This window comes from Miniopterus natalensis, chromosome 11, assembly GCF_054644295.1.
Source record: "Miniopterus natalensis isolate mMinNat1 chromosome 11, mMinNat1.hap1, whole genome shotgun sequence".
NCBI classification, from domain to species: Eukaryota; Metazoa; Chordata; class Mammalia; order Chiroptera; family Miniopteridae; genus Miniopterus; species Miniopterus natalensis.
Window position 1 is genome coordinate 55,565,029 of NC_142091.1, and position 288,358 is coordinate 55,853,386.

The window sequence follows — 288,358 nt, forward strand, 5'->3', positions numbered from 1 at the left end:
TGCTGGAACTGTAACAGGCGCTGATGGGATGCTTGCTGAATAAGTAAGTGGCTGAATGAATGAGGTTCCTGAACTCTGCCTTTATTGTCACTGCAGTGTGATTTTCTTCTACCTGGTTCCCATCCTCTTCATGCCAACACCAGCTTTCTCTCAGCTAGTCCTTACTAACCCTCTGCCTCTTCCGTTGTTCACTCTGTTCCACGCTTACTCTCCAGCATCCAAAATATAACTTCGTTTCTTGAGATCTACCTTTTAAAAATACTAGTCAATTATGTAGTTGCGTCCAAACCCATCCCCCGTTCTGTTATGTATCACATGAACTCACCTCTCTCGCCAGGAAGCTTCTGCAGGCACTGGCTGAACACTAGGCAGCGGGAGGGAAGAGACCAGGGAATTTACTCCCCCCTTCCCTGCATGGCTGCACTCTTCCTTAGTTCCGCTCCTGCCTGGCAAGCATGTCATACTTCCAGCTTCTACTAGGCTGCCGCCCGCCTTGATGTCTAGTAACACTGTCGCTTCCTATTGTCGTTTTACTCCATGAAGCCTTTCCTTCCTAATGTTCCTCATGTCTCGGTAACTTTATGCTCCCTTGTCTAGCTTCTCTGCTTTAACACAACCTGAATATTTAGCTCACTGACTTAAATGTTCTTTATTTTTTAATTCTTAGAATAGTGTTTTGTTGTGTTTTGTTTTCTGGGTGGACCTTGACTAATAAAGTGAATTTAGAGATATGGGAAGAAAGTGGCTAAATATTTTCTCAGTATACTTTTGAATTACAAAGAAAATGCCGTATTGAATGACTTCAGTGACCCTACATAATTCATTCCCATCATATTGATTTGCGTAGTTACTGGAAGTTCTGTGGAAACTGAAAAATAGAGTGAGTGGAAAGGAAAGTGACAATGGGCACATGATTATCATTTTATACTTACAGTAAATAACGTAACTTCCTTCTCCGTCAAAGACCTAAATTCCACCAGAACAAGTATTACTTCATGATTCTGTAATCCCAGGTTTATTTTGCTGAAAGTAAACCAGTCACATGTAGTTTCATGTAAAATAATTCACCTTCATTAAAAAGATTGGAATTAAAGACTATTGGTTCTGTGCTTTGAAATGCCAGATAATATATTTTCTTCAGCTGCACAGGGTCATGTGGGCTAAAGTGGTAAAAATAGATTTCCTGGAAAATTCTGCAAGTTATTCAAAGGAAAAAAATATACAGCGCAGTAGATTTTGTAATATTTCCAAGAAATGAAACTAGGGCACTTAGCTCTGACTTAACTAGCAGCCCAGTTTATTCAGTAATTTTAATTAAATGAATCAAATCACTTTGAAGCTTTATCAGGTATCCTGGCATGGAAATGATGATAGCAATAATACTCTCGTGTACCTAGGTAAAAATTTGGCACCATATAATCCTTGAAAGAAGTTCAGGGAAACACACAAAAAAATAAAGTGAACACTACAATACCCAGACCCAGGTGGAAATGTGCCAACTGCTCTAGTTCCATTGTTATAATACAAATGAAGGACCTTTGTTTTTATACTTTTTGCATGAGAATCTTTACCTTTGTATCAGTAGAAGAGGGACACTCGTACTATTGTTCATTGTATTAGCATGCTAGGGCTGCCATAGCAAAGTGCCACAGACTGGTGCTTTAAACAACAGAAATGTATTTTTTCACAGTTCTAGAGGCTGCAAGTCGAAGATTAAGATGTCAGCAGGATTGGTTTCCTCACAGTGTTTCTCTCTTTGGGTTGTAGAAAGCCATTTTCCCCCTGTGTCTTCAAACAATCATTCTTTTGTATGTGTCTGCCCTAATTTTCTCTTTGTATAAGGACAATAGTCATATTGGATTAGATCCCATCCAAATTACCTCCTTTTAAGATAATTATTTCTTGAAAAGTCCTAACTCAAAATAGTCACATTCTTAGTTACTAGGGATAAAGTCTTCAACATATGAATCATGGGAGACACAATGCAGCCTATAGCACTCATATAGTAATTGAATTTCTTTTTTGGAGATCATGTATGTTGGACTTAGTGGTTCTGGTACTAAGTACGAAATAAAGAGGAAAATAGGAGACAATAAAAAAGAATAAAAAAGTAGAATTGCTTCTCACTATGCTATACTCAGATATGTACTAATGTGACTTTTTCCCCACATTTTTGTACATTTTCTGTCAATAATAATAATTTCTTCTTTGATATTCTACTTTTGTTGATCTGAATCCAGTGGTTTCCTTTGTGTTGCTTTAGCACCTAGATGTTTATCAGCACTGATAGGCTGTCATCTTGTACAATAATCATATATAGATGCTCTTTGGATTAGGATGGGATTATGTCCTAATGAACCTGTCATAAATTGAAAATATTAAAGTAAGTTGAAAATGCATTTCATATACCTAACCTAACCTACCGAACATCATAGCTTAGCCTGGCCTACCTTAAATCTGCTCAGAATGCTACAGATGGGCAAAATTATCTCACTGTCACTGCCCAGCTTCACGAGAGAGTGTTACCATGTATCCCTAACCTGGGAAAACATCAGAGTTCAAATACTGAAGCACAGCTCCTACTGAATACATATTGTTTCCACACCATCATGAAGTTGAACCATCGTAAGTCAGGGATTGTCTATACATCTATTCCTACATTAAACTGAGGGTTCCTTGAGGACAGGGATGAGTTGTTTCATCCGTATGTCATCATTGCTTGGGTTGGCACGAAGTAGGTCCTACGTTAACACAATTTCTTGACCCAGCAAGTATAGTTCAGCATCCTCTTTATGGGAGTCATAGAGGACACTGATGAGAAACATCAGACAGTCCCTGCTCTACTGAAATAGTTTAATAAAAATCTCAGAGCAGTAAACACTGCACACATCCCTACCAGTAGCAACACCACTACCCATAATCAGGAAAAGATATCCTTTATATCTTCTCTTCTAGACATGTAAAATTTTATGATGAGCATTGCATTCTTTAGGCATGGATTTTCTTCCATCTTAGTAATCCTGTATAGTACAAGTAATTGTGAGTTCAAGACTTGAATTTTGTAGTGAGTCAAATACTTTAAAATGTAGGGCCAATTCTCAAAGTTCAGGTGGGTATAAATTCATCCTGAGAAGGATGCATGACAAGTTTTAAATCCAAAAACCTAGAGATGAAATGGTTACAATTCAAAGGATGGCAATGATGAATGAACTAAATGTCAAGTAAACCTTTAATTCCAACTGAGTAGCCTACTTCACAAGCTACACCATGGAGGGGACATCCTGTCATGTCAGCCCATATTTACTAGAATCCTTCTGGGCAATAAAGTATTTCAAAAACACTCTTTGCCTCTCATCTTTGGGATAAAATTTATGATCCAATACAATTTTGTATCTAGATGTTTACACTGGGATTCATCAAATCCCTCTATGAATGATCTAGGAGGATTTTTTAGTTTACTCGTGTAAAGTTGCTCAATTGCAGAAATGAAATACTTTCATATTTGTTCATACCTAGCACTTCATTACTCTGAAATCTCTCCATCCCTCTTTCATCACTTCCCCTTTCCCTATGGTTTAGATTTTAAATGTTTATTAATTAGAATTTATTCATTAATTTATTTTACCACTATTCCCGGCACCTATTATATGCCAGACAGTGCATGTAATTCCTACTCCTTTGGAGCTTGAATCCAGGCAACTAAAAATTAATTCAAACAACAAGTGTAAATATTTCTAAGTAAAGAGTATTCAGTGGTATTCTAAGATGACTTTCATGTTTAAAGTCCAACTTGAGTATATATAGAAGTCACCTTCATGCACACACCCAAATCTGCAATGGCTTAAACTAAATTTACCTGGGATTTTCCCATCACTCTCCAAAGCCACCAAAAGCTTTTTCCTTGAGAACGTGTCGAGGCGACACTCTAAAATCCTAAATGCTTGATGTTACCTAAAATATTATGCCAGAAATTCATCACTGATCATGTATATCACAGGGCAAGTATTTCAATCATAGAAAATTCACATGCAGAGACCCTTGTATTTTCATATGGATATGAAAAAAATCATATCTTAAAATATTATTTTTCTACCTTATCAGTTTCCTTTACTTCATCTATGTTTCACCAGGTAATTTTGCAAAATTCCTTTGCTTATGTTTTATAAATGTCTTAAAAACATTACTATCAGCGAAATGTATAAAACAATTATTGGATACAATCACAATTGTTTCTATATTTTTTTCTTCTTTTGAAGGTAAGGACCAGAAATCCCTTTTCAAATTCGGCAGTAGATACGTCATTCTAATGGGATTGATAGTATCAATGTCCAGTCTCTGGCAGTTTCAACATTTACAAAGTGGAGGCAACATTATCTATCCATGTGATTTTTGTGAGCATTGTAGGAAATAATGTATTCAAAGCTCCAAGGATGGTGCCTTGCAGATAATCCAAAAAATGTGCTCCTTCCAGAGACCTCTGGCTAACAGGTTCTTCTTAGAGGCAGAAAGACTGTGTGTGAGGATGCTGAAGGCCATTTTCACCTGAAAAATTGTATCTACTGGAGTGTTAAGCCAAAGGTGCCAGCCTTGACATATTTATATAATACTGCCTATTGGCACTTTAAATTATCATCTAAATTAAGAGGAGATTGCTAGAACTAATGATCCGAGGGTCTTGTTTGCCATCTCTGTTGGCTGCCAAAAGAGTTACAAATCTCCTAGTTCCAGATCAGTGCAGCCACAAGCACTACATTCTGCTAAGCAGATCCCTTCCCTAAATGGTTTCACCAACAGCGTGATTTTCTCCACAGTCCCACTCACCAAGTAGAGCCTTAATGGGAGTGGAAGGGAGTAAGAACAGCCATGGCAGTAATGCGACGAGTATAAATGACATGGTGATGGTCAGAGCACCTCAGAGGAAAAACTACTCCACAGGCATACATAGGGGTCCCCACAACTAACAAGCTCAGAGGCGTGGGGGAGGCCCCTCAACTCGTAAGCGCTCAGCTATTAAGTAGTGTGGATCCCGGCCAAAAACTTCTGTGTGATCTCTCGGGCCCAACCATAGACAACGCGAGAAGCCTTGCCCAGCAAGCCTCACGAGGGGCAGCTGCCCTCCTCACACAAGGTTTGGTGCCTTGTAGTCGCTGGAGGAAGGGGCACTCGGGGCTTAGGTCCCTCACCCTCTGGGCCCGCCATGCTCTTACACAGTCTGCTTTCCTAGAGGAGGCACTTCTGTTCCAGGGCCTCTGGATCAGGGACCCCGAAGATACTTTCTGCCCTCTCCGGTTCAGGGTTCAGTCGTTGGCCGCTCTCAGCCTTTCCCCACCTTCCCTCCCCCTTCCCCCCCTTCCCCTGCGGGCTCTCCGCAGCGAGGTGACCAGGCATGGCTGCGGTCCGCCCGTCCTGTCGCAGCGCTCCCAGGGGGAATGCGGCCCGGGCACCGGGGCAGCGTTTGCTCTGGTTCGCGTCTCCCGTATACTGTCGCAGCAGAGGGCTGAAGCCTTGAGTGTCGCTTTCATTTTGGCTTGTTGTCTTAACTGGCTACTCCAGTACCTGGCGGCTCAGCGTTCCAGCCCCTGCCAGCCGTCATCCCGCCCCAGGCCTGGAGGAACCAGGTGTTGTCAGAGCAGGCGCAGGATCCAGGGTCAGCTGATGGATTCAAATTCACGCTCTGCCACACTGTAGTGTTGACAGCTGTTGTGCGCTGAAGTGTGCCCTTCCCCTCCCGGTACTTCAGAATGTGCCCTTACTTGGAGATAAGGCCTTTAAAGTGGTAATTAAATGAAATAAGGCCATTAGGATGGGCCCTAATCCAATATGCCTATTGTCCTTATAAGAAGACTACATTAGGACAGACACACGGAGAAGACTGCGAGGACACGGAGAAAACAGCCGTGTACAAGCCAAGGAGAGGCCTCAGAGAAATCAACCCTGCAGACATCTTGATCTCAGACTTGTAGCCTCCAGAACTGTGAGAAAGTAGATTTCTGTTGTTAAATTTATTTCTGGATAAATTATAAAAATAGAAATCCCATAATATACAAGGCTTCCCAGTCCATTGGAAAGTAGAATTACTAAGTGAAGATCTGTTCTGCACAAAGAATTCATATTTGATGAGAATACAATCTAAAACATATACCTGAAATGAAATCGATACTGCCCCTGAGAACCATCACTACCAGCCTCTCCCCAGAGCATCCTTCAGTAAGAGGTGGCTTGAGAATGTTCATCTCTTACTGATATTCTTGATTACACATTTTTTATACTTATGTACTCATATTCTTGTGCAAAAAGCCTAAAGTCAGTTTATTTCTAAGTTTGTAATTATCATGATCTACCTTTCTATCTGTCTGTCAGTTTTTGCAGCCATTCATAAGAATCTCTCTTTATCCTTAAAATACAGACACTTAAGCTGTTTTAAGTCTTATTCTTGATAATCTAGCATGTTCCCTTGGGACACCATTGCTTTTTCATAGTACATATCTTAGGTTTTTCTTTCTCTCATCTTCCCCTCCAAAAGAAAACACTTCTTTCTCATAAACCTTTAAATATCTTTGTTCCATATTTTTCTAATTTCTACTAAGAGCAAAACTCTAGATGTTTTGAAGACTTCATCTTTGTAGTCACGTTTCATTTCTAGTTGTTCATTGCCTGTCTTCTCTACATGTTTCTCCTTTTAATGTGTCTCCTTTTTCTTTGTTGTTTAATTACATGTTACCAGATTTCTTGGTCTCTGCTGAATTTATAGCACACAATACAATGCCTGCCACCTAGTGGGCTTAAATATAGATATCCATTGACCGTGTGTGTATACTCATTAATTTATTATGTATAAAAATAGTAGCATAGATTGTGGCGATGGTTTTGCCAATGCACAGTTATCTTCAAACTCATCAGGTTGTATATATTAATTATGCATAGCTTTTTGTATGTCAAAAAATAAAAATCAGAGGAAAAAATGCTAAATATATAATTTAAACAATTTTTTAGAGTTAGCTGAAAATGCTATAATTTATATTTACCCCCATAAATATCATCATGGATTCCAGAGGTATTTTTTAAGTCACTTGATTTTTAAAGGTTATTTGTGTGTGTGTGTGTGTGTGTGTGTGGCTTTAGTCACATTTTTGTGAGGCTGACCAATATTGTACATAAAAAAAGAGAAGGAAATCTTCACTTGATCTCTTAGCCAACATGCTACTAAATGACAATTTCCAAAAAAAAAAAAAAAAGCTTTCAATTTAATAACAATGGCCAAATCCACTAAAAAGAAGAGAAAATAAGTCATATTTCATTTTTATGCTACAGTATTTCATGACTAAACTCTGACTAGAGTAAAATATGATTCTTTAGAGAAGCCTAAAAAATCTAGAAACTTTTCCAGGATTTTTATTTATTTTTCATAATGATGAAATTCCTGACCTTCTTTTGACTTTAAATGCTGAGGCCCATAATTTATAAAATCCTACAAACACACCTGTAAAAATGAATTTACAATGGATTCCCTTAAAGGAGAAACTATTAGGAAGTCTTCCCTACCTCCTCTCCCAGGACAGAAGCAATCTTTTTCTCAAAAGTCATATTATAGGTTGGAGATGAGTTTTTTCCACATGGAACTCTGACAGGCCTCAGGATACCGGAGGAATGTTCTAGCATGGCTGGTTTCAGCTTAATACAGGGGGCTTTCTGACCTCTAGTCCAGTAACTGAGGAATAAGAAATAGTGAGGGAATTAACAGATTCTAATAAACCTTTACATGCTCCCCTCCTCTTCTTAGCTAAAGAACCTCAGAGTTAAACATATCTTGATTTTAATCCTGACTTGACTGTTTTCTAAATGCATGATCTCGGATGAGTCGATTGACCTCTCTGAAGCTGTGTTCTGTCTGATTTGTAAAAGGAAATGACAATATCTTCCTTACCGGTTTGAGGGAGATTAAAATATAGTAATGTGCATATAATGCTTAGCAGAGTTTGTGACCAAATACGAGTGTTCCACACAAGGGAGGCTTTGCCTGCTTTGGGAAAATGCATATTTGTATGTGAGCAAGCAGATGACCCTTTTAGTCAGCGCACATAGGAGCCGGACCGACCAATGCACCCACACAGGCATCACCCAGGTATCCCAAGTGATGCCACACGCTTTGCCCTGTCCTCAAATGTCACTGCAAATGAAAAGAACCTCCTAAGGACTTTGTCAACCATGCAGATACCTAGAGTCCACCTCAGAAATTCTTAGATCTGGAGGGGAACCTTGGAATTAAAATTTTAGCGACTATCCCCAGGCGAGTCTGAGGCAGGTGGCCCGTCAGTCCCCTTTCAAGAAACTCAAGACTCGTTTTTATAGGCGAACTTGATGTTTGTGTAAAGTTTTAGCTCTTTCCAAAAAGAATCCAAAGTTTTCATCCAAAATGAGGCTGTCTGCGTATAGACTATCTTATTTCAGTCATGCTTATATTCAAATGGGGATTCGATTTCCCAACACGTAGTTCCCATAAGGTGGCCACCCCTCCGTGGTCATTTTTTAGCCACTATTTTCTGTTACAAGCACTTCCCACTCTGTGCTATTTCTGTTAGAATTACACCAGCTTAGAACATGTTTTCACAGTCAATTTAACATGTTTGAAAATGCCTCCGCTTGTCCTATATAAAGGCAAAATTGGTTAACCTAACTCACCACCCGCGTTCGCCCTCTTGAGGTCACCTCCCTCAGAATGACACCCTTTGCTTCTCTGGTTTTCACTATCTTTGGGTTTTGATGGGTATAATTGGTCAGCTTGGCTTCAGAGTCACTCAGATGACATTTCATCTCTGGCATTTGATAGACTGACCTGTCCTTTTACAGTAATGGGGTCTCCATGACCTCTGCCTGGGTCAAGGTCACCCGTGTTGCTCTGTCCTGCCCTGAGTGAAAGCAGATTGCTAGCTGGTCACAGTGTGAGGTAAGCTTGCCCTCTAGTGGTCGCCATTCAAATTGCACTGCAGGGGTTTGGTTCTGCCTATATTAATGGGTTGGAGGACAATTTAAGTGAGAAATAAATGCATCCACACACAAAATAGATATTTCTCAGTTTCACCAAATAATAATTTATTGGTGTGAGGATTTTTCTCATAGTATTGTTTTGGATGAGATGTCACAGACTGTTTCAGTAAAAATAAGCAGTTAACAAATGCCGTAAGAGTGCATATGAGTGTTTAATAAAAGGGCATTTCCATTATATAGATGAAGGGAGCAACTTTAAAGGAGAGAGAATTATCAATGCTATATCGAGCATTTAGCATAGATAGATTCTATTGTAATATATCTCATTTTTATTGATATTAAGGAATCGATTTTGATTCCCAGAATGTCTGAATTCTCATCTTGTCATCTAACCCCTTTGTTAAAAACCCTCATTAGATCCTTATTGCCAACAAGTGAACGTATAAACCTCTTATGACAACATAAATAAGACTGTCACAATTTGGGTCTAAACAGTCCTCTTAATCTTTTCCTACTCCTTCATTTTGGATTCTGAGATCTTAGCCAAATCAAACTACATGTATCTAGACAACTTATCTCCAATCATACTTCTGTGCTTTTCCACATTCTGTTCTCTCTACTTTTCCCCTTTTTTCTTCCTTCCCTCCTCCAGATATTTGTACAAACAGAGGATTCCTTCTTCTTGATTTAAATATCATCTCTGTAAAACTTTCCTGATTCTTCCTTTCCCAATATGTCTTAAGTATCCACTACATCATCAGTTAGGACAGTAGACTGAGTTTTTGAGGATCTTCTTAAAGCCTGGTGGTGTGTGCATGTGATTAAAACATAGGTAAGATTTCTAGGAGTAAAAGGTTGATTTAATATGTAAATTAGCTCTGTTGTATCTCCAAATATAAACTCGTGGGTGTACTCTGAACGTAATTCTACGTATGGTCTTCCTTCTAAGACATTGTTGGTGCTATCTGTCATTATTACAGCCCAGCATCCATTTTCATTATTTGACCAATGGCTCCCAGTCCCATTGTTGTAGTAATGACTCCAAGATTCTCTTTCTGGACTTCCATAAACTCCAGTAATGTGCTTTAGATATGACTGATGAAAGCATCACACTCTTCTGGCCTTTGTATTGACTCAAGAATGGACAAAATTGAGAGCTTCCAAGTCTTCTGGAAAAGAGATTTGTTTTTCACCACCTATGAATCCTGAAAGATGTGAGGAGTGGAACTTGACCACTCTTGCTACCACAAGAAGCCAGCATTGTGATAATAGAGCAGAGAGGCAGACAAATGAAGGTGTTGCTGATGTTGTTGAGAGTATAAATTAAGGCATGACTCAATAGGACATACTTTGGAATGTGATCCAAAGAGTCTTTTGGAGTCCAAAGAGTCATAATTGATTATAAATATTTTATTATTTATCCTTACTCAGACCTTACTATTTATTTTTACTTAACTGTGCTCAAACAGCAAAAAAGCAAGCAGCCACCAATAGTTGGCATAAACGTACCATGGCTGGTTTGGACCTCAGTGTCCTGATTCTGAGATGATTGAATTTTGCACTGGTGTCTCCAAGTTCCCCAGTGAATTAAACTTCAATTACCCATAGTAGTAACTTTCTAGTTGATATGTTCTTTATTATCTGTCTTCCCTATGTCACTTCCCCACTTCTCTATTAATGTTCTCTATACCTTCCAAGCAAACTACTTACATTTGAAATTTTGTCTCAGGAACTTCTTTTGGGGGAACCCAAACGAAGACCAAGACTGCGGGGGGACATGTAATGTCTGTACTAAATCCTAGGATTTGTACATTGGGACCCTTTTATCACATAAGTTGCTATGTAGACATGTCTACTTTCCTATGTTTATGCTCTAGTTCTTGGAGATCTTCACATGGCACCCAAGGGTTAGATCAGGGGAGTCCCAGTGTCCTGGAAAGAGGTAGCTTTGTGTGTAAGGAGGTGGGAGAAATTGAAGGCATGAAAGTGTGTCTGGTGGCCAAACAATAATCCAGGAGAGAGAAAATAAATGAGTCATCACTTTAGCCTCTAAAGCTGTTTGCTTATGGATTCCTATCTCAGCTAGTCCCCTCCAAGTGGTGAGAGCTATCAGGCCTGATAAGAGAGAAATTAAAGGTGCTTCACAATTATGACTAAGTCAGATGTATTATTGTATAACATTGGAAATTATGTTGTTACACAAACAGATTGATACCTCTCTCAATTGCTTTTTTTTGTTCAAAGTCCTGGAATTTAAAAAGGTGCTCTGAAGATACACAACTGTAAGGATCTTTGCAAATCATATGTTTAAAAAGGATTTTATACCTAGAATATATAAATAACAACTACAATGTGACAAAAAAGGGCAAACAACCTAATTTTAAAAATGGGCAAAGGACTTAAATAGGCATTTCTCCAAAGAAAACATACAGATGTGCAACAAGCACATGAAAACATACTCTGTATTGTTAGTCTTTTTGCAGTGTGCAAGCTCTGAGTCAAGTCCAATCCAGAGAGCGTGCGAGTGGGGTCTTCCAGGAATCCACCAGACAGGTCAGATGGCGACACTTGTAAGGGAAGGAGTCCTTGAAGGGGATCCAGCCCTATTCTGCCCTCCTCCAGTGGCTGCCAGGCTTCTGACTTTCACTGTGATTTGGGGCCGTTGTGTTTTTTTAAGATGTTCAAATAAAATGTATTTAGTTACCCATTCCTTTTTATTTTTCAATCACAGTTTCTATTCCATATTACTGTGCATTAGTTTCAGGTGTACGGCATAGTGGTTAGACAGTCATATACTTAACAAAGTGTCCCCTCTGATAGTTCCAGTGCCCACCTAGCGCCGTCCGTAGTCATTACAATATTATTGACTATATTCCCTATGCTGTGCTTCGCATCCCTGTGACTATATGGGCTGTTGTATTTTAAGGTTACCCTGGAACTGGAGGATTGGATAGGACTAGAGTAAGTTAAAACCCCTAAAGCTTACTGTTCTTAATGAGATTTGGCCACTTCTCTTGAGTAAACTCTTCTTGGATTTCTGTAAATCTTTGGTTCCTGTCCAAAGTTCTGAAAAAGTTAATTCTGACAGTGTTTGCCAGTTTTCTCATCGCTTTTTATAAAGGAGGGATTTTTCAAGGGATCTGCACTCTGTCATTTTTATGACCATCTTCCCCAAGTGTTACGTCATGTAGAGTTAGAGCATAATATCAACATCAGGAAACTGACACTGGGACAGCGTGTGTGTATAGTTCTGTGTCATGTTATTACATGTTTAACGTTGTGTAGTCACTACTGAAATTAAGGCACAGAACTATTATGTCACCACAAAGATTTCTACCTTTTTATAGTCACATCCACCCCTGACCCCCCACCTCCCGTCACTCCTAAACCCGGCTGACTGCTAATCCGTCCTGGAATCAACATCACCTGTCAGGGCAGGTCTCCATTTCCCAGGGACGGTGCCTCCATGACATCCCTGCTCCACTCAATTATTGTCAGGGAGCAGCTGACAAGCCTCTTCACACAAAAAGTGACAGATTTTAGAGCACAGCAACGGGGCAGCCAGTCTTTCATGCTCCCCGGAGTCAGAGATCTGACCGGCTAATTTCCACAGCTGCCCAAATCCGTCAGAACATGTGTAGTATCTGTCTCTGTCATTGTTTTATCCCCAGCACTTGCCACATCATAGTGAAGTATTAACTTCACTGTGTACCAAACACTGTTCCAAGTACTTTTTGTGTAGTGACTCACTTAATTCTTACCATAAACTTATGAAGTAATTAACATTATTATCTCTGTTTTACAGATGAAGAAGTAAACATATAAAAAGTCTGAGTAACTTGTCCAAGGTCATACAGTTTATAAATGACAGGCAGACTGTCTTCAGCGCCTTCAGGTCTATATAATACTACAGCAGGCACTCAATTTCTGTTATAAGAAATGAATGACTGAGTGAATGAACAGGAAATAATGATTTTCTCATATTTATCATTGAAACAGCATTTCCAGTCCAATCTGAACTCCTGGTGAGATTAAGAAAAGCAAATAATTGAAGCAGATCTAAAAGAATTCTATTCTCAGATTGTTATTACCTTCAGCTCTGTCCTAACCCCTCAGATGACTTCAGAGAGATTCCTCTTCACATTTAGTTTATAAAAAGTTATGGAAAACTAAGCTTTAGACACTAACATTTGGCAAAGATATTCTAGACGAGTAAATAGGTGTCATAACTTTTTACTCCTCTATAGTTATGTTTACTTGGGTCAACAAGGGTCAGCAAAAACATTTATAGGAGATTTTATCAAAATGTTTTGGCAAGAAAAGTATGAAACATTTATGTTTATGAAAAAAGTACATGGAATTACAGAGCCCAAGTACTAGGCTATGTGCTGATAGGTTCCTGCAGCTACTGTTGAAGAGACATAACCTTGCCTTTGTCCTTCTGTGCCCTTCCTACTGCTAGAGCGAGGCAGGCTTAACAGCAGCCAGGTGGCTGCCTTAGGATCCTCGTGGCTGTCGGAAGGCCTGCCCCAGCCCAGCATGTGCGTCTGAAAACAATAGCTCAGCAGTGAGGAAACCACCTACATCAGCCCTAATTCATTAGCAGCCACAGAAAAAATGCAGAAACCGTTATTCTGTTACATTGTCTTTAGTGAATTATTTAAAGCATTTAACAATTAGTCCAACATAAAGAGTAGCTCATAAATGCTACTGCAGATGAAAACTAAAGAGCCACATCTTTGTGGGAGAAAAGGCGTGACATTTTGAGAGGGCCTACTCAGCGGCCTGTGCTGAATAAGCTTTAAAGCACGGCTCCGTCTTTGAACCTATTCAGTAAATACTTAAAAGCAACAATTCTGCCGGATACTAGAAATCTATCATCAGAAAGACAGACCTGGTACCCTACAGTCTAATAGGGGATAATAAACAAATAAACATAATTGGTTAAAATCAGTGAACATAATACACAATTAAACTAATAATAACTACACATTGTAATGAGTGCTCTGAAGGAAACAGGGTGCTATGAGAAAAAAACAGGGATTGGAGACCAAACCTAGATACAGAAATCTCTAAAACATTATGTAAGCTCAGACCTGCAAGATGAGAGGGAACCAACCAGACATAAGAAAAACGGGAGAAGTGTGGTCAGGGGGTGGGGATTCATTTGTGCAAAGACTTTGAGACTTAAAATACCATAAGCAGCCTGCGCCGCTTGCAGAAAAGCACTGTGCTGAGTCGAGTGGATGGGTGGGTGGTAGGAGGCAGTGGGCGGCACAGGCCACTCCAGATCGCTGCAGCCCTGGGGGCCAGGGCAGGGAGGGCTCTGCCTGCAGTGGGAGCAGCTCACGGCTGGACCTGTGGCTGACGTGACATCCTCGCCATTCAGTCTGCAAGGCTGAATGTCGTGTGCCCAGCATGGACCATATGAACGCAACAGAGGGAAGCGGGAGGGCAGTTAGGAGGCTGCCCCGTCAGTGCGGGCCGGCGGTGCTGGTGGCTTGCACTGGGTAATAGGTGGCAGGTGGCGCGGAGTGGCATGAAATAAATGGCAATGCCTGGTGAGTAGAAGGTGAGTCAAAGAGCAGGAGAAAGCACATTCAGACTCGACCTAGAGAAATACTGAGGGAGAAACAGATTTTGTTTAATCCTTAAAGCAACCCTGTGAGTGTTTTTGTGCTCATTGCCTGTGTATGAAAGTGCATCGTAACGAGAGAGCCTTGACTCTTCTCCTGTCCTTCAGTTGAGAAGTGGAAAAAATCCAGTTTCTTACTGGATATAGTGCCTTAAGAAATGCACATTTTGAATACTGATCTTCCTTCCTCCCACTTAGTTTTTGGATGGTTGAACTAGTCGGTCTCAAAATTTTCGGTATTGAAGCCTATGAAATGCAGAGCTATTGTTAGAGCCTCCTTGCCTCCAGAATATCCACTAGGGGGCGCTACCACAATGCGTTTTATTTTCTCTTTACTAAAGTGCTCAGGTTTTGATAACTGTGGTAAAGTTAGTACCGACTAGTAACCCAAAGACTTAATTGAACTTCATTCACTTTGTAGTCTTTTAGAAAATTGTATGTGCATTTTGCACAAGAGACTAGCGTCTTGATCAAAACCTTTTGGAAGGAAGAAATGTGGGAAACAAAGGAAAATGTGGGAAATGAAGGGGGAAAAAGAAACTTATTTACATCTTTGGCAACAAAGTATCTAAGTTAAACTGTAGTGGAGGAAGACTAAAAATATTTTAGTAGTAAGGTACATGAGATTATATAAAATTTAATTAAAAATGTGGTTATTACCTTAAGATGTATAAAACCATATTGGTCTACCTTATTCAGTCTGCTGTCTTTATTGTTTATTCTATGTGAATATCTAATAAATAATTAAGAACAATTAAAGGGTCCTTTTAAACATGACCCCCAAATCTGTTTTTTCTATAAGGGCTTACATTACTGAACATAATTTTTTTTTTTTTTTTTTTTTACCATAGCAAGTTTTTGAAACACTTGAGTCATAGAGGATATCTCCAATTTAATAAATAGCACAAAATAAGCATAAACATAACAATAATAGTAGCAACCATTTGGGTGCCAGTTGACCTGCTGGTCATTTCACATGTAGAATCTTATTTAATCATTTCTGTTAGATCTGGAGAGTTGATTTCATATGCAGGACAGAGCAGCCCTGGGGTGTCCCTGCCTTTGTCATGGACTGAATCCTGAAATGCTGCATGAGGACAGTAGTGGCAGAGCAGTGGCCCATGGAAGGGCAGGAGTGATAAAGGCATCACTCAAAGTGGAGTCCCTACAGCGCCAGCAGATGAGTCCTTCCAGTGAAGAGAGTGTTTCTAATTCGGGGTTGCCTTCCTCCCAGGGATCTGACCCATAAGGTGTTGTGAGCTCCAACAGGCCCTTGGATTTCATTTGTTGCTTCCTGATATCAGATAAAGTGGCAAACACCATTTTTCGAGTGGGCCCTGTTCCATCCTAACAGATGGCTGTTAGCTCAGCCTGCTGGGAAATCAGCCTTTTGTAGCCCATCTGAAACTAAGCAGGTCAGTTCTCCACACCCTGACATTATGATGGGAGAAATAACCCAGGGGGCTCTGAAAACAGAATGGGAAAATACAACCCGGGGAAGAAAACTTTCTTAACCACAAAAGATGTGTATTTGATAGATCTTAACATTTTTGTATTCGGAGCAGATGAAAGAAATCACTATATATATATTTTTTTCTTTTTCTATATCTTTATTGATTTCAGAGAGAAAGGGGGAGGGGGAGAGAGAGATAGAAACACCAATGATGAGAGAGGGTCATGGATCACCTGCCTCCTGCACACCCCCAACTGGGGATTGAACCCCAACCCAGGCATGTGCCCCGACCCGGAATTGAACCTCAGTCTCCTGGATCCTAAGCTGAAGCTCAACCACTGAGCCACGCCTGGCCGAGCTGAAATCACTATATTTTGGTGTTAAGGCCTGGCAAATGTCAGTATTTAGCTATGGTTGTGAACTATGGCTACACACTGAAATCATTTGGGAAAATGTTAGTAGTCTCAGATGCCCAGACAATATTTCATACTAATTAAATCAGTATTGTTGGGATTAAAACCCAGGCATCAGTCATTGTTTAAGTTTTCCAGGGGATCCCAATGTGCAGCCAATTCTGAAACTCGTTGGTGTAGTGAGGTGTTCCCCAAACATTTGTTATAAGAATCACCCCAGGTTCTTGTTCATAACTTACATATAAACAAAGGAGACAGGTTTCACTATGAAAAATATTATTAGCTTCCAAGGCACGTAAGTATGGTTTTTCTCTTGGTCCTTGATTATCAAGAACTGGGAGCTGGAACACTTGTAAAGATCATCTAGAATTCCTAGTGTTATACATGAACCTCTCTAGGGCTACTATAGTTCATGACTGTTCAAAATATACTTAGGGAGCTCTAGAGATAGGAAGCCACAATAAAGACAGCTCATTCCATATTAAGTAACTAAAAATTGTATTGGTCCACATATTTACAAGGTATACTTTAGGAGTTGTTTCTGAGATTACTTCCTATAAATTAAAGTTAGCAACCACTGGCTGTTTATGTTCTTTTTCTGGCCACATACACCCCCTGACTTCAACTATTCCACATGTGAATTCCTTCTTAGCCCCTAGTATTTATGTATTTCCTTTTGTTACCTTCGGATATTCTTGGGTATTCCCTTTTTACCCAAATGACGTCTATCAGGAACATTTTACATTTGCTTTCATAAAGAGGATATTTTTTAGTAGTGAGTGTTTCTGTCAATATCAGGAGTAACCAGTGAGTGTCACTGTTCTAACACAGACAGCTGCGAATTGGTTTGTTGTCATATAATGATCAACAGCAGCCTTGCAGAAACTCTAAAAACATGAAATTATGAAGAACGGAGGCAGTGGGCTGGATGAATCAAGGGCCCTTTTATTCTGCCCACATCAGCTATTGTAGATTTGGACAGATTTATGATGCCCTTTTTTTTTTCTTCACTAGTTAACTCCAGCTTTGCAAAAAGACCCTTTATTTTGCTTTCCCTTCAAAATGAAAGACTGGTCGTTTTCCCCAAAATGCTGCTACAGTTCATTTATTTTTTTATTGTCATAAACTTTCACATGACTACTGGTAGATATTATTTCTGACTTTATTGCAATCATTAATTAAGTTGACTATATATATTAGGGAAGGATGATAATTCTGAGTATACATTTGTACCAGGTTTCCTGCCAGGGCCTCCGTGTTTATTATTATTTTTTTAGTTCCACAACAATGCAGTGAGGAAGCTGTTATCCATGCCATTGTGTAGAACATGAAAAAGAGGTTGAGGAGCATGAATAAGTGGACTTACGGTGATACAGTAACACATCTGACATTACAAGCCAAGACTGACACCAGACCCCCATTTTTCCCACTACACCCTCCTGCTCTCAGACTCTACATGCAAAAATGGGAAGCTTGGAAACTAGGATCGCAGTCCTTGAACATGTTGGCATTTTAATGGACTCCATCGATATCACCTCTGTCTTCCCTGCCTGAATTCTGAAACAGTTGAGAAACAGAGCACTAGAGACCAACAGATGGATCTGCAAAGGTCAGTTATATAATTTATGAAAGCTTGGAGACTGGGACTTTGATGTGAGGCCAAATGAGCTTGCCCAGTTTCCTCTCCTTCTGAATCTGACACCTAGCCCTCAAGTAACCGACATAGCTGGGAAACCTCAGGCAACCCCTGTATGTCAGATAACAAGCTTTGTGCCAGGAGAGGAGAACAGACAAAACTGAAGAAGAAAGAATTTGCTGAACCAAGCATTCCTAGCTCCTTTTCGTCCCAAACTTGTAAATCTTAGAACTCAGATAAATTAAAAATTTCCCAAGGGAAGAGAGGTCAGAAGAGTACTCTACTGAAATCTCTACACATGGAAATAGGAGGCTATGGAAAAGCCGTTCCCTGAAGCAGATGTGTTTTTATATCTGCAATGCTGAGCAAGGTTATTTCAGGCTTTGTCGCGCTTGCTGTCATATAGTAAGTTCAAGGACTTGGACTTCTTCTCTGACCGAAGTGGGAGTTCACCGAGTGAAGGGTTTCAAGCAAAGGAGTCATGTTAGCTGGGTTTCACTTTTTTTTTCCTATTTTTTTTTTTTTAATTTTATTATTGTTTAAACTATTACAGATGTCCCTTTTTCTCCCCAATGACCCGTCCCCCCCCCCCCGTTCCTTCCCCCTCCCCAGTCTTCTCCCCACCATTGTCCATGTCCTTGGGTTGTGAATATATGCACATAAATTCTTTGGTTACTCTCTCCCCCTCCACCCACCCGCCCTCCTCCATCCCTCTGACATTCATCAGTCTCATCTATGCTTCCATGTCATTGAATCTATTCTGTTCATCAGTTTATTAAGTTCTTTAGATTCCATGCATAAGCGAGATCATGTGATATTTGTCTTTCTCTGCCTGGTTTATTTCACTTAGCATAATATTCTCCAGGTCCATCCATACTGTCCCAAAGGGTGTGAGATTCTTCTTCTTTACAGCTGTGTAGTATTCCATGTATCCTAAGAATCCTGAAACACTAATCAGAAAGGATATATGCACCCCGATGTTCATAGCAGCGCAGTTTACAATAGCTAAGATCTGGAAACAGCCCAAGTGCCCATCAGTAGCTGAGTGGATAAAAAAGCTGGGTTTCACTTGAACTTCGTCTGTCTCATGCCTGTTCACTCTCCACCCCAAACCTACCTTCAACTGAGTTGGGAAAACTGTGGGCAAATATGGTCTGAGGGCAGTAGCAGAAAGTTCATCTGGGAACGTTGAGTGTGAACGTGATTCTTCCAACCAAATGGAATGTGAAAAAGACAGACGTGACATATGCTGGGGTTAAGGAGAGCCATCTGGACTGGAGGTGTGCATTTCAGAGGTAGGTATGGATGGATAATATTTAAAGGCATGAGAGGATGAGATCACCAAGGGTAGGAAAGAAAGAGAAAGAAGAGAAGGCAACAAAGATTGATCCACGGGCCTTTCCAGAGTTAACATGCCCGGAGATGAGAGGCATGCACAAAGGAGCCTGAAAAGGAGCACGTAGTGGGGTGCGAGAAGAGCCCAGACAATGTGGGGCCCTGGAGGCCAAGTGAGGAAAGTGCAGCAGGTAGGAAGTGACAAGAAATTATGTCAGATGCCCCATAATATATCAATGAGCTGGAGGCTAAGAATTGACGCCATTGACTGACAACGAAGAGGTCACTGGGGACTTTGGTAGTCTTAGCTGAGTTATAGGACAAAAAAGAATTATTGTAGAACATTTAAGAAGAGGAATTAGAAATAGTGACTATTGACTACTTTTGTGGAATTTTGGAGCAAATGAAAACATGCAAATTGAGGAAAAGCCACCAGGAAAACTAGAATGAAGAGGTTACTTGTTTTGCTTGCTTTTGGTGTTTTCAGGAATGGAAACAGCAGGCTTGTATATTGATGAGACTTACCAGCTAGAGGGAGAAGCAGAGACTGGGTTTGATTCTGTAAGGAGAGACCATGGGCAATTATTGGGTTGATGTCCTGAGGTCGCCGAGAGGGATGGCAGCTACTGTGTCAGTAGAGGAGATGGGCTTACTTGGAAGGAAGTTCAGTGAGTGTATCTGAGTGTCAGACACGACGTCAGAATATACGAGTACAGCTGCTGCTAGGTGGTGGGAGCTGTGGAAGTTTTCTTCAGATTGCTTAATCTTCTCAGTGAAATAGGAAGCCAAATCATCAGCTAAGAGTTAGGGTTGGAGGAGGTGTTGAAAGACAGAGTTTAAAGTGAGGGAATAAAATATGAAATAGTTTTGTAAGAGAATGGGAAAACAAGAGAACCGGGGAAATATATTCTGACTGTTAGGCAGCATTACGTACCCACTGAGGTTATCGTTATGAATTTGAAGGAGATCAGTTCCCATTTTTGGCATGATTTTACCTCCAGTTGTGGTTTAGCTGCCCAGGTATATGCATGCAGCATGGAGTAGGTGTGATAAACACGCACACACACACACCCCTCATATTTTAAAAGAATTTTTTTCATCTCCCCTATTCTATTCAAAAGAAAGTTTTAATAATACTTATGGTTATGTTACATCTCTATCAGAGATGGTATTTTTAAAAATAAGAATTTAAAGGCTTGATACCATGTCTCTGAGGCAATTGCTAATATTTTTCTTTCTCTTGGCTTTTTCCTTTCAATATTGATCCTGATTTTTAAAACAAAAATATGAACCAAAAAATAGCACACTCAACTAACATAACCAAGTACATAAAAATTGAAAATTATTTTAATGATCAGTCCCATCTCTCTATTGCACATAGGGAAGCTAAAGCCCAGAGGGGAGAGGTTGGTTGATGGTACACAAGATTCTGTACAATTCTACCCATGGAATTTTCTGATTGAACTTTACCTTATTTGTTTGCTTTAGAGCCAGATCACATCAGACTCTGCCTTATGTTATGATAGGACCAGGTTGTATTACTTGTCCTGATCTTGGCAGTCATGCAGGAACAAACAGCTAGGAGCTTTCATTATAGATATTCTTCTGCAGAACAGGTGTGTTGGAAATGTTTTGTGATAATTCCCAGCAGATGCTCAACCTGTCTTTTCTTACATACTCAAGAGCCCAGCTGAGCAAAAATAACTTATCCTTGCATAATATCCCTCATATCGTTGTTAGGAAAATGGCACTACTGTTGCCTAGTTACCTGTTTATTTTCTTAATTACCGCTTCATAATGTTGAGTTTCATAAGATACAGCAAGTCAATAGAAAATCCAGAATTACCCCTGTGATTAACTTTCTAATTTGCATTTGGAATTTTAAAAATCTAGGTACATGGATTCTTGTCCTATCTCATTCATAGCCTTGTAACCTTGGTTGAGTAACTGAGCTTTCTGGGCCTCCAGTTTCTTAACCTAGTAAGTGAATAAAATGGACTTGATCGGTGGTTTAAACATTTTAAAAATAGCAGCATTCAGGCTGAGAAATAAAAGTAAAGTGAATTTTGTTTTTATTTAAATCGTAGAATCAGAGCCAGAATGGCTCAGTTGGCCGCTCTCCGAATGCCCTCCCACCTTCCTAAGTTTCCTTGAGAAAGCAGCACAAACCCAAGTGCCCCAAGGATCATCATTTTGAAACTGCTAGACTAGGTGATCTAATATCTCTTTGAGTTTGTTATACTAGAAACATATGGAAGGTTAGATGAGAGAGACGGCGACAGAGAGAGACAGAGAGAGATGAAAGTTTTAAAAGATGTCTGTGCACTATAGATACAGAGACCCTTCAGTACCTTATGTCATAGACTGTTTTACCCCCCCCCCAAAGAGAAAGAAGCTCGCAGGGAGGTTGAGGTAGACCTTTGCCTTCTCTTCTCATTTTTAAGCCCCATAAAATGAATCTGTTAGGAGAATCGAATTTTCAAGGTAAAAAGTGGTGTAGAGTGATTAGTATCACAGCTCTAATGTGGGGAAGAGAGTGATGATTCAGCCCCGCTAAGCTCCAGGTACTGGGCAGAGGCTGCGAAGGCACCTGCCAAGACCCAGACAGTATGCCAGTCCTCACATGGCATCTGTCCCCCCCAGTCCCTTGCATGCAAACTGAATAGTAATCTGATCCTTGGGAAAGTGAGGAGAAAGGGTCCTTCATATAGAAGTGGTAGAGGCACAAAAGTTCATTAAAAAATAAAAGGAATGGAAAAAGCCAAAATATCTCTGATTATTCCAATGGATAAGCAAAGGCCTTTAAACAAATACTACTTTCAAAAATTTTTAAATACTTATCTCGCTATACAAATAACAATGTACAAATGCCAGAATGTATTTTAAATCATAAAATAACAAGTTTAAAATATAGCTATCTATTTGGAGATTAGCAGTTTTAATATTCTGTAATATTTACTTTCAGCTTTTGTATGAACATAGGTATATATCAATAAGATTATGACGATACCATGCAAAGAATTACCACCAGCAGTATGTAAAAATGTCTTATGATCAAACCCTCACAAGTATTAGTCATTAAAGATTTTACAAAATGTTGGTTGAATGATACCATATGCTTGTTTTTATTTCTTTGATTACTACTGAGGATTAATAATTTTTAGTATTTACATAATTTTTAATATCTTCATATTTTAAGATTGCTTTTAGAAAAGCAAGCTTTCTGTTTAGCTTTTTTCGGTGACTTAAGCTAATTGCTTTTTACATAGTTTACCTGAGTACACACAGCCATGGCCAGTGTAGCTGAACCTCTCTATGGTACTGTAGAGTTAAGGATTCATATGTAGCGTAATTAGTTCCTGTTGAGGAGCAATAATGCAGCATTACCTTTTACCCATTAAATTCATGTTATTTTATTATTTAAAATAAATTTCTCCAAACTGTGGACATTCATTATAAAAAGTTAAATGTAAACATATGTATTTAATAAAATGTAAATTTTCCTGTTACCTTCCAAAGCTCCTTATCACAAGTAACCAGTATTACTGTGCAACGCATAGAAGTTCCTTAGTCTTTCCAATTTATATAATACAATAAATGTATACAACAGGGAGGATTACAAATGGGCCATAGTGTAATCATTATTGAAACTTACTTTTTCACTTAAGATTATGTAATAATTTCTTTCCATATTAGTACATGTAGATCCACCTCATTCATTTTACTGGCTTTAGAGGATTATGAAATGTTGACATACAATTTCTCTTAGGATTTGTTTTCAATTTTCTAGTGTTATAGAGAGTGTGACAATAAATATCCTTGTGCATCTCTCTCTTGGCTTTGTGAATGCATTTCAGTAAAGAAGAATCGTGGAAGGAGAATTACAGAGTTACAGTGGATATGTGTTGTATGTTTTTAAATTACTGCTAGATTGCCCCCCTAATGGGATTTGCCAGTTTAAAGTCATAGAAGAGTATATGACAGCACCTGTCCTTTGTATATAGTTAATGATTTCGTGTAAAAGACAAGATAGTTCAGTTTTGTTGACTATCACATGATTGGATTGGACACATTTTTCTCAGCTTCCTTGTAATTATGCCATTCTCTGCATTTCTTCTTCTGGAGTTCTGTAAACAGGATTATCCAACCCCAATTTCCTTTTCTTTCTCTCACAAAGCCTTTGTCTATTTTGTTTCCACATTATCAATCCATATTTCTCACACCCGAAGTAACCTTGTAATATACTTGTTCTATCAGAATCCTTTATACAACAAATCTTCAGATAATATTGTGTCATTCAACGTCATTCCGTTGATGAGATGCCACAGGAGCTTCACTTCTGTAAGTTCTATCCTTTGTAAAATTGGTTTCATTATATGTTGTTTTACTAAAAGTCTCAGAACCCACTGATGATGTTAAGTAAGGACTTACTGTACTTTTGAAGTTCAACTTAAATCCTATCTTTACCTGAACATATTTAGCTCAAGATTATTTTGGCCATTCTGAAAAAAATATGACATTTGTCTCCCCAAAATATTTTTATCTGTTTTATCATATTAATAGCACAATTGGCAAATCTAACTTTCCTTCCATGAAGACCCAGAAGTGCTAGGTAAGAAAGAATAATAAAGAAACCTGGTTTTGGGTCTCAGCTCTGTGACTTCCAAACTGCATATCTTTTAACAAGCCCCTCACACATAATGTCTGTTTGTTCCTCTGTGAAATAAGTAGGGTTGGATTAGATAGTTTTGAAGTTTTTTTCACTTTATGATCTATAAACTGATATTTAAAGACACTTTATACAACATAGTATAACATATATTCTACAATAATACAGGCTCTACTATTATAAAATAGACTTGATTATGTGTTTATCTGGTGTATCAAGCCTATGCCTTATAAGAATAGTCTTATAAGACTATTTAAACCTCAGAATCAAAATAATAGACAAGTTACAGAATGGTGGTTTTATTTCTGTTACTGTATAAAACCAATTTTATTTAGTTGGCATGTTGGTAAAATGAGGGGTCACCTACATAATATAATAACTGAATAATGTTAGGCAACTTTTACTGAAGTGAAAAGTAAAAAGCTTGCTAAGCACAAGGCACTGTGCCAAACATTAGTAGACTGGGATTGGGAATGAGGGTACAGAAGTGAATCCAGAGGCTCAGTATCTCCCTTCAAGGAAACAGTTGTCTAATGAAGGAGGCATACTTAATATGAATTAAGACTTATGCCAGGGACTTAACATATACAATTGCTAATTAACATGAATAAATTCTAATTTTTACAACAACATTGCAAGGTGGTTATTATTATTCTTACAGAAGAAAAAAAAAAGTGAGGTCAGAAATCTTAATCTCCCCAAGATCACATAGCTAGAGAGATGGGAATGTATTATCCATTACATCTTACTAGGTTTCTTTTGAAGCTTGAAAACATTTCTGTAGGAATGCTTATTTAAAAGGAATGATTGTCTCTAAATGGAGGTGAAAATTGCCTTTGAAGGTAGTCTTAGAGCTCTATATTAAAAAAGAAATTGCTTTTCCGTTCACTTGGTCAGTAGACAAGGTGTTCTGAGTACAAACTGACCAAAATTCCAGAGGCAAGGAAGAGGTTCAGGGAATTCTGGTGATTTCGTATGGATACAAAGAAGGGCAGGGGGTGAGAAAAGGGAAAGATACAGCTTTTAAGGTTGGGTAAGAGGGATATTAAAAGAGTGTGTTACTCACCAAGGGAAAACGTGGTTGGAAAATCTAGCCATTCTAAGCTCTGTCAAAAATGACAACTAAATCAGCTTGCAGAACAGCACGTAGAACCTACCCACCTGCTTAGTTTCTATGCAATTAACTGAAAGTTGTCTTCCTACATACTTTTTCATAACTAATTTGACCTGTACCACATAGCAGTTGTACAGCAGCTGTAGTCAACATGCAAAGCTCTTTCCAATGATAATTTTCTACTGTCTTTCTGGTCTACTGAGTTTCTAAGCACATTTTTTCTTGTTCTTTTGTTCCCTCTCACAGGCTTGCAAAAATACTCATCTCATCGTGGGCTTGAGAAGAGTGTGTGGGCTGACAATGGCATATATAATGAAGGTGAGGTCTGTGGATGGACTTTCAGGCAATCCTACCACCTTTGCTCGTTAGTATAATGGAGTAGCAATTTCAATCTTTGTGGGTTGTGAAAATTTAACATAAATTTGCAGTATCATATTATTAATTATCGATGTAGCTCATCATGTAGTTTGCAAAGCACATTTGCATCTGAAATTTATTTTGTTTCATCCTGAGCTTCTAGTGAAATTGCTTTTTCTTACAAATGTCTAATACAAGATCTTACACACAAAAATCTCACCAATTGTTTTAAGAAATGTATTTACATTATAAAATAATAGTGTGGCAATCTCATAGTAAGTATTAATAAATTATACAGCAAAAGACTACTGTGCAAATTATTTAATATATATTACCTATAACTTTTAATATAAGATATTTAATGTAGATTTTATATGTTAACTGTTTAACTTATATAGATATGAGCACACACATATGTATATATAAAACAGAAAAATGCCCTAAAAACCTTTAGAAGTTAATAATAAACACACACAAAATAATAATAGTAATAATAATAAACCCACAAAATAGATGAAATCAGATAAATGCGAAATATACTTAACAATCAACTACTTTTTGAGGTGGCCCAGTCATCAAGAGAACAAGGCTGTCGGTTTACCAATTGATTGGTTATTGGTTAATAAGCAATTAAAATTTTAAGGTTAGACAGAGGCTAGATCATTCAAAAGGTAGATAGTTCAAGGAAGAAAACATAAAAATGGAGAGGCAAACATTGGCAATACTTGTTAGAGCACTGTTCATGGAAGAATTAACTCTGGCCCAAGAGGTACCTCTGTCCCAACACCAAACTGAGATGAGTACACTGGCCCATCATAGCCTAATGCTATTAACCTTTCAGATCATCCCCTTGCCTTGTTCTAGGTTTGACAGAATCTGTTTTCCAGTGTGTGTGGTGTACAAGTGTGTGTTTTGTAAAATGTATGTACTGAATGTATGCTATGACCGCTAGTCCCCAGATCAGTACTATTTTCAGTAATATAAACATAATTTTATTAATATTTCATTGGTATTATTTTATTACAGGTTTATTGAGATATTACTGACATATAATATATGTAAGTTTAAAGTACACAATGTGATGATTTAATACATGTATATAATGTGACATGTAATATACATGCGTATTAAATAAGGTTATATAATAAGATTAGTTAACACCCCCATCCTCTCCCATAATTACCTTTTTTAGTGATGATGACCTTTATGATTTATTCTCTTAACAACTTTCAAGTATATAATACAGTTTTGTTAACTATAGTCACCATGCTGTACATTAGGGCCCCAGAACTCACTCATCTTATAGTTGGAAGTTTGTACCCTTTGACCAGCATCTCCCCCTTTCCCCCCCCACCAGCCCCCGGTAACCACTATTTTACTCTGTCTCACTGAGTTTGGCTTTTTTAGATTACATGTATAAGGGAAAACATAAAGAATTTGTCTTTCTTTCTCTGACTCATTTCACTTAGCGTAATGTCCTCAAGGTCCATCTGTGTTGTCACAAAGTGTAGGATTTTCTGCTTTTTTGTGATTGAATAATATTGTATTGTACATTTGTATACATACTTTCTTTATCCCTTCACCCACTGATGGGAACTTAAGTGTTTCCATGGCTGGGCTATTGCGATAATGCTGCATTGAATATGGAGTTCAGGTATGTCTTTGATAACCTGTTCCTATTCCATTTTGATATATACCCAAAAGTGGGATTGCTGGATCATATGGTAGCTCTATTTTTTTTAAGTCTTAGGAACTTTCGTACTTTTCCCAATAGTAATTTTGCCAATTTACATTCCCACCAATGTGCACAAGGGTTTCCTTTTCTCTACAGCCTCTTAAATACTTTTTGTCCCTTGTCTTTTTACTAATAGCCATTCTGACAGATGTAAGGTGATACCTCATTGTGATTTTGATTTGCATTTCCCTGATGATTAGTGATGCTGAGCTTCTTTTTATGTTGCTGTTGGCTACTTGTAAGCCTTTGGAATAATGTTTATTCAGTTGCCCTTATTTTAATTGTATTATTTGTTCATTTGTTTTGCTATTGAGTTGTATTAATTTTTTATACATTTTTTATATTAAACCCTTATCAGATAGGTTGTTTGAAATCTCCCATTTTGCAGGTTGTCTTCTTATTTTGCTAATTTTTTTTTTTGCTGTGCAGAAGCTTTTTAGTTTGATGAAGTTCCATTTGTTTATTTTTGCTTTTGTTGCTTTTACTTGTTGCAATTTTTTGTCCTATCCAAAAAAACGTTGTCAAGACCAACGTGAAGGAGCTTTTTCTTTATGTTTTCTTCTAGTAGTGTTACACGTTCAAGTCCTCTGTTTAAGTCTTAATTCATTTTGAGTTAATTGTTGTGAGTAGTGTGAGATAAGGGTCCAGTTTCACTCATCTGCATGGAGTTAGTCATTCCCAACACTGTATGAGGATTATTAACCTAGCCTGTGAACTTGGTTACCAGTTACCAGGGGTCTACGTTTGAAAAAGTTTCTACTTTCTTCTGACAAAGTGAGATTTCTGAAAATCAGTCTCTCACCACATGTAAGTAAAACCCACCATGCCTCTTGGCAACCAGTAGGCCAGCTTTCCTCTGGTATAAAATTTGCTGTTATTTTCTTTCTTTATTACATAATGTTACTCACCATTTTGCCTCTAAATGGCTTTCTTATATTTAGTGGTATATAAAGAATTTATCAGAAGTTTTCACATACCCAAAGAAAAGATGATGAAATGGAAATTAGCAAAGAGAAATGGTAAAGCGATGAAGACTCACATGAATAAAAACAGGCTCTTGGATAATATTAATGACAGTAAGCATATTAGGAAGAACTGGTATTTACTGAGTTATTTTTATGTGCCAAGTGCTGCATTAGGATTTTTGTCTGGGTTCACTGATTCCTCCCAGCAAATCTATGAGGCCAGGACTATTATCATGTATAGGTAAAGTGAATGAAAATTATACGTGTGATGTAACTTGTCTCTGGTCTCGCTACTTCTGCCCTCATAGGGGCCTGAACCAGGACTTCAAACCAGGCCTGTCTCCTAAAAAGACAGAGCTCTTGACCATTCACAGATATTGGCTTGATCCTAAAAACTAGTGACACAAAATTTCTACCTACTGTAGAAATCAGAATTAGAAGTATTCTGATTACCAGGTGCTGTATGAGATACACTGTTAACAGTATCCATCCACATTCAAGGCCAGGTTTGGTGACTCTAAAGTTGGCACTCTTTCCACAATTCTGGCTCTTTTAAAGTACTACTGCATTAAACATCAAACACCTATAACTAAGGCTCAGAGGAATAAAATGTATTCAGGCTCATCCCTTAGGAAGTAACAGAACATAAATTCTAACTGAGATCTTCTGAGTTGAAGACTGCGTACTTTCCTAGCTGTCTCCTTTTGGAAACCAAAGACCAAGCATCATGCTATGCGTAATTGTCACCACACTAAAGGTACAATTTGGTGATGCATCTGTTAAAAATAATAGAAAACTTAGAATAGGGCCAGTAGTTGGGGAGACATAACTAACTGGCATAAGATAACCAGAGAACAACTCATGGTTCTATATAATTAAGTGCTGAATGATTTAGTAAGGATGAAGCAGCTCAGAAGAGACTTCGTGGGGGCTCCTGTGTTCAGGGACCCGGTGGCATGTCACCTAGGCTTCAGAGGACTTGGATGATCAACAGCAGGTGGAGAACAGTCCTAAAAGCAGTAACAGAGAGAAGTATTTTCAGTTATTTTTGTGAGGCAGGTAGAGGAATGTATCCTGAGCCAAGCTGAGAGATCGTACTGGGGAATAGAGAGAAATCTGGTAGATCAATTAGTTTTGGCAAGATTGTGAGACTTCTTTAAATGTTTAATTTTGTTTTACCCATACATCTACATAAGTTTATAAATGCAGAAATGTGTGCTTTGGAATGTATAGTGGTTTCCTTTTTCCCTCTCTTGGCTCCCTTCCCTTCCTTTCCTGTTCTATGCAGCCGCGTGAGCCCCCCCCCCCCCCATGTCAGCAGCCTGGCCTGTAACTTCCTATATATGTTTTTCCCTGTGAAAGGAATCAGACTTCATAGTAGGATAAATCATGATTTACTATATTGTTAGGTATGAGGTTTGTTTCCAGTGTTTTGATACCAAGAGCAATGAGGCAGTAAACACCCTGACATATAAGGCCTTGTTTATGGCTGTGTTGCTTGGACAGACTTGCAGGAGATGGGTTATTAGTTAAAATAGACTCTCATGCTTTACAGCTCCAAAGCCACGCATGAAAGAATGCTTTTCCCTGACCCCTGTGAAATGGGCACCATGGCTCCTTTCCTTTTGCTAATGTGAAAAGCTTACATGTACACCTTGTCATTTTAATTTAGGTATCCATGGCTACCAGAGAAAGTATTTTTCCTGTTTTAAATAATTTATTTATTAGATTAGGATCTAATGTTGTGGTCTATAAATACTCTACATTTCTCTCTTTCTTTGCTTTTATTCCCTTTTCCTCTTTTCTCCTTTTTGGTCAGTCAGGAAAGCAGAGTGCGAGATTATAAGTTATATCTTGCCTAGGTATGTGATTCTGGGATGAAGTCACTTTCATCAATCTGAAAAAGCTGTTCTAGATTCCAGCATTACATATTAAAAACTCTCATGTCAGTCTCTTCTGTTTTCCTTCATCAACATTTTACTAATTCCCAAGTGACAAAGTACAATTTGGGGATTGGAAAATATAGTCATTAGAGTTAACAGGCAAAATTCCCTGAAAAGGACCATATGCAAATCTTGTTTTTATAGTGTAAAATGTAATGCTATAAATTTTTTTTCAAATGTTCAACCATTGTTTTACAATAAAGCACCACAAACTTGGAAGACTTAGAGCTGGGCTAATACAACCATCTGCTTTCTGTTCTTAAGTGAGTACAAAGATACACTGCTTCTTCTGGTATAAAGCTTGCAAAGACTATATTTATCCTGGCTGAACTTGGCACATAGATTCTAAGTATATATGAAGAGAGGAAGAATTATATTATACAAGGTGGGGCAGAAGTGGGTTTACAGTTATTCGTATGGAAAATAATACAATCATTAATAAGTAATAATACAAGAATAAACTCTGGTTTTCTTGTACTTACAGCTCTAAACCTACATTTGCCCCACCCTGTATGCTATAAAGTATGATTTTCTGAAAGATTTTCAAGTCCACATGACGTGATCAATTACTCAGTGAGGCTGACCTAGGTATTTTAGATTTACTTTAATGAATGCAAAGGGTATATTGTATATTGTAATTGACAAATTGATTATTGATTCATAAATCATTTCAAGTTGCCAGTATTGATTTTTAAAGTAAATGTAATGCTGTCTTATTAGTTAAATCATTAATTCAATAATGCTTTCACCCTGTAACTTTTGTTTTGGCAAGCTTTTTTTCTCTTTAACATATTAAAGCATCTAACTTCAGACTCCACTCAAATTCCGATTCCCACAAAGCTTCTCTTTGTAGCTGGAACCAAGGGCATTTTCTGTACTGTTTCCATTTTTTTCCGTCGGAAGAGAAAGTGTAATAACCCTGGTGAGACCAGCCATAGGATCGTATTTATGAAGTGAGAGTATGTGACCCTCTCTCCAGCAGACAAGGATCCTAGAATCTGAGGGGCGGGACAGGCCTTAAGGACCATCTAGTCCATGGCTGACCGCGTGCCAGTGTATACACTGGGCTAAGTGTGTAGGCTCTAGACTCCCCAAACAATGCCCTCCTTCTGCATTTCTCTGCTGGGTTAAAAAGGGAGCCTCCATGACTAAGTGCTGATTTTTTCCCCAACTTTAAATCTGAGCTATCATTTGGATTAAAATGGCATAATGATATTTTGTATCCAGATCATTTTTTAATACTTGCCATCATTTTGCATTTTTTTGTGTGTGTGTGTGTGTTTTTAAAATATATCTATATTGATTTCAGAGAGAGGAAGGGGGGAGAGAGTTGAAACATCAATGATGAGTCATTGATCAGCTGCCTCCTGCACGCCCCCAACTGGGGATGGAGCCCGCAACCCGGGCATGTGCCCTGACTGGGAATGAAACTGTGACCTCCCAGATCCTAGGTCGATGCTCAACCACTGAGCCACGTCCAGTGGGGCTTGCATTTTGTTTTTTTACATTTATTTTTCTAACATAAGTAGTACTGTACGTATTTTATGGTTCCTGTGAACACAAAACTTCTTATCCAAACCAGGACACTTTTTAATGTTCTAGGCTATTAATTACACTGTGACAAAAGACAGCCTAGAATCCAAGGGCCCTTTAGGAGTGAACGCAGAGTAAGGTTAAAGTACGGGTAAGCAAAATGAAAACAAATCAATATCTACGCCATGCACACTTAGCTGTATTTTGAGTTTTATCATTATAGATATAGCTATGCTATATAATATTTTGCAAAAACTGATCTTACACTGCAATATTTTTTGCAATCTGCTTTTATTACTAAACAATGCACAAGGAACCCTTATTCCAGTAAACACAATCCATGCACACTATCTTTCTAAAGCATTGCTCAGTTTTACATTGTGAACCTCTTTGGAAGAATGACAAGCCAGCAAACACATTCCCTGCTCCATCTGCACTGGCTATGTTCAAATGGAGACCACAATATATTCACAACTGGTCACTCCAGCTTCTTAGGAGTCAAGAACATATTATTTCTGAAAAGTAAATAGGTTACTACAAAAGCTTCCTTCATCTCCACCTTCCTGTTGGCAAACACCCAAACAATCAGTACAGCACAGTCCGAGACCTGTCAGCCAGAGACGTCGAGCTATCAGAAGACACTGGCCATGAACAGCTAGCAGTGCCCCACCCAGAGCTCCAGCTGAGCACCAGCTTTGCTCAAAAGCATGGCAGTTCTCCCAAATGTGGTATAGTGTTGGTATGACCAGAGGATCAGTTTAAGTGCTTACTTTTCCCACTCTCAACTGAGCAGACATGGGAAATAAATCAATAATTATTACATTCTTAATTTAAAAAAAAAAAAATCACAGCAAAAGCAGCCTTTATGTAATTATCTGCCTGGAAGAAATAAAATCACAAAGCAATGCAAAGCCACAGTCTTGCATGTAAACCTTGAAAGGCAATTAATATACTGGACTTCTGTTTGGAACGTCCCATTATTAGACTCCTTTGACAGATAAAAATCAGTAATCAAGGATCATGGGAAACCCTTTATTCAGTAAATGTCTATATGAATAGCTTTTATGTGTCAAACCACCTTCCAGTGACTGAGAAATAGAAAAGTGGGTTTCCTGTTGTGAGCACGTGAAACACAGAGTTTACTCTTGTATTATTATTTATTAACTATTGTATTATTTTCCATACGAACAACTGTAAACCTACTTTTGCCCCACCCTGTATATATAAGACATAGTAGAAACGTGGTAAAAATGGCCATGAAGTGGGGTTATTCATAATCTGTAGGAATTAGAGGAGGTTAATTCCCCATCTAACTGACTTTATAGTGGGTGGGTGTGGATCAGCAAGCCTTCATCCTGGAGAGGGCATTGCTCTGGGGCCTTGAAGGAGGGCAGGGATTGAGAAAAACTCTGTGCAGGATAAAAGTTTTAGGATGAGAATTCCAAGTGGCAGAAACAGCAGTGGAGAAGCCTATGAGGAAGAAAAACATTGTCAAATCAGAAGTTTGTAGCGAGTCCTAGAGACAAGATTGAAAGATGCCGCGAGCAGGTCCTGGAGCTCCCGACTGGTAGAACAACGCGAATGGCCTTGATTCGAGGGCAACTGGAAGAAGTCACTGTCAGCTTGCAGCAGGGGGTAGATTAAGCTGTTGTTTAGCCCGCCATTGGCTACTTAGTCCCGCCCGTCGGTCTCTCCCGACGCCCTCTTCTTAAGCAAATCCTTTAGTGTTCCTGTCTATTCAAACTACTATGGGATAAGACCACAGCAGACCGGCTCCGAAGACGGTACAGGCCGCTGTTTTACTCCACTGCTTTCCTGAGTTTTGTATCCATCAGGAATGTCATTTGCGAAGACCTCTCTGGGCATAGGGTCTGGATTTCTGCAGGACTAACCTGCTTAATTCTATTGTTGTACTGTCACAAGTGGCCAGGAAACAGACCTTTTGGGAAGCAATTGGTAAATTCTTCTCCACCTTCCCATTTATCATAACTTTTTTTTTTTTCAGAGCTTGTATTTAATATGGTATGGCTAGCAACTAGAACCAAGAAAGTACTTAATATATTAATATAAAGATATAAAAATATAAATAAATTTTAAGCATATAAAATATTTTAATATATTTTTTTGGCTTTACAGAAGAAAGAAGACAACTGCTATGGGCACTAAACAAGCATTTCTCTGGAAGTCATTTAAAAATTTTAACTTCATTCCTTTCTTTACTTAATCATCAGTAAGCATCTATTAAGCTTGTGTGGCAGGAACTATACTGGTTTCTGAAGAAACAGATACTCTATATTTAATATTCTCTCCCTTAATAATACCTCCCAGGGAGATCTCTCTCTCCTCTGTTCCTTACTCTTTGCGGATAAACCCATTACTAATATGACTTGGCTCTTTCATTTCACCCATTAATACGTTACGTAACTGGGTTCTAAAAACGAAATAACTGCAAAGAGAATTTCTATCTTTGTTTCTGTCTCCACTTAGGCAATGAGAAGCAGACACAGCAATTTCAATTTCAATTAAGTCAGAGATTCAAGGTGCAAAGAGGTTCTGACAGAACTCTCAGTACCTATGTTAGAACACAATGCAGGGAAACTCACAATTGCCTAAGCTGAGGGTCCTATCAGAATTCATTTTTAAAAATTACATATATATGTATGTGTGTGTGTATGTGTGTGTATATATATATATATATATATATATACACACACACATGTATATGTAATTTAAGTGTAGTTGGTCTACAATATTATATTAGTTTCAGGTGTTCAATATAGTGATTCAATGTTTATATACCTTACTTACAATGTTATCACCACACTAAGTCTAGTAATCATGTTACCTTGCAAAGTTATCACACTATTATTGACTATATTCTGTTTCACCTTTTCATGTAAAGAACAGAGTCCTTACCTCTCTGGGAAGCAAAAGTTAGTGTGGAGCCTGATAAGTTAATTACTTAGGAGGACAGGAGACAGGTGTTGAGCTGTGGGAGGGCGAATGCAGCAGAAAGCTCAAGAAAATAAAAAGCCAGGGTTCAAAACTGAAAAGGAAAGAAAATTTGGAATTGTAGAAAGATAGATATGGAGGTACTTTAAAAATATGTAGATAATAAATATAAAACCAATATATATCATTTATACAAAGTATGAAAATGATGAAAAAATATAGAGGTATTAAAAAAATCAACCTTAATCTTAATTTGCAAAAGTAATTTTTCTGGGCATTTTGATGTTTCTTTACATTCTTATTTTTTCTATTTTACAAAGCAGTCAAGATCATATTATATATGATACTAATTATGCTCCCTCACTGAAAATTATAAAAAATAAATGTTTTCTCATCATTAAAATTTAAAGATGTTTGAAACCAAAAAATAGTAATAAAAAAGCAAAACAACTCAACAATCAGTTTCGCCTTCCTTAGTGAGGTTATTTAACATTCATTCCTAATCTTTCCACAATGGAGATGTTAGTATCAAAATAATTACTTTTATCAGATCAGAGGAAGATTTAATTTTCAGGAAGGTCTTTGCTCAAATCTCTTTCTGCACTTTCTGTTTCCAAAACATACACACTCTCTCTCTTTACACACACACACACACACACACACACACACACATTTCCCCTTATCTTTGCATTGCCTTTCCTGTAAAGCAGATGGTGCTTGAAATTCCTAGGCCCCTCCCAAAGCTATTCCTCTCGCAACCCTCCCTAAAACACTGATTTTAAGACAAGCAAAGATGTTCTTTGAATCCCCTGCTAGTCAATCTGTCAGTCTAGCCTAAAACATGTCTAATTAACAGTAATCAACTTTATGGGAAGATAATGTAATCATAAGTGCAGAGGTTAGCGTGCATTAGTAATAATACAAAACTACTTTTGAGGGAGAGGGATTAATTTCTAAAGTGGTTCAAATTCTTAACTCACTTCCAGCTCTAGCACATGCATCCCTGCCTCCTGCGGGGTTATGGGTAAGGGAGATGGTTGGAGAAAATCAGACATCTGCAGAAAGAAGAGATTTAAAAACCTTCTGAGATGGTTCCTCTTCCTGGAAGTGTAGAGTAGAATTAGAGCCTTTTAATTCTTCCAGATGTTCCTCCTGATGAAGAATTGAATTAATGCTCACGTTTCAAAAATATTTATTCTAATCCCAGTGATTTAAAAGGGTTTTAAAAAGAAGATCAGATCCTGAGAGGTCATAATTTTAATACATAACATTTATTGGGCATTAATTTTCTGCCATGAACTACACCTTAAATACGTAATCTAATCCTCACCTACTAGGATTGGGTTGTGTTAGAATCTAATGAGTTGTTGAGTTGTATTAGAATTTTATTAACTGCAAATGAACAAAACATAACAAAAACACCCTCAGGCAAGTTATTTATTGCTCTGGGTTTCAGCGGCCTCTCCTATAAATTATCTGTAAAATGAGCCGTTGTGGAGATAGTCTCTGAGGTTTGTTGTAGATGTTCAGTTGGAGATAAACTCGCATGGAGTTTGTTCTTCATAGCCAAGTATTTTTGCGGTGCCTGCATACTGCGCTCTTACTGATTTTTCAATATTTTCCTTCTGGAGGGACCATTATCATTCATTAAAGAAGGCTGCACATTCTCTGCTACACTTCCCACTGAGAGTGGGATCCATTTTCTCTCTTCTTGCTTCAGATGACTTCAGGCCCAGCTACAGAAAACCCAAGAGAGACTGAGTCACAGCCCTCGCAGTGGGCCTAGTCAACATGTGGAGCACCAGGAGAGATCATTTCCTGTAGATCTGAGCCTCTGGTTTCCTAGTGGTTTGTTACGCAGCCATGTAAAACTGGAACATCTGCTTGTTCAAAGCTATATTTCCTCTGCTGCCCTTGTGTCGTGTGCCGCAGGTGAAATCAAAGCCCATCCCATAGTAGATTAACAACCTATCTGAGGTTCTGAAAGGCTTGAATCTCTGCATCTTTCTCTTCTGCCTTTATTTGGATCCTTCACCGGATTCTGAGTTGATCTCTCAAACTTTCAAAACTGAGGAAACCATAGACCGTTTTGCCGTGTGTCTGTTCAGTAACAGGTTACATTTCCGAGAAGGACTTAGGGGGTTTGAGTGAGGCGGCGGTGACAAGGGGAAAAGACTGCACTGAAAACGTGTTGAGCTGACTCCTAATCCTGTATTAGCTGCTGAGGTCTGGCCTTCGCTCTTTGGCTCTCAAGTGCCTTCTCTTTCGAATAAGGGGTTGGTTTATGTGATCTTGAGAATTCTTTGTTGCCCTGGGCTTCAGCTGCTTTTATAATATTAGAATGATGGTATTCTACCTACTTTATAGTTCTTCCATGAAGATTAATGGAGTATACTGAACAGCGGGTTTTTCCCCAGCATCTGTAATAAATGGTCCATCCAGTGTCACTGTCATGTATGATTCAAGGTCTCTACAGCTGAAGCCCAAGGGGAAACTCAAGTGCAACGTCCTAGACATTCAGCATCGCGCATCTAGTAAAACTGTTCTTCTGGATGAGTGGAGGCTGTCCTTCTTTTCCGTATTGAAGTTTGAGGGAAAGACGCCAGCCGTCCCTGCACCTGCGGCTGCCCCCGCAAAGAGCCCCGCTTTGCCCCTCCGTAAGCGCCAGTGTGGACGGACCCACGTGCAGGAAATCGGCGCTCGTGTCCCGACCCAAACCAGCCTCCAAGCTTGGAGGAGGCAGTGGCTAGCGGCCCTGCAGGGCGCCGGGGCGGGCCGACAGTCGCCGCGCAGGGCCCTCCCCCGCGCGTCCGCGCGCCCCCCGCGCAGCGCCCCCACGCTGCGGCGCCGCGGCCGCGCGGGCCTGTTCGCGGGGAGCCGCGGGGAGCCGCGGGGAGCCGCCGCCCGCCCCCGTCGCCGAGACTCGCGGCGCGGCCGGGACTGACGCGCGGCCGGAGCAGGTGCGGGACTGCGGCGCGCGCCCGCCGCTCGGGGCCGCGCGGAGCCCGGGAGCCTCGGCGGGTCCGGCCGCTCGTCTGCGCGTCCGTCGGCCGGCGCCCCAGCCCGGGGGGACGCCCCGCGGGAAAATGGTCCACCACTCGGGCTCCATTCAGTCCTTTAAACAGCACAAAGGTCAGTTGGCGTCGGTCGCGCGCCGGTGACTCGCGTCCCGCGCGGCATGCCCTTGCAGTCGTGTGGGAGCATCCTTCGCAGGCAGGCGCTGCGCAGGGGTGGCCAACTCCGCGAAGTTTTTTTTTTTTTTAATCGTTCTTTGTTTTAATGCCTCTTCGCGCAGCATCGCAGGTGAGGCTGAATTGCGAGCCTCCGCACGGTCCGGGGGAGAAGTGAATTCGTCATGCCGGGGACTTGATTTCAGGGGAATTTCTGCTGAAACCGGGGCCGCGCGGCGCCGGGGCTCCTACCTGCGCGGGCGAGGCTGGCGGGCGGAGGGCCGGGCGGCGTTGGCCGGCCCGTGACTCAAAGGCTCCCGGGCTCCCGCCAGCTCGTCTCCCGCGAGGCTTTCACGCAGCCCCAGGGAAAAGAATTTTTGGAGAGTTCGGGAAGTTGGCCTGCTGAAGGGGCTCAGAAACTTCCTTGGGAAACTTTCTTTGTCCATGCCCTGTGCTTGGTTCTGGGCTTCAGGGTCTGGCACTGTGCAGGTTCTGTTTCTAGAAGCTTTGTGTTTTCTCTTCGCTTCCAGCTCCTTTTCTCCCTGAGTGCAGTGATGCGAATCTGGATGTTCATAGTCCAATCAGGTTTTCCAAGTTACCCTCCTTACTCTTCGCTCCTTGGCCCTTATTTTGTTTAAAAGGAATTTATAGAGTGCATTCATATTGAGGCATATTCCCAGTTTTCTGGAGTTTGTCTGAAAACATTTATTAAACGGCAACGTTGTCATTTTATCATATTATTGCAGTAATAATGGTTATTATGCTATAGTTGACCATATGCTATCTGAGATATGTGAATTCTGGAATGGTAAATTTGCTGATTCACAGTGAAGTAATTATTTACTTAAGTATTTCTATTCTTTCTCCCTAGATGCCATATATATATACAAATACATACACATACATATGTGTGTGTGTGTATATATATATATACACACACACACATATATATATATATATATATATATATATATATATATATATATAACTTTGCAGGGTGACATGATTACTAGACTCAGTATAGTGATCACATCCTAAGGTATATAAATGTTGAATCACTATATTGTATGCCTGAAACGAATATAATTTGTATACTAACCATACTTAATTAAATAAGTAAATAAATAATTATATATGTCAACAGTTGTTTCTATGTAGATATTTGACTTTTTTAGAAAGCAACACTGGATGGACACACCAGGGATAATTTAGTAGGGATTTCTGTGTTAGGCAGAATAGTGGACTGAGTGGACTTTGAATTCCATAATTTTATACTCTGTTTGAGATCTCCTAGGCTCTTTCAAAAATATGTTGAAGTTGATAGTGGATGAGAGTGAAGTGAGAGACTGTCCAGGTAGACAAAAACTTCAGCTCATGTACAATTCCACTTCAAATCTAAAAGTTTCAAAGAAAATTAAATTGCTTCAAAAAGTTGTGTTTTCTTTAATCATTATTTTAAACCCATAGAAAATTTCAGAAATGAAGACAAAGATGATAGGAATTTGGCTCCAGCTTCATACAATTACTGTCTTCCTCTAATACATGACTATGGGTGATTCATTTCTGGGACCTGGAACCTTGAAAAGGCCCCCACATAATTTATTATGTATGGATACATATTATGTTTTTAAAAGCAGGTAATTGCCAACTTTAGGACCAACTGTTATTGCTCAATGTGAGTGATAAAAAAATTTGCTACTCCTGGCACTTCATATCGTTTCTTTTATGATGCATGATGAGCCATTTATTTTCAAGTCTTTCTTTACTTTTTGGCACAAAAGGCAACTTTAGCAGAAGGATAAATATGGAGAGGAGGAGGGATAGGAAAGATATACCATTAAAGTGGTTCTGCTTAATTCCTTTTTAACTCTGGATGGGCATTTGAAAACGACATGCCTGAGGATTAGACCAGACTGAGGATTACCTATTTTAATTTTTCAAAGAGAAAGAAACAATAGTCTAAATACTTTCTGACCCAGGAGACTTGAGACAAAACACTTCTTATTTCACCATAACATTGACCTGAAAACTACACACTAAAGGTGGAGAAAATTTTCTGTTGAAACTCTCGAATCCTGATTTTTAAGCTTGCCTTTATAATTAGCTTAAAAGTGCTTAACTTCTTTGGGCTTTGGTTCATATCTAATATGAAAAGGTTTAACTACTGACCCTTTTGGCCTTTTCTGTGTCTCTTCCTCTGTCCTATGGGGAAGGGCAGGTGGCAGTGTGACCGTGGAGATGATTTCATCCTGGGCCAGATAAACAGGAAAGCACTGCTTTTAGTTCACTTTTAGGAAATAATTGAGCTGAGTAACCCAGTTTATGGAGATTATTTTTGCTTTAATCAAGTGAAGTCAATGTATTTTTTTAATCCTCACTGGAAGATATGGTTTTTACTGATTTTAGAGAGAGGAACGGGGGAGATAGAGAGAGAGGTGGAGAGAGAGAAAGAAACATTGATGTGAGAGAGAAACACACCCTGACCAGGGATTAAACCGGCAGCCTAGGTATGTGCCCTGGCTGGGAATTGAACCCACAACCTTTTGGTGCACAGGACGACGCTCCAACCAATTCAGCCACCTGACCAGGGCTCAGTATATTTTTTTAAATTTTTATTTTAAATTTATAATACCTAGAAATAGCCTGATATAGCCAAAAGCATCCTTATTATAAGACTTCAAAAAACCAGACACACTGTATTTAATCTCACTGAAGGCACGGAGATTTACAGATATATGTGTGGGTGCAGTAATCCAACCCTGATCCACACTCTGTCACTGATACTACTCAGTCTTTTTCAACAAATCGGTATAGATGCCAGAATAGTTATCTGCAAAATGAAATACTATATATAAAGCCAAATCAGCCCATTCGTTTAATCCATGGTCTTCCTTTTCAGCCCTGGAATTTAATCCTCCATATCCTATTTACAGATTATGTTCTTTAATATTTCTCAGCCTCAGTTGCCATTTCTGTGAAATGAAGATTATATTTACACTGCAGATTTGTAATGTACTTCGTAGTTGCCTGGCACACAACTGGGACTCAAAACATTGAGATAATTCTTCTTCTTTCTCCCCCCCCCTTCCCGCCCCTCCCCCTCCCCCTCCTCCCCCGCTCCTCCCCTCCCCCTCTCCTCTCCTCCCCTCTTGTCCTCCTCCCCCCTCCTCTCCCTTCTTCCCTTCTTCCCCTCCTCCCCTTCTCCTTCCTCCCCCCTCCCCTCCTCCCTCCTCCCCGCCTCCCCACCTCCCCTCCTCCCCCTCCTCCTCCTCTTAGGCTCATTCATGTTTATTGACTCCTTAGGAGGAAAATAAATCCTTAGTAGTTTCCTTGTGATTTTCTGCCTTGTATTTACTTTTTTCTCACTCAGTTTTATTTCTTTGGGGTTTAGCTTAAGGAAAACAGTGGACTACAGATCATCAAAAGATAGTCACACACAATAACCTTGAGTTAGCATCACAAACTGCACAAATTATATGCCCATTCTGCAGGAAAACTCCCAAAATTCCCATAGAGTAAATTTATATATTGAATTCATTTTATAATTTTAAACTTTCATTGCAAATAAGCGGTGTGTATTCACTGTCCACTCCGCCCAATTTGCCAGGCTCTTGCTGTGTGCCAGGCACTGTGCTTAGTGATGGCATTATCAAGAACCCTTCCATTCCTGGACCTATTGCTGCCAAACTTTCTTCAGAGAACTTTGCAAAGCAGGAAGCCTGAGAGCTTTGCTAAACGCAGCCTTTATGAGAATTGTAGGCAACTCTACATTTTTCTAGAAAGATGTTGAGATTCTGTTTCTTGGCACTGCCAGTTAAGTTGTGTTTTCTAAAGAGGACATCTACATACAGAGAGGGGCAAAAGTAAGTTTACAGTTGTTCTTTTGGAAAATACACAATAATTAATAAATAATAACACAAGAATAAAATCTGTTTCTCATACAACTGTAAGCCTACTTTTGTCCCACCCTGGACATTTTTGTATTTTTATCACACTTTAATTAAATTCTAGATTGTTTTCATAAGAGGCTCAGTAATCCAAGAATTAAAAAGTGAGAATCTTTGGTGGGTGGGTGGGCAGGGGGCAGACAGAGGAGTATTGGGAGGCGTGGAGGGGATTATGCTTAGAGACTGGGGGTGTGTTTGCCTTCGCCTCAGCACACTGGAGGAACACATTAGCTGGCAAGGCAGCAGGGATTTCTGGTGAAAGTCCAACTGTGCTTCCCAGCCTGGCTTGCTCTGTTTCGCTTGATTTATGATGGATTCATGCGTCATACGCGAGCGAGAAAAGGACAATACTAGTTCTGGCTCCTGGTAGCTCTTATTTACCAATACATCTAGCAAGAGTTTCAGTGAAGTCAGAGGTCTCATCAACACAGCCTGTCCCAAGGCTTGGGCTTAATGGGATCAGCTGAAGCTGTCAGATGATTCATCATTAGACTGAGGGACATTTGTTTAAATGTGAAAAGAGTGCTTTTTAATAATTTGACAGAATCAAACACTTCCTGCTCGAATAAGTTGTTTAATAATAATAATCTTTACACTTACATGAGGTGTACAGATCATAAAGTGTCTTCATTCCCTTTTTCTCAAAATAAATCGTTTGCTATTGCAGGTACTCACCTATAAAGTGTCTTAACAACCATCCTGCTCTGTGTCCAGTTCCTACTTCTTAATACCCGGGGACTGTGTTGGGAGAAAGACCTAGTTTCAGGGTCTCTGATACTCACTTTTTCAGCCTCCTTTGCCTCCTCAGTGATATCTTCAGGATCTAGAGCCTTCATATACTCTTATCCTGGTGAAACCAGAAAAAATCTGAAGCCATTACAGAAATTCATTCACACATGTGTATTAATTTTGACAGTTTGTTCTTGTATTTGACTAATGAAGAGAAGGCATTGTTTCTTGTTATAATATTACCACCTGTATAGGGAAAAAAAAGTTGGGGAAGAGATTTTAGGATCAGAAATTATATTTCTCTTAGGCTATTACTGACTATCAGCCTGGATTATTAGAAAGTATCCAGTGTCTCATTTAGAGCCTGCAAGCCATCTGCCCTATCCTTCATTTCTACCCTTTCCTTCCACAGGAGATTTCCTAGGTATTTAAAATTCTAATTCCCCACTGATAATCTCTCAGTAAGGACAAGCCAAACTATGGAAATAATGTAGAGATACTTCAGTCTCCAAAGAAAATACATATATCTGGGTGCATTTCTTAAAATATCCTGTATATCTCAAATGGCTCAGAGGACATAATATATTTTTTCTAAGTAAGAACATTGATGTTTAAAAGGATGACTTTGAATTAGCAGAAGTAGTATTTATTAAGCTATAAATATATACTCTCTACTTAGGAATGAAGAGAAATGGTCAAGTTTGAAAGAAATTCCATCCCAAGTAATTATAATGTAAAAATGTGAGTATTTTTAAGCTACCTAGAAGTTCAGTTATCTAAATCATCACAGTTCTTGAGGGTTCTAGGGAGCTGAAGATTTCCTTGAATCTAGAATTTAAAATTATACTCTGCACATGGATGTTAATGGAAAAAAAATCTGGGACGAGATGATTATATAAATCATGTTACCACAACAAATCCAAATCTTTAAAAAAGCACAAAAAATTCAGCCGTTTTCTGTTTATTATTTTAGTGTTTTATAATTGTGCAAATGTTTAAAAACTATTGATGTAAAATTAGTGGATTAGTGTCAATTGTTGGACCTTGATGAAAAGAGCATTGACTCAAAGTTCCCTGTGATTGAGCCCTGTAGCTTTGGGCATTTACCTTTACTGAACCATAGGTTTCTCGTCCAAAATTTTGAAATTATAATCCCCTTCACGTTCAGGATTATAGTGAGGAAATAATAATAATCACAACAACAAAAACAACAGCAGCAGCTAATACTGTGTGAACACAACCTACTACCAACTGTAATAAAAGCTTAAAAGTGCACTGCATAATTTCTTACTTACTAAAGCTTTAGTAGTTAAGTATATTATTTTTCCTTTGGAGTTTGAATACAGCCCTTCCTGACTCCAAAATCCACCTTTCTACCTGCTCTACATGCCATAAAGAAGCCTAGTTGCTGCAGGTTCTTTGGAGGAAAACAAAATGTAAATCTCACTTCATCTGATTCCCACCACAGCTGTCTTTATTGCTCTACTTCTCTCCAAAAATATCAGAGCTCAAGGCAGAGTTCTGTGATTTCCAAGTTTGATCGTGGGTAGTTGCTCAGTGTCCCTCCTGTGGCCTTAGTAAAATGAAAACTTCAGATGGGATAACCCCACACTCCCTTCTGACTCTGTGGTTCATCAGAGGGTACAGAAGTGTGAAGTCATATTCTAAACCTGGCCATGCATTGGTACAACCAACCCGGCTGTTCCTTCAGTTATTGCCTTTCCTCCTGAATTGCACTGTTAAACTTTTTGCAAAGCGGCGATTACTTTATATTCTGTTTGGTTTCAACCCAACCAGCATGTAAGATGCCTGCACCAGCTGGAGGATCCAAGTTCACCAAAACATGAGTCACTATATTCACATCCTCACTATAACTGAGATGCAGTTGGCCGTAGAGGAGAGGACTTCCCATGGGTGCAAGTGGGTGGATGTGAAAGTGTATTGCTGAAAGTATTTTGCAAATGCACTGCATTAGTTGTGATACAAAGTTAATGGGCTACTCAAAAGGCACTTCTAAACTTGTACATACAGTATTTTATATCTGGCCTTGAAGCACTATTACCAGCACTTCAGAGGTGGGGGGTGGCTACTCTGCAAATGCATGCACAGGGCCTGCTTTAAACACAGCTTCCATCACTGCCTGGTATCTTGAGTAAGTTGTTTCATTTACCTTAGCTCATTTCCTTCAACTATAAGATCAAGGTTTTCCAAATCTGCAAGATCTAAAGAATCACCTGGAGTTCCTGTTAAAATACAAAATGTTCAGTCCCTCCTGACATAAAATCTCATCTCCAAGGGAGACAAGGAATCTGCTTTCTTAACAAAACTGCATCCTGTTGGATTCTTACAATTGAGACCATTTAAAAAACAATTTTGTAAAATAACGTAACTATGTAAACTCTGAGTGAGATAATGATTTTAAGCGAGTAGAATAGAGTAAGTTGTAAATAAATGTTCTGTTTTATTAGTAGAGGCGAACTATATAGATGCCAGAGACACTGAGCTATGTACATGCATGGAGTACTATGAAAATATAATTTCAGTGTGTTTCCCATACTCGCTGTAATACCCCAATCCTTCCTTTTTAAGGACTGATGAGGTTCTTCAATGGGAGTTTTTGTCTTGCCTCATTTACTGGACATTTCAGTAAAGGAGTTATGAAACTTGTGACCAACTCTCAGACTTTGTCTTCAGTGGCTCTATTGTGACCCTTGTAAATACCCCAAACACTGTCAATTCTTTATCTTCACTCTAAGTATTTTAGTTCCTATTTTTTACTATATAACTTTTTGCAAAACAAGGGGCTTTGGTGAATTCTCTTTCATAACAAAATATCTCAGAATGTCTTTTTTAAATGAAATACCTCTTAAAAATTTTATAGCTCTCCTTGATTTATGTAAAGAGAAGATATACTTGAGGTTTGTATTGTCTTATAATTCATTGTTATAATGTAAAGTCATTCTGAGAAAGGCAACCTGTGAAATATGAAGCAGGGATATGGAATCACATAAAATTAATTGCGTTTGAATCCTAAAACTATTACATAGTGAGTGATCTTGGCAAGCTAATTTCAGTGAATTTCAGTTTCCTTATGTTTAAGATCAGAATAATGTTATTAAATGCTCCTTCTTTGCCAGACTCTGTTTAAACTCTTTTCTTTGTAGTAACCCACTTAATCTTCATGAAAAGAAATTTCTACTTATTTCATAGATGAGGAAACTGAAGAACAGAAAAGTAAAGCAAGTGGTCAAGGTCACAGGGAGGAGTAGTGGAGCTAAGATACCTGTCAGGTAGTAATGTTATGAGTTAGCAATTGTGTATGGTAAGTTCCTCCTACAGAGATTGCTATATAGTAGGTTCAATACTTGATAACTAGTGTTTTTTATAAAACACCAATACTCTTATCTACCCCAACTCAAAATCAATGAGATTAAAGATTGTCCATTACTCAGCACACAGTTTTTGCTTTTTGCCTATATAATCCCAACTTATCCTCTTGGTTACACCAACGTTTCCCAATTTATTTTTCAAATAATTCCACCAAAGTTTAGCTGATTTCAACAGCTCAACTTCTTTTTCTGTTTAGGTAAAGTGAGTTGAATTTACTAGCATTGGCTCAAAATTAGACCTATTCAAAAGACATAAAAATGTATTTTAGCTGTGAAGTGGTAGTTCTCACAGATATACACTTGTAGCCAGTGGTATTCAAGGATTTGTTAGTCTACTTGCCTAAAATATCCTTGAGTACAGAATAAACATATAAACATAAGACTTAGCATAAGAGAGACAGATATGGTTAAGAACTTGAGTGCAGGTGTCAAACAGCTTGGGTTCAAATGATACTTCTATATGATTTGCTATGTATGTATGATTGTATGATCTTTGCCATAGTTCTTACTTCTCCAAGTTTTACTTTTTCTCCCATATAAATTGGGGCTAATAGTGTTGATTTGAGGATGGCTTTTTATAGTGTACTAAAAAAAAGACATTTACCAGTCTACCTCTCCCCCTTTCTGCTATTTTTTATCTTAAGAAGTTATAAGATCCAGTTCAATATATGCTTACAGTGTTAATATTTCTATAAAACATTGGTCAGGAAAAGTCAGATTGAACACACTTTTCTTACAGTTTAGTACTTAGACAGATTTCTGTTAAATCATGGCATATCTATGAATTTTAACATAGCAAGTATTTAAATTTAGGAAACAAAATTATCTAAAAATAATCCCCACATGTTAATCTCTCAATTCACATTTATTTCTGATGTAACACTAGTAACTTCTGATTATTTATGACCTATTATTATGCCTATAAAAATTATAGAGCAGTATTATTCTTGGACTCATGGACCATGAGTGTGGAAAATAGCAACTAAAAAGAATTTTACTCAGGTAGGGTTCAAATTACATCTTTCTCTTCATTGTACTTAATGCCGGTTATAATATGAAATAAAAAGTTTTAAGATGTCGGTCACTGAAAGCAGACAAAAATTAGAGGTAAAACAGTCAATTCCAACCTCCCCAGCGAGGAGAAAGCCGTTTTTGAGCACACTGTCTTTGGTATAATGCCTCCATCGGACCCTGTGTTTTGAAAGCTCCTTCTCCCTTTCTCCCACATTGCTCCAAAATGAGTGAGTTGGTGGTTCAGACCACATCGAACAGCTTGCAGTTAGTCATAACTCTCACCAGATGTGAAGAAATCACCCACTCAGAGTCCCTTATGCCCATTTAGACAACAGTACTCTAGAATTCAAACCAGGGCCAGCAGTTACTTTTGTATATACTTCATATAAATTCATGTTTTGCTAAACTCATTTTTATTTTTATTTTTCATATGCTCTAAAACCACTAAATAATAATATAATTGAACAACAAATTATACACAAGGATATTCTGTCTATATATAATGTTCAAGACATAATTTTTATAATATTCCTCATATAATCGGAGACCTGCATGGTCCTTGAGTTCCCCATTGTCTAGAAAGGCATGATTTGATATTAAAAAGTGAAAAGGGGTGGGGGGACTCTGTGTCTTTCTATGCTTCAAAGCTAGTCTTGAAAATACTTTCCATAACCACTGGAAATGTAACAAACAAGGCTTCCTATGAAATGACCTAATATTTATTCCTTCTACCAAGATAAAAATCCTTGATGTGAATGGTTCCCAACAAATATAAAGCTTAATATATTTGAGTTTTATTTCTGCTGTGAATTTTTTGTCAGATTTAAGTATTTTCTTCAGCTCAGTAAATGAAAAGATGTTATCAAGTGTTTATTGAGCACTGTTAAAAATACCTGTCTTAAAGCCACGGAGGGCTGGTAATGAATTTGCTGTGAACCATTCATCACTGTGCGCTTGGTGTGCATTAACTCCTCTAATTCCCTCTCTCAAGAAAAAAAGATAGGAAGGTACTATTGGCTCTATTTTACAAATTAGGAAATTGAGACACAGTGTGACCAGTAGGTTACCCAGGAACATAGATAATGTTTAACAGCTGGAATTTAAACCAACAGTAGAGCTGTAAGACTTGTTTTCTGAAGCAGTATAAAAGGCTTGTCAGGGTGGTTGAAAGGAGCTGGTGATTATAGTTCTGGGCCTACAGTGTGTCTATTAATGTACTGTCCATTGTTTTATCACGATAGTTCTTATACTAACACTTCAAGGCGGAAATCTGTTTTACAAATAAAGGCAGCAGACTGAGAAGTAAGTTGCACCCAGTCATCACATTGCTAATATGTGACAAACCTGGGAGTAAAGCTCATGGATGTGCACCGTGAGGCACATTATGTTTAAGAAGAGTAGTTCCTTCCTTCCTTATGTTACCCTGAAAACATTGGATTAGGAAAAATAGTTTATTGGTAAATAGTCATGATGGACACTCCAGGATATGCTCTTTGTATGTCATACAAAGTGGAAAGGTTATGGGCCTTTGTGAAATTCGGTCAGTTACAAGATACAACAGCGATACCAACAAAGAATCTTTCAGAATTTATGTTGCATCTTATATCTCACTTTTTATAAGATGACCACAGTCTGTGCAGATGGTCTTAGCATCTCAGAAAGATTCTTTTCCAATCTCGTGCTATTCTAAGCCACCTCCTCCCAGAATCCCCGGGCGCCTTTAGTCGCATAGCCTTTGCCCTACACTTTCACATCTGCGCTTGGTATTTGTTATGCTCCTTCCTTGGATATGGATACTGAGCGTGAAATTTATGGGTACTGGGATATGGGTACTGGGATGGGAAATGACAGGGCACCAGAAATGATGCGGCTCATCCTACACCCCAGGGCTGTGTGTTTCTGCAAATACTTATTGAATATTACTGCATTCCAAGCACTGAGCTAAATATTGAAAGTACAAGAGTATATAAAATTTGACATCTGCTAAAATGTCTGTCCTTCTCCATCAGGACTCATGGTGTTTTAACATAGGTCTCTCTCTTAGTGGATTATTTTTATTGAAGAAATAGCTGTCTTCAGCTTTAGTCATAAAAGTGCTCTGTGGTCAAGGAATTACTTAACATTTTGAAAGCAAGCAAAACCGCTTTAAGAACACGTAAGTCATCCTTACCCTTGGAGTAAACTCCTGAGAGCAGATCCAGTATTGAAATTTAAAAAAATGTGCTGCCCATATTAATAGTTTGGAAGTATTTTTAATAACATTTCACAATACCTAATTAGTATAAGGAGGTAGTATAAGATGGCAGTTGCATACAAATTCTTGATCTATTGTATTACCTACTAGCTGTGTCATCTGACAGCTTCAAAAAATATATGGTAGTTGATTCTTTCATCTATAAAATAATAGTTACTTCATATAGTTGCTGTATTAAGTATGGCGATTTATGTAAAGCAATTAGGAATCCAATGATGATGAATGAACAGCAGATGTTTATTAGGTATCTAGCAAGTGCAATGTCATATTGATGCTGTAGAACAGGAAAAGCAAATATCTGTATATTCCAAATGATCTCGACTCTCTTTTGTCCAATCAAGGTCAGACTTCAAAGTACTTCATATGGCATTCTCGGGACAGAGTTCATGGGGAAATGAAACCTCTCTGTGAAGCCTTTTATAGCGTCACTAATTCACCTGTGCCTGTTCCATGGTGAAAACTTCTCAATATCACATCTTCCCGTATGCTCTCCTGCTGGAATATGGCCTGCCCTTATCAATCCCTTAACGATAGATAGCACACTTTTCTGCTTATTATTAGTACTTGCGAGAGGAAGAAGGTAAAGACAAAAGGGTGGGGGGAAGAGGCATCAGAGCAAAGCAAAAATGTTTGGGATTGTATTTTATGAAGCAGTTGTAAAAATAATCCAGGAATGTCCTGTTTTGCATGTTGGAGGTCCAGGAATTGTTTGCTTTTCTTGAAAACTAGTGGATTGTACAATACCTTCTACAAAACCAAGTGTTCTATAGGGAGCAAGAAGTGGGTCTTGGGCCAAAAGACTGTGGGTATGATCAATCAGTAATCCTCTGTGGCCTGCTTATTGGGTACCGTTTACAGAGATGGAGTGGAGACAGAGGTTGATAGACTCTTTGAAAGAAGCCATGAGCTTAGTATTATAGTGGATTCTTGTATTAATAAATATTGTTTAGTTGATGAACTTAGACACATTAACAACTCCCAACTCAGAGGAGATACTTTATTTTATTCATAGCATTCACTTTATCCTTCATCTGTGCATCATGTTGGTACCACAGGTACAAATCACTTTAACATAGCTTAGAGTTTGACCTTGAAGCTGAGCTTTAAAATAACATTTCAAAATTTAAAATCCATGTTTAAATTCCTTCTGTAGCCACCTTATTAAAATAAAAATGGTAATATATAGTTGATTTAATAATATATTATACTCGTACAACCGTTTATGGTGTATAACATCTCAAAAATACAAGGATCATGCAGTATCACACACACCTCAAGTACATGGAATCATTATTTTTTTTTAACTAGCATTTTCCACTTTGCTTTAGTAGATGGTACTATTTTATAGGAACACCTACTCACTGATATAAACCATGTCATAATGAGAATTGTTTTAAAGAAACTAGTGAGTCAGTGAAGAAATAATCCTCCAGTCCAGTCCAAATAATGAAGCCAGTCCAGCGTTAGGAAAATCTCTGATATTAGCAAAAACTAATGGTTCAGCACAGTGACCTCCTTTCTTAGTGGAGCAGAGTACTCCTCTGGCAATACCACTTCATCATAGAGCTTCATTAATCTGAAAGAAAGATGAGAAGAGTGATGTAGGGAAGGCAGAGAGGAAAGGTAGAGAGAGAAACAAAAAATAAACTGCTTTATGGGCAGAAACCTGAAAAACAAACCAACATTTGAAGCCAGTCCACTGTTGATACTAAGAACCCAATTTTCAAAAATATTTTAGAAGGACTGTGGGTAAGAGTAAAAGCCATGTTTATTCTCCTTTGGAAAGCGTGAGTGAGACACGTCAACATGGGATGACCCATCAGCATCGGATGTGGTGGGGCCTGCATGAGTGTTGACTTGTGACCTGCTGGTCTACGACCTGTTATCAATCACAGCCACTCACCAAGTTTAAACGGGCTGCCTAGCGGGAACTTTATTTGTGCAGTTTTATTTGCGCATGGCCTAAATTTAAAAATAATATTTTTTGTTTCTGAATTTCAAATAATCCATGATCATTGTAGAAAATTTGACAAAGAAAAATTACCTTTTATAATTGCGCCTGTTAAAACATTCTATATTTTAAAATTATAATTAGATTCTGATTTTCTAGTTTATCAGTATTTAGGCTTAATTTATTTATTATTTTTCTAGTTTATTATTGTTTAAGCTTAACTTTATTTTTAGATGCATCCATTTAAATATTTTCTATAAATTTCACATTTTTAGTTTTATATATTTTGATGGCTCTCTCAGTTGAAAAGAGTACAAGTTTGTGAATTTTTTGCAGAAAATACACAGATATATCTGATAGAATACATTTTCTTCATACCTTCATATGTGAATGAAAACTTTTTGACTTATAGAATACTTAAGACAGGAATGATGTCCTCTAATTTTTGTAATTTCTCCATAATCTAATCTAATTCAGTGCTATGACTTAGATTCATAGCCAATGAATTCAGGCCAATCTTTTCTTTATTTGGGGTAAGCTGCTTAAATTCTTATAGATTTTCTCATTATCAATAAAATCGAAATTTCCGACAATTATGTCTGAATATTGAATCTCTTTCTGTTGTTTTTGCCTGATGTGTAGGGAGCCCTTTTGAGCTGAAGAATGTTTCTTTTTCAGGCCCCGGAATTTATTGTAGCAATGCTTTTATGATTATTTATGATTCTTTCATTCTTGCCTCTGTTCAACCATCAAAATTAATTGTATAAACTCGGGGTTATACTCCTTCCAAATTTATCTTCTCTCTTGGTATTGTCATCTTTTTTGTCTTTTTCCCCCTACATTCTGGTAGTGCTGCTTAAGATTGTTATTCTCCATCAATGATTCATTTTTTTCTATCAGTAGATTCTGTTCTTTATTTCTTCTGAAAGCATTTTAAATGTCTACCAGTAAATCATTAGTGACTTTAAATTATTTCATCAGTTTACCTAGCTTTGTTTTCATTTTAATGTGTTGTGACAATATTTTTTGAGAATGCTGTTTTTATTTAAGGAGGAATTGCAGGTGTTGTCTATATTCTGTTTATTGTAGCATGTCTTGTTCAAAGTTTTACTCTTCTGCAACTTTTGGGACATACTAGTTTTTCTTCTACTGAAAAAAAAAAAGGGTCCTTATACAAGGCAGGTGTTTGACCTAAAGCATTTTGAGAGAATTCTCTCTATTACACCTTCCATTCAGATCTTAAGGTGGCTGACTGTTTGCTCTTGGTTCAGTTCAGTGACCTAGAATCATGAGATGACTTGGGAACCTGGGTCTTTGCGCAGTCTCTCTAGGTGCCATTTCTTTTTCTTTTAAGTGTTTGTTCAGTCACCTATGCCTCAGACCACATTGACTAATGAAAAATTCTTTTGACCTTATTTCTACTTCAGGCAAATTGTGTGTTTTTGTCTAATTTTTTTCTGTTTCCTACTGTATCATGGTAAACCCAGTAGGACCAATGAAAAACGCCACTTCCAGTGTTTTTCTGTTTGGGATGGATGTACTAGCCCTGGGCTGTTGCTTCTGATACCTAGAGATCAAGGGATGGCAAAAGTCTCACAATCTGCCCTGTCCACTTCTCCTTGCCTTTCCACTCAAGGGATATTAGTCAGCCCTAGCCAGAATCCCTTCATCTTTCTTCCAGCAATACACCACCAAAAATCTTTATTTAATAATCTGGCTTTGTCTATTCCAAACCTCTGTCCTAGTTTCTAGCCTTGAGGTAGGAGTGAAGACTTACCTTCTACTTCCTCTTTCCCTCTCCCTCTCCCTCCCTCTCATCTCTTTGGTCATTGCATTTGGAATTTCTGGTAGAAGGAATTAGATGCTTTTCCTTAACCAGTGACTTCCCCTGAATTCTCGTTTTATAAATTTAATTGAAGAACTTTACCAATATTGAATTACATTTGTCAAAATGGATGTGCCTTGCCATTTTAAATTTTGTTTTAATGCTTCCTGGATTTTAACATTCTTTACTATTTACTTTGTTTTCTGTCTTCGATATATTAAACTTCAGTTTGCTTGTTTTCAACTTTTTCAGTGATTTGGAAGGTATGCATATTGTTTCAAATTCTACTAATGGTCTGGCCTGTGCCTGCTGTTCAATAAATATATCATTCACACCTCTCTCTCTTAATTATCTTGATTACATTTGTCCATCCAAGAAGTTTTTCTGTAAACTTGGAAACTACCCCAGTTTTCACATTTCTTCATAATTAAACCCAGCTACTTTCCCTCTTCCTTGAGCATAATCACAATGAGTTCTAATTGCATGTTTACTTCCACTACAACCCACAAATAAACTGTAATCTGTTGAGATCAGGTTCTTAATTAATTTTTATCACCAAAATTAAATAATTGCATAACAGTAAATATTAATTTAATTTTACTTTTGAAAAATGGTTTTGCAATGGTGATGGAATCCGGGTTTCTATTAAAAATACATTATTCAGTTATTTTTTCTTTTGACCATAAAGCATTAAAATAAATGATTCAGCATGTGAATAGAAGCTTATGCAGAACTGCACTAATTAGGAGGTTTTGCTAAGACTACAGTTGCTGGTTTCTCATGACACACTTTTAAAAAATTAAAGTTAATATATATATAGGTTTTGTCGTGCAAATCAGCAGAACAAATGGAAACTGTACTTGGAAGGGATTTATCCTTTATTGCAGCAATTTTCTACTAGTGTGCCACAAGAATTTTTAAAACATGTAATACCTGACTCTTTAGTCAGGGGCACTGACTTCTTTTCCCTTAGATTGTCAGATAAAAAAATAAAAAAAGACAGTGGCCAACACAGTAGCCAGCAGATGTGAATGCCCTGTCTTGAACCATAAATATATGTCATATACTAGAGTTGTATCTTATTGGTCACATCACGTAATAAGGTTGTAGCTGATTGGTTAACTCTTGGTACCAGAAATCTTTATGTACAAGTATAGGCACCTGATTTTTTTAAAAAGTTACTTTGAAGCAAAAAAGGTAGGTAATTACTATTATTACTTTTTTTTGTAAATCAATCAAAAGTATACCTATTTTTTTTTGTCAGATTGGCAAGAAATATATTTTTGGGTATGCCACAAGAGTTTTAGTAATTAGTTTATTAGCCATGAGATGAAAAAGATTGAAAATTGCTGCTTTATTGTAATACTTGCAATAAAACATAATTGCACTTAACACAGACATGTCACCTAGCTGCCTTTAAAATATAACTGATGGTAGAATTGTAATGATTTAGTTGAACCATTGCTGTTTGTGCTTCTCCCTTATGGTTGCCAGGCAAAAAGATTAGAGAACATTTGCAATAAACATATCTATTCTGAAGGAAAGCAAAGGCATGGTAATTAGGCTTCTGGTGTCAGCTGCCAACTTTGGTGCTTGCTGCCCTGGTGATTGAGAATGTGTTATTTCTGAAAATATTGTTCCTGCTACTCTAAGCATGCCCCAGGTAGTACAGTGGAAAGGACTTACATAATTGTCAGTAACCATTCTTCTTTCATCCTTTAAAACTTTGATTTCTTTTTGCAGTACCCCGTTTCTTTAAGATTTTCATCTCCTCTCCTTAGCTAGTTGTTGTTCGGCTCTGCCTGTGGGTGGTGAATCCTATTCCAGACTTTTTGTAAAATAACTCCCACCCCTCTCTACATGTATCCATTAGAATTTAGCAGAACAGTAGCTAATTCTTGGACCTAGTGCTTGATTCAAGGGGCAGGAGAGTTATTGGAACTGGACATTGCTGTCTCATTTACCATTCCCTCTTTCAAATAGGAGTTTTTAATATGAGGATAACAATTAAATGTGACCAGATTGAAGCTTCTGTCACTGATGTCCATGGCAGAAATTTCTCATTGACCATGGCCATGGATCTTGAATCAAATCTACTCATATTATTCTCATGGTAGTGCTCCAAGAAACCACAATTAATCATTAAAAAATACGTTGTAATTTTTGCTTTGAAAGAAAATAATAATGATAAACACTTTGCCTACTGTATGTCAAATAGTTTACTTGGAGTTTTGTGTATATTATCTCTAATTCTCACAGCTATACAAGGTGGATTGTGTCTTTCCATCATTCAGTCATAGATATTGAAGCTTTGAAAGTTTAAGTAACTTAAATTTAGATTTCTTTATGAACTCTAGGACAGCTATATCTGACCCCAAAATACCTCTTGTTCCATTAAGCAAGACAATTTATCTTAACTGAGTGGCTGGTGGCAAGCAAAGGCTGCAGATTTTTGAGCATCTGGCCTTGTGGCAATTATGAAATGCTAGCTAGGGCTGACCTATCCAGAGGAATTCCACTATTGATTTTAAACGCATGAACAAATTGTGCTTCTGGTGTATGCCTCAGATTATCAGTCCATCTAAATTAATTTTATCTTTGGGAGAAGGAATTACTTTCCTGTGAATTCCAGTATAACATTACACTGTTTTTATTTTTTGGGGGGCTGCAAATATTTATTAAGCAAATATTAGTAGATTGCTATAGCAACTAATAACATATTTTTACAGATTAACTTGCATAATTTTGCTTGTTAGTACTCCCATGATGGAAGGTCTCATGTGCATCCTCTTTTTAATTTTATTATCAGCATTGATGGATATGTTTAATAAATATTTCTTAATATTTAGACTAGATAAATGTATGATCTGGAATCTTCCCTGAAGACCCTTACAGCTCAGTTGGTGGAACTAAAATATGCATGTATCAATCAAGAAAAAATAATATAACCAGTATTTGTTCTACAGTGAGTAATGCTAACTGTTAAATGCATTTGTCAAGAGAATGGGAAGCCTAGGTGGGGTGGCATAATCTTAGGGATCAAGTTCTGTCATCATCCAGATATGGAAGCTGTGACCTAGAGAGATTCAATAACTTTCCATAAATCATCCTATTAGTTAATGGCAAGACACTAACTCATCAGGTAATCCATGTGCAAATATTAATTGATTGATTCCCACTTTTAGGGCCTGTATTAGTCAGGGTTCTTTTCAGCACTGATGTAACAAAAAAGCACAGACTAGATGGCATGAACAAAAGAAACTGAGTTATCATAGTTCTGGAGGCTGGAAGTCCAAGATCAAGGTATTACAGGTTTGGTTTCTCATGAGGCCTCTCTCCCGGGCTTGCAGATGGCCATCTTGCAATGTCTTCACGTGGACTCTTTTCCTGTGTGCATGCGTCCTTAGTCTCTCTTCCTCTTCTTGGAAGGACACTGCTCATACTGGATTAGGGCCCCTTCCATAGGACCTTACTGAACCTCAGTTACATCGTTCTAGGCTTTATCTCCAAGTACAGTCACATCGGGCTTAGGAATTTCTCACCGAAGTTTCGGGGGACACAATCCTGTCCACTGTGATGTCCAAGTCTGTGTTTTCTGAGGACATGTCCTTGGTTTGTTTTCCCATTCTTGAGGCAACCTACACCCTTTCCTAATGAATTTATCTTTTCTCTAAGTCTCCTGTCAGCTTCAGTTCTTACCGATAACTGTATTTTCTCATGTTCCTTAATGTAAGTTGAAACAAGAAAGAGAGCGAGATGAAACCAGTTGCCCTACCCTGTCCCTCAAAGGAAGAAGACACAGGCCTCTGAGAAGAAAAGAGATTGTCTTTTCAAATTTCAAGCACCTCCTTTAGGTCCAGTCAGCGACCAGGGCAGGCCATAAAGGACTGCTTCTAGAGTAGGGTGTAGCGTGTATTAGTTTGTATTGTGCCCTAGAAGAGGGGGGCTAGTGGAAACTAATTAATATCTGCAGTGCACATGTTTTAACCACATCCTTTTGCACAGTTTCAGCATGACAGCAGGTGTCACGTGCCACCTTATGTGAGTCCACATAGCCCCAGGGTCCTGGGTACGGTTCCAAATCCAGCAAGCTGAGGAGAGGAGATTTTCATTTGTTGCCCTCCACACACAGTGGGTCTGTGGGCAAACAGTGCCATTTCTGCGTGTCTGGCCCCTGTTTGCTTTGAGGACCTTCCAGAATCATGGGACTAGCTCCTACTCCTGGCGTCTGACAACCTCTCTCGTTCAACAGTGCACCCCTGCCAGTATTTTCAGTAACCTCTGCAGTAATTCTGAAACGCCGTTGCCATCTGTCTAAAAAGGCCCATCTTTCTGAATCTTCCCATTCGTGCCTGCAAGGCCATCATTTAGAGACAGAAAAACCTCTGTACTGATCCTCTCTCCAGTTGAAATCCTGAACTCTACAAGTATTAAATTCCACCTGAGTGGCAAGAAATCCTGGTGACAGAGAACTCTTGTCCAAAGGTGCTGAGAGAGCTCTCTGTGCCCCATCACTGTGAGCACAAATATTAATGACAGAAAGCTTGCGGGTTTGATAAAGCGAGCCAGAAGCATCTAAGGGCTGTGACTTTGCTACAGGAATTGGAAAGTAACTCTAACATCGGTTTCTGAATGATCTCTGTATCAAAGTTTATGTCACGAACCTCAATATGTGTAAACTTAATTTAAAATGAAAATTATATATTTTCTGGAAATACAGTTGGCAATGTTTGATTATCTTTATTCTTTCCTAGCTTTGTATAAAAAGTTACCGTTGGTCAGTGCCCTATGGGAAAGGAAGGAAGGACAGGCAGAAGGTGGAAAGGGGGGACAGAGGAAGAAGAGAGGGAGAGCCAGGGAGAGAAGAGTAATCCTTTTAAAGATGTGCCTCTGCGTATAATACTTTATGATTCGAAAAAGCACAAAGATCTACAGTCATGGCTTAGGTTAAGTTTTCCTTTCTGTTCATACAAATTAAGGTCTTGTTTATTTTTCTATTTTAAATCAGATAAGTATGATTCTAAAGTAACAGAATTTTTTTCAAATGGTGTGTATGTGTGTGTGTGCACTCGTGCATGTGTGTTGGAAGTGTGGAGGTGAGTAGTGACAGGAAAGGTGGCAAAGAAGCCGAAGCTTAATCTGAAATATCAGATTTCAGAAACAAATCTAGGAAATCTTTCAACATCTGTGCTATCCAGATACATGTGAATCTCAAAGAAGCTATACCATTTCTCTGACATTTTCTAATTTTTTTATTCCTCCTTTAAAAAATGCTTCAATTTGAGAGCTCTGAGGCTAACAGGTATAACATAAAGCTGATTTATTTCAGGCTTTGGTGTTTTAAATAAGGAAGCAAGAACACATTGTCAATTACCAGTTGTTGTGTTTATTTTTCCTAAACAGTTGTTCAAATGCCCTTGGCGACCTTTAAGATACTCCTCCAATTGGAGCTCTTATTTTCGACAGGGTCTGTTTTGTTTCTTAACAATCTTAATATACATACTCAATGCAATTTCTTTCTCTAACTTTATCCTTATTTTCTCTACTGCATCTCTGTGTAGAGAAACCATCATCTTCCATTTTCTCTTCAGACAGTAGTGCCTGCTTGCCTGCTTGCTGTTGTTTTCTAGACTGCACTCCTAGTTTGGGGTATCACTGAACCATATGTGGGAGTTCGCCTTTCCTGTGCCCTGCTGATTGACCAAGAGGGAGAGTGAAACTGAACAGATGAACACCCGCTTCATCTTCTCTCTGGCTCTGTATACTCAGGCTACTTTTTAAAATTTTATTAATATATCTTTATTGATTTCAGAGAGGAAGGGAGAGGGAAAGAGAGATAGAAACGTCAGTGATGAGAGTCATTGATCGGCTGCCTCCTGCACGCCCCTGACTGGGGATCGAGCCTGCAACCCGGGCATGTGCCCTGACCGGGAATCGAACCCCAATCTCCCGGATCCTGGGTCGATGCTCAACCCCTGAGCCACGCCCAACCAGGCACTCAGGCTACTTTTTGATGTAAGGGATACGTCTATTTGTGGATGAATATTAACTTGCACTACTTATAAGAGCATATACACTGGAAATAACTGAAACCCTTAAAAATGGATTGATTGCTAGCCTTTTTGTTTTCTTCATATGAACAGTCAGACCTAAAGAAATGAACTTAAACAAATAAATGTTCTTTTTGTAAAAAAGGTTACTGTGCATTTATAGTGTCCTCAATGGCCCTGGCTGGTGTGACTCAGTTGATTGAGTGTCGACCCGTGCGTTTCAATTTATTATCTATATCCGCAGCAACAAGATTAAGCCATTGTCAGAGAGATACCAGCACTACTCCAAATACAGCCTCTCCTCTTTATTAGGAAAAACAAAGCATAGAAACAGAACGGTACAGTAAGATACAAAAGCATGTACTGAGACAACCCGGGTTCAAATCCCAGCTCTACCACTTACCCTGTGGTTTTGGGCTAACTTAACCTCTCAGTGCCTCTGACTATAATGTGAATATTAAAAGTACCTATCTTATACAGATTTTGTGAAGTTTAAAGGTGAGTAAATACAGCTATGTGTGTGAATGAATGGGTCTGGGGTCTAACACGTAATTAGCACAATGTATTTTTTTTAATTATATTTCTCCAACCTTATCCAAGCTGGCCTGCTCATTTTCAAATGGGCATTCTATAAATTGATCATTATAGATACCATTCTTTAGAGACCTTATGAACTTTGAGTAACATTTGAAAATAATTTTCTGATTCTCATGAACAGTTTTACTTTGTAATCACAAATATGTATTAAGTACCACATGTTTGCTAATTTTGTCTAAAAAATGAACATTTTGAGATGCTTTGTATAGTGCTTTCTCTTTTCATTATGCCTACTGAAAAGGAATTAATTTTTCTTGAATAAAAGACTCTGAGGAACATTGAAATTCTAATTTTGTATGTACTCTGCAACATTCTAGAATTTAAAAGATATTTATAATAAACTTTATGTGTCTTTGAAATATTATAAAGAAAAGGCACTGTACACTTCTGCTGCCTAACTCAAGAAGTACGTACTGAGCTGTTTGGGAAGCTCAGTCTGTGTGTAATGGTCTGCATTAAGAGGTAACACTTGAAAGCAGACATAAAAGTTAAATAAGAAGGAAAAAAAGAAGACAATCAATAATCAATAAGCCACTCACTGTTTCCTGCCTTAGGATGGTTTTGTTAAGTGTCCTCAAACTGTTCAGATCCGTAGGAAGTAGTTTCGTGGTTCACAGAGAGTAGTCTGCCAAGCTCTTGGAATATCACCAGGAGTGTCTTTCAAACTCTTCTTAGTGACGCTTTACAGAAATAGGCACTCAAATTAGGCTTTAAGTATTTCTTTAGTACTGGATGGACATTAAGGTCTGGGTAATTCAAAAGAGGATTTTTTGTGGTTGTGTACAGTGTGAATTACAGGTGGGAGGGAGCAGACACAGAGAAGTGAGAGACACATTGAGGAGGTCATTACAATAAGGTTATAAAAGTGTTATTTAATAAGAGAAGAAAGAGACCCAAAGCCCTGCTGCAAAACTGTCTTTATCTTGAATTTTGTAAGAATTGGCATTTAAGCTGTGAACTGGTTTAATGGTTTTGTCCTGGGCTCAAGGCTTAGCTGTGTTACACGCTAGCTGTATAACCTTAGGTGAGGAAGACTCTACCTCATCGTTAAAACAAGAATCAGAATACTGAACCAAATGGATTACTGTGCAGTTTCAGAGCATGCGAAGCGCCTTGTAAATTCTGAAACTGAGCAGCTGAAGCGAAGGGATCCAGTGCCCATACCTGTCTTTTAGGAATCATGAAAGTTTGCCTTAGAATTCCACTGAAAGCACTTGAAATTTATTTTCTATATCTTCCCTTCAGTCATTTAGTTAGGATTAATTCCTAGTACAAAACACATAAAGATAAACATCAGTTCATTCTTACTTTGTCTGGCCATATTATTTTCCACAGTGATTGGACAAGTTTTTGAGGCTAAAAGTGGTATGTAATTTTACCAGTTTCTCAACTACCTCATTAGACCTGGGTTTTAGTGTTTTTGAATGTTTCTTTGATTTTCTTATTATTAAAGAGCCTTCAGTGTGCTTTAGTTTGTATGCTTTTGATTAAACCATTTTTGCAACTCTTTTAAAAAAATATTTGTATTCTCTTCTTTTTGAATGACCTTTCCAATTACTTTTTAATTGATCTTATTTACTGGGAACTTGATGTCATTCATGTACATTATTAAATATTAATAACAAGTTAATTATGTATGTTAATGTTTTGCTAAAAATTTATTAATAATGATTATTTTACATTAATAAATAAAATAATTAAAATATTGACATTTTGCCAATCACATTTGGTATTAATATTTTCCTAGTGTGTAATTTTCTTTTTCACTTATTTTGTTACTTTTATACATATATTTAATTTATATATATAATTTTTATTTGTGATTTTTGTCTTCTTCAAAGTTAATATCACATGTCTTCACAAAGCTGGTATATATTTTCTTCTTTCACCTGTTATTTTTTTCTATAGGTTGTGTTTTATCAATATTTATCTTTTTAAATCATCTGGAGTTTATTCTGAAATGTGATAGAAAGATATGATTCTGACTTAATTGACCCCCAGACTTCCCTGACCACTCATCTTTCTCAGCTTCTGTGACTCACTTTTTCCTGGTTGTCTTTTTCATAATCTAACTTCCTTTCTTTCTTCTCCCCTCTTTTTATTTTAAATTGACTTTTAGGAAGAGAGGGAGAGAGAGAAACATTGATCGGCTGCCTTCTGCATGTCCCCTACCAGGGATCAAGCTGGCAGCCCGGGCATGTGCCCTGCTGGGAATCGAACCGGCAACCTTTCAGTGCTACGGATGATGCCCAACCAAATGAGTCCCAGCAACCTGGGCTCTTCGCCCCTTTTCCTTCCTTTTTCCCATCCTTTTTCCTTCCTTGTTTCCTCTTCCTAGTTTCCTCTCCCTCCTCTTGTTCCATAAATATGAGCCATTATCTTAAATCATTTTTCAACTGGTCTTTCTAAAGCATGGAATGTTTTCGCCAATTTGACACACAAACCTGATCTAGCTTTTAGGGTGCCAGACGTTCATTTTAATTGTCAAAATTTCACCATTTCATTGTGAAGGTTCTTTCATATGCACTTGCTTTTGTTTATTTTCCCAAACCACTCGCAAGGCCTATAATTTTCAATACCTGGGTAAAATTCTAATGATATTTTCTAGTGATAAAATATTTTCTACAATGATTTCTAGATCCACTCACACATGGCTTGAAAATCCTTAGCAGAATGAGAATTAGAAGTCATAAAATCAGGGAATGTTAGAGATGATCTGGTCCTGACATTATTATAATAATGGGGAAACAGGCTCAAAGATATATCACCTATTTGGCTCATAACAGAGACTAGAAACCAGACCTTTTGACTCAATTGATTTTTTTCATCATGTAATACCCATAAAATCCATTCTCTAGACATTTCATTATGTTATGTATACTTACATATTATACTACTTCCTAAAAATCTCTGTTTGTAAAATTACTTATCTTTCTAGCTGATTTAGAATAGTAAATATTTTGTATATTACACTTAGGTTTAGAAAGTCAGAAAAACCACAAAACTTATGGGGTTAGAATGCTATCAATGATAACTTTGGCCAAATAGCAAAAGTGGTCAAAACACTAAATCTCTCCTCAAAAACAGTACTGATTAATGTCTCCAGTAGTAAGAGCTGGATTGGGAAAGAAATTAATTGATATCTGTGTATTCTCACAATTTTTCACAGTTGTCAATCTGATAGGTAGTAATAAGTAAATAAATACCTTTAGTTTCTCATTCTCAGTTCATAGGACATTTAGGTGAAGCTACTGTCCTCATGTTATAGATGAAGAAGCTTGTATTCTGCCTCACACTCATCATAAGGACTGAGGAAATTTCCAATGTATGGACAATCCAGATTGTTCAATTCAGTCAATTAACCCAGAGAAAAATATTGAAGACCAAAGACAAAGTGATACGGGTATTTGTCAGACAGACCTGGGTCCCAATCTTGACCTGAATATCTGTGACCTTAGAGAAGATACGCATTTACTCCAAACCTGAATTTCCTCACTGGTAAAATGATGTTATGAACATTTTTATTCTAAAGTATGTGATAAGTAAGATCTAGCTTAACAGCATAGCCTTTAGAAGTTTGCATCGGTATCATAACATGTCATATTTTTAGCCTGTTTCCTTTTCATAAAAACAAAAGATACCTGGACTTGAAAAAAAACACTGAAATACCAAAGGACCTCAAGATTACCCTAAGAAAGCTATTTGTTTCAAACACTGGAACCAAAGTCCTCTGAAGACACATTGTAAAATGTTAAGATGATTTCTTTGTTCATTCCCTTGTGAGTTGTAATGCCTTTGGCTTATCTCTTACAACCTCTAGTCCTTAGTTTGTTTCAGCCCCAAAATGGTGAAGAAAACCTGTTCTCTTTTATTTTTCCAATCGTTATAAGGATGGGTGAAAAAAGCCCTTGAAAATAAAAGGTGCTGTACAACGGTATTGTATTACACAAGAAACGTGTGGTAAAAGTCTGCAAAGCTCAATAAATATTTAAGAAAAGAGCACTCTAAAAATACCCTGGTGCAGTGCCAAGTGGAAGCTCTGACCTACAATCCACTAAGGGAGAGTGTACCCAGAATCACATACTATTCAGGGTTCTGGGCACACTAAATTTTTGAAAAGCCACATGGTGTTAAGTCATGTATAAAGCAATCTAGAGTGAGTTTTGCAGGAAATAAAGAACTCTCAGCCAGTGTATAATCAAGGGGAACAGGCTTTGCATTTTCTAAAGACCCCTGTGAGTTTGGAGAGGAATGAAGGGGAAGGCTGGAAAGAGGTAAAAAGTAAATTCCATATGTATGGGCAATGTTTTATGACTTAAAAAGTATGATCCAATATTAACAAAATGCTAATATTTGTCAAATATGAAATTTTATTTGATGGATGTATGTTCACTGCATTATACTCTATCCCTCTTGTATATCTGATATAATTTAAAATTTTAAATTGATTTTCAAGTAAGGTCATGTGGTGTCGTGCAACATGGATGAGTTATTAGGACTAAGTGAAAGTGAATGGGTAGGCATGATAAAACATAAGCAAAGCTTTCATTATCTGGTAGAGAGAGAGGCCTTCCTCACAGAGCCAAGCAGGATGTGCCCTGCAAAACTCAGAGATGCTCTTCATGTAGTTATCCTGAGACTTGTGTGCCTGGTACTGTCCACTCATCTGCCTTAACACCTGGTCCATGTTGCTCCTTATTAACCTCTAATGTCATAAATAGTGTCAGAAAAATCTCCCTATATTTCTGAAAATGAATGTTGTAGATAGTCACTGTTGTTCCAGATGCCATGAGAGAGAGGATCACAGATAACCAAATTATTGAATAATTGAAGTGAACTAACCAATTCACTAAGTCATGAATGTGGTAACTTTTGAACTCAGTCTAGAAAGATGACTAGAATTTGGTAGGTGGTGGGAACAAGAGGGAGATAGGCCATTCCGGGCAGATGGACTGGTAAAGGCAAAGTCATGGAGTTGAGAATATAGGTCATTTGTACATTTCTCCAGCTCAGATGTGTCCAACCCAGTTACCTGGAGAAACTCAAACTATGGAGAGAAAACTATCTCCGGACATCCTTTATGCTCTGCTCCAGAGCCCAGTTCCACCTTCTTCATCTACCAGTCTCTTCCCGAGAGTTTCAACGAGTCTTTTTGCACTAAAGTCTTCAGAACTGTAGGTATTACTTCTCTTAGGGCCATTTTTCTTTGAAAACAGGACCGTGGTGAAGGATAGTGCTTTCAAGGATAGAGCACACTCAGCAGAATAACCTTTCTAAAACAATGCTCCCCTTCATTTAAGAGTGTTCAGGGTAATTGTTATATTTAAACGAAGTAGAGGTAAAGTGCTTAGAAGACTTTCTAGAGACATCAGAAGTAGAGGTAAAGTGCTTAGAAGACTTTCTAGAGACATCAGACTCTCAACATGGTTAGTTCCTTTTATTTTCATTCATCTTTGAATGGATCCCTCTACTTTTGTTCATTTTTGAAAGGACTCATTCCTTCCCCTTTCTCCCCTGCCCCCATGGCCCCAAGCACACAAATATATAATTACATTTAGTGGGGCGACATTGGTTAAGTCAATTATATAAGTTTCAAGTGTACAATTCTGTGATACATCATCTGTATATTGCCTTTGTGCCCACCACCCAGAACCTAGTCTTGTTCCATCCCCAAATATTTGACCCCTGTTCTTAATGGGTTTGGCCCGACACATTTTATCCTGTGCTTAGCACACTGGAGGGTAAGGCATTCGCCTCTTCTTTCGTGTTTCTCCTCTTCATGGTATCAGCTGCATTCCTGCAATCTGAGAGATGTTGTATTGGCTTCTGGATTTAAAGTATTTACTTTCTGCAGCCTGCAAAGACTAAACTCATGATGAAACATGACATCCCATGATTTTATGTCTCTGGGTCTATTTTGTTCATCAGTTTATTTTGTTCATTAGATTCCATATATGAGTGATATCATGTGGTACTTGTCCTTCTCTGTCTGGCTTATTTCACTTAGTATAATACTCTCCAGGTCCCTCCATGCTGTCGAAAAGGGTAAGATTTCCTTCTTTTTTATGGCCCAATAGTACTTCATTGTGTAAATGTACATCTTTTTTATCCACTCATATACTGATGGGCACTTGGGCTGTTTCCAGATCTTAGCTATTGTAAATAGTGCTGTCAGAGGGAAGGTGGGGGTGGGAATAGATTAACCAGAGAATTTATGTGCATATATGCATAACCCATGGACACAGACAATAGTGCAGTGAAGGTTTGGGGGAGGGGGGAGGAAGGTATGGGGGGAGCGGGCCAATGGGGAAAAAAGGGGGTCATCTGTAATGCTTTCAACAATAGAGATAAGTTAAGAAACACACACAGAATTTAGGAAGGCTTAAAAAAATGTGTACAGTTCTGCTGACCACACAGATGGAATCACTTCCTTGGAAGTTAAAATTCAGAAGAAAGAGACTTTATTTTAAGGGAGATTGTATACACATGTGGATGTTTACAGATGCATTATTGGGTATATCAACCTGCAGGGAAGGTGGTGGCCCAGAGCCACACTCTCCTTCAGTCTGAACCTACTACCTGGTCCATGCTGCTCCCCATTCACCGCTGATATCATAAACGGTGTCAGAAAAATCTCCCAGAAGCCAGGAGTTCTTTTTAAAGAGATTCACGGGACAGAATATTTTACTTGTGTGCGTTACAGTGAGAATGGCAAGGACACTCAGCTCATCCTGCAGCCCCAAGGCAGCCGTGAGCTACATTTACTCTTCAGCGATGAATCCTGCTCCGGCGCTGTGCTTGCCCATGGTGCTCATAAAAGCAGTGCAGTGGAAGTAAAAGAAATTGTGCCTGGTTCAGTCACACATATTTTCAGATTGTCATCATATCATCCCTGACTGCTTTTGCCATAGGTACTTCATTGAAGAAATCAGCTTATTTTTTAACTAGAGACAATCATTAGATTGTCTGAATGGTGTATTTTTAAAAAATCCCTAAATAAGATGATTTCAAGGCAAATATGACATTCATTTGGGGAAGACTGTTATCTGAAGATGGCTTAAATGTGTTTCCTTGAATTTGTCTAGTTTTTCAATTTCAGTATTACTACTGTCTCTATTTTTGTAGAAAAATATATATTATTTTAACCAGTTTAAATTTTGTTTAAAATAAATATAATATGAAATTAATTTCTTACTTTAGGAAGAAACACTAATGTCATAAACTATATTTATGTACCCCTCTCGCTGATTTAATCTTTGAGATGTTATTGTTGTGATTTCCTTTAAAAACAGAACAAAGGGATTGAGTTGGTGGAGAGAATTTACGCACAATGGCTCCTCCCAAGTCCACTTGCATTTACTGGCAGCTTTACAGTGGAAGGCTTAAATTGGAAAGACATTAACGTGGAGGACAAAATAAGTAGAAAATTTTGAAATAAAGGCTTGAGACTTCTTTTAGAAATAGCATGACAAAAGTTAACTACTGAAAACCATAGAATATTAACGTATTAGGATTGAAATGGCCCAGAATTTGGAAATTAATCGAAATTTAATGTTGGAGTAATCCCATGATTTGGGATTTTTTTTCCCTTTTTAATAATATTCAGTACTTCTCTTCAGAATTGTTGATGACCATTATGGCCCAGAGAATTTGTTTTGTTTTTGGGAAAATTTGTTCATGACTTAGAGGAGTGATTTCTCTTATCCTGAAACCACATTTCTAATCCCACCACACACATTTGTGGCACTAAAGAAGTAGCCATGGTTACCAAGGCAGAGCCAGACTGACCCAGTGTTATTTGGGTAAGTATGAGAGAGAGAGGAAGATTGTGTGTGTGTGTGTGTGTGTGTGTGTGTGTGTGTGCGCCTGTCTGTTTTGAAGTCATGCGAGCCACTTTAAGGCCTTTACATTTCCAGGTCTACCTAGAATATCTTTAGAAGTTCCTGAATATTCTTAGAACTGCTCTAAGGCCACTGTACCAATTGGCATATGGAAACATACCATACGCTAGACCTGCTAGGAACTTCTAGAAGGCGGTATTCCTTCCGAACTTACTCATTTACATGCAGTGTGTACTCAGAAAGGCCTTGTCAAGCCTACCTGAAGATGCTACACTCAAGAGTTTCTGTGCTGTGTCTTGAACTGTGACCTACCCGATTCCAGAGTCATCTGTCTGCCCACTGCTGCCTCTTTGACTGCAAAGGGCCTATAATCCAGTCACTAAGCTAAAAAGAGAAAAAGCAACTTTCACTAAAAACGTGTATCTGAATCAGGAATGATAGATACAGTTTCTGCTAAAAGAGAAAAAACAGCTAGTGGGCGCCTATCTTTTGAATCTGTTTGACTTTGCATTTGTTTGCTTTTTCATTGTTCTCGTTGCAGAAGTGGCACTCCTTTATCCATCAACTCATTTTCTTTTCAAGGAATAGGGAAGAACATTCTAGAGCATTTTCTTGTTATCTTGTGTGGCTTTGGAAGAAACCTATCAAAGACTAGAAATTCCTTGAAAATCAGTGAAAAAAAGGCATGTTCCCTTTATCTTTAGACTGGGCATTAAATCTCGGCAGGACGTGAGTGATTTTGAAAGCCTATAATGTCATTCTGTCAATTTTAAATGCATTATTCATTCTATGATGACAAGATTAGAACATTTATTCAGATAGCTTTTAAAAGGAAATTAGGAGGTGATGAAACTCCCTTGAGGTTTTTGACATTAGACTTTGACTGAATCAAATTAATTATTCTTAAATTTCTAACTATTATAAGGATTGAAGTGCTCAGCCTTGATTTTGTGTAGGTTGGCGATTATTTTCTTACTAATTTCCATTTTACATAACAAGTAGCCTTGTTCTAGATACTAAAATCATATTCTTGATAAGATTATTCAAACTATTTTTCTTCTCTAAAAAATATAGAGGGATATATAATTTTTTGCTGTTCCTTAGACATTATTTGAATGATCTTATTTCTCTTCAGTAGGTAAGTTCCAATAATGCTGCTGAACTAGACAAATAATGTGAGCACAGAATTCCTGAAGCTTTATAAGCATTTTTTGTGTTAAAACAAAGGTTTAGGTGAGACCCAGGAGTTTATGTTTAAATCTTAAAATAGATTCATGAGAAAGAAATGTAGAGGAGATACATTCTGGCCAAACAGCAATGTTTTGTTTTGTTTTTGTTTTTCCTAACTAGGGCCTTGGCCTAAAAATTCTAGATAAAGTTATTGGTTCTGTTGAACTGGGCTCTGCTTGAAGATATAAAACAACAGCAGACTTACTGGTCTCCTAGGTTTCTTTCTTCAAGGCCTGTATCTTATTTTGAACCTTACTATTACATCCTTTCAAAGCCTTGGAAACACAAAGAAATCTCGAGGGAAAATGAAAATATATCCCTAAGGTATAGTCTAAACTAGTTCAGCTGCCTTCAAAAAGGTTAGCTGCCTAAGCTATATGCTGTTTTTGCTTCAGTTTCACAAGTCCTAGCATATTGGAGAGAAATACAACAAAAAGGCAAGACCAAGAAAGACTGTATGTGCCAGTTTATAATCTTTGTCAGTGTCCCCATTGGCTTCACTGTTAAGAACCCTGGAACAAAAGTATCCATTTCCTAAAAGCCTACCAGGGACTCTGCCTTGGAAGTGGAGTATAAGAACGGGAAGGCTTTGTGGTTGCCCTGGAGACCATCATTAATACTCCTCCCATATCTGTGAAAGGTGCTATAGTAAGAGGAACATAGCTTGGAGATCCCATGATCTTGAGTGGAGTTAATAGGTTTGTCAGTAATGAGACTGAATGTCCTTAAGTTAGTTAACTTTAGTTTTCTTTCTGTTAAATATTTGTAATTAAAGCTTTGTTTTAGGATTATTGTGAGAATTAAATATATCAAATATCACCTAGGAATGCAAGGTTGGTTCAACACTCAAAAATCAATTATTATAATTTACCACACTTAACAGACTTGGTAAGAAAACTACGTGATATATCAAGAGATGCAGAAAAAAAAAAATTCAACATCCATCATGATAAAACCTTCAGCAATCTAAGGATAGAAAGAAATTTCCTCCATATGACATAGGGCATTTGTAAAACACAGCTAACATCATACTTCATCATGAAAGAATGTTTGTTTTCCCCCTAAAATCAGGAACTGAGAAAGATTGTCTGATTCCACCACTCCCACTCAATATTGTATTGGAAGTCCTAGAAAATTAAATAAGGATAGAAAAAGAAATTAAAGATACTCAATTGGACAGTAAGAAATTATGCCACCTTTCTGTGCAGACTATATGATAGTTTATGTAGAAAATTTCAAAGAACCTACCTGTTCCTGGAACTGATAATCGAGTTTGCAAGTTGACAGGATACAATATCAATCAACAAAAATAACTTCATTTGTAAAGGTTTATTTGCATACTGTATGTGCACACCCTGTGCCAGGTGCTTGAAGCTGTTCCTGTGAACAAGACAAGCATGGTCCTTGCCCCTCACGAAACTGTCCTTATAGCTAGAGAGAATGTATGTTGAATAATAATCTAATAAATGAAAAATGCAAACATGATAAGTGCTGTTAAAGCAAAGTACATGTTTCTAAGGGGACATGTAGTAAGGGAAATTAACATGTTTGGAGTGGACTGCGTGCCTTGGAAATTAGAGAATAGGACGCAAAGGTAAAAGTAAAAATGAGGGCATTCATTTCACCTTCAGGACTTTTAAAATATATTTTCTCCAATTTACAAACCCCTTCATAACTTTGTGCCTTTCTTGCAGTATTCCATCTTGCATTAAACTTAGAGAGCTTTTCTTGTTTATCCTAATATATTTTAATTAGATAAATTTTGATTTTGCTAGTTACTCTTATTTAAAGGTTGCCTTTTATTTACCTTTGTCTCCTGCATAGAGGCTTGCACATAGAAAGCAAATGCAAAAGTATTTTAAAGTCAAGTGTTGCTTTTCCCATGTTAATTTATAAGCATCTTTGAATACTTAGTTTATGACCAAATAATGTTAATTTTCTTCTCTAGTGGTTAAAAAAAAAAAAAGTGCATATGTTGCTTTCTGCACACAAAGGTTATACTGAAAGCTCCTTTGAAGTTATACGTCTGTTCACGTGTAGTAGACGATCTCTGTTCATCTCTCCAGTTCCATCCTGCACCATTTTCTCCCTGCCCAGTGCCGCAGGAAGCAGGTGTCTATGGAAGACAACAACCAGGGGTTCACAGGACCTCTAGCCACTGTTTAAATGTAACCAGTGGGAGGCAGCAGCAGACCAGAAGTTGACAAAAGAGAGGTTGGGGTATTGTAGTTCTCTGGCTGCATTCCTCTATCTAAAGCACATAGGTGCTCTAATTGTCTTTTGTTTCCCTTGCCCAAGGGGATATATCAGAAAAAAATATTGCTACAAGAAATGTCTGAGATTTTACTGTCTTGTTTTCTTCTAGAATTTTTATGGTTTTTGAGTCTAACATTAAGTCTTTAATCCATTTTGAGTTTGTTCTTGTGTATGGTATAAGAAGGTGGTCTAGTTTCATTTTTTTTTAACATATCTTCAATTTTCCCGGCACCATGTATTGAATAGACTATCTTTACCCCATTATATGTTCTTGCCTCCTTTGTCAAATGTTAATTAACCATACAGGCGTGGGGTTTTTTCTGGTCTTTCCATTCTGTTCCATTGATCTATATGTCTGTTTTTATGCAACAATAATGCTGTTTTGATTCCTATGGCCTTGTAGTATATTTTTATATCAGGTAGCTTGATTCCTCCAATTTTGTTCTTCTGTCTCAAGATTGCTGTGACTATTCTGGATCTTTTGTGGTTTCATATAAATTTTTGGAATATTCTAGTTCTGTAATATATGCTATGGGTATCTTGGTATTAATTTTGTTGAATCTACAGATTGCTTTGGGTAGTATGGACATTTTAATGATGTTGTTCTTCCTATTCATGAACATGGTATATGCTTCCACTTATTTGTATCTTTTTCATTTTTTTTCTTCACTGACATAATTTTCTGAGTACAGGTCTTTTACATCCTTGGTTAAACTTATTCCAAGCTATTTTTTTTTTTATGCATTTGTAAATGGGATTGTTTTTTTAGTTTCTCTTTCTGATAACTTATTATTGGCGTATAAAAATGCAACTGACTTCTGAATATTTATTTTGTATCCTGCTGCATTACTGAATTCATTTATCAGTTCTAGTAGTTTTTTGATGGTATCTTTAGGGTTCTCTATAATATCACGAATAGCAGCTTTTTCTCTTTTGATGTCTGATGTTTTATGTGAATGCATTTTTAGAAAATATCTTTTTGTAATTATACCTCTTAGGTCTTTTTGTATACCCAAGTGAAGTTGTCATTTTATTAGATCCTTTTAAATATGTAAGCATTTATGAAGTGCTCTTAGAACAGTTGGAAGTGGTTATAATTGTTGCTTTAGAAAAATCTGTTCTAATATAGGAAATGACACATTTTCTACAGTTCTACAGGTTTAGCCTTGAACTCGAGAGCTGCGTGTGCTTACTAAAACTGACATGTGACTGTGGTCTTTTTTCTAGTTATTAGCTTTAAATGGGTAGTTATCAAATATTATTTAATGGTACCATGTAAAGCCACGTAAGAAGAGAAATGGAACTTGGGAACATAGTAGGAAAAAATGCCTAAATTTGCTCTGGGTGCACTTAATATTAATCACACCAAGCAAAGATCAGAACTGATGATTATGTCAAGCTGAATGTGATGGCAGTTGGGGAACTTGGAAAAGAAACTTTGTACTCTTTCAAACACAGGATATCTGACTTTCAGTTTAGATTATATTGGTTGCTAGCAAAGATGATCGGTATATCTTTAGAAGCAATAGTTCAGAAGATGAGAAAACTTCATTTACATTAAAGACATAGGGAAAAGGAAATGTAGAGCTACAGGAAGTCATTTGTTTCATCTTCAACATTTTTCTCAATTTTCTTTAAGTGTTCATTTGACAAATATTTTCAGCAGTTATGCATTTATGGAGAGTTTTCTACAGATTTTCTTACCTATGTACACATTTCTTTGAAAAAAATGTGTTAAACCTAAAAATTAGAATAAAAATGTAGGAGAAGGAATATACCGAAAACAATCAGTTCGGATGACATTCACAGATAAGACTATACTGACACCACCGTCTGGACTAGGAGTTCCTCCTGAGTGGTTTTATAATGGCCTATGTATATATATATTTTTACTGGTTTTTGTAATATAAAGATCTGCTTTTATATATCTGTTTCCCTTGTGAGTGAGCACCGTTTTACACCCAACACTGAGTTAAGGCCTGGCTCAGAGAAAGAACTCAAAATTGTTTGAAATTATTAAATAAATGATGGAAAACTGAATGAATAAAAATTAATATTAAAAACATTTCTCATGTTGTGTAACTCAGTTACACACATTGTTAACTCATAGCAGATTATTATTCATATTTTTATAGGACAGTCTGAAATAAAAGAAATACAGTTTGGTAGATAGTAGGTAGACATTTCCTATTGATATGTACCAAGCAGCACATGTTCCTTTTTCATCAAAGTATATCCCATAGTTCACCAAGACTGCAGATATAGAATTATCAGAGTTCCTGAGGACATTCAGAGCACTCTGCTTAAAATTTGTGTGATACTTATACCAAGCCAAACAACCGTAACAAACTATCTGGGATTAGGGCTCATGGGGAGCCATGGAGCGTTGTGGAAAATTCATAGGCTTTGGAATCCAATACATATAGCTTTAACATTCACTTCGGCCAGTTGCTGGATTCATGACCTTAAGTAAGTCAATTCTGAATCATTCCCTGTTTCCTTTCCCATCTCAGCGTTCCTTGCTGTAGCATACAGTTACTGGCATACACTTTTGGAATCAGTCCTGTTGAATGGCATTCTTCTAGCAAATCAGCCTTCTCTACATGAGGGGCAGGACTATCACACTGAGCACTGAAATTCTCCCTCTTGACCTCTACCTACTGGCCAGTTTTTGTACTACCCTGTGCTTTCTCTTTGCAGCCTTTTGGTCACTATTAATACAGTATGCATGTGTTTAAGGGAGGCGAGGATATAGAAAGAAGGGCTCCATTTTTTAATAGTAATTTGAATGTTTGTGAATTAGGCTTTATTTTTCTGCTTGAAAACCTAAGTGGTCCAAATCATTGTTCTCATAAGTCCCTAAGTGAACTTAAACATTCATTTCTTTTATACGGAACCTTTAAAAAAAATGGTGAAAGGCCAGACTGAAAGAGGAGCTGTTGATTTCTCAGAAATATTTGACAAAAATCTCTAAACATGTTGCCTGAAAAATACAAACAAAACTAATTCAATTAGTTCTCATTCCTGAAGGGTGCTACTTAAGAGTAGTTTCCAGAAGCAGCCGTCACAAGGATTAAAATTATTTGTTGATTTCTGCCAGTTATTTCTTATTCCAAACACTTACTTCACCTATTTGGATTTTTAGGTATGAATATAAGCAAGAGTGAGATAGCAAAAGAAACTTCCTTAAAACCGTCTCGGCGATCCCTGCCTTGCCTGGCCCAGAGCTATGTTTACTCCAAGAGCCTGAGCCAGTCTACCTCGCTCTTTCAGTCCATTGAGAGTGAATCTCAGGCCCCCACTTCTGTGACCTCAATCTCTGCTGACAAAGCAGAGCAAGGTGAGCTCTCTTTTTTTGTTCATTCCTTCATCCATTTCACTAGTATTTATGAAGCTCTTTAGGAAGGAAGCTGGCACAGGAAGAACAGTACCTGAGCCAGTTAGATGAAAGGCTATTTGTTGGCCAGATGTGTTTTCACTTCTGTCTTGCCTTGAAGGTACTCAGCCCCACCCGAAACTAGTCTATTCCATGCTGTTTGCAGAGAAAAACAGACCAGCTTACCTGAATTGTTAGCTCACCACCATTCCTGGTAAAAATGCATAAAAAAGTAATTGAGTAGAGTATGTCATCAATAATAAACTCAGTTTCCTAAAAAACCCCAAGACTTTAAATAATATTGACAATAAGCAATGAAGATTTGGTTGCATGAACATGTGGTTGGATAAGTGTTGCCAACCTAATGTTGGCACTGAAACCTAACTTAATACAAGGGCTGAAATACAGGGAAGTGCCAACCAGATGCCACATTAAAGAGACTTTGTGGCTGCCCTGAGGCACTCTCCTCCGCACAGATCTGTCTGAGACACACCATTATGTTCCCAGGAGTCAGGAGTCAAAATACAACCAGGCTACCAAGTCCAGTAGATAGGGTGTGGTTTTATTTTCCCACCCCTTTCTACTAAAAGGCTTGTGTCTTACTAGAATGTATTTTCTTACAGTTTCTTAGGGTTGCTTCTGCCTTTGGTTAACCTGAAACTACCAAGATTATCTTTTTAATAGTATTGTGAAACCACTGCCTATTATAAATAGTCTTCTTATGATCCATGTCTAATAAGGAAAGTGCCTAATTCTTCAAGAAGATGAATGTATTATTAAATACAGTACAGATGCTTCTTTGTGAAATTTTAAATAACTAACTTCAACTCATTAACTTAAAAATTATTTATGTTTGGCCAGCATTCAAATAGCGGTCACTAAGGTCCCTTTTCCAACTGTTACTGTGTTTTCATTTTTCAAATCTACTAATTGTTGTGTGTTTTTTTCCAGTTAACGGCAAGAATAAAAAAGACTCTCTACTCAAATGCTCCTTTGCTGACCTCAGTGATTTTTGCTTAGGTGAGTTGCTTGCTAATATTTTCCTCACCTTTTCCCCCTCTCTGAAGGTAAGCCGTAGTCTTCAAACCTGGAACATTTAAAAAAATATGTATTCATGTTTGGTCCTTAATGTTTATTGGGTAAATATAATATGAGATTAAATTACTGAGGTATTTTATATACAATTTGACATTCCAAAAATATTTGAAAACTTGTAATGAACAACAATCCTATAACTAAAAAAGAAGAAGAATTTCTGCCATTATTCATCTGGAAATTTCTTGCAACTCTCTTTGAATTAGTACATTTATATCACTATGTCTAGATTTATCAAATTTCAGCATTATCTGTTGTTGGCTTCCTGTTGTGCTAGATGAAGGTTTAGCTCACTTGTATAACCTTTCAATTTTTTATGGTTATATTACCGTTTTAAATTTAAAATTCTCAACTGACTAAATTTGTAACTTTAAATAGTATATTCGCACCTTTGTATCATGTTCTATCACATTTCAACAATATATCTTGATTTCTCACTTGGCATATATATTACAGCTGGGAAAATGATGCTTTCTGCAGATGGAGTTTCACTTCCTTTGCTACAGTTCCAGGTTGGCATCACCTATGTCCTCTTTTGACTATCCCTAGAGTCAAGGTCAAATTGATTCCCCTTTCCAACTGTCCATCAAATAGTCAGAGTCATACAACAATATACTTACTTCATTGTTTATACCACAAACTTTTCTTAATTTTATTTTCCTAGATTATCTGATTTTTTTCCCTCTTGAGAAAACAAAAATATCTCTTTTTCTAAACATTTTATCACATTTCACTTTCTTATCTTTATGGCCTTCATCTCTTTCTTCTTCTCTAGGAAGTTCTTGGTTCCACTGACTTTTCGTTGGATTACTGGGTAATTCCAATTTCTAATGTCACAGTTACTCTTTGTTAGGTTTTCATTCTTGTATTTGTTTGTTTTTCCAGAGCATCTCCTTAAGCAACTATCTCTGCAAGTCGATGTAATGTGTGAACTTTCTAAGTTATTGTATATCTGAAATGACTTCATTTTGCTCTTACTATTGATTGGTATTTGCTTGGTTATAAAATTCTAGATTAAAAATCAGTTTTCTTTAATTTGGAGACTAATTCACTGTCATCTAGCATCAGTTGTTGCTGCTGTCTGGTTCATATTCCTTTGCAATTGTTTCTTTTTCTCTCTGTACAATTTTATTATCTTTACTTTTTGTGTTATAAAACTCTACAACCTAATGTTTAAGTGTATGTGTGCACACATCTGTGTTTTAATCCATCCTGCTCTAGAGATTGTATTCCTTTTAGTTTGTCTCCTGCCTCTTTTTCACTTCTCTATAATTTTCCTACAATTTATGCCCTTTTATTTTTTCCTTCCTCTCTTTCTGGAGGTCCAATTAAAAGGAAACATTTTTTTGTATCTTGTTGGTTTCACTTTCTGTCTTGGTTCTGGGAGATTCCCTGAATTTTTTTCCCCAGATGGCTTTTCATTTGTGTGTGTGTGTGTGTGTGTGTGTGTGTGTGTGTGTGTGTGTGTCAGAGGGCAAATCATATATGTCATTCAGTGTGTGTGTGTGTGTGTGTGTGTGTGTGTCAGAGGGCAAATCATATATGTCATTCAGTGTGTGTGTGTGTGTGTGTGTGTGTGTGTGTGTCAGAGGGCAAATCATATATGTCATTCAATGTGTGTGTGTGTGTGTGTGTGTGTGTGTGTCAGAGGGCAAATCATATATGTCATTCAATGTGTGTGTGTATGTGTGTGTGTGTCAGAGGGCAAATCATATATGTCATTCAATGTGTGTGTGTGTGTGTGTGTGTGTGTGTGTGTGTGTCAGAGGGCAAATCATATATGTCATTCAATTTCCAAGATTTTTTTGATTCTTAGAATAACTTTTTCAGAGCATGCTATCTTATTTTATGAATACAGCTCTAATCTCTCTAGTACCATTTGTGATTGTCTTAAGTTTTTCTTTGCTCTTTAAATTTAGTCTCTTTTTCTACTTTTTAAATCAGTCATTCTCTTTAAGGCTGTAGAATTTCCTAAAATTTCTGGTCTTTGATTGCCTATTTGCATTTAAGAATAAAAGAACAGGAAGGCTGACTCAGAGTTCTGGATACATGGAGATGACTTGGAAACTGAAAGACTGCACTTTGAAGTGACTGGCTAAGAAGCCACTACATAGATAACCCACCCGAGGTCAGACTGAGCACCTTAGCCTGAAGTAGCAGTTCCCACCTTAACTGTTCTCTCACTTTTGAATTTCTGTTGTCAGACCTTCAGTGCTCTTCACCCTTGGTTCTCACTCCTGTCCTCTGTATATGTTGCCAATTTGAGACCAGACATCTCTAGGATTTGGCAAAGGAGGCTTACTCTCCATGTCTCTGCACACATTCTAGGCTAAGCTACTCCATCAGTCAACTCTCCCATCAGAATTGTGCCTCCAGAAAAGTGTTGTAGGCTTTTACTTTTTGAAAACGATTTTAATATCATGTTAATGAAGTCTTTGGAGGAAGGAACAGCAAACAAACTTGAGATGTATTCAGCCATTTTAAACTCTGCTGCTTTATAACAAGTTGATAAACTGCTCTTTGATGAGGTATTTCACCTATGGACAAAATGAGGAAACCTGTGTGGTAGAACATGTATTTTAGGAACATTTATTTTTACATCAAAAAATCTATTCCAAGAAAAATAATATCAAAAACCTAAAACATACCTGTTTCCTCACAGCTTTGTTTACAGTAATTATCAACGTTAGAAATGGTTTATTCTAGGAATAGAGGAGTAGTTAAAATAATTGTAAAACATCTACATGGTAGAATATCACAGGGTGTTAATAAATTTGTGGGACATTTAGTGCATGTTGCTAAGTGGAGGAAAAGAGCTTAAATATAAATATAAATCTCCTCTCACTTTAATTATTAATTTAAAATGTATTAGAAAAGAGCTAGCTAATAGTATCTCATGTAGCTATTTTATTCTTCTTGCTGTCTGTTTTTTTCCTTTTTTTCCTCTAAACAAAATATACAACTATTATGGAATAAGAATGTCTAAAGAAAAATGTTCACATCAGAATTTTTTGGTAAGTAGGAAAAATGCTGGTATTTCAAGCAAAATAGCACACATTTCTACGCAGTTTTCAAAAGCTGAAACTTGAAACTAGTTGATAGTCACCCAGTATTTGTAGTAATATCGATACTGAAGGGTTCTATCTTGACCCTCCATTAGTAGGCTATGTGATTTTTTATTTACCTTTTCTATAACAGTGACAAGTTTACCTGGCTTCCTCTTTGGCCTTTCTCTGTCATCATGCCAGGTTTTCTTTAGTTGAGCAAGATTTACATTTAAATCTGTTGCTTGCTGGAGTTGCCTCTGATCTAGGCCTTTGAACTGGGGCTTTTCCTCGTCATGAACTGAATACAAATAAAATACAGCCAAGATTTATCAAAAGTGATAACATTGCGCCCTGGCACTTATTTTACAACATCGGAGTCAGTTTATTTATAACCTACAGAAATTAAGCTCTGAGCTCTCATCAGGGAGCCCGCCAATGTCCGGCCCCCTTTGCCTGCATCAGCGGTTCTCAGCCCCGGCTCTGCATTCAAGCCACGCGGGAGCTTTTAAACCTCTCTGGGTCCCAACTCCAGAGAATCGGTTTTAAATGGTTTGGGAAGTACAGTTGGTATCCATACTCTTAACTATCCCCCAGGTAAATATTAAGTGTAGCCAGTTTAAAAATATGTAGCCTAAAACTTCTTTCTTGGTTTCTCTCTGGGAACACCGTTAAGGAACTTTTTTCTGATTGTTTAATGCTGAGCTGTGCTACTCACAACAGCATTCCGAATGGCTGCAAATTCATCGTGTTGCTTATAAGACTGTTTTTGTGTGTGTGGCCTAGGAGCAGTGCTGGCTTGTTCAGTTTCCTACTTAAAGGGAGACAGCCACAGGCAGGTTCATTTCCTATACAATGTAAAAAAGAACATTCCATCAGAACAAACACATTCACAGCACTAAGGTCTTCCCTATGGTAACTGGTTCTGAAAGAGGTTACTATGGTTAGTTGTTTTCTGAGAAGAAAACAAGAACCTTGTCCAGAACATTCATTCAGGTGGTGGGGTTTACAGGTCACCTATCCCTAATAATTCTCCCTAATTTGTACTGATTAATGGCCTGACACTCACTCTAGTCATGCAAACCTGTCTATTCAGTTCCATGCTTCTTGTTTATGACAGCTCATCACAAATATTAAAATTTTATTTAAACACTTAATATAATTAGATCCCCTATCTCCATATTTTCTCCTCATTGCTCTATTATATCTCAATTATTTGACACACTTGACTTGTATTTATATCTCTCCAGACATTGTACTTCAGACTTAATACTTGAGCATTTCCCAGCATCATTCTATCATTTATTCAATTTAGAGAAACATCACAGCTCCTTATGGGTTTAAAACATGTACTCATAGGTGTTTGCCTTTATAATGAAGGTGAGAATGAAGCTCTAGCTGACTCTAGTATCACTAAGTATTCTAGGAATCCATCCGGATGTAGCATCTGGCTGGGAAATACTATTTTAGAGTCATATCTGTAATGTATATTTTTAAGTCATCTTTAAGAAGAGGTCAAGCAAAATGACATCAAGTATAACAGGAGTGTAATTTAATAAAACATGAGTGTTTTAGGAATACACGGTCTCTTTCAAATTCAATAAAGTTACATTCTCTAATTTTTCATTTAGAGTTGAGACTACCAGGTTCTATCATGGGTTGGTTAATGCATGGGGATTTCCACATATCAACAGATTCTGATATAATTTTTGGAACCTGACTGATCCATCTAATTAATGGCTTTTCTTTTTTTACAGTGAACTACTTTGAACTGCCCCATGAGAATATTCATGCTGTGGCAGAGTGAACTGCATGTGGTCACTGAGGATTGATATTTCTCATTGTTCAAAATTAGAGCTATAGAGGAAGGAATATTCACAGTTTATTGGTCCAGAGCTGGAAATTTCCACTTAGATTGTCCACCAGGATTTGTATTATAATATGAATGAAATGCTATTTTCCCAGCCAGGCATTGGCCAAATCTCCATTCTAGTACCTGCTAGCTGTGTAACTGTGGCATATTATTGACCTTTCTGGGCATCAGAATTTTCATTTGAAAATTGAAATTATCCATAGTTTGCAAGGCTGTTGAATTAAATAAAGAGGCGTAGCTTAATCACAGCTCCTAGCACATCATCATAGAGGTTTAACAAATATCTGTTCATTGCTTTATGTAGTAACTAAGCTTGTCTTTCAACAGCAAATTCTGCTGAGCTTAGAGATATCTTCACTAGCCAGCTGTCCCTATTATTACCAAAATGTGATTCTTATGGCAGAGAGGAACATCAATAATTTACTGAACCCTACTGCACAACTCTCTACTTGCATTATCTCAATTCCCATAACAATCTTTTTGATCAGGTACTATAATCAGTCTTTTTTTACAAATGAGAAACCTGATTTTTTAAGAGATGAAATAATTTGCCAAATGCCATATAGCTAACCAATGGAGAACTGAGATTCCACCTCAGGAAGTCTTAGTCCCTTGCCTTCTCTCTTAATCACAATAGGAACAAAGGACTCTATGGTGAAAAGTGGTTAGTGATGTCCATACAACACTAGCTCTACAAGATGTAATACATATCAGGATGGCAGCAGCCAAAAGACAGAATGGGGGTAACATTTCATGGTAAATATATTTTGGAGATAAATGATTAAAGAAAGCTAATCAGGTTGATAGGTTTAGAATTTTTTTTTTTTTAATATATCTTTATTTCAAAGATAATATATCTTTATTTCAAAGAGAGGAAGGGAGAGAGCAAGAGAGATAGAAACATCAATGATGAGAGAGTCATTGATCGGCTGCCTCCTGCACTCCCCTGACCAGGGACCAAGCCCGCCACCCGGGCATGTGCCCTGACTGGGAATCGAACCCCTATCACCTGGATCCCAGGTCGATGCTCAACCGCTGAGCCACACCCGGCCGGGCTAGGTTTAGAATTTTTGTTGTTTTTTTCATTCTTTGGTTTTCTTTTCTCATTCCTTTAATTATACTTTTCATAGAGTAGCTCACAAAGCCAGGGCACCATTTTACCCCATGCCCCCAGCCACACAGACACACAGACACACACACACAATCATTCTGGAAAGTGCTGATCCATGTGACAATAAATTTGAAATCCTGATGAGACAGTAATCTCGTCCATCAATCCTAGAAGCCCTGCTACTATTACCACCCTTTTTTCTTGTTAGCATGCAGGCCAGAGAAATCTGTATTAACAGGTAACCAGTGCTTGATTCTTCCCATACCCATGGTGCTGTAAAATCAAGTAACTCAAGTAACTGAAATGAAATAAATAGGGCTCATTAAGATTAACATAATTAGAGTCCAACCAACCAAAATATACATCTGTGTAATCTTGTGAAATCAATTTTTTGCTAATGTTATGAAACAGAACTCCCTAGGGAAGTGGTTTATATTAGATAGTTAAGGCATCTGTTTGCTTTCTATAAGTGCAATAGTGTAGCTTGGTGGAGTACTCATTGGTTTTACTTCTTAAAACAGTTATGGTCAAATGAGTACATGGTGATTTTGCTTTTCTGTAATATTAGATAATTTCCACCAATTTTCATGATTTTTTTTCCAACAGTGTTTCTTATTAATATGGTATAAAAAAGAACTTTCAACTAATGTTGCCAGTCTATTTAAGATCATAGAAATAAGGGAATTGCACAGAAAGAGCATATTGTTTCCAGTTGTGACAGCCTTACAGTCACTGTAAATCTTTTCAATTGTGTATTAAACACATTAAATAAGTTATCTGGGTTTAATTCTGGAATTATATTCAGAACCTGACATTGTGCACCACTTTCTGCTACAAGAGCTACACCCACTGCTACACCACGGTCCAGTCTGCCACCATCTCTTGGTAGACTAGTGCAATAACTCCTAATTGGTCTCTGCTCCAACTCTTGCCTCCTGATAGCAGTTACAGGAAACTCCAATAAAAGAAAAATTAAACCTCATCATTTCTCTGCTCAAATCCCTCCACATTTCCCATTACATTTAAAATGCACTCTCTCTACTGTGGCTTCCGAGGCCTTAAAAGATACCTGGGCCTGGTCTCTCTAAGCCATCCCTGATTTCCTTTTACTTACAGTGCTGCAGCCAACCCAAATTTCTTTTGTCCCTTGTTCATAATAAGCTTTCTCTTATCCTAGGGCCCTACACTGATAGAAGGAGGAATCACACAAGCTTCACTTTGTGTCTCCTAACCTTGATTTATTTTTATTTGTAGTACTTAAGTATTACCTGCAATTATGTGGATTACTTTTCTCCCTCTTTCTGTTTCCAAAGGACGTAGACTTTGTCAGTCTTGTTGATACCTGTAGCCCAGAATCAAGAAGAGTACCTGCTCAGAGAATATTTTAGGATCAGTGAAAGGACAGATGAATGGATGAAAGACAAAGAGGATATTGACCACTCACATCTTTGGAGAGTCCACTGTAGAATTCACTCATTACCTTGAGATCTATGATATCATTCATCACTGAGATGTTTTTTACTTGCTTGGAATCAGTACTTTGTTATTTTTCTCACTGACTACCTAATCTAATTATGTCCTTTTTTAAATTTAAATTGTGTTGAAAAACATTTTTGTAGAGCATGTAAAGACCCAGTAATCATCACTGTTTTTAATGAGTAGGGGAATGGTTTTTTAGCATTGCTGTTATGCACAGTCCTCCCTGACACTCAAAGTCATTTAGATGTTTCCTCTTTTCTATTATCATAGCACTTTGGATATGACTGTTTACACTCAGTTTGCTGGGTGGTGATTATTGCTGTTTATATCTGTCTTACTCATATTGCCTAGCAGATACAATCTACTCAATGATGGATAATAGTGATTGGGTGAATGTGTGGGAGAAGGGAGGTAGATAGATTAAACACTGACACAGTGGAAAGCAGTTTCTCTGCAGGATTTGTTTAATGGTGGGGTCACCAAGTACCACTCCTCCCTGTAACTGGCCAGTGTCAGGACTTTAGAACAATGATAGTGGTATGGAGAACATAGAACCTACAAACAATAAGCCTGGACCTTCATTATCACCATGTTTTAACCACTGAGTAAAAACCACATATAGACCATTACAGGAAATTTTGGTAGAATAATAATTTTAAACACCATGGAATTTATTAGCAGTCAGAACATACAATTTCAGGTACTATCTCTATTACTGACTACTCACCATCTGTGCCTCAGTTTGCTGACTTGTGATATTAATATTATGGTTCGGTTCCTTTTCATAATGTAAATAGAGGTTGAGCTGAATTGAATTAAGAGCTTGTGTTAGATGCAAGTAAGAGAATATATATGTTGAAGGTGATATATAAATTACAAAGTATGATAAAACTCTTAGGCCATTATGACTATTATTTTAATCTTCAGCCTCCGCTACTCTGGCAACCATGACGTGCGTTATCATTAGCAACGGGAAGGTTGCAGAAGTTCAAGAAAGTGAAGTCAACTAATAAAATTACTCATGCATAGTTAACAATAGTTAACATTGTCCAAAAGTCACTTCATCCATTTCCAGATGCTCCAGCAGTTATAATATAATCTAACAGAGTAACAACATAAAAATGGCAGTGTAATAAAGAAGAATGATTGAGCTGGAGTACTCTGGCTATTAAAATTGCACTTCCAGAGATGGCTCTGAGGTTTATGTTGCAAACATAATGGCCGGCTATACTGATTCGTCCACTCAAGCTTTAAGCTGAGTTTACAAAGAAAATCTAGAAGACCTAATGGATTTCCAATCAACTCAATAAAAGTTTTATCATAAATCATATTATTGATGAGTGTAAAAGAGATTTATAATTAAATTCTAAGTTGTTTGTTGGCATACTCAAGGTAATTGCATTGTGTCCTATCCACTTAGGCTTTACAATGGAAGATAGGGCTTTTTTGATAGCCCCAATTTACATAACTTGTTTTGTAGATTCCTAAATACTCAAATAGTGAATTTAAGGAAAGGCCAAAGAAAAGGAATATATATTTCTTCAGTACCTGGTGTTTTCAAGTCACATATATTATCCTAGTTACTCCTTGGAATTGGAGGATTTTATTATTTCAAATTTTCAACTTAAGAAAATACAAATGACCCACTGCCATTAAGTTAATAAGTGACATAACCAGGGTTTTAACTTGGGTTTGCTGAAACCAATATTAGTTCTAATTCTACTACATCAGGCTCCTTACTTCAACATATTAAATGATTTTCTTAAGCTTTGAGACTCTTTTTTTTTTTAAAATATAACATCTTTCTTGAGAAAATAATTCACATACCATACAATTTACCCATGCAGAGTGTACACCTCAATAGGTTTTAGTATGTTCAAAGAGATTTGCACCCATCCCTATAATTAATTTTAGAACATTTCATCACCTCAAAAAGAAACCCCATCCCTATTAGCAGCCACCTGTTATTCATGCCCCAATTCCACAAGCCATAGGCAACCACTAATTTACTTTCTGTCTCTAGGTTATTCTGGAGTTCATGTAAATGGAATCATACAATATTTAGTCTTTTGTGACTGATTTTTTTTCACTTAGTAAAGTGTTTCCAGGGTTCATCCAGCTTTTAGCATTATTCAGTACTTGATTCCTTTTTATTGCTGAGTAGCTTTCCATACATTGTATGGACAAACTGTACTTTATTCATCAGTTGATGCACATTTGGATGTTTTCACTTTTTTGGTTATTATGAATAATGCTGCTATAAGCAATGGTGTACAAATTTACTTGTGTGTGTTAACTTACAGTTTTATTTCTCTTGAGTACATACCCAGAAGTAGAATGTGGGGTCATATGGTAGCTCTGTGTTAAAACTCCTGAAGATCTTCCAGACCTTTTCCACAGCAGCTGCACCATTTTTCATTCCCACTGGCAGTATAGCCATCCTAGTGGGTGTGAAGGTGTCTCATTGTGGCTTTAATAGGGATTTCCCTGATAGCTAATGGTGTTGAGCATCTTTTCAAGTGTTTGTTGGCCACTTGTGTATCTTCTGTGGAGAAATGTCTATTCAGATCCTTTGTCCATCTCTAATCTGGGTTGTCTGTTTATTAGTGAGTTGTAAGATCACACACACACACACACACACACACATATACACACCTTATCAGAGATAAGATTTGTAAACATTTTCCCCGTTCTGTGGATGGTCTTTACACTTTCTGAATGGTGCCCTTTGAAGCACAGAGCTCTTAATTTTGATGAAATCCAATTTGTCTCTTCCTTTTTAAGGGGCTATGTCTTTTTTTTCTTTTTTTTTAATATATCTTTATTGATTTCAGAGAGAGGAAAGGAGAGGGAGAGAGAGAGACAGAAACATCAACGATGAGAGAGTCATTGATCAAGCCCGCAACCCAGGCATGTGCCCTGACCAGGAATCGAACCCTGATCACCTGGATCCTAGGTCGATGCTCAACCGCTGAGCCACGCCCGGCAGGGCTAAGGGGATATGTCTTCCTTGCTACTGAGAACAGCAACAGTTTCATTTCTCATAAACAAATTATCCTGTTGTCTACTCCAGCAGAAAGTTGTTAAATGTTTTTGTTTTCTGTCTATATTTCTTAATAATTGCATTTCCTGGATTTTTAGACACTATACATTGATGTGAGAGAGACCCATCAATTGGTTGCTTCCTGCACACACCCCAACTAGGGATCGAACCTGCACCCCAGGTCTATGTGCCTTTGACTGGGAATCAAACCCATGAACCTTTAGTGTACAGACTGATGCTCTAACCACTGAGCAACACTGGCCAGGGCATCAAACAAACGCTTTTTAATTAAGCAAATAAATGCTTAGGAATCTTGAATTCTTACAAATATCTCTACCTTCAAGTTCAGAAGAGGAGATGTCCAATAAAATTTGCAAAATTCTAATTTTATTTTCAAAAAGCTTAAGTACATTAAGTATCAGAGTTGCATTTAATTCTTATGAAAGTTACTTTAGTGTCAGTATTCATCCACTAACAGGCAAGGTCTCATGTTGGTAAATTTTTTTGGCTTACTTGTTGATGGGTGGGTCATAAGAAAATTATACTTGTCTGAGCCTTGGAAAAACTTGGAAAAAAGAAAAATTAATATGTGTAAAGAGAGAGAAAATGAAAAAGGATAAGAGTAGATTTAGTTGTCGTGTGTCTCCTTTTAGCCCTAGGAGAAGATAAGGATGACTTGGAGGGGTCAGAGCACGCCAGCTATGACCGATCCCGGCTAATCAAAGATTCTGTTCCCAAAGAGAATTCTGAATCCAAGAAGAGATTGCCTAAGGTAATGTCAATTAAACTATCAGTACCCATTTAAAGACTGTAACTTACAGAACCTTTCAATTTTCTCAATAGTAATCTGTATCGTGTTGGGGAATGTAAGAGGGCACACAGTTTTAATACGCGTCTATGGACTCAAAGTTGAAAAGTAATGTGTAGACACCACATTTATTTTTATTATCCAACAGAATTTTTAGAAACAATCTGAAATGTAAAATTATGCAGTAATCCTTTATTTAGGGGGTTATTCCATCACTTTTAGTGTTTTTTTGAAAGGCTAGGTATGGTTTAGTGAATAAATGAATTTTAGTATCAAATAAACCAAGATTTGAATTTCATTTCCACTGTTTACTAATTGTGTTAACTTGAGCAGGTTAAACTCACTTAGCCTTGGTTATGTGTAAGCTGCTATGTACAAACCTCGGTGCTGTAGGACAGAGAAAGATGGCAGACACAGGCAGGTTTTGCTGTCCAGGTGCTGGGATGCAGTTCAGAATGCATGCGTGTAAGTGGTGGAAGCCAAGAGCTCTGGAAATTAGAGATGACACTACATGTGGGGTAAGTCAAGATTTAGCTAACCTGAAGCTTTATAATAGAAACCATATTTAAATATCTCAGAGGCATTGTGGTAGATAGAAAACTGATCATAATACCCTGAGATAGACCAAAAAAAAAAAAATCAGTAACATGAAGCTGAAAACCATCAAACAGCTGAATGAACAAGCGGCAACTGGAAAAACACTAGAAAAAAATCAGTTGGAGAAAATTCAGAAAGAGAAAGCCCTTCTCCAAGAGCAGGAAGATTTGGAATTGGATATTTGAAGATTCACAGAAAGAAAATTGATGACTAGAAATCAGCACAAACATATTTTCTGTTGAGTTCATTGGTGTATACGAATATCTATGTGCCCACACCTAATATTCACCTGTAATTTAACCATTTATCCAAGATTCCACATCTGTGTGAAATTATTTAATAATGCCTATTAAATTGATTTTTGCATCCTGCATACTACATCGTGTCAATGTATGATATCAAAAAGGACATGAATTTTCTAGTTATGCTTGAAAGACAGATTGAAAGATAAATGTCATTGTTTTTTAGATGAGGACAGCATTCATCATATAAATAAAGACAACTTAAATTTATAAAGAAAAATTGGCCACAGTTCTTTTTTTTCTGTATCCAGTCTATTTTCAATGAGACTTTTCAGGTCCTCCCATCAAAAGGTGGAAAACTCTTGGCCTGGCCTTGGGTCTTGTTTTGGCCAATAGACTGCTACAGAAGTAAAAATGTGCCAGCGCTGAACTTTATACTCTAAAGATCTTGCACTACCATTCTTTCTGTTGGGACTCGGCCTCTACCAGGTGAACAAGTCAGAGCTGGTCTGCCAGAAGATGAGACTATGTGGTCCAGAACCTAGTGAGCTCAGTTGCCCAACTGAGCCAGAGATATGAGAAATTCAGTGGCAAAGACCAGGAAACACAGACTCATGAAAAAGTCCAGCTGAAACCAGAAGAACTAACTACCAGGCTTGGCCCAATCTACCCACAGAATCATGAGCTAAATAAAACGTGGTTTTGTGTGGTTGTTTCTTAGCAATAGCTAATGGAGACACCCATAACGTTAAAAGGTAGCCTGTTGGCTGGTATCAATGACTGCTAATAAAAAGTGATATTTTTATCAGTTACTGGGAATATTTGCGAAATTGTCCCTGATTTTTTCACATCATGCTCATTCTATCCACTTAACCTAAATCATGTGGTAACTAGGCAACCCATCTAAAACTTTCTGAAAATTACCTTTTTTTAAAATGCTGCTTACAAGAGTGCTTTCTTTGTGATAACATTAAATTAGGGCAAAATTCCAAGATTACTTTCAATTGAACTATATTTGTATAGTTAGCAGAAATCACAAACACCCAATAAAAGTAGTGAACTAATTTTTTAAAAGCAAGTTCATTTCATTTCAACATTTTTGCAAAAATGTTCCATCACAGTTGTGTGGATAAGAAATCCAGGAAGCAAATCTGTAATGTAAGAAAAGCGACAATTTTATAAATTCATAGACTGGAGTACCTGAGCTGTCTGCAAGCAAAGTTCTTGAGTAGAGAAGGATTTTTTTTAAATAGTTTGGGTAAGTATCACCTTTCTCTGTCATGTTAACATAGAGAGCACTGTGAATAACACTTGAAGATAAGGTCCTGTAGCCAACTGGATGATCTTCAGAAGCAAAATCCTCCTCTGTCAAAGAGCCAATCCTCATATACCAGCTGAGGCCTCTAGATGCGAACAATGTATAAGGAGTGTCTACAGTTAATCTGGGTTAGAAAGAATAAACTTGTGAAGCAGAATCCATGATTTCTGTTGTAGCCATTAGTGAAGAGTTTACTGCTGCAACTATCTCTTGGGATGCCAACAATGACTACAGATGTTGCTAGTAATGAGTCTAGGAGTATGAATCTATATTCCAAATGACAGTGGTGCATCCTCTTACAGAATGTTGGATATCAAATTAGACAGAAAAGGGGTTATGGACCAGGAAAACCTTGGCATGAATATTTTAGCAGTTCATTAAATTTAAATCACAAGGGCATTCAGTTTGACTATCAGCTGGCATTGGCAGATGGTGTTCATCTTTAACTCAGTTGATAATAGGAATAACTTTCTGTTAAGAGTGGACACACTGATCATTGGGCGGAGAAGGTGAGAGGGAGATGGCCTCTGTGGTCTTTTATACTGTACCTTTCATGTGGGCATTGGCTACTATTTCACTTGCCTTCGTGGCTCTTTGCCTCTAAGTCATATATAGGGATTAATATTCTGAACTTGCATATTTTTCCCAGCAATTGGGGAATAATGATGACAAACTACAAGTTAAAGGACCGAACTTGACCTTATATGACTGCTTTAACTGACAAAATTATACATCAAATTAAATGTTGGTTATTTGCACTTATTGTGGTAGTTATTTTCTAAGGAAAATGTTAATACTTCACTAACTTTAGGACTTGAAATCACATTTCTTATGTCTAATAATAGCATTATGGGAAATGATACCCTAATACTTAATTTTCATATAAAATATGGACATAGAGCAAATCATCTTGGTTTATTCATCTCTCTGGCCAGTGTTTTAAGTTTATCTTCTTGCCTAGTATTGAGAAAACTCCTTTTCCAACAGCCCAAAGGATACCTGGTCTTTCTGCAGAGTCTTTGATACTGAGGAGGGTATTATCCTCCCTGTGATCATTGGAGGCATCTCCCTCCTTTATGCCATTTAAATGCTTACTTTAACCCTCAGAAGCCCATCCTAGAAATTGGTGAGAATATGTTCTATACTAGCTGACTGCTAGTGCATATTTTCCAGAAAATTTAGTATAAGATTTTCCAGAATTCTTCCACATTATCTGTGGATTGCTTAAATCCAAAAGTGTGTGTTATGATAGAGGTAACTCAGTAAAGAAATATCAATCCTTCAAAAAATGTGCAAATGTTCTCAGAAGAACTAGTCGATTATTCAGAGGGAATTAAAATATTTTTAGATACCTCCCTCACATCTTACACCAAAAAGAATTGAAGGGCTAAATAGTTAATAAATTCTAAATTAATATATAAAAATAAAATATGCATATTTTTAAGTCACATAATTTAAAAAATCACCCTTCTAAATGGCTTCTGTAAACCAGCAATAAAATTAATCATGGAAAGCTTGATAGATTTGACTATTTAGATACTAATCAGTATTAAAATTACAATAAAATTTAAAAGTAAGATATAAGCTTTTACACATGGTAATAAGCTGACATACTGGGATATACATGTATATAAGGATGGCTAATATTCCTAATCTGCAAAGATGTCATAATTACATAACTAATAAGAGCAAGAGAAAAAATTATTGAAAAACAATATAATTTTATTATGTCAAATGATTAGCAGTACTAATAACTGCAGAAATAAAAATGTAAGCAATGTTCTTTTAAACCAAATTAGAAAACATTTTAAAACAAGATAAAACCCAGAATTGAAATATAAACTTTCAATTTTATTTCTTGCTGGTAGGTGTGTATATTGACCCAAATTTTCTGGAATACAATTTGACAACAAGCATTAAAAGCCTTAAAATAATCTTGCTCTTTGACCCACTCTAGGAATTTATCCAGAGAATGTAATTAAATGTTAACCCAAATAATTATGTTTAAGGATGTTTCTCACACTGTAATTTGTGAGGAATGGAAGGGAATAAAGCACTTAAATGTTCAAGAATAAAAGATGAAATTAAAAATAGAAATGCCTTCAAACAAGACAGTTGAAAGATACTCTCTTCCCCCAGTGTGGTTATATAAGGTGGTTACAAAAAACAATATATGAAGTTTCATACCAATTATATAAAAATGTCTAGCTCTTTTTCATTGAGAAATGCTTAGAATTATGTACAGCACATTTTTATAGTGTTTATAACTGGATGGCAAAATTCAAATGGCATAAAGTTTATTTCACATTACTTCATATTTACTTCAATTATTCTTAATTTTAAGCCACAAGTATTATATTATCTTTTCTATTTTTACATTTTACATGGCTAGTAAATGACTGAACTAAGATTTAAAATAAGATGGTTCTGTTTCCCAAGCGTGTTTGTCTACTTTGCTACACTGGCTAGACAAGAGCAGTTCAGGACTTTACCTGTTTAGCCTGGTAACCGTCATAGGTAGCATTTCAGTTAGTCCCCCTAATATGCATTGATCACTTACAAACCAAAAGCTGTTTAAAGGTCTTTGTATCCCACATCTCATGTAATTCTCATAGTAACTTAATGAAAGTAGATAAGTAATAGTCTCATTTTACCAGTGGAGAAAATAAGGTTAAAGAGGTAAGTTTCTAGCCCAGTTTCTGAGCCAGGCAGGAACAGAGCTGCATTGTAGCCTGTATGTCTCTTTGACTCCAGAACCCTGTGCTTCTCTGACTCCAGTTCAGTAGTTAACTGTGAGAAATACACACACATGTATTAATCATACCTTTCTAAGCCCTAAAACATTGCTCTGCAGTAGGCAGCTCTTCATTCTAATAATTGTGTGGCTAACTCACAACATCCCAGTAGTGGGTTTACCTGTTTGTAATTCACTCTTGTATTAACAAACAAATAATAGACAGGAGGTCTGTTATAAACTTAATATTAAACCTCAGCAAAAATAGGGAAAAGGTGTATATTGTTTGGGATTACATAACAATCAGTGTACTAAATATTGTCAGCTGCATCTGCTACACAGTATGGTAACTCCCCTTGTCAATCAGAAAAAATAAAAATAAAAACAGCCTACCTACCTTTTCCACAAAAGTTCCCACAGCTGCCAACAACTGCGTCTAGGGCATATACCAGGATATCCAGGCTCGGAGATATTTTAATTATTGGAGTAGATTGGCACAAGGGATGGATCTGCAGGGACAGATCTTTAGTTCCCTCAAAAACTATACAGGAAAAAATGTGTCTGTTTATTTAGGGAGTCTTATTTCATAACAAATACAGAAAACAAACAAGATGCCATACATGTTTTCTCTCTCCTGAAACTAATATCTTGGTAATTAGACACACAGCAGGATCCCCCAATCACCAACTTATGGGTGTTCCCCATGAGTGCTGAAGAGCTCATTTGGGAAATCTATCTCCTAAGCATCCCTGGGAAACTTTAGCTCTAAAATGAGAGCTGCAGTAACTTGTCTGCAGAAATTTTACATGTTTACGGGATGTGAAAGTAAATTCAGTATATTATTAGGGTGTGAGCATACCAATTAAATTGTACAGATAATTGTTCTACTTGATGTGTAGACATTTGATCAATGATAGATTCATAGTAAATTTATTTTCTAACTGTTTAGACATGAAGGCAGCTAGAGAAGTCAGATCAAAACTAATGTCATTTGAAGACATTAAAAGTCAAAGCTACCTCATTACTCTCCCACCTCCCGGATATGGAGGTAACCAGATTATCAGGCCCTTCAGGTTATGTGTATATCAGAAGGACCACAGAACTGAGAGTTGGACCATTAATCATGATAAGATTAAATAGTTAAACAGCTAGCATTTATTAAGGACCTTTCAGGGGTTTTGTTGAAGACCTATATTCTTTTGACCTCACAACAACTCTAAAAACATATTGTCTGTTTTCACCCCCATTTCATAGGTGAGGAAATGGAGGCTTATAATGGAAAAGTGGCCTCCCTGTTATCATACAGTTGGGTAAGTGGTAGCAGGAGTTATACAGAAGCCACCACAGAGTTAAGTACTGTGCTGTGCTGTATACAGGTGCACAAAGGGCCATAGAAGCTACAAACCAGGTATATCAAGTGGTTAGAGAACATGTTTGCATGACTGCGGATTGATCATGTACAGTAGGGACTATGCATATTGTGCTCTCCTTGATGTTTTCTGCTCAAGAGAAAATATAATAAGATTAAGACTCCTGTGCTCAGATCCTGATAAACTGTAAAGTGCCCCTTCCCGCTCCTTGTCGCTCTTCCCCTGCCGGTGTCCTCCCATTCACCTTGGCAGGCAGACATCTTACTCTTACCACGAGTCCATCAAAGTATGAGTATTTTGAGCAGCTATCACTAATCTCAACGGAAAACAATGTCAACAAAAATCAGCCTTTTATTTATTAAATAATTTCTGATGCTTGTGGAATTAAAAAGATTTTGTTGTTGTTGCTGTTGAGGTCTTTGCAAGTTACATATTAAGATTCCAGATGAGGGTCCCTGTCATGGGCACGATATCGTTTTACTCATCCCTTGATGCCACAGGCAATTTAAACACAGGGATCACAGTCATCTACCATTTGTTGTTTAAAAGTTTCAGACTGTTGCATGAAAAACTTTTCTATTTTGTGAGCTTACTGGAAAATCAGTGTTTAAGTCCATCGATGAACTCAAGGCCATATCCAGTAAGTGCTTTTTCGGTGCCTATTTCAGGTTGTCCTTTGGAGGCTTTCTTGACAGAAATCAGTGTAATCCTCCATTGCATCTCATCAAGTGAATGTTAACCAAGAGGGGTCAGGCAGGGGCAAAAGATTCAGTTTCATTTATTGATTGATTTTTTTCATATTACAGTCACTTCATTATATTCAGCCCCAAGCCAATATAATGCAATGTCAGGTTTGACAGACACAGGACTTTTCAGAAATTACAAAGGTTTCTATTGTACCTTTCTATACTGAACAAGAAAATGAGGCAATTTCCATGAAAAGCTGAAAATTACCTAGGAATTCCTAGTGTACCCCACTCAGCTATCATACAGCATTATGTGGCTCACCAATAAAAAAAGTCTTGTTTGCCAGGCCTCTGTTATTCAGACTGAAAGATACCTCCTACCTTTTATGCCAACCTGCGCAGCTCATTCAAATAACATAGAAAGTGCAATAAATTATTAAAAATTGACAATAAAATTATCAAAATGTCACTGACATTATAGGGCTAAATGTCACTTAGGTGAATCATAGGTAGACACTATTAACCAATGACACATGAAGGCAGCTCCCTCCGGCACCCCATAACCAACCTTCTTAAAATAAAGTAATAAACAATAGAGATATTCTTCTAAAGAGTCGAGTTGTCTTTTTTAAAAAAATCACTATTCAGACTCAGGCATTTAAAGAGTTGTCTAAAAACCCTCCAGTCACAAGCTTTGTGCGGCATTCAGTATGTAACCCTGTAGCTAATGGAAAAAGCAGGCGTGGAGAGAACTTTCTGTTGTGGGGCTGAACAGTGCTTGGAAGGAGATTGTCGTTGGAGACTGTTTCCAGCAATGAAGGATTCCAAAGGCAGCTGAGCCCAGAATTTTGCTGTGGTATGTTTAAAAGTACATCAGTCTGGGAATTCTGTATTACGTTTCTGTTTTCTTAAAAATAGGTAGAGAAGCCAATTAAGAATAATTGAGATTGATTTCAGAATCGGTGATGAGAGTATCTGTTATTTCAAAACTTTAGAAATTTATTTTTAAGAATATGAAATATATGATCTATATTGTTATATCTTAAGCATCAGTTTGTCTTGCATGTGAAACAAATGCGGCCTCTTAAGTTTGGGCTATTTTTAAATTCATTTGAATGTTAGTTTCATTGAAATAGTTATTCACAAATTCTACTCTAAAATTAGTTCTTGGTTCAAATATATATGAAGTAGAATTGCTTATAAAAGTACTTAGTTTTAAATGTTTTTAAGAAATTATTTTTATGCAGGATGTTTTAGTCAAAGTAGAAAATGAGAAAAAAATCTGAACTTGAAGCATATCCCATACCATTATGGAATTAACTGTAACTTAAGCTAGGGAACAAAAGATTCTCAACCTGGCTTCTTTATTTTCTCATGGTGTTAAAGGTAATAAGGAAATTAATTTTTTCCTATTCTGAAAGCTTTATTTTTTTTTAAAGTGTCAACTGCTTCCCTTTAGAAATGAAAGGTTCAGTTCCTAAATATGCATCCAAGGTTCTATCACTTAGAATGGATAATTATTGGTATGGAAATGTGTTCTTTTCTTTAAGAAAGATTAGTATTTAAAAGATTCCTTGCATAGTTCTTAAAATATAAAAATCAGTGAGTAGGAAAGATATACTCAAATTTATTCTCTGTAAATTACTTCCACTAAGAGGATATGTAAAGTTCACATATTTTTAAAAAATGTTTATTTCAGTGAGAACCCAATAGAAAGCCACGGTCTGTGCTCCCCATAGACTGTTCTATGAAAGGCTTGACTGGTTTTCATTAGGTGAACCAGAAACCCTGTGCTTTAGAGTAAATAAAAATGGATGGAGAGACATTAATATGTTTAAGATGCAGCACTTGTACAATGCTTGTTGCATTATAGAAATTCAGCAGCATTGTTTCTTTAGTTCTCACTTAACTTTCTGGAAGCCTGATTCTGCCTGTGGGTGCCCGCTTTGTTAGGCAGTGTTCCCAGTCACACTCGACCCAGTGGGATCAGGCAACTCAGGTGTTCTGCATCCAGTCTGAGCTCTTATCTTCAACAGTGAATTTTCCATCTTTGCTGTAACCCCATTGATAGTGCTGCCCAGTGAACTAGCTCTTTCCATAGGATACTCCACATGTGGAAAGCAAACGATTCCCCTTAAAGAAAACAACTAAAAGCACTATTCGCCTCAAAGGCAAAGTGCCTGATAAATCATCCAGAGCCATTCAGTGTTTGAACCATCTTGAGAGAAGTAGGAAACAGTGTTTTCATAGTTCTACCTGATTTTAACTGAATTAATACTCAACCATTGGTATGAAAGCAGCTTTACATTTGAGGACTCTTTTCAGGGAAGACTTTATGCTGCATAATTGTATTTAATGTTCATAAGAAATATGCATGTTTTGTAATCTTAAAAGCAAGCAGATAAACAGAACTATCACTAATTGTTAGATTTAAATATTTTAAAAAATATTTTGAACAACTTTTTTAGTCAATAAAATAGTAGATTACTTTCAGTGATATTTAAGGTTCAAATCTCACATTCTAAGAAATTGTGGCTGTGGCAATTTTTAAACAAAGTATATATATGGTTCCATTTCTAAATAGATACTTTACAACAGTGGTTGTCAAACTGGGACTGTCAGAATCACTGTAGGACTTATTTCACTTAGCATAATACTCTCCAGGTCCATCCATGCTGTTGCAAAAGGTAAAATTTCCTTCTTTTTTATGGTCAAGTAGTATTCCATTGTGCAAATGTACTACAAAAGCTGTGGTACATTTACACAATGGAATTTGCATTTCTAACAAATTCTCCGATGACGTGATGATTGATGCTTCTGGTGCTGGTACCCCATGAGAACCATTGCCTTAAAACTCCCCTTAATATCTCCAGTGTACTTCGGATTTTGAGAGACTTAACCATGTGACCAAACCTATACTCAGTCTCAATATTTATTGATGAATAAATTAGGCAACATCTCTACTCTTGCTAAGCTTGTAGTCCAGCAGATGAGACATAAAATAAATAAGTAAACCCACACATAAATATCTGTTTACCAGTTGTCATTAAGTGGGTCATTAAGTAGCCAAGAGGAGCTACTCAGGGTGATCAGGGAAGCAGCCTCTGAAAGATGAGAAGTCAGCCGAGGGACAAGTGGGAGAAGGAGGCATTCTAGGCATGGAGTTTGCCCTATGAGGGCCCTGGGCTGGAAGGAGCTTGGCGTATTTGAGAAACTGATATGTGGCCCGTGTGGCAGGAACACAGAGGCTGACCACCAGGATGGCCGAGAGGAGAGGAGAGAGCGAGGTAAGCAAGCACAGTGTGGCAGAGGGACTATGCTGGGGGGCTTGTGTTTAAGAGGAGCTCTGTACATGAGGGTGCAGAAACAGTGGTAGAATCGGAATGACTGTACAGCAGTTTAGCTGAAAAATAACAGTGGGTTAGCCAGAAGTGGTTGCAGTTGAGTTGGATACATCAGTTCCCAACGTCACAGTGTGGAAACCACTTGGCTAACTAACCAAAGAGGTAGCAGTTATTTAAAAATCACAGTGGGGTTGATTATAATGATGTGGGAATATGTCAGGGAAGTGAAAAAAGCAAGGAGATAGAAAGCCCCACTATAATTTCACCTGTGTATGTGTGTGTGAGAGAGAGATGCCAATTATAATAGTGGTATTATAGGTGATTTTTTATTCCCTTTTACATGCAACTAAAAAATGTACATTATTATAAAATTCCTAAATTGAAATATTCATTAAAAAGAAAAAACTGACTCTGAGAAGATAATCATAATGAGAATGTCATTCACTTGTGAGTATGTGTGTGTGTGTGAGTGTGAATATGTGAGAGTGTGTGTGAGTGTGTGAGCGTGTGTGTGAATGTGTGTGTGAATGTGTGTGTGAGTGTGTATGTGTGTGTGAGTGTGAATGTGTGAGTGTGTGTGAGTGTGTGTGAGTGTGAATGTGTGAGTGTGTGTGTGTGAATGTGTGTGTGAGTGTGTGTGTGTGTGAGTGTGAATGTGTGAGTGTGTGTGTGAGTGTGTGTGAGTGTGAATATGTGAGAGTGTGTGTGTGTGTGTGAATGTGTGTGTGAGTGTGTGTATGTGTGAGTGTGTGTGTGAGTGTGAATGTGTGAGTGTGTGTGTGTGTGAGTGTGTGTGAGTGTGAATGTGTGAGTGTGTGTGAGTGTGTGTGAGTGTGAATGTGTGAGTGTGTGTATGTGAGTGTGTGTGTGTGTGAGTGTGTGTGTGTGAGTGTGAATGTGTGAGTGTGTGTGAGTGTGAATGTGTGAGTGTGTGTGTGTGTGAGTGTGAATGTGTGTGTGTGAGTGTGTGTGTGTGTGAATGTGTGTGTGTGAGTGTGTGAGCGTGTGTATGTGCGCTCACACGCAGGCCTGCATATTCATTTCAGGGACTACAAAGGCTAGGAGGTGCCTGACGAATAAAATATAGCTCCTGCCCCTCCCCGACCTGCCGCCCCTTGAGCTGGATGGGAAGCGGGCACGGGAGCAGTGGGCCTCGGCCGGTCACGGCAACCTTCGTGCTGCCGGGCGCCTTCCAGGCACCAGCCGCCGCCCGGCCTGCCCTATGCACCTTGAGCGCGCTCCCGCTCCCTGCCCGCGCCTTCGCGTGCAGTGCCGCCTCTGCCTAGGGGTGCTCAAACTCCCCTCCTTTCGTTCACTTTTTCCAGAAGTCAAATCACATACCACTTTTTAATGACCATTTTTAGAGCAGTTTTAGGATTACAGTTAAATTGAGGAGGAGGTACAGAGATTTTCCAAATACCCCTCCTGCCCGCACATGCACAACCTCCCCTGTTATCAGCATCACTTACCAGAGTGGTACTTTTTTAATACCAGTGATGAGTCGACCAAAATCCCTAGTTTATCTTAGGTTTCACTGTCGGTATTGTACATTCTGTGGGTTTGAATAAATGTATAGTGACATACCATCATTATAGTGTCATACAGGGAATTTCACGGTCTTAAAAATCCTTTATGCTCTGCCTGTTTATTGCTTGACCCCCTTTCAGCAACCACTGATCTTTTTATTACTGTTCTTACTCTCTCATATAGGAAGATGTCAAGGAAGTGAAAAAAGAAAGTAGATAGAAAGCACAATTATAATTTTGTGTGTGTGTGAGAGAAAGACTTTTCCAGAGTGTCATATAGTTGGAATCATACAGTATGTAGCCTTTCAAATCAGCTTCTTTCACTTAGTAATATGCATTTAAGGTGCCTCCATGTCTTTACATGGCTTAACACTCATTTATTTTTAGTGCTGAATAATATTCCACTGTTTGGATGTACCACAGTTTATGCATTCATACACTGAAGGATATTTTGATTGATCCAAAGTTTTGTCAGTTATGAGTAAAGCTCCTGTCAACATCCATGTGTAGGTTTTCATGGGGACATGGCTTTTTGATTCCTTTGGGTAAACACGAAGGATCGTGATTGTTAGATCATATGGTACGAATATGTTTAGTTTTTAAGAGACTCTCAGACTGTCTTACAGAGTAGCTGTACCATTTTTTTTTAATTTGCACCAGCAATGTGTGAGAGCTCCACATCCTCACCAGCATTGGGTGGTGTGAATGGTCCAGATTTTGGCCACTCTAATAGATGTGTAGTGGTATCCCATTGTTGTTTTAATTTATATTTCTCTGATGACATAGGGTGGGCCATCTTTTCATATGTTTATTTTTAATATGTATGTCTTCTTTGGTGAAGTGTCTATTAAGGCCTTAGACCGCATCTTTAATCAAGTTGTTTGGTGTTTTTTTTTATCTCTCAGTGTTAAGAGTTGTTTATATATGTTGAATAACAGTCCTTTAGCAGATGTGTATTTTGCAAATATTTTCCTGTTTGTGGTTAGTTTCTAATTCTCTTGATATTGTTCACAGAGTAAGATTTTAAGGAAGTCCAGATCATGACTTATTTCTTTCATGGCCCATGTCTTTGGTGTTGTATCTTAAAAGGTATTACCATACCCAAGGTCATCTAGGTTTCCTCCTGTTATTTTATAGGAGTTTTGTAGTTTTGCATTTTACATATAAGTCTGTGATCCATTTTGTATTATTTTTTGTGAAATGTAAAGTCTAGACTCATTTTTTGCATTTGGATGTCCAATTCTATCACCATTTGTTGAAGAGAACATATTACTTCCGAATGAAGACTTCTCTCTCTCTGGACAGTTGGTATGCCTTTGTTCTCAAAATACCTGCACTCACTCCTCCGATGGTATAAATCACACCAAACTGTAATTTACTTGTCCTCCTATCTTTCTGACTAAATTACTCTCTCTTAAAAGATGAAGGCCATGGATTATTTTTCTTTGTAATTACATTAGTGCCCTGCACAAAACCTTACTCATAAGAGGGACTCACAGTGAACTTGTGAAATGAATAAACATGCAAGAGAAAATTAGGAAAACATTACAACTTTAGTTATGTGTGTGACCTTAAAGAGTTAAGGTAATGAAGCTTGTGTTTAAAGGAATAAAAATTTAGAGTAACTTTATTTCTAGGAATTTGTATTAATAAAATAATCAGAGAGGTTAACAGAGATATATAAACAAAGGTATCAATTACATTATGAATCATAGCAAAGAATAATTTAGCAAAACAAACCTAAATATCCTTCAGTAGAAGGTAAATAAAAAGAATGGTGTTCAGCTATTTCACAGTGCAATAGGACAGAGCTAACCTGCACCACTAATCCTCTTGTGGGCTGATAGCACAACAATAAATAAAATATGGGAATATAAAGTTGTGGTATTTTCCGCCCTGGTTCTGGGATACCCTGACCCAGCAGATCTCTTCCACTTGAGCTGCTGAGACCATCAGGCCTCAGACACCCTCCCCAAAAAGCAAGTAAAAGTTTTGGGAACCCCAGTGTTATGGATCCTTGGTCTCATATGTATTTCTTGCACTTAAACAAGATGAAAATAACTCATCACCCTCCCTTGGAACAGCTTCTGTTTTCTGCCTAACTGAAGTGAAATTAGAGAAAACTTTATGGGCTTTTCCTGTTGTTTTACCCAAATATCACTTACTTTGGGGTTCAGGTGGAACTGACCATCTTTACGTACCTAAGATAGCCAATAGAATTCTCCATCTGTAATGACAGATTACAGTTTTGGACAAGGTGTCTAAGCTGAATTCCTCTCTGGGGTGTTCTTCCAGAACTATGGGGAAAGATGCTCCCTCCATCTTTCCCCATAGAAAGGCAAACAGAAAAGCAAACAAACAAAAACAGAATTAAGAGAGAGAGTAGAGATCTGATAGTAGAGATAATGAGAATCCTGACAGCTGCATTTGAATAATCTCCAAAACCTGCTGTTCTAGAAGCTATCCAGTCTATTTCTGGACTTCTTAGAGGTAGAGAGCTAAATAATTTTTACTGTATGAAAAGGAAAAGCCTTCTGGGGTCGGGGGGAAGTTATGATTGTCTGGCTTGTATTGGATTTCTGTCATTTGGAACTGAAGGAGTTCTGGTTAATACAGATATTCGTAGCATACAGTTGAATAAGAACAGATTTCGTACCGGTATGTATAAAATTCCACGTGAGTCTGCATTATGCATTGCATATTCTATATAATACATAATATATACGCACACTCATACATTTGCACCTATGTTTTGGGGAGAGAGAAGAGAATGAGAGAAAGAAAACTCTGAACTTGCGATAGCAATGATCTCTGAGCTGTTATCTCTAGAAGTACTTTCACTTTATTTTGTGTTGATTATTGGGAAAACAAAGGCAGAGTGGGGAAAATAATAAGAGTTGAAAATGCCATTATTGAGAGCAGAGGAAGGGTTGGGACAATTGGAGGAGCAGCATGAACAAAAGTCGAGTCTGGGCTACATCATGTATGTACAGCAGCCAAGGCGCTTAGAAGTAAGCAGAATACATATTTTATATGTGTGTCTAGGAAAACTTCCTACTGAGAAGTTATCTGACTTCAAATGCCTTTATATCTCTATATAAGGAAAGTTTATATAACCATATGAAGGTCCATTTGTATTTATCGCTTGTATTGTCTAAAATATGTTGAATGTGTTTTAAAAGACGTGTATGCATCAATAAAGCAAGTATTATTTAGAAAATTTATTTATCAAAAAATCACAAGGGGGATTGAGTGGTTAGAAGAGAGTGTTTTTAGGATTCCTAAATAGAAGCCTCTGGACTGACATTATTTAGAATTATGTTTATGGGGTTTTGTTTTTTTGTGATGTCACTGCATTGGAAAGCAGTATTTTCAAAACTAACTGCAAATGCTTGCCAGAGTGATCAAGGTGTTTATGTGTTTGTAAATTTTCATCTCAGTCCTTAGGTAAGCTGTTCTTCCTTTGGTAACAAGAAGGTATTCAGGGTGCTGCCTTCAAGAGACTTCTCTGGCGTGAGATCTTGGAGTTGAGCAGAGGCTGCTGGCGTTTCTGACACTTAGTAAAATGTGTTTTATTAATGAACGTAAAGCAGCCATTTGTGAAGGGGAAAGGGATTCTGGGCCAGGGACAAGATTAGAGAAACGACTACTCTTGATGAACTTGGACCTTGGAACCTGTCATCTCTGCTTGATAGGGTCTTTTTGTTTGTTTGTTTGTTTAAATATTGTTGAAAGTATTACAGATGTCCCCTTTTTACCCCCATTGATCCCCTCCACCCTGCATCCACCCCGCCCCCAGGCCTTCCCCAGACCAGTGTCTGCGTCCATGGGTTATGCTTATAAACATATAAGTTCTTTGATTAAGGTCTTAAAGTGGTGCTGGGTCCAAACAGGCCAACAGGAAAGGAAGCTTTTAGTGGCAAAGTGGCATTAACTAAATAGATGTTGCATACTGTTATTAAGAATCCTCTCTAATGCTGTGTGCTCTTAGTTCACCGCTACTTGATGTGACTACCACGGCCCTGTACGCCCCATCCTGATTTGCAAGGGCTCTTTGGTGACTTATATTTGTTTGGCTTCCAAAGCCTCCAAGAAATCAGTCACAGCAATCTTTCAGCACAAACACCAGTGCCTTTATTTCTACACCATGGTGTTTCTTAATAGCTGGAGATTAAAGAGCAACTTTAAAACTATAGCTGCCCAAAACTCTTCTTGGAAAACAGATTGCTTGTCCTATTTAAACTCGTCCACTGTGAGCTAGATATCCTGCCTTGCAATGGACCAGGTTCCCAGAGACTGTTTACAAAATCCATGTTGTGTTCTCCCTTCACCCACACATGTAATTTATCCCCATGCATCTCCTCCATATCCTAAGGGGATTATGGAAATGGTGGAACTAGCCTATTAGGGATTTTTTTATGAGGCTCAGTCATTATGATTTTGAGGGTCATATAAACGTTTTGAGAATGAGTTATTGAATGTGTTTGTTAACCTTCCTGTTGATCTAATTCATACACGCACCATATAGCACACTAGACTACACACCTCAAAAACTTGTAACCAACAAAGATGTGGTCTCTGTCTCCATGGGCCTGACATGTATAAGTAGTGGTGGTAAAAGGACTGAAAAAACAAGTATTTGCTGATTTCCATGATGTAAATACTCCCTTTGCCCTATTTACACTACCCATGTGAGGTCAGCTGGTTCACAGAATTTCTGAAAATTTAAAAAATTGGCTCTCATGAGCAGGTGCAAGTTGGCTCTCAGTGGAAGATCCCAATGTACAGAGGCTGTTGAGAAAATGGAAGCAGGGCCTCAGACTTCTTCATCATTGGGAGACCCCAAGAAGTCCCAGAAATAAGGAAAAGCTATATTTCTTTTATAATTTATTTTTATTGTTGAACGTATTACGAATGTCCCCCATCTCCCGCCTTTGCCTCCCTCTGCCCGGCTCCTGCCCCGCCCCGGCCTTCCCCACACTGTTGTTGTGTCCATGGGCTATGCATATATGCATATAAATTCTTTGGTTAATCTCTCCCAGCCCCCTTCCCCTGCTTCTTTCTGAGATTCGGCAGTCTGTTCCATGCTTCCATGCCTCTGGTACTATTTTGTTTGTTTATTTTGTTCATTAGATTCCACATATAAGTAAGATCATGTGGTATTTGTCTTTCTCTTCCTGGCTTATTTCACTCCAGCTGTCCCAAAGGGTATGAGATCCTTCATTTTTATAGCTGCATAGTAGTCCATGGTGTAAATGTACCATGGCTTTTTTATCAGGACCTATATTAACTTCTGCAGCAGCAGTTGTGCCATGTTTACTGTTTTTTCTCCATGCCTAACAAGGACAGAAGAACACTATATCAGTACTTGTGAGTACTTAATTCTATGTTGTAGGAATATTTGTCTCCCACTTTATGAATGAGGAAACCAGTGAGCACAGAGGTTGGCAAAATCCAGGCCCATGTAAGCAGTTAAGAGACAGATCCAGAATTCAAATCCGGATCTGTCTACCTGCAAAAAATAAACATTTCATTCTAGGCTGCACTGACTCCCATAGGATGGGAAGGGAAAACTAAGATAAAGAAAAAGGCACAATTTGCAGCACATAGTAGGTAAATAAACTTGTTTTATTCAAACTGCAGCATACAGGCCTTCACTTTCTTGTTCATTTTATTTTTCTAATTGCTGTTCACTTCTCTGTCCCCAATCACCTGAACAAATATCTGGGGGAAGTAGGCACACACAAAACATGATCTATAGCTCAAAGTAGCTAAGGTTTAATGATTTCTCATAGCCACATGTTTGCCAAAACCTGGTTTTCAAAATATTTTTTTAAGCTACACAGTAACAATTGAAACAGTTTTTTCATAAAGGTGACCTTACTTGAATGTGTATTAGAAAAACATAACAACCACACAAAACAGGTTCTTTTTAAGTTAACATTATTTTGGCGAAGGCTATTTTTTAAAGGAAGAGCGCAATCTAAAGAAAAAAGTATTAAGTACATGGTCTGTGGCTATGGCAAAATATACACATATGTTAAATTTTGAGAAACAATGCCATATTGTGCCTTGTCTAATCACTTCCCAGATGACAGTTGTCATTTATCTAGAGCCTAAGAAGTCTGGCACTCATGCCACTTAGTTTACACACATCAGCCACCACTTTCACAATTTTTAGGGAAGTAAATAGGCCCATTTATTACCATTTTATAAGTAAAGATGTTGAAACACTAAGTATTTATGCATAGTAACACGAGATAAGAAGTGGGAGTGGATCCTCAACTCTGGTACCCAACTACAAGTCATGTTGTTTTCAGAAAATTAAAGAAATATGCATGCTTCTACTTAACTCAGTTTCGAACATGAGGCCATGTGTGCTGGTTGTTCATAGTCTCCGAAAAGGAAAGATTAACAAGTAAAAAGGAAATGTTGGTTACCTTCACTGGTGCCCCTTTTTTGTACAAATTCAAATGGCTACACTGTTAGTTTAGCTGTGGGGCTTCCAAAGTGTTTAGAGGGTCTGCTGTGTAAGAGATTCAGGGCCTGGCTGCCAAGGCTCGCTGAGGGAGCCGAGTTACAGAGGCAGGCAGGTGTTCTCAGGATGGGGAGGATCCTGGGCTCTCAGATCTGGGAGTTCTTAGCCCGCTGTCCAGGAAGCTCTCCAGGGCTCCCACATGAGCTCCAGGGGATCCATAAACTCTCTGAAATTGTATGCATGGTGATAGGAATATGCACGTCTGTGGGGGGGTTTCTCGGAATATCGCCTATTACCAAAGCAGGATTAAAAACCACTGGCTTTGTCTTGACTTACTCCGCCACAGTTTAGGAGTTTAAACAATCACCAGTGGAGAAGCCTATACAAGTCCAAGTAGCCAGGGCCAGCATCTTCAGTGATACCCACGAGGACCTCATCGCGTTCATCTTTCTCTCTGTCTCTTTATGAAATATGTAACTTGGAGCAACCAGATTCATTTTGGTACTGGAAAGAACTAAGCTTCTTCTAAAACAGACATTAATGCTGCATTGTACATTTTCAGTGCCAGCTTTTCAAAGTTTCCAACGTGACCTGATGTGTTTTTCGGATGAGTAGACTGTTCGTAGCCAATGTGACAAGGTGCTCTGCTTTATGATTTTAGCAAAAGTAGTTGTCACCCTCTTCCCCTTGCTTGATCTCAAGAGTTTCTGGTCTTATTGGTGGAGCTTTAGAGAAGGAAAGAGGAACACAGGACTGCTGGGTCATGGAAATTTTCCGCAGATGTAAGGAACACAGCCTAGGGCACATCTTTTCTGCAGAAGCCAATACATTTCTCATCAGATCAGATCCATCTTGGTGTGAAGGTTATGGGAAACTTTATTCTCTGCTTTCTTAGAATATGTGATTAGTGACAAGAGTTTAAAATAGTTTGGAGCATACGTGGATTATCCCAATTTCCACATATGGTCAGGTACACAAATGATACTACTAGCAGCAAGCTGTCCAGTGCCAGAAACTTTGATCTCTAATCTGAAGGTCTGCCGTTTCAAGTTAAATATTCTAGTGAAACAGTAGCCTTTGACTGGAGTAAGGTTCTGGGCCATTCCTCTGTTTTCAGAAACACTTTTTCCCCTGTCCTATATTTTTGACTTGACAATTTTATTTGCATTTGCTGAAATGCAAATGAATTTAACCTGCCCTTGTAGAATCTGACCTTCCTGTGTTGTGCTTCCTCCCCTTTTCCTACCTGCCATTCGCCTGTTATTGAATCTAGAGCCAAAAGAAGGGAGTATCTTAATATTTCAAGTACACTTATTACTGAGTTATCCTAAAAATATATTGGGCAGACTTAAGCTGTTTGGCTTACTCACCATTTGTATTCCTGGCACCCAGCCCCCAGAAAGGTGCTTATAGAGAAGCCTACATTCGCAGGATGTGCCTTAGGGGTAAAAGCTACCTAAGTGCTCACGTATGCAGTTTACCTTTCCATTTCTGATTTCTGCTGTGCCCTGGACTTGATCTAGCAATTCCTCACTATCTTGTGAGTTCTTTGATAATTTTTAAGATTTTTCTTTGCATAAATTTTCCTGTTCATGGGTAAGATTGATCTGAATAACTAGAAATAGTGCTTCATTTTTCAGGAATATAGTCATTGGATTTGTGAGGTTACCAGTATTTTAAATTAGTGTCCTAACCACATGCTAGAAATCATCAAGTGCACCTTTATTTATAAACACTCTTTTGTTTTGTTTTGAGAGCTCTGTAAAAGAGAGTGTAGCATTCATGTGTTGATGTTGCAAGTAATTACACTGATGTTACAAGTTATTGACATGGTATTTAAGTAGTGTTATTGATTTTTTCAAACTCTGTTACAAGGTTCATTTTCTCAAACTGCTTTACAATAAAATGTCATTTAATTTTGTTTTGCATTTAAAATTTGATCTTCTAGTCTAAAAATTTTCATTTGCAGAATTTCATTGACTTCTTAGGTATATTTACTTGGTAATTCGAACTGAACACAGCAGAATTGCTGAATAAGTTCAGGCTGGGTTTAAGTAGAGTTTATGTGAAAAGTTGTCTTATGTGGTTGATGTGGAACTTGACATTGTTCACATCTCTTCAGCACATGAGCCCCGGGGTGATCATTTGTTACTAATGATGCCCCTTAGACCTCATGGAATGCTTTTTACCATATTTTATCTTGTGTTGTATCTGAAATCATGACCTAACCCAAGGTCCCAAATATTTACTTAAGATGTTATCATTTTGTAGTTTTTCCTATTACATTTAGGTCTGTTTTGAGTAAACTTTTGTGTGTGGTTTAAGTGGGGGTCCAACTTCTTTTGCACATGGATATACAGTTTGCACCATTTTGTTGCAAAGACCGTTTTCCTATTGAATTTCCTTAGCAATGTTGTGGAAAGTCAATTGGCCATAAATTTATAGGTTTATGTCTGGACCAGAACTGATGTTTGAATCAAGTCTAAAGGAGTCTAACTATTTTTTTTAAATCTGGATATCTAGTTCACCAGAATCAGCATAATTTAGTAAAGAGACCATATTTTAGCTTTCACTATTGTTATTTTTTGTTACTGAATTTTAGGCCCTATGCAGACCATTATCAACTTGCTTGTATGTTTTATGGTTTTCTACCTCTTTCTTTTATACCTGGAAACCAGAGTTTTACATACCTTCCTGCTAATTTCTCTGTGAGTTTCAAAATATGTGTGTCTTATTTGATCAACCATTTCTCGGTGTTTCACTGCAGGAGGGTTTTGAAATGTCGTTTGCCATGTTGCTGGGGCCCCAGCCCTGCTGCTGTGGGTTGTGCCTCTCAAACCTGGTGCTCAATTTCACTAGGAGGATTTTCTGTCTCTGCATTTTCCCCTTCAAACTTTCAGTGGTCAAAAAAGTGCCACATTCCAAAAAGTATGTGCTTTGTAATCCAGTTGATTTGTGAGATCTGATGACACTGAATTAACGCAGAGACTGCTTCTCATTTTGGAATAAGAGAAGCCCTTGTCGCTTGTTTTCTCCTTCATGATGCTAAAGGTGCTTACTCGGGCAGAAGTAAAACAATCTCAAATGTCATCTACAGTTTTCCCCAAGACCTCTGAAGCACTGCAGAGAGTGAATTCAGCTGCTGGGTATCTATGTGAGCATCATTCTTTGCAGAAATATAAACTCTAGCCAGAGTCCATTGAAAGATCTGAGAGATCTTAGAAAAGAGGCTCTTGGAGAAACATTTGGGGGGAAAAATGAGCATCATGGAATGTCAGGCCTAAAGGGCCTTTACTTGTGATAACACCCACACTTTGTCTCGTGGTAGGGGAACTGAGCCACGGGAGGAAGTCAGTTTTCTAAAGACGCTTCAGCAGGGGTAGAACCCGGGGTAAAACCCAGACTGCTTCTTTTTCTTCTTTTTTTCTTTTTTCTTTCCCCTGTTGTGACATTTTCCAGACTGATAATTTATCTATCCCCCAGTAGTTCTATTGAGGGTTTTGTGAATGAGACCATAGGCCTTCCTTCTCTCGTATGGTATTTCGTAAGATTTCTTTCTTTAATCAACCTTTTAATCCTTTATTTTATTTTATTCTATTTTACTTTATTTTTTATTGACTGCTTTTAGAGAGAGCCAGAGAGAGGAAGGGAGTGACAGAGAGAGAGAGAGAGAGAGAGAGAGAGAGAGAGAGACAGAGGGAGACCCAGAGGGAGGAACATGGATTTGTTGTTCCCCTATCTGTGCATTCATTGGTTGCTTCTTGTATGTGTCCTGACCAGATCGAAACCACAACCTTGGCATGTCTGGACTGTGCTCTAACGGACTGGGTTAACCTTTTACTCTTTTAAACCAGTTCTTTAAATATTATCTAATGCATAAACCTGTGACAGACAGACTCTAGGATGGCCTAAGGGATCCCTGCCTCCTGGTCTTCAGACTGGCTTCCTTCACTTAGCAGCTCAGTCATTTTTAAAGCTCTTAAAATGTTAATGTGATTTAAAAATAAACCATGAAGCTCTAAATGCTGTGAAGTTATCAAGCACTAGGAAGAACAGGCATCTTAAGTCCTGCTCATTCCCAGGTGTCTCTCTTCCTCTCAAAGTCTTCCTGGGGGTCTGAAACTCGAGAAGTACATGAAGGTCAAGATCCGCTCGGGGTCTGGAATGTCTGCAGTTTCAATATATATGCAATTTTGAAGCTACCACTTGGAGCAAACAGTCTTGCCCGTCAGCTACATATCCTGTGGGCAGGTGGGGCTGCAGAACCCGTTCGCACCTGCCTCCAGGTCAGGGCAGGTGCAGTGGTTTGTCCCCCCGCGCCCCCCAAGAGCATATGCAGTGAGAGAGGAGGCACAGCCTGCTTCCCCAGGAACCCCACTCCTTCATCCGGGGCTTGCAAGCTTGCACTTCCTCTGAGCATCAAGCGAAAGGGAGGGGAAGCAGGTCCTATGGAAACCCCAGAGGGGACAAGTCGCTCTTAGGCCGCTACCACGGAGAAGCTTTATGTTGGGTCTGGGAACTCTGCGTCCCGCCCACCTCTTCTGCGGCTGAAAGAACAAACAGCGCTTCTCTCTCCTCTGTGCCCTAAGCCTGCGTGCACCGTTACCCTGCTGGGCCTCGGAGACAGCCTCCGGTGGGTCTGTGACAGGCGCTGTTTGGGTTCCTTTGGTGACTCACTATGTTGTGAATCTGAAAACATTTTTATTTTTCAAAGTCAAAAAGTCAGTGTGGCATTGCCTGCCGGAGTAGTAGGCCAATCACGTTATGGGGGACTTGTTGCCAAGATATCACAAGCTGTCTCTGGGAGGAAATGAAATCAGTACCTTATTAGCTGTAAACTGATTGACTCCATGTCAGTAATGACTTTTAATTGGTAGCGCCACGCTTAGGAAATACACACATGTAATACAGAGCAGGAGTCGGGTGCAGACAGTAAGGTGAACGTGGTAATAGCCTCTCATTGAATACAGGCTGTAAAACACACAAGGCAGAAATTGGATAGAAAATTGGGCGGAGTCTGAAAAACAACTGGAGAGGGTGGGCACAGCAGGTGAGGGCTTTCATGCAGTGTCCATACGTCAGCTAATTTAGTTGGATCACAGTCTTATCTCCTGGGAGCAAGTATTTCTTGGAGCAAGCAGCTTGGGAATTACTGTTTGGTTTAGTGTTGCTGAACATAGGTTTGGGAAGAGCCTGGTCTGCATATTGTTTAATAAAGGAAATAATATTGGTTTCAATTCTTGTACCTATGTTTTTTTAAGCCATAGCGTCTTTATCTTTGAAATGGAAGTTGTATTAAATAAGATCATATAGGGCTGTATTGAACAAAACACATGCATTTTGATGTCAACATCAGAGAAACCATGTTCAGATATTAGAATGCCTCACTTCAAATCCTATCCCATTACTTTCTAGCTTATTTCCTAGAGTAGAGTGCAAATGTTTAAAGTCATCTTTCCCTATCTTATAATAGGAATGTAAAAACATATTTTTTCACATTGGATTGCCAGTATCCAAAGAAAAGTAACTAAGACCAAAATGTGTGTGCTCGTCTAACCCACACTACTAACAGTCATTGTTTCGTTTGCAGAATGACATGAATTACATAGCATCCAGTGGACTGCTATTCAAAGATGGCAAAAAGCGGATCGATTACATCCTGGTTTATAGAAAGTCAAATATACAATATGACAAAAGAAACACATTTGAAAAGAACCTCAGGGCAGAAGGCTTGATGTTGGAAAAGGAGGTAGGTGTTTTAGTAATATTAATTATGTCATATAATATGCTGGAAGAGAGATGTTTTTATGTTTCGGTGTGGAAAGTGTGTGGCATATGGCTTTATAAAATGTATAGTTACATTTTCTCCCAAGTGTAAAAGAAATACATACTCTGTATAGCCCCACTTAAATATGTATTCCTTCCGTACTCTATATATTTCTGTCAATTTAAATATTTTTTAAAGTGCATAACTATTTTTACAGTTTTAAAAATTGAAGAAGGAATAATTATACCTATGCAAAGTACAAAACCCTATGAAAAGAAAAGCAAAATGTTGAAAGAAGAGAGTTTGCCAAACTGTTAATGTCTGGGTTTTCATATCGGAACTATGGGTGATTTTCTTCCCAGTCCTTTTTCTCTTATGCTATTTTTAAAGACTATTTTTAGGATCGCAGTATAGTTGAGATGAAGGTACAGAGATTTCCTATATACCCCCTTCCCCTACACATGGGTAGCTTCCCCCATTATCAACATCTCCTACCAAAGTGGTACATTTGTGACCATTGTTAAACCTACGACACATCGTTTCAGAGTCCATAGTTTACATTAATGTTCCCTTCTGATGTTGTACATACTATGGGTTTGGACAAATTTGCAAAATGTATTTACATTATAGCATCATACATAGTATTTTCCTGCTCTAAAAATCAGCTGTGCTCCACCTATACATCTCTCCTACACTCCCAACCTTTGATTTTTTTTACTCTCTGCATAGTTTTGTCTGTTCCAGAATGTCATATAGTGGAATCAAGTGTGTAGCCTTCTCAGATGGGCACTTTTCACAGAGTAGTATGCAGTTAAGTTTCCTCCATGTCTTTTCATGGCTTTATAGCTCCTTTCTTTTTAGGGTGGAATACTGTTCCATTGTCTTCCATGGCCTGGGAGGCAGGAAGAAAAAGGAAGGGAGAGAAAGATTGAAGAAATAGGAGACAGATGAGATTGAAAAAAAAATGTCAAGGCCTTTGGGTAAGGGTATAAGGGAAGAGCCAGTAAATAGTTAAAATATCAAGCATAATACAACAAAAATCAAGATTCCTGAATTATATTTAAAGTTAATTTTCTACAATTAAATTTTTACTTGTCAAAGGTATTTTTACAACAGGTTTATCTTTACTTATGTTTCTAATTCTAAAAGTAATGACGATGATTTTTTAATGGTTGAGTTAATTAGGACTAGATTAATTATCCCAGTGCTAGTGTGTAAAATCAACCTGCTATGACAAACGCAGTTTGAGTGAACAAAAACATGTTTCTATAAAAAGCATTTTAACATTATGTCATAAAAATGATTGCCTTAAAGTTTCAAATTAAGACTTTTTTAACACTGTTTGTATTGAGTTTCTATTGCTGCTTAGCAAATTACCACACATTTGGCAGCTTAAAACAAAAGTCATTTGTTAACATACAGCTCTGCTGGCCAGAGGTTTGAGCATGACCTTGGCTGGGCTCTTTGCTCAGTCTCTCATAAGACTTAAATTGCTACGTTGGGCAGGCTTTATTCACACCTGGGGGCTCCAGGTACTCTCAAGCTTATGTGGTTGTGGCAGGATTTAATTCCTTGTGGTTGCAGGACTGAGGTTCCCATTTCCTTGCTGGCTATCAGCTAGGGATGGTTCTCGGCTCCTAGAGGCCATTCTCCTTCCTTTCTACATGGCCCCCCACCTCCATTTTCAAAACTAATGATGGAGAACCTTCCTTGTGTCCCTCTGCTATTTTGAATCTTTCTTGCCAGGAAGAGTCTAGTTTCTTTTAGGGGCTCATCTGCCATGGAGGATAATCTCCTTTTCTTAACAGCCAATGTGACATATAACAAACCTAATTATGGGAGTGAATATTGTATCCTATTCACATGTCCCCAGGGTTGTACAGGAGTACAGGACGAGGACAACAGCAGAGCACGAGGGTCTTGGAGAACGTTTTAGAATTCTGCCAGTCACACTATTAAAAAATATCAGCATCGTGAAGTTACTGCCCTTCTAAGCAAACAGCTTTAGAAAGAAACGTACCTCTATGATGACAAGATAGAATCCAAGTACATTTTTAGTTTAAATCTTATATTCACTGATAACTAACTGGTATGTAAATATTTATAGTTATCAGAACTATCAAATTCAGCATTTTGCATTATCACAAACATTTTCTGTCAAAGTTTCTACTATTAAAAGCCGTGGCCTTTGGTGGCAGCTTAATTCTAATCAACGTTAGTTGATAATAGTTAGGGTCTATGACAGGCGGAAAGGGGACATTGAAATTGTGAAAATGTCAGCAAGACTGGATTTTTAGCTGAAAAATTGGAATATTTCTCAGTGGACGATCCTCATTTTTTACATTTACATTTACCAGAGCTCAGCATTGAGTCTGGCACATAGTAGGTCTCAAATCCTCATTAAATTGCACATTGATGTGAACAATTTTCAGATGGTCACATCATCCGCAGATAATGGTGCATATTTTAAGCCCATATCAATGAATAGGTAGACACTCTGTAACTGTCAGGGCAGGTGCTTTGTTATCCAAATACATTTCCACATCATATCAGCAATTTGTCTTTACCTTAGAGTTAATACCATGAGCTGCCACATTCTATTTTCTTTCAGTTCTCTGCCACCAACTTGCAGAGTGACTTTGTAAAAACAGTTTTCAAATTTCCTCTTCTCTCGAGTGAATGTTCTACCTCTTGGGAATTTTAGGTGGAATAATTAAATAATAATGTGAAGTGCGAAGGCAGTGGGTGTTTTGTTCCCTCAGAAAAGCCTGCCTTCACAGAGCTAAAACGATTGGTGCCAGATTGGGAGCTTTTGATTGCAAGGGAGAAAGTAATGTTTCCCCCTGCCAACACCATCCCCTGCTCAGTAGCTACAAGAAAATGGCACTACTTTTCTTTTTTTAAAAATAAAGGTATAAAAAAAGAGAAGTTATGTTGAGGGAATTACAAAAGAAGACAGTTCATGCTTGAAAAGATCTATGTATGTTTAAAGTTAAAACATACAAAATTAGAAATGTTCTAGCCATGTGTGCACTTAGCTTGACATTTTACTCATTGATGATAGAGTTAATGTGGCAACATCCTTCTAAGCAACCCTTTTATTTAAGAGCATTAGATTATTTCACACTTAGAGGTTGATAGGAGTGAATTAACAGTCAGGGCTAAGCCATCTATTCATGATACTAATTTGATTCCTCACATAGCACCTCTTCTAAAATAATTCTGACTTAATTGCTTTCTTATCTCCACTATCTCTTGATTAGGTAGAAATTACACAGGATTTACTAAAAATAAGTTACATTCATTTATTCATTAAATAATTGTCAATTTTTATTTTCATCATTCTTTACCTTTATATTTAAAATAAACATATTCCAAGTAGAGAAGGTTTTTGGAAATTATACTGATGTGAAAGTACTTCTTGCTATTTTTCTCATGGTGGTTTGCAAAACGCTAGTACGTCAGTAAGCTATTGGAAAAAACAAGCAATCCATGATCCAGAATTTTGGACATTCAGAATTACTTTTTTCACCTTCTTGTATATTTTTAGAAAGTACATACATATTAACGTGTCTCACAAGTTTTCTAGTGAGAAACCCAAAACTAACTTGACCGCAGAATATGCCCCTCACTCCTTACTGCCCCCCCCACACCTCTTTTTTCATAATACTGTGGAACAAACCTTGGCAAATGCTAGTCTGTGAGAGTGCCTGCCCTATGCCGTCGGTGTGAGGCTGCCTTCTGCATCAGGGTGTTAGTCCAGTGAATGTCTCATGGTTCTCTGATAATCCTGTTTAAAAATATTGCTAGCACAACTTTGAAATATTGTCTGGCAAACTTGTGAAATTAACCATATCTAAAAGAGGGGGCCTTATGAATATCTGAATATAACATTTTACAGTTTTTAATTTTAAAAGATACATGATTTTAAGCTAAACTGATAAACTTCTTGCATACTTTTCAGTTTTTAAGACTGGAATGTTTTTGAGACGTTCCGTCTAGTAGCAGTTTACATGAACAAGGTAGCCGATGGAGCGCAGCTGCGTCTCGCCGGCAGGGCTGTCTAACGGGGGCAGACCGCGGCTCTCCCTTTCTAGGTGTTCAGCTCCTCTAATCACATGAGGGAGAAGTTCTGTGGGATTCACGGCTCACAGGGCCACTAACAGCTTCTTAGCCCCATGGGCCTCAGCTATTGTGGGAGCTTCAGAATATAACTGGACTTTTTTTAAGAAGTAGAATATAATGTGAATACTATGTAACACCAAAGTAGCCAATTATTTATGGACTTATTTTAGCCTATTGGAGCACATCTAAGAATCTCCATCATTGTTTGGCTCAAAGAGGCACCTGATTCTCTGTTAATGATGTGAGTAAAGTATTCAGAACAATGGGATCCAATCTGAGATTTCTTAAGAGTTAGACCAAGGTATACAGTTTCATTTAAAGCTCCTTGGATAATTCTGATACGTGTCTGACTCTGCTTTAAAAATCTCTTGTTGAATCAAAGACACTAAAATTCTTGTGATCTCTTGATACGGAAAAAAAGTGGGCTAAAAGGTTAGAGTAAATGTGTAAATTTGACAGCTTTGTAAGATAATGGACTTGTGTGATTTATACTCCACCCCCCCCCCCACGATTTCCATAGTACCTAGCAAGTAGTAATTATTCAATAAAACATGCTAAAAGAATAAGCGAATGAATTAATGAGTGACTAGTGGCAACTATCTATCCCTCTGAGCAAGAATGAGGGGAACTTAATAAAGTATCCTCAAGGATAACTTTAGATTCCTAATTGGCTCCTAATTTTTTTCATTGGGGATTCTGAACCTTGACACTAATCTATATAAGAAAATGCACTGACTCATACCAGTGATTATTTCTTGTATATGATGTCATTATTAAATTTTTATTTAAGATTTTTATATATTAAGCATTTTTATTCATATAAACTACTTTTAAATTAGTGACAATGATACATGTGTAGACAAAAGGACAATGTTACTTTCTCTCAAATCAAATTACCCCACATTATCATCAGCTCTGATTCTAAATAATGGTGCCTATCTGCTGTCTTTGCAGCCAGCTGTTGCAAACGCTGATATCATGTTTATTAAAATTCACATTCCGTGGGACACGCTGTGCAAGTATGCAGAGAGGCTGAATATCAGGATGCCCTTCAGGTACTTTCAAATTTTATTTCATTCTCTCTGAATGTATATTAAGATTAGTCTGGAGTTTGTGTTTTTTTGCAAAATCTTAGGGCAATAAATGTAATCATTTCAACAAGGGAAATGCTTTTCCTTCTGAAGGCTGGGAAATCTTGGACACTTCCCCCCAACCCCCTTGGCAAGCAAATATTGAGTAGACATGTCTTCCTATATTGCATATCTTGTATTATATATAAAGTGTTTCACTTTCCTCCATCATTCCTCAAAATAAAATTTAGGGGTGTTCCTACTATGTGCAAAGTGTTAACTTGCATTGAAGATGTGGACATTTATACTTATTTGGAGCTCAATGTGCTTTTTTTTTTTAATTTTATTTTTGTTTAAAATGTTACAGATGTCCCTTTTTCTCCCCATTCCACCCTGTTCCATCCCCCTCCCCAGTCCCTCTCCCCACCATTGTCCTTTATTAGCTGCTAAGAATGTTTTAAAAGGTTCAGGGTAACAACATACCAATAAAAAAGTCCTCTAGACAACGAATATGAATGAACAATAAGAGCGCAATTCATAAATATGGAGAAATTTCTCATACCTGGTAGCATGAAACAGGCCGACTCTGATAAGAGTGCAGACATCCTTAATAAGTCTTAGGATATTCATTTTTAAAAATATCAATTTTTTTACTTGCTGGTAAGGCTGCATTTGAAAGAAGACTTCTGATACATCTGAAGAAAGTAATATAAAAACCATGAAACCTATGCACTTTACCATCTCTACTTATTGATGTTGTGGCTGAAATTTCATCTTTATAATATGTTTTTTCCAAATAGTGTATACAGCTGCTGCATTATGAAACTTTTGGAAAGTTCCATTGAAATTCTCATGATTTAATAATAATATATTAGAAAATATGCAACATTTTCCAAAGTGTACCAAAGGAATTCTGGCTCCACAGGCTTAGTAGAAAAATATCCTGTGACCAAATATGCTTCTGAATTTCTGAGTTACACAATGTTTCTTCACTGTAGGAATTTTTAGAGAAGTGGTTCTCATTCTGAGTCTTTAGAGTGCCTCAAAATGACCTGGGAAACTTTATAAAAATGAAGGTTCCTGGAACGTACACCCAGAGATTCTGGCTAGTAAGTCTAGGATAGGATTGAGCATATACATTTGTAATAAACATTCCAAATGATTCTGATGCAGATGAGAAAGAAATATTGTCTCGGAGATTGTAAAATTTTAACAATTATATGATTTTTTATAAAACTCAAGAGGCAGTTATACAGAGCAATCTTTCCCAAATTTCCATCTGATAAAGGATTTTTTTAAAATTTGAATATGATGATGTTCTCGGGAAAATAATTTGAGATGTGCTAGAACACAGAGTTCTTTGGGAACATCTTTCCAGATCCGCTCAAATAACAGGTACAACATTAACTAACTCCTTAGTAACTAACTCCTCATTTATTTATGATGCTCCTGAAATTTGGGATACTTCTCAGCTCATAAGAGAATGCTATTCAAGCACAAACTGTGTGGCCAAGTGTTTTTATGATGGATGGCCAGTTCAGTTTCCAGCTGCCCAGTGTTCTCACAGTTAAGAACATATATATTGTCTTAAAATGAAAACATACAAGAATAACCAAGAACTTATATAGGAAAGATGCATGTCTCTTTTTAAAGATTGATGCATAAAAATGTTATCCATGTTTGGCTAATCTATGTATTTATTCAGTGTTGCGATGTACATATTAACATTCCACTAAGAAAAAGTGCAGATTTATTCAGAAAAAAATATCAGAGTTGTAACCCTGCCTGCAAAAGTTTTCAGCTAACTTACTGTATAAACATGAATTTTGAGCAATGTGCCTACATTTTCTGCTTCAATACCTGTGTAGAATTGTATACGCCTGTATTTTTAGCTATTTCTTGGTCTGAGCCTTCTTCCAAAGTCAATATGGCCTACGTATGGGGCTTGACGTTTCAACACTACCAAGAAAATTTCAGAGAATAGTCTGCATTTTCTAGATATTATACTATCAGGAAGGACTTAACCTGTCCTCTCTACATTCCAGAAATATCAAGCCCCACTTTTGCTGTTTTTCTTTTGCTTCAGAGGCATTTCCTGGTTTCATGTCAGTCTGAAGCATGTGGAAGTTGGAATGTTGAAATGCTCCATGTGATTGAATGTTGTCACTCCCTGGTTTCACATGCACATGTGACTCTCCCAGCTGATTTCTGTTATTTTTCAGGAAAAGATCCTATTACACAGACCAGAGGAGCAAATCAACGGGCAGGTTGGTGGGTGATGTGAATTTGTTTATGACTAATCTGTCATTTGCGGGGGAGGGAATAGAAAGACATTCGATTACCCTTAGCGGTAGTTGTAAATTTTAGGAAAAAAACACTTTGTTGATTTATTCAAGAGATTTTGAAAATGACTTGTGCCAAATTTAACAATGTTTAAAAACAGATACACCTCCTTTTTTTATGTACCATCGGCATTCCTGCAATCCTCACTTGATAGCACGGCAATTTAGCATTTTAGGAGATTTTGATTTTAAAAATAGTTATAAAAAAACAGATAGATAGGTAAATACTGACCCAGCAGAGTAATAGAACATCAGACCCAACAGAGACCTTCTGGATCATTTGATCCACACCTCTTCTTTGACAGAGGCGGTAAAGGAAAGACTAGCATTCAGCACCTTTTGAATCAAAGACCTGTTCCTATTCCACTTTCTTACCCATTTTTAATAGTGGGAAAAAATGTCCTTTTTAAAAATATTTTGGTCAAATGTAAAAGTAAACTAGAAAAATGAACACTGTACTGTGTGTCCTATGCTTTATTATCTTTTGTATTATTTTTTTAATTTCATGAAATGAAAATTCAGTTATCAGTTATTTCAACTGACTATTAAAGTCTCTTAAACTATAGTCAAACCTCTTTACAATTTACTTTTTTTTAAAAAAATATATCTTTATTGATTTCAGAGAGAGGAAAGGAGGGAAAGAGAGAGAGAGAAACGTCAGTGATGAGAGAGTCATTGATCAGCTGCCCCCTGCACGCCCCATGCTGGGCATCGAGCCCGCAACCCGGGCCTGTGCCCTGACCGGGAATCGAACCCTGATCTCCTGGATCCCAGGTCGATGCACAACTGCTGAGCCACGCCCGGCCGGGCTACAATTTACTTTTTACAAATATTCTCTTTGTTCCCTGACTTTGCGGATGCATATGGGGAGGGTAGCAAACAAATAGGAAAGGTGGTTATGAAAGTATATTACATATTAAACTGGAAAAAAAAAAGAATATCATTTATTTTTCTTAATTTACACTTTCAATTAAGAAAATGGATGATCTTGATTTTTTTTAATTACCTTTGGAGAAGAAAATTATGTTCTGTGTGTGTGTGTTTGTGTGATCATCATTGTTATAAAATTACAAAACCCAATTTGTGGATAATTGGAAAGAGGGAAACAAAATCAGTTATGTCCATTCCAGCTCCACTGTGCGTACTCTTCCCTGAGGCGGGAAGGGTGTTCTGTGCGGGGCCGTGCTGGCCCGTAAGCCTGGGGGGATCAAAGCACAGGCAGTTACAGCGCTCGAAGGTCGTCGTTTCCGCAGGCAGGCCGATAGACGAGGTCAGAGTTTTGTTATCGCTGCTGTCTGTCCTTTGACAATGCGCTTTCGCATTCAGTTACCAAAGCATCTTCCCAATGACCCGTCAGGGCGGCGGGACACATTGTAACTGGTTTTAAAAATCAGGAAAAACCAGCGGCTCCTCCCTTCGCGGCTGCTGCCCGCCGCCCGGGGCTCACCCCCAGCCTTCGCAGCTGGCGCGGCGCGGCTGGGCTCCCACCAGGTGCCTTTGACCTCTTAATTCAGATTTCTTTTCGGTTCCTCCTGAAAGCAGGAGGAATGCGTGCGTGTGGGTGTGTTTATGTCCTCTGGGAACTCTTCTTCTGGAATGGCAGTGGAAGGTAGGCATTGCTCTGCAATGCAACCTAATCTGATTCTAAATGTGACTTTGTTCCAGTGTACACAGCTATTTTAGAAGACTCAAAAAATGGATGTCTCAGAACCCAATGGTTCTCGACAAGTCGGCTTTCCCAGACCTGGAAGAGTCAGATTGCTACACGGGCCCCTTCAGCCGCGCGCGGATTCACCAGTGAGTCCCCTCCTGTTTCTCCCACCACCTGCCTTAGTGTCTGTCATTATCTGCGAGTTGTCGATAGAATAAAAATAGCTGGGGCCAGTTCCATTGTTTGCCAGATAAGTCAGAGGATGTATCATTTTATTAAAGTGTACACTTAGAACAGTGCTCAGTGAACATTGTTAATTATCACCTATGATTTAGAGACAGTCTAGTAATGCATAATTAATTGTAACTCATGGAGTGATAGTCTAGTTCCCAATTATTTCAAAATAATTACTGTGGTAGTAAATCACTCAGTTAAAGTAACAAAAATGATGATAATAATAGAATTGCTGTTAAGTAACATGCTTGAGTAATGGATTGTTCTAACTAATAAATTATATTTAAAATTATATTTAAGTAATTGGTATATATTAGTTTAATACATTGTAGTTTAATCTTATTAAACTAAGGTGAATAAGCTTTTTTTTAGCGATTTGTTACATGCCTATCTATCTACGAACATATCTCTACTCATTTATTCAGTTACTATTTATTATTAAGTTTCTACATGGTACAGAATGAAGTTGACACAGTCCCTGCTTTCACAGCTCTCCCAGTCTACTGGGTCAGACAAAAATGATAAGTTAATCATTAAACACAATAGGGTAAACATAAAGATGGAGAAATGCACAGGATATAGTATGTCTGTAGCTGCAAGATCAATTTGCTATACAGGATTTTGGATTGACTTACCTTCTGGGATGTAGGAAGTTGAGAGGTGAGATGAAACGGAATTCCTGACCACCAAACATGGAACAGAGCCAGTAATCAATGGGAAGCCCTCTCCTTCCAGATAGTTTATTTATGCGATTATTTACTCTTAGAGGCGGGTCTAGAAGCATTCTTTTTAATTCCAGCTATGGCAAGTGGAGGGAAGAGTGGAAATCCAAATGACTTCCAGATTTAGAGAGAGGCTGCAGTTTCATGGAAGCTTCAAAAGCTTTTTGTTATACTTTTTCAGGCTATGTGATATACCAAATTTAAAAAAAAAAAGCTGCTGCTTCTCTTTGAATCCTAGAAACTAGGGTGATCTTTGAAAACTCTCAATCGGATCATGAAACTGTATTGCTTAAATCACCCCAATGGCCTCCCATTTACACACGATGTACTTACTTCAGGAACACGGCTTCAGTTCCACACATCGAAATCTCAAGCTTAATTCCATCTGAGTCTGTTCTTGCTGTTCTCTTTGCTAACGTGCTCGTCCCCAGATCCTCACGTGGAATATCCCTTCTTGCCATTCAGCGCCCGCTCAAAACCCACCAGCTCAGAGAGACCTCTGGAAATCTTACCTCTAGTCCCTTTGCCCCAGTTACTCTCTATGACATTATGCAGTTTCATTTTTCTTTATAGCAGTTTCTGAAATTATGTAACTGATTTCTTTACTTATATATTATCTGTTTTCTTTCTTTGTAATGTAACACCATAGAAAAGGAATTTATCTGCTAAAGAAATGTTTGTCCAGAGAATTCTGAATCAGTCTGATGGTAAGATAATTGGCGGAGATTCGATCTGATTCTTATAATTAACAGGACACAGAACTGTTAACTCGGTGCATCTAAGCACAAAAATGAAAAGCACAATAGCAGCATATTGGATGGGCTCTGAGTCTAATAAAATGGACAGTATACAGATTACCATAACACAAGGCAGAGTAAAATTAATGTGTTAGGAAAGGCACAGATAAAATGCACATTTTTATAAGAAAAGGAGAAGCTACATCCAGAGGAGAAGATCCCGGAAACTTTTATGGCAAAAGCTAGTTGTTTTCAGCTGGTAAAAATGTGGAGGGAGGTGGTGAGAGGTAGGGGATCAGATACCAGAAACAGCAAAATCTCCAAGTAACAAAGGATGGGATTCCAAGGTGATCATAAGTTCTACAATTTGACAGACTAACAGATACATGAAGCCAGAGCTATAAGAAGTAAGACCAACGGGGAGGTTGAAATGCAAGAATCGAGAGCCTTAGAGGAAAATAAGAAATTTATTTGCGCAGGTTGGAGAGCTGCTGGCCGGTTAATAGTAGGAGCCCCCTAGGGGTCAGAGGTGTGCACTAACGGTCAGTGGGAAATTGCAGGGCCAGTTGGGAGGACATTTCTTTGCACAACCTAGACAAGAGGCACTGAGACCCAGAACAAGATGGATACAAGAAAGCCAGAGAGAGGCAGTTTAGTTATACAAGTTACTTTGTTTAGCAACTGTTTGAATATGGATAATGAAGAAAAAAGTAAGGATCACAGAAGACCCAGTACTTCAGGACTAAGGGTCTGAGACATGGTGGTTTATCTGGTTTATCGTTCACAAGCATAAAGCAACTGGCAACAGGAATTGTCAGCAGTTGAGTGAGGGCCAGGACGCTTCCATTTTTTTGAGACTCCCAGCATGTCAGAAAGTAAATGCGAAAACAGACCCTTCCTTTCCTCTTGGGATCACCCTTCTGCTCTTTACATCACTGTCTGTCATGTGGCTTCTCCTTGCAACTCCTCCTCTGTACGGACAGAAAAGGGCGTGGAGGGGAAGGGGAGAGCTATTGCTTGTTGCTGAAGTTCTGCAAGCAAGACAAGCTAGCTCGGAAAGTGTGGCCTGGGGGATTACATCAATTTTTGATGTGTTCTCTTTGGAGCTACATTGCATAATTAAAATGTGTGGGAGCCCATGGAAACTCTTCTCTCCTCGTTCAATGCCAAACAAAAAATAGAGGACACCCAGGCTTTCTTAGAAACCGAAAGGCATTAAAATGAATATTTGATAATGCCCTGTATGATTTATGTTTATTATTTCTCCACCAATTGATTTTTTTTTTTAAAAAAAGGATGGTTTCTCTGCTGATTTACTGTACTTCACATGTGTCCATTTAAAGGAGAAAACAGATGGATGACTTCCCTGGAAGTTGTTACTGTTGCCGGAGCCTGTGCTCTGCTCTGAATAGTAAGACTCCCCCCCTTATCTTCACAGTTTCATAATAAACAACAAGGACACCTTCTTCAGCAACGCTACTCGGAGCAGGATAGTCTACCACATGCTGCAGCACACCAAATATGAAAATGGGATATCAAAAGTGGGTAAGAACGCAAATTAAAAATGCAGAGAAAGTAGATGTGCGGTTCCTGATGTTACCCAGAAATATTTTAACAACTGAAGCTTTGCCTTCACACATCAATATGAACATATAACACCCTGAGCACAAACTCGAAACATTCTGTTTCACAGCCTGTCAATAAAACAAACTCTTTTAAGAACACTTGGCCATATGCATCAGAATGCAAAATGTGCAAACACTTTAGAACAGAAATTTTATTCTTGAAATTGATCACAAAGAAATAATCAGACTTTGAATAACGATATACGTAGACATTTGTTCATTGTGGCTTTGTAATAGAATAAAACGAAATTATTTTAACTGTCCATCCTTAGGAAATAACATATAACTTAGACTACATCCACATAATACATTTATTAAAAATGAAATAATTCAAAGATTTCTCAACAACAAATCCTTCTGAGATATTTTGAGGGGTGGGGACTTCCTTTGCTTCCTTAACTAATTTTTTTTTCTTAATAAAAAGAAAAGTTGCTCTAGGTTCATATGATCCTAAATGAGTGTTCATTAACATGTCCCCCATTTCATGGTGTGGCAAAGTATAATCATGCCGGCACCTTGCAAATCTCCATTTATTAAAGTTGTAAGGACAGAATTAGACTCTCAGCATCAGTCTCTTTCACAGCCTCACTGTCCCCCAGGTGATATGGTTATGGAAGTTATTTTGGTTATTTCAAGTTTTTAAATTAATTTATTGTTCAGAGTGTATATATGTTGCTTCAGAAGGAAGTCCTCATTTAAACTAATTCAAGAACTGTTCTTTTCTTCTCATTTTAGGTATCTGTAAACTGATAAACAATGGCTCGTATATAGCAGCTTTTCCCCCACATGAGGTAATTTTGAAATAAAATTTCTATTAAAAATACGGTTATCATGCTCAATACTTGATCTCATTTTTTAAATTTTTAAAAAATTTATCTTTGTTATTGAAAGTATTATAGATACCCCCCCCCCCCCCCCCCGTTTTCTTTGGCTTTTCTCTCCCAGAAGGGTTCAATCAGCAGCTGGCCCTGGGCTTTCCTGAGACCCCCATTATTTTCTGTCACTGTACACTGGCTCCCCTGCTCCCAGACCCTCCTGCAATTTGCCCAACAGAGATCCCAGCTTTGGAGGGAACGCATGGACCTTGCTCAGTCACTCTGGCCGCTGCCCTCTACTCCAGCACCATTCCCAAACAGGGCAGGTTCCTGGTTTGTGCATACTGCTTTGGAATACCTGAAAATCAAACACAAACCCACATAAAACCTACAGCCCCCAAAATGTTCATTCTTCTATGTATAAAGGCTGAGTGCTCACAGGACATAATCCCTGTACTTGAATTCACAGGACCCCAGGACTCACAACAGATAAAATGTGTTGAGCACTTACTACTTGGCACTGAGCTAAATGTTTTAATGGATCATCACATTCACTCCGTGCAGAAACTCTTTGAAGTAGACAATGGTATTAACTTCATTTTATAAGTAAGCCATTGAGGCACAGAACTGTTAAGTGTCAAAGGTACCATTCTGAGCCCAGGAAGCCAGACACCAGCTCCTCTCAATGATGGTAAAGTTATTGCGTTTATTAGTAGACCTTAGGTTCCAAACAGTAAAGCCTAGTTTACTTTAAGTGAAAGGAATCACATCGTTTTTAAAAATAAGAATTTAAGCAAGTATTTTTAAGGAACTATCAGAATATTTTCAATGAATGAGAGATACGTAAAGACATTGTCACTCCAGAGATGAGCTTCAGTTTATAATTAATGAAGCTCTCAGTAAATTGTTAAATTATTCTGTAAGGGGAAAAAAAAAGCAAAAGCAATTCCTGTGTAGTTCAAGTTCCAGTAAGAGAATGGCTATCGATGTGTGTTGTTGTGTCTCTTCCAGGGAGCCTACAAGAGCAGCCAGCCCAGCAGAACGCACGGGCCTCAGAATAACAGGCGCCTGCTGTATGAGCGCTGGGCACGCTGGGGCATGTGGTACAAGCACCAGCCCCTGGACTTAATCAGGTGCCGCGGGGGACGGGTAACGGAAGGCCCAGGCCGTTTCATTGTCATTTCCTTAGATTTGGGATTTTTTCACTTATTCATCAAATTATCTGAATCGGGATGCAATCAGGAAAAAAATAAGCCACTACGGGTCTTTTTCATAAAAGGGATTTAATTTGGGAAACTGGGTACACAAGGGATGGGAAAGCTGAGCAATCACACGGGGATAGTGAGACAGCCAGCGATTAGCAACAGCCGAAAATTGCTGAATATCCTAAGGCTGAAGGGAAAGTGGAATGACGTGTATTTCCGTGCCCATACCTGGCCCATTCAGTCCATGACTAGACTACATGCCGAGCAGTGAAAGTGCAGGGAGCAGAGCTGGGGGGAAGCCGTGGCTGCTCTGGAGATGGCCCCGAGGACAACCAAGAGAGGAGAGAAGTTCCTTCTCCCGCCTTTGAGTGTCCTAGTGTCTCCTCACCCAACCTGACCAGGAGCAATTTACAAGGGAACCTGTGTAACCTACTTCCCTGTGAAAACAAATCCGAACAAAGCAAGCAGAAAATGGATCTGAGAGCAAAAAGGAAAACGACCGACAAAGCATCCAAGCATGTATTTATCTTTCAGCAAAGATTCAGTGAGTGTCTGTGCTATCCCAGGAAGTACATTCCACTGAGTAACTACCCTCAGCTTTAATTAGCCTTGACATACTGCTACATTCATGATTTATTTTATTTTGATGTAACTCCTGTCAAATAATAGTATTACTTCTCTTATTTAACCTTTAACAATGTGTAATTAGAAATTGCACTATAACACTGTCTGTATAAGGGATCTGTCTATCTGTGTAGTCTTCTATAAATATCCTAAAGACATCCTGACATATTAGTAATATATTAGGTAATACTCCAACCTTCAGAGGAACACTTGTTTAAAGGCACAAAGACTTTGCTGCAATACCTGTTATTAAAATAATCTTCTGTTTCAAAGTAGAACATAATACTGTATAAAAAGGAATAGACTAGTGATCCACATCTCCTAGGAGAAATAAATGAGGAAAAAACCAAAATATTAGATAAATGATGCTTAATGGAGGCTGCCTTTATGTCTACAACCTGGTAAAATATAACAAATTTTAGTTGGCACAATACAGAAAGTAAAGTAGAAAAGGAATAATTTTCAGAAAGACAAGTCTCGTTAAGGAAAAAAATACCGAGAATTTTCTTGCCAGCAAGAATCACCGCCTGGTACAATATTCCCAAATAAACTCTGAAACGCCGGCCTTTAAAACTAGTGCTGGGCAACACTGTGTGTTAAGTAACCATTTTTAGAAAATGGAGACCTAACAGCGGGAGAGAATTCAAGAAATTATGATGTCTCGCCAGGTCTTTAAACAGTGTGACAGCTAATACTGTGCGTGACTTGGTGCAGAAGGAGCGGCTGAGTGGTCTTTAGGCGACTTTATTCTCCTGCCAGGCCCATGTCAACTGTCCCCTCAGCTGAAGGGCAATGACATGCACTCGTCCCTGAGCTCCATTCGCTACCGCCCGTGGCGGGAGCCGGTAACCAGGGTGCGGCCCGCTGCGCCCCAGCAGCCGGCGGGCGGGGGAGGGGAACGCGGGTGCCGGCGCCTGGGCTCCGAAGCGCGGGCGAGGGCGGGACTGCCAGCCCAGGGCTGGAGTGAAGCAGGAAAGGCTTCCTGGAAGAAGTGGCATAAAGTGAAGGGTAAATGGAAGCCAGGCGTGGGAAGATGGTGAAGTGTGATGCTCCAAAGCATGAGCCGAGGAAAGAACCCTGCGCTCCGGGGAGCTGCAGTTGAACTTGGTTGAGGAAGATGCGGCAGCTGTGCAGACTGTGTCCAGCACGAGGGGACTGGGCCAAGGGAGCCCACGGACACCGACCTGAATCTGCTCTGCCCATCTGCCTGGAGAGGAGACTTTGTTCTAACTTACGCAAAAGTGATGTGGTCTGTAGAAAACAAAAGGGGATTCTGCCAGGAGGGTGGAAAAAAGCAAGAATTAGCTTGTGAATAGCTTTATGAACCATACTAAGAAGTTTGTCACAGAAATAAACACGTTTTATAAAATTGTTCCTATGAAGACAATGTTTAAAGACAAATAATGCCACCACTATTAGAATCATTAACAACCATGAATATTAAGATAAGCCAGATGGAGCTGCCAAGGGACTGAGCTGGTAGCCACAAGTGTGCATCTGAAATTCTGCCTAAGTGTGGAATCAGTACTTGCAGGGTCACTCATGTTGCCTTAGCTAACAGTTTGCTTTCTCATGCAGGCTCTATTTTGGTGAGAAGATCGGGCTATACTTCGCGTGGCTGGGGTGGTACACTGGAATGCTGATTCCGGCAGCACTGGTTGGCTTGTGTGTTTTCTTCTATGGAATATTTACAATGAATACAAGCCAAGTAAGGTAAGCTGCTAACAGACCTATGAAAAATTGTTGGCTTTTCTTCTGATTGGACAAGAGCTTTGTGATAATGCTGACTGTAAAAACAAGTGATGGTACTAGAATTTACTTGGTTTTTTGTAGGGGAGCATCACATAAAAAAAAAAAAAAAAGGTAATTTCTCTATTATTGTTATCGGCAGGGTGGCCTCTGTGTCCCCACCTGTGGTTGGTGGAAGTGGAGTTCTTGGGGTGCCACAGGGAAAAGAATTTCCTGAGGCCCCCATGGGAGGAGGAAGTATTGTGGAAAGCACTATTGGTGATGTAAAATTAATGGGATTCCCTTCCAAGGTGCTATCTCCCTCGATCTCACCATCGAAAAAGGCCAGCCTTGTCTTCAGCAGAGCTAGGATTAAAGCCACTGCCCAGGGTCTTGGCTCCATATTAAAGCACAATCCAGTCCAGCATCAGGCTAAGTTAGCTTGTGTTCCCAGCTTCAGTCCATTGTGTATGGGGTCCCCATGGCCATGGGCCATGCAGCTGCTAAGGGTTTGCGCATGGGCCAGTGCAGGTCACGGAGCAAGGGAGCAAGGGCACAAGAAAGCAAGAGCAGAACAAGAAACAGAATTCTTTTCTGGGGATTTGAGCCTTCTAAGATTTTTCATGCTTGCAGTGGCTCTACCCCCTAGCCAGTTATCTTTTTTCCCAGGTTAGACTGACAGACAAGCACCTTCCCTACATCACCCCAACTTATTGCCTGTGCCCATTTCCCCCCTTTGTTTGATTCCTTCCCTCGGTGATCTGCAGGGAATGGACAGGTGGTTCCCTGGGGAGCATGAAGTTGCAGCTTCTTGGTGAAGCTGCCCAGATGACCATGCTTATAATGTCTGGCCTCCCCTTTGCTCTCTTCCTATTACTAATGTTAGCTAGCTAATTACAACAATAACACTATTATATGCAAATTCTCTTGCATAAGTCCTAAAATTGTTTCTATATTTGCCAAATTTCTCTTTCTAGTATATGCCACATAATAATTCAATAATGCGATAGTTTTATATAATTTACATCTGCATAGCATTTGGAAGTCTAGAATGCCCTCTCAATACATTAGTTCAAATAACTATATAGTTTACAATTCTTTTAATACTTCCAGCATACAAAGACCTTCCACATATGTTGTTTCATTTAATATACCCTTTGCTACCACCTTTGGGGCGAGTATTCCTCTTTGCTGATGAGGGAAACTTACATGGTTAAAGGTATCTAACCCAAATACTCATCCCGCGTAGACCTTGCTCTAAGCAGCCTGCTCTCCTGAGAATAGAAAATCACTTTCTACTATCTGCTTACACTATAGGAACAGATACTGTAATAATTTTTTGCATCAACTTAAGAAACCAAGATGGTAGTGAAATAAGGTTCAACAAAAATCACACATTTATCAGAATAGTGAGTCTTCTGTTAAAGTTGAGTGACTCAAGATCAGGATATGGGAACAATACATTATCATTCAGCAGAGCCAACACTCACCGTGGCACTAAAGACTTTTAACAGCATGTTCTACTTGATATATCACAAGGATGTCATTAGGTTCAGCCTTGCCTGATAAAATTCAAAATATGAAAACACCTCTCCCCTCCTTCAAAGCTCAGCATTTTTTTCTCTTTCATTCTAACTTTTAATCTTGGCGTTGCCACTGGGTGTAGTAATCATGACAGTTAAAGGAACTGTGAAAATTTTTCTTGAATTTTTAAAAATATGTATATAATATTCATATGCATATGTATGTATATGTGCAACAGTTTTCCCTAAAAACAAACTACTTTCATTGTCCCAGAGATGAATCCTGCTCCACAACCAACTTCCTTGATTTGGTATCTCAGCATGAAGTCCAAGTGATAATTGCATGAAAACATAAAAATCACCTACTGTTCAAAAACATTTCATCTAGTCACAGGCTTATTTCCGAGTTTGGCAAAGTCACTACCACTCTGGAAGGCAGCCTCTTCCTGTCCTTCAGTTTATTTAATCACTGTCTTATAGTTTTCAGTGTATAGATCTTTCATCTCCTAGGTAAAGCTTATTCCTAAGTATTTTATTATTTTTGATGCAATTGTAAATGGGATTGTTTACTCAGTTTCTTTTTTTGACAGTTTGTTGTTAGTGTATAGAAGCACAAGCGATATTTGTATATTGATTTTGTATCCTGCAACTTTACTGAACATGTTTATTAGTTCTAACGGTTCTCTGGAGGAGTCTTGAGGGTGTTAGAAAAACACTCTTTAAAATGAATTAACACAGACAGAAAATGATTCTTGGACAGTTACCTACAGTTCAAGTTGGTTTCATGGGTACATATTCACAAGGTTTTATTATGTTGTGTAGACTCCCCCTTCAGCCCTACAAAGCTGAAAATGAACAAAAGGCAATGAAAGGAATAGATTTGCTATTCCTATTGATTTATGTTCCGATGGGGTAAATTAGGCCTCTTTTGTATGAGATAAGTATTCTTGAACCTTTAGTACAAGGAGTGTTAAAAGGCGTTAGCAAACTCTATTCTTCAGTGCTTTATGGTATTATATTACTGCTACTTCTGTCACTATAATTAAGAGCTTGTCAGTCAGACTTTCTATTCTAAATCAAGATAAGCTTCACTGAATATCTTGATTTTCAAAATTTCATGGAGCTGAAATTTTCCATTCAAGGTGTCAGACGTAGTTAAGTTGTAGGTGTTATCACTGCTGGTGGGGAAGGACACAGGGCTTTTATTTTGTGTTGCTTTGTTTTAGTATAATTTTATTAAGCTCTTTATGTTTATTGCAAAGAAACCAAATGTTCCAAAGCTGAGTATTGGGCTGAACTTACTATGTTTCTACTAGCTATGTTCACATAAGTTAAAGTCGTATTTCTTAATTGTCCTGCAGTAGAATTATGTAACAATGAAGTTGTAGATTATTTATTGTATGTATATGTACACGTATATTTACATGCATTCATTGGTCTTACATAATCAAATGTGGTAGGATTTGTGCATGAGAAAGGATATATCATAAGAATATGAAAATGAACAAGCAGGTAGATATGACCTGCTTCTCAGGCCCTGGGTTTCAGGTCCAGAGGAAAGAACAGACACCCCAACTTTCTAGTCCATTCTTTCTCTTTGGCATTAGAATTCATCAAGAAATGTATGTGGTCCTCAGTATTGACCAGCTTTTCAAAAGCAGTTGAGTCCTCAAGGACCTCGCATATTGCCCCCTGACAACACCCTTAGTAACAAGGGTTTCTTTCATTTATTAACTGCCTGTGATGTGTCAGGTGCATTATCAGCACCCCTTATGTAATATCCCAACTAGATATTGTCTCTATCTAGACATAAAGAAATTAATCCTCAGAGAGGTAAATCACTTGGTCAGAGGGGACAGCAGTCACCCTGGCACTAAAGGCTCTTAACAGCATGTTCTATTTCAAAAGGTCAGCTAATTTTCAAACCTGTATCTTAATACATTTTTTAAATTGTGGTAAGAACACTTAACATGAGATCTACCCTGTTCAAAAATGTTTAACTGCAGCCCTGGCCGGGTGGCTCAGTTGGATGGAGCATCGCCCCATACACCAAAAGGTCTGATCCCTAGTCAGGGCACATACCTAGGTTGCAGGTTGATCCCAGGTCAGAGTTCATAGGGGAGGCAACCGATCAATGTTCCCATCCACCCCCCCCCCCCCCCGAAGTCAATTAAAAAAAATGTTTAAGTGCACACTACAGTATTGTTAACTATGGGCAGAGCATTGTAGAGCAGATTTCTAGAACTTACTATCTTGCTTAACTGAAACTTTATACCTCTTGAACAGCAACTCCCGTTTCCCTCCCCCCTGACCCCGGCAGGCAGCCTTCTGCTCTGTTCCTAGGCGTCTGGCTGCTTTAGGCCCTAATGTAAGTGGAATCATGCAGCATTTGTCCTTCTGTTACTGGTTTATTCCCTTCGTGCGATATCCTTCAGGTTCATCTAGGTTGTTGCATATGGCAGGATTTCCTCCTTTTTTATGGCTGATAATTCGTTGTATGTTTACACCACATTTTTTTATCCCCTCATCTATGGATGGATATTTTAGGTTATTTCCATATCTTGGCTGTTGTGAATAATGCTGCAGTAAATATGGGAGTGTTAGATATCACTCCAAGATCCTGATTTCAGTTCCATTAGCTATATGTGATTATTGAATTATTTGATTGTTCTATTTTATTTTTTGAGGAAACTCCATATTGTTTTCCATAATGGTTATACCATTTTACAGAAAATGTATAGGTGTTCCAAATTCTCCATATCCTTGCCAACATTTATGATTTTTTGTTTGTCTGTTTGATAATAGAAATCCTAACAGGGATGAGTTAATATCTCAAGCTTTGGTTTCCTTTTCCCTGGTGATTATATCTGATTCTAAAATTCGTGCTTTGCTCATGTTTCTGTTGTACTGCCTTCTTTTAAACCTACTTAAACATTTTCACAATTCCCCAAAATGGACATTACCAAGCATCTTACTCTGCACTTTGTGGCAGAAAGCAAGACCCTGCAGTGGGTCCGGACATCCACCCACAAATGGACAATTTGCTCCCTCCTCCCCTTAAGTGGTGGTAAATAGTATTTCCTTTAAATCAGCCCCGTAATGTGTATATCTGACAATAAATATAACACAAAAGAAAGCCACATTTCAAGGGGCGGTTTATATTATCCTGCTCAGCAAAAGAAATTCAGAAACGCTCATGTTGGGCACCCTCCCTCCCTCTAGTGGTGAAGTAAAATAAAAGAAATTTCTGATAGTCTCAAATTGCTTATTTCAGGCTAAAAAAGAGTCAGAAATTGTTTAATTTTTTTATTGCATATCAAGTTAAACTTTGATCACATTATAGAAAATGAGGTTAATGATTCTGGAATTCAAAATAGGATTCAATGTGATGGCTGGGATTCTAGACTAGGGGCTTTTGTACGACCATTTGGAAAATGATGAAGATGATATAGTATAAACCGACTTTATAATACCATGTTAGTACAAGATTTCAATGCAGGACACATCGTGTCATTTTTGAAACAATGATTTATGGTAGCAAGCCCATTTTAATCGAAATTTCCTTCAAGATGTGTGTCAATTCTTCTTGTTTGTACAAATGAGTAGTATTACTAAGAGAAGATATAACCCTCTGGTTCTTTGGGACTTTGAAAATGTATGTTTTGCCTATTTCCTCCTACTCCATATAGATGTTCTGATTACTAGAAATATGATGTGAGTGAAAGCAGGAGGGTTATAGTATATATAAGACCCATTGCATCATCATCATCACTAGTAAATTAGTTTTTGGTCGGAAAGTTTCTTTTAATATGAAACAAACATACCCTTCTTTTAGATATATTGTAGTTGATGGAGAATTGGACCCAGAATCAGAAAAACCTACATTCAGTTCCCTGAAGTACCCATTATTAGCTGTCTGGCCTTGAGCAGCTCATTTAGATTAAGCATCAGTTTCCTCTCAGTTGTGGAGATAATTACCATTGCAGGAGACTGCAGTGGGGACCAAGTTTAATGGGCATGAACTCATCTCTGCTCACTGCAAAGCACTGTATTACTACATTTTTACTTGCTATTTATTCTGAGTATGGCTTGAGATTATACATATCCAGCCCTTGAAATGCACATGAATTCTGTTTTGCTTCATTTGAGTGTAGACATTTTAGAAAACTGCAATTCTTGCTGCAAACACCACTAATTAAACTTTTATGTTCAGACATTTATTCAAAGCCTTGAAATTACTTTCATCATTTCCAGAGCAGATTTCCTTAGACAATTTATTCCTGGGATACTCAGTGAGAAAGAACCCTGTATGACAGATAAAGGCACAAAGCATCTTAAAAATAAGCTGCTGTAAACTCTCAGGCTGTGAGGCCTTTGAGAAGTTATTCTTGATGCTGTACTCCTGTCACAAAGTCATCTATTAGGTATGCTGAGGTGTTTTAAAAAGTAGTGGCATAGAACTGGAGAGAAAGATATTAGGTGCATTCTAACAGAGAATATAACATATTTCAGTAATTTAAAACTACGTCATGTCAGCATGACAGTATGTGTCAAGGTACAGCAAAGAGAGAGAGAAAAGAGGGAGGGAGGGAGGGAGGGAGGGAGGGAGGGAGGGAGGGAGGGAGGGAGGGAGGGAGGGAGGGAGGATCAGCTCCCTCAAATTTCCAATGGACATGATGTACTGATTTACTGCCCTGGGGGTGATGAAGTTGTGTGAATTATGGATGCTGTTCATTTTGGTGATTCTAAGGCAGTGAGATCCAGGGAAAAGATCGATGGACTTGAGAAATGAGAACAGATTGGATTCCAGCTCAGCACTTCCAAGCCTGTGAGCTTGGTTGAAATTCCCTTGGGTGTTCCTCACAAAAGGATCCCATGTGCCATGAAATCATGTGTAAAACTGTCTGTAACCAAGCCCCACAAGTGTCTCCCAAGTATAAAAATATGGCCTATGGCCTATGACCATGACATTATCTGGATGGATATTTCTAAAAACAAAGAAGCAAACAGGAACCTCTGTATCACAAATATCCTAAAAATTCACGTTGGAGTGCAGTTTTAAGTTCTTCCTCACCTGTCTACCACACCCCACTCTTTCCATTTCCCCTTTGCCTCTGTGTTGCTGTTTCCCACAGGATTGACCATAGGAGCTAAGCACCTTCCTAAACATAAGCTTTATGCTTTCTTATTTCTTCTTTGATTTCTCAAGCCAAGAAATTTGCAAGGCCACTGAAGTCTTTATGTGCCCTCTCTGTGAAAAGAACTGCTCACTGCAGAGACTCAACGAAAGCTGTATCTATGCCAAGGTGAGTGTGGACCCTCAGTTCTCCCTCCTGAACTCTAGGTAGTAGAAAGTCCTCCAGTAAATTATTTTTTACCAAAGTTAAATGTTCCCAGGAGTTTCAACAGTCCATATCATTGAAAATGGAATAATGTCACCTGTGGCAATTATAAAAAGAGAATATATTTATTTAAATATTGTCTTTCTTTGTTTTTATAATTGATTTTTTGCCATCAGAAACACAAAATTTCTCTTGGAATGATGTCTAGGTTCTTTTTAGGAAAAGATGATTCTTTTTATTGTTAATGATTACATTTGAATCTTCCATGAAGACTCATGAAATTAAAATACTTCTAATCTTACAGAGGAAAAAAATAACATACCCAGAGTTCTCAAATTGCTGCCTCTTAGAGTCACCTGAAGGTGCTTTAAAACTTCTGAAGGCCAAAGAACACCCAGAGCAATTAAATCAGAATCTTTGTTTGGAACCTGGACATCAGCATATTTTGAAACTTCCCAGGTGATTCTACTGTGCATACAAGTTTGAGAAACTGAACTTCACAGTTATTATTTATAAAACAGTTTTATTAAATTATAATTAACATAAAATAAAATGTACATATTTGTAGTGTATAAATTGATAACATTTTGATTATATAGGGTTTCCCCAAAAAATATGTACGCACTTTAGCAGTTAATAACACAGTTTTGAAAATGAAATGTATTTTAAGAAACACTGCCTTTATAATTATTCAAAGCGTGTGTATACATTTTGGGGGGACACCTTATACATATGCACCTGTGAAATCACCACCACAGCCAGAATAATGAACATATCCATCACTTCCAAAAGTTTCTTCAGGCACTCTCATAATCCCTGCCTCCCAACTCCACCCCTGTACTCAGGCGGCCAACTGTTTTCTGTCATTATAGATGTTTGTATTCTTTAGACTTTTATGTAGATGGAATCATACGGTGTGTGACTTTTTTCTGCCTTCTTTCACACAGCACAGTCATTTTGAGGTTTATCCATGTCGTAACATTTATCAGTAGGTTATTCCTCTTTACTCCTGAGTAGTATTGCATTATTTGGCCATACCAGAGTTGGTTTATCCATTCATCTATTAACGGACTGTGGAATTGTTTTAAGTTATTGCCATTTTAAATAAAGTTGCTATAAACATTCATCTACAAATCTTCCTATAGATAAGTACTATTATTTCTCTTGGGTAAATACTTCAGAGTAAAATAGCTGGATTATATGATAGGTGGATATTTAACTCTCTAAAAACTGCCAAACTATTTTCCAAAGTGTTCATACCATTTCACATTTTTGCCAACAGTGTATGAGAGTTCCAATTTTCTATGTGGTCACTAACCCTTAGGATGGTCAGTCTTTTTAACTATTCTAATAGATATGTAGAGATATCTTATTGTAGTTTAGTCACTTGAAAATAATTTGAGCTTTTTGGGTCTTGATTTTAAGATTTGTGACATGGGCACACAGCAGTGCTCTATCTAGCATAATTCCCACCAGAAAACCAAACTCTTTCTGTGGACTCTACTCAGTGTACTGTAATGATGACTTCCAGTCTGGCAGTGGAAGTAGGCACCAATCCATCTGTTTGAGCTCCTGGCACTGTTACCTCAAATCTTTTCAGATGTTTCTTTCCTCATGTCGTTTCCTCATGTATATGCTCTCTGGACATTGTCTGGGTTGCCCCTCTCTGCACCTCGGTAAAGCTTTCAGTGCAGTAACCGGAGGTAGTCATAGTGCTCACTTCATTTGTTTCCTACCTCTCAGGGATCATCACCATTCATTGCCTAACATTCACTATCTCAAAATCTGTTGTTTGTATATTATGTGCATTCTTTGGTTGTTTCTAGAATGAGGGTAAAATTAATTAGTCATTCCATCTTGTTCAGAAATAGAAGTCTCTATACAATTAATTTTGACAAGGCTGGGTATAAAATCAAAGCCACTCAATATCCTACTACAAGACCAAGCAGTAAAATTCGCTTCTGAATTACTTATCTTGAATGCACGGCATGGGAAGTCTGTTTTATTTATAATTTTTATAATTTATTTTCTAAAATACTTAGTTTTAATTATTTTGAACGTTCCACAAAGATGTCTCATTTTGGGAAGCATTTTCTGAACATTGTTTTCAAAAACCAAGTGTATTAGAGTTATTAGATGTATACACACGTGCCCCTCTCCTAGCCCATGAGTTCCAAAGACATATGACAGCTTTAGGGACACCAGCAAATTCATACATATATTACTTATACTTTTACTTGAACAGAACTAATGAAACACACCAGCTTTACCTGAGTACTAAATACAAAAAATATGGCAAAGTGATAAAGTGAAGAAACTTTCCAAAGACTGGGGGCTTTTGTCATCACGCAGTGTCTACAGCCCGCCTTTCCCTGGTGGAAAAGAGTGTATTTGGGGACAAGTGTGACTCATAAGGCATTCGCTTAATAACTATTGTAAGAAAGGTGGAAAAGGTAGCTTACAGAGGAGAATATTGCCTCATGGAACCATACAAGAAATAAAATCCATTAGGATGAAACATTTGTCTTGTATTTGTTTCTCTGGCTAAGATAAAATATAACGATTTGTTTCATACCTTAAAAATCGGAATTACACTTCCTTCACTGGATGCAAATAAACATTTTTTTTTGAGAGTTGAACGTTTATTTATAACATACAGCCTATACAAGAAATCTCTAGAGCTGGGGCTGTGGGTCCGAATGAACCCCTGAACCTGTCAGCAGCTCTACCTTCCAGGCCCCGCCTGCTGCCTCCACAGCCCAGAGTTTGCTTCGGCAGGCAGCATAGCGAACGTGGGTACAGGCTCCATCTCAGGGTTGGATGAAGCTCTTCTACCTGGAATGATCAAAAGTTGGCCTAGTGGTTAGTCTATCCCTCAACTTCCTGGGAAGTTCTGCCTCCACTACAGTTAAGAACACCAAGATGAAAGCAGGGTCAGGGCTGCAGACCTGTTGGAGCCTTGAGAAGCATGAGGGGGGGAGGGTAAGAGGGCCTGGAAGGATAGACATTGGGGGGGCTGATTAGAAACTGATGATCTTGGTTCAGCACTCCCAAAATAAGGGCAAGGTGACTGCATCAACCGTAGAACTTCCCAGAAGAGGAGGACTGGGACTCCTGACGCCCTATCCCCCAATAAGAGGATACAAGCCCTTAGCACAAGAGCCAGACCAAAGAGCCCGGGGAACTCCACAGGAGGGGAAACCCTGCCCAGGCTTGGAGGGCAGTGGGTGAAGATTCTCCCTGGGCTCCAAGACCCAGTCTCAGAGCAAAGGACTGGGGACCTGGCCCATCCCTGGTCCTCATTTGTGGGTGTATAAGCAGGTAGTGAGCCTCCTCTTTCATGGGAAGTCACAGCCTAGGGAATTTCCCCCCTAGGACTGGGGTGACCCTGTGGAGACAGAGAAGGGTTGGGGCCAGCTTCCAGGAAGTTCAGTTGGATGCTCTGGGTCCTTTAGGTATATCATAGCAGATCTTTCCTGCAGGGCAGGTGTCTCATCTCTCACTAGGGAAAAGGCAGAACTGAGCTTGGCTGATCCCACTCTCACTAGCATGCACTGGGGACCTCTAACAGTAAATGGGGAGGAGCTGGGCCTACAGGGTCCAGAACAGAAGGTGGGGAGGGACTGGGGACATAGCACCCAGGGTCCATGGGTGTTCCAAAGTCCTGAGTTACAGGTTCAGCTTATATAGACACGGTGGAAGTCATGGGCACCAAAGGCCACATTGCACTTGGGGCACTTCCTCTGGCGGGCCTCGTATCGGCCCCGCACACACTCAAAGCAGAAAACATGGAAGCACTTGGTAAGGACTGCATCCTTCTTGCGGGTGTTACAGCAGGGGCAGGTCAACCGCGCCTTGTACTCCTTGATCTCCTCCTGGAGGATTTCGTCAGCATCTGCATAAACCTCCACCTTCCTCTGCTTCTCCAGCTTGCGCCGCAGCCGTGAGATGTCCTCCTGAGCCCTCTTGAGGTTGAAGCTCTCTTTCTCTCGAGCAGCACGGCTCTCTGCCAGGCAAGGCTGGATTTCTCGCAGCCGCGTCTGCACGTGCTCCAGCTGCACCTTCAGGTCCTCAGCCAGCTGGGCTGCTTCCACAGCCTTCCTCTTATTGAGCTCCAGGGCCTGGCTGCACAACATCAGCTCCTTCTCCACACCTCCAAGGCTGCCCTGCAAGACCTGCTCTCTCTCCTCCAGCTTCTGCACGGTCAGCAGCTGGGCATCCACCTGAGACTTGAGGCCAAGAACCTGCTCGCCCAGCTCCTCCTTCTCCTCCCGCAGCAGCTTGTGAATCTGGTTGGCCTTGATCCGCTCCGACATCAGCTTAAAGTTGGCGTCGTCCTTCTCCCGCAGCTGCTGTAGCAGCCGCCCGTTTTGCTCCTGCATGTCCTCAAAAGCCTGGCCTGTCACATCCATCTCCGACAGCAGAGCCTCCTCCTCCTGCTTGGTGGCACCCAGCTTGCGCTGCAGGTGCTCTATCTGCTCCTCTGCCTGCTGAGCGCGCCGCAAGGCATCCTCACCTGCAATCTTCTTCCTCTCCCTCTGATCCCTCTCCTCCAGTTCCCGCATACGACTCCGGAGCTCACTCACCTCGGTCTTAGTCTTGCGTTCAGCTGCCATGAGCTGCACCTTATCCCGCTGCTCCTTGGGTGCTGATTTGTACATGTCCAGTAGCAGCTTCATCTCCTTCTGGCTCTCCTGGGCCTTTTTGAGCTCCGCTCGCAGACCTCTGAGGAATTCCGATTCCTTCCTCTTGGCCTCCTCCACCATGGCCTTCTCCCGATAAGCTCTTGAAAGTGCCGAGGCCATACACTGGGGTCCCAGGCCAGGCTCTTCCCACTCCCAAAGCTCTGGTTTGGGCCTAGCCTCAGGTTCCTGGCCCCAGGAGGAGGTGCCCTGGGACCCAGGAGTTAGGGCCTGGGCATCTTCCTCAGAGGGGACCAGCTCCTCCTTTGCTGAGGAGGTAGTCATGGGGGCACCAGGCACTGAAGCCATCTCCTTTCTGCCTTCATGGTCACCAAGAGCACCTGGCCCACCCTCATCTTGCCCTGGGTCTGGGGCACTGAGGCCAGAGTCTTCCGAATGACCCAGGTTGGGAATAGAGTGCATAGAGCCACTGGCCTGGGCCCGGAACTTGCCAATTTCAGCCTGCACTTCCCGCAGCTTCCGCTTGTATCGCTGGGCATCCCCCTTTAGCTGGTGGTTGTGACTCTGAAGGCTGCTGATCAGGTGGCGCATCTCATGGTTGATGGGCCCTGCCTGCTCGTTGGCTGCCAGGTTCTGTTCAAACTCAATGCGCAGCATCTCGTACTCCTTGCGTACCTGGGCCAGTGTGTCCTCCAGCTGGATAACCTCTGCCCGCAGCTGCTTCTGCAGCCCCAATTCATCACTCTCCATGTGCTCAATCTGTCTCAGGTGTGAGTTCTTGGTGGCCAGCAGCAGCCCCCGGGCCTCCTCCAGCTGGGTCTTCACTTGCAGAGACTCACTGTAGAGCAGTGAGAACTGGGCCTGCAACATTCGGTACTCCTCTGTCTCCTGTACCACTTCCTCAGGGAGGCTCCGGACGGCCACCTTGAGGCGCTCATTGGTCCGCACAGACTCCTGAAGGTCAGCCTGTAGCTTCTCCAGCTCTGCCATGCGGCTGCTGGCCAGTAACTGGTTTTCCTCTAACTCCGCATTCAGCATCTCAAACTTCTGCAGGCTGAGTGTGATCTGGCCCCCCTGGAAGCCTGAGGAGATACCAGACACATAGTAGCCAGAGTTGAGCTGCTCCAAGGCCTCTGCCAGGTGCTTATTGAGCTTTTGCTCACGCTTGTGCAGCTTCTCAATGTCCCACTGCAGGTCCTCTACTGTCGTCTCCATCTCCAGCACTTTGGTCTCTGATGATGTCACTTTATCCTGGAGCTCAGAGTACTGCAACGAGATGCAGTGGTGCTTCTCCTGTAGCTGGGTGGCCAAGTTGTGAAGTCGCCGGTTCTCACGGCCCAGCTCCCGGGTGCGTGCCCGAGCCGCCTCAGTGCGGGGCTCGCAGTCCCCTCGGCTGTATGCTCGCTGGCAGAGTTCCTCCAGCTGGCGCTGTAGGCGGTCTGAGGCCTCCATGACACGGGACACGGCTGCCTTGGAGAACTCCATCCGGCCCTGCAGCTGCAGCTCCTCCTCCTCACTGCTGCTGGTGCCCGGTTTCACCCCGAGCGCCACGGCCGGCTCGGCGAGTCGGGGCCGCAGCTGCCCTGGCAGGGTCTCCCTCGGTTCCCACGCCCTCGGCTCCATGAGGAGGCTCTCATCGCGGGTCGGCCCCTCCGGGGTGCCCGGCGCCTCTGTCCCTGAAGGCAGTTCCCCCTGGTTCTCACGCTGTCGGAGAAGGGCTTCCACAGTGACGCCCAGCAGCGCCCAGTAGCGATTGACAATGAGGAGCGTGGCGTCGTCTGTGGCCTGCCGCTTTTCCAGCTTCTCAATTCGTTCTCGGAGTTCATCTTCACATGCCTGGCGCTGTTCCAGCCGCTCTGCTAGTTTCTTATTCTTGAACCGCAAAACCTTCAGATCCATGTCCTCCGCGGGAGAGAGGTCCCCAAGACCAACGGGCTCTGTAAGCGCGGTTGCGCCGTTCTCTCCGCAGGCCCCGAAATCCCGTTGCCGGTGGCTCGTTCGTTGCCCTGACAACAACGTCCGGCAGGAGACCGTGCCACTTCCGGTCGCCCGCGGCACTTCCGGCACTTCCGGTTCTCCATGGCAACTCCGGCACCGGCTGCAGCATCAGCGCTGCGCCGCCATGTTAGACTTCCCTGGACAACACCGCCCTAAACGAGCTCTTTTTAGGTCAGTTTATATACTTAAACTTCCAGAAGTTACTTGATAGGCAGCGTCAGATATAAGGAAACATTTTTACCAAAGAAAGAAGCCAACCAATGTGGGGTCATGTGGCTGCATGACCTAGCCGTGTCATCTAGGAACTTAATTCCTCATGGCATCAGTCGCCACCTGTGGTGAGTAATAGGAAATTAAACCTGCCATATTTATGTGTCGGAGAGAGTGTATATACATGTAATTATTCCCTCCGTTATTTCAAGGATGTGCTTCATGGAAAACTGGTCCCTTCATGTGATGGAAGTGAAATACATTAACGTTTTTTTGATGACTTTTCATTTTTAACACTTAAAAGTACGGGAATTGAGAAATTTTGGCAGTTAAGTGATATTTGCACACTTATTTAAAAGCACCCACCCGACACCACACTGTCAATTCCCGTTGTGCTAGGATGTTAAAGTGAAATCATTAGATAGAAAGGTTCTGCATTGTTTTTTCATATAATCCTAGACATGACCCAATCTTTGAAACTAGCTTTATTCATAATAGCTCTTAGTTTCTGCTTGTTTTTTTAACTTGTGCCACAAACATTGATTCGATACCTCGTATGAGCCTCAGACCATATATGGACAGTGAAGCTACAACAGAAATAGCACAGGGGTGTTTCTTCTTCAAGAACCTTTATGGAAGAGTCGGTATAAGACTCTACATCAGAATCACCTAGAACATTTGTTAAAAAGCACATTTCCGAGCTTCAAGGGTAAGGCTTAGAAATACGCATGTTAACAAGCAATCCAGGTGATTCTGATTCCTGGGAGCACATTTTAAAAAGATACTGCCCTACATAACTAATGGGTTGGGGGAGGGGGAACCGGGGGAGCTGACATGTATGATGTGGTTTGTGGGTGGTTACACAGGTTTTGCCCTAGGAATTAAGGGCTGAGGAAGTAAGAGAAGCCTGAACTCCAGCCTAAATTCTGACTCCCTGCCCCCAGCCCCCTCTCCTGCAATAACCTGGCCCACAGGGTGGAATCTGCCCAGGAGGCACCCTGTTCTCTTTAGCCCAGAAGACCTTTAATGGAGAGTAAGTGGCAGTTTCCAGAGCCTTATGTTATTCTGAACCCATCAAACAATTTTTAGAGAGAAATCTAGCAATTACAGTAGAGGAGGCACAGACTTTAAGCTTCCAACCTAATAAGAAATTTATCTCCTTAAACAATACCTACATTTATTGATTTCTAGCCACACTCAGCTCTCCAAGAGAAGTAAGATGTCAAGGATGATGGAGGATTTGTGCTTCAACACAGCTTTGTTTGAGGCTCTGTTTGCTTGGGTCCTCATGTATTATGTCCACTCACAACACTGTTGAGTAAAACGTTTGTCCATAGTCCCTCTGTGCATAAAGGCAAGCTATTTTTCTAATAAAATAATCCATTGCAAATATACATTTGTAGATAGGACAAGCTTATTTTTGCTTTTAGAAAAGCGTGTTGTGTTGCTTTGGGAATTTTCTTTTGATTTCCTCTAGAATGTTATTTTATGGAGAAAGTATTCCTGTTCTATTAGGCAGAATGCCTCTTCCCCCTTATTCTCCTACCAAACACCCATGATCTAACCTTGAGCCATCCACACTAGACTTCACTCTTCCTTCCCCCCTCCCTCATTTTCATTCATCAGCTCTTATGTGAGTATCCTAAATAAAGCCATTAGCGCCTCAAGCTATAACCTCAGGCTTCAAATTGCTTCTTGTCTCCAGTGTCTCCCATATCATAATACATCTTGCATGTAATAGCTTAGTGGCTCTAACACAGTGATTTTACACTTTTACAGTCCTCTTTGGAGCAAGTTCTGAAGTCTTTCTTAACTTCCATTCTAACTTTACCTCCCATTACATGTATGCACTCTGGCATTCTACGAATATTGCATGTATACCATGCTTTGTCTCATGGATGTATTTGTAAATAGTTAATATTTTAATTTATTGAGTTAAAAATACCTGGGATGTGTAAACAGACTTATCAAGAAAAAAATTGAAAAGCTTTTTCAAGAAAATATTGCATAAACTATAACACGTCATGTCCATGCAACCCATTTGTTGCCAAGTATGTATGGCTTTTTATTTGCGAATTCTCTGAAAGTATGGCTGCTTCTGGAGGAGGGGAGAGCCAGTATTTCTTAGTGCCTTGTAAGCCCCCATTTGTAAAGCCTCTGTTCTAACACTCTTTAAGAGGCCAGTCCCTTCAGTAGGTCCGTTTATAAAGGAAAGCGGACAGCTGTTGAGCTGCAGGGCAGCAGCAGGTGTCTCTGTGGGATGCCTCTGGAAACAAAAAAGCTGGATTCCCCCACTGGGTGTAATTTTATGAGCTCTGCAGGAGAATTTACTTATGGTCCTTTTCTCTCCTGTACATAATATGTACTGATGATTGTTACGAAAACCGATTTTAGTAACATTTTTAGAAATTTCAAGCCTTAAAAATCAAAGACATTTAGAGCTATTAAGACATCTTGCACCTATCCACAAACCATCAAAGTGAGCACATCTTTTGTATAATGATATTTTCAATGATGCTACATTGCAGGAAAATACATCCTACCTTTATCTATTTTACTTGTTGTTTGCAGTGTGTTCCAGGTGTTACAAATAAAATACACATTTAATGCCCCCATTGAACAGCCTCTGAGCTGTAGACTGAGCAAAGAAGACAACATTTTACTCCCACTTCCCTTATAATAATGTTATTTAGTCCCTAACTGGTCTCTCTCTCCCGTGAAGTTAGTGTCCCTATTTTCTCTATAGTTTCTATGGTATGTATTTGACTGCCAGACATGTATTGTTTTGACTGTATCCATTTAATCTTTTTCACAAACTTATATAGTGGGGGCATTATGCAAATGAAAACAAGGAAAAGTAAATTGAATTTACACTTTATTAAAATCAAACAATTCTTGCAACCCTGAAAATTGTACTCAATAACATTATCTCACTGTACATTGTTCTTTATAGAACTTCGGGTAATGTCTGATTCAGAAACACTTGGACTAGATGCTACATGTCAGTGATTTATGAAATTTCTGAAAAATGACTTAAGGTGAAATTCATTGCCTGTTATAGCCACTAGTGGGCCATGGTCAATTCTGAAAGACGTCAGAGAGTAGGGATGGCACTGTGATTGGAGTTTGGCCTCACTAGTGAAATTCTGTGTTTTGCAACAACTTCCCCAGTCCTGGATGTTTTGCTGACGGGAAGTCCAACTATGTGTGCCTCAACTGCAAAGCTGACTTCTTCCAGCTCACACTGCAGTTTGACTCTCTGTGGCCCACAAATACTTCTTCGAGGTGCTAGAACCATTTCTAAGCAGAAATGAAGATGGAGTTCAAAAGGAATAAAAGAGAATAGCGAAGAAAAGGGGGGGAAATGCTGATCCTTTACATCTCCCCATGAGAAAGTCACAGGAAACAGTTGTAGGAACCATGAGATGATTTCCTGTCTTACATTTACAAACTACAAAATAATGTGACTCCATTGGGGGAAAAAACTGTAAGACCTAAATGCAAACCGCAGTCACTGGATTATTATAACCAACAGTGTGACTAATAGTTTTGTTTGTTTTCCATTAAGGTGACATACTTGTTTGATAATGGAGGGACAGTCTTCTTTGCTATTTTTATGGCAATATGGGGTAAGTATGTTTTTCTATTACTTCCTAGCCCTCACTCTCTGAGGCTATTGCTCTCTCTCTTCATAAACACACACGTGCGCACACACACACCCACGCTCACACATGCGCACCATGTATCAGTTCAACATAGTCTCTTTGTCCTCTTCACACATTCACTGCTCCTCTGGGAATGCACCTCTTGACCTAATTCTCTAATCCCTAAAGCCTTGACCTTCCTGAGCTAAAGAACATTTTTTTCTGCCAGAAGCAGATGATGATTAAAAGCAAACTGAAACATGCTATAACTCAAGTTAAGCTTCTGGTATTTTCTCTCTTGAAACTGATGCTCAGAAAATTTTTTGTTTGCTTAACATTTCCATTTTGTATTTTTAATATATTTAGAGATGCAGAATCTATTCCATATATGATTGATCAGTAATGTCTAATACATAATAAATTCTGTTCCTGTCTAACATCTTAAAACTGGAAAAATTATGTGCAGGTACACAACTTTGGCTGACTTTTTTCACCATGTTTCTCATTGAGTTTTTAAAGTACCCAATTAATTGAGGCTTAAAGTAAATCAGACAGGTTGGAATCCTCTATCCTTTGAAGAAAAACAATTGCGTTCCTGGTTAGGGTCAGCTTTCCTAGCAGCCCTGTTGAATGCAAAGTCATTGTTAACTTGGCAGTTGAAGGGACTGACCATGTAAGTGCTAATGCAGAAAAGTAAACTGTACTAGAAGACAGGCCTCTAACTCCCATTCCCTACATTTCTCAGAAACAGAAGTTTTGTGCCATACTCTGTAGCTTTAAGTAAAAAAAAAAATTGAAAAAAATTACTTCCAGTGTTCCTTCAACAGAAATCCAACTGTGATGCATAGCATTAGGATCATAGGGGGAGCAGTAAAGAGTCAATCCACTGATTTTTGTCCAAAAAAAGTAAAAATGTAGTTTTGGCTCCCTGTTTTCATTGAAGGATTTTTTAAATTAAATTACCAAGCAGGGCAATCAAGATGAAATCTTTTAGTCTTATGTGAGTCCACAAACAATTCTTACTAAAAAAAAAAAAAAATGGACCAAAATACAAATGAAGGTTACCCCATAGATGCTTCAACACAGCCAAAAATGGCAAAAAAGGAAACCTTTTGGATGATTTATCCTTTGTTTTTGCTACTAGGCTCAGGCTTTTACAGTTCTTCTTGGCACAAGCCACATGACTGTGATCTTGCTTCAGCATTTGGAGGATGGGTTGGTGAAAAGGCCAGGATGTAGGTAAAAACTTGCCATCGGGAGCCTTTTTTCCCTTAGTTTTATACTGAGGTACGAAGTGGAGGTATGTCATCCATAGGAATGCCATCACGTGCATTTTCTCGACCTGCTGGCATGGATGAATCATTCACAGTTGAGTTGTTGAAGTAACTAGCATTCCCAAAACTCACATCATAAGGTTCCGGTGCATTGTCTAATCGCAGAACTAAAAAAGCAACCAAAAAAAGGTGTTTTATAGTGACAGTCTGAAAGATGCGTACCTGCTCAGGCATCTGCCAGACTGTAGGGATTGTTCTAGATGTACATCTATCCTTTATATGGGCTTTTCAGACATTAGTTTTGAAATTTTAAATTAGTAGATATTTTTCAAGCCACATTTCTTTCTAAAACTAAGAGAGCAGTTTAACTTCCAAATTTTCCCTGCTGGTGGACCAAAGCTAAAGGAGCTAAGGAAGAGATCACAACAAAAGTGTAGTAATACTTTGTATAAAGGAGTGTAGACAGGTATCTCATTGACCTGAATATCTTGATTTCAGAGTCTTGTCAATAAGTTCAGAATTTTTACTTCTGGCAGAAAAACACAAAACTTTTTAATAAAGGAAGAACATTAATTTTAAAATCAATAATAGTTATTCTACCAAGTGTTTCCATATCTTTATGGTTGAGGCACTGAACATGGAGACTGGAGAAAACTATTTGTAAAAGTTTGTGTTTCCTGCCATTAGATTCCACTTATCATGTACTTGAGGTTTTATGACTGATGATGAAGTGTTTGTTCATTGTCAACAAACAGTCAATTATTATTTCTTTAATGAGCTTGAACTTATTTTCAAAGAAAACCTGGCATGCAGGAAATGCTTTTAAATACTGAAGCAGTAGCTAATTACTAATTAGATTAGTAATCTAATTATTCAGTGAGGTATTTTGATATCCTGTCAATTTCATTAGCCATCTCTTCACAAACTAGACTCCCAAGAAACTTAGGGATTTGGGAGAGGTGTCCTTAAATTATATCAGTTCAATAGACTGAACTTTTGTATGTGATTACAGATAAAGAAAAAGTTCTGAGGTTTAAAAAGTTTAGAAACCCCTGTTGTTCAAAATCTTATCCTTTATTTTGAAAAATGCCACTTTTTATTTTATATGGGTTACTAGGAACTCATAGACAGAATTCAGTTAAATTTTTAAGTAGTGGATTTGCTTCTGAAAAGGAGCATATGTCACTCATGACCTGAAGTTCTCAAAAATCAACAAGACTTTATCAATGGGACCTACCAGGGTATTTAACTATTTTTTTTATGGTAGCAAGTGTCCCTTGTGTAAACCAGAAAACAGTTGTGATTTTTTTCTTGAAGTTTAAAAAAAAGGTGAGTCAAGCAGTTGAAGTGACTTCATTTGTGTTCTAAACATTATATTAAGAGCAAACTCAGTGCTTCATTCTTAGCAGTTACATTTTTTATTCATAGACATTATGATTCTCTTTCATCACATGAGTGAGAAAATTGTGACTTTATGTAGCTTTTTAGAGACTAATTAAAATAATTAATATAGGACTACTATATCTGTAAAACTTTTGAAGAGCTAATTAGAATATGTCTTTGCTCAAATTACTGCTACTTTAAAAAAAAATCCAACAATTGCAAGGTATGGCTTTGCAATCACTTGCTAACTAAATTGCTCATATTTTTCTTAATATCATGCCATTATCTTCTCATTTTATAGATGTATTCTAGGTTCTAGGGTTATTATTTAAAACCAATTGTAATGCAATGAGCAACAGTTTCAAATATTTAAAATTTTTTTCACAGATCCATTATTTTGGTCATGTGATTTGAGAAACAGAGAGTAGATCAGAGTAAATTTTTGGTTCTGTTTATGTCATGTGAATCTCTGAACCCCTTGTAGATAACGTAGTGACCATTAGCAATCCTCACTGAATTAAAACCACTGTGTGCGGGTGAAGTTCTGAAAATTGTTTTTACCTGGTTCGTTTCTATCATCATAAAGTCGCCGATGGGAAAATGAATTCGTTTTCCTTTTTCCACACAACAGGTAGCCAACCAGACTAAGCAGGAAAGCACCCAGAATAGCGCCTAAAATGGCCCCAAATACTACTCCTGTGTTTCTATTCTCTAGAGAAAAAAAGAAGAAATAATTTACAAACAAGAAATAAAAATAATTGTTGAAAGTACAGTTATATGTACACGTGGACTTCCTATGTACCACAAAGAATATTTAACAGTTTTTTAAAATTTAGATAATGGTGATTGTGTGTTATAAAGTACTGAGTGTTTGGGATATATTGGCAAAATATGCTTTCTGATAAAACCAAACTTTACATTTTGAATTACCTTGAATTCTAAGTCCTACTTTTATAACTGCCTCATTACTCAACACCAGTAGTACTAAAATATCGTGTGTGTGCTCCATTAGGACATAATTTCTATGTTGACTGCTATATTGTTTCTAGTCAACTCTGAATCTCTGATGAATTTTAATGATGAAATGAACTTTGAGCTTGCCTCTATAATAATAATTCTAAAGTAAAAAGCTAATAGGAGTAAGTGGGTAGTAGAAAATGAATCCACAAAGCTCCAAATGAAAAGGCACTGTAAGGAAAAAGCAGAATATCCTGATAAGGATATTTCCAAGTAGAACAAATGACAAAAGCAAGATGCTGTCAATGCCTTCCTGTAGGGAACAGATGTGTAGGTCTGAGTTTAAGAGAACCCAAAATTTCACTCTATCACCCCTTTTACCAAGTACCTTATTTGAAGACTATCATCAATAAACTACTTACTGCTCCATGAACTCAAATTTAGTGTATTTTTTAATGGTGTCTGTTTTTTATTTCTTGAGAAGCTTATTAATTAGGTAGGTAAGGTGGTCTTACAGAGTCCCTGATTTTATATGAAACCCTATTTATTTAAAAAATAAACCTTCACAGTGGAAAATTAACAGAAAATTATTACAAAAATAAAAGTGAAGCAAAGTTAACTTTTATTAAAAGAGCAATGGTAGGAGTAAGTATTCAGTGTTCTCAATATGCATTTTGAGTTTAGAGAGACAAAAGAGATAGTATTTTTAAAAAATATATTTCTGATGGAATATTAGAGTATGTATGAATGGAGTGGATGTGTTAAAATTAATGCTAAAGTGAAAATATATGTACATATAATACATTGGTTGCAGAGCTATGGTGAAACCCAGATTTCAGAATTTAAAACCTTTCTTGTACACTAGGAACAACTTTAAAATAAGAATTCATATATATGATTTGACGTTTACATCATTAATATAATCTGTAAATAAGTTATGTGGAAATCTGTGAGTTCTTAAGGGGAAAATAGCATTTTTTTAAGTTTCAGGGAAACAGAAACATGGTTAGACCTGAAAAAATAAAACATAATGAATTTTCATTAAATATTAGAGATTTTTTTTCACTTCATGCTTTAAAGCAAGATATAATCCCTAAAAATGAAACATAAAAGTGTCTCATATTAAAATTTTCTTGTGATACAGCTAAATTCCATTTTTATGGTGTTCATTAGGTACTAAACTAAAAATTAAGGAGGCTTTCCTTTTGTTGAGCTATTTACTTTTTAAAAAATATCAGTGTTCTATTTTCCTGTGATTGCTGTGTGGTATTAGATAACTTATAAATTCATTTACTTCAACTTTAAAACCCACATTCATATATTCTTAAAGTTCAGTTGTACAGCATTCCTAAAAGCATATGAAATGTCAAGTAGTCTTTCTAAAATTCAGTGAAAATTGTTACACAGTATTTCAAAACTGTACCACTACCTCAGTCTCTGTTTCTCTTCAGCCTAACCTACTTCTCATTTTGTCCCACTGCCTCATCATGTTTCTATATAGTAATGACTAGTATATGCTGACTTAAGTTCTAAAATCCCTTCACTATTTCCAGGGAATATCATGGTTACCCCTAAAAGTGAGAACCACCTGTGCTACTGCAGTCTCCTCCTTTTCTCTCGTATGACACATTCTATAGATATAATCTACATGACTGACTTGGAGGTCATTTCACACCAAAGGAAAGTTTAATTTGTTTATATTTACCTTCTTGGGGGTCTGATGTATTTGGAAAGATTTTTGAATTATTGGTGAATTTTAAGGTGGGCTGTAGAGTCGCTTCCTGATAGGGGGTAAACCCCACAAAGCTGTCATTGGTAGGGATAAGCCATCCATCTGGTTCCGTTGTCATGGGGCTCATAGATATGGTGGTTGGTGCCGAAGGGAGGGTGCTAAATGTAATGGAACTGTTGTCAGTTTTCATGGTATCATTGGCCAAAGACCAAGTGAACTTTTCTGAAGATACAGCAGATGTAGCATTGGGAGGTGCTGAGACGGACAGAGAATTTTCACCTGCTGCAGATGAGTTCTGAGGCAGTTTAGAAGTATGGCTGTGGATCAAGGGAGGGCTTTTGGAAAATGCGAGCGTGGGTCTTGGATTCCTGGGAAAGTTCGTGATCAAATTATCCACCAAATCTGTTGTTCCGTCACTTTTATTTGATGGATCCCAGAGAGAGGAATTACTTGCTTTGGGATTGGAGGTTTCTGTATTTTCTCTACCTAAGTTGAAATCTGCTGCACTTTTCCAAGGAACATATTCTTTTGCCATATTTTTTAAATCTTCTGCAATGTTTTGTGTTGTGTTTACTTTCAGACTTTCTTTCCCATGGCTCACAAACAGTAGTAAACTAAACAAGGTTGAAATCAACAGAATTTGGGCTGAGGTCAACATTGTAGCCTTCTTTGGTATTGGTGTTACTCAGGAAATCTGAAAGAAAATAACAACCTTTTAAATTATTAAATGAAGATCTACATTTTTAAGTGGTAAAATCTAGAAACATAATGCTGAGATGATAATATGATAGTCTTAATTCCAAAAGTTTGTTTCCTTTGAACTATGTACTAAAACTAAAATAACTGAGTTCTATATTCCGTGTAACACTTTTTTCCTTCCTCTAGGGAAATGCCATGCAGAAACGTTATCACCACTATTTAAAGGATTATTTAGCTTGGGACAAGTTAAAAACACACACACACACACACGCACACACACATGCACATACACACACACTATATGTACTGCTAAGTAAAATTTTTTAAAATATTGTAAATATAGTGTATGTAGACCTGGCTGATTTCTTCAACCTATTTAGGAAAACATGTTCTTTATAAAGATGTCATTTGGAATATTATGAAAATGATGTTACTGAATGTCTACTCAATGTACCAGTTTAAACTGGGTCAGTCAGGGGCCCCACTTGAAAGATTTTATTACACCTAATTTGAGTTATTTGAATTTGAAATGAACATCCATTTTTTCAAAATACTTTTCATGATGCCCTCCATTCTATTAATTTCAAATTAGGGGAAATCAGAAAGACTTTTAGATTTTAGGATATTCTTTAATTATTTTTCCTTATGGTATTAATGAAGAGTCTGGTTGGGAGTGTGTATGAAATAAATTACTTAGCTAGAGTTAGTGGCCGAATTGGGATTTGAAACCATGGTCCTGACTTCCCGTCCAGGCACATCATTTTGCTTGTAAGTGTGAAAATGCTACAAATTCACAGATAAGCGTGATATGGGGGAGAAGTTTTTGAAATTAGATTTATATTAAAATTCTGGCTTCTGTTACAAATAATCTTTGAAAAACAATCATAATAAGCAGTTGCTTTATCATCATCATCATAACTACACTGACTTCACATTGTTCTGAAGACTAAACGAAATGATTTCAGTAGAAGTACTCTGAACAATTTCTGGCCTAAAGTAAGCAGTTAATAGACATTAACTTCCATTTCTCATTACTAAAATAAAATATTTCTGTAAGTGTCTTGCACTTTACAAAGTTTACAGTAATATCTTCCTTGATCATCACAATGACCACTTAAGACAGAAAGAATGGCTTATATTATCCCCATTTTGCAAATGAAGAAGTAAAGTTCAGAGTGGCTAGTAATGGAAGCTAGTACTGTACATGGAAGAGGTAACACTGAAAGGCAAGTCTACTGGCTCCAACCTAATTAGATGTTAGAATTTAAAGAGTTTTTCACTGAAACAATTATTCTTAAAAATATATATATTTGACTATTTCTTCTCAAACAATGAAGTCTGAAAACTGACTTTATATTCTTTGAATTGAACCTTAGAGCTTATTTTTCACTAAAAGCCTCCAGGATGACTGAGATAATAGAAGAGAGGAGGTGCTACTGCTATTATTTGAGTCCAGTATTACCAGAAATTTTTAAAAAGATTTCCCAGAAATATTTAGAAATATTTTCAACTTTAATGATTTTTCATTAGGGTCTGAGGAGCTTCTAAGCAACCCCTCTGATTATCTTTTGGTTTCAGTTGTCACCCGCTTTGCTTAATGATTTCTTACATAGTGGTACAACTCAAATATATCTATAATACATCCTGATATGCTTTTCTTTCCCAAAAGTTCTTAGCAAGCAGTCTATACTTTTGGATTCCTTAGGTTTTAGGACATAATATCTCTCATGCTCTATACTTAGCACTTCATAAAAACCTCCTTAAAAAGCAAGGCAGGCAGACATACGAGAACATTCACACTGGCATTATTTATAAGTTCTCCAATCTGAACATCCATCAGTAACAGACTGGTTAATACATTATGTAGATTCATGTGTGGAAATTAACACACTGGAGCTATATACAGAAATAAGGGTGATTATCACAAATATAATAGAGCTTAAAATACCAGTTGTACTGGTGATTCCATGTATACAAAGTTCAAAAACAGGCGAAAAACTAGAATGTTAGAAGTCAGGAAAGTGGTCACTTGTGGGGAGGAAGGAAACAGTATTGATTGGGTGGGCATGGGAAGGGCTTCTCTTTGCTTACGATACTCTGTTTCTTGACCTGTTAGGGGTGAAATAGGTGTCTGTATCTGTGATGATTTTGTTTATGTTTCATTTATTTTATTGTTATAGTCAAGAAAATTGGCTCCCTAAAAACTGTTAACATAACTGGAAAACACATTACTATTTAGCATTTATTATAACAGATGTTTTGCATGTTTTCTTATTTAATTCTTAACTAAAAACAAACAATGAGAAAGGGATTATTAATCCTACTTAACAGATTATTAAATGGGGCATAAAAATGTAAATAATGTGTCCAAGGACACACAACTAGAGACACACACTACAGAGACAGGATTAGGATTCAGACCTTGGCATTAAAGCTAGTAATCGCTCATCTATGTAACAAAAGTTACAAAGGAATATACAGTTTGGTAGACAGCTGCCTTTTAGAACTTTGCCCATCAACATTGTCTTAGCACAGCCTCTGCAAATTTTATTTTAATCAGAGCAAGTCATAATCCCATTTTTTAAACACTGGAAAAAGTCGGCCTTCTACCCTAAGTACCTCTCAAAAACCCTAAAGACACTTTTATCCTAAGTGAAGAAAATCCTAACAGTTGTCTCTATGGTTTCTAAATGGACACCTTTCCCATGTAGCTGACAGATTAACATTAACAAACACATGTGGTTTCCCCAGGACCTGTATTAGCTCACCAACATTTCATTAAGCTGAGGCCTCACCGAGCACATTTAAAATACGATTCCATTTAGTTTAAAAGTACTCACAGGTACCTTTTCAGAACCACCTTTGTCCTGTGACTTCTGTCAGGTTCGGGCACACATTACAGCCTTTTCCTTATCTGCTGCCGTGATCTGATTAGCTTATGTACTGTACTTGGCTGCCAGTCATGGTTCTTACGCACATTGACCAGCCTTCCCCCTGCCTACGCTCTCTGGTCGGTTCTCTTCCTGTTGAAGTGGGCACCAGAGGGGGAACTGTCTCTCAGCTGTTCCTCTGACTTCTCATAATGCTGCCCGAGGAGCGTGGCATTGAGCTTTCTCGTTCCCTCCCCGTAATGAGAATCCATGTATCAAGACCGAACAAAGTGAGTGTTGTTGTTCCTGTTTCCCTTTGCCTGTAACAGTGAACCACCTAGGGGCTCCCTCTACCCTTCACCCAGCTTTTGATGGCAGCGTGAAAACCTTAAGTATGAACACCCCAAAGGAGCCAAGCATTTTGTTACTACCTATAATTTATCTCCGGGGAAAAGAAGGGCAGAGAGGGAGAAGATGGAAATCTGTGAATACTGTTTGCAGTTCATTCCTAATTAGCAGAATTATAGGGAAGGCTCTAGTGAATATCGACTTATTCCTGTTGTCCGGGCATCACCGTGGGGGACAACTTTGATTCTGTCCCCTGGCTTCCTGAATGGAAACCATCAGCTATTCAGAATCCCAGCCCTGGACTTTTGCTGGAGCAAAGACTAAGCAGTTTTAGTTAAGCTCAATCCATTCTGAATGAATAAAGCGTGTTGTAAGCAGCACAGGCTAATGGAGGTGGTACAAGAGCTCCAGAGGGCAATGACATAGAAGTGTACTCTTTCCTCTTTGCACTTTTCTCTCGGCTTATCCCCATCTCTCAAGTTCAGATACTAAGATGATGTGTACTTGTTATGCAAAAAACTAAGTTATGCTGGATGATGGATGGCGTGCTGTGTGTGCTCATGTTTATCTGTCAGCCAGGTGCAGCATAGAGGGAGACAGAAGGTGGGATGAAAGAAAGTGAAGTTGTCGTGGGAGAGAAATTTAGGATAACCACCAGATAGCACCATTTCCCCTCCTGTTCTTTGCCCGTTCTTGCCCCTAGGTGGAAACTCCCAAGAGGAATTTTGAGGGTGTAACATAGGAACAAAGTTGAGATCATTACAAACATGAAAAATTCTAAGATGAGAATGATCAGTCATAAGGGAACAGAAAAAGGGAAGAGAATTTCCATTTGTTTTGTGATAGCTTGAACACGGATTCTAAAACTTTCTACATATATTGAAATGTTTGTATTGTTTCTAATACTTGTAAAATATACTTCCAGAGAGTATGAGTTTTCCTGTTCTTAAAATAATTCCTTCACATGGAGAAAATGAACACTATTTTCTCCCTTTCTTTCTTGTTGGCACTAAAAAGTGGTTTCACATTACTACTTTTGTATGGAGGGCTTTGGGAGGTGGTGAGAAAGAGAGATGGGGAGAGAAACTGTAGCCATTATGGGAAGCAAATCTACACTCTTTGCACATAATTTTGCTTCTCCTTAAATGCATAAAGTTGTTATTCTGCCTGGCTTCCCTGTTCTGAATCATGCTCATTTTATACCAAGCTTTGAAAATAAGGAAGCATCCTGCTGTGTGTCAGGTAATCAACCCTGGCAAGGGAAGAGAAATGCTAGTCATCCTAAAATTTCTGCATCAAAACTAGAAATTTTAAATAAAATCATTAATTCAGGTACACTGGGGATAATATGAAAACATGTTTCTATAGTGAAATAACTAAAGAGCATATACTGTGCTACTTCTCTCTCAGTTGCTTTTGATCAATTCTTGTTATAGCTTTCAGGCTACAAAATAAGACAGATGGGTTTTGTTTGTCTTTGTTATGGGAAACTCAGTCTGACACGTAGCCAGTGTCCCAGGTAGACCTTGAGTGTTACTATGAGTGGCTTTTCCAGCCTTGGGCTGTATTTCGCTGTCCCTAAATGAAAGAGCCACAATAAATGAGGACATAAGGAATTATGCCTCTGTAAATGCCTCTTTTATGAGGGTTTTGAAAGGGTGAGAAGACTGAACTCTAATCATAAAGTAGGACTGTACCTGAGAACCATAGGCATATCATTTTACTTTTATTTGCTTCAAAAGAAAGAAAAAAGAAAAAGAAAACCATGACTTCCCTTTAGAAAAAGAACAAGTTTCAAAAGTTTATGAACATCATCTAATTAAAAGACTAGGTATGCATAAATCCAGGAAAAATACATAGAACATCATAGCCCCTGCTAAGTTGGGCGTTCTGTCATAAACTTCAGTACTCAAATAGGTGAAAGAGTGTCATGCCTAGGAAGAAAGAAAGACTGTGTCTCCAAAAGAAATGGCATGGGCTTTTCAGCCTTCTGTCGTTTCACTCCCTGTAGAAACAGCCTCTATGGATCAAATAGAAGGTGGGTGAATGGTAAGCCAACATCCTTGTATAGGAGCCTTACACAGCCAAAAACTGAAAATAATTTTAAGAAACTATATTTACATCTTTGTTTCATGGGATGCCTTCTGAGGCAACTGACTTAGCCTTTAGATTTCAAATGAGTAGTGGACATGTGTATACACCATGCTAAGTAAAATTATATACACAAGATTTTGCCGTTTTTTAAAAGTCTTTGGGAACATAATTCATTGTATTAGAAGATTGTTTTGTTTTGTTTTTTTAGAAACTATCATATTCTAATACTTTAGCAACAACCTTGAAGCCCAAATGCATAATTTAAATCTAAATATTCAATTTATATTCATGCTACAATCTCCACTTTAAATGTTTTAAAACTTTTACTAAGATATGACCTAAAAACTCTCTCTCCTAGTCATGTGTGTTTTAAGTAAGGTTTTTATATTAGCTTTTCAGCTGGTTTCATCATCTGGCAAATTTGGCTGTAATTCTTATAGTTAACTCACTTAACAGTACAAATGCTCATTTGGAAGATAATTACTTAATGAAATAACTACCTGTCCTTACAAGGGTCTTCGTAGCTACTTCCCAGACTGTTCTGACAGAGGTCGAGCACACTTTGATTCTCTTTGGAAAATCAATGAAAGAGAGAGAGGCAGACAGACACAGGGTTGGGGGAAGAGGGATCCTGTGTAACCCAGCACCCAGCACACGCTTACCTTCAAGTCCAGGAGATATTTACAAACAGGAATTCAAATATCACAGCTGTCCCAGCTAAAATGCTTCTGCTGTGCATTAGAGAAAGCAGATGGGTTAAGCGTGACGACGTCCCACTAAGCAGGAGGGTGCCAGAGAAACAAAATTAGGTGGAGCTGGCTGTACCTTGCTTGTGTAATGCAGCACCCAGAACCTGACTGACCTGCTTCTCAGCTGTCAGCATGAAGATACCACCTCATTCAGGCCTTTAAAAAAAATAAGTCCAACCCTCCAGCTTTCATAGGTCGCTTGTTTTGACTTCAGGGCAGGCTAGTTGTCTTAAGCGGTGGCAGAACAAGGGGCATTTATTTCCTGCCCTAAGTGAAAAAAGGGCAAAGACTTTGGTAACATCCCTGGCGTATCAGGAGTTTCTGACACATGCTGGGTTCCCACTTCTCAGGTGAGGAAACCAGAACGAGTCACACCCTGCACCTGTGGCTGTGTGCTGGCCGAATGTTGTTCTCTTGACTCAGAAACAAATCATTCTTTCCCATAGTAGGATGTTCTATTTGTGTACTTGAAACCTGAACAGAGAAAATGTAGTGTAGTCAGTAGTAAGTGCACTGAAATCAGTTTCATAGAAAGTTACACTTCACACAGTGAATCGATGTGTGTTGGGATCCTTGAGAAAACGGTAAGCTTTAAGTTAGAAATAATCACCAGGACTGAGATGGGGCTTGTTGATGACTTTCAGAAGTTAGGGGAGTGAATGGGGCCTGTTTTAAAACAGCCACACGATCCTGAGTAATCCTGGGAGCTTTCTCGATTAAGTAGTTTCCATCCTGTTCTCTTTGCTTTTACTCTCAATTGAGAAGCTGGAGAGTTTCAGAAGCGCCCAGGTAATGCCTGATTAAATGGGAGAGTTGAATAACAACCTGGCACACTTCCTTCACTTCCTTTCACGGCTTATGAAAGGGAGAAGAGTGAAACTGCACTTTCTGGGATATTCTGCACATCAATATTTGGGGGCTGGCGCCACAGTCTGCTCAGCTCCGTATGCCCGAGGTTCATGCTTGCTTTCTGTTGTGCAAGGAGACAGGTTTCCAATTGCTGAGAGAGAAAATGAAACTTTAGCTAAGGTTCAGGAGCTTCAAATTGAATGCAAAGAATCTGCCCAGTTAATTGGCCCCAGGAAAGAACAAGGTAATTCTATAGTTTTCAATTTTCTGAAGCCCAAAGGCCCCTTTAGAGTTTGATTATAAATTAAGCCAACCCCTTAAAAAAGTTCACTCAAAGGATATTTAAGCTGTAGCTGCACTGGTATGAAGAAAAGCAAGTTAAGTTTAATCAAACATCTGGTTACTAAGCAATGGCTTAATAGAATTTAATTGGTTATTTTCAGATTAGTCAGTACCTAGGGGGAAAAAAAATCCAGTTGAAAAAATATTTTATGTCCGTACTTAGAGAACTGAACATGACTTGGCAGGATTGGGTGTACTGCACCCTTAGGAATTTTTCTGGATACATGTATGAATATTGTTACTCTTTTCTGACCATTAATTATGATCTATACTAAGCATGAAAATTACAAGCACTTTTGCTGCAGTTTTCTGCCTTCACTGCCACAAGAGCCAAAGCTTATCTTCCGTGACCTCCTTTTCTGAAGACCCGATGGCCTCAGAATCCTTCTCATCATTGCCCTCCTGACAATCATAACCAAATGATTAGAACTGACCCTAGAGATAGACCACATTTACCTTCCCTGTCATGAGCTCACCGGAAGTAAGTTATAAATGAAAACTATGCACACATTTAATGCCTTAGTTATTACTTTACTCACTTAGCTGTGATCAGAAACCTGTGTGAAATCACCTGAGTTGGAGTTAAAAAGTAGTTTCTTGGCAAACAAGTCTCACTGAGATACATTTCCAGGTATATGCCATCTTCTAGGAAAAACCAATCCCATGTTGGACTTGTTTCACCAGAGTAACTGAACAATAAGTCAAGCCAGCTGAAATGACAATGACTTGTGGTGCAATTCTTATATATACATATTTTTGTCCTTACCTACTGTGGTGCTTTTCATCTGGCACTCAGCTGCTTTACACCCACTAATTAAGTCTCAGTACATATTGAAAGAAGAAACACCTCTTTGTCTGAGATGGTGGAACTACTCACAAGTGGATTTTCTATAACCTGAAATCACATATTGTCACTGCTGGACCTGAAAATAGAACCAGAGTAGCTTAGGACTATGTCTCAAAATCAAAACATTGTTCTAGATTCAAGCTGGTATTTTTTACATGTCCTATAGGATAGCCTGCCTGATGCTGATATCTATCACACAAAGGGAATTTGTTCCCATAGGTTAGATTATTAATAGCAGGTTATGATTTTGAAATAGAATATAAACTGAACTCATATTTTTTTTCATATAGAAGCATGAGCACTTTAAGCAACAAAAATATTTGATCAATAATAAAATAACGTGATGGTTATATTTTTTTAAGGCTAGTTCAATGATATTCATTATAAATACAATGGAAAATGAGGACTGGAAAGTTTCTCTAGGGATGATGATAATTGTTTCGGTCTTCGGTTAGAAGAGAAATAGAGGGGTCATTCTTATGATAACAGTTGTTTAACATACAAGCTTATTTTTTCCTATTAAGTCACATGGTGTTATAATATGGTCTTCATTTAACTATAACTTTATGGAAAGGTTAAAAACCCCATTTTGGTGCTAAGGGCTTTCTAGAACTATGCCCTTTGTTAGATAGAAGTTGTTCCATAGTATATAGATACATGCATGGGTGCAAAGGGGGAGCTAATGGAGCTTGTAAAGCTGATAAATCACATACAAACTTTAATTCAGCCATGGTTCAAGGAAGAGAATGACATAATTATAACAAAACCTGTTGCATTCCTATTAACACATTTATATCAACATGTTTTCTCAGTAAATGTCTTCATAAAGACAAGAAATTGAAATAGAGTTGATGCTCAAACCTACCTCGTTTCAGCAAGAACTAGTAGGTATCCAAGGATTTCTGAATCAGCTGCAAAATGAACATGATGTCCTTAAGGGATGTTTTTATGATAAAATCTTAGATCTTATGTTTAATATTCATTAAATTTTCAAATAAATTCTATTGTTTTATTATTAATTGTAATGATAAGTCAATCCAAATTGTTTTTTAAGGAACCTCATATTTCACGAGAGATTTTTTAAAATAATTTTATAAAAAAATAAAAATTTTAATTTATATCTATATTCTTTGCTGTTTCAGAGAAGTATGACAAGATGATCAATAAACACTTTCAGTCATAAATAAAGGGATGGAATTCTGAGGTAGAAATAGAATGGAAATAAATTTAAAGACTTTGTCTTATCTCTTTTCCCTGCATTAATTTCCTTACAGCACTTAACTGCCAGCTAGCATACTCTCTATTTTTGTTGTTTATTGTTCCTGTCCTAGAAAGCTCATGAAAGCAAGCATTTTTGTCTGCTCTCTTCATTACTTTATCCACAGAGCTAGAATAATTCCTGGCAAAGAATAAACGTTCAATAAATGTATAAATTAATGAATAAATGAGTGAATGTATATGAACAAATAAATACGTTTAACAATAATACCAAAAAAGTGATTATCTGCTAGCTCACTTTTCTTCTACCTAGAATATTCTTCTAATTGTTGGCTCATGCAGATCTGAAATCTGCTTTTTTTTTTTTCACTTAAAGCTATTCCTTAGACATATTTATATGATTGTACATATAGGTCCTTGACCAGTTTCCTTGAGCAGGTGATAAGAGAGGGACTCTAGTTTGTTAAGAAGACCTGATTTTAGCTAGGGATGCATAAATCTTCTGTTATAGTAGGTGAGAATAGAGAGGCAGTGGGGACAAGTGTAGATAAGTGGGTAGATATAATTTGGGTGGATAATTCTTTAAATACTTTATTTTTAATGATGAGATGGACAGCAGAATTGCAACTGAAAGTGATAAGATTGTAGGTGCTTGATGTTGAGAGAGAAGAGAAAAGATGACAGCATGACAGACTCAAAGATTCACTCAAATCAATTTAAAATAAGACAAGTCACACATCATAGCTGTGATTTTCTCCAGCAGTGTTCATGTTCATTGTAGTTAGAGTGTTGTTTTTAACTAGCGTCATGTCCAAACTGTGGGTTCATGACAAACTGAGACAAGCTACAGAGTTGAGGGAATATGCAAGTGAGTGAATATAAGATTGAGCATTAAGATACATAAAGAAGGAAGTGAGGCTTTGAGGAGAGGAAAGGACAGGGAAAAAATGATGGGTCAATGGACTGAAAATCTAGGTCAGGGGAGTATTGAAATTGGAGTTTAGAGGAAGTGAGCTAGAAGGATAGAGGTGATAAGATAATTGGAGATTGTGGGAGGTTTGCAGTTATTGATCAGAAGTATGCCGTGGAAGTACATGAGCCATGTAGAGTAAGAGAAACTAACTTTGAGGGTAGAAATCAAAGAACTGAGAAGCCAAGGTCCTTGAAAAATTATCTGTGTATATTGTAATTTCCAAGAATGACTTTGGGGGTCATGCTGGTAAGAGTTACAGTAAGCCAGGAGTTTAAAAATCTTCAGAGAAGTTTGGGGAAGTGTCCCCAGAAAGTGTTAGATGACTTCCACAAAAAGAGATAGGAAGTGTGGACTGAAAATGTGAGACTCGAATCTGTGGATCTTTAAGGAGGAGAGAGAAAAATGGTCTTGAGGGGACCAACGATGAGTAAATTCACTCCCTCAGCTTCAGTGCCTGTTAGTGTGGGAGACGAGTCACTGCCCGCTAAGAGCGCCGCACGGGAATTGGGGTTTGGGCCCCCTCGGCCTCAGAGCAAGCAGGGGGCCATACAGGACTTCGCTGTTGATGACCGAGAAAAAGAGGGCATAGTGAAAGTATCTCAAGGAGTTGGGAAGGAATGCGAGATGTTCACAGAGGCAGTCCCCGTTTCCCAGAGCTAGAGGGTTAAAATCGGAGGGTTCACGGATGCTGTGAAAATGTCTTCTTGAGGTAACTGATAGTACAGCTAAAGAGACAGTGCCTTAATCCTGGCGGACCCAAGTGTGAGTGAGGCAGGACAGGAAGGTGTGTGTGTAGAATATGGGTATGGTGACACCTTGCCAAGGTGGAGAGCCCCAGGCTTCCTCCGGGCTCCTGCATAGACGAGGTCCGAGGTGAAGCCTCTTATTCCTCGCGCTTAAAACAACTTTTCAACTCTGCAAGTAGTAGCCTGGGGGAAATAATATCACTCTCTTTAGTAAATACAGGATATTTCGTTGTGTGGGAATACCACAGGACTGGTTCATTCTTGTATGATGTAGTATACTGTTACGCATTTCCTTATTTTAGAACTCTCATTTAATTATAGAGTCTAACCTCTTTAGATTACGCTTGCCCAGTTTATCAGTTATGTAATCCGTTTTATATAGACTTAAGTAAAGATAAAACTAGGCATACATATAATAAAATGGCAAAATTAGCAGATTGACAATATTAACTTATTTTGCCACCTTTAGGAAAAAATCCAAGTGATTTATTAATGCTTTCTAAAAATTTATATCAAGTCAGATAATTAGAAAATCCTAGCATCTTTAATTTGTTTCTTTCTGGTTGGAAAAGTTATAATAATTAAACCACCACCTCAGCAACAACGGCGTTTATTTGCTAAGTGTTCTGAGTACTGAGCCATGACCTGGAGAGGGGCAGAGTGGGGGAACGACGCGCCTACAGTAGGTCTCTGCACTCTGAAGAAGAGTCTGGATTTGTGTCTTGGCTCAAAAGCTTCGTCTGGTTTTGCCAATTTCCTGGACGTGTAGCTGAAACACAGCTGAGGCCTAGATGTTATCTCTAGTTTGACGGAAACTCTGCCACTAGGGTCATTAGATATGATGCTTTATTCTTAAGATTATTTGATGTTGATCAGAATCTCATTGTCCTCAGGGTTTCATGATTAAGGGAGTGGGCATGCAAAGGAGAAGGAGGCAGGTGAGTTAGGGTGCTAGATGAAGCCCGTTTGAATCAAAAGTAAAGAAAGGAGCAAATGAAGTTTTCTGCATGAGTACAGACCGAAGAGTTAGCTCTAGAGAAATTCTTTATGTAAAAGTCGAGTCTCCTCTGGTCAAGATTGTGCTGAGCATTCTCATTGTTTTAATATAACATGATGCTGTTTGCATGTAGCTTGTTATTTCTAAATGAATTTTATTAAGGAGGGAAAATGTCAAGTCTGATTTTAGGAATTGGTGAAGATTTTCAGTGCTTTAGATTCAAATGCTGCCCCATACCATGTTCTTAGAACCTAGTTATTTGTTGTTTCTTATTTAATGTTAGAGAGGAAGAAAGAGGGGAAGGGAATTGGAAGTAAAGTTAGAGAGAGATCCCATATTCTTAGACAAAGAGGGAATTAAGAGATGAAGGACTTGGTTACTAATGACTTCTAGGTGTGTCTGTGTCAAGTACAGTTCAGCTCAGCATTCGAAATCTGCTACCTCACAAATATTTATAAGCTCCTTATATTGACTAGCTTACTCTACATTCATGTACAGAACTCCATTAATTTCATATTTGTAAGGTGTTAACCAAAAGAAAAAACAGAAAAAACTGCAGTAACATTCCCCAGGCATGAAGATTTAAATATTGCAGTTTCAGAGCCTCTCTGCTGATGATAGAACCTGTTTAGTGAGAGTTCTATTTTTACCTCGGGTATGGTGATGTTGCAATACCACGTGGGGAAAGCACAAGTATGCGTGAGGATGTTGCTGAAAATTAATCTGGGAAACGGAGGTGAACCTAGGTGTTATCCAGATTGGCAGTCTCCGAGGTGTTGCGCTGATAAACTGTTGTTTCAGCTGGGTCTTGTTTTGGGAAGTCCTTAAATCTTTATCTCATCTGATGAAAACAATACTTGCAATTCCTTTTTGTTCTCCATATTCAAACATACTCAAATTCACTTGTGTTTGGAATTGACCTCTTTACCCTGCACCCTCCCACCCTCCATGACACCCCCAAACCCCTACCGAAGTATAGGGAAGTCATTTTCAAACTTTTAAATCAAATAATTATTTTTCCAAGTAAAATTGAACTTTATCAATGTATAAAACAGCTAAAAATGGGGCTTCTATGGTGAGAGCACCTTGGTATATCTCCAGGGAAATTCCATGGAGTGTAATTTGAAAAGCTCTGGAAAATGGAAAGAACACTTGACCAGGAGTTAGAGTTACAATCACTGGATTCCATTCAGTCAGTTCAATTTAGCAGACATTTATTGAGCATTTTCAGAGTGCCAAGCACTTAAAATACTAAGGGGTGAAAAGGCACTTTGGAGACATTCCTTCCAGTGTAAGAAAGAGTGGGTGTGGGAGCAAGTGTAGTAAGGTGTTGCAGATGCTTCGGCAGGTTTCTGGACAAGGTCAGTGATACATGTCAACCACTCGGCCTTGGGTTTCTGTAGATTTAAACTAAACAAATTGGAAAAAACTACATATAGAATCTAACCTCTTTTACATGCATGACCATATGATTCTGTTGCTCTGTGCCACTGACTTTGGGCCACAAAGGAAATGGACATGGAAGTACAAGGACAGGATGCAGCATGTGCATCTCTGAAGTTTTTTTAAAGTTGAGGAAAGTTTGTCATTTCTAGTCAGAAAGGCAGGAATAAAAAAATAAATACAATGTATGGTTGCTAAGGAACATAACTATGCAGTATCATCTTCAGCCGTTCCATAATATTCCTTCTACCTCCATGACTCATGTGAAACCTGGCTTTCCCCTAATAATAAAATGGAGGCCTCTTATCCTCCAACTCCACCCTCAACCCAGTTTCATGAGACCAACAGAAAGAGTTGATAAACTAGGCAGCAGGTACTGCACAGACAGTGTATTCTTTGTATGGAGTGCTCCGTAATCCACTTCCCACAGATAATTACTATGAACCCTTTAGTATATATATTTTGGGCATTATGTATCTATAACAATATATCTAATCTATCTACATATTTTATATATGTTATATATATCTATATATTATATATGTATTTCTGTTACTTTATCTACATCTATATCTGTACTGACACTTCATTCTTTGTAAGTGAAATGTCTTTCACTTTATATATTTTATTTTTAAAGCATTTTTATTTTAATATTAAGTAAGTTTAATATGCTTCTTTTCTTCACCATCCCACAGTCTCTGCCACCATGCTCATTCTGAGCCATTGTTCTTTGCCCTGCCATATTGTAGTTCCTTCCTTTGGACTCTATGCTCTTTAATTTCTACTGATCTTTCTCCATTTCATATCTGCCTTTTCCAGGATACTTCTTTCTTGAAGACTTTCCCAGCTTGCTCTCAAATTCCCATTCCCACCTGTTAGCATCTCCAATATCAGCTCTATCCATTAATATCCAGGGAGGCACTGTGGTATGGTAGAAAGAATATGAATTTTTTGAGTTAAAATGACTTAGGTTCCAATCAGCTGTGTGACTTTAACAAGTCACTTAACCTCTCAAGATCCCAAATTTCTAATCTTAAAAAAATGAGAGTAATAACAATAGCCATTTTATGACGTATACCATATATATCTGGTACATGTAGTTGCCATTCCTATTTTTAACTATTGAGAATGTTTGTGATAGAGATTAGAAGTAACGTATCTAAAATGATTGTTAGAATGCTTTGTAAATAGTTGGAAATCAAAACAAAGCAACAGCCAGTATTTCTGACAGCTTGACCTTAAACAATTCTAGTGTTAACGATCTACTGCCTCAGTAACCATGACTGATTCTCATTTCACCTCTTTCATGAGCATAACTGCCTTTCCTCTAAGAGGTGGGGATCAACGTTGGCAGCACATTAGAAGTCTTTGGGAGCTTTAAAAATATACTGATGCTGGGTTTTGTCCTGCGATTTTGATTTAATTGCTCTGAAGTGTAGCATGGGCATTGGGATATTTTTAAAGCTCTAAAATGTTAAACTATATAAATCTTGCTTCACTTCTCCAGCTCTTCCACTCTCCCCACATTCTCACCCTTGCTAAAACCTATCTGGGTCTCTGTCATTAATGCTCCCATATTCTTTCAGTTTGCTGCTTGCTTCAGAGACCACCTTGTCCAGCCAGGATCCCAGAGCCAACTGTGCATACAAAACTTGTCACCACCAATGATAAGAAAGGGCTAGTTTGCTTGCCACTTTCATGGTTTATAGATACTTTTTTTAAGTCGCAGACTCATGGAGTCCTTGACAGATTCCAGTTTCTTCTTGAAATTTCCAAGACCATTAGTCATCTTCAACTCGAGACCAGTTCAACACATTTTCATGCCCTCTTCTGTCAAGAATGGGGTTAAATCACTAATGCTCATTTGGGAAGATGAAATGACTGAGTTAAGCCTTAAAATTTCAGCCCCCCGTCACACATCGAGAACCTGTAACTTACTTTTTAGAATCTCTTCAATGCAGGGGGCAAAATGTGAGCCAGGGGACAGGTCTTGCTGATGACTTAGGGCAGTGTGGTGCTTTATTTCATTACGCATCATTGGAATTTGAGTATATTTAGATGGGCCAATAACTTTCTAGTTGAGGGTAGGCTCCAGCTTTTGTTACTGTATTTATAGTAGACCATATGCATTTGCCTACCAGAGAGGTTTGAGAATAAAGAAGGATTTTAAATTTGGTGTTATTTCCAATTAGGTTTTGTAAGCTTTCAAGGCTTTAAGGGCCAACCCATTAATCTGGTTTATCATGAGTATGGTTAGCTTGGGTGCATATCCAGCAGTGAGTTAAATTGGCACTGTTGGACAATTATTGGACGGGACCAAAAGATGTTGAAGGGCAAATAGGATAGTCATTGCAGTAAGCAGACATAAGAATCTGAGTATGTTCATCTTGAAATCAGACTAAAAAACTATGAAAAGGAAGACTGTCTTCTCAGGAGTTTTGTTCAGGCAAAAATATGATGGCCATATAATTAGTAAATGAAGCAAAGGTGATCAAAAGGAGGACCAAAGGTAAGAGTTGCTGGATGGAATGATGCATGACTGGCCTGGCCTGGGGTCTTAGGAGAACCGTCTATATCAGGTGCCATCTGCTTTGATCCTGGATCAAGAATTCTAGTGGTGGTCTTGGGTTTTTAGAGATACTCAGTTTAAGATCTCCATTAGGCTGAGATGACCACTCAGCTATAGGGGTCCTTTTTAAATAAGAAACGTGAATCCTTGAGTCAGTACCCCTAAGTTTAGTAGCACAAGGGTTAGTTATTAATACCTGATATGGCCCTCTTCATCAGGGCTGAAGATCATGATGTAGATCATGTTGGAGATCATGATGTAGATCTCCATCTCCCAGAAGTGTGAAATGGAAATACTGCTGTAGGAGCTGTGAGTGAGTTCCTTACAGTAAATCAGGAGGTCTCCTTTCAGCAGTGCAAGTTCATACATTCCTTCATCTAATCTCATAGGTCTGCTGGTAATACTTTCAACAGGAGACAGTCTATGTTTGCTGAAAAGAGATCATAGGTTGAACAATATCAAAGGAAAAGCCTTAGGCCAAGGCAGATTAAGACTCCACCAGTTTTGCCAGTTGAGTTTTGATTGCCCTTTTAGTCTGTTCTATGAGACTGGAGGACTGGGGATGATATGCACAATGGAAATGTTGCAAAATCAGCCAGATCTTACAAACAGATTGTATAATGTGTTCTGTGGTATGAGTTCCCGAGTCACTGTGGAGCTCTGATGGGATTCAAGTTAGGAAAGCTTTTCTAGAAATTATTTTACTTACTACAGAGGCTGTGGCTCTGTGGCTTGATTAAAGTTCACATACCAGTCCTCAAAGTGGCCTAAATGCGAGGGGAAATGCCCCATATAGGTATGAATGGGCTTTCCAGAGTGGTACTCTGCCCAGATTTGGCTTTTTTGTATACCTGGGAAGCTATCTTGAAGATGTCTTACAGCAGTATTGTTTCCCTTTGAAACCATTTTGTCAGTGAGTTAAGTCATGTACATATTGTAACATATGATACTGTATACAATCAGGGAGGAATGGTCAGTCATGTGTACCTACCATAAGTTTCTTTTAGGGCCAGATTTACAGCCTTTTTCTCACCCTTTCTATTTTGTTGAACAGCTAAATGCCCTGCTTCCATAACATTATCTTTTATATCCCCGATTGCTTCAGCTGGTAGCATACATGTCTCCATTAGGGGCTGTGATTGTTTTAATGCTGCTAACTTAGCAGCAATGTCAGCCAAGTGATTATCTCTACTTTGAATGTCCAGGGATTTTTATGTTTAATAAATTTGTAGTTAATTGGGTGACTTTTAAGAGTTCTAAAACATAAGAACTGTTTTTTATCTTTTTTCTGGAAGAAGTCAAGAATTTCTCTGTTTCCAGAGCATACCAGTGTCATGGTCACACCAAAGATGTACCTGCTGTCAGTATAAATGTCAGCCATTATACCTTTGGCCAAATTGCAAGCTCAGCTTAATGCATAGGACCCTGCTTGTTGAGCAAAAGTTGCCTGAGGCATGACAGCCCTGCTCTTTTCCTCTCTCTCTCCCACCTTATCCTTCTCTGAATCCTGAAGAAGAAGCATCTGACCTTTAATGTCATTCCTGGAGAAGGCTTTATTAGGTCTTTTAGATAATTTTGAATAAGCATGTACAAGTCAAAAGGAACAATAAATATTTCTCTCAGGAATATTGACCTCTTGTAGCATCATTTTGCTGGGTCATGCTAACAAAAGTCTCTGCTTAGTTAATCCAATGAAAAATTACTTCTTCTCTAAGAATGCATTGTACAGAGACAGGAGCAGCAGGGTGAGAAAAAACTAAAGTTTAATTGTATGAACTTAATGAATTCTAATAATTCAGTAATATGGTAAAAATGCATCAATCCAAAGAAGAAATGCAATGATGAAAGAACATAATGTGGTTGGATAATAATTATAATAATAATATTTTTACAGCCACAGTCTTCCTGGAGTTCTGGAAAAGGAGAAGAAGTACACTGACCTATACTTGGGATCTTATTGAATGGGAAGAAGAGGAGGTAAGATGTTAGGAAACAGGAGATAAGGAAATTTGGATGACAGATGTTGCAGAAAGGTGTTCACTGCCCTTGACATCTAAATCGGAAGCAGCTAAACACTATTAGATTTTTCCCTTGATTTGTTTTACTAATAAGATTTCTTATCTAATGACAATAAAAAAGATCAATGATGAGGTAATGTAATTATTTTCAAAACATTTCTATGAGTTTTCTTAAACTACATTGGTGGAAAATTGGGCTAATTAAAATATAGTTAGGGTTTATTTGGAAGGTAATTTGCATCTTATTTTTAAAAGGTTGCTTCTTTGCCAAGACTTGATATAAAAGTAGACCAAAATGCAGGAATTTTGTATCAACTCTTAGATAAATTTTTAAAAAATGTTTTACTTTGATATTTAGTTAACTAAGTTTCTCTCATAGGAAACACTTCGTCCCCAGTTTGAAGCAAAGTATTATAAGATGGAGAGAGTGAATCCCATCAGTGGAAAACCCGAGCCGCATCAGCCTTCTTCAGACAAAGTCAGTCGTCTCCTTGTTTCTATCTCAGGAATATTCTTCATGGTAAAGTATAACCCTTAATATCGGAATGTTGTGGGTTCCAGGGTTAGAAGGAAGTTCTAAGAAACCAACTCATTTTGTGACCCTGATAATGTAAGAAATCACATCCTGTTCAATACTTTGGCAATGCATACTATTAAACAAAATAAAAATCACAGCAGGCCATGGAGTGGTTACAAGGGGAATATGTACATATCCTTAAGATTACTTGGAGTACACTCTATGGGAGAAACAGAGATCATCTAAGGTAAAATGGAAATTGTGTGAGTTGCCCTGATGAATTAGTTATCTTGTTTTAAAACCAGGTATTCCATTTAAAAGTGGAAATTTCAACAAAATTTTAATTTTAGTGTGATAGCTTTATCATACTACACCAACTTAAATCCTATACTATTTATTTTGACACTAATGTAACTTGGTTCCTTAAAGGAAGAAATTAAATTAATATATACTTTCTTAGAAAAATAAATTTCTTTAGCTCTTGGGGCCAGCATATTGAATCTGTGTTTTTGCTTTTGTTTTGTTAATGATGCAAAGCCTGCTTGTCTCCCCTGGTCTCCTACGCTGTAGATATCTTTGGTGATCACTGCAGTGTTTGCAGTTGTGGTGTATCGCCTAGTGGTTATGGAACAGTTTGCATCATTCAAGTGGAATTTCATCAAACAGCACTGGCAGTTTGCAACATCTGCTGCTGCTGTCTGTATCAATTTTGTAATCATCATGGCCCTGAATCTTGTAAGTGTTTACAACTTTTCAATATGTAGAGGATAGAGGTTTATGTTTCCTTTACACTTAGATTGTCTTTACAGGAAGCCAAAGTAAGACCAAGCCACATCTCTGGCAAAGACAGTTCAGTTTAGCAGAAAATATTTTATCTATGTGGTTCAGATGATAGATGCCCTTAAATTAAACTACATGATAGTTGTACTGTCAAAATTTCTTTCCCTTTGAATTTATAGTTTGATTAGTGATACCCTCATAAGTGTCTAGCATGTGCTAGAAAGGTGCTATATTCCATTCATTCAAGTAAGGGATTATTTGGATTAGAAAACCATGCCAACAAACTCAGACTCAGAGGAGAATTTGCTGGAAAGACAAAGGAAAATCTGTTTGAAAGTAAAAGCTTATTACCTCCAAGGCCTCATGTGAAGTAGAATACAGTCAGACAGCTACTCCTTTTTTCTTTCTCTGGGACTAAGCATTTCCCTTTCCCTTTCCCTTTCCCTTTCCCCTTTTCCCTTTTCCCTTTTCCCTTTCCCTTTCCCTTTCCCTTTCCCTTTCCCTTTCCCTTTCCCTTTCCCTTTCCCTTTCCCTTTCCCTTTCCCTTTCCCTTTCCCTTTCCCTTTCCCTTTCCCTTTCCCTTTCCCTTTCCCTTCCCTCTCTCTTTCTTTCTTCTGTTGTCAGTGCTTCTATTTGTGTGTCTACTCTGTTCTGTCAGGAAGATAACTACCTTTGCCTAACCATGCCCTGTCTTTCGCTCAAAGTCCAGTGTGCTATGGCATTGTTATACTTGTGTTATCTATCTTCTTTGGCTCTATATACATGACCATGTTGGTCAGCTTTCTGTAGTTTATTTAACATGGATCATCCAGTTATTTCAATGTGCAAATTTCTCAAAGACAACATCTGATTGGTTTAACATCACATATACTGACTTGTGAACCAATGTCTAGGGCAACATTAGGCCTAGGCCTACCTTTTCAGCAAGGTCTGTGAATGAGGTTCTATTTTCTCTGTGCCTGAAGACAGAAGACACTGATTGACACATTTAAGATAATATCTTTAATTCTTCCAAAAACACAATGCCAATATTCTCTCCATTAGGTAGATGAGGAAACTGAGATTCGGAAAGCTTAAATAACTTTCCCCAAATCATACATAGAGTAAGATAGTGTTAGTGCTAGTATATTGACATCGTGAGATAGTACCTGTTGATAGATTAGCAATACTCCAATGATGATGTTAATGTTATGTACAAGTAATAAGCACTTAGTTCCAAGTGTGGAATGACACTGATGTTACATACTTGCTTGAAGAAATTTAAGGCCATTTGGTATTTAACTTTAAAATAATCAGAGAAGGGCTTGAGAAAAAAGTGAACAGTCACTGTAATCAATGAGTAACTTTTAATACAAAGATGATAGTTAATATCTTCCACTGGAGTCTGCTTTCTTCAGGTTCATTTTAGTTTGTAGAAGGAGAATATTGTTTAGTGTATCTTCAAACAGACCATACAATATTTTAATTTATGCCCTTGGTTTAGAGATTAAAGTGAATAATAAAAACTGAAAAGAAGTGCAATGCTAGTACTGGGAGGCTTATATGTTAGCATAGGTTGTTCATTGCTCAAAGCCACCACATTGAAGAGGACCATTCATCGCATAACATTGTAGATTTTATACTTATGATAATACTCTTACGGTGGATAGTGAAAGATCTCATTTCTAACAAAATCAGTATATCGTAAGAGTTTTCCCATTGACTGAGGTTATTGTGGTTAGCCCCATTATCTGAGGAAAAGGCGGTTAAATAGCTGATGTGTTTAATTCTAGCTAACACTAGCAGTCAGCCAGCCTGATCTGATAGAATCCATTTCTTATCCTTAGTAAGTTGGTTGACATAAAAATGACTGGTCATAGTGCTGCTGTCCGTTATCCTACTGCCTAGAGGAGGAATAGGACCCCAGGCACAGTGAGGACTGCCTCATGGTTCAAGCACAGAAGCCCTGAGAGAAGCCATCAACTGCATCTGAAATGAAATGGGGGGCGGGGGCTGTGATAGTGGATCAGAGACTCAAAGGGAAGAAGAGAGGGGTGCTTACTCTAATGAGCCAAGAAAGAGCAGAAAGTGGGTTGTCATTTTAAGAAATTCAACCCACACGTGTACAGAAGCACAATTTCCACCTGAGGAAATTGTAAGAAGTGTCTGTGAAACATACATTTATGGAAGATTGAAGAAAATGCGGTTAGAAGAGTAGATGAGTGCCTAGCTGTGGAGCTCTCGAGTGGCATGTAATGAATTTAGACATCGTCTTTCCCCGCTGTGGGCAGTGGGAGCCATCCATGTGTGTGCTCCATTAGCCACCAGTCAACATATCAGATACGCTTATAGATGTAAAGGCATTAAAATATTAGACTTATTACAATGTAATTGCTATACTAATATATTTTCAAACTCTCAAGGGGAAAAAAAAATAATCTCCCTGGGGAGAAATGTGACTGATCAAAACTGCTAAAGTAAAAGAAGATATCCTGAGTAGATCATCAACCAAGAAGGAAATTGAGAAATAAACATTACAAACTAGTGATAGTATCTCATCTAAGGCCGGTATTAAAAAGACCTTCTTTTCCCTTTTAAATAAAAGATGATTTCCTGTTGTGTAAAGTAGTTCAGAATTTAGACAAGGATATAATGCTTTCTGAGCAAACATAAACCTGATTTTAAAGTTATATGTGGCAAAGATAGTATCAGAAATCAAAGTAAAGAGCAGTTATAGCTACACAGATAAAAAATTGCAAGTATATATGGAAGTGTTACCAGGAGTTACCTCTGAAAAGTACAATTACAGGTGAATTTTATTTTCTTTACATCTTGTCTAATGTTAAATGTATTTGCATTTTCTAGATTTTCTACAATAAGCTTATGTTCCATTTAAAACTAGGAAAGGACAGTATTTGAAATTAATTTCTAATATTCCATTTTAAAGAAATCATCAATAATGGTAGTCCAGGATTTATGTAGAGGATTCTTATGTTATTATTTAGAGTAGCAAAAATAGGAAAGAGACTCCTTAAATGACCAGAAAATAAGGAACTATTTATTCAAATTCTGTGGAGTATCATATAACCAACTAAAATGCCACTTTTAACATTTTTTAAGGACATGCAATTACATAAGATTAGATACAGTTTCACTTGATTCCCATTGGAACACACCTGCATTTTGAAACTATAAAGAATGACAATAAAATGTTAACAATGTTTATCATCTCTCAGTAGTGGGATAATATTTGATTTAACATAACATTTTCTGTTTATTCAAATATTTATCCCTATATGTAGGTTTTGATTTACAGTTAGAAATGTTGATGATCTTTTCTTTGGTCTTTTAAAATTCTTCAGACCACATCTGCATTTATATAAAGTCCTCACTCTTATTTCTTTAAATGTTATTTATTATGCATTCATAAATTTTTAAGCACTCAGAGTTATCTGTGAAAAGAGAAGCACACATATAAGTTGTCATATTATATCTTTTTATCAAATAAATGTTTAAAATATAAAAAAATTTTTGACATTTTAATCAGCTCATATAGAAATCATAACCACTATGCTAATTTTTACTGTTCTTATTTGTTCCTCTTTAATATCTTAATTTTCTTTTCTTTTTAAAGTCTGTGGTTTTTTTATCTTTTCCTAACTTTGACTTATACATTGTTATTGACATACAAAAACATTAAAAATATTAAGGAAAGTCACTTAACCAAAATGTCACTCACCTCCCTTCCTACCATAAACTAATTGTGCCCATTGAAGGTAATCACTGTAAATGGTTTCATGTCTGCTTATTCCCCACCTGCCTTCAAAAGAGTACCCTGTGTTCCTGGGTTTGACAGTTTGTTCCAAAGACCTGCTGATCTTCAAAAACATCTTGAGTGAATTAATGAACTGGCCTGATATTTTCGAAGACGGAAAATATTTCACAGACAAGGAAGACGAAGAAGCCAAATGTGGTTAATTAACCTTTGCTTGGGCAGGCAAGCAAGCATGACCACTCCGGGAACAGAACCTCCAGGTCCAGGCGCAAGCCTTAGATCCCACCCAGGTTCTTTTTAGTAAAGTGAAGAACTTGTCATGATCAGATCTGCATTTGAAAAATATGGGCGCTTTTATCCTCAAACAGTTTCCATATAAAAGGCACTCATATTGCAAAAATTGAAACTTGGCTGAAGTTTCCATTGCTGTAGCAGACTCTAGTTTTATATTATTCCAGTTGCTTCTTAATCACCAGTCCCTTAATTGCCGACTCTCTCCATTTCTAATCCCTAGCCTCAGGCACCCCCTTCTCTTGAATCACAGTTGACCCTCATATATGTAGTCCTCCTGGCATAGGGTTCACATACTGCTTGTTCTCACTAAGTCTCTACGTGTGATGAGGCTTAATGTATTCTTTCTTCCAAAGTAATGCACTTTACAAATAACGAAGACTGAACTGAATGGAGTGTATCTCTACTTACAGAAATAAGACCTACATAGAGAGGTGATGATAGCATTATTTTTGTCATAAAAACAAATCTTTTGAGACCCTCAAAATTCCACTTGTTCTACTTAATTAAAGACAAGGGCCCATGTAACTGCCTAGTGCTAAAACAATCATCCATCGTTGCTGGGAGCATACAGGACTGACTTTTCTTTTTTAATTGAACTTATTGGAGTGACATTGGTTAATAAATTTATATATGTTTTAGGTACACAGTTCTACAGTACACCATCTGTATGTTGTATTTGTGTGTTTGCCACCCCAAATCAAGTCTCTTTCCATCACTATCCCCCCTTTATGCTCTCCTACCTCCTCCCACCCCGCTTTCCTCTGGCAGTCACCGTACTGTTGTCATGAGGGTTTTTTCCCCCCTAAAAGTTTATTTCTACTTGTTGGGCATTTTGGCACAAAGATTAAGGGATTATTGGAAGTGGCATAGACCATTAATACTTCTCTTTACTCTTACAACTAAGAAGGTTTTAAAATGGATTTCACATAAAGGAAGTGAACTACAAAGCCAACTCAAAAATATGAAAAGAATGTTATATTCTTGAGATCTATCTCATCTGTGTCAAACAATAACGCCCATCTGAATTCATGCATTCCCTCCCTACTCAGGATGTTAAGACACTTCACAGATTACTAGACAGCCCTTCTGATTCACCTGAGCATGCAGGATTAATTTAAGGGCTTAAATGTGTATAGATTAAAATAATTAATATCAAAATGCCAGACTCTTTAAAAAACTTATACCACCAAAATGATTCACCTGGAAAACCAAATAGTCCTTGTCGGTTTCAAATCAACACTAAATGTACAGCTTTTTGTTTCTTAATATCCCCTTTGTGATCCTTATGCTCCCGTATTCCTTGAATAAGGGACTTGTCCTCAGTAAAAATATTCTATTAATCTAATACACTTTCCAGCTATAAGTCATGAAATTATGACATGTAGGCATGGCAAAATAGTTTAAATCAGTCAAGTGATTTTTTCAAAATAAGGAACTTTCAATGTTTAACAGACACAGCCAGGAACCTTATGTCATTCTTCATGCATTTCTCTTGTCACTTTCATCATATCAGTGATTGTCGTCAGTTCTGCTTCTGTAGCATCTCTCTTCACTACTGCCTGCTCACCGTCCTGACCGCTGCTTGAGTCATTTCTAGCTTGGACTGGTGCAGCAGCCTTGTCTCCATTTTTTAACTCTTTCTTTCTTCTTAGCACACTACTGTTGGAAGGATCTTTCTAAATTGCAATTGATCATTTTATTTTGTACTTGAAACTGCTCCACGGGTTCCCATTGCCTCTGATATAAATTGTAGATTCATTATAAGGGAACGCGAGGCCCTCCATTACTGAAAGCCAGCCTCCCTTTATCTTCTTGTCTAAAATGCTGTCTCTCCCTCCTTTTCACAGGCTGCACGACAGCCACAAAACCACTCTGCTTGCTCCCTGGCATCCTGCTATTTCACAACACTGTCTCTGAGTTCACAGTGTTTCCTCTATCTTCTGTTTTTTTCTTTTATCTCCTTGAAGAATATCTCTTCATCTTTGAAGATTCCAGTTAAAGATCACTTCCTCCATAAAGTTTTCTTTCAATCCTGTAGGTAGAATTGAATAATCTCTTCTTTGTGTCCATTTTCCTCACAAGGTGTGTGGGCCTGTCTGTTCTCCCTCCTTATCAGATCCTCCTGGTGGAATGAAGCAGTCCCCCTTGTGCATACTTTTCTGTTACAGACATGCCTCTTCTGCCACTGTCCAGGCGTAAGCTCCTTATGAGCAGGAGCTGTAGCTTCCTCATGTTTGTATCTCCAGGTCTTTGCCTACTGCCTAGGCAATTCAAATTTAAAATATATTCTTTAAATAAATTTTAATTCTGTTATTCTCCAAATATCCTAGCATCTTGAATAGTGCATGTGTTCAGAATTATTTGTTATTGGAATTATATTTTCAGTGTCTTCCAAGTTTGCAGCACTTGTTATTTTCATTCAAACTAATAACCAAAGACTATATATTCTCTTAATCTTTAAAAACAGATACATCATGGTATCCCTAAATTAATATTCAAATTGGGAGAAAAATAGGGGCTAAGATAATAAAAATTTGATTACAAGTTCATCTTAAAGATCATGAAAGTAACTTAATGATTGTTTTCTGTTCTTAGTATGCTTGAAATCACCTGAATCACTTGCAAAACTACAGATCCCAAGTTCCATTCAGGATCTTCTTTGTGGACTTAGGCAATCTACATTTAAAAAAATACAAGTGATTCTGACTCATTCAGTCCCTACAATAGCATTAGGAAATCAGTGATTCAAGGGATCTAAGGTAATTTTGATACATAGCCAAGAACAGATACCACATTTCCAAAGATAATTGAAAATAATTTAATCATAACCAAAACACTATTATTTTTAACATTCCTTTACGCATATAGCTAAAACCCCACAAAGCCAGAATTTGAAACCACAAGTTGCTCTTTGCTAATTCCATCCTTTCTCTTCTTTATTTTGACCAGAGGATTGTTATCTCAGGCAAGGTACCTGACAGTCTAAACCGTAGTTTCCTCTCTTGTAAAATGGGGATCATTAGACCTGTTTGATGGACTAACTTAAGTAATAGTATATATAAAACACTGCTTGGTACTGGCCAAATACTATGAATGGCACATATTTAAATAATTTTTTCTTTCAAACCCAGGGAGGGCAATCATATCAGTACTAGAGGCACAGCACCACTTAAGTATCATTTACTGATTGACAAGTCTATCATACTTTTTGGAGACCCTTCTGTAATCATTTGACTTGATAAATGGGTCAGGGCAAAGAATATTTTACAATCAGGATAATATTGGTGCTCATGAATTCAAGCTAATCTTGTCCTAAAATTTACTTGTGTATAGTATAGTTAAAAAAAAAAAAAAAACCTGCACGGGAGATGGAATGAGACTATTATAATCAATGTAATCTTTCTCAAGATAATACTGTAGATCTTAGGAATAGATAGGTTTGAATCATAGGTAGGATAAATAATCACAGTAGTCCTATTGAAAGGATAGGCAGGAGAGATAAACAACATTTAGTGTCCAGCTACGTACCTTTTAATTTTGCATGCCAAGAAGCAAGATTATTAAAATCTAAAGAATAATTTGTAGAATCATAGGGTTATGTAGTAATATTTACGTGCACACACATATACCCACAAACACATATCACCCTTCTGTCTGTAGCAAATATAATTTCCCAACTATATGTACTTGGAATATTATATGATATGTTTCTTTCCTTGAGTTTGCATGAGTCATGGACAGAGCATGTTGGGGCAGGGAGAAGGTGGCAGAAGATGAAAAACGTCATAAAAATCTATTGTGCATGTGCCTTGCTTGCTTATAGATTCAACAGATTTGACTTATGAGTCGTTTCAAATAACTACCAAACCAGCTTTGTTCTTTAGGAGTGCAAATTTGCACAGTCTTTGTCATAGTTTGGAAAATGTTTTATCAATAGTAAAGTCAAGCTTCCATTTAGCCCCCCAGTATAGTTAAAAAAAAAAAAAAAAAAAAAGTGTATACTTTGGTAATTAGATCCCAGGTCAGCCATCGATTAGTTAAATGACTTTGGGAGTTTTCTCAGTCTCATTTCCTTTATTTATAAAATGTAAATAAAGATAGCTACCAAAAAAGACTTTGTTATTACAGAAATCAAATGTGACTGTATATATACACATATTTACAACACTTTCATATTGCTTGCATTGTGTATATATATGTAAAGCACTACATAGTTAAGTACATGCTTCTACTTAATTAAAAATGTAGCTACTTTGTGGAATACACTTTAGATGTTTCTTTGAATTTGTAAACAACAGCCTTTTCTAAAGAAAAGAATAATAGTAATACTTGTTCTCTTACACTACAGGCTTATGAAAAAATTGCTTACCTTCTCACTAATTTAGGTAAGTCTATTTTTCTTTATTTCTTAGTAAGAGAATATTTTATTAGGGCCTATCAGTCTATAGTTGATTTATGTACTTTAGTATTTTTAGTATCAACTTCAGTTATATACTTGTGGATAAAAATGAAAGAAGTGGGATAGGATGTTGGACTACATCACATAGCTATAGTCAATGTATGTAGTTATAAAATCTACTTACTAGAAATCAGCAAACCTGGTTCTTCCTACATTGGAGTGCTTTCCCCCCTACCTTTTCAGCTCTTTGGCTTTTTCCCTCCAATATTTTTTTTTTTCTAAGTATTTTACAGCATGTATACTATTTATTTGCTTGTTTTTTTTATTTATGTTTGTTTATTTTTCATGTATACAACTCAAAGGCAAAATAGTATTAAGAGACTTATAATGAAAACCTGTCCTTTACCACATTACCCATTCTTATTTTTTATGTCGTCAAGAGACTACATTTTGCCAATTTTATCAATTTATTTTGTATTTCATATTCTGTTTCTAAATAACATGGTTCTACTGCCATTCTTTCAGCTTTAGGAAGCTATTGCCTTCCCATCAAGAGGACAACTTAAGCCATAATGCTCCCTGCAGTGTCCTGTCCTGCACATACTTCCCCATCTGTCACCTGTATACACAGTTGTTATTTCTTCTCCTTTCCAAAGGAGGTGTATCAGCATTTTTAGCTAAATTAGTAATTAGTATTCACATCATTGTGTCTATATAGCTGTTTTCCTACCTAAGGCACAGCTTGCACTATCATTGTTTCCTTTCTCTTTTTTTTACAGAGGAAAGGAGATGGGGAGAGAGAGAGAGAAACATCAATAATGAAAGAGTCGTCATTGATCGGTTGCCTCGGAGCCCGCAACCCGGGCATGTGCCCTGATCGGGAGTTGAACCGTGATCTCCTGGATCCTAGGTCCACGCTCAACCTCTGAGCCACGCCTGGCCAGGCTCATTGTTTCCTTTCTTATACAACCTTTATATTTTCATGAAGCACATTTTACCTAATTTTCTACATACTTTTCTTAATTTGTTCCGAACTTTCTGTCTCAGCTCTGAATTCTCTCGAAATACATTAAAAACTATCAAGAATTCTACTCATTTTATTTTCTTCTTAGAGTCATCCTCCCTTAACCCACTGTGTACTCATCTCAGTGGGTTGCCCTCTAGGCTTGGGGTCAGCCACATCCACACTTGCTTTCACCAGGGCTCTGGGAATTCCTTTGCCTTTATTTCTCAGTTGGATGCTGCTTTTGGGATCCTATGCCGCCATCTGTCTTGGCTTAATTCCTTGTCTTACTCTCTGGAAAGTGAATTTCTTGAGACCTTGTATGTCAGAAAATGTTTTGTTTTTTTTTTCCTATATTTTAACTTGATATTTGGTCCCCCAGTTTTGGGGACAGAATTTTTACTACAGAACTGTTTGAGCAGCATTCTGTTATTGTTTGAAGACTCACCAGATCCTAGGCATTGTACTAAACACTTCTCATTCATCATTTTGTTTTATTGTGATCACAATTCTGTGACAGTAGGATCCTTATTTTATGGATTAGAAAATGAGATTGTTAAATAAGTAGAATTTAAACACCACTTAACTTTGGTGGGGTAACTCTGTTACTCCACTGTAACATACTACTCCTATAGTGTAGTTACAAGGACAAGTGATAATAGAAGGGACAATGTATACAGGGGACACCCAGGCCCTACTTCATGGTCTGGAGCTAAATGGTTCTATCTCTTGGACATCGTGTGACTACGGCAAGTTTTTGCCTGTCCCCATTCTTTCTCCTCCTCCTGCCCTCCTTCTTTCCTCTGGTCGTCCTCCTCTTTTTAAGCCTCAGTTTCCTTATCAGGAAGCTGAGAATGATAATAGTTCCCATTTCATCATTGTTGTAGGTTGGCTGCCTGACACATGACAAGTGCTCAATTAATGGGAATAATGTTTCACTGACCTGAGCTAAAGCATCTTCGATGAGTAATGGAGCACTTGAACTGGGTTGTCTCAAAGCATTCTTCTAGCTCTGATTACCTATATTCATTTTCTTTTAAAGTAATTTATACCAGATGACTGCAAATCTAAGAAAGTGATAATTAATAGTAGGAAGCAGAACAGTTTTTTCTGTGAGGAAATGTCTGCTCTCCTGAGTGCTCTCACTGGTGCCCACGACAAGTCACTCTGCGGATGCCCCACAGACCCTCCTGTTTCTGGAACCTATCCTCTTTGGGCTTAAAGTTCCCTAGGACTTATGCCCTCTTTATTCTGTGATTGGTTTCTGCCTGTATTTTGGCCTAATTTTTTCTTAAATTGGATCCCATTTCATTTTTTATCTTTCTTAAATTCTTCAATCATATTACAATATGTTAGATGTACATATATATGTTTCTGTCATTTATTTGGGTACTGGGTAGGAGCAGAGGCTTCAGTTCATGCTGCCATCTTTATTCCACCTCTCTCATCATTTTTTGTTTGGTATTGTTTTGCTTTGTTTTGCTTTAAGAGTCCTGGAACCACACCATGTGAGAGTTGACAGGGTTCTTAAAATCGTCTCATCTAAATTCCTCATTGCGTAGATGATAAAACTTATTGCAGAAAATGTGAAGAGACCTGCCTGAGATGACCAGCAGTTGGGTGTAAAGCTGAGATAAGAGCTTAGCCCTTCTGAGTGATGCAGCCCTCTTTTCTCTAAACCCGTTCACTTAGATCTGCACGCAAAATAGTCATCCTTCAAAGAACTCTGTGGATAATTCAAGCCCTTATATTGAACATAGCCAGATCGGGTGAAAGATTGATTTAATATTTATGGTTATTTCTAAATGACCGTAATAGAAAGAATCCTGAAAACCTTTATATATTAATAACAGGCATCGTATTTTCGTAGCTGTGGGGAAAATCTGCAGATTGACCCATTGGATCTTTACATCAGTGCTATACAGCAGATAGTATCATTCACATTTTACAGGCATTTTACTGAGTGCCTCACAGAACTAGTAAACGACTGAACCAGAACTTGAACATGGGTGTCTGATTCTGTACCTACATCTTTCCTCATCCACCTCATCTATGTAAACACACCCTATGTTCCTTTTAGAATATCCTCGAACAGAGTCTGAGTGGGAAAACAGCTTTGCCCTGAAGATGTTCCTCTTCCAGTTTGTCAATTTGAACAGTTCTATCTTCTATATCGCTTTCTTTTTGGGGAGGTAAGTCAGCTTTGTACACATCATGTTTATATACTGAAAAGATTGTCAACAGTTCCATTTCCAATTTGTGAACAAAGGTGGCACTTTCTTATTCCCAACCTTGGAAAACTGGGCTAATCTGTCTTCACATATCTCAATCAAGAGATTTCAGTATAGTACTTTAGGCTACCACTACCAATTAAAGTTGACATAAAAGAATAAAACCTATATTCCATACGGGGGTTGAATTAAGACTGTCCTGTCATCAGTAATGGTTTTAATAAGAAAATAATTTCTGACTAACCCTAGGTTACAGTTCTTTAGTGATGAAGCTTCTACCGATCATGTTCATGTTTTTTTCGTATTTTGGCTGCAAAATACGGAAACAAATCAAATTAAATTACTCCTTCTGGTTTGCCATATGATTAACACTCCAGCCAGTGCCATGGAAACATTTTAAATTAAATTACTTAGCCCATTATGTTAATATTCTTTAACTAGGTTAACCAGACATTAAAACTCTACAGGTAAAAGTGGAAAAATCCATTCAGTTGGTTTGTCTGTACTTTCTCAACCCATTGGCATTGAATTCCCACATTACTTTTTCCCTTTTACGTCAGGTGCTCTGATGTGTAAGCTTGGCCTAAGTCAACCATTTAGGAACAAGTTGCACCAATGAACATTCATGTCTACCCACACATGCACTTGTGATGTGTTAGATGTTCTTCAGTCAACCCACATAAATGCTAATGAATTAAAATGGTTTTTTACAGATTCGTAGGCCACCCAGGAAATTACAATAAACTTTTTAACCGGTGGAGACTGGAGGAAGTAAGTAACCTTGTCAGGGTGGATTTGGGGATATGCAAGGATGTGGGCTAATGACTATGGGAGGAAAGGGGGAGGGAAGAGGGAGAATGAAGTTAGGTACAGGGAATTTCAGGCCTGCTGAAGAGCTTACATTGAGAAAGCTTAAAACTTTCTAAGAACATAAGCTTTATATTATAGAAAACTGGACTCATATGCTAACCTTGCTACTTATTAATTATTTGCCCTTCATTTAACCTCTCTGAATATCTTTCTCATCAGTAAACTGGCAGTAGTAATACTTAGGTTGCAAAGCTATTTACAGATAAGAAATAATTTCCATAACAGATTTAGTACAACGCCTGGCCTGTGGCAGGTACTCTATAAATTGTAGTTGATACTTAATGCTTTGTCTCCACAGCTACCCAGGTCTGTTGGCCGTAGACACACTCAGGTCATTCAAAATCCCATGTTTTCAGGAAGTCTCCAGATCAAACCTGCAGTTTTCTCTCATAGCCCAAAAGAATGACTAAATCTACTAAAATGCTTTTCATCTACCCTATTTGGGAACCAATGCTTACTTTTTTCCAGGAGTGTCCAGCTGGAGTTAACAAGGGCAGTGTGGGGAATGGAGTTGCTACAGCAGGTAGATCTATATCTTGATGCCACCAGTAATTTTGTTTAATTGGATATTCCTGGGAAATTATTGGATGTCATGATTCTTCTTTGAAAGTCCCAAGGAAATAATTATAATACTGGTGTCAGGAAAAATGTTTTATAACCATCCTAGGCATTTCCCACGATACACATGACACAGATAGAGGCCATATTTTCAACAAAGGGTTATTTATTTTGAGAAAAATCAGTGAAATGAAAAATGTAGATTTGTGATAGGCCCTAAAATCCTAGAAGTGTAGATATAAAAAGTATATATAATGGAAGATAAGAATTGCCCTCTGAATTCAGTCATACAACAAGCATTAACACATTTCTATTCTAGGCCTCTGCTAGGTATTGTGGGGCATACAAATGAAGTCTCTTTCCTTTCTTTGATGTTAATAGTCTTGAAGAAAAGAACATAACCAGGATATGTAACAAATATTTTGTCTTTTGCGTCTGATAGTCTACATTCTAATTCTGTCCTACCCAAATACCTGATCTTAACTATCTCTAAGTGTCAGGTTCTTTTCTTTTGTAAATTGTGATATGAATGGCTATTTCAGTAATATTGGTGATAAGTGGACTAAATTGGATCATGCATGTAAAACCCTTGGCACAAATAATGGTAGCCGTTATAAAGACAGGGAAAAAGTACTGTACTTAAATTTAGAACATTTATAAACAGCTATCCTGAACTTTCCTCATTCCATGCTGTATAATATCTCACATAAGATTTTATCTAAAGCTACATACAACGTTAATCATAGCTAATTTTTAATGAGGACTTACTGTATGCCAGCATATTCTAGCAGTCGTTTCTAAGTCTTCTACATACATTAATGCATCTAATTCTCACAAAAATTCTGCTATTACACTCATTTTACAGATGAGGAAACAGAAGCTTAAAGAAGTTATATAATTTGCCTCCAATTACAGAAACATACATTGATGAAGTCAACCATTTGATACCAGTTTGATCCAGACAGCCTCACTTCAGAGTCTGTGCTCTGAACACACTTTGCTTTCCAGCCACCACTGGGACAGTGTACAGGCCCAATCGAGAACTTAATGGAAACTGATTTTCATGAGAGATTGCTGAATGACTGTTGGCTCACACATGTAAATTGGATTTAGAATAAACATACTAAAGTGGGTAAAGTGAAAGAAACATGAGTATTGGAGTCTGATAGTCCTGTCCGCTACTCAGCTTCATCATCTACACCATGAAGGTGCCAACACCCACCTCACCAGGTCTTCATGAGGTGAAAATGAGAAACTTACATGGAGGCACCCAGCTTTGGGTGGTCCATGGTCATAGGATTTTGAGTGATGCAGTGGGGATGAAAGCCTGGGCCTCCTACATGCTCATTCATGCCCTTTTACTCATTCTGAGTATAGGCCCTTTTAACCAAATGAATTTTGGTGTATAGAGGGCTAGATTTAGCTCAAGGGAATCATTATTTGAGGGAAGCATACCCACAAAAACTGTTGGATAACTTTCTCTGCCCTATAAATCACAAAGTCATCAAGGCTCAATTTCAACAAAGTTATAAACGGTCTGTCACCCAGCCTTCCTACTTAGCTTACTGTTGATTCAATCATAGCAAACACATTTTGTAAATAGAATTTATCTTTAGCATTATGTGAAAAAGCAGTGGATTAGGGTGCAATGAGACTTAAGGCTTTTATTCCCACACCACTAGCCAACATTGCAGGACCTTATACAAGTTAATTTGCCTCTTCAAGGCAGAAATGAAGAGTTTCAGCTTGCAGCTGTGATCTGTGATCTGCTTCTGTAGCTTAGTAATTATTCTGCCTCAGACATTCTACCCACCCACTTATCGCATATATGTGGCAGAGTTCAGAAGGTCCTAAATTCATCCTGGAAAGAAGGGGCATGCTTGGATGGGTGTGTTGAGACTTCTCCACACAATAAAAAATACCGCTGACAAACCCTCTCTCTGGCTCAGATTAGGGAGTTTTAAATTACTGGGCTGAAACTGGAAAATCAGGCTCTTCGTGTCCTAATTATTTGTTCTCTTTGAAGTCCCACTGGTACTGATTTGATAGAAATAGAAACTGTGGATCAAAGCTGTAGAGTCTGTCATCTTTATGAGCAAGACATGAACCCATTTCCGAAGAAACAGACCCATGTTTTTCTACCAAAATGTCTTCTATAGTGCATAGTTTTCAAGCAAAACACATTGATTGCAGTTTTCATTGTAATCACATTTTTGTTTGTGTGTGTTTCTAATGCTAACTTTTTTTAAGAGATAGATTTTTTTTCTTAATTTTTATTGAATTTATTGGGGTGACATTGGTTAATAAAATTATAGAGGTTTCAAGTGTGCAATTCTGTAATACCTCATCCATATATTGTGTGTTCACCACCCAGAGTCAAGTCTCCTTCCATCACCATTTATTTCCCCTTTACCTTCTTTGACATACCCTCACCTGCTTTCCTTCTGGTAATCATCATACTGTAGTCTGTGTCTGTGAGTTTTGGGGGTTTTTGTTGCTTAAGCCCTTCACCTTTTTCACCCAGCCCCCCAACCGTTTTCCCCTCTGACAGCTGTCAGTCTGTTCTCTGTATCTATGAGTCTGTTTCTGTTTTGTTAACGGTCATACCACCCTGAATGCCCTCAGTGTCATCTGATGCTAACTTTTATTGAACATCTAAAAATGCAAAGGATCACAGAGAAGGCAAATTTAGATCATAATGACAAACTATTTTTAGGGCATATTTTCATCACTTAAAAAGATGGTGTAATATCTTTAGGTACTCCCTCACCAGGAGGTAGAACTTAACACCTGCTGCCATCTTGAGAATGGGCTAGACTTAGCAACTTACTTCTAAAGAAAAGTCTAGGGAAAAGGAAACATGAGTAACTTTACATTAGAAACATCTGGAAAACACTACGTCAACCACAAGTGATAAAAGCTCATATCAGTAGTGATGTCTTATGAACATCATGCAGCCCCTGATGGGATGGGATGAAAATGACACTTTACTTCTGTGTTCTGCCTCCATCCCCAAAACACATAATACCAGTCTAAACATGTGAAAACATTAGAAAAGCCCAGATTGGAGATTTTTTCACAGGATACTTGTTTAGCAGACCTTAAATCTATCAAGAATATGGAAAACTCAGAGACTGTCTAGATAGAAGAGACTGGGGAGACATAACAAATAAATGCAATGGGATATCCTGGGTTGAGAGGATATAAATGAAAAAAACTGAAATCTAAATAAAGTCTAGAGTTTAATAGCAATGCGCTAATGTTGGTGTCTTACCTTTGACAAATATACCTTGATAGTGTTAGGGGCAATGGAGGGAATTGGGTACGAGGTATATGGCAACTCTTCGTATTATCTTTACAAATGTTCTACAGATTTAAAATTTTCTAACATAAAAAGCTTATTTTTAAAGACTATGTTATAAACTTTTTGCCACAGAATTAAGTATTTGTCTGTCTCCTGTTAATAGATATGTAGTATTCCAGGACATTCATTAAAGGTGATCATGCCTAACACCAAACTTGACAGATAGTAAGCTCTCATTAAAAGCTAGATTTGTTGTCATTGCTGTTATAATTTGGATTAAAATTCAATATAAATCCTGAAAACTCCCCTATCAAGTGTCCTCATCGATGCTATTTCTTTGTTTTTATTCTCTGTATGCACTGAGATAGTACGACCTGGCTTTAGAATTTGCTTTACAATTTGAAGGTGGGGATGTTCCAGCCAACTGAGAAGAGCAAGGTCATTACTATCCTTGTTCTGTTTCAGTGTCATCCTAGTGGCTGCTTGATAGACCTCTGCCTCCAGATGGGAGTGATCATGTTTCTGAAGCAAATATGGAACAACTTCATGGAACTGGGTTACCCGTGAGCACTTTATTTTTAAAATTGCCTTATATATAATCACAAAGAAGACAGATGGAGGTAGTGTGAATAGTTCTTAAGAATTTGGACTTGGTAGTCAGACAGATGAGGGTACAGTTCTCACTGTTGCTCTTCACTGAATGCGTGACTGTGTGTATGTTAGTAAAATTTTCTAAGCCTCCATTTTTACATTTCTACAAGGGGATCAACAGCTGTATCTACCTCAAGAACAGTTGTAAGGACTAAAGGAAATAATAGATGTAGAGTAACTGGTATTCTGTTCAACACATTAAGATCCTTGTTATTCTTAAAACATTATTGATAGTACACGTTCTTGAGGATAAAAATAACTCTGATTTATTTTGGCTATCAAAAGACAAAGAGCATTGTTGTGTGTTAGAGAGTCCACTTCCACACCTCCTTCCCCACACAAAAGAAGAAAGCAAAGCCAAATTCATGGATGGATGAGGTTTGTACTCTTTGTTACACACACACAAACACACACACACACACAATCATTAGAAAAAGATCAATTGTGATAACACCAAATCAATGCCTGTCTTTTGTCCCTGTAGATACGTTTTAACTGTGTGTGAAATGCTGACCAACAAGGACGCTCTATCCCCACTTTTATATCTGTTAACCAGGTTACCCTGCAGAATACCGTAAAATACAATATATTTTAGACATCTTGGTATAGAAGGTTTAGAGCCCAATCAAGGTTAAAAACATGACTATTCCTCAGAATTTCCTAAGGGGGAATAACTGGTTAGTTGATAAATGATACAAATAGTTTAGTATTAGTCATCAAATTGTACCATGATTCTTTCTCCCTACTGGCCCACAAATTATATCAGGACATTTCTCAGCAAAGTCCTTGGGGCTGGAAAGGTGATACCCTGAAATTTTCCATAAAGTATTGTATTAAATTACAAGCAGTCTTAGAGCACAGAGTATGAAATTATCGAGACTGTTCAAATTCCTTCTCTGCCCCTTGCTAAAGATGCTTATAATTTACTTGACGTCACTGAGATGTTATTTTTATTTGTAAAATAAGGGATTTACAAAGATTAATTGAGATGACCCAATGCTCATTAACCAATAAATGACAGAACCCTTTTGTGAAGAGATTTTTATACAGATCCTCAATATTCATAACAGATTAAAATGAATCTCTTCTAAATGAAGAGAGAATGGGGGATGGAGGGTTGGGGAGCCTATTCTATTCTTCATATCCCTTTCTGTCCTGGCTCATCTCTTTGAAACATAGGGTTTTGGAAATATCATTGAAAAAATACCTGAGAAAATTAGGGATTAAGTGCCTAGCACAGGCTCTGACATGCTGTGAGCACTTCACAAGCACTATCAAGATGGTGTAGTAACTCATGTGAAGAATGAGTCTATTGTAATCATTATCCTGGACTTCTTTACAAACTGTGCACTTTGGACAGCACATTTTTACCTTGGCCTTGTCCAGTGGTCAGCCTGGATTATGCATATCAAATACCAATGGTACCATGGCAAGGAGCATCCTATTACTATTTGTCCAACAGCTGGGTTTAAACTTTTGAACCATAATTCTCTTTCTTCAAATAAAATCTTAAGCAGAACTGAAATACATCAAAGAAACAGGCAGATCTGCCTCAATTCCAACCTCCATCCCCTTTCTCATTCTCCTGGGGCCCCAGAGGCAACCTCCATGGGGTGTGCATTGAAGCATGCCTGATGTCCTGGTCTGCCTCCAGTTCTTCCAACCCCCGCTGAAGTGCTGGGTCCACAATTAATGAAAATTAAGAGTTGTCTACTGTTCACTGAGTCCTGTGAAATTTACCTCATCTTAGAGATAATTTTCATCTAACTGAAAATAATGCATTACCCAAAAGTCCAAAATATATACATACTGGGATATTTCTGAGTCACAAAATTTCAAGACCACCTCTGGGCTTGGGAAAGAGTGTCTCTACTTTCTTTTCGAATCTGAAAAATCAAACTCAGACACACATCCATTGCCTGTAAATTATTGTTCCCTGGTAACAGAATGTAATCACTGATGCCCAAACCCTTTGCTTTATGAACTCAAAGAAGTGATTTGCCAAAACTCACACACCTGATGCATTCCAGGGTGGGGACTGGAACCTACATTCTTGAAACCCTATCTAGGTCTCATTTTTTTAAATGTGGAACTTGCTTTTACTCATGTTCAGAAAGCGTAGCTCAGAAGATTTGGAGTTATGAGAAATGAAGGGCTCAGATGCAATCAAAGCAGGTGGACAGGAGTTTTAAGTATTTATATAGATAGCATGTGGGAAACAATCGTAAAAACAGATGTTTGTCTAATCAATATCAGGAAGCATCTAAGTGTGTGGGAGGATCAATATAAATATGTAGATGTTGATAGGGTCCAGGAGAGTTCTGGAAGGCTGAGGCCTCTTATCCCATTGTAAATCTGAACGATGAGACCATACAAGTATCTTCAGTTCCCATGAATGCTTAGTGTAATCCCAGGGCCTACATTAAGTTGATGTTAATACACAATAAATTGCTCACCAAATATTTAAATAAGAGCTCAGAAGCTCTTTTGTCTGTTCTGTGGTGTAGGCTGATCCAGAACTGGTGGTCACGACATAAAATCAGGAGGGGAATCCAAGATGCTTCTATACCTCAGTGGGAAAATGACTGGAATCTGCAGCCCATGAATATTCACGGACTGATGGATGAATACTTAGAAATGGGTAAGGAGAGAACCTTCTGCAGGGCTCTCTGGCTTCCTGATACTATTTTTCTATTTCACATATACTTTTATTCAAGAGAGAAAGCCATCTCTCTCCTTTCTAACCCATGCAATCTGAAACACATCTGTACTTTTCTCCCAACGGAACTAGATAAGATATGAGAACAGTGCCCTTGAATGTCTACCACATTTTGTCCTCATAATATTTGTCAGCCATAATATTTAACCAAAGTGAAGATCCATCGTAAATCACCTAGCTTTTTTTTCTTAATATCTTTATTGACTTCAGAGAGAAGGGAGAGAGAGAGACATCAGTGATGAGAGAATCATTTATCGGCTGCCTTCTGCATGCCCCCCACTGAGGATCAAGCCTGTAACCGGGGCATGTGCCCTGACTGAGAATCAAACCATGATCTCCTGGATCCTAGGTCGATGCTCGACTGCTGAGCCACACCCAGTCGGTCCAATCACCTAGCTTTTGAGCAAATATTTTAAAGAATAAAATAGAACAGAAGCAATTTTTATGTTAAGAAATGTACTATCCCAACCAAATAAAGTAATAATCCTTTCTCACAATAAACTTTTGCACAGACCAAGTCCGAGTCTTTGCTTCTTCGAGAATCATACTTATATTAAGAAAATAGAGGTTCCCATTCTAACTGTTACTGTGTGTTATCTGGACATTTGCTTTTTCTCTGACCTTCAGTTTTCTCATCTATTAAAAGGGCAAGATTCTGTCTCTTGGGTCCCTGTTAGAGCTAAGCATTTTCCAAGGCCTCCTCTTTGATTTCTTTTTTTGTCTTTACTCTTTCATACTGCATGATATAGAGGTGAAAAGAACGTAGACTTTCAATCTACTGAGATCTGAGTTTGAGTGTTGGGTTTAACTTTTTAGCTGTCTACCCTTTAGCAAGTTTACTTAACACGTATGAATTTTCTCAACTCTAAAGTGGGATATTTACTTTTGTAAGGATGTTGAAAAGATTAAGGGCAATTTACATAAATCACTTAATATTGCACAATGAAGGCATTCAATAAATGATACTGTTTATTTTACTAATTTTCTAATATTCTCCCTTTACAGTTTTGCAATTTGGTTTTACCACCATATTTGTTGCGGCTTTTCCTCTGGCGCCTCTTTTGGCTTTGTTAAACAACATCATTGAAATCAGGCTGGATGCATACAAATTTGTCACCCAGTGGCGGAGGCCTCTGCCGGCCCGAGCAACTGACATAGGTAAGATTCAGGAATTAAGTGTTCTTGGCATTGCTAAGGCCAAGAGGTGGCTAGATCTTACTTAGCACCAGGAAGATTTCTAATGCTGGGATCCTTTCCAGCCCTAACAAAACTGATACCAAACTAGGTTTACTTTCTTGTATTTTTACTTTTAAAAGGTACTTGACAAAGATAAAGGCAAACCCCAGAGCAAATACATGTATTTCAGACTTTACCCAGTGATGTAGAACTTGAAGATAATTTTGTTATTTTTATTATTTCAGTAAGTTCTAATTAGGCTTTAAAGCAACTGTGTCATGTCTCATTATTACAGACATGATCTAATTCCTAATGATATTTTAATTTTCAAATCTTTCAAGATAGAGGCCTACCTTCCCTCTGTGGAAAGCATTCAACAGCTATTTTATCTGTAGTGAAGTACTAGACCCAGAAATTAAATAAGAGAGCTGTGGTTCCAACATAAATTAAACATTCTTTTATTTTTATTTGTTTATTTTATTCACTATCTTTAATATTTTTCCTACTAGGTATCTGGTATGGAATTCTTGAAGGAATTGGTATACTGGCCGTGATCACCAATGCGTTTGTAATTGCTATCACGTCTGATTACATCCCACGTTTTGTCTATGAATACAAATATGGCCCCTGTGCAAGTCATTTCAGATATGGTGAAAAGTAAGTTTGAAATTTACACATTCTTCTGATATATTTTATGTTTGCAAGTAAAATGGGAACTTATTGGGAAGTTTTGTTCTGTGACCATTAAAGGCAGTGTTTCTGACCATTGCACTTATAATGTGTTTATTGGATGAAATCAAGCAAGATAAAAAGAACAACTGTTTTTCAGCAAATAATTTTAGAGTCTATGTTTTCACTTGGAAATGCATCACTGACCTCAAAATGTTTTTTAAAATGTTGTTATGTATTTAGAAGTCAAATTTAGAACTGGAAGAGACCTTAGAAATCATTACAATCTTTTGACTTTGTAGACTGGGAAATTGAGGCCCACACTGGGTAATGAAATTGCTGAAGGGAATAAAGCTAGTTGGTGGGGACATAGACCATCTGAAGGAACTGTCAGCTATTTGACTAGAGATTTTTTGAAAGGAATTTATAGGGAGCTGTCCTGTGCATAATAGGATGTTTAGCAGCAGCCTTGGCCCTAACTCAGTAGATACCAGTAGCAACCTCTCTAATCCCCAAGTTGTGACAATCAAAAATGTCTCCAGATATTGTCAGATATCCCCTGGGGAACAAAATCACCCAGTTTAGCTCCAGTGCTTCTGGGGCTATGGGTTGTTCAGATCTTTCCTCCTTGAGTGCAGGTATTAGGGGAGAAGGCAAGAGACTGGACTTGGGGAACAGAGAGAAATTGGAGTTTTAGCAGGGTATTAGCCTTAGGTATGGAAGTAGTGATAGGAAACAAAGTAGTGATAGGAGAAGCTGTTTCTCCTTCTTCCTTCAGGTGGAGTTTGGGCACATGTCTAATCTAGAGGCAGGACGTGTGCCCCACCAGGCTGAGCCCTGGTTTAGGACGAAACCAGACCTTAGATCTGCTGAGGAACTGACATTTCTCAGAACCCTAAAATGCCTTTCTGAACATAAACATTTCTATTTTTCAAAGAGACGTAATAAAGGCATGAGATTTTATTTAATATTTCAGAGTATTTTCAAGGGATTTTAACTTGAAGTCAAACACACTAGGTTCAAGTTCTGACTTTGCCTCTTACTCAAAGGTACATCATCAATCTGGTCCTATGATTAAGAAATGATGTCTGAGGTAACATTTTATGCACTGTAAAACACCATGTAAATATAAAGTGGCTCTTGTATTAATAGTGAAAAATAAAAAATATTTTTCTTAATTCAGAATGCTCTAGAAGCAGATTTTAAGGCTTTAAAATATGTAGACATATTTAACAGCCCTCTTCCTTAGAAGCATTATTTGCTGGCATCTTTACTGCCACCTAGAGGTAAAAGAAAATGAGTTTAGTTGGTACTTTCAGGTATTTAGCAGACACTCTTTTATAAGATGCACAAAACTATCATCATTTTAAGGAAAATAATTGACAGTATTTGTTACCATTAAGGAAGTTCAAGTTTTGAAGTGAAAATTAGAATTTTGAATAACTTTTATCTACCACTGTGAGCTTGAAAGCTTTCCAGAACTTGTAGATTATTTTTTCTAATAAAAATCAGTGATGAACCTCTCCCCACCCCCCAAACCCCCCACCTTCCCTCTAAGATTCATCAGTCTGATCCCAGCTTCCATGTCACTGAACCTATTTTGTTCATCAGTTTATTAAGTTCTTTAGATTCCACATATAAGTGATCATGTGATGTTTGTCTTTCTCTGCCTGGCGTATTTTGCTTAGCATAATATTCTCCAGGTCCATCCATATTAACCAAAGAATTTATATGCATAAACCAAGGACACAGACAGGAGTGTGGTGAGGGACTGGGGAGGGGGGTGACTAGGAGGTGGAAGGGGTCAATGGGGAGAAAAGGAGACATCTGTAATATTTTGAACAATAAAAAAAAAATCAATGGTGATGTTAATATTCCAAATATCAACATTTGGAAGATCTGTATTTTTGAGGGAACAGATATTTTCCAATGACCCATATTTGATGTTATGAAATCACTTACGGGCAAAAAGTACATTAAAAGTTCAAAGTAGACCTATAGATTTTAATATAAATTACATATGAAAACTTGATTGATACGTTTAGATTCCACACTGCAGTTAAACTGAGAAACAACCAGATGTAGAGCTTTGGTGTATTATCAAAGAAAAATGTCAACAATTATCTGAAATAGTATTAAAATAGTCCTCATTTCCCCAACCATTTATATTTTTGAGGACAGATTTTCTACTTACTCTCCATCCAAACATGTTGCAACAGATTTAATGCAGAAACAGATATGGCAATCTAGCTGTCTTCTATTAAGATAGGTATTAAAGGAATTTGCAAGCATGTAAAACAATGGCATTTTTTTCACTACATTTTTTTCTGTTGGAAAATATAGCTATTTTTTTCTTTTAAAATGTGTTATTTCTATTTATAATGGACTTGATAGTTATTTAAAATTAATTATTAGAAAAATATTGTCTAAATTTCTCACTTTTAATTTCTAATGTGTTAAATATCAGTAGATATACCCCTAAGAATAAAGGTCTTTGAGATTGCATGTTTAAAAATATAAAGGGTACCTGAGACCAAAGATTTTGAGAATTATAGGCCGAGAGAAAGTTATTTAGTCTCTATAAACCTTAGTTCTTTGATTTACATGATGGAGATTAAGAATATATATGCCTAAGGTTATTGTAAAAACCCTGACCACAATTTAATATCTAAACCCCCGGGGTAGGGATTTTTGCCTGTTTGCTCACTGTTGAATACCAAGCATCTAGAATTTTTCTAACAAAATGAGGTTTTTAATAAATATATATTGAATGAGTTAATAAGTAAATCACAAATAAACATGTTTATTTATTGGCCACTTAATTATAATTAACTAAATAGTATTATATCCATATTTATAAAACATTTATAGAGTTTTATTCCATAGGAAGTAGTTACCCCAATGCCTAGTGCATAGTAAACAGTTAGTAAATGTAAGCCAAATGAAAGTGTAAGATAGAAATATTGGGGAAAAATGTCATGCAAGAGCCTGTTTGTTTAATGACAGATGTAATGGGAGTGAGGGAATAGAATCAGAGAGCTGAGAGGCTAGGAATTTGTAATTAGAATGAAAAGAAGGTTGGCACTTATTAAATCCTGTCATTTATAATGAAGACATTGGACTAGAAATTTATGAATCTCTGAATCACATGATGCTTTTCTTTTCTCCCAGTTGTCTAAAGGGATATGTCAACAATAGCCTATCCTTCTTTGACCTGAGTGAGCTTGGTATGGGAAAATCTGGTTATTGCAGGTACTGAGTTATAAATTACAGTTACCTCTTCTTCTTGCTTTCACCATTCCATCTCTTCCCTCTACATGTTCATGAGATCATTTAAACTGTCATTTTGGAGTTTTGACAAATCAGGAACATTTGGGGCCTCCACAATTTGATCTCTGTTCTTCAATTTTTATTTTATTTTTTGTGGATTTTAGATACCGAGACTACAGAGGGCCCCCTTGGAGTTCCAGACCCTATGAGTTCACCTTACAATACTGGCACATCCTCGCTGCTCGGTTGGCCTTCATTATCGTGTTTGAGGTTAGTCACAAACTGATAAAACAATTATAGGTAAACGCTTTTCTAATTGAAATATTAGTTGCTTCTTTGAAGTTAAGTTCCCCACTGACTTCCAAGAAAGGACTTGAGTGTGTCCCAGTAAAAGGTTCAGACACAATGAAACCACTGTAACAAGTACAAAACAAGAGCTGAATAGTGTAAGAAGGTAGGTTAATGGGTATTTGTACCAGAAAACTAGGATAAAGGAAGCTACTCACAGTTAAACTGAAAACTTCGTTTTGTGCCTCCTAGCAACCAATTTAAAAAGAGAAGGATGGTTTCATCATCTGATAAAATAGTTCATATCTATTCATCAGGGTGGAGAAACTTGCTTTCTGAACAGTCACCTCTAATCACAGTTGATCATACGTATTTGTACAAGGGACACTGCATAACTTAGTATGCCTGAGAACACTTTTATAGCAAGTGCATAGATTCTGATGATCAGAGTCATGCAATAATGTTAGACTGTAGTCTCATGAAGAAATTTTGGAGAAGCTACAGAATTACTGCCTTAAACCAGCAGCCAGCTTGATATAGTGAAGAGCTTAGCACTGGAATGTATTATCTATTGTCTGAGGTACCACTGAGGGCTGTCGACAAACTTTTCATGCATCTGTTTCTATGGCCAAAATTATATAGAGAAAAAGATAGCGAGGAAATAAACTCCTGACCTGCTTTTCTGTGGGAAAATCGGACCTGCTTACTGTGACCCACTGGGCAGCGACATTTCCTGGGGCACACAGTGCAAGCTCAGTTAAAGTGCCTTGCATTCTTCCTTCCCACATAGAGAGACTGTTGTCACAAAGCCCTCTAGGTAAAAGGGTTATTTTCCATAGATCATCATAACTCTATCAGTATCAGACTTTTTTCTTTTCTGAGAAACTGAAAGATCTACACTTCTTCACGGGAAAAAAAATAGGTTGCATTTATGATTATAGTAGGTAATAAGTAGTGCTGACACTCATGTAACCCTCATACATGCCTCTAAGAGGTACTGTTGTTACCCCTGTTTTAAAGGTGACACACAGAGAACCTGGGGGATTTGCATAAGGTTACACGGCCGTGTCAGAGAAGGGCGCAGACACAGGCAGTCTCGTTCAGCACCTGTACTTTAACCTCAGACATACTGCCTTTTGATTTTTGTTCCTGATTTTTATATATAATACTTTTGTCGGTCAATTTTATATATATATATATATTTTTTAATTGATTTTAGAGAGAGAGGAAGGGAGAGGGAAAGAGAGAGAGAAACATCAATGATGAGAGAGTCATTGATCGGCTGCCTCCTGAACCCCCCCCTGGGGATCGAGCCCACAGCCCGGGCATGTGCCCTGACCAAGAATCGAACCACAATCTTCTGGATCCTAGGTCAGTGCTCAACCGCTGAGCCACGCTGGCTGGGTTGTCGGTCTCTTTTTTAAAATAGAATAATTGTGTAACAGACATAAAACTTAAAAAAAATTTTTTTTTTAAATCCTCACCCGGTGATATTTTTTCCATTGTGTCCAAGAGAGCGGAAGGGAGAGAGAGAGAGAGAAACATCCATGTGAGAAAGACCCATAGGTCGGTTGCCTCCCACACTCACCACGGCCAGGGCAGGGGGTCAGGCCTGCAACCGAGGTACGTGCCCATGGCCAAATCAAACCTGGGACCCTTCAGTCCACGGGATGACGCTCTGTCCACTGAGCCAGACCGGTTAGGGCCAGACATAAAAATTTCAACATGGTTATGATACAGAGCTTAGTAGAGCAGAAGTTCTGAAAAATGCTCCTGCTGGACGTTGAGTCTAATCCCAGCATCACAAGCAGACTGTATCCTATCTAGTCTGTAGGCTGTGTGATTACCATCCATCAGACATGGGTTTTCCCTGGCTGTCATCTTTCTCATCAGCGTATGACAATTCTTAGTTTCCTCCTAATACTTATGTGATATAAGGCAACGATAGTATTCCCAAATATAATTTTTGAAAATATTAATATTCTAGATGATACACACTGAGTTCTGATGCTTGTTTGTAAGGCAAATGCAACATTGTTCATGATCGGTTTATAACTGGCATTTCAAAACCTTCTAAAAGTGTACTTTCCCTTCTTAAATTTGCAGCACCTTGTCTTTGGGATCAAGTCATTCATAGCATACCTGATTCCAGATGTACCAAAGAACCTTTATGACCGAATACGACGGGAGAAGTACTTAGTCCAAGAAATGATGTATGAGGCTGAGCTAGAGCATTTGCAACAACAACGGAGAAAAAGTGGTCATCCTGTTCACCATGAATGGCCTTAGTAGATACCTGTTGCCCAGTTGGGGCAATACTGTTAATGGGAATGATAGCACCTTCAAAGTCTAGGTGGGATCTAGGCAAACTGTATGTATAATATTCTACTTGGAAAAGTATCACAGCCATCTCTTGGATTTAGAACATCCAAGCTTCCAGGGAAAAGAAAAAGATGACTCATGATGTTAAAAAATATTAGGTTGACATTGCAGGAAGCCAGAATCTAATTCTCAGAGGAAGCCTTAAGGAGTTGTGTGTTTGGAGACCTCCATCTTCCACCAGCTGTAGCATAATAGGAAGGTGATAGTGAGGTTTCTAAAGACAGATTTCTATGTTCACAATCCAGGCATGACTTAAAGTATTGTGTGGTTTTTACTCACATACTAATCTGACTTTGGAACCTTAGGTTGAGTTGAGATACTCATAAGGAATGACTGAAGTCAGTTATTGCCTTTGCTGTGAGAAATCCATGTCCCTTCAGCTTACAGGTTCATAATAACGTCCCTTGATACTTGCTGAGGTTATGGATCTGTGCCATGGGATTTATGCTGCTCTACATTGACTATGCAGTTGAAGAGTTGCACATCAGCTTTAGTTGTTAAAGCAAAAACTTGAGATTCTAAAAAGAATACCATTCATTGAAATAACATTCTATTGTATTCTGTTCAAATTTGTTATATCACTGGCAGAACCAGTTGCACTGGATTTTTTTTTATAAAATGCCAGTTAGAGCCGCATACTTATAAAATGTGTTTATTCTCATATCTTTTAGAACACTACTGATTCATATTTAACCATGGAAAGTTGTCTTATCGTGTACTTAATTTTTCCTTTGTTGATTTATTGCATCACCTCTTACAGAATCATTAGAAAAGCTGTAAATATTTTGGTTTTCCTTGTACCTTTGCACCTTGACAATATGTAATGCAAGTTACAGTTTATGCAACTCTGAGACCAGTGACACCGTACACCATTGTGACATGTTTATTTAGGAACACAGAAGCCAGATGCTTTGCAACTCTTACGCTTTTCCCACAATGTGCACTCTTGCTCATGAGCTAATGAACAGTGCATGAATATCAATTTATATTATTTGTAAAAATGACACACATATTTTCAAGTTTTACTTTTTTTCATTACTGAAGGGAGTTTTCTGTTATTTCTTTGGTAGATTGATTTGGTTTATTTTTGAAAACTAGAAACAGGCAAATGAATTGTGAAAGATCTGCTTTGTTGTGGAGTTGCTGTTTGTGTGTCAACTCTGTATCTGTGAGTGTGACTGCTCACAGATGGCTGGGGTGGGAAGGATGGGATGTTGAACTGCAGAACGGCTGGTGAAGGCATAAGCTATGGGGGCAGAAAGGGAAGAAAGAGTTGAATCAAAGAAATGTGGGGTAGAATTCAAGACACTTCTTGCAAAACAGTCAAAGCTAATCTCAGTTTTCCTTCCCTGGAATAACATATACTCACACTTTTATACACAGTTTTGATTATTATATGCCCAATTAATTTTTGTCCAATTAAACAAAGCACAGTTATTTCCAAAATTCATAAAGACCAAATTAAACACAATGGAAATAAAGCTCCATCATATATATGCTAGGTTTTCTCTAGTAAGAAAATTACAAAGTTCTCTTACTAGAAAACTACTTTTATAATTCTCACACTGAAAATGTTTTGACATTTCCTTCTTTCCTTCTAAGGAAAAGCTTATAGATAATAGTTGCTGGTTGGTTGGTTGGTTGGTTGGTTGGTTGGTTGGTTGGTTGGTTGGTTTTGACAAAAACATTCACTTCCTTCCTTGTCTTCTGATTTGGAGCAAGAGGAATGACCCCAGATTCCAAATGTCCTTCACATGCCCTTGCAACTGGGTCTCTTGGATTCAGATTCCACAGAGGTTCTGTTTCTGCTGCCTGGTTATCATAGCAACTAACTTCACTAACTACACAAAGGAGTTTTAAACTACTTCATTTTCATAACACCTGTATTTCCTCTTCTTTCTTAGTTAAATGTGTGAACATGCCTATGAATAAATACTTTCCTTGCCTATTGAAGACATAAATGTGAGTCGTGTTCATAGCCTGACATTTGTATCTTTTCCAAATTAGGGACACAAGACATTTGTCTTCCGGTAGAGGAAAGAATAATGATAGCAGTGCCCTTGAGAATTCTTCTCTTTCTGAGTTATTTTTATAAATCCACCATAAAGATTTAAAATCAGAGATTGCCTAGAGAGAGAAATATGAAAGTAAAAAGATATATTTGATAAACTATAGTACATTGATTTAGAAAATGCCTTCTTTGATTTTTTGAAATGTTTTTTTATTGATTTTAGAGAGAGAGGAAGGGAGAGGGCTAGAGAGATAGAAACATCTATCGACTGCCTCCTACACGCCCCATACTGGGGATTGAACCTACGACCCAGGCATGTGCCCTGACCAGGAATCATAACAGTGGCCTCTTGCCCGGCCGGGCGTGGCTCAGCGGTTGAGCGTCGACCTAGGATCCAGGCGATCGGGGTTCAATTCCTGGTCAGGGCACATGCCCAGGTTGCGGGCTCGATCAATGACTCTCTCATCATTGATGTTTCTCTCTCTCTACCCCTCTCCTTTCCTCTCTCTGAAATCAATAAAGATATATTTAAAAAACAAACAAACAAACAGTGGCCTCTTGGTTCATGGGTCAAAGCTCAACCACTGGGCAACACTGGCCAGGCCCATCTCTGATATTTCTTAAAATGGTGGAAAATTGGAGAAACAATGAAAAAGTATCTGAAATTTTCTTTCTGTGAAACAACACAGTTAGAATCTAGCTATGCCTTCATCATGATTGACAACAGATATTGACAGCCCTTTCCAGTATGTTAGTATAAGATCACTCTGCTTTAGTTGAGAGGAATGTTTTATATCATGGTTTTCATATGAATACAAATTATTTCTCAAAGATTTATATACACACACTCTTCTCAGGAATTCTGTATTACATGAATGCTGCTGATATATTTTCATATTCTAACTTGTTGTCTTTTCCAGCAAATTGTTACATATGTGCATGTAATCAACCCTGACAAGTTGTTCAAAGCTGAAGTGCTTTCACAGTGTAGTGTGTGGAAAATGGCTTGAGACTGTAACAGAAATCGTTTGTAACTGTCTGAGTCCGTGCATGCACTTTTAGACAAAACCCTGCTGAGTGACTGCATGAGGCACAACTGCCAAGTGCTGCACATTCTTCCAACCCGACTCTTAGAACACTCTGTTGTAGAATGGAATGAAAAGGAGCCTTTCTCACTCAATAAATTATCATGTGATATTTTTTCCTATAATTTGCATGTTCAGTTTAATCCTGCTTGATTTTTTAAATATGAGGTTGGGATTTGTTGAGTGTGCTTGGGGAGAGGGGATTGCTCATTCTTTAGCTCTGCAAGGCAGTAGCTTCCTGTTATTGCAAGCCCTTTATTCCACTCTTAAAACTTTCAACTCTTTGTCTTCTGATAAATTCAGTGTCATCATCAAAGCATTTGCACATGAAGTGCAGTGGAGCATCATATCGATCCCAGTAATGCTTTGTGCTTAAAAGCAGATGGGAGAGGAAGCTTGCTTTGTTCTTAAAAGGGTGATAATGCTGCTTTTTCACACTTGTGCTGGCTCTGCTGATTATCATCAGAATCTCTCTAGGACAGGAATTTTAGCACAGATATAGTTCGTAAGGAGGAAGGAAGGCATCTGAGGGCATCATAGCCAGCTGTCAACAACAGGCTAACAAACTGATCGTTGTTTTCTTTAGTGTTCAAACTTGAAGCATCAGGTTGCCTGATGAGTTACTTGACTGATCTGTTTGAATTGATTAGTCTGTCAATTTGGGGCAATTTTTATCATTTAACATTCAAAAGAAATAGTTTTTTTCTTCATTCATTGTCTATTTTAAGATTTGCCAAGCCAAATATAGTAAGCTTAGATTTTAGTAAAAACTCCAGCTAAAGAATGTGTCCATTTTTAATATTAAAGATGAAAATGCACTTAAAAATATAAGCAATGTTTTCTTTCTAGTATGTGTGGCTGTTGGCCGCTACACTGTACTTTCCAAGTAGAAGAGATGTTAGAGTCCTGTATTTGAAGAGGGGACATGGGGAAGGCCAGAGGAGGTAGTGGATGGAGCCATTTTTATTCTCAAAAGGAGAAATTATGTTGCAGCCATATATTAGTCAGATGGTTATAAATATTGGTTTTTTTTTCTTTCTATGTATCTATAGATAGATATATAGATATTGATATATAGATACAGGTATATATTGTTAATCATTAAACATTCCTTCCAAACTCTCATATGAAATTTGAAAGCCAATTTAAGGAATCTTTGCTCTGTTGAAATAAACTGAATCAGTTTTTAAGCTTGTGTCTTCAGGTCAGCGTTCTTGAAAATAGTAAACAGTAAGGGTACATAAACCTCAATAATTCTGATTCCAGCTTAGTCAGTACCACCGCCTGATTGCTCAGTTCTCTACACGTTCTGCCTGACTATATTTTAGTGTTACAAGTAAGCAGTTTAGAAATTGCTCATGTATTTTTTTACATGGCAGTTACATTAGGACATTAAATCAATACACTGTGCGTATTCTTAGCTTTTTAACATGTCAAAGTAGATTCTGTAATTGAGAATTAACTGAATGTTCTGAACAGCTATGTACACATTTGCTTTAACATTAAAACAAAACAAAACAAAAAACATACAGCTTGCTGTTCTGGAAATTCCTGAGAACCAAAAGGTCAAGGTAACTTAAGTCATAAAGTTCTCTTGATGGTAACTTCTGTTTCATGCCTGTGTGTGTGCGCACACACTTGTCCTAAACCCTGGGTAGCCCCCATATTGCCGGCACTATTCAAAACACTAAAAAAGTTATAAAATGCGTCAAACCTCATTTTGACATGTTTCCTTGGCCACTTGGTAGACCTGCCTTAATCTGTTAAGTTAATATAAAATATTTTAGGGTAGATAACTATTTTGCATCCTACTTCCAATCCTGTAGATCAAGGGTAGGGAATGTCCGGCGCGCTGACCATATACTCCCGTTGAAATCATTTGGTCCGGCCCTGCCAAGGCCTCACCAAAGAGAGGCAATTCCAGCCAGCTCATTAGGGGTGAGCTAGTGAAATATTTGACCAAATATAGCAGCCTAATTTTTAAGTTGATAATTTTGTATGGCCCCCGAATGATGGTATAAACATCCAAGTGGCCCTTGTCAGAGAAAAGGTTCCCCATCCCTGCTATAGAGAATATTCACATTGATCATTTGCATTTCAATCTGAATTTACTTTTAAAAGAAATCATTTAAATAATGTTGTACCTTAATTATATATGTATGCTCATTCTACAGGTAATTTTCCTAAAATTGACTACTTGTATAAATATAGCATTAAATTTAGAAGTATTCCAGTGCTCTATGAAAAAGCTACATAAAATTTTGGAAATATAAAAATATCTTATTTCCTCTTAATATCCAGAAATATCATTATCAATATTTTCTGCCATAGGGCAGGATTGTTTTTCTAATTTGTCCTAAGAGTCCAATGAGAAAATCACTGATACACTCACTGTCACCCCAGTAAGGACCGTGTTATGATTAAGTAGCCAAATGTTTATAAGCTTGACTATGTCTTCTGAAGACAGCTGATGTTTCAAACACAGCAAGTGAAGTAGAACAGCGGGCTTAGGTTTGCTGTTCACACAGGTGTTTGCAGACCTAGATTTGGTCGGGAGGTTGGAGTGGTGGAGAGAACAATGGCCTTGATGCTTTCCAAGAATTAAAATAATGAAAGCCATTAGGAGATTTTCTATCAATTATGGGTTACACTTGATTAATTTGAAATTTCCTATCACTTTAATATCTGTCATTGGTAATTTCAATTACAAATTAAGTTGTTTGGAAATAGATTACACTTCAAGGTTAGTACTGCCGGACAAAAGAGGCTAACGCTACAGTGAACCCGACTACCTTGCAATGTTGAGATGGAGCACGTGTGCTTTCTGAGTATACAAATGTATATGAAAGCTAAAATTTCTGTAATGTTTTAAAACAATTGATTTCTAAGATAACAAAGGTAGACTCCTCTAATTTTTCTATTTATCAATCTGGTCTTTGTAACACTGTTTGATTAAGATTGTAAAACCATAAAATATTTTAGTAATATTCTCTTTGAAATACTGTTTTGCTAGCTCCTTTGCCTGTCTTTTTTCTCTCTCTCTTTATAATGGAATGACCTAACCCCATAAAGTTGCAAAATAATAAAATTTATATTCAAGAAGTATTATTTAAATTGAACAAAGGGGAAAGACCTGCCCCTTCCACTACAGTTTAGAGAATCACACTGTGCAGCGTCATAAGCTTGGGTTAAGATGCTGTCTCCTTATGAAGGTTCACATTTAAAATGTAATACTTAACAACACCTGGCCATGAATATTGCATTTTTCAGTAACAACCTTGTCTATCTTTATAACAGTATTTTTTTTCTTTTTTTAAAGAATTTAGGACTCTGGAAAATCATATTTAAATTTGGCATTAACAAGGCTACTGTTTGGAAATTGATGGTGTTACTTTAATTTATACCGTATGTTTCCCTTGTTGTTTCTAATTCTCAAACTACTTCAGTAATACAGGAACTAAACCAGTGTCTTAAATAAACCCCAAAGAGAAACAGTGAGCACAGTAACGGGCACCGTTTTCCTTCCTCCTCCGCATCCTGCAGAGTAACAGGCACGGAATGAGCGCGCCCTGCGGGCCGTCACCGCCCTCGCTACTATGATTTGCCTCTCAATTCTCCTCGTGACCCCATAAGCAGGTTCCGTCTTTTTAAGTTAGAATTCATAGGAATGTTCTAGCTACGAAGTCTTTTGGAAAAGAATTGCAACTCTCAGTTTGCAAGTGTTTAGATCAACACCGTCGTTAGCCTGCTGGACCTCAGAATGCTGCTAGGAATTCTGCTCCTCAGTGCCGGGGTTTTCCCGCACGCCCGTTTCTCCCCGCCGCCCTTCCCAAGTGCGGCTTCTCATCTCAGGAGCCACGCCGGCGCTCTCTGCCGCGGGAGTGGAGGCAGAGCAGGCAAGCAGGGCCGGGCTCAGGAACGCCAGCTGTTTTGAATTCCTCTCGATTTTTTCCCTTGTCTGTCTTCTAAACACTGGTTACATAATTTCCTCTATCTCATGCTGCTTTTAAGGTTTTCCTCTCCTAGGTAACATTTATTTTTATAATTTTTTTTCTCACCAGAGGATATTTTTCCATCGCTTTTCAGAGAGAGCGGGAGGGAGAGAGAAACATCGATTGCCTCCCGTGCACCCTGACCGGGGCAGCCGAGATGCGTGCCCTTGGCCGGAATCGAACCCGGGGCCCTTCCGTCCGCGGGCCTGCGCTCTAACCACGGAGCCACCGGCCGGGGCTCTCCTAGGAGACATGTAGGCCACGAAGCCTTTGGGAGTCTCATCATTGCCCATTTGGGCCATTTTTTCTTGCTTTGCTGACATACTGTTTCTAAGCCTCTTGTGCTCACCTGGCCACCAAAATAAATTCCCGGCACCTGCCCTCACCTCACACAGATTTGTTTCCTGCTGTCTTTCCTCTGGCCTAACCCCTGTGACACTGGTTCTTTTTTCACCTTTTAAGGATTTTCCTGCTTCTAAAAAGCTCTCACTGTATCTCCACGTGTGTTAGCTCATCTTTTGATTTGTAGTCCCCTCTTACTCCAGAACTTTAAAAATCATTTATTAGAGTTCGGCTTTTAAAATCATCTACTGCTTTCGCCTGGCGGAGCACAGCTCGCATGTGTGAGCGGAATGAGCGGAACGTAAATCCTGTGGACAAGGGATTTTGCATCAAAGAAATAACCTGTGGCTCGTGAAAGCCCCTGCGGGCCGGTAAACTGTTTGCAAGGTCTTTTTGTACAGTGCCGTCCTGGCAGCCTCCTCCGGGACATTCCTTTCTTCTTTACCCAGCTTCTTGTTGAGCACAGGCAATTTTTCACTGTAAGGTTGAAGAAAAAAAGAAATACTACACTGAACAGCCATTTAGGTATAATTGCTGTCACTAACCGGGCGCCCGGCCTCCCGGCCTCCCTGCCGTGCCGAGCAGTTCTGTTCAGGGCTTGGACAGGACAGCTGCGGTGCCAGGGGTGACTGGCAGAGGGCCCGGGGTGGGAGAGCAGCAGCCGTGTGTGCTGCCTGGAGCCGCGATGCGGGATGTGCAATGTGTGCATGTGTGTGAGGTGGGGGGGGGCGCCGCGTCCTTGTTTTATCAGCAGAGACAGAGAAGCGTTTAACATGCTTATCCCCTGCCTCCTCCTGCCTGTAAACTCCAAGATATTTGCTGGTGAAAGAAACTACCAGTAAAAGGAAGTTTAATACGACACAAGGCAAAGAGACTGGCTCCTCGTACTATGATGAAACCCAGTCGGAATTTATTCAAGAAGGAAGTCGCCAGGGCACTTACGGCTCGGCTGTTTTTTCTCACCTGAAAGTTTGGGTCTTCCAAAGAATATCCTGGGGAGCAGTCATTTTATTTCTAGTTATAAATAAGTAGAAATAGACATTAGACACTTGTCTTCTAACAACGGCAACTACACAAGCCTACTGACCAATTGGCAAGAAGTATGTGGCCTCTCTGTGTGTGTGTGCGTGCGTGTGTGCGTGTGTGCCTGTGCGTGTGTGCACGCGTGCTGCCTTAGAAACGCGTGATCCTCTCAAATGCCATGTTGTCGTGGCCTTTGTCCTTGGGATCGCAGCCTGAAACGTGGGCCCGGCTTCCTCTCCTGAGCCCGTTCTGTAGGACGGGTTCGGTCCCCTGCTTCCAGGCGCCGCCGTTCTCAAGGTTTTCCTGAGGAAATGGAAAGACACGTGTTAGAGAGAGGGCCGTGACGCAATCCGAAACCAACCCCGGGACGAAGAAACGACACACAAATATTTCCAGTTGGTAACCCGGGTGCCTCAGTCCGCGCAGGTACCATTTCTAATGTGATAAGACCGGAGAGCAGCCCAGTGGGCATGCACAGCGCGCCGCCTATTGTGTGGAGGCTTGCTCAGTGAGTCGGAGCCCCGGGGACCCCTGCAACCTCCCGGCTCAGCCCTGAGGGCAGGGGCTGCCCGCAGCCGCAGCCGCAGGCAGGGTGCATCCTTTACTTCGGGAAGTTCCCGCCCAGGAAGCCCAACATGTCAACTAGTAAGGAACTTGGTTCTTCTAGAACGTACTCAGGACGAGAAGTCCCTGTCCTAGAGTACTGAAAGAATAGCAAGTCCCATCTAAAACAGAAAAAAAGAAAGAACAAAAAAACAAAACACGCCTGCCATCAGCCAAGCCGAGAGGACAGACAGACACAGGCCAGCTGCAGACAACAGGAAGCACTGCCGCCCCAGGCCCTGCGGCCTCCGAGCACCCGACGGCGCTGAGCCCGCGGCGCCCTTCCCGCACTGATGGACGGAGCGGCCCGCTTCCACCCGCTTCCCTCCCACCCCCAGAAGGCTTCGGCGGGAACGCGCCCCAATGCATGCCCATCCTCTCTGAGGGGGGCAGTCCCCGGTTCCCGCAGTGCCCCGCCCCTGCTGCATCTGGGCAGTGAGCCCATGTGGCCTGCCCACAGCCTGGTCGTTGGATGAAGTGACCCCACTTGCTCCTGGACAGGTCCCTAGCCCCGCCCGGCCAGAGCAGTTCTCCTGGTTATGGAGGGGGGGCGGGTTTCCTGCTGCTTCTGTTCCTATTTTTTCTAGAATTCACCCTCAGAGGGGTTAAAAGGAACTTTGGAAATTGATCACTTGCAAAGACAACTTAGCCCAAAGGCACGTTTAGCTACCACATAATGACTTGCTTAAAAGCTAATTAGCTGAGATAACTGGAGTTGCAACCCGGATTCTTTCAGTTCTAATATTCACTCCTTCCCTCCCCACGCCCACCCTTACAGATGGCTTCATGGGTGAAGGGGAACCCCCCGAGCCAGTGCCTGCTTCTGAGAAGCTCGGGCATCAGCTCACCTGCTCCGTCCCACGGTCGTGCTGAACTCCACACCAGCACAGGGTTTTATATTTCTTAGACCAAAAGCAAAACAGATGGCACACTGGTCTAATTAGCATCGGCTGGATCTCCTTGCCACTTTGGTGACCTGTTAATGAAAGAGCAGGTGGGTTAGGGGGTCACACACTCCCAGGACTTCCTTTGAGGACTGAGGCATCGTCAACTTGAGAAGTCAGTCGCTTCTTAGAATAAGGGTAGAAACAGTCCTGAAGGGTTAATAGACAGAAATTAGTAACCTCTCGGAGGAGTGGGAGTTAGTTTTTAAATGTCTACAAGGGAGTTAGTAAGGAGGTCATGCACAAAATCCCCGCCTCCTACTGGGATGAAGGGAAAAAGAATCACTCCTAATACTTAACCTTCCTTACTAATTGTTATATTGTGAAGGGTTTTTCACACTCAGGCCTCTGGAGGCCATTGTCTAAACATCCCCCACCCCCATAATATATGGGAGATATTTAAAAACATGTTATGGGTTATTAATCATATATGTTATATATATTAATCATGTATTGCTCATATGCATTAGATATATATATGAATAATATAGATAACGAGGGGTGTTTTTGCATGTCAGTTTGGAGAGTAGATACATCTCTCTGGGAAGAGGGGATTTTTGTGGTGGACCCAAATCACCCCAGTAAGATAGGCACCTCGTCCACCAATGCATGAAACTAGCCCTGTCTTCCTTGGCCCCAAAGAGAAGGTCCATGTAGCCAACCTGTGATGAAGCTGATGACTATCCCGGCGACAACGCATCCCAGGCAGCCCACCGCACTGTAGTAGAGGTAGGAGATGGAGTACCAGCTGTCGGCGATCGGAGGTCTGTGGAGGATAGCACACGTCGCCAGTTCTGTGGGTTCTGGTGTCACCATTCACAGGGATTTAGAGACCTGCCGAGGGTTCCCTTTAAGGCCTGGCATCGCTCAAAATCCCGAAGCGTAACTTTCGCCATTTGATTAGTTTTTGAAGACTCAAAGGTAGACTGTGTCTTGTATGCCACTCTGTCCCATCCATTCCCGAATTACAAACATTGCTACTGAATCATGATTGCAGTGAGAACCGTGCCTTCCATTTCTCTTGCATTATTTATTCTTCAGACGTTTATTAAGCCCAGATTTAGTGCCAGAAATTGTGGCAATGCATTGAAGAGTAAAAGATGAGCAGGCCACAAAGTCTGCATGTAGGAGCTGACAGAACGGACTGGCACTACCTCGGTGTCACAGAAACAGAGGATTCTAGGGTATTAGCGAGGGTATCAGACCCAAGCTGATGTGTGAAATGACACCGTAGTTTATTTTAAAACAATGGTTAGGAGTGAACCAAGCAAAGAAAAGGGTACTATAAGCAAAAGCAAGAAGGGGGAAACAGCATGATAGACCCGGGGACTATAAACAGGTTGATGTTGTTTGTCCATAAGATTTTGGAGAGGAATGACTCTAAATTAGATGAAACTCAAGGCAAATCAAAGCAAGATAATGGAGCGCTCATACATTATATAGAAAGGGCCACCTACTCAGGAGCAGTTATATGTGAAAATGCACACTCACGTCAGGTATAGCGCACCTGGCTCGCCCTCTCTCTCCCCCTCTCCCTCATTTCTCTCTCTGGCTCTGGCTCTTTATATAGAGAGATAGATGATGGATGGGTAGATAGTTAGAATTTAATATATAGATATATAGATAAAATTTAATATAGAGATATAAATAATATAATTTAATGCCTCTCAAAGTCTCAGTAAAGAATTATTACCTTCCCCAAGGACTGTGAGAAATCAAAAAGTGACAAGGTACTAACTTGTGCAAAGATGTAGCATGGATAAATCATAAAACCAAAATCCAAACCCAGGTATTTCTGATCTCAGTTGATGGTCTTCCCCCTGTACCGCATTACCTCCTGTATTTTGCTATCTTAAATTACTTATCCCAGCCAGAAACAGACAGGGAAACCCTTGCTAAGCCCTGTCCAGATGAGATAGAAACTGAGTTCACAGCAGTGCTCCTGCCTCAGTGTGTCCACAGTCACTCTCCACACTGCTCACAAACCTATTCTACTCAGAGCCTTTATCTGTTAAAAACACTATGATCTTCATATCCTGTTTTCACACTTTTCACTATTTTTTCTGTTTTGCACTCATACCTCCAGCTAACCTTTCTGCCGCGTTTACTCCCCCACTGGCTTGCAGAGGAGCGGATGTCCCCAGAAAGCAGGAGCCCTGCAGGGCACCCGGCAACGCTGGGTGCCGCCCAGAGGGAGTCTCCCAGGAAAGCAGCATCGGTCTTTTCAGACAGATCGCTGAAGAGCGCACTTTCCTCTATCTTGGGGACCCACTCTCTGGGACTTACCACCATCTCTGGAGTCACCATACCTGCTGGACAGCACCGGGGGCACTAACTCCGTCACGTTTAATGGGACACACTGGTTGGTCGATAAAGGCAAGGGCCATGTCTTGGAGGCTGGTGCAGGATAAATGAAGCCCCCGATGGCCACCCAAAATGCCAAGATGATTCCCGTCAGAAGGCCTCCTAGTGCACCCTTGATGAAGGAAAGGAAGAGTTAATGAGAGATTGGACAAAGCCATTGAAAGCATATTGAGGTGAGTACTGTGCCTTGGAGATTCTGGCTTTCCACCCCAAATTTTAGCCACTATTCTGGAAACAGTGCACTCAAACTGCCTTCCTTCCGACTCTCACAACGCTGCTTTCCTTAGAAATAACTTGTTCCTTAAATGGAAACATGGGATAGTTTTACAGTGATCACCATATTTAGATTCCTAGCAGGAGTTTTTTTCTCTCCATTTGGCTTCTTCCTCCCGCTTATCCCTTAGAAAGCTGTTGAAACCTCAGTTCCCAGCAGCCGAGTTTCAGATGTTTTGGAAAACCTCGGATAATGGGGACAGCGTAGTCACTTTTCATTGATGGTTATGATAAGCTAGGATACAGACGCTCTATGCTTTTCTGAGCGATCCTGGCGGAGTCTCTGACTCCCAGGTGCGGAGTGTTGAGTCTAAATTCTAGCATATGTATTTACTAGTCTTTTCCTTAAGGGTTATATCTCCTGATAAACAGTGAAAAGTCACTTTCCCTGTAAAGGAGGCAGCCAGTCTAGCTAAGACCAGCACCACTGGAAAATAAAACCTGGATGCTCCTGGTGTCTCCTGGATAGCTGAGCCTTCTCTGCGAGAGAAAGCAACCCGTTGGTTTCTCTATCACCATAAAGACTCTCCAATAACAGCACCGGCATGCTCTGTTCATTGTTATTTGAGAAAACTAAAGCAATGCGTATAATTTGAATAGTTGTACCTTGATGTAAACTAGAGGTCTGCAAACTGCTATTATAAACAGCCAGCTAATAAACATTTTAGGCTTCGTAGCCCTGCGGGGCTGTCACAGCTACTCAGTTCTGCCATCGCAGCACAAAAACAGCCATAGACAATAAACAAAGGAGAGTAGCTGTGTCCCAGTAAAGTGTATGGGCACTGAAACGTGAATTTATATACTATTCATGTGTCATGAGACATTATTTATTATTCTGATTTCCCTCCAACAACTTTTAAGAACGTCAGATCGGTTTTAGCTTGCAGGCCATACCAGAAACGGGAAGATGGCTGGCTTTGGTGGGAAAGGGGCGGTGTGCTGACCGCTAGCCCACCCGTGCAAGGCGAGCGGATCGCAATAGGTTCAATCCCTGCTGACTGAGAGGAGCAGCCTTGAGAGCCTTGCTGAGAATTATGAGGCTGCACCCCCATTCTGTGGAAGGAGAGCGGGACTGATTGGTAAGATCAGCCACCACGGCCGATGACAAGGGGAGAGGTGATACACATTTGCAATGCTTACTATCTTTCATCCAGAACGAGGTGGTTTCCCTGACTAAATGGAAGGACCGTAATTCACTCACATACATAAATTAATGTTCAGAATACACTAAGATGTCATGTAGCTAGCTGTTAGTTCTTTTGTGACAAAGAAATTGCCTTCCCTCATACTACCTCTCCAAGGACAACATGACCCTTGTCAGCCTCAATATCAGAAGAGCTGATTAAAACAAAATGTCTTCTAATAGGACTGCAGGGAAGCACTGCGGATTCCTAAGTGTTCCCTGTCTATCCGCTCTCTTTACCTAGCCCTGTAAGATTTATCGAGAATAGAGGCCAGTAATGGTCAGGTAGCCGCAGGGACCTCATTAGGTACACCATTTCCTCAGGCTTTCTCGAGCACCCCATAGTATATTAAAAATATGCAGAGTCAGGTTTTCTGCAGTCGAAGACTTTCTAAAACTTCATGCATATAAGTGGATAAATTGAAATAATTTTAAAAAGCAACATGCTAGGCTGAAAACATTATGATATTTAAAATATAAGTATTTTTTAAATTTTTAAATATTATTTTTTCCAAATAATGTTCATTTCGATTTATACTTACTACAGTCATCCAATCAACATGTACTTAAAAACAAACTATTAGTTTGTCAGCCAGCAAACCAAGAGGATCCAGCTCTCAGAGTACACAGGGCATGTCTCCTCTTCCCTCCTTAAATTAGTTCATTAACTAAATTAGTTATAATTTAGGTAAAAATATAAAAGAAATTTACATATATTTTTTTAAGTTTTAAAAACTGTGTTTTAACAAACCTACTTCTGAATTCACCATCCATTTTCAATTTCATCCTGTGGGCCCTTACTTTAGGGAAGACAATTGAAGCCCTAAAGAATCAGCCTTGATGCCATGACATTTGGTGTCTCAGGAGCACCCCTTTCTCTGCCTTCTGCTTCTGAAACAGCTTCACTGAAGTCAGAGAGAGGAGGGCTGGGGTTTTGTTTAGTTCTATGCAAAGAGGCCACTGCTTTTTGCCTGGCAAGGACACATGGCCTTTCCATGGAGGAATGAGAGCTGAGAGAGGAAAGAGGTGCGGGATCCTTACCTTCCAGTTCACGAAAGGAAACACGATTCCCAGCGTGAACAAGCCCAGCATCGGCCCCCCACACATGCCGTGGATGCTGAGGGCAGCCTGCGGAGAAAGCAGATCAGAGTCATGGCTTCGTGACCCACGGGGACCACCTCTTTCTTGGACTTGGGATAAAATTCAGTCCTAGTCCTGACTGTGCCATTAATCGTGCTTTCTGGAAACCACTTCTCCCTCTGGGATCAATGATGAACAGTGTGCAAAAAAATAAAAATACATACAAACAGACTTCTGTGTGTGTGTACACACAGGTAACTGATTTGGTAGAAGTAGTTTTCCCTCAAGCTGGAACTCATTGATTTGTTTATATTTTCTATCTTATCAAAAAGTTTTTATATAATGTACCATCTATACTTATATTTCATATCTTACATAGTTGATCAGCTGTTTGAGCAATTGTATTATGTTGACAATAATTGTCTGTTACCCCACCGCTGACATCTCATCCAAAACACAAGGGTGTTGAAGCGTTGAGGTCAGGCAGGAGGCCACTGGACATTCATATCCCATATCCCACTTTTATGGCTCTCGTTTGGAAACTAAGGGGATTCGACAAATGCATTTCCAAACCTCTTAGCCTCTAAGCCATTAAGCCCGGTGAACTGCAAGGGGTTTTCATTAAACCAGTTTGCTTCAACCCATAGCCTTGTTCCATGTCCTTCTGGAACATACACAGGCACTGCCGTGCAGGCAAGTGAGCACATGCCCACGCACAGCTGTGTACCCTGCTACTGAGTCCCGTTATTACTTTTTTTTATATATAGTTTCTCCTGAAAGTGATTTTGGTGAAAGTTTACGTGGATGTCTATTTTGGACCTGGCCTTAAAGAGCGGCTTGGAAGAATAGTCAAAACGTTAGGGAAAAAACGTTGCTGTGAAATCAAAAGCGCCTTCTCCCTCTTTCATTACCTGCACAATGCTACCCATGAGAGATGCAGCCACAGCCATGGAGGTGCACATCACGCCAAATAAGATACCTGAAAGGGAAACACCTCATTACATCACCCAAGCTGGCTTTGAGGGGTCCCGTTAGCCCCTGCCCAGGAGGCCTCTGATGCAAGCCCCGTCGGAAGGGCTGTCAGTGAGGACTGTCCTCCCTACTGAGCATCGCACGCCCGGAGAGGGGCAGTTAGGGGATTTTCTCCCCAGAACTCGCTCTCCTAGGTCCGGCAGAGTGAGCTGGAATCTAGCATCAAGTAGTTCCCTATCCAGGACTCAGGAAGAAAGCTGTCATGTGAAAGCAACATGAAACTGTGGCTAACCAGGAACTCACTCAAAATTAAATCGGGTTAGCAACTTTTATGCTGTATTTTCCAACTTCTCAGTAAAACACACAAAAAAATAAAGAAACTCACGACACTAAAAGCCAAGTTTGATCAATAAACACTATTCAGAATTCTAAAATTGTTCCCATTACCTTTAAAGATAATAGACCAGATTGCAGAAAACAGTGTTTGCCCTGGTTCTGCGTCGCTTTCCGGCGGAGGGCAACCTCCCCTTCCTGGAGAAATTAACAAAGGACATGCTGCCTCTCTAGAGCTGATGGCCCTCTTGCTGGACCAACAGTTACGTGTTCAAGTGAGATTCTAGGCAGCCATCCCCCGGTCCAGGGCTTCTACAATTTTGTGCTGACTAGAGAATTCATTCAGCCTCCCTCTCCCCAAATCTTTATACTTCCACCGGATTGCAATCAATAGCAACCTGCAAGGCAAGAAGTTTAGGGAAGTCGGTGGGGGTTGTATAGAGACCTGGAGTCTAAGGACCCACAGACAGAGCAATAAATGTGAGAGGGAAAGAAAGCTCCACAGTTGCAGCAAATGCTGTGGATTTTGCCCATGTTACATCGGCCCAGAGGACCAGACACTAGGCCATGGGCATGAAAGAAACTTGTATCTCAATGTAGCATATTCATAAATATCTGCTAGAAATTGGGAATTGTACTGGGAGTAATGCCCACCCACCTGCTATAAGCTCTAACTCATTATGCAAGATAATAAAGAGATCCAGGCAATTTGACTAACCAGTTAACAAACATCTGGTCAGCACTGATCTCTCCTTGTTCAAGCATAAGTAAAAGGAAACAAACTACATGGAATTCATGGCAAAAGTCATCAAACAAGGGAATAAATACATTCACCTAAAAGCTCAAGTAAACAGTATGCTTTTTGGAAATAATTTACCTTAAGAACCAGAAAAAAAACATACTCAAAAACTGTTTGGCAATCTCAATATGATGTAAAAATATATAAATTCAAAGAAGCACACAAGAGAAAGGCCACGAGGAAACAAACGAGATGGAGAATTCAGGTGGCATATTCATGGGAATTCATGGTAAAAGTCCTTAAACCTTGCTTGCATGATTTAATTTTTATAATAAAATGTAAAGGACAAGACACAATAGCAGAATTAAAATTCTTATTATTAAAACTTTGTGGAGAACTCAATTAACTGAAGAAAAAAACCTTGATTTCTTCAAGTAAGCAGAGGAAAAGAACAGAGTCGGGAACCGGAAAAAAGCTGAAGGAAGCAGAGGACGAGCAGCCCACGGAGAACAGCCGAGAGAAGCCGCTGATGAAACTGCCAGTAGGAGCAGGCAATGCCACACTTTCTAGAAAACCAATTAGGATTTTGAAAATCAATAGTAGTTGGGGAAGTGGCAATATATATGCTTTATATAACAAAAACAGATAGCTTTTCCACATTGATCATAAACTGTTTTGGAGATACGGGGAAAGCATCTCCTTCACAACATCAAAGAAAAAGGGGGAGGGGAGGGGAGGGAGAACATGGGGGGGCAAACGGGAGGAAAAGAGAGACATGAGTATAATTAATATCTAGAATCGAAATTTTTACATCATTAAATTTTTTAAAATAGTGTTTTTTTAAGATGTAAATCTTATGAAGATGTCAATCCTTCCCAAATAAATTTTCAGGTTTAATGTAGTCCCGTGGAGGTGAGGGTAATTAGGTGACACGCAATATATTATTTTGAAGTCAATCTGAAAGAAAAACTACACACGAATAGCCAATGTTTTTTGCTAAAAATAAAAAGGTAACAATAGAAACATTTTTAAATTTTAAACTAAAGAAAGGTGACAGGATTAGATAGCTATAATTTTATTTTAAAAGTTTGTATATTTTTCTAAATTACATTTTCTATAATAAGTAAATAAGCATATAATTTGTGTATACTTAGGAGTGAGCTGTGTAAAACTGTAATTCAAGATAATAAGCATTATAGTGATTAAACATGTAATAGGCAATTGTATGATCAACCAAAGAGAAATTAGTGTTTGAGGTGAGGTTACTGGAAGTTTGGTAATAAAGTATTTGGCTTTATAAAGTGCCTGTGAGCAGAATATCTTCCCATGTAGAGGACCTAACATGAGCAATACATAGCATAACCAAAAGACGCTCATGTGATGAATCCGGAATGTAGGGTGAGCACAAAAAGAGTGTCAAAAGTAGGGGAGGCGAAAGGTAAGCTAGCTGGTCATTCGTTCCCGGGCCCTGCTGGCATCTTTGCAAGTGTAAGAACCTGTACGTGATTCCTCAGGCATCTCACGTGCCCTGGTGCCTGTGTGTCCTGAAGAGCAGGTGCAGGGGTTTGACATGTACCACATGTGCATTTCACGACATGAATGGAGATCCACTGGCTATACCTACATAAGCCTTTACTGATCCAGGTGCTCAGCTTGTCGGAGAGATGGGGAAAACAGCTCTTGACAAAATCCTCAAAGGTCACCGTTGCTAAGGCATTGATGCTGGCAGCCACGGTGCTACAGGGAGAGAAAAGGGAGAACACAGTCCGAGCTAGACGAGGCCCCGCCGCCGGCTGCCCGGCTCCCTGGGAGAGTGGACAAGGCCGGGCACTGGGAGAACAGCTGCGGGAAGCACGCCGCCCGTCTGCTCTTCTGTTCTTCAAAGCTGCTTCTGTTCAATGCACTTTCGGCGCTTCCACAAAGTCCACCGAGGAAGCTGGGTTTTCACGTTTTAACTCCCACTAATTTATCTTCACAGGATGCTAAATGGGCTAGCAGAGAGTAACGGAGAGGTTGTGTGCGCGTGTGCCTGGGTGTGGCGTGGGGGGGACGGCTTGGGTTGGGCTTGAAGCATGAAGTAGCGACTGTCCTAGCCCAGGCGCCAGTTCACTTTGCCGTTCATTAATAATTCACTAATTCATTAATAGCATTCAGGCACCTGTTTACTCATCTGGGTACTAGGCATACAGTGTTGAACGAGAAAGACAAAGACCCTCCTGCTTCATTTGGTGACAGGGACGTTTAACAGCCAATTATGTGATGGGCAATAACTGTAAAAACGGTTACGCAGGAAAATAACAAAGTGCTACGAGAGCGCGTCCCTCAGAGGCCTGAACCAGTGTGAAGTCAGGAGAGCCTCTCCTCTGGAAGTGACGGTTAGGTAGGCACTGAAAACACCCACGCAAGTCGGGGAAAGATGTTCTAGAACAAAAGGAAAATTACATTTAAATTCCTGAAAGCTTGTTGACAACAGCCTGGAGCCACCAGAGTGGCTACCATGCAATTAGTAAAGGGGTAAAATACGAAAGATAAGACTGGGAAGGGGGCAAAGACCTAAACTCATAAAAGCTCTGACTTTCCCATCAGAGTTCGGTTCTATGGCCCTGAAATTCCCTTAGGTGACAGAGGACCTGACAGTTGTGGTTTTCTTTGCAGACTAACATGAAATCTTAATGAATTCCTTCTAGAGACCATGGATATTTCAGCTAGTAGAATAGATAACTATTTTAAATTCACAAACAAAAGTTCTGGAAAAGAAACAAGCTGATGGGCAAAGCCTAAAGCCTGGTCAGCTATTTTAAGTTCCCCACTGATATTCATTATTAGCTATTTTGTTACCCTCCAATGCGCCCTTGAGCACTTGCTATAGCTGTGCCAAAGGTGTGCATTCTCTTCTTGACAATGCAGAAAAATAGTACCATTCATTTCAGCTGGAATAGTTTTAGGTCCATCTCATGCAAAATTTAATAGCTCCATCCCTAAATGACAGATATAGCAAGTACAAACTTTCTAAGACTCACGTCTGGGGATTGAAACTGTAAGTACACACCATTCTCAGTTTCCTGAGAATCAAGGCCTCATATATTCCCTGTAAGACTGCCATCTGCAGCTCCATGGAAGTCAAATAAGAAATGACACTATCTTCCTGTTTCAGTGCATCCTCCTTACACTGTAGGCCCTACCCTTCTCCAAGTCACTCTCATCTCTCGCCTGGATTATGACAAATGCCTCCTAACAGGTCACTCACTTTCACCACTCATGCTTTTATTATAGTCCCTTCCCCACACAGAAGACTGAGTCTTAATCGTATGAGGTCACTCACTCCCTTGCTGCAAACCTTCTAATGCTCCCCATTTCATTTGAAATGCACACTCTTTACCATTTCGCGAAGGCTTTCCATGACCCGATGCCTGCTCCCCTCTTCAATCTCATCCCCATCTGCTCTCTTTCCAGTTCCTTATGCTTTAACTCTTCTCTTTGTTCCGAAAATATTCCATACAGTTTCTCTTCTGGGGGCTTGGGGATTTGCTCTTCCCTCTGCCTATAAAGGTTTCTTCCTGTGCTTTTCGATAGCTGGCTTTTTTGGATGCTTTAGATCTCAACACAAAAGTCACAGACTCAAAGAGGAGGTCCCTAAAGACCTCATTAAAAATAGAACCCTAGGCCTCACCTCTCCAGATATCACTCTGTTATTTTCTTTATATTGTTTGTCATTATCAAACTATCTCTTATTTATTTTGTTTACTTATATATTGTCCATGTTTCATGTCAATTAGAATGCAAACTCTATATGAGAGCAATGTCAGTCTGGTTTCTGTGCAAGAAAACCAATGTCACCCCTACATCCCCACTGTCACCAGCTGCACCTGGCATAATATAAACCTTCTAAAATATTTGTCAGAATAAATGTATGCATAATTTTGTATTTAGAATAATGTCTACCTGTGGAGGGTGGAAGTTATTACCTGCCTGAGTGTGCTATTAAATATGGGGAGAATGGATTGCAAAAGATAGATCTACAGAAATATATTGCGGCTGATGATAAATGCCACCAGAGTAACAGTGATGTGAAATTGTGGGGGCAGGTGGCATCAGACAAGGCTGAGAAAATAAACAGAGAGGTCTAGTGTAGGCTCAGACTAGGCTTACATCCTATCCCTGCAGTTTATGTCACCATGGGTAAGTTTTATCTACCTTGCTAAATTTCAGTCTTCCTATCTATAAAGTGACAATAATATGAGTAAAGTTTCAGTTCATATATAGTGTGGCAACTAATGAACAAATATGAATAACATTTAGCAGGGCAGCTGGCACACAGCAAGTAGTCAGGAAATGCTCGTGATTACTGCCACCATCACCTTATCACCCTTGTCACCATCATTATCATCGCAACAGAGTGTTGTCAGGACACTAACCTCAGAGTTCCACTGAAGGCACAAGCCACAAAAAGTCCCGGTAGTCCAGGCATGGTGGCAAATATCTCCATGACAAAGTACGGCATCAGCTGAAAAGGAGACAAGATAGGATGAGTGGTCTCATCAGCACTGTCTGAAATGTGGGAATGTAGCTTTTTAGCAAAAGGAGGTGAAAAAAAAGACAAAATTAATAATAGAGGAGTTTGCATGGACTGAGGTAGTTACATGCGAGCCAGTGAGGCTCTGATCAATCCGATCCCATGGGCCTGAGGTTCAGCTCTAGGGGAGGGGAAGGGGGAGAAAAGAGACAGTCAGTATGGAAAAGGGGCTGGATGAACTTTAGAAGGTTCAGAAAGTTTTAAAATTTTTCTTTTGTTTGCAATATATTATTTTCTTGCTCGTCTCCCCTTAAAGTTAGCAGTCGGAACCTAAAACCAAATGCTTAAAACAGGCCCCTAGAGAAGCTAGATGTTATGGTTCTGCTCTGTGGCTGGATTTGAGAGAGAAGTTCCCATGAGACAGAGTAAGACAGCTGAATATGTGGGGAAAGAGGGAAGACTGCTCCTCCTGATCATATTGTCCACAAAGGGAGTTGGTTTTCTCATTTTGTTTTGTTTTTTAATAATTTTATTAATTGTCACCTAAGGGTATGTTTGTTGATTTTAGAGAGAGGAAAATGGGTCAGAGAGAGAAACATCCGTTTGTTGTCTCCCTCCCACACCCCAACTAGGGACCAAACCCACCACCCAGGCATGTGCCCTGTCCAGGAATCGAACCCATGAACTTTTTGGTGTCTGGGACAGTGCTCCAACCAACTGAGCCACACCAGCCAGGGCCACAAAGGGAGTTTTTAAGAGAATAGTTAATGGAGTACATCAAGTTGTTGTTGTTTAAACTATGATGAGAAGATATGAGCATTATAGAAATAAGGGTCATTTTGTTCAATTTGGGATGAAAGCATCATTAATCAACCTTGAGATGTATAGAAAAAGAGTTGAAAGGTAGCACTGACAACCAAACCTTTAGTTAACCCCACCTTCCTCTCTCAGCCTTGCCCTAGTTCCTGGCCTTGTCTTCAATGGCAAGGTGCGGCAACTTCTTTTTACATGTTTTCTCCCTCATATTAGAGCCTACTGTGTGGTGATATCACCCAAGAGGAGAGGAAAGCAATCTAGTCTTTGGGGTGTGGAGAGTGGCTATAGGTCCAGATGAAAAAGAGAAAGACCCCACATTACTCATCAATGGCTAGAAACACCCTCATTTCAGCCATTCCCACAGGCCCCAGGGGAACTCGTACCTGGTCTGGTGCTGAGATAATGCCAGAAGTCCAAGGGTCACAGTCTTTGAAGTAGGAGTACATGATTAAGCCAGAGAAGACAGCGCACACCAGAATGATCCAGAGACCCAACAAGTTGAAGTACAAGGCTCTAGAAAAGAACACAAGGGTCTATTGGCCACCTCTAGGCTAAGATCTGGGAAGGTCATCACCAAAGACTCGAGGTAAAATGTTTTGGGGCTGTTTTGCTTTAAAATAAAATTCTTCAGCCTTCAAGAATCATTACATTTTATCCTTTTGCTTTTTTTTGCTTTTTGTTTTAGAACATTACATTTTTAGACTGATTATGAAAGTTGAATTGGATAGATTTTTGATGGATTTTCTTTTGAAATTGAGAGTTTTTCTGCAAAGCCTCAATGTGTGGTGTGAGACCTATTTTTTCAGATGAAGTTTCACACAACTCACTCCTATATAATTTCAAGTGATGTTCTTCCGACTCAATTCATGAAACTGTCAAAAAGCCAAGTTACATTTTAACGGATTTTCTTCCAGAAGGATAAGATAAACCATAGAAATGTTTCTTTATTAATAACTCACAGCTTGGCATGCTTTTCTGTTTTGCAAGAAATGCATCGCTGGATGGTTGACTGATTAACTCCGTAGATCCCGAGCCATGTAAAAGTTCCTCCCACTGAGATTGTCCAGAAAGTGTGCCGCCTGAGAGGATCTACATCAAAGCTGGAGGCAGAGAGAAGTGAGTGAATAAAGATTTTTTTTTTTAGGGGATTAGGTCATGCGACTGAATATTTATAAGACATGAAAAAGTAGCAATGGACGTACTCAAATATATTTAGTCGAGATCCATTTGTTGATTGCTCTAATATTTTGTGAAATCCACCAGCTTGAGCTGATCCTTGAATGAGAACTGTTAAGAAGCCCACAACCATGACAACCATCTGAAATGCATCTGTCCACACCACTGCTTTCAGGCCTCCCTGAAATGGAGAGAATGGTGTGAGTTCTAAAATCAGGCTGCAATCTTCCAACTCTGCAAATATGATCCTTCCCTTCCCTTCCCTTCCCTTCCCTTCCCTTCCCTTCCCTTCCCTTCCCTTCCCTTCCCTTCCCTTCCCTTCCCTTCCCTTCCCTTCCCTTCCCTTCCCTTCCCTTCCCTTCCCTTCCCTTCCCTTCCCTTCCCTTCCCTCCCCTCCCCTCCCCTCCCCTACCCTCCCCTACCCTCCCCTACCCTCCCCTACCCTCCCTACCCTACCCTACCCTACCCTCCCGTCCCCTCCCCTCCCGTCCCCTCCAGCACAGTTGCTGAGCCCTTTGTGTGCCAAGCATGATGTTAAGCGTGGGACTAAAGGAGACAGATTCCTTCCTTAACTTCTGAGTTTATCATCCAGTGGGAAAAGCAGATACTAGACAGTAATAGAGCTTTTTACTTACAACTGTGGAAAGTGCAATTAAAAGGCCGGGTTTCTATTGAAGCACAGAGCAGGGAGTCCTGACCCTGTCTTGAGAAAGTGTCATTGGAGCTAAGCCCCGACGAGTGAGTAGGGATTTACCAGGTACAGAGGACAGGGACTGGGGAGCGGCGTGCGTGGAGCCTGAGGAGCGAAGGAGAGCTGGACTACACAGACTGAGGACTGTACAGCGTGCCCGAAGGGAGGCTGCTGAATTTGCTGGGGGCCAGGACACAGATTTTGACAAGGCCACTTAAAGGACTTCTCAAGAGCAGTAAGAGAGCATGAAACAGATTTATATAATGAAAGCTCTTGTTGGTTTCACAGTAGTTTCAGTGGTGGCTGTGTGGACAATAGATCGCAAGGACCACAGAAGAAAAGGAGTTGAGAGACCAACTCAGAGTTTATTTCAGTGTCCATGTGCAAAAGGAGGGAGGCAGAGAGAGACAGAAGTTGATGCAGGCTCCATGGACACAGACAATAGTGTGGTGAAGGCCTGGGGCGGAGGGGCGGGTGCAGGCTAGAAGGGTTCAGTGGGGAAACAAGAGGACATCTGTAACAATAAAGAAAATTTTAAAAAAAGATATTTGGGAGGTAAAACCAGCAAAAGTTGTGATTAATTGAATGCATGCGAGGAGCAAGTGAGGCAATTGAGGATGGTCACCCAGGTCTGGCTTGTGCAACCTGAGGTTTCCTTTTGTAAAACTAGTGACAGTGAATAACTTATGGAAAGCTAAGATGGTAGGCTACTTAGAAAGAAGAGAGGAACTAGGGAGGGATGATAGAATCTGGATATTCGTGGAGAAAGGAGTTTTAAGAGCTGGGGGGCTGTCAAATAGTGAGGTGAGCAAACCAGAGTTTCAGCAGGATGGATCTAACAGCACAGCACAGGATAGTGTGATCGGGCAAGAGGTCAGGGAGGTGGTTATCAAACCGGGCTCCTCTTTAGAGTCACTTGGAGAAACTAGAAACAAACCCCCAAAATGTCTGAGTCCCAGCCCCAGGTATTCTGAATAAAATGAGGTCTGTTTTTTGAAAGTTCCCCAAATGATGCTATGTACAGTTCTAGTTGAGAGCATGTGGACAAGAGGAAAAGAGGAAGGAGAGAGGCGGCTGGAATAATCTAGGTATAAAATTCCTCAGAACCATGGTCAAGGGTAAAACCAGAAAATTAGGAAAGATTGAATGAAGTGATGTGTTTAAAATTGCTTTGAAAAGGAACAGCACTATAAGAATGAAAGGACACGGTATTTTTAACAATAAAAAATAGAATTATCTTCCCCTGTTACTCCTCCAGAGTGTCAAGAACTTCTGTGAAAAGATGACAGGCTTCATCTTCATCTTGAGAAGAAAAATGATATTGGGGTGTTCCCATCATTTCTTTTGAAATTAAAATTAAAATGCAATTTAAAAAACATACCCTAAAGTTCCTGCCAGAGTCATCATATTTGTAGATTTAGTGATACGAATACCAAATGTCACAGACCTCAGTTTTCAGAGACCCTTTCACATTGGTTACGCAAAAAAATGCATAAACCTGCACTTCAGCTAGACGTGAGGCAAGAGGACAAACCACTTTATCAAATTCCCATGAGAAGACAAATTATAGCCACTATGGAAACTGCTCTGACTCTATGACTCCTTCATACAGCAAGATACACGCCCAAGTGGCTCATAGGCGCGTGCACACACACACACACACACACAACCCCTGATCAGGATTGTGCCATGAGTGTCACTTAAATATATAACCAGTCTGTGTCGTTTACTCTTCTACTTGGCATTTACTAGATTGCAACCAGTGCTTACTTTACCAGGCTGCATACCCCTGGGTGGCAGGAATCCCTTATTTTTTTAACCTCTTTCTGCTGGCTGTCTTAGGCTGTACAGTCACAGGATTATCAGTGTAAGGAGACGGTAATATGTATGAGCAAAAGTGTTCAATAAGTAAGGCACGATTTTGGTGAGGCATTGGAGCACGTAACCTGGCTAGAGAGTGGAGAAGGGACAGAGGTGTGGTGGGAAGAGATTAGATGGGCGGATTTATTCACATAGTGAAAGAGTCCAACTCTGGGCTAAGAAGCTTATGCTTTATCCTGTAGACAATGGGAAGCAAGGAGAGAGTTAAGCCAGTCAAGTGGCATGAAGGCCTGGATGTTTTAAGGTTAATCTGACAGAAGCACGCAGGGCGGAGGGAAGCACTGAAACCAATTAAGACAGTACATTTGGTTCATTTTAGCTTATGGTGATGATTAAAATATCCGGACTTGTTTCTGACATCTTACTTTTGGTTTCTATTTGTTCTATACTTTCTATGCTTTTTTTCCCTCTTCTCTTCTCCTTCTTAAATCAGTTGAGGTTTTGTTTTGTTTTAATTCCATTTTTCCACTTTGATCTTTTTTTTTTTGAATGAGTCCCCTTGAAATTTTGCCATGAAAATTTTAATTTAGAGTCTAAATTTAAGAAATGTCAATTCAAAGATTATAAAAATCTTTAAGTCGGATTACTCTCTTCCTGATTTTACATACTATTATTGTGCAATGAGGGATTATTCTTTTTCTTAATCCCCAAATTATATATAATAATTATTATATTTTATAATATAATAAATTGTGATATGTAATCTATAATTATAAATTATATAAATTACAGTATTCTCTAAAATTATTATCATCATTAAGTACCAAAAGTTATTTGACTAGACTTCCTAAATGTTTACTATTTTATTATCTTATTACTTCTTTTATCTAACACTGGGTAAGTTTTTCTTTTCCCACAGCACTTCCTCTAGGCTTTCCTCAGGGGAAGATGTATTAGTGGAAAATTCTCTTGGTTTTTGATAGTCAGCTCCTGAAATATCGTTTGCTAAATACACAATAATAGGCTGACAGTTGCTTTACTTCAGTGCTTTGAAAATGTTATTTCACTGATCCACTATTGTTGCTAAGAATTCAGCCTTTAGCATTCCTAACACTGAATCTCAACATTGCAGGGGCAGGTACCTCAGATAAGGCCAGCGCTGAAGGAGCAGGGGCCTATTCTTAACCTGGGGAGATGTGTGTCTGGAATGGAAGGGTCGGGTACTAAGAATGGAATGGAAACAAACTAAGATAAAACTCTGTAGTGTAAACTAATAGTGGGCTTTGCAAGTATGACAAAGAGAGATAAGGGCATTTTTACATTGTATATTCTCATGATATATGTTAAAAGAGTATGTGGTATGCCCATAAGGCCAAAATACGTGTAGGTCTGCTATGTGATAATATACCAAGTACTTTATTTCTCTCTGTGTAAAGGAGGAGAGAGAATCCAGCTACCAGGAGCCACTGCCGCATTCTCATCGGGATACAGAGAGCTTCTGTGTATGATGCCGAGGACTCGGAAGAATAAAGGTTCCCATGGCAGGGCATGGCAGATAATAGGTGCTCATGAGTGTTTGTCCAACTAAACGAATTGTAGCAAATACATAAATATGTCGCCAATACCACCTAGGCTTCTTGGTTAAAGACTGAGCATGACTAAAGCCAAGTGTTAAATGGAATCATAGCATTTCCATGAAAAAGATACAAAAGTAAGCTATGGAATGAATGCTCAGATTTACAAAATACCCGCCATCTCTGATTGCTCATATGTGCACTTTGTGTTTCTCAACCATTAGATAGTGAATTCTAAACTCTACTCATGGTTTATAATCACGACAACTGAGCAACTTACTTTTTCCTCAGAAATTGCATGTGGCCACCTAATCCTCTGATCAAGGAGGTACTTTAGTCATTAAATCTTCTCTCAGCCGTGGCCTCCTCGAATGAGCTCAGAGCTTAAATTCCAGTAATGGTGGATACCAAAAATAATTTTTAAATAAAACATCAGCACTTTCCTCAGGAAACTGTAACAGATAAGCCAGCGTCCTTCTGTTTAATTTTAGAATAGCAACTTCTGCTATATTTAGACGCCCTGCCGCTGGAGCTTTGCCCTTATCCTGTGCTGAGATGGCGCGAAACCCCCTCCACAGCTACATACGTACCAGGGTGCAGTAGAACGTGCACACGATTCCTGTGGCAAACACAGAGCCCCAGAGGTCAAACCCAGTCACTACAAAGGGAGAACAAGTGTCGAAAGAAGTTCCTCTGAGAAAAGCAAAAAAAGAGCTTTACCAGGGAAAAGTCACAGTGTTCTTGTCATTGTTCTTGTGGGCAAATGGAAATCAAATTAGAGTTTTCTCTTCGGTTTTCTCACCTCTGATAAAGGTTATTTCCTTACGTTATTATACCTCAACCCAGACCATAAATTTCATGTAATTTGTTAAAGGCCAACTTTTTCCTCCTAAAATTCCGGAGCTTCCGATCTGCACCAATTATTTGCGTTTTGTTGATCTTTTTAACAAAGCTAGTCTGAGGACTTTGAAACCAATTAAACGTGAGCCATGAACTGATATTTCTGAATATAAGTAGGTAGCATGATTAAATTGAATACTGAGAACTTCCAATATTATGTATATCATTCTAAAATTTATTTCACTTTTTTCCTGTTTCATTTCCAGGATTCTGTTCTCTCCAAAGGGTCAAGTGTACATCTTGAAGTAATTACTACAAGCACCTTTTATTATTATACTCAGATTATCTACTTCATGAAATCACTGAGAAATCACTGAGAAATCACCATATATTACTTAGTGGTTGTGAGTCTAATATACCCAAACTCCCATCATTATTGTGATTAAAAAAACAAAATAGACAAGCAAACAACAATTAAACTGTGTTTGGAACCATGTGGGCAACATCAGGTAACTCACTGCGTGCAATCCTTTTGATGTTCAATTTTTAGAGCTTTATCTTGTCACTCCTACAATAATTCAGAGCACCCTAAACACAGGAATGTCTCCCCGAGGTGTTTGATGTGTATTTGTCAGGGTGAGAATGCAGGCGTAAGCACAGTGGAATGGACCAAGGAAATGTTGATAACTCACCTTGATTGAGCGCCAGAGCCGGAGCATACACCACCACCCCTGTGTAGAGAATCTGGTAGAGAAAAGAATGAACACTGAGAAAAGTGACATGGGAGCGAGAGGTGCCTAGAAAGTTCTTTATTGACCTGAGAGATGTATTTCCTTCAACTTGTTCACCAAATGTTTCATTCCCATCCACTCTAATTTGGAAGTTGTTGACCACTGTAACTAGTTTTCAAAAGAGATGTAAGTGTTAGATGGAGGAATACTAGGGTTGGGCATTTTAAGATTGCTGCAAATTTTGAGATTTTTTTTAGCTAGATTTGGTGTAGGTCTGAAGAATAGAAAAATGGCTTTAGGTTAAGCTTTTCAGTCACTCTCTCTCTTCCCCTCTCACCCCATGCACATATCACAATGACACAAATATGTTTTAGCAGTTTGTAAAATATGGATTTTAGAGTGAAGGTGGAAGCATCAGTGAGGAGGGAGTACTGTGCAGAGAAGATTAACAACATGGGTCATCGACAAGAGTTACCTTCTAACTCCCAGAACTGCAACCTGACGGCAGTGGGTGAGGTCCCATTTTATTTTAAATGAAATTTCACCATTTAGAGATTTATGTGAGGGTTTTAAAAGGCAAATACCTATGAACAGGTCAAGGATCATAGTTTCCCTCCTTTTATCTCTCTCAAATCCTTCAGTCTGTGTGAGCAAGAGTTTTGATTAAGAAACAGGAAGAAGGTTATGTTTTCGCAGAAAGTGTTTGGTGAGTAGTAGGAAACACACCAAAGATGTGTCACAGGCAAGTCTGAGGCTGCCTGAAGGCATCCCAGGGCCTGGGAGGTAGGAGAGGAGTCCAAAAGGGGGAAGACGGAGTAATGGTTTGGAAATACTGTCTTCAAATGATTTTCAACAAAACAAGTATTTCTGGTTCAACTCAGTTAATTAGATTTTTTTTCAAAAAATCAGTTAACAGACCTTTTCATATCTTCATATCCAAAGCAACCTGTACAGATTGAATAAGAGTTGAAATAAATTTTAAGAAAATGCTTTCTTTTTCTTCATGGTTTATGATATACATTGGTTTATTATTATTGGTACCTGTACGTGGGGTATATGCAATGGACAACTCTTGATGTAATCACATAGCTTGAAAGTGCTTTCCTTCAAAGAAAGTCCTTTCTTCTTAGTATTGAGTTACTCTTTTAATTGATTTTACTACTCCCTGAAATAAACCAACCCGTATCTCGTCGCCCCTCAGTTCCGCTTCTGCAGTCGCCCCCATCCTTACCGTCTGCACAATGTAGATGACCGTTGCTGCGTAGCGAACTGGTTTGTTGAATCGTAGTTGTAAGTACTGGAAAGAGTAGAGAACATGCAAAGAGTCAGCATGTTTCACGCAGAGCTACCGAGAAGGTTTCATTTATTTGGTATTCCTTTGACTTTAGTTCTTTGGACTTATCACGTGATTTTATGCTATATACCTGGCAGAACAAGACAAAAATCTGGATTGTTTAAAGTCAAAAATATTTTAAGCTCAGTTCTTACTTAAGTTTCTCCTGGTGGTCAGGGAAGATAAATAGATTGTTTGGGGGGAAAATCCAGGTATTTTGGCTTCCTCCTCAGGGTTTTCCTACTGGATATACTGATCATTTCCTTTTATGTTCCCACTGTTCCAAAATTCACTGCATGCCTTTATTTCATCTTTCCCAGGTTCTGCAGTAGCTCCCTAAGTGATCTCCTGAACTCCAGTCCTTCCCACCCATTCTGTCAACCATGCATAAGGCTGCATCACTTCTCCTAAATGGAACTCTAATCATGTCCCTCTTTTTCCCAGAATCTTTATTCTGTATCATGGACGATTCCTATTCTAAACCCTCTATTGTCTGATTCGTACTTTTCCTATCTTAAGTCAAGCTAAGAAAACAGTATGGAGAAAAAGATATGTGAAAAGAAAAAGAAAAAAAAACTGGATCAGAAATAAAACTCCTTAAATTCTAGTTTGAGCTTTGCCACTATCTCACTCTTTGATCTAAGCCTCTGGTTTCTCATCCATGAAATAAGAAAGACTATTCCAACTGCATAATTTTACATCTGAAAGAATTATTAACTCATTCAGTGCATTCGATGGTCATCTTAGGTGCATCTATAGCTATTACCACAGTCAAAACTAAAATGAAAGTTCAACAGAAAAGTTGCATGCTTCTGGCCTGCACAGGTAACATTTACCATTATTATGTTCCACTATGTTCAAAACTCCAAACCTGATCTAGTCACATTCTTTCCCATCTCAGGAAATAGCAAGTCAACTTTTCATGTTGGTTCAAGCTCAAATAACATGGAGCCTCCTTTAATCCTCACTTTCCCCCACTGCCCACATCCAGTTCATAAAATAATCCTGATCCCTAACCCCCACTTTCAAAACACACTTACTTGCATCACCTCCTCTGTTGCCACTATAACACCATCATCTCTAGCCTAGATTATAGCAACAGACTCCTAATTAGACTCCCTGCTCCAGCAGTCAAAACCCTAGAATCATTTTCAATATCCTGGTGGTATAGTACTCAGAATACAAATGACATTGTGTCACTCCTCTTCCCAAACATGGTAATGACCCATATCACAGAAAGTAAAAGCCAATCCTTACAATGACCTAAAAAGCTTCATAACATTGTTTCAGACCCTACCAGATCCTAAGTATCTATTTCACAACAAACATCATTTACTACACTAAAGTAAGAGTCAATAATGATATCATATACCTATAAATCTAATTTCTCAAAATTTAAATATAACTGCTATGATACAACAAATGTAATTTAAAGGAGAAACAAAAGAAAAGAAATTTACCAAAAAAAGTAATCTATAATGCTTAAAACCACTATAAAAGAAGACATACAGAAGTAATATCTCCTGCATTATTACAGTAAAAAAAGTTTGACTTGCCCAGCCAGGCGTGGCTCAGCAGTTGAGCGTCGACCTAGGATCCAGGAGATCGTGGTTCAATTCCGGGTCAGGGCACAGGCCCAGGTTGCGGGCTCGATCCCCAGTCGGGGGCGTGCAGGAGGCAGCCGATCAATGACTCTCTCATCATTGACGTTTCTATCTCTCTCTCCCTCTCCCTTTCTCTCTCTGAAATCAATAAAGATATATTTATAAAAAAATTTTTAAAAGTTTGACTTGAAGAGATGTAAGGAGTTTAGAAGCCATTGACTTTGATGAGTCCAAGAAAAATGAGAGAGCAGGTAGACCTCACACCAGCTTCTAAACTAGTATTAAGTGTAAATAATAACAAAGTGGATTTATTAGTGTCTGATAAGAGAAAGAAGAAAACATCGTTAACTAAAGCAGAGACAGCACGATGAGACGAATTATAAACTAAGTGGAGATCATGAAAATGTATGATATTGCGAATGAGCAGAGCCTAACATAGAACTTGAGAGTGAGAACAATTCCTTATGTTTTGACAGGGGCAGGATAGTGATAAAGCAGCACAAATGGCATATCTTAGTCTTGAAATCCCGCAGCACATCAGAGCATTTAAATCAGTCGGCAATTGCTGTGTAAAACCCACCCCAAAACCCATGGGCTTAAAAATCGAGAGTTTGTTATTTCTCCTAATGTTCAAGATGGGCTGACTGATTCCTCTACTTAGTTTCCCCTGGGCTCTCGTGGAGTTGAAGTCAACTGGAGATCCGCCGGGTGGGAAAGTCCAAGAGGCCTCGCTAAAGCCTCTGGGAGGGAGTTGGCGCTGGCTGTGAGCGAGGCCGTCTCTGATTCCCTGTGTCTGCCCCGTGCTCCAGAAGCCAGAGCAGCTGCAACAGCTGCCCGATGTGGCAATATCGAGACACGCTCCAGGAGAGCAGGGCGGAGCGCGGAGCCTGGCGAGGCCTGAGCGCCATACTGTTTCTGCCACATCCTGTTGGTCAAAACAAATCACACGGCCAGGCCAGGCTCAAAGTCTGGGGAAGTAGACTCTCCCCCTTTCCATCTTTAGTACTTAAAAAGATCCCAGAAAGGATATTTATTGGTAAGGAACAGAAAGTGGAAGATGAAAAAAGAAACAAATTAAAGCTTCAACAGACAGACTGAATTGTAATAGAAATTTGGGGACAGTAACAACAACAATAATAATATGTCTTAACATACTCTAAGATGTCTGGGTTCCTTGTCCCTGCTTCCTAAAATCCAGTCGTGCTCTCCAATCTTTACGACAGGTTGCTCCACAAATATCCAAAGCGCTTCCTCTGTCTGACGTCTCACCCACTGGAATTGCTACCCGGTGTCACCGGGCCTTCCAGCTCTTTGATCTCCTCTCTCACCATTCTCCCCTTGACTCTCTCTTCTCCAAGTGCCCCGATGCCTTCAACATGACAGTTACATTCCTCTCTTAGAGCCCTTGCCTCTGTGGCTACGTCAGCCCGGGATGTTCTTCCCTTTTACGGTCCAATCTCTTGCTTTCTCCAGGTTTCCACTTAACTGCCGTACCATCACTGAAGTCTTTCTTAAGCGCCCTACATAACTTCTCTGCCCAAATCGGCACTCCTGCCCTCTACCTACGCTATTTACTTTTCCTCTCTTGTATTTAGTAGGGCAGGACAGCACTAACGATTGAGTATACGATCTCTAATCTTAGACTGCCCAGGTTTGAAATACTGCCATTAGCTAGCTCTGTGACACGGAGCAGGTGACTTACCTCTCTGTGCCACAGTTTTCTAGCCTGCTAAATGGGGATGATAATAGTACCTATCTAAAAAGATTATTTTAAGGCCAAATGGGTTAATACATGTAAAATACTTAGAGCAGTGCTCAGCACACAGTTAAATAGCATACAAATTTTTTTGTTGTTTTATCTTTATTGTTGAAAGTATTACAGATGTCCCCTTTTTTCCCTCATTGATCCCCTCCACCTCACATTCACCCCACCCCCAGGCCTTCCCCATACCAATGTCTGTGTCCATGGGTTATACTTATAAACATATAAGTTCTTTGGTTAATCTCTCCCCACCCACCCACCCCCGCCTTCCCTCTGAGATCCCTCAGTCTGTTCCATGCTTCTATGTCTCTGGATCTCTTTTGTTCATCAGTTTATTTTGTTTATTACATTCCACATATGAGTGAGGTCATGTGATACTTGTCTTTCTCTGACTGGCTTATTTCACTTAGTATAATACTCTCCAGTTCCCTCCATGCTGTCCCAAAGGGTAAGAGATCCTTCTTTTTTTACAGCTGCATAGTATTCCATGGTGTAAATGTACCACATTTACAGCATATAAATTTCTATTACTGTCTTACTACATAGTATATTTATTGACTGCCCTTATCTGCCATAAAGTAAGCTCCATCAGGGCAAAGATTTGGTTCAATGATTTATCTCCAGAGGTGTGCCTAGAACATAGTAGATGTTTAATGAATATTTGTTGAAGGAATGGTTAGTGGTAAAAATGATGTTTCACATTTGGTGATTTTTTTTTAATAATTAAAAAGCTTTTTTACACTTAAAACTTTCATGAAAGAAAGATGGCAGTTATTTTCTATGTGGAAACTAGAGTTGATAGGATCTAAGTAACACACAAAGTCATCCTGCTGTTAAGCAATGGACTTGGATATTGAACTTGTGTTTTCTAATTCTAAGTTCTCTCTCTCTCTCTTTCTGTCTGTCTTACTTAGGTAAATTTTTTTTAAGATGCTAGCAATGCCTTTGGGAGTAAAAATTTAATAGGTGAATAGAAAAGATACCTAGAATATATTTATGTTTTCAGAAGTACACTAATGAACAATGGGGCTATCTGTACATATATTTTAGAACTAAGCATAAATTCAGCCATTTTCTCTTGAATCTATATCCTAGGTAGTAGCTGTTGTATGACCCAATCCTAACTGCCTTCTTTTGGGGAAAGAGGAGGTTAATGTTGGATATTAGGGATAAAATCATCTGTGTAATCAAAGTTTTAAAACCTTCTAGGAAGTGTACAATTACCTGAATGGCTTTTTGAGGTCTAGAGTAACACTTTATAATCACTTATCTTACAGAATTTAAAACAAACAAACAAAAAACAGGTCTGTTAAGAGTCCTCTGCTGTGACTTAGTATGGACATTTGATAAGGAAAACAAACACTTTCTCATAGAAACTGATGTTTATCACACTTAAACACTGGACATGCAAATTCAGTTTTTAACTTGATATTTTTCTTGAGCATTATTGCAAAGTCAAAACACTATGATTCATTTTCTTCTCATTAAAATAATCCCCACATTTATATTATTGAGCAATTCCTGCCCATTAAAATATATTCTAATTTTTAATAAACATTACCATTTCCCCATTGAAAACTGGAGCACAGTAATAATTTGTATTAGAGCGCTCAGCCCTACAATCTGATGGAAAGAGGTACAGACAAAATGGGTTCTCAGTAAGCTTTACTCACTATACAATCCTGACTAAGTCATTCATCTGTACTATCTTTGTTTTCTTACCTAGAAAATTATAATATTCATGGTATATGTCCTGCATACTTTTCATAATACGTTAATAATAATATAAATAATAAAGTTAGCTCTCTTTCATTGATAATCTTTTACAAGTTAGGCAATGCATTAGGTGTTTACGTCCAGGTTCTCATTTAATCATTGAAATAGCCGCATGGAATTGATTTTGTTCTACAGATAAAAGAACAGGTGTGTCTCTATCCAAAGCTTAAGCTTTTCCCAATAACATTGTAATATGTTTTTTCCTGAAAATAAGTGAGTATTCCTCAATTACCACGTGTTACCATCAAGAGGATGTGTATTGTTAGAGAGGATGTGTATTGTTAGAGAAAAAAGCAAAAACAACAAAAATTGTTCAAGTGGAGAGAAAATAGCAACTCCTCCCCAAAGGAAAACTAAGGGAAGAGCCACCTTACCTCGTAAGTGCTGGTGATGCCAGACCTGTAGAAGACGGGCAGGAAGAGCTCGGAGGTGAAGATGATGACAAAAATGTAGGCAATGAAGAAGAGCGTGAAGGAGGCCCCAAAGCGGTAGACCTCAGAAGGGGCCCCCAGGACAGTGACAGCTGACATGAAGCTGGCTGTCAGAGACAGCGCCACGGGACCAAAGCTCATTTGTCTTCCCCCGACCAGGAACTCCGTGGAAGTCACCTTCTTTCTCTCCTTAACAGCAAAGAACACCCCGATTCCAGAAGAGATGATAAAGAGGGCTGCAAAAACGACATAATCCCAGACTGCAAAATTCTTCTTCTCCATGCTGGGAAATATGGAACCAGAGAATTGCTTCCACCAGATCTCAGGGAAAAGCTGCTTCCGAGCGCAAAGCTCAGGAGAGCAGATGCTTTGCTGAGAGAGCAGCCTGTGGTCTGCGGAGAGGAGGGTGACCAGAGACACCTCTGTGGGTCTTCCGACACCACGTTGTACTCAGGGACGATCTCAAAAGTTGACTACTGAGAGGAATTTGGTAACGATGTGGTACCAACAGATGAGAACTTGAAATCTGCCCCTGCCCAGGAGCTGTCTGTTCCCCTACTCAAGCATATGCCACAGAGAAGGAATTCAGATGTGTTCTGAAATTAATAACCAAGCGGGAGGTGAGGGTGGGGGTGGGGGGGATGGACTTGCCAGATAGCATGCTCTTTTATCTCCTAGATTCTTTTCTAAACTCAAGATTAAACATTACTGGGAAACAGAGGTGATCCAGGTTGACCACCTCAGCATTTTAAATGAGTGAAATGGAATCTGTAAAATGCAAACACAACCCCCTCAGGAGTCTTTCTCCAGAGTGAGGAAGGGTGGAGGGTGTGAGCCTGCAGTTGCCCGAGGCAGTGAGTGTGGGGGGAAAGGAGCAAAGAACCAGACCTTTGCTCAGGTTGGCTCAAGCTTCAGTGAGCTGTGATGCTGTTAACAAATCATTTAACCTTTCTGAGATTCATAGGAACAAGGGAACAATGATCCGACAGGGTTATTATGAGTCTTTAAGTGTCTCAAACTTCCTGACCCTGTTTTCTCTGGTCTTTAACATGAAAGATAATATTTACCTTATTGGCTATTATTTGTGCTGACAGGGGAGCACATTGAACTTAACAGTTGATTCTCTCTTAAGTCTAGGTCTCAAAAATGGAGCTACCAAAAAAATTAATAAATTGTTTTTATTCCTCAGCTTTATCTTCTCCAATTCTCGTTTATTTTTACTAATTTACAATACTTGTACCCAGAGGCTTAGTTAGAATTAGGATCAGGACAAATGAGAGAAGAAAGGTGAAAACCCAGTTGTAGATTCTTGTTTCTGCTCTTGTTAGGCTCTGCCGATTGCTCTGGAGTAACCCCAGCAAGCCTTTGGTGGCAATTTCTCAATGTTGTTTACGCTTCTTTTTCCTTCTCAGTGGTCTTCCCCAACCCCACCTCAACAAAGCCTGTCTGTTCCACAAGATCTAGTTCATGTCTCCTGTGCTCCCTGAAGCCTTTCCTGACTCACATTTCTTGCTCTCCAACACCCCCCAACTCCTGTAGGATGCAGCCTCCCTTGGTCCTCACTTTGTAACCTGCAAGCACCCTCACCTGTTTTAAAGAACCTCTATGTGCATGTCTGTGTGAGTTGGTCAGCTGTTGTAGATAATCAACTCATTGAAAACAGAGACACAAGTCCTGGTCAATAGAGCCCAATGAATAGCAGCCATTGTAGAAAAAATTAATCATTTAAAAAGCAAAAGAAGAAAACAAAAATTATCCATAATGCCCAAGGCCAGAAACGTTTCCTATCAAATATAAGAAACTCTAATTTTGCTTTCGGCATTCAGGTAACTGAATAAATCTTTGATTATTTGTTTAGTCTAGATACTGTCTTCACTCCTTACTTTGCTCCATGAATTTGAATTAGGCCACAGAAAGCTTTGATGGCTGAAATATGCTTTAAGTTACAAATAAACATGCAGAACTCTGCCAGGAGCTGTCTGTGACCTGTTGTTTAAATCCCTCCTCTAAGTTCCAGAGTTGATACAATCAGTGTTAATGAAAAAGTAGGTCTTTAGTATTTTTACCTTAACCTAAAGTTTTTAATTATTTTTATCATGAGGTATTCTAATTATATAACAGGTTTTTGTTTGTAATGATCTCAGCAGAAAATCAGAGCTCTGGCTTTCAGAGGCTTGACTACTTTATACAGCTCCTAAGCATTAGCATTAAATCCACAAGACACATAAACAGCTTGTACAAGTCAGGTGAATGCTAATTCAGAACACTACTATTACATCAGTGATGTTCCAAGGTTAAATTCCAGAAGCTTGTGGCTGCAGAATCGATGAGTACTGCTAGTTTTAATTAACCTGCATCTACTTGAATTCCATTAATCTTGGATTTCAAAACACTGGGGAAGTAGAGCAGCCAATGGTTTGGGATGTGAAGAAAACCTCATGGCTCTCATAAAGTATTCCTTACTTGTGACATTTTGCACAGCATCAATGCATTAATTTAATTCTCTGTTATTTCCTATTTTTTACCCTTTGAGGTAAGGGTATAAAAGAGAGACTTTAGTAATATTCCATGTCTTCAAACTCTCTTTTTCTTTTCCATTAAAACTCGCTCTGCACAAGGTTTTTTGCTGATTATAAGGAATAGCATCAATTTATTAATGACTTTTCAGGGAAAGCAAATGAACCAATACATTCAATTGCTACATCAACTAGAAAGTGCATCCCTATATCAGAAATATTAACATGGAGGGGAAAGAAGGAAAAACGTTCTTTTTCAACCTGAAGAAACCCCAATATTTCCTACACCCTCTTGCAGTTGCCTCAAATGCCACTGTCAATATTACACTTTATTCCTTTCGTGTAAGGTTGTTAGAATGTAAACACCATCATGTGCCCCACGCACGCACTCACACACACACACATGCTCCCCCAACAAGTAGCTTAGATTTGTCATTGTCATCATGAGTAGTTTCCGCAGTGTAAAATAGTCCTACGCCTCGCATAGAGCAAGTAAATAATAACAGAAAAGGGGAGAGAGCGTGATGACACTGAATGCTCTCAGTACGAGGAACGGGTAAAGGGCTGGAGAGAGAAACCCTCCAAAGAAAAGCTACAGTTGTTGCAGTGTCGCTAATGCCACTTGTGTACGCCTGTTACTCTGGCCTGGGCCAGAGGGGAGGGAAGTGTCCGCGGGCGCCTTGGCCAGTGTGAGAGTGGACTGTCACACGGTGAGCGGGGACAGAGTAGCAGGATCGATGGCTGTTATGTGGTTTGGTTTTGATTTTAAACAAGGAAGCACAGGATCAGAACTGTGCCTAGAAAGGTTAATCTACGCTCCTACTTGCACATGATGAACTGCTTCGATCCAGTGGACATCACCAAGGATGGCTCAGGGAACCCCCACGCTGTGAGCGAGCTGCTTACGCCTGGGCAAGCTGTCCCCCCACAGTCCTCTCGCCGAGCAGGACTGCTTAGCAGGAAGCATTGCTGTTTGTCAAACGGCAAAGGGACTGTAGCCATTTCTGCCTTCCTAGGTATATTGACTGATTCCTATTTTGAAGATGATAATTTGGTATAATGCTTACTTGTGCTTATGAAGACTGATGAGAAATGGACCGTATCCAAGAATTTTATCATGAAAGCAAAAAACTGCAAATCTAGGGTTTCTGCTCCTTCTTTGAGTTGCAAGGGGCACGACCCATAGTAGAGGTCTCTTGACTGGCTGGTGCTTTTACGAATATAGAAAGGGTCAGGGGTATAGACTAGGTCGAGAACAAAGTGGCAAAGAAAACAGAACTCTGCTTGCCAGTTAACAGGCTTTTTTTTTTTGGAATGATGTTGGAAACTTGACATAAGAGTGAAGACAAGGAAATGGTACAAGAATCTGGCTGGTGGCAGAAACATTTCTCAAAACCAGTGAAAATGCCCCAGTGGAAGAGAGAACCAAAGGGACTAGAATAATTAATATTAAATGTTAACTTTTTTCCAGGTTTATTGAGATATTAATGACATACTACATTGTGTAAGTTTAAGGTGCACACATGATGATTTCATATATGTAGACATTACAAAATGATCACCACAACAGGGTTAGTGAACACTTCCATCACTTTACAGAATTCCTTTGGGAGAGCAGGAGGTAAGAATATTTAAGGTCTGCACTTAGCAACTTGCAAGTAGTATTTAATGCAGAATTCTTAACTATAGCCATCAGGCTGTACATTAGATCCCCAGACAAATGTTAAATTTTTGTCATGTGCTGGACTGTAATTCTCTTCTTTACCCAAACCCTAGGGAAAACCTGCTACATTATTGGGGATGGCATTGGTATTTCATTATTAAATTAAAGGGAAAGAAAGTGCTTATCTTTGTGTTTAAAATGGCAGATGATGAAGGAAAACTGTTGGAGGAAGTAAGACACACAGGAAAGGGTGAGAGCCGAGAAGAAACAAAAGTTGGAGGAAGAATCTTTATGATTCTTGAGAATCTTTATGATCTTTGAAGTGGGGAAGGAGACCACTGGTATCTTATTCTACCAAAGTCAGGAGATTGAGCTTTCTTGCCTTTCTTGTTTTGTTTTGCTTTGTCTTGTCTTTTTTGTCTCTGTTCTCTCCCTCCCCCCTCCTCCCTCCCTCCTTCCCTCCCTCCCTCCCCTCCCCCTTCCTTCCTTCTTTCCTTCTTTTCTTCCTTCTGTCTTTCCTTCTTTCCTTCTTTCTTTCCTTCCTTCCTTCCTTCCTTCCTTCCTTCCTTCCTTCCTTCCTTCCTTCCTTCCTTCCTTCCTTCCTTCCTTCCTTCCTTCCTTCCTTCCTTCCTTCCTTCCTTCCTTCCTCTCTCACTCTCTGTTTCTCTTTCTAATATTAAAAGAAAGGGTTGCCTTGGTAGGGTGGCCCTGTTGGAGCATCATCCGTACATCAAAAAAAGGTTGTGGGTTTGTCCCGGTCAGGGCACATGTCTAGGCTGCGGGTTCAATCCCGGTCAGGGCATGTATGGGGCAGGGCAACTGATGGATGTGTCTCTCACATTGATGTTTCTCTCTCTCCCCCTCTCTCTAAAAATCAACAAAAACATATCCTTGGCTGAGGAATGAATGAATAAATAAATAAATACATACAAGGGTTATCTGGGAGGTCTGGAGGATTTGGAGCATCCAGGAGTTGACACTTGAATTTCACTCACATACTTGAAAAATATTTGTTCCCCAAGTCTTAGTGTGACATAGTGGAAAATATCCTTTATCTGCAACAAAAGGCCAAATCTTTGTCTACCTTCTCACTAAGCCATCTTATGATTTTGAATATTTTACTAATTTCTCTAGTTTTTAGTTGCCACATTTTTAAAAATTATGGTATATCATATTAATAATTACATAATTGGACCAATGTAGGTAACTAAGTCACCTTTTCAAGTCTGCTCAGATGTGACCTTCCTTGACAAACCTATTTAAATTCCAAACAACCACATTCCAAATCTCCTCTGTTTTTCCTTGAGAAACGTCTTCCCTACTAATATACTACATGATATTTTAAATCTTAACATCCCTCCACAAGAACATAAGCTCCCTAACAGATTTGTCTATTTTTTCTCTAAGGTACTCTCAGTACCAAGAAGTTTCTCAATAAATTAAACAAAATTATATAAATTCAAGTGGTGGCTTCCACCTTTGTAACCTATGTTCAATTCTTATTTTACTGGGGGAAAAAGAATAAGAAACATTTTTCTAAGCTTTTTTAAAAAGCTGGAACATTTATCTATCTCCAAACATCTACCCATCTAAATACAACCTGAGGTATAGATTCCATCCTATCAGACCCCCAGGTTTATTCTAGCCACAGGAGACTGCAGTTACAACTTTATTTACTCAGTCCATATATACTTAACAAATGTGGAGAAATGGTGACTTACAGCTTTAAAAGGCAAATCTCAGAGTCCAGCAGAGAACATTATTTAATATTAAAACAGACTAATGGAGGCAAAGGTCTACAGCGAACAAGTAGAACATTTAAAGCAAATATCTAATTGGGAGGGCAATTGAGCATGATGGGTAAAGTCCTCTGCTAATTGCCGTAGGTACCAAGCAATTCCGCTCTTACAGCGTGATTGACTAGGGGCTCGGTTTTGCTAAATAAGCATAAAGGGAGAGGATTTTTTATTTGACTCAGGCTTCTAAGCATTAAAATAAAATTTTTGAATAAACTTCAAAAGGGGACAGAATCCACGATGTGTCTGACACTTTTATATATTATATTATTTTGACTTTATATGGCAATAAGAGTCTATAAAAATGTGTTGATAGACCCATTTCTCAAATGGAAAAAAAAATGCACATCAAAGTGCTTTGTCCAAGGTCAAGACCAAGGTCATACAGCTGCTAAGTGGTGGTTTTCGTCTTAAGCCTAGCCTGGGCGACTCCAAATTAATGTTTTTTTGTACTGAGTATTTTGTACAAAGATAATTTCAGCTCACACACTTTTCTAGCTTTGATGGGAGGCCTTTCAAATTGTATTAGAGGAAAATCTGGGTCTACCTGTCAAGCTGAACCTGATAATCAACACATTTTCAGTGAAACAGAGCAGTGATAACCAAGGCCTCTCATGTCCATCCTATGATATCATCATATTCTCAAGTACCTTATAAAGAAATAAAATTTCAATTGAAATAGTTTCAATTTTGAGTGACTTTTAGTATTCAGATTCTCTTGAAATGCACTTCAACATCTAATATAGTTGGCAAGCCCAGACCCAGTTTTATTAGTTTTCACAAAAATAATTTAGTCCCTCATTTCCTATCATTTTCATTGTTCATCACAACACTCCTGCCATCACTACATGCCACTATTAATGAAAAACTTCTGCATATTTCTTAAACTAAAATTTACTGAATAGTTGTCGTCACTGGAGATATACAAATAAACATATCCCAGGCTCAAAGGGAATATCAAAAGAAAACTGCAAAAGTGTGTTGTGCATGGTAACTGCAATGTATAGTTTTTCCATGGTGACTCATCTGAAGACAGGATTTGGGTGATTATGTTCTCAGCTAGTTAGTGACATCAAAGACACCATTGTTTTTCCTCAGAAGAAATTAAGTGGTAATCATGGAGGCCCACCCTCACAGGTCACTCCCTCTTCTCTAAGTGCTCAGTTTCTCGTAATATTTGTTTGCCTGTCTCTTGGAATTCTAATCTAAAAATAATTTTTTGGAATTCTATTATAATTCCATGCTTTCTAATTCTGTTTTAAGACTTGGCTTCCTTACTAGCTTAAGTTGCCAAGGCCCTGGATGGTATTTTATGTTGGTTCATGATACATAGAAATTTCTTCATAAAAATAATTCCCATGAGGATTCAGTTTTTCAGGTGCCTGATTAGAAATTATTTAAATTAATGAGAAATGCTTAGTCTTACATTAAAAGCAAAAAAAAGAATCACACTCTAAATTCAAATCTCCTATTAGTCATCTACCAACTTTTTTACCTTGGGAGATTTATTTTATGTCTTTCTTTCTTTATCATGAAACTCAGGATAATATCTGCCATACACAAGGCATGCAGGTCATTGGGGGTGGGGGGTGGGGGTTACAATAAGTTGTTAGTACAATTTAACACTATAGGTTTCTACATGGGCTCTAGAATCATACCCATACAAATTCCATATAAAGACTTTAGCCTCCCTGGCTGGGGACCTTGAATTTATTTTATTTCATACACATACAAACACATACGCAAACACATATGTATAATTAAAGCTGGCTCTGCTTATGATTTTGGAATAATTTAACCAACTTAAGTGTGATAATCCAGTGATTGATGCGTACCTAAGTGTCAACAAGTGGAAGCCCTTATTATTAATAATGAGGACTGGAAGATTTGAGTCAGAGCTAAGCTCAGATTTTTACTTGGCTGTTTACTAATTTTTTCACCTTAATCAAGTTATTTGGTTTCTTTGATACTCAATTACTCATCTTTAAAACAGACATAATCCCTTTTCACTACATTGTTGTGAGTGTTAGAGACATGAGTCACAACTTACACAGCATAGGAACTTCATAAATGGTATCTATCATATCCCTATTAGTTACAGCTGTCATATTTCAACATTTGCACCAGGAACTTTCAACACTATTTTGGAAAGAACAAAGACTATATAGAAAAATAACATATTATCACCTGTAAATATTTACCTTCCAATCCAGGGAGACAAAAGTCAGATTTCTGATGTGGAGTTCCCTTTGTTTTTTGCTCTGTTCTAGTTGTAATGTCTAGATGGTGGAAGTCCTCCCGATTTCATTGCAGTTATGTAATTTTTTTTTTGCATTTTACATAACTTTTTTCATTCTTTTTACATGAGCTCTTATATATTGGGATTGGAATGTCCTTATAAATGTACTAAAAATTCTAGCTTGGATGAAATCTGTCAGGCAAGCCTAGAGCTGACTCGGTCTTGTGACACTGCAGGTACCTGCAGCCATTATAATTTCTAAGTAATTTCTTGTCTTTTTTTACTCTAGAAAAGCAAGTGGATGGCCCATTTTGCAAATGCATTAAGCTTTCCAAAAAATAGTGTTATTTCAGTCTCCCATGAAGAAAAAACATTACAGAACATCATAGCAATCAGAGCTTAGAGAAGACTGTGTAAGGAAACATATTTGCAAATAATCTTGCTTTGTACTATATTTTAAATTTCTAGAGCATTATAAAGAAAGATTTATAAAAGTTTTTTATACTATCAGTGCCTCCATGGGACGAACATGGGTTGAAGAAGGTAATTTCCTCTAGTTTTAAAATATATCTATGTAGGGGATTGGCTATATAGATGAGATTATAATATGTGTTTACCTACTACATTTCAACTTCAAAGCCTACTCCCTACCAAGTATCTTTTTAACTTATTAGACTTTGTTTCAGGTCTGTGAGGTATGTCTGGGATAGCTGATGGTTTTCTATTGGGAAAGCATGGATTAGTAGCAAAAATTATCAAATGGGAAAGATATACTGTGAAATTTTTAATTATAAGCACTTTTGAGAACAATTTTAGGAAAACATATTGAAAGTCAGGCCAATGCACTATTTTTGTTTTAAGAATTCATCATCTGTATTAATGGGAAGGCTGTGTCTAGTATTCCTGATGAAGGCCGGTTGGGATGGAGCGGGAGGGTATGATTAATCCTAAAATGCTGAGGATATCACCAGGTGAGCTATTTCCCAATTTTTAATATTTTTAAAAATATTGAATCAAAGGAATTTTGGATTTGAAGTGAAAGCGACTGAGTTTGGGCCTAGCTCTACTGCTAATCTGCAGTGTGACCTTGAGTAAAACCAAACACACACCTTTGTTAAAATGAAGATAATTCAACTTATCTCAAAAGGCTATTTTGCGGTTTTCATACTACTATGTACTAAAAACTGTAAAAGCATCATACAAGGATACTGGCATATGCAGCCAGGAGGAAACAGAATGAGAAAAGAATCTTGAGCTTGGACATAAAATGAAACTCAATTGCAGTTTGCTATATTATTTACTAAGTACCCAATTTAGTCTGATTCCTTACTCTGAGTTTCCCCTTCCCTAAACTAGGAACAGCTAGCAGGGTAGTAATGAGCACCAAAAGAGGTAATATAACTCAGTGTCTGGGACGATGCCTATTGTATGCTAGTTCTTCTATAAATATTTGTTGCTTTCATTTTTTTTAACTATGGGGGTATTAATATGGGAGTCAATTTAATAAGACAATCATTTGTTAATTATGAGCTATGAAAAAGCTTCAAAGCTAAGTGCTGAGGACATACCCAAGAGCAAATGAAACCTGGTTCATACTCCCAATTCATCTATAATCTAGTAGGGTAGCAGAGATGGAAAGGTAGGAGAGTCATCTGTAACTAAAGACATCATGTAATTTATAACTCATCATTTTGATTGGGAACACTGCAATGAAAAGGGTAGTGCTATGATCCTGGGGCTGAGATAGAAATTAAGGCTAAGCCAAGCAAACCAAGATACATGGTGACCCTGGCTACAAGGCGTACTACAGGCACTGGAAAGAGAGAATAAATTCAGCCGACTCCTTGCAATTGCCTCAGGCCAACTCTTAGGACAGTGATTTGTACTTTTTTTCTGATCACAGGAGGTTCCAGAATGTTCTGCTTTGTAGGCCCCACTCCCTGGTAACATGTCCATTGGGGAAAGGCTTGCAGTCAAGAAGGGGCGCATCCGCCAACATCTCCCACACGTACACAGCATTCCCACGCAGGTGGAGGGAAACCTACACACTACAGCTGCTAGGCTTTGATGTCCTGATTTCTGCCACCACGTCTGCCTTTATAATGTGTTTATTTTTAGTCACCAAAGAATAAAAATACCCCCAATGCCCAGGGGATTAAAGTCAACCTCACTGTCAAAGGAGGAAAAACAGAAGTAAGTAGACCTTATAATACCTAAAAATAGAAACATTTATGGCTGATTTGGTCTGTGTGTTAAATTTAGGAATGGCTATGTAATTTATTCATAAGCATCAACGGACAATGATCCCACTAAAGAACAATTCAGGTTTCACCTCTTAGGAAGTGTGGCTCTCCCTGCCCTTTTATTATATGCCTGACATTCCCTTTCCCTCAGAGAGGTCTTATTACACTTGATTAAAGGGTTTTGTTCTTTTTGGTCTTGAGTAACCAACTGAACTTGCAAATCTGGCATGAAATACAAAAAAACAAGAAGGGAGGTGGCTTTTAAAAATCAACTAGTGACCTTGTAAAGCAGAAGTAAACATTTAGTTTTAAGAAGACGGTATCATGGCTTTGGTCAAGTCTGGGTTCTTTTCCAAGGTCTGCTCCACAATGTTTGAGAAAAGTTACGAAAACATTGAAACTGAGCTTCCTCAGATGGAAAATGGGAATTACATTATGAAGGGTAGTTGTGAGGATTGATAAAATAATGTTTTTAAAGTAGTTAAGATAATTAATGTAGTACCGGGCATTAATTTGGTTCAGTAAGTGATAATTCAATAAATGGTCTTACTACGAAAGAGAAGAAGTTTATAAATACACAACTTATAGAAAATCTTACATCATTAAAATTTAAAAATCATTGCTTAAAAGTTTATACAGAAACGGGCCTATTTTTTCTTCAGTTAAACATTTATTTTTGCACTTTGGCTTTTGTTAGTCATTGTTTTGTCTAGTAATAAGATACTGCTGTCCATCTACACCAAAGGTCGAGAACAGTAAAGTTTCAACCCAGGGAAGAGTCATTCAGTGCAAAGAAAAATGAGCATGACTTGTTAGAATAAAAGAGACATCTTTGTAATTTTTAGGATCTGAACCGTCTTGGAAGAAATCCTTCTATAAGTTGATTTTATGTTCCATCTTTCCACAAAACAGAAGACGCAATCGGCGATCACTGGGGAACCTTGTCCCCAGCTCATGGGAAGAACCTACAGAAAGGAAAAGAGAAGAAAAGGCATGCGCCTTTGTGGGCCACCTTTTTACTACTTTCCAGTCACAGGACTATGTTCAGCAGGAAGGACCCAAATATCATCTGAGGCCCTTTTGCTTCCTGAAATGGAATTTTTTTTTTTTCCCCAGAGTCCCACTAATGGCAAGGTCAGAATGGCAGTCAAGGGGGCTTAAGTAAATGAGAGCCCTGGAGATCGTAAATAAAACAAATGTCTCTAAGGACACCAATACCTGGAGATCTGAGGCATCAACATGTTTCCTAAAGTCTGAATTATAGTGAGTCCACTGGATCCATGAATTCACCTGGTGGTTATTTCCTCAGTCCATAAGTATATACTTGTGACTGATACCCTTTGCAATTAGAGGAACCCTCACTTCAGGTCCTTGGCCTGTGGGATAATAACTAGTAGAACTGGGAAGCCAAGTGGAAACTGCTGAGATTGCATCCCACGCCTGGCCAAAATAGTAAATCAAAAACAGCATCACATCCCAAGGGAGATGGCAGAGAGATGAAAACATTACAAGATTTGAAGAAAGCTGTTTTACTGCATTTGCTAGTTGGGGCTCCTGTAAAAAGCAGATGGATCCTGAAGGAGGGTGTAGACCATCAAAAGCTCAACCAAGGAGCATCCACAATCACAGTGTCTTGTCAAACAAGATATTTTTCGCTAGCTTAGAGTGATATAATGTGGCTTCAGGTACAGGATACATGACCATTAATTTGGCGAATATATTCCTTTGCATCCCATCGGGTTGAGGATCAGAAACAGCTGACATTCACAATAAGCGAACAACATATTCACAATTTTACCCCAGGGTTATGGTAACTCTCCCCTCTGTCATTATATGGGGAAGAGAGCTGGACTGTCCTGACATCCTACAGAATATCACACTGATCTAACAGTGCATCACACTGACTGACCAGAATAAGTGAGAGATGACTAACATGCAAAAGCCTTTAAGGCACAAGTGTTGCTGAAGCTGGTAGATAAACCCTATGCATAGTTGGAGACCTGCCACTTGAATGCAACACTTCTGGGGGCCAGACATCAGGGATGTGTCAGGACTTTCCCTTAAAGTAAAGAACAAATTGTGCCAACTGCCTTCTTTTTCCACAAATAAATCTAATTCCTGAAAACCTCTTTTCTCTGAGGGCAACTCATTTCACACCTAGAGATACCGCTCTGGCCCATGGGTTAGATGCTGTGACAGGATGTCAGCTCTGATTGAGGCCCGGAGAAAGAAAGGGTTCTGCAGCAAATCTAAGCTGCAGTACCTGTGGCTCACAGTATTTCCACTGGTGGAAAAAGAGGCACTGAGGAATTTGTGAGGCCTCAGCAGAATCAATGGGTACTGCTGGGTCCTGGACTCTGGTAGAAATAGAAAGCTTGGCTGTAGAGGCCAGCGACCACATTTTTGAAACTTCCCATCATGAACTGGGTTCTGTTGGCCTGACCACATCATAAATCTGGGCAGTAGTTCCAGCAGAAATCCATTATAAGGTAGAAATTTCAGGATTGAGCACAAACAGGACCAAGAGTGTTTTAAGGATGGATCAACTCGGCGAGCACGTGGAAGACAAAACTGAACAGCAGCTGGGATACAGCCACACCCAGAGTGGCCTCTGGAAGAGTATTGCTGCTCAGATACATCAATAAGCCACTTGGTGGCACGTTGATTACTTTGGGCCACTTTCAAACTTGGAAGGCCCAGCGGTTCGTTCTCAGAAAAATGAATATTTAATCCAAGTGTGGGTTTTTCTTTCCTGTCCACAGAACCACAGAAAGCACCACCCAAAAAAAGAATCACTTCCCTCTTTTCTTAATTTACACACACAAACACTTGATGAGGGCCTGTCGTGTGCAGCAGAATTTACTAAAACTTTGGGGGAGGGGGTGGGGGTGGGAGGACTGTGTACATCACCACAATGCAAACAGCTTGAAACTGAATACCAGCCATCCCTGTTCTTAAAGTTGTTAGTTTGTTGCCATTTTATATTTTGGTTAGTCATCTCCTCTCTTTGTTTTCCTTCCTCTCCTCTCTCCTTTTCTCTTCAAGAGCAAAATTCATCGGCCAACTAACCAAATAAAAATCTTCCTATTGCTCTCTTCAGAGTAACGCAGCTCCGGGAAGTTCCTACCCCTAACTCAGTTGTGGGCCTCTCTTTGACCAACTAAAAAATGTAAAGAAAACTGAATTAATGCTGTAAGAGCCTAGTCCTTGTTTGATATGAGAACAAGAGTGTTTGCTCTTCCAGATACAGAATGTTTGAACCCCATTTGTTGGGAAAAACAAATTATTATAAATTTTAATTATATGCTACTATGATTCCAGATTTAGGTGTACCTGTTACCTATATTGCCTAAAAAATAGCACTGTAAAATCTAAGAGTACGTTCGAGTGATGGGGAAAATTTGTTGTAATTGATACATTTCAAACCACCCAGAGGTAAACAACAGCCCCAGAGGTAAACAACAGCCTGTGGTTGGGGTTGGGATACCTGGTTCAAATTCTACTAATTGGCTAATAATTTCATCTTCTACAAAATGAAAGCATGGAAATAATACCTACTCTACCTGCCTCATGAAATTGATATGACACTTAAATGAGAATTAATTTGAAAATAAGAAATAATTTAGAAGGATTCAGTTTACTAAATTAAACTTGAATAAGACTTTCATCAACAGAGATATCATTATAGGTTTACCTGTTTTTGCTAACAGAAATCCAAAGAGGATTTTTGTTTTTATGGAAAACAAACAACAAACAAAAAAACCCTGTTACTATCTAATATACATATGACTTTTGTAAAAATGAAGCAGTGTAACACTAACTTTTGGAAAGCAGGGGATACTTTTCTCTTTATTCCATTTCGGTTTCTGAAAGGTTTCATAGAGACTCCACATTTTGGATAGTGGGGGAAACCTATATATACATGCACACATAACATATGAACATGTCATATATATATATACATATATATACTCTATATTCAAAATTATTTGTGGTGAAGGTTTTTTGGAGCCAGAAGTTCGAGATCAGGGATGGGCAAACTATAGTTCTCAGGTCAAATTCAGACCTTGTTTAATTTGCCTGTCCTTATAAAGTATTATTGAAACGCCGCCCTGAACATTCATTTACTGTGTTTATAGCTGCTTTCCTGATGCGATGATAGAGTTAATTAGGGCAACAGAGACCTTATGGCCCACCTTATGTCTCTCTGTTGCCAGTGGAAACGGGTCCTTTCACTAAGTCACAAAGAAAGCATTGCGGGGACCCACGTCCCGGAGGGTAAGGTAAGATTTATTGCAGAAGCAAAACCAAAGGCCTGCCGGAGTTCGGCTTTGTCCTGCTGTGAAAGAAGGCCAGCCGTGTCTTCATCAAGCCCAGAAGCCGTGTCACGTTCATAACCTCTGTGCCGCTGGTCCAGTCCAGTTCGGGCCCCGTCACCCAGCCAGCTTAGTCTGCGTGCCGGGCCGCGCGCTGGCTGCCACTGCGCCCAGGCTCACCCCCCGAGCCCCGCACCTGCTGCAGGCCCCGGGCAGCTGCTAGGCCTGCGTGGCTGCTGTGGAGAGAGCTCGGGTGAATGGGCGAGGGCCTGTTGCCCAGCAAGAGACAGAGCTTCCTTACGCTTGAGCTATGTTCCTTCGGGCTTGGGAAGGACCAGAAGCTTCTTCCAGCTAACCACTCTGCTTCCCAATCCTTCACAGGCTGGTGGTGGATGCTCCCTTACTGATCCATTTCCTGGATCTTCTGGGGTTTAGGTCCCTTATCCAATCTGATCCTTTCCCCAGGCTGGACGAACAGGCCTGCGTGGTTGGCATCTTGGCTCCCACTGCGCCTGCCTCGCAGTGGAAGGCCTCCCCCTGGCTCATCTTGGCTCCTACCGGGCATGCGCCCTGGTAACCCCCGACCAGCAGCAATCCTTCCCGCCGGCTTGCAGGGTTAGGTCTGGGGGCAGCCGCTGCAGCGGTCTCCCGGGGAGGCTATGAATGCTGCAACTCCCTAGGGACGGGGGCTTATGCTCCCTAGCTGAGGATGCTTAATAATCTCTGACTCCCTTTGTTTCTCTCCTTTTATTAATATCTAGCTTACTACCTGCGCTAACATGTTCATTTATGTAAAAAGTTTGCCAGCCCCTGATCTAAATACTAGAATGGTAAAGCATATGGTATAAAAAATATATTTATGTGTGTTGTGAAATGGAATATTCATGCAGTTTTTCTGATCATTCAAGAATGGCAACACATATGGTATAAAAATATATTCATATGCATTGTGGAGTATTCATGCAATTTTTCTGATCATTCGAGCCAAAGCCAAGTTATTTTCATCATGTCATTATTTTGGATGGAAGAGTTTACGGCCTGAGTGAACTAGACCATCATCCTTCGCTCCACTTTACTTCTGCTGTTCATGAAACTTTAAGGAATTTTAAAAAATCTTTTATAATTCTCTCTCTCTCTCCAGGTCTCTATCAGAAATTACAGAAAGCACAAGGATGCATTCTTTCCTCTTCTGCTTCCTACTTAAGAGCAAATATTTAATGTGAAATATTAGCAAGATAAATATGTATGTCAGTGCTCACTATCACACATTTATTTATAAGATGACTCTGTCTCTTTGCAGTGAATGTGCCTATTAAGGAAGCTGTAAAAACAAGCTTGTGTTTTTGCTGGAGCTTAAAAGTGAATGAGGGTATTAGTCAGCAAAGTACAGTAAATCCACCCCCTGCTCATGCTTTTCGAAAAAGGAGTTATTTGTTAGTTGTTTCTTTATCCAACATGTTATAACTTGATGCAAGGACTTTAGTGGCCATTGACAGAAGAAAGGGAATTTAAACTTTCCAAGTAATTTGAATTGTGTAATTCATAGATTTTAGACTTCATTAAAAAATAATGTTTGATCAGATATAAAAGATACAACAGACACACTCACATTGGCATTTGGAAATTAACGTGTAAGCATCAAACAATTATATCAATTATCTGATGTTTCAACTCTGCCAGAATGCAGGCTTTCACAGAGAGCAATGGTTACACTATACAAGAGAAAGGATTGTGCAGCGTCTGCAGACTAGTGCTCTAGCAAGCCCCTGCCCTGGACACATCAATTTCTATGAAATGATGCTATCCATCAAAGGGGTTAATTATAACTGAAAGATTTTCTGTGAGGCTCAAATAAGAATGGGCCCATGAACAGATTTTAAAAATTGGATTCGGCCAAGTGTGACGGTGAATTGCTAGAACAAGACTGTCTCATGCACTCTAATGCGTGGGGTGGCCAGACCTCATGAGTACAAACCCTGACTTTCCTACTTTATAGTTCTGTGACTTGGCAAAAATTACTTTGCCTCATCTGTAAAATACAAACTCTAATAGCAACCACAGGTGTGTTTGGGTGGTTTAAATGAGATAATATATGCTAAGTGCTTAGCTCAACATCTGATGCATGATAAGCACTTAATAAATATTAGTTGTTATAATAATTATTATTATACAAGCCCTCCCTTATGTTCATGCTATGACTATCCTGTACCAAATATTTGGCTAAAGCTGGGCAAATTAGTATCTTGAAGCAAATTAAATGTTATTGTGCCAAGAAAGTTGTAAATTGATTTCCAAACTTTATTTTTAATTTCAGGCTTCAACACTAAAAAGTTTTCATCACACTTCTAGTATAGATACGCACTGTCTATTTATCAATTATTTACATGTACTAATATATTATGCACATTTTAAAGTATATTTAAATATAGGCATTTAAGAGAAGATATAAGATATATATTAGGGTGTATACTATACTCGTATAATATATATTAGAATAATGGAAATAAGATATATAGATAGTAAAAACAGTATAAATTATATATAATATTTACATATTATTAGGGCATATGTATGTGTATATGTGTGTGTGTGTATGTGTGTACATATATATATATATATTCCCTAATATATATTTTCCCTGTAACCTGAAAGATCTATTCATGAAAAGACTCCCCTTTCGAGACCATTGTACCAGACATTCAGAAGTAGGTTGGGAAATAAAATCATGGGTACACCTGATTATGTTTCAAAGTGTGTTTAATGAACTAGTATGTACTTCATGAGTAATAATCATAATTAACATTATGTGAATCAATAAATTACATAGTTGGAGTTCAACTTCCTGTCACTTACAGTTAACACTCCTCAGCTGACCTTGGGCACTTTCCCTCTGAGGAGTCAACTCCACTGTTCTATGTACAATTATGAAGCTTCTCGGAGGTCTCCCAGGCTAAACAAGAAGACACAGGCCGAATTAAATAAAATAGCGTAGTAAAGCTCTGGGCATCGTGCCTGACAATCGGTACTCAGTGCGGGGCGGCCACCGCTGTTAAGTTACTTACACTTGCTCACCTCTGGTCCCCGTCTGACCCCGAGCTCCAGGCCCGGGCAGCTCTCTATCACCCGGGCCATCAGGGGGGGTCCGCATGAGCCCATCCAAGATGAAATTCTGCACTGTGAGCACAGCCGCTCCTCCTCGTCTGGCAGTGACGATTATGCCCGCAGCGCCTCTTGGACAAGTCATCGAAACATCGTCTCTTTGTTCTTCACTATCCGGCCATTACCCAGCTCTACTCATCCATCTTTGAAAAGTCCGTGGAGAACCAACTCCCCCTTCCACTCTCATCACCGTTACCTTGGTCCAGGCACTTATTTTTCACATAGACTATGGCAATGGCCAATTTATCTTCTGTCTCAGTCTCTAAATTCTCTAGTTCTTCCAAAGAGTTGTCAGAGTTCCTTCTAAAACAGATTGGACCAGTCATTCCTTTGCTTAAAATTGATAAAAACCATCCACAGTTCTCACTGCCTAAAGACAAATTCTGCATCCTTAGAAAAATATATCTTGCCTTTCAAATTCTAACTCCAACCTAATTCTGTCTTTTGTTTTTTTTTGTTTGTTTTTTACCTTGTGCACATTCACTCCTTACTCTCGGGTTTTCATGTATTCTTATCTTTGTTCAGGGTGAAAAATTGAAAAACTGTTACTCATCAAGACAGGCTCAAGTGTCATTTCCTCCAGGAAACCTTCCCCAACTATCCAGTACAAAATTAATCACTGTTTAGCCTGTGCCCCTTTAGAACATTATACATGTTGCTACTATAATATTTATCACATTAGTTCTTAATTTTTTATTTATCTGCATGACTCCTCTTTTAAACTCTGCATTCCTGAGACTAAGAATTGTCTTTATACTCCAAGAATCTCCAAAAATACCTTGAAATGAGCATAGTTGTCATCCTGTATTGATTACCTCCTAAGTACCTGGCTTTATATGAGGTGTGTTAAGTAGTGTATCTTCCCATTTCTTCCATCAACCCTGAGAACTAGGTACCACTATTCCCATTTTATAGATGAGGAAATTGAGATTGAAAAAGTTGTTTGACTTTCCCAAGGTCATATTATTAGTAAGTGCCAGAGCCAGAACACAAATCCAGTCCTGTAGAGTTCTGTTCTTTGCACTATGACTTATTGCTTTCTTACACATGAGCTTTCTTTTAATTTTCAAATAATGAATATGTTTGGATGTTACCCAATGTGTGTATTTGTTTCTTCATTCAATTTCAAACCTTAATCATGGTCATTTTTCTGCCCCCTTTTTGCTCATTAAGGATATTCTTGAATAACTGCCATAAAACTCCCCCTTGCTAAAATAAAACATTCTCTCTCTACTGTAATTTTAGTTTCCCCAGCTAGAAATACAGAGTCCTTTGGGATTAGTAGCTGGGATGTAACAAAAATGAAAACATCCCACGGCTTTGTAGTGGCCTTGCCTATAAAAGCAGGAATCTACCACAGCCTTGCTGGAAAGTACCTGATTATCATTATGACAAAACTACGAAGCAGGAACATTATAATGAGCCCTTTCTTATTTGGGGAACTCACTTTGGCTTGGGGTTTGCACATAAATTCTTCACTCTCCTAAGACCACAGCACCAAATCAAGCAGTCATTGTACTTTACTACAAATAACATTGCGTTCCTATTTCTCACTGCTTTTTCAACTGGTACTTAATCTTCATCTTTGACCTGCATGGGTTTTCTAATCTTTCCTTTGGTATGCAGCATTATCTGCCTGCCAAATTTAGATAACTTCTTGGAATAGATTCAGTTAAATTCCATGCTGTAGCCCTATTGCAATCAAGGTCAAATATTGGCTTATGATTAAGTGTTTATATCATAGGACAAATCTAGAAGAAAATCCCAGTTTCCTTCTTTCTTACTTCTTTCCTTACCCATCCTCTCTCCCTGTAAATTCTTAATTTTATCAAGTCCACCGCAAGACATAAGATTATAATAACCAATTCTATATTATTACCTAAAGGGAGTATTTTATGAGATTTTGTGTGTGTGTGTGAGAAGGAGTGTTGAATTATCCATCAAAACTAGACAATATGGCCAAAGTTAGACATTTACTATACTTTAAATATTACTAGCTCTAGTAATTTTCTTTGTGTGTAGAGTGTGTATATGTGTGTATAGGAGTGGAGGGTGTAGAGAAAGAAAGAGACTGAGAGAAACAAAGACAGAGAGAGTTTTGTTGCCAAGAAAAATAACTTTCACCTGAAATATGCATAATGGGAGACTATCTTACTAAATTTAGATTACTTAAACCAAGATTACTAAACCACGGTTACTTAAAATTCCATCTAATAATTCATATGGTTTTTATCTGATAAGTTTATTTAATTGCCAAGTTTTTCCCTTTTGACAATAGTTGTCAGAAAGTTTAGAGCCAAATTACCAGGCTCACACCCATATTAAATGTATGGCTTCTTCTAGTTTGAATGAATAGCCCTACTTATGGTTCCATCTTATATCCAGTCTTCTATAATTTTTTCTGTATTTTTTTTTGCTCACTTTTAACCCAGGTTAATTTATCATATTTCATTCTACTCTACAACTCATTTCTAAGTTTTCTGAAATAGTAAATAGGTATCAATAGAAGGTCTTTAAATTGTGAATTAACTGAATACCTTATATACTAATTTCATATATATATTTTTTAAAGACATAAGTTTTGTGTGTGCTCACTGTCCGCCAGGAGCCAGAAACAGATTGGATGTGGAACTTAGCTGTTAGTCTGAGAGATGCCTCTAACCTACCTGGATTCTTCCTCTAAATTCTCGTAAACAAACTCTGCCTTTTGCATTCCAAGGGATTTTAGTCTATTTCTGGTTCTCCTTCACACTTACATGCCTTTGAACCATGCATTCTGGTTTACGAAATATTTTACATTGCTTGTTCAACAATGTTCCTACCTGGTGCCTCCACCCACTCTAAACCATCCTGCAAATCTATACAAGGTAGTTTTCTTGAAATGCTATTTTTATCTTTCTCAAGAACCCCTATTTGTCATCTTAAGGTGAAACTCTTTTGCCTAGACTCCAATAATTCTAATTAGCTAATCCCATCTTACTTCTACAAACCATTCCTCTCTTTGCCCTCCAACATGAACCTTCCTCTTCTGTTGCTGTTCTAATATTTCCACAGCAGTGCCATCTTCATTCCTGCTTCCTACATGTTCTTCATGCAGTTTCCATGACCTAGAACACCTTTCCTGCTCCTCTCCTCCAATTCAAATTCAACTTTTAACACATTGTTTACGGGTAGTTTTTATCGCGCACTCTACTACCAGTCAACGTAAAACGTATAAATACATTTCCCGCATACAATGGTTCCTTCACAGAGGTCCTGGGTCTCAGAGGTAACAACCCATTAAATTATGTTTTTCCCACTTTTTCCAACTGAATTTGTGTTTCTTGCTGGCAGACATACTCTTGTATCATTCTCTTGGGTCATGTCACTAAGCATAGCATTGAGGGTTAGTATCAAATTAGCTGAGACTTAGAGAGCTTTGGTCACTTCACGCCATAATCAAGTACTCAGCCAGGGCTATCTATTCTAGAATCAGAGTCTCCAACATGATGTAGATGAAAGTGCCCATGGCCTGTTTGGTTGCTATGAACTATGATTGAATATGCTTATGGCAAAATATCTCTATAAAGAACTGTCAAAAAGAATGAATTTGGATTTTCTTTTCATGAACAAGAGACTCATGTTGCTTAGACTGCTGTTGTTGGTACTCAGTGACACCCACCTCTCTTGATTCTTTCATCTTTTGGCCCCTCTCCAAATTTAAGAGTGTATTATATACACTTTTCTGTGTCAAATATGTATTCCCACACCGTACATTTTAAAGGTTACATAGTATTCCATTGCATTGATACGCTATAGCATGTTCAATTAATCTTCTGCAACAAATGTGTTTTTAAAACTACTACAATTCTACAAAATGAACAGCGGAGGAGAGTAAGAAAAGGTAGGAAAGAAAAATGCGAGCAAGGAAAGAAAAGGTGAGGGGGAAACACAGAAGAAAGAGACAACCCAGAAAGCAGAGACGACATCACAGGGAAGTGGGGTATGTGAAAATGAAAGGTAGAAGGCATTGGGGGAATGGAGACCAAACACCACCAACAACAGAACTGATTCTCAGTAAACCGTATCTTTCATTGGGTTTAGATGTTTCGAATAATCAGGCTTTATCTTTTCTCTTTGAAAATATTAGGTTGCCAACAGACAAGTGCTCCATGGTTGTGCTTCATCTTAAATACCAGTAAGTTCTCATTGAGGCACACGGTATAGAGATTAGAGCAGACGTTAATATGGAAGTCATTCTCTGCTTGCAGCTCAGGAACAGAACAAGGGCCCGTGGTTTGGATTAAACAGAGGGCCAAATCTCCAGGGCGAAGAAAAAGGCGAAAGTATTTCTACTTATAGTTCATTTCACCAAGATTGTGAAAACAACATTCATCCCTGACATGATAATTAATATGAAATGATGTAAAATAGATTTATATGATATTTTAAATTTAAAAACTGCAGGGAAAACCACATATGCATACACATTTTAGTACATGCAGACAAAAAGAGGTAGAAGGATGCATACTGCATTGGGGGTGGCTGTAGAGCTGGAGTTTAAGGGCGTGGTAAAAAAACAGACTTTGTACTTGATACTTTGATAGTTTTCGAATTTTTATAACATGCTATATTGTTCTTATAAGTGAAAAGAAATGAATACAAAGAGAAAATGCCAGGTCACTGAGCACAGAATATTCATGAGCAGAAGGGAAGGGAGATGATTCTGCAAAAAGGCTCAATCACAGCTGACAGGAACAGCCCTCCAGTCTCACTGCACCCAGCGCTTTCCCCAGCAGCCTGAAAGGCCTTATTCCCGGTTGGTGTCGTGTGTCTCTCCTGTCACACTGTGCATGCTAAGCGTCCCGAGAAGAACATTTTTTGGAAGGCTTGGATCTGAATCTGTCTTCAAACAGTTGCAGATGTCAGCATGAGGTTTCAGGAAGGAACAGGGTGGGTTACAGACCTGAGGCATTAACATATGGGTGGCTTCAGACGGAAGAGAGGATTTTAAAATGAAGACCTATTCTGGGAATAAAGCAATAAGATAAGAGAGCAAAGCTAAGGGAAATATTGAGTTTCTATGTTGCAAAAGTAAAGGTTTAAAATAAAGAGGACTGATCCACTCTAATGATTTCTCCAAATTTACACCACAGGCTCTTAGGGATCCACAAAGATTATAATAGGGGTCTGCAAGCCATTTTCAACATTTCTTAAAATCTGATGGTAATCATATATTTTACCACAATAAGGCTGCATCATAGAGCTAAATGCCAAGAGTTCTCCCTTCTCTGGAACCACCTCAGCTCACATAGATACATCATTCTACAGCCTGACTGAAATCCTTAGGTTTCTTATAACAGTGGGAAAATGATGAACAATTACTTAAGAAATGGAACCTTGAGGAAACAAGACGGCGGTGTAGGTGACAGCTGCGCCCGCCGCCTCGGCAACCACATCAGCATCACAACTAAAACACAGACCCACCAGCACTCAGGGCCTCCGACACCCGGCTGCACAGAAACCCCACGACCAGGGAGCTGCAGAGGCACCGAGACGGGAGGAGGGGCAGAGACGCAGGTGGGTCGGGGCTGGGTCCCTAGACGCAGCCACGGGCCCACACCCGGTGCTGCAGGTTAAACCCGGGAGGGAATCTCGGGGTGGGGGTTTCCGCAAGGAGAGGGGGTCCCAGCCCCACAGCAGCCCCCAGCCCAGGGCTCCAGGGTCGGGAAGAGACGTCCCCACAGCTTCGGGCTGTGAAACCAGCCGGGACTGTCCCTGAGGGTCGCAGAGGCTGTGGGAGCCCCAGGCTTTCCTCTTAAAGGGCCCGGCACGGACTCACCCCGACACACTCCCTCTGAGCCCAGCGCCGGGCAGCAGCTGGAAAAGACCTGGGACACTTGGGGGGGAACTAACCTGCCTAAAGTTGGGGCGGGAGCTGGAGGGGCAGCTTCCTCCCAGGCAGAAGGGCTGGCGGAGGCCATGGCTCCTTGGCGAGTCCTCCCCTAACACAGCCGGCAGGCAGGCGCCATGTTTGAGTCGCCAGCACCTGACCCACACCTTTGGCCCCACCCTGTGGTTCCTGGAGGCCCCGCCCCCCCACCTGCAGCTCATCCAGGCCAGTTCCAGGGGCTTTTCTGTGAAAGTGGCCTCTTGAGCCTCCTGCTTAGGACTTTCCTAAAATCTCTCAAACGAGCAGCAGCTGCCCCATACGGCTTGATAAGAGGCCCCAGGCCTGGCACTAGCGGCAGCTGCACTGGCTCATAGCTTGGCCTCCCCTGGACACCGCCAAGCCCAGCACAAGTAGCAGCCAACTACGGTTTGCTGAGTAGTTCACGCTGGGTGGCCCTGGGCAAGGCACTGGCACAGGCTGACTTTGCACCTCCCGGGAGGCCCCAGAGACAGTGCACCTGGTGGCCAGATTTGACCACACTGGATAACAACCCTACCACATCCACAAGCGACACACTCAAGGGGAGCAGTTGGTGAACACCAAAGCTCCACTGAAGTCAATCCTGCTCCATAGGGGTGTCTCCAGCACAGCAGCTCTTTGGCTGTCGTTGCAGCTGGTCCTCACAGCCCATTGGCCTGGGGGTCAATTCCTCCCAGTGACGCCAACAGCAACCAAGGCTCAGCTACAATGGGGCAGTGCACACAGACCACTCAGGGGAGCACCTAGAAGGCCCAGCTCAGGTGACTGGGGAGGTTGAGCCACTGGACCCTACAGGACGCCTACTACACAAAGCCACTCTACCAATTACAGGAGACATAGCAGCTCTACCTAATACATAGAAACAAACACCTGGAAGCAGACAAAATGTGGAGGCAAAGAAACATGTCACAAAGGAAAGAACAGAAGAAATCTCTAGAAGAGGAACTAAATGAAATAGATCCAAGCAAGCTAACAGATACAGAGTTCAGAATTTTGTTTATAAGGATGCTCAACCATATTTGTAAGAGTTTCACGAAAATAACTGAGAAAATCGATGACATAATAAAGTACCAATTTGAAATGAAGGCTACATGAACTGAAATGAAGAATAATTTACAGGGAATCAACAGTAGAGTAGAGGACACTGAGAATCAAATCAACAATCTGGAACATAAGGAAACAAAAAACACCCAACCAGAAGAGCAAAAAGAATCCAGAAATATGAAGATAGTATAAGGAGCCTCTGGGACAACTTCAAGAGGCCCAACATTCATATTTCTGGGATACCATAAGGAGAAGAAAGAGACCAAGAAATTGAAAACCTATTTGAAAAAATAATGACAGAAAACTTCCCCTACCTGGGGAAAGAAATCGACTTACAAGTCCAGGAAGCACAGAGGGTCCCAAACAAGAGGAACCCAAAGAGGCCCACAGCAAGACACATCATAATTAAAATGCCAAAGGTTAAAGACAAGGAGAGAATCTTAAAAGCAGTAAGAGAAGAGCAATTAGTTACCTACAAGGGAGCACCCATGCAACTGTCAGCTGATTTCTCAATAGAAACCTTGCAGGCTAGAAGGGAGTAGCAAGAAATATTCAGTGATGAAAATCATGGAACTACAACCAAGATTGCTCTATCCAGCAAAGCTATCATTTAGAACTGAAGGTCAGATAAAGAGCTTCACAGATAAGAAAAAGCTAAAGGAGCTCATCACCACCAGACCAGCACTACAGGAAATGTTGAAGGGTCTTCTCTAAGAAGAAGCTAATGACCAAAAGAATCTGAGGAACTAAGTAGATCCAGAGACACTGATGCATGCAACAGATGATCATATTTCATAGGGAAGGGGGAGTGTAGGGTGGGAAGAGATTAACCAAAGAAGTTATATGCATATATGCATAACCCATGGACACAGTCAATAACGAGGTGAAGGCCTGAGGAGGGGGTGGGAGAGAGGTGGAGGGAGTCAATTGGGGGAGAAAATGGGACACCTGTAATACTTTCAACAATAAAGATAAATTTAAAAAAAGAAAAAGAAATGGAACCTTTACCCTACTTTTGACAATAGGTCTCATTTATTTCTTGAACTCTGCCCTGTGTTTAAGTGTCCAGCTTATTTCCCTTCCTTCATCCCACCTGGTAACTGATCACATTGGCTTCTCTTCAGGACCCTTCTCTGTACCTGTCTCCTCTAAGCAGCTCTGGTAGGATCTACCCACAATTCCAGGCTTCTCTTCCCTGTTTCTTATAGAAGTTCAATGGAATCTGCTTGTTCTTAGTTGGGAGCATGCTCTTCCCTGCAGTCAGGCAGAATCTTTGCTCAGGATCCTCTGCAATATCTGGTGTGGGGGTGATTTTCCATCAGCAGGCCCCAGGTACCCAGGCTCTTGATCTGGAAAAAATAAAATAAGAGACCTTTTTAGAACTTGGTAAGGCTAAGATGGCTGAGAAAAGCTTTTAATAAAGATTGTTGGGGCTTATCTTAAACAGGAACATTTTGAATAAAGTCTCACCTTTTAGTTCTAAAGTAACTAGAAGATATTTCTTATTTTTTACACAGTCATTGTATCATTCTAGGAGAAGTTTTAGAGGATAATTTAGCAGTTGACCACTTTGGAGGCAACAAATAAATTATTTTAGAGACTCTGTTAAGGCCTTGCAGAGACTCAAGAAGAAGCAACTAAATTCTTGATCTCTAGCAGTTAACAGGTGTGACAAGCAGGTCTGTATAATACAACATGAGGTTGAGTAAATTATGTGCTAAGTTCTATAGAAGTACAGAGGCAGAACTGCTGAAAACATTTTATGTTTCTTAGAGAAATATTTATGCTGGTTCACAGATAGTTAATAATTTATTTTAAAGAATGGAAAAGAAGATAATTCCAGCTACAGGAAACAGAGTGAGCAAAGGCTTGGAGGTACGAAAATGCATGGCAAACAGAGTACGTTAAGCACCGTATTACTGCTGAATTTAAAAGTGGAGATGATCATAATGGGAAGAAAGTCTGAAATGAATTTCAAAGGTCAATATGTATTTCATTGCCCTGAATCCCAGGCTAAGGAGGTTTAATTTCTTTCTATATTCAGCAAGGACTATTGGAGGATTTTGAGCAAGAAGTTTTTCTGAACTGCGCCTTAGAAAGATTTATCTGGCAGCAACACTAAGATAGTAAGGTGGAGGCCAGGAAACCAATTATTAAAATAATACCAAAGCAGATGTTGAAGACCTAAAATAGTACATTATGGAAAGAAAGGGACTGTGCTTTGGCCACAAAAACATCTGTAGTTTGAGAAGGTGGGCACTGAGATTTTTCCTGTGGTTGTCAATTCCATCTCTGTCACTACCCAGAAGGAAGATGGAAGTAAATATTTCTTTTTTTAAAAAAAAAGCTTTACAAAAGAAACATAAAGAAAAAGTTTCTTGGTGTGCTTAAGAACATCAATACTGCCCCCCAGAGACGAAAAGCCGGGGCCAAGTGAAGGCCTGGTGTTCGCATCTCCCAAGGCTTTTATTCTTTCAAGTGTACCTACCATGCGGTCAAAGAAGGAGAGCTGAAAACTTACTGCTTCTGCAGCAAAATATGCCACCCATTGGCCTCTTCAGGGGAGGGTGAGTTTCAAAAGTTTATCCTGGGAAATTAATTTTGAATAAACAATTTAAAATATGAACGTGGCGAATTTAGGCCACAGAAATCAGAAACCTTAAAACTAAAGAATGTGAGGACTGGAGGGACAGTTACACATCACCTGCTCAGGAGTTTCCTCTTTTCATGAGTGAGGATTCATTTTATCGATTTTTTCACTTAATAGATAGCTTCACTCTTCCGTCAAGACCAAGGTGACTATGTTTTGTTACCAATATCTGGTCCACCAATCACTTCCCAGAAACTCTTATAAAATTATCAATAGCCAACTAGCAATTTCGATTACCTTTAAAGAACCGATAATATCTCAAGTCATTGATAAATTCCAAACAAAATTCAACAGTGATTACTTTTGTGTCCTTATGATTTCCATTAACTTCCAGAGATATTAAAAACAATTTATGATTCTAGTCACTATGATCTATTCCTAAATCCTCAAGGATCCCAAGGACCTTAAGTGAGCAACAGTTCTACCCTTATTTCAGATGAAAAGGAGGAGGAGAGAAGGGTATTGATATCTAGGAATGTAAAAAGCATCCTCAACTTCCTACAATTTAATCTTAAGTAGCTTTTCAGGCCAAGGAAAGGAAAACAATCTTGTGTTCTGTTGCCGTGATTCCTTGTGTCCCTAGACCATGAGGGTGATTGACACGCTGTCTGGATTCTGGCTTGCAGGTAGAAAGCCAGTGGCGGCCACTTGAGTTCTGCTCTTGTCTATAGGATTTTTCCTAAAAGTGTTTATACTGAAAAAGCAGCTGTCTTGGATTCCACAAGTTGCTTAGCTAAATCCCCCAGGTTGTTTAACACTGCCATCTGGACACATCAGTGCTGTCTTTGGATCACTTTAAAAATAACCATGACAAAGGAAATTTTAAAAATAAAAACCAAAAATACCAGAAAGAAAAAACAAACCCAAAAACAAAAAACAGAAACATGGAAAGATACAAGACAGGGTTGATTTTCCTGAAGGGAAAACATAGTTGCCTGGTAATTTCGTCTTAGTTCTGGGAAAATAGTCCTGGCTGTGTCACAGTGTCCTGCTCTGCTCTTCCTCTGCTCTCTTTTCATCTCCTTTCCTCTACTCCTACCCTCTTTCCTTTCTCGCTCTGTGAGTGGGACCTGAGGCATTTCAGGCACCAGGTTTTGATTAAAGGATTCCTGTCGGCACAAAGGGAGAGTGCAATCCGATTATTTGGTTCTTAACTTTTGAGTTTGATTTCAGAGGTTTCATTTCAGTTACAAATTAATGGTCAGAAAAACATTTGCAATGACTGGGTGTTGTGTGATGTGTAAATTCTACATGACGGGAGTAGATAGATGGAGGATGCATCATTCATATCAGCAGTGTTGTCAAATACTCAAAGGGATGTGTACTTGCAGAAGGAAGACGCAGAGACTCTTATCTGGTCTTAAATTGCTTGATCAAATGTCTTTTATAAGCTCCCAGCTGAAGTGTGATAGCTGGGAAGTATACCAAGGGCTCCAAAGTTGAACTAGCTCCGAGAGAAATAGGCATCTGGATTACCGGCCTGGATTCTCAAATGGTTGGAAAAGAGACCTGACTTTAACATGATTCATGACTAATTAAGCTAGTTTAGTGCAAAGACGATGCTGCCTAACCCATTCTACAAGGCCAGCGTGACCCTAATACCAAAACCAGACAAAAACATTGCAAGAAAACTACAGACCAATATCTCTCATGAACACAGGGTCAAAAATCCTAAACAAAATATTAGATCAGTGGTTGCCAGGGGTCAGTGGGTAAGAAATAAATAGCTATGCCAAGGGCAGTAAAAATACTCTGTATAATACCATATGAGGGATACCTGTCCTTACACATTTGTCCAAACCCATAGAACTACACCAAAAGTGAACCACAATGTAAGCTGTGGACTTTGTGTGTGATAAAGTGTCAAAGTAGGCGCGTCAGTTGTAACAAATGTACCATTCTGATGGGGATGTTGGTAATGGGAGGTTGTATGAATGTGCAGGCAGGGAGTATATGGGGATTCTCTGTGCCTCCCCTCTTTCTTAGTGCGACCTTAAAATTGCTCTAAAAAAATAAAGTCTTAAAAAAATGGATTAAGTGAGCTTGTCACTGCCACACAAACAGCTGACAGTGTGTGTTACCATTCATCAAATTTGTTTTTAAGTGAAAATCAGGATTTTGAAAACCATATATAGCAATGTGAACTTGATAGCATTCTAATATTTAACAATTTTTATGAGATTAGTGATATTTACAAATAAAATTGTTTCATATCCTATCATAAACTGTGTAATCATTTGAGAGACATGCATAAGCCAGTTAACCAATATTTGTTCAGATGACCAATGCAAGATGTTATTAAATCATTCTCAGATAAAAGATTCTTTCAAAGTCAAGACGAATGAATTAAAATGTAACATGTTATAAGAAGTTCATCCATATGATTTCAGATTCCATTTTGCAACTAACTTTTAAGGAACTACCACTTGTCAATTGTTGGTATATTAAAAAAATGAATGCAATATTTTGATTTAGAAGCCTATGTGACAATGTGACTCTTTTTTATCAAGTCAGATATTAAAGAGATACGCAAATAAATAAAACAATGCCATTCATTGCAGTAATTGTCTTTGTATGTTTTGGAAAACATAGGTTTTCTTTAATACAAAATATTTGTGTTAAGATGCAATGGATTTTACTATTCTTATTTTTCTATGACATAATAAACATATTTTTAAAATTTCTCAGTTTTAGTTCTTGATACAGTAATTATAGATAGGTATAACTCACATAAATAAAAGCTCTTTGGTTTTCTCAATAACTTTAAAGAAATTCTGACACCCCAAAGTGTGAGAACCATGACACTATCTATTATACTTTTCAAAAATAAAACAGAGGTGCTTATCATCCTGGCCTCCGGTAACTTGCCTCTTAGAGGGAAGAGAAAGGTAAAAAATAGTAAACATAGAAATAAATTGAATACTTACAGTTGCAGAAAAATGCTTTGGAATTACTAAACTCAGAATTGAGATGATATTAGCTAGAGGGAGAATAGGAAAGATGTTGTTTTAACTGGACTGGACAGGAAAAGCCTCTTTGGAGAAGTGACAATTAAGCTGAGATGTCAGCAATGTAACAAACTAAGCTGAGAGAACCGTGGCTTGAGCATGGGGCACAGCAAAGCAAAGGCCCCGAGGCAGTCAAGAGTTTGGACTAGATTCCGGAATCGTACCGTTCATGCTTCATTTGCTTTCTTGCTCATAAACCACAACTGATTTTTTCTAGGCCAGCTATGCTCTGGCCCTTGGAACAACGCATCTGGAAAATGGAGTCGAGGTTGTTTTGATTCTTCCTGAGCGACGGCTTCAAATTCAGCTATTTGGCAGGTTAATTGGGAGCTTGTGGACAGTCCCCGTTGCTCTTAGGAGTAGAGCCCTCAAGAGCAACGCTTGTCAGCAACGCCAGGAAACTGCTGTTGCAAGAAGTAGGACAAGGGTGGAATTTAATTTTACAGGGGGAAGACTTAAGTGGGACCTATAAATTATGTAGCTATTTTTCTATACCTTGGCCACAGTCTGGAACTTTTCAAAATAAATTATTTGAGCCAATTTCACTGTGGTTGTGAATATTACATCTTGCGCTGTGGCCTCTGAGGCTTGTGTCTTTTGCTGAGCTGGCATTTTGAAAACTGCCGCGACCTAGTGAGGACAGTGGTCGCTCCCAGGGAAAGTGTGCTCCTGTTCCCCACTCCCCAAGATGCTGACAGAGGGCTCATAGGCAAAAACCACATGACAGCTGGGAGGCAAGGAGGGAAGCTAGAAGCATTATTTTACTCAATGATGGGATTTCCTTATATTTTCAAAAGTCGGCAAGCAGTATATCACCTCTCCTCCTGGGATAAGCCTTCAGAGAGCAGTAATTGGGCAAACATTAAAGGAATACAGGAGTCAGTATCGCGGTGAAGGCCTCCACGTGGAAATACTAGATCAGATGCCGGGGAAGACCACGCGGCACAAGAAACAACTGGCTGACTGGGAAAATTCAGGCAATTAGTGATATGATTCATAAATCACAACCCTCATACAGCCGTGCAGTCAAAAGAGCTTGTGTTCATGGCTGGATGTTGCGTAGGGGACCACAGGGACTTTCCCCACTGTGAGAGGTGCTGAGTTTCAGTTATCACCCAATGCCAGTGACGCAGAGATTTCTCTTCAATGCTGACCTCTGGAAGGTATCATCTTTTACATCCGTCTCCTGGGTATTTCTCCACAGAGCCACATATCCAAAATCATACCACATGTGCCAAACCAGTGCCATCACACTGCCCTCAATGTTGACGTCACCTTCTGTCTTCCTTTTCTGCACATGCCTGCTTTGATTTTCCAGGTTTTTGGAGTCAAAATCTGGACGCTCTTGATGGTTTGTATGCTTTATTGCTCACTTCAATCTGCCAACGCCACACTGTAAGTAACTGGTGGCGCTGACACTGAGTCTTGACCCAGGAGAACCCAGAGCTTGTAAACTTAAATCTAGGCGTCGTACGATGATCCTGGTGAAGTCACGCAGCCAGCGGGGCTTGGGCCAACATTCCAGGGTAGTCAAGTTGTGAAAGAGCAACTCCAAGATAAGATTTCTTCGCGTGAAAAATCACCCTAAGGAAAACACCCCGAAGAGGAAATTTATGAATTTCAGTTTGCCGAACTCCCTGAAATGGACTTGGCATTTTTATGTTCTCCTGAGGACTTAGCTATGTCAGTTATTCTTTTAAAATTTCTTTCATTCTTTCTGACCCTACCTGCCACCCTACCACCACTAGACTCTAAATTTGTATCGACAAGTTGGTATCCTATAAATTTGTGTCATATATTCCTAGCTGCTCTCTCTGTCTACAACCATTACCCGTTCCAAGGAGCCCTATCGATGGCTACCTGTAGCTCAGAAATCTACAGCGGTTCCCTTCTCCTGCCTCAGCTGCAAGGTTCTGCACGAATTGAGTGACTCTTGGTTGAGGCAACTCTGGTTTTCATTGCTTCCCAAGGAGAGCAGCTAGGAACCTTACAGCATGGACTCCATCGTTCCGGCTGCAATGTCTTTAATCAAGATTTTTCTCTTTTAGAGACTATCTTCCTCACTTCTTTGCATTTTTATGAAGAGCCAATGATCGTTATGAAAAAAAAAAATCAGACTGCAGAGGAGAGAGATAAGGCACCTAAGCTATTAAAAAAATACAGCTATGCAGGTACGGAGTGGAGGAATTCATTTAAGGGCAATAGTGGTTGAGCTGTTTGAGTGACCCGCGTACTCGATGTTCGCCCCCAGGAACTTGCGCCGGAGTCTTGAGCAGAAACAGTAGTTAGAAAGAAAAGCGATTCTGCTAAAATTTCTATCAAGACCTTGCAGGCGATGCCGCAGAGCCTGCAGAGGACGAGGCAGAAACGGAAGAAGGGGCGACCGCAGCACGCGAAGGCCGGCACCGGGCCAGGAAGCTAAGGGCCCGCCAGGAGGGGAGCGGCCGGGAGCACATCGGAGACGCCGCTCGGGGTCTGAGCAAGGCCAAGGTGGCCGGGCGGGAACGCGGGTGGAAATTGCTCCACTGGCTGCCCCTGGCCGGGGAAACGGCCGTTGTTCCCGCAGTGGAGGAGCAGTGACTTCACAGGCCCGTCCCCCCCCCGGACCCCATCAGCTAGCTGGGAAGGAGCGAAACCAAAGAGCCCTGATCCCACGGTCCTCGTAACAGTGGCAGTGAGAACAGAGCTGCTGAAATTCAACCTCGCCGCTGCGTGTGACCTGATGGGAGCCACAAGCTACTGAGGCCCAGGGAACACAACGTGAGCCTTAGTCAGGCTGACTGCATGCCTCGGTTGCCAGGAATAGCCCTACTGTGTGCGTGCTTCCCATCACTCGTTAAAGTGCCTCCGTGTGACAGAAAAATCAAATGTTTCACCCAGTTTTCCCCTCCACCCTATAATATTCACCTCTTGAAACAAATGTCCAACTCTGATCTGGCTGAAGAACCTGAATTTACGGGGCCTGGAAGCGAGCTTCTGTCTGACCAAAGCCTAACCCTGGAAAGAAACTGAGGGACATCGGGCTAAGTTCTTGGGCTGATGTCATTTTCATCCTAGACTTTTTGCTGGAGGCAGAGCTCTTCAGAATCTCTTCCGCTTTTGTCTTACTTACAAAGTGATTTTTTTCCCATTCTCACCTTTTCCTTTGTTTTATTTTCACCTCCAAGCCAATGAGGTGACATGATGAGGGAGGGTGCACTGCCATGATTGCTCCTGGATCCCCTTACATTGTAACAGCTGAAGTTTGCTGTCATTAGAATATTATAATTATCTTGAAACTCAGAACTACTTATCCCCCATTTTACACATGAGGAAATTCGTTTCGGGGGTATCGTGTGATTTCCCAAGTTGTTAGAAAGAAGCAAGGCAAGGCCTCACCATTGGAGCCCAGGTTTCCCCTCTATAAGGCTGCCTGAAAGTTGCCCCACAGTTCCCATCATCTCGAGTACTTGGCAAGGGAACTTCTGTAAAGTTAGCAACGCTTCATCTCGCAATACACAACGGGGCACTTAATTCTCTGGAAGAGCAGGCCCCGTAAGGGCTCAGTGAAGAACCTAAAAATTACTTTGCTATCCTATACTTCCAATGTCTTTTAAATTACGTAGTAGATTCATGTCTATATTCAGACTCTATTGCTCTGCATTAGTTCCACACAACTTCAAGATGCAGGACATACATAAATGTATGCATTATATATGTGAGTCATTTATATATGTGTGATTTAAATACTTATAGGCTACGTATACACACGCACACACACAGGCACACAGGAAAGAACTAGTACACCAGAAGTATGTATCAATACTGGTGTCTCCCAAGTAACCTTATATAAATATGTAGTTTTTATCAGGCAGAAGTTTTGAGCCACATGAATAAATCAGCATCTTTAAAAAGACAACAATGGGAGGAAATGATATATAGCATGTGAAAATGGGCTTTGCTAGTATTTCACCAGCCGGTCATTGGCTTCTCCCAAGTATATCTTCAACTTCTATTAGTAATGATGGATGTTCCATATGTTTCAGGATAAGAAAGCATATTCTTTGGCATAAGAGAAAAGTAAGTCCCTAAGAGCCTGAACTCCTGAGAATTTCTCATGGCAAGAAATAAAAGTGGAGCACAGCTTCACAATTTAATCATTCTGGGCAAAATATTTAGGTTTCTCAGGCAACTTTATTTCTTAGACGGCAGGTACAGAGTGGAAACTAACTCAAGCTCCTGACTTCATTGCATGATACTTGATCATCCCAATAAGGCCCCTTTTTTATTTTAGTTAGTTGTATTTTTTTTATTATACTCCCCTTATCCCCACTCCACTGTCATTTTCTTACTCTTATATATATGTGTGTGTGTGTGTGTGTGTGTGTGTGTGTGTATGAAAGAAATGTAGTGTTATTTTATGATATTTATATTTTAATCTATATAAAAACTTAGATTCTAGGTCTTGTTTCAATTCTCTTTTTTTAAAACTCAGGACTATTCTCACTTAAACCTCTGTTGCTACTGCTGTTATCAATCTAGTTCATTACTTCTACCCTGTGCACAGTGCTCCATCGCTACGAATGTATCCATTGCAGTTTCCATATTTGCAGCAATGGATGTTCAGGTCACCCCCATTCCCTACTTCCCTAAACAATGCTCTGATGAGCTCCCTCATGCCTGTCTTCTTACGGAGCCCTAAGAGGGTTTCTCTAGCACATATGTATAGAGGTAGAAATATTTGTTAGAGAAAGATGCCATAATACCATGTCTTATTTTACTAAGCCATGCTAAATTAATATTGAGAAAAGGTGCAACTGGTTAAACATTTACTAGCAGGGCATGAGATTTCCTTACAATCTCAAGAGCACTTGGCATAATCAAATTTTATATTTTTGTGTTAAGCTGATGGTGTCAAGTTATTGCTTTAATTTTTATTTCTTAGAGCACTATCCGTTTGAGTATCTTCTCATAATCTTATGCTGAGTTTAATTTTTCCTATTTTGATTTGTCTATTCTTATACTTTACTTTCTTTTGTAATTTTTATCTTCTTCTAGTTAAATTTCTACTATATTCAAATACTGTCCTCTTATCAGGGTATCACCCATGTGCTAATTTTGTCCATAGGATCCTGTTAAAGAAAAGTCTACATTTTGATTTAGTGAAGTTGCTTTATGTTCCCCTTTAATGTGTGTGCTTTTTGTGTGTTAAGAAATGCTTTCCCACCTGAAATTTGCAAAGATATTTTCCCACATTTTTTTTCTACTGGTTATTGTTTTTGTAGGTTTATTTTCCATATTTAGCTTTTAATTTCCTTATGGTTTGTATTTGTAAAATGTGTGAGATAGAGACCCAATTTTTTTTTCCATATAGGGAGTCTTTTTTACCCAAAAATATGAACTAAAAATGTATTTTTCTCCATTGATTTTTTTTCTTGTTTATCTTTATTGTTGAAAGTATTACAGATGTCCCCTTTTTCCCCCCATTGATCTCCTCCACCCCGCATCCACCCCACCCCTAGGCCTTCCCCAGACCACTGCCTGTGTCCATGGGTTATGCTTATAGACATATAAGTTCTTTGGTTAATCTCTCCCAACCCAGCCCCGCTCCCCACCTTCCCTCTGAGATCCCTCAGTCTGTTCCCTGCTTCTATGTCTCTGGATCTCTTTTGTTCATCAGTTTATTTTGTTTATTACATATGAGTGAAATTATGTGGTACTTGTCTTTCTCTGATTGATTTATTCCACTTAGCATAATATTCTCAAGGTCCCTCCATACTGTCCCAAAGGGTACGAGATTCTTCTTCTTTACAGCTGTGTAGTATTCCATGGTGTGAATGTGCCACAGCTTTTTATCCACTCAGCTACTGATGGGCACTCGGACTGTTTCCAGATCTTCGCTATTGTAAACTGCGCTGCTATTTTCTTAATTAAGGTGAAGTGCCCATTGATTTTTTGTATCATAAAAAAGTATATATGAATATATTATCTCTGTGTGTATGATATTTGTTTGTTTTATTTCACTAGTCCATTTGCCTATAAACATTATAACCACATTGCTTGTATTAATATATTTTTATATAGTTTGTCTTAATACTTTGTTATTCTGGACCTTCAATTTACTCTTTTTTTAGTAGTCTTTGCTATTCATGAAACTTTATTTTTCATATACATTTTATTGTCAGTTTTCAAGGATGCCTCAAAAGATGTGCTGTAATTTTGAGTAAAACTGCATTGATTTGTTTCTAAAAGTAGAAGAATTAATCTCTACAGTGTTATAGTATTGGATTGATAAAGACAGTATTTACCTTTATGCAGATATTTATTTTTTATAATCTCTAATAAATTTTAAAATTCTTTTCACAAAGCCATTTTGTACTTTTTACTAAAGTAATTCCTAGATACATTATAATTTTTTATCCTCTTCTGAGAGTATTTTTATCTTATATATCTTTAATAAAGAAACCTTATTGATTTTCTAAAATTCATTTACCTTTCAGCATCCTTGCTAAATTTTTCTATTAATTCTGATAATTTGTCTATTAATTTCTTGAACTTGTATATAGATGTTCACATTATCTACAAAAAATCATAGTGTATTTTTGTCTTTCAAAACATTCACTATTTACTTATTTTTTCTTCTGACATTGTATTAACTAAGACACTCAGGACTCTGTTGATTAGGGGTTGTAATAATTACTATGCTTATCTCGTTTCTGATGAAAAGAGAGAATGTTTGTTTTTCCATTAACAATCACAGTTGTTATATTTTCTTTCTAATTAAATGTTCCTAGTGTTCTTAGAGTTTGCTTTTAAAAAAGATAACTTCTCCCCATTTTTGAAGAGCTTTTAAGAAAAATTATCAATAAGAATTAAATTTTAATACAATCTTCTAAGTAGCATGTGATACCCCCCCCCCCCCATTTTCACTACTACTAACGTGATTAATCTTATTTGCTAGTTTCTCTGATATTGAACTATCCTTACAGTCCTGGGATACATATTTGTAATCACAGTGAACTACTTTTCCATTCACTATTGGGTTAGGTTAACTGAGATTATTTTAAAAATTTTTATTGAATTTATTGGGGTGACATTGGTTAATAAAATTATATAAGTTTATAGGTTTCAGGTGTACAATTCTTTAATACATCATCTGTATATTGTATTCTCTGCATTCACCACCCAAAGTCAAGTCTCTTTCTGTCACCATTTATCCCCCTTTAACCCTCTCTAATCTCTCCCTACCCCCTTTGCCTCTGGTAATCACCATATGGTTGTCTATGTCTGTTTGTCTGGTTTTGCTTAATCTCTTCACCTTTTTCAACCAGCCCCTCAACCCCCCTCCCCTCTGACAGTTGTCAGTCTGTTCTCTGTACCTATGAGTCTATTTCTATTTTGCTTGCTAGTTTATTTTGTTCGTTAGATTCCACATGTGAATGAAATCATATGGTATTTGTCTTTCTCTGACTGGTTTATTTCACTTATCATAATACTCTCCAGGTCCATCCATTCTGTTGTAAAAGGTAAGATTTTCTTTTATTTTACAGCCAAGTAGTATTCCACCGTGCAAATGTACCATAGCTTTTTTATCCACTCATCTACTGATGGGCACTTAGGCTGCTTCCAAATCTTGATTGTTGTAAATAACGCTGCATAGTTAGCCAAGAATTTTTTCTCAATATTTATAATGTATTCATTAGTGAGATAAGACTACAATATTATTTCTTTAATTAACCTTACAACGTTTTAGAATCAAGTTTCCACTATTAGAGTAAAATGAATTAAGCAACTTTTTTTTTTTTTTTTTTTTTTCTTTTCTATTTTCTTCACAAGATAAGGCTTATCTTTCTCTTGAAAATTCAGTAGATTCATCTTTCAAAGCACTTATTTAGCACCTTTTGGGAAGGGTAATGAAAGGGGTGGCTTGGAATCAATATTTCTATTTATTTAATTGTTACCATACTCAAATTTTCTGTTTTGTTTCATTTTGGGTATTTTACATTTTACCAGCTATCTTTCCATTTTATCAAAGTTTTTGATATACTGTATTTCTTCATGATGCCTTTTATGAACCAACAGTTCAGTTTCTCCCAGCAATACGACTCCATCCAAGGAACACTGCTGCTCCCTTCTTCTGGGTAAGAAAAGACACATTTTTATACTATGATAAATTTAACTCTGGAATCAATTTTAAAAACCTATAAAAAGAACTGTTTCTTATTTGAACAACTTTCAAGGAGAATTCATTCAAAGGAACAGAAAGAGTATTTGGACACCGATGCAGGTAGCGTAATATATTAGGTGGCAGAAGACGAGGGATGTTTGAGGTTTGAAAGGGGAGGCAAGGTATAAAACAGGAGGCAGGTGCAGTCGAATGGTAAAGTAGAATGAGTTTTAAAACAGCCATCCTCATTATTTAAAGTGTGAAAGAATCTCTAGGGAGATTCTGATTAAGATTCCTGTGGCTCACTCCTTGATAATTCTGCACAGTTGTGGATCACACTTAGAGAAGCCTTGAGTTAGTAAGAATGAGATGGGGCAGTGAGGGATGTTGGAAGGTGGGGGGTATAGATTCTGCAGAGTGTGGCTCTCTTTAGGGACTTGGGAAAGTCCCCAGGTATGTGGACTTCATTTCCAGGCAAGAAGGAAATCTAGATATTAGCACTAGATCCATATATGTGTATGGGATGGCATAAGCTATGGAGCCAAGATGCGGTGTCAAAGGCATTTGAAAGATAACCTCAACATGTGTCAGTCTAGAAGCCCAGAGTGATAAAAACCCAATAGGAAGCAATGGGACTGTAAGTAGGGACGGCAAGAAGGAGAACAGCTTGAAAGCACAGAAAAGAGAACTGAAATGTAGATGCCAGCTCTTTATGGCATTTTTCCAACTTGCCCATTTATTATGAGGGAACTGTAGTCAGCCGTGGCTCCTAACCAGAAGCTGCTTTAAGCCTCACATATGTGTGAATTGTGCCTTTTAGATCTGTGCAGCTCAATACTTGCGTAACCAGACTTGACATCTCAGGGTTCATCTTAAAATCAGATACCCAAGGATGCTCCCAAACATAAGTGCAGAGATCCCTACCATCAGTGGAAGGAATACCTAAGGGTACTCTGCCTTCATTTCAGAGACCAGACCTGAAATCTCTTTTAAAAAGTAAAATTTATTAATAACTAATGAATGCTAACCCGTTTTCTAAGTAGTTTGCATGGACTTTTACTTAAAACTCAAGACAAACTTATAATGTTGATATGAAGACCGCCTCCCAGGAAACTGAGATACAAACGAGAAATATAAATAAATAAATAAATAAATAAATAAATAAATAAATAAATAAATAAATAATTTTAGTTATTATGACATATGACTGCTAGGGAAATATGAATTCAACTTAAACCTGAGAATCATAGCAAAATGTGAACTGTTGGTTAATGATATGATATAAGAAATATATGAAATAAATAAGTGAAAACATTAAAAACTATCTTATTTATGTAAACCCCAGAGAGTTGTTCAATCTTGAATTTAGATTTCTTTTTAAAGGGACTTGTGGACAATTTCATTGTCACTTCTAGTGGCATGAGTTGTCATAAATTATTTTCACACCTTAGAAAACTACAGTGGCCATTAGAAAATGGGAAACTGGATAAAGAAAAATTATACCTAATTAAAAGTCTTGTTAAGCAAGACAGGAAAGAGTAAACAAAGATGGAGCCAAGTTTGCCTCGAGCAGGTACTTTTCTGGCCCATTTGTTTATATACACCCTGCTCATCTCCCAATTTCCCCCTTTTTCATGAAATGGCGACAAGGAACCCAGAACATAGGGTTTCATCAGGCATGTCATGTGAGTTTAAATTCTGCCTCGGTCACTATCAGCATTATAGGTCTTGGGTTTTTGAACTATCAACTGGAGCTGTTGATTTTTATTATCCTGAGGATGCAGCTATGGAATCAGACTTGACTCTGGATTTGAAGTAGTTCTCACTTGCCAAGAACCTGAGTTTAACTCACCTTAAAACTCACTGTTAAATAAAATCATTAGAGTATCCAGAATTGGAAGGCAAACCAGTGACCAGAATGAAAGGCACATACCTCCAGGGCTGACCTTTAGTTGACATGCTACTGCATAGTTGCACCATAGTTAAGATTTTTAAATACTTCCTTCGGTCTGTAAGAGTCTCTGCCCCAAGCCAGTCCACAAACCTCCCAACAATCTAACAACTACAGGATATAAACTTGGCATAGCAAGGAGCCTCCAGGATCTCCATCTGGGGCTTGCCACAGCGTCCATTCTGATTTTTGGATATTCATGCCAAACCAATTACTAAACATTTTTATTAGTATCCCAGCATCCACCCCAGGGAGCAGGGTGTCCTCTAAGCCTTTTACTAACCAACTGACATTCAGTCAGAAGAAACCAAGAAAAGAGTGATGGGTTTGCCTTTTCTAGATCCCCCCATGCAACCCCTCCCATGCCACCCCAGCTTCTCACAGAAGGGAAGCAGGTAAAATGAACCTGAACCTGGGTTTCCCACAGCTAGGACCTGTGAAGCATACGGCTGAGTAGGTCATGGGATGTTCTCATTTCCAGCAGCATGCTGAAGAGAACATGCAGAGTTTGGTGCTAAGGAGATCTGGATGCAGACCCTATCTCTAACGTGTTTTGTTGTGTTTTTTTTTACCAGCTGTCTATCTCAGGCAACTTTTTAAAACTTTCTACACTTCTCTGTTATTTCATCTATAAAAATTTTTTATACTAATCAAAATAACTCATATATTCAGTGGTTACTAGGGACTAGATGGTTTATATGAATCACCTGATTTAACCTGCACAATAGAAAAACCATAGTGCAGAGATCAGGGAGCTTGTCCTTGTTCTAAAACAAGGTATTAATGGGAGAGCCGGCGTGGTCCTTGATTGGGTTCATCTTCTGAAACACTGCCCCCAAATCTAAGATAGCTGCTATTTGCTTACCTAAATGTCTAAAACAAGAATCTTGTTTTCTAACAACTGCTCATATGTTTATAGCTACAACAGAGCTAGCCCTTTGAAAACTACCCTAGAGACGATAGGCCATATGTTTATCGTATCTTTGGGTTATTTTCCAGGTGGATTATTTCACAACACCCCAACGTCAAGCACAGCGTCTTCAGAAGTTCGTAAGCACAACTGCTTCTAGTACTCGTTGGACTGATGTCAGGGCCTGTGGTCACAGTCTAACCCTTCCAGACTATGAAATTCTGTACACCCGAGGCCAGTGGAGAAGATTTTTATTCTGATGGAATAAAAACAAAAAATAAACTCTAAAGGCTGCAATGTGTAATGAAAAGCAGCTATCACAGAAGAATCTGTTTTGACTAATTCGGAGTCCACATATGCACTGAGTTTCAGCTTCTCAGGCATGCCTGGTCTACTTCGTGGGCTATTTAGCTAATATCAAAGACAGTCTCTTTCTCTAAGTGCAAATATTATTTACTCATGTCCTCTCTAATTAGACAAGTTACTTAGATCTTAAGGAAAACATGAGTAGAAGGAAAAGTTACAATTCTCTTAGGCCTTCACTGCTCCCAGAGGCCAAGAGAGGGACAATGTTGTGAGAGGTAGAACAGCTCTGAAAATAGGTGTGTAGCCTTGGTGTGTGTGTGAAAGGTGACAGAAATCTGATCCAAAGACAGAGCATTTACCATATTGATTCTATGGAACAAGCATGTATACTGCTTTGCTAAAATTTTTGGAGTGGTTACTTTGCCAATAAATTCCACATCTGTGTCATGATCTTACTCTGATCCACTGGCTACAGACACCATATTGACCTTTTTGTTGTTGTTGTTATTCTTCACTCTAGGATATTTTTTCTCATCGATTTTCAGAGAGGAAAAGAGAGAGGAGAGAGAGAGGGAGAGAGATAGAAACATCTACGTGAGAGAGACACATCAATTGGTTGCCTCTTGCACACACTCCATGTGGGGCCAGGGATTGAACCTACAACCCAGGTACTTGCCCTTGACCAGGAATCAAACCCAAGGCCCTTGGGTGCATAGGCCGACACTCTACCACTGAGCCACACCAGCCAGGGCCATACTAACCTTTTGTCACCAGCCAATGTTAGATTCAGAATGTGAGTCATTCAATCTTTTAATAAACCTTGATTACAAGGATCAGGACCTATTCTCAAGGAGCACACAGTTTGACAGGCCAGCTGAGATAAGTACAAAGATGCTTAAAACACAAACTCTGCGAGAGCGAGCAGGAGAATGGCAGAGAAAGAGCCACATAACGGGCAGGTGGTCGGCACAACGGATGCTGTGTGACACATACAAGAACTGTGTTTTAGCAGGAAGATGAAGGGGAGCCACCGAACTCCCCTTTGGTGTTAAATCTCTTTTGGCATGATGGAGCCCGGATGGAAAGTGGGGAGACCAGGAAGAGATTTCGAAGAACCAAGCAAACGGGAAACAAGGGAAACTTCGGCTGACCCTCGAGGTTGTGCGGGTAGACCATAGCTAGAGAAAGAGGTGGGCCAGAGCTGGAAAAGAATTTTTGGAAGAGGAAAGATTATGGAGCAGTGAAAATGTGTGCTGAAGGGCAACAGCCAGCAGGAAAGTCATGTTGAGAATCCAGGGAAGAGAAGGGGAACTGATAGATCTAGGTGGCTGAAGAGATAGTAGGAGGTAGAATCCAGATCACGGGCAAAAAGATGCGTTTTGGGAAAAAGTAGGGGAACTAGAGGAGGGAAAGCAAGAATGCTTACAGATGTGTATGTTTAAAACAGTTCTCTCTTGGCTGTTTAATTTCTTTGTTTTCTCTCAGCACATGACTGTTTATGCTCCTCTTAACCCTCCCCCCACCACACACAAAAACTCCACCAAAAACCTTCAGAGTCTGTGAGATCCACAATGTGGGTTCCCACGAGAAGCCTGATTAAAGCTGTGCAAACAGCCTTCGCAAGATAAGAACTTCCTCCCTACATTTTTTAAAAATAAGAGAGATATATTTCTAGATAAGTCCTGTGGGGCGGAGATGAAATCAAGCATGTTCGAGCCTGGCGTGCCAAGTGGCTTCAGAAAGGCTCCGAGAGAAGGCCCAGCGATAAAGCGCCGGCTGGAGGCAGAGGCTCTGCAGGAGCCGGACATCCTTCGGTGATACTTCTAGGCCAGTGTTTTCTATCTTCAGTACAGATGTCACCTTTTGTATTATTTTTCTCTACTCTCGTCTATACAGGTGTACAAGAATTTATAGGCTACCTTAAAGAAAATGGAAATGTAGATCCAAGAATATGCTTGGTGGTAGGGAAAGGCATTTTACATTTACATTCTATTTCGGCTTAAAAGAAATACATCTTTTTTATTCCAGGATCTGTTGGCATAGACGACAGTTTTATGCCATGGTTAAGTCAGAATCAGACAAACTTGGGCTTGAATTCCATTGCACCAATTACTGTCTAGACATTTTTAACAGGTAAGCTTCCTTATCTATAAAATGGAAATAATAATAATCGAGTTGTTGTGTTCCTCATAAAGTAATAACTAAATATAGCAATTTTTATTGCGATGGTGGTTGTCATTATTATTAGCAACAGTAGCAAAATCCATATTATTATCCTAAGGAAAAGTTCTAATAAGGGACAAAGAGTTGTCTTTCAACAAAGGAACAGAGAGGAAACATGATGAAAATATTTAAATGGTAGTTAATATTTAATGAATATTTTAAAGAAATGTAAAGGTATTATCTCAATATAAGCTAGAACTCTACCATCATCTTTTTATTGGGCACTTACACTGTATGTGAATTACAAAATAAAAATCATGTCATCGCTAGGATGCTATTTCATACCAGCAATATATTTATTATTAGGAAAAGCTATCTTTACAAAATCCACCCCAAATATGTGTTAGTGTTACATGTCCACTAACGGCAGCTTCTCGCTCATCTATCTTGAGACTGAACTGTTTATGTTGCCTCTGTATCCTGTTTCTAAAATGAATTAAATAGGCTTCCTTTTTCCTTTTCGGCTAATAGACAATTTTAAAGAGAAAAATAAACCTTGACACCTGTGATAAATAATCCAGCCTCACAAACAACACATCTGAAAAATGTATCTGGCATTCCATGGGAAACAGGTCTGGCATTCTAAACCATAAATCATGGCTGTTTTGAACATTTAGGTCCTAGAAAAAAAGTCAATTATTTATTAAAACTGAAGGTTTTAAAAATAGTCTTTTCCCCTGGGTAATTTTTCCATGGAACCAATAATTCATGGTGTTTTGTTTTCTTAGGCTCTGGAAAATCAAGAAGAGAAGGAAAAATGGGAAAACGTAATCTGAGGTCTAGAATTATTCCTGCACAAGGTACCACAGCTGTGTTTCTAATTACACAGGGTTAGGCCTTAAGATGGCCATGTCCAAGCATTTAGTTAAGACCATTGGCAACTACAAAAGTGTATTATTTTTAATCAATTTGGTTATTGGGTAACGTCTTTCTTTTTTTTCATAATAATGATAACATGTTCTAATTATAAATGCACTATACATGTCTTCCAGAAAACATGGGTTTCTACACATATAGAGAAGATAAAAATCACCAACAATACCACCTTAGACATAATCTTTATGTACATTCCCACACCTTTATATGAACTCTCTACTTCTCCCCAACATATACACACATTTCTTATTAATACAAGATCATCATAAATGTATTTTTAGAAAAAGCCTTTATACTTTACAATACATTGTGTTCATCTACAGGTCAATATATACAGATCTTAATGGTTTGTATGACTGATAAATAACCAATATGTGTGTAGTCTAGAACTTATTCTAAAGTTTCTTATGGGTACTTGTATTATAAACAAAGACTGCTGTGCTATAGTATTTGTACATTCATGTTTTCACAGAAATCTGATTATTTCCTTGGGAAAAATGTCTAGGAGTTGAGATAATGTTTTTGTAAGTTCTTGTTACATAAACTGTTGTCAAATTATTCTCCAAAAAGAGAGTATGAGTTTACATCTCCTACAATTTATGTAAGACCCATGTGGCCATAACCATGCCAATGATGGATTTTACTTTTTTTTTTAAGATAATCTGATAGCTTTAAATTGATGTCACAATATATGTTAATGTTATGTATTCAATTACCTATTTGGTAAAATATCTTTATTAGTGATTAATAGTCATTCTTTTGAGAACTGACTAGTTATGTCATTTAGTGATTTTGTTTATATGAATTTATCTTTTTCTTATTTATTGTAAAGAGTTTATTAAAGTCACAGTTATTGATCCTTATTTTGATTGCTGCAAATATTTTCTCTTTTTTGTTTACAGTATTTCTGCCATATGGAAATTATACATTTTATTTTACCAATTCCAATTTTAAAATGCAGTTTCTGCTTTTTTTGTAAAACTTAGAAAAAGCTTGTTTCCAAACCCCTAATAATAATGTATTCACATATATTTTCCTTTTTAATAAAAACATTACAGTCTTAAGTTTAGCTGTTGTTTATTTTAAGGTGCGATGTGAGATTCTAACTCTGTTTTCTCTCCAAAATGATTATCCAGTTTTCTGAAGTCCATTAATTGGAAAAAAAAAAAAAAATCCTTTCTTCCTTTACACCATTTATTTTGTTGTTGTTGATCTACCTATCAATTTTGGCATCATCTGGTTTAATTTTTTAGAGTAAAATATGATTGAATAGTTGGTAAGGCAAGTCCTCAGGTAATTTTCCACACTTTTTCTGTTTATCTTTTTTATTTACATGTGGCTGTAGGTCCCTGGCACTTTCAAAGGGTCACCTCCAATACTCCATGCAAAGCACCATTTTCACTGAAGTGGAGAATGAAGGGGAGAGCCAGGCAGGTCCCCAGCTGGTGGGGCGCGGGGGCAGATTCACTCGGATGAAGAAGAGGCGGGGAAGCAGGCTTTAGGGCAAAGCCTGAAGTCTGGGCGGCTTTGAGGGGCAAAGGGGAGCGGGCGGGCAGACTCAAAGGCCAAGGACGAGCAGCCGGGAAGAGAGAGGCCTCTCTGGACCTCCTCGGGAAGGAACACGGTTTCTCTTTCTTTGTGTGCATCCCAAGCATTTTGTTCATGTTTTCCTCACAATCACCGTGAACATTTACCTGGATCTTATGATGCGCCAGAGCTTGTTTAAATAATTTCTAAGCATAAAACAATGGATTAATTCTCTCAGCCTCCTGCCACACAGGTACCATATTAGCCTCATTTTATAGCCGATAACACAGAAGCACAGAGCTCCTAAGGAACTCGATCAAGCTGCTGAGTGGCCATCAGGATGCTCAGCAGCGTGGCTTCAGGGTCTGCACCGAGAAGCACTGCCTCTTAGCGCATATCAAAATTAAGATATTTTTAGAAAATCTGGATTTACTATGCAAAGTGCGATAGGTATGTATTACCTCTTTCCTCTGTCATTTCAATCATAGTTAAGATACTTTTAGGAACCTAATATTTACTATGTTAAATAAGTATGATAGTTACATATCACCTCTTTCCTCTGTAATTTTTTTTAATCTGCAATAATATATAACTGTGTCTGCACACACATTCAGAATCCTGGTATCACAGATACCTCTTTCCATTGTTTCAGCAGCTGCCAAATTTGGATCTAAAACCCTGTTCTCAGCCCTGACTTTTGATTTCATATTGCAAACAGACTATAGACATTTTCACTCAGATGGCTCAGAGAATCTCCTATTGATTCCCAGCGTTAAACTTAGCAGCCTCCCTAAAGGTGCCCTTCTGAATGACGCTCCCTTTTCTCAGTTAGTGTCTCAGTCATCCTCTGTGTTGTGTAAGCCAGAAACCTGTGGTCATCTGTGACTCATCGTGGGGTCTCATACTCCCATCCATGGGCTACAGCTAACTCCTCAGCCTACAGGGGAAAAGTTGATGTTGCCCTGTATGGAGCTAAGAATCTCTCTGGCTGTGGGGTAGATGTTCTGGCCTCAGTATCTCCCTCAACAACTGAGAAGTGTTCCACAGCAACCCCTTTCCATTGCCCTCCTGTCAGATATGGTTGGAATAGAAACGTTTCAGGTTTTTAACCAACCTCCCAGCTCCTGATAGTAATGGTACAAAAATCTCATTAATTTATCCAACGCATATTAATTCAGGACACACACTATAGAGCACTGTTTTAAAAGATGTAGAAAGCTATCCTTGTTCTCTTAGGTTAGAAGAAAAAAAAAGTCTGTTGTCAAAATGGAAAGGGCAGAACCACAATTCAAGAAGTCTGGTTAATTCCTGGATCTACTGCTTTACTAGTTGTGTGACTGTAAGCACATTGCTTATTGTAACTAGTTCGATAAGTAGTTGAAAAAATAGCATTGCAGCTGTGAAAGTGCTTAAGCTATTATTACCAAGGAACCAAAAGGCAATGACTCAACAGTTCTTGAAACCTGCCTCAGTTCTCCTCACCCTAGATACACATCATCGAACCATGATTTTCTGTAGAAAGTTGCCTCTTGGAGGCCATAAACAATAACTATAATAATAGCAACACTTTAGTAAACTGTTTTTATATATCCCAAGACCCTGCATCTAGAAAAGCATCCTTTTTAATATAACAATCTCCCAGTGAGGTGTGTAGCACTGTCCTCAATACGTGAATGAGGAATGGGGCTTAGAACAAAGAGGGAAGGGGCAGGATTTGAACATGCTCTACCTGGCTTCAAAATACCTGTTTGCTATCCTACACTTTGCTGCTTAAAAAGCTTTTCAAAGGAAATGTAGCAATTTTTTTTTTAAATGGAAGTCACACACAGTTTATAAAATCTCACCATGACTGCTTTACTCTGGGAAATTCCAGTACAGAAAAAAGTACACCTACCCCTCTACCCAGGTCCTAAGCAGGAGAGAGAAAAAAAGGTCATGTATTTAACTTGAGCTCTCGGAGATGAGCCTAAGGGGGTCAGTTGTTGAGCCAAAAGTGTGCCATTCGTTGCTCATGCCCTGTTCTTTCTGTGGGTGGGCTGGCTTCCCCAATGTCTACTTTAGTTTTCCCAACTACCAGATAATTTTAGGATAAATGATGCTAAGCTTCTTGGAGAATAGAGCCAGTAAGTTTCCAGAACCTAATTTTTAAAATGCTCGTGTTTAAGGGGAAGGCCATATTTAATTCTGAGGTTAATAACAATCACAAATATTTGAGTTTATACGAGTTTCCAAAAGTGTCCTGTAAATGTGGAACCAATTTTAAAGCAAAAAGTAAGGACTAGTTTATACAACTATTAACCCAACATCTGTGATCTATAATGGAAGGAGAACAAGACTTGGGTAAGAGAGGAGATATCATATGTAGGAATGGAAACACAGAGGAAGATAAACACTGGTAATTTGGAAGGAGTGTTTTGTCTTTTGAGGGGTGATGACTTGTTTGAGTATTTACTTATAAAGACAAGGGTGTCCATTTTATTGTAATGTCTTCCAGACAGACGCTAATAAAAAATGAACATGACAGATTCCTACTTGCTGGGACCACTAATAGCCTATAAAAATAAGCATTTGGATTATTTTATAATTTTTATTATACTAATTAACTCAATAGCCTCTGACTTTATATACAAGGAATGGAAGACATAGACTAAAGAGATGACATTTAAGTTTCAGAATGAACTTCATACTATTGGGCCAAGGTGCCCTTCAAGTTGGAGACCTAGATGAGATCACACACACACATGTGTGCGCACACACACACACTCCAGTTTATGATTAAAAAGCATGAGCTTTATCTTATTAAACCTTGTAGAAGAGAAAAAAACTCATAGACACAGAAAACAGTATGGTGAATACCAGAGGGAAAGGGGGTGGAGGGAGGTAGAAGAGGGTATATAGGGTTATAAATGGTGATGGAAGAAGACTTGAATTAAGTGGCCAGTAAATATAGTATTTTATTTGATCAAAGGAATGTCTCCAGGTTGTGTGCCCCAAGGTTAAAACAGCAAAGCAGCAGCTAGGGAAATGGAAAAGTCTCTGTTAAAGGGGGAAGTCATCCGCCATGCCTATGGGCACTTGTTAGAGGCCTTACATTAAATTAAAACTAATGAATGACTATGCTCCTCTCTGAACTGCTTCTTTCTTCAGGGGTTAACTATGCCACATGGAAAACAGTTCTTACTCTGCTATAATATTAGCGAGTCCTCCTGCTCAAGGCTCAGGTCTTCTTTAATGTTTGGAACGTTTTCTTCCCCTTCCCCTGTGTCCATCATGGGGAGTCTCCCAGGACTCTATTCACTCTGAACAACAGTTAGAGTTTGTTATGCAAGTCCACAGTCTCATCTCCTAGAGAGGCAAGAGCAGGCCTAGCCTATTTATTATAGTAGAAGAGAAGTCCAGAAACCCTGGTGGTTGTTAGGATCTGGGGATGGGATGAATGAAAGTAGATAATTACAGATTCCAGGTCAGGTTTGATCTGAAGTCAGAGGCTGATTCAGTGACAGGCACAGTTACAGAAAACTCGCTACTCAGGGAGATCCACTTTAGCCTTATAAGCCAATAAAGATTAATTTTATTGGGTCCTGAATGCTATTAAATTTTGTGAGTTGCTTATAAAAGAAAGGTTGGACACCGTGGAACTTTGAGGTAGTTATTAAAGGCAATTATATTATTGGCTGGGACAGAAAATGAGCAGAGCCAAGGAAGAAGGTGTTCAGCAGGATAAGAGGTATTGGAAGAAGTAATGAGAGACCCCAAAGAAACTCAGCAGGCAAGGTGATTAGGAGCCTGGAATCCCGAGTCGTAGTTCCAGCTCTGCCTAAATTAAGTGTAAAAATGACTCCAGGCCTCGTGAGTAGGATGAGGTGTTACTATGTGGCTACATAGCACATGTTAAGCTACCTCTGTATTTCCCAACTCATCCTCTCTCTGACCCGTAGCCAGTGGTCATGTCTCCCAAATTTTTGGAGAATCCACGTGACTTGCAGCTACCAGGAGGGGCAGAGATGCAGACACTGTGGTGTCAGACCCAATCCTTTCCTAAGTTAATTGACGTTATCCTAAGGTTATAGTGTATAAACATGAATTGCACGGATGTTGAGACTATAGCTGCTTCAAAGGGAGAATTAGCAATTGACTATGTATGCCTTGGGTTTTGGTTGTTTGATGCCAGGAGTTTTTAATGGTGTAATGTGAAAAGTAATTCTTTTTTTAGAAGCCATTCTTCCAAGATGGAAGAAAAAAAAACTGTGAAAAGAAGATATAATTTAGTGAAGAAATCTAAGCCTCTGAATTCTCCTCATGTGGAAGAGGGAATTGTCAGATGACATAAGAAGGCAGCCAAGAGAGAAAATACCCATTTGAAAACTGCCGCATTTCTCGTCATTTAAATTCTCAAGAAAATCGTTATAAGTGGTTTCCTAGCCCTTAACAAAAAAAAAACCAGTTGTGCTGAGGGATTTTAAATGCTCTGGAGCTTCTGATGACTTGGCCAATTACTCCACTTACTTTAAAAATGACCAAATGAAAGACCCAGCCAAGACAGGGGCTTGGAATTGAGGCTGGCATATTAAAGTGATTAAAAACCCACTCGTTCAGATCTTCACACCGCAGCATTTTCTGGAGGTAGTCAGGATCTGAAAACCAGGACCTCTGGAGGGAGGGCCTAGCAATCTGTGTTTAACGAGCCCAGTTGAATGGGATGCCGGTAAAATTTGAAAACAATTTAGAGGAATACATTTTCCACTTTTCTGGAATGAAATTCCTTTATTTTGTTGCCAGGAAATAGCATGCTGTCTCTGCTCGTCTTCATGACCCTGTCCTTGGCTGTTGAGTTTGGGAATTTTTTCCTAAGATCAGGGTAGGATGTGGCACAGCCAGGCATTGTACCCAGGTCCTCCGAGCCCACACCCCGTGTTGTCCCATCACTCACTCCCGCGGGCTTACATCAGTCCCGCGATGTGCGTTGAAGAGACATTTCCCGAATTCTCACTCACCGCGGGAGAAAACTAGTTGCAGAGTCGTTTTTTGATTGAACTCAAAACCAGAAAGAGGGCAGTGATGCCAGGATCATTACGCCAGCATGAGGGACCTAAGAAATGGGTTGATGCATGACATTCCACCACTGGAAGGGGTTTTGAAAAGCCACAAAATCCCCACATTGCACGTGATTTTATTCAGCCTAAAGTACTTTTCCTGCTGCTCTCTGCCTGGGTAATGCCTGGTCATCCTTTAGATATGTTTAGATAGGACTTTCTTTGGGAAGCTCACTCCTGGTATTACTAGACTGGATAAGATATCCCCTTTAGCACCCTCCTTATTTCCCTGTACCCTTCACCAGTATTGCTTGTTTAATTGTCTGATAGGAAGCCTGAGGCCCAGTCTATTGTGATCAATAGTGTATCTCCACGGCTACTGAGCATAACACCTAGCATATCATTGTTTTAAAAAAATTAATATATTCTGAATGAGTATATTTATAACTCATATCATCATATATATGTATAAAATATATTATCTTGTTCTGAGCAAAGATTAAACATAAAGTAATTCCTTTGAAAGAATGTAGAGAACTCAGAACCTCTTTTAGTTATACATTCCAGCATCCTGCAGGCCTATCTGCTGGGAAATCCAGCCTTCTGCTGGATACCAGTACCTTAAGTTAAGGCTAAGTTTATTTCCCTTTTCTGACATCAGCAAAGATGGAGAACATGTGACTATATATACTCATACTGTCATATTTAAGTGATTTGTTGGCCTTCTCTTTATCACATGGCTCATTCAATTTCCATTCTGTTCTGGATCATTCCATATATTCTGTTTCCTGTGTCATTTAGGTATTACTTGCTATAGACCTTAGACTAGTCACTTAACCTTTGACCCTCAATTTCCTCATCTGTAAAGTAAGAAGAGTAATAATGTTTTTATATTTTTTCTAACGCTGAATTACATGATGCATGTGAAAATGATTTGCAAAGTGACTGGCACATAGCAATTGTTCCAGGATTATTTATTATAATTAATTTTCTTTTACTTTTCTTCCTTGTGATAGCATATCCAGAGCTGTTTAAAGTAGATGCTACATGGGGTCACTTACTACCTTACTGAGTCTTCAAGGTGATGTCTGTAAATCATTTTCTATTTCATGGTTGTGTTTAAGTGAAATTTGCTAATCCAAGGTCCTTAGATTGTCCTGAATTGTTCTTTTCTGGGTTTCAAGGGATACTCCTTAATCCTGTATCCTAGAATTTTAAAACTAAATATTTGACCACGATTATTATGAGAGAATTTGGGGATCCCAGAGGTGAAGAAACCAGAGGCACTGAGGAGTCAGTCTAGGCAAGGAAGCAACATGTTTGGAACTCATTCTGCAGTCAGAGTCTTAGGTTGATAGTAAGGCCCCAAACAGAAAACGGCTCTAGGAAATGTCAAGGTTTGGATCTACTGCAAATACAGATACTATGAACACTTGTGTATAAATTTTTGTGCAAAAATAAATCTTCAGTTCTATGGGATATATGCCCAACAGTGTAATTGATGGGTCATATGGTAAGTTCATTTTTAGTTTTGAAAGAAACTGTCAAAGTACTTTTCAGAGTAGTCATCCAATTTTATATTTTAGCCAGCAATGTATAAGCGATTCATTTTTTGTACATTCTTGTCAGCATTTGGTGCTATTTTTCATTTAATTCTATAATTTTTAACAGATAAAGTAGTACATTGATATTGCCCACTCATTTTAAATTGTTCTTTCAATGCTATATTTTTCTAAGCAAAATACTTATTAAACAATTTCCTCATAAAGAAGTCAATCAAACCCTGGAATCTTTCCTTCAAAAGTGAAATTTTCAAAATTATGTCACATGTGAGAGAGAGAAAAAAAGCATTAAAGTAAAACAATTACAATGTTAAAACAGAGCAAGGTGTCAAGGGGTAATTTCCCCTAAGGCATTTTGGTAAATGCCCCAATGATTAAAAACCTGATTTTTTGAAATTATACTATAGTTTTACAAATTCTCAGTCTCATTAAGAAGATGCATGCATATTTGACATTATAATATAAAAACTAATTGAGCAAATTCCTTAAATAATAAAAACAAATGTTCCAACCAGTGAAAATGTTAGAAAAAGTTTTAGCCCAAACAAAGAAGCCATAGGAGAATAACAGTCACTAAATTCCTAGTGATTAGACACAAAAAATAGTACAAAGGGACAGTTAATATCTTCCCGGAGCTTGACTGAGTCAGCAAAGTCATAAACAATTGGAAGTATGAGTTATAACCTTGTGTTTTCTGGGCATCCATTCAGTGATAACTAAGGCTATTTAGCTAGTACATAATCTCTGTGGCTGGGCACATGGCCTGGCTGAAGTTAATCGATAATTACTGCCTTGTTCTTAATCCACAGTCATGATTCATGTTAAACCTACTTACACAATGGGAACATTTGACACCAGACTAAACAAATTGAAAGCGACTAGAGAATGAAAGTGGGGCATGTGCTGGAATCCAGCATCCTTCCCTTTCCTGATTGGTCCCTTCAATTTGGTTGAACTCCAGCCAATGAATGAAGGCTTCTTCATAGGATTTAGCGCCCTTAGTGACAAATTCTGGGATTCATGTTTCCTTCTATCCTACGATATAGCAGATCACAAAAAGCAAAGTGCAAAGTGGATAGAACTAGAACTCAGAAGTAGACATTCCTACTGCACTGGGTCAAGTTCTAGAGCAGCAGTGTTCTGTATGGTAACTACTAGCCATATTAGCTATTTAATGTAAGTATAAA

The 288,358-nt window shown here is 38.8% G+C and overlaps 3 protein-coding genes and 1 pseudogene across 3 annotated transcripts; 1 reads left to right on the top strand and 3 right to left on the bottom strand.

The window, feature by feature from the left end:
* Positions 1-37,826: 37,826 nt before the first annotated feature.
* On the top strand, positions 37,827-199,613 carry ANO3 (anoctamin 3). The gene is made up of 27 exons (XM_087821792.1): positions 37,827-37,857; positions 74,124-74,318; positions 75,306-75,374; positions 86,653-86,771; positions 110,693-110,851; positions 115,949-116,049; positions 118,287-118,331; positions 120,072-120,203; positions 123,189-123,295; positions 124,111-124,166; positions 125,202-125,323; positions 127,598-127,732; positions 134,480-134,576; positions 145,032-145,092; positions 169,092-169,174; positions 169,595-169,735; positions 170,303-170,467; positions 178,909-178,945; positions 182,043-182,154; positions 182,907-182,964; positions 187,391-187,488; positions 190,084-190,217; positions 191,301-191,453; positions 191,981-192,128; positions 195,312-195,392; positions 195,575-195,680; positions 197,805-199,613. The coding sequence occupies exons 2-27, from the start codon at positions 74,126-74,128 to the stop codon at positions 197,985-197,987; spliced, it is 2,895 nt and encodes a 964-aa protein (XP_087677918.1). The 5' UTR covers positions 37,827-37,857; positions 74,124-74,125; the 3' UTR covers positions 197,988-199,613.
* LOC107531913 (E3 ubiquitin-protein ligase BRE1B pseudogene) lies at positions 138,290-141,336 on the bottom strand (annotated as a pseudogene).
* Positions 144,322-157,316, bottom strand: MUC15 (mucin 15, cell surface associated). Its single transcript, XM_016206149.2, has 4 exons — positions 157,127-157,316; positions 150,427-151,147; positions 148,326-148,475; positions 144,322-146,548 (listed from the first exon to the last, which is right to left on the bottom strand). Exons 2-4 carry the CDS (start codon positions 151,109-151,111, stop codon positions 146,385-146,387), a joined length of 999 nt encoding a protein of 332 aa, XP_016061635.1. The 5' UTR covers positions 151,112-151,147; positions 157,127-157,316; the 3' UTR covers positions 144,322-146,384.
* A 7,070-nt stretch (positions 199,614-206,683) lies between the features above and the next one.
* On the bottom strand, positions 206,684-234,374 carry SLC5A12 (solute carrier family 5 member 12). The gene is made up of 15 exons (XM_016206129.2): positions 234,036-234,374; positions 228,418-228,483; positions 227,148-227,199; positions 226,206-226,273; positions 221,556-221,710; positions 221,313-221,453; positions 220,737-220,866; positions 219,440-219,528; positions 216,649-216,761; positions 213,892-213,959; positions 212,942-213,028; positions 210,390-210,556; positions 208,743-208,846; positions 207,985-208,112; positions 206,684-206,836 (listed from the first exon to the last, which is right to left on the bottom strand). The coding sequence occupies exons 1-15, from the start codon at positions 234,372-234,374 to the stop codon at positions 206,684-206,686; spliced, it is 1,860 nt and encodes a 619-aa protein (XP_016061615.2).
* Between the last annotated feature and the right edge of the window lie 53,984 nt (positions 234,375-288,358).

Bases quoted from the DNA above. Each gene is read 5' to 3' on its own strand.
- ANO3 (XM_087821792.1), top strand. From the start codon at position 74,126: ATGAATATAAGCAAGAGTGAGATAGCAAAAGAAACTTCCTTAAAACCG. The intron at 75,375-86,652 runs GTGAGTTGCTTG...GTCTCCTTTTAG, and splicing joins CCTCAGTGATTTTTGCTTAG to CCCTAGGAGAAGATAAGGAT. The intron at 182,155-182,906 runs GTAAGTCAGCTT...GGTTTTTTACAG, and splicing joins ATCGCTTTCTTTTTGGGGAG to ATTCGTAGGCCACCCAGGAA.
- MUC15 (XM_016206149.2), bottom strand. From the start codon at position 151,111: ATGTTGACCTCAGCCCAAATTCTGTTGATTTCAACCTTGTTTAGTTTA. The intron at 148,476-150,426 runs GTAAATATAAAC...TTTTTTCTCTAG, and splicing joins TACATCAGACCCCCAAGAAG to AGAATAGAAACACAGGAGTA. The intron at 146,549-148,325 runs GTAAAAACAATT...TTGCTTTTTTAG, and splicing joins TGATGATAGAAACGAACCAG to TTCTGCGATTAGACAATGCA.
- SLC5A12 (XM_016206129.2), bottom strand. From the start codon at position 234,374: ATGGAGAAGAAGAATTTTGCAGTCTGGGATTATGTCGTTTTTGCAGCC. The intron at 219,529-220,736 runs GTACGAGTTCCC...TCTCCTTTTCAG, and splicing joins TTATCTCAGCACCAGACCAG to CTGATGCCGTACTTTGTCAT. The intron at 213,029-213,891 runs GTAATGAAAGAG...CTTTCTCCGCAG, and splicing joins TCATGGGTAGCATTGTGCAG to GCTGCCCTCAGCATCCACGG.